At 40.3% G+C, this 288,358-nt stretch overlaps 9 protein-coding genes across 19 annotated transcripts in view; 2 read left to right on the top strand and 7 right to left on the bottom strand.

Moving 5' to 3' along the window:
* The window catches only part of zfhx3b (zinc finger homeobox 3b), a 272,318-nt gene extending 188,953 nt beyond the window's left edge, over positions 1-83,365 (bottom strand). For 2 of the 3 annotated variants that reach the window (XM_079340132.1, XM_079340135.1), the window contains exon 1: positions 5,567-5,833. The gene's annotated coding sequence lies outside the window, so the exon portion shown is untranslated. Of the gene's footprint in view, positions 1-5,566; positions 5,834-30,047; positions 30,157-82,978 lie in introns of those variants that run through there. The other variant, XM_079340133.1, reaches the window with a different exon arrangement.
* A 63,806-nt stretch (positions 83,366-147,171) lies between these two features.
* Positions 147,172-160,537, bottom strand: crispld2 (cysteine-rich secretory protein LCCL domain containing 2). The gene is made up of 15 exons (XM_079340431.1): positions 160,300-160,537; positions 158,233-158,583; positions 156,041-156,159; positions 154,732-154,864; positions 152,649-152,764; positions 152,125-152,225; positions 151,838-152,032; positions 151,692-151,752; positions 151,520-151,586; positions 151,291-151,421; positions 151,136-151,179; positions 150,947-151,019; positions 150,391-150,466; positions 149,296-149,426; positions 147,172-147,494 (listed from the first exon to the last, which is right to left on the bottom strand). Exons 2-15 carry the CDS (start codon positions 158,491-158,493, stop codon positions 147,443-147,445), a joined length of 1,560 nt encoding a protein of 519 aa, XP_079196557.1. The 5' UTR covers positions 158,494-158,583; positions 160,300-160,537; the 3' UTR covers positions 147,172-147,442.
* A 3,971-nt stretch (positions 160,538-164,508) lies between these two features.
* usp10 (ubiquitin specific peptidase 10) lies at positions 164,509-186,689 on the bottom strand. Of its 4 annotated transcripts, none has more exons than XM_079338833.1 (15): positions 186,345-186,689; positions 178,183-178,251; positions 177,723-177,768; positions 177,270-177,329; positions 174,290-175,522; positions 171,791-171,882; positions 171,160-171,269; positions 171,014-171,072; positions 170,832-170,935; positions 170,392-170,491; positions 169,982-170,162; positions 168,798-168,963; positions 168,263-168,407; positions 167,998-168,063; positions 164,509-167,451 (listed from the first exon to the last, which is right to left on the bottom strand). In XM_079338833.1, exons 1-15 carry the CDS (start codon positions 186,363-186,365, stop codon positions 167,264-167,266), a joined length of 2,640 nt encoding a protein of 879 aa, XP_079194959.1. In that variant the 5' UTR covers positions 186,366-186,689; the 3' UTR covers positions 164,509-167,263. The 4 variants fall into 4 exon arrangements, with proteins under 4 accessions (XP_079194959.1, XP_079194958.1, XP_079194960.1 ...); XM_079338832.1 differs by having other exon boundaries at positions 174,290-175,525; positions 186,345-186,687; XM_079338834.1 differs by lacking the exon at positions 177,270-177,329 and having other exon boundaries at positions 174,290-175,525.
* Positions 186,690-187,073: 384 nt separating this feature from the next.
* Positions 187,074-189,438, top strand: marveld3 (MARVEL domain containing 3). 2 transcript variants are annotated; one of them, XM_079338840.1, is made up of 4 exons: positions 187,074-187,528; positions 188,030-188,287; positions 188,436-188,527; positions 188,610-189,438. In XM_079338840.1, the coding sequence occupies exons 2-4, from the start codon at positions 188,040-188,042 to the stop codon at positions 189,218-189,220; spliced, it is 951 nt and encodes a 316-aa protein (XP_079194966.1). In that variant the 5' UTR covers positions 187,074-187,528; positions 188,030-188,039; the 3' UTR covers positions 189,221-189,438. The 2 variants fall into 2 exon arrangements, with proteins under 2 accessions (XP_079194966.1, XP_079194965.1); XM_079338839.1 differs by having other exon boundaries at positions 187,076-187,516.
* Positions 189,439-190,111: 673 nt separating this feature from the next.
* On the bottom strand, positions 190,112-220,489 carry phlpp2 (PH domain and leucine rich repeat protein phosphatase 2). Of its 2 annotated transcripts, none has more exons than XM_079340139.1 (19): positions 220,008-220,489; positions 217,197-217,480; positions 215,105-215,238; positions 206,872-207,062; positions 205,863-205,988; positions 204,231-204,385; positions 202,293-202,439; positions 201,514-201,744; positions 200,468-200,670; positions 200,249-200,309; positions 199,526-199,621; positions 198,854-199,009; positions 197,659-197,859; positions 197,395-197,557; positions 197,175-197,305; positions 196,795-196,908; positions 196,088-196,282; positions 195,772-196,003; positions 190,112-195,631 (listed from the first exon to the last, which is right to left on the bottom strand). In XM_079340139.1, the coding sequence occupies exons 1-19, from the start codon at positions 220,218-220,220 to the stop codon at positions 194,339-194,341; spliced, it is 4,326 nt and encodes a 1,441-aa protein (XP_079196265.1). In that variant the 5' UTR covers positions 220,221-220,489; the 3' UTR covers positions 190,112-194,338. The 2 variants fall into 2 exon arrangements, with proteins under 2 accessions (XP_079196265.1, XP_079196266.1); XM_079340140.1 differs by having other exon boundaries at positions 217,197-217,477.
* Positions 220,490-225,346: 4,857 nt separating this feature from the next.
* ap1g1 (adaptor related protein complex 1 subunit gamma 1) lies at positions 225,347-243,640 on the bottom strand. The gene is made up of 23 exons (XM_079338807.1): positions 243,533-243,640; positions 238,031-238,234; positions 237,309-237,433; positions 236,948-237,089; positions 236,690-236,786; positions 235,840-235,916; positions 234,194-234,289; positions 233,866-233,946; positions 233,673-233,771; positions 233,539-233,594; positions 233,341-233,454; positions 233,112-233,252; positions 232,805-232,859; positions 232,544-232,666; positions 232,336-232,425; positions 232,112-232,236; positions 231,890-231,994; positions 231,640-231,781; positions 231,123-231,249; positions 230,894-230,998; positions 230,553-230,713; positions 229,948-230,046; positions 225,347-229,810 (listed from the first exon to the last, which is right to left on the bottom strand). The coding sequence occupies exons 2-23, from the start codon at positions 238,229-238,231 to the stop codon at positions 229,709-229,711; spliced, it is 2,463 nt and encodes an 820-aa protein (XP_079194933.1). The 5' UTR covers positions 238,232-238,234; positions 243,533-243,640; the 3' UTR covers positions 225,347-229,708.
* Positions 243,641-243,705: 65 nt separating this feature from the next.
* On the top strand, positions 243,706-260,152 carry znf821 (zinc finger protein 821). Of its 4 annotated transcripts, none has more exons than XM_079338810.1 (6): positions 243,706-243,810; positions 251,655-251,786; positions 251,936-252,054; positions 253,590-253,682; positions 254,658-254,824; positions 256,380-260,152. In XM_079338810.1, the coding sequence occupies exons 1-6, from the start codon at positions 243,807-243,809 to the stop codon at positions 257,335-257,337; spliced, it is 1,473 nt and encodes a 490-aa protein (XP_079194936.1). In that variant the 5' UTR covers positions 243,706-243,806; the 3' UTR covers positions 257,338-260,152. The 4 variants fall into 4 exon arrangements, with proteins under 4 accessions (XP_079194936.1, XP_079194935.1, XP_079194934.1 ...); XM_079338809.1 differs by lacking the exon at positions 243,706-243,810 and adding an exon at positions 245,178-245,718 and having other exon boundaries at positions 251,939-252,054; XM_079338808.1 differs by lacking the exon at positions 243,706-243,810 and adding an exon at positions 245,188-245,718.
* A 5,936-nt stretch (positions 260,153-266,088) lies between these two features.
* On the bottom strand, positions 266,089-270,168 carry atxn1l (ataxin 1-like). The gene is made up of 3 exons (XM_079340154.1): positions 270,039-270,168; positions 267,968-269,152; positions 266,089-267,695 (listed from the first exon to the last, which is right to left on the bottom strand). Exons 2-3 carry the CDS (start codon positions 269,027-269,029, stop codon positions 266,226-266,228), a joined length of 2,532 nt encoding a protein of 843 aa, XP_079196280.1. The 5' UTR covers positions 269,030-269,152; positions 270,039-270,168; the 3' UTR covers positions 266,089-266,225.
* Positions 270,169-271,010: 842 nt separating this feature from the next.
* mtmr10 (myotubularin related protein 10) lies at positions 271,011-287,954 on the bottom strand. The gene is made up of 17 exons (XM_079339419.1): positions 287,739-287,954; positions 287,237-287,506; positions 285,565-285,625; positions 284,413-284,549; positions 281,990-282,062; positions 280,988-281,130; positions 279,194-279,287; positions 278,928-279,075; positions 277,426-277,513; positions 277,087-277,175; positions 276,740-276,870; positions 276,532-276,601; positions 275,618-275,688; positions 275,303-275,475; positions 275,027-275,197; positions 274,444-274,626; positions 271,011-273,973 (listed from the first exon to the last, which is right to left on the bottom strand). Exons 2-17 carry the CDS (start codon positions 287,291-287,293, stop codon positions 273,362-273,364), a joined length of 2,301 nt encoding a protein of 766 aa, XP_079195545.1. The 5' UTR covers positions 287,294-287,506; positions 287,739-287,954; the 3' UTR covers positions 271,011-273,361.
* Between the last annotated feature and the right edge of the window lie 404 nt (positions 287,955-288,358).

Below are 288,358 nucleotides of genomic sequence, written 5' to 3'. Positions count from 1 at the left end.
ATTTCACGCTAATGGCGGCCGGGCCAATTGAAATGACTGCAGCGCTGCATGATTTGAAGGTCAGGAGACAGCGGATTATATTCCAGTGGTCGCGTAGGGGGGATTGGAGGAGTAAAATGGTGCCTCCCCACCACACTAAACCGCCCCTCCTCCTCTTCCTCTCTTGAATTATTGCAGAACAGCCAAGATGAAATCAACATCGCACCAAACCCCACCTTTATTTACGCTGACACACACAGCACCACCATGAAACACGTAGCATCGCTCAGGTCTCTACAGCTCCTTTAATAATCAAATATTCTGCTTTGGAAGATTCAAAGGCTCAGTTTGTGAAACAGAATGACAAAACAAACCCCCTTGCCCCCTCTACAGCACGCTATTGCAACTATTTTAAATGATATTCATGCTCTTTGGAAGTGCTGAAAAACAATGCATCATGTTCAATAGTTTCAAAAGTAAACACAGTATAATCAAATAATCATACTGTTGATATTGCTAGTGAAGGCCAAAGAATAAACACGCCTTTCAGTAAACTGGCAACGCTCTTATTTTTATCCTTGGAAAGGCATCATAAAAAAACAAGCTATTAGATTTCCTCCTGTAGAAATGAGTGACGCTGAAAAAGTGTAATATATGGTCGGGCAAACCGATGTGGTTGCCAAAGTTAGTCACACATGAAAAAAGCTTGAAGTGATTATGCACATGAGTGCCGTGATAAGTTCTTAGAAGATGTGGAATGACCATACGTGTTGAGGACACACATTGTGCAAAGCAGGCCAACATTATTACAACATGCTTTAATGCAATGCATATTCAGAACTAAGGCAGAAAAAGAAGCTCCAGCCATGCATGCAAACAAAAATAAAAACAACAACCAATGAGGCTACAGAGATGTCAAGCAGAATTCTGCTTCTCGAGGCTGTGTGTCTTATAACAACTCTCATTAACCACTGCACATTTCTCTGGACTTCTGAACTTTCAGGATCGGAATATTGTAATTATGAATCAGGTTTACAGATGCACCTGTTATGAGTCAAATAGAACAATGTGTGTCCATAACAGTCGTGACAGATGCAGCTATCTCCAGTGTCAGAAAACACTGTCTGTAAATACTTGCACACAGCATCCAATCAGAGCTGCTCTTCCACACTCACAGCGCTGAATTCGTCCTCTTATAGGAGGAAAGTAGATGTCACTCGTTGTGAACTGCCAATGGAGGAGTTTGTATGGTTGAAGGAATGAAAAGCTCTTACTGCCCATGCTGCCATTCACACGCTGACAAAAGCTTCCTAAATCAAATCTCAAATATCTTTAATTCTTCAAATATTTTTTGCACCATGTATTATGCTCAACACTGAACAGAATGGAAAAAGTACTTTTTAGAAAATACTTTAGGATAGAGAGAGAACCTTGTGGAAACATAATGTGTCTAAAATATTCTTCAATCAAAAAAAATAAAAAAAATCAAGATAGAAAGACGATTTGATTCTACGCGTGTGGCATTCTTCTGCGAATTTGGATTAGTCTGTAGAAAAATATATTACAAAGATTTGAATTTCAAGTTCATTCAAGACTGCACCATCAAGCAGGGTTTTGTTAACTTTGAGATTTCCATTCTCAATATTTAGTAACGGTAAATTAATCAATATCTAGTAAACTAGCAAACACTTGAGAACTTCAAAGAAAAAAATTAACAGATAAAGTTTGATTAGAAATTGCTGCAGTTTTTGCTTTGAAATGAGGCTTCTAAACTTGAAATAAAACTTAAAGTTGTTGGCTTCATAAACAAAATAAAAGGGAGGTTAAATTAAGATAGAACAGAAAAACAATGCACTGCAGAAAGTACCTGTGCATTAAATTTGATCTATTTTCAAGAGGAGGAATGGAATCTTAAAGAAACCCATTAGGATAGCAGTACTGACACAAACCAGCACAGGTTTTGCCCCAGTCATTCGTTTTTCATGAACTGTGTTCTGGCTTACAGGATGTGGAAACACGGACAGTGATGGTGCTAAACTTGTTCCCCACAGCTAGCCAGTGTGCTTGTTAAACTCTAAAGGAGATAACACACAAGCGGGGTAGCCCCGTCAATCCAGTGCATGTTTGAATGGCTGACCATGTTAAGCTCTTAAAGCAGGCTTTAATCCAGGATTTTAGGAGAAGAGCTAAGTTTGGCGTGTTATCATGGCAAGGCCCAGACCTTAGCTGGAGTTCAATCACTATGCAGGAGCACTGACAGCCTCAGTCACAGACATGACGAGCACTGCACCTAAACTGAAAGAACAGACAAGCTCATGACACATACAGTGAAATCCTTAGATTACAAAGAATTCAAAACACTGTTTTACCTGCCATTTGATTTATGCTGATCACAACCGCTTTTTTGGTTTAATTAAAAATTATTCCAACTGTTTTTGTGTCACAAGAAGCAGGAAATCCCTTTTTACCCAGCTACAAGAGTGAAATCCCTCATCTTAAATGTTTGTGACACTTTCTAGCAAAACCTGGGCAGGCCTGTGTGACCTCTCTGACCAGCCTCAGTGCTAGCATCATCCCTACACAGGCCCGACCAGAGCAGAGAGCACAACAGAGCCTCCTTCTGCTCTGCCAAACTCCAGATCAGCATAGGGCATCCAAAGATGAGCTTTTTAGATAGTTGTGCAGACAGACTAAACACATTAAGGGGAGAGATCTCCTGGCCATGCATCTATAAAGGTAGGAATATACTTCTTCTTTTTTTATCACTGGCATAAACAGACATAATGCAATACAGCTGAAGCAAGCACAAAGTCACGTGAAACAAAAATACATGCAAACACACACAGACACACACACACACACACACACACACACAGACACACACACAAACACAAACAGAGAAATCCTAGGGGGCAGTCATAGGGCTCAGGCCCTGGCTTAGGGCTAGAGCAGGGCTTAGAACAGGGTGTGCTTGCTGGCAGATGGGGGATATTAGGGGCAGTGTGTTGACTGATATATCTTCCTGCCCAGTGTAGGACCTGACTTATCATCTGACATATGAAAAAATACCAGAGAGGCTGCGCAAAGAAGAAAGGAAATTAAACGAGAGAACAGGATGAAGAGAGGGAACATACCAGCGTGGAAGCAGGATTCTGTTCTGCTCCTCATCGTCACTCACACAAACACACAACATGGATGCACGCACACAGTCAATTCAATGTGCATGTCAGGTTTAATTCATGTTCCTACTTGTATTCTGCTTGTGTCATGAGCCCAACAGGAGCTAAAACACTGTAGGGATAATCCTGACTACACTGTTAAAAATAGTTTTGTCCGCTTGTAAGAATATCTTCTACTTCCTGTTTGAGATTTATGGAGCTACTATTTGGAACGTCACTGTGTCAAATGTACTGTTTTTATTGCATTGCAGAGAATATAAAGACACGTTTGGATATAACAATTTTTACAAGTTAGATTTAAAGTCGTTATAAATGTTGGTCTCAGTGCAGTCAAAAAAGTAATGAATAGCCTATTATTTTATGTTGTGTCTTTGGCTTAAAAATCACACAAAGTGGAGTTTTGATTCATAGGCTGAAGAACAATTTGATGCATACACTGAGTAAGCTCAAAGTTGAATGGTTTATATAAGCAGAAGAGCAATTGGATGTTACTAATCTAGAAAGGAGTTCTGTACACAAAATGTTTATGCAAAAGTTGTAAAGATTTTCTTGTAACGATAAAACCTAAGACCACAAAATCCCTGCAATAAAAACCTCTTTCTTCTGAAACAGTTTTATAGAGACGTGGAACTAACTCGATGGTCCCTTTTGTGGATTTGATTGTGTCTTATTGAAAGATGTTTCCACCTTTTTTTTTCTATTTCTGTCAAATGTATGTGTAGCAAGATTTAATGTCTCTTTAGGCATTGTCCCCTGATCCAATTGAATTTTTTTTCTTTGTATTGCTTTTTACAAACAAAGAAACAGCCAAACACTCAAGCTGCATTTGGCTCTGAAAGTTAAAAAATTTACATTGTAAAAGTCTGAACCCGCCACAATAAAACATACTTCATATTTTAAACACCTGCTCTCCATAACCATGTCAGCAGCTCTGGGAGGACATGTGCACAACACATGTCCTCTCCACACAAAACCATTTTTACAAAAATTAACACTTAGGAGTTTCTGTGCATAAAAATCAAGTTCATGTCTGTGTTAGTGTGTGTTAGTAAGAGAGTTAGTTAAAGAGGGGGGAAAGAGAGGGAAAGGGACTGTGTGTGTGTGTGTGTGTGTGTGCGTGTGTGTGTGTGTGTGTGTGTGAGAGAGAGAGAGAGAGAGAGAGAGAGAGAGTCCAAATGGATTTCAGCACTGGAATAAATCACTGTCGCCACAGAAACAAGCTGACAGCTGTGATGGATGGCTGAAATTTTTGTGTTGATGTCTTTAGTATTGCTGACAATTTGGTAGTCCCGGCTTTTCCACTTTTCCTGTGCTTGCGTGTGGCTAAACACATCTACATGCTGGCACATCCCCAGAGCTAGACACAGTATTTCACACCTGCTCAAACCTTGTTTTTGATTTAAAAAAAAAAAAAAAAAAAGCATTGCCAGAATTTTACAACATAACTATATATAAATTATAAATGTGGAACCAGAACAAAGTTAGGAAAACAATTAACACTTTTGTTTTACTTCTCAGTAAAACACTTTAAAGATTTGATTTGACTTTGCACACAGAAAGTTTCAAAAGATGAAATGATTTTCTAGAGTATAACCATGTTGTGAATGAAACCATGGACAACTAGTTTGTGTGTGTGCTGTGGTCACATGTTCTTTTTTTGCACTTGTATACACTGACCATCCAGTTTGGTAAAATGTGGCCACATGACACAGTGAGAATAAGGTTTGTTTGCAGCATAAACTGTGTGTCTGTCAAAGTGTGCACTCTTTGTGTTGTTCACTCAAATTTGGCTTAAAAAAAAACATAGAAGTAATTTCTGCCTTTTTTCCCAGTATAATCCCTATGTGCTCTTATCTTGCCCACTCCAGTATGACGGGGCATAACCTTGGCCCCATCCCTAAATATACAGTCATCCACTTTTTGACACACAGCATTAAAGCACATACACCGATACTACACACACACACTCACATGCGCACACACACACATTTGACTGTTGCAGCATGACTCTCAAAAATAACTCAAATCGAACTCGAACATGATGCACTGCATATAGAAATCTATACATCCAAAGCATAAAGTTATATAAACATCAGAAAACTATACACCTGTACACACACATTCTCTCTCGCTCTCCCCCAATCTCTCCCTCACTCACTCACACACAAAGTAAAGAGTTGGGCCGCTCTAAGCCAGCCCCCCCACATCCAGTGTTTCCATCTGCTCTCACCTGGCAGGATCAAAAGCAGCACACTTCCCACAAACTTACAAAGAATCAATACTTTCTCCAGCAAAACAAAGCAGCCACAGCCTCAGCCTAAGTCCCAGCTCCACACTAACTGTACTCAAAGTCCTGTAGACTGAAAGACACAATCCACAGAGCAGGAATTAGAAAATATTTTACTAACCTTACTGTCTGTTTTTTCCTCCCCTTTCCCTCCTGACGTCCAATCCCCCTCTTTTTCTTCTTCTGCTGCTTCTTGTCCTCTACACCTCTAGTCTGAGTAAGTCATGCAGGAGCTGCTTCCTGCTTCTGCTCAGCCCTACGCCACTGTATTAGTCTGATTTCACACTCTGCAGCCTAGCCTCTTGTCCTGAAGGGGACGGTGAATGTGCTGCTTATTTAGAAGCTGGCGCGCACTACCTGGGCTTGTAGGCAGCTGTTTAAAGCACGAGGCAACATCCAGGGTGCATAATACCCCCTCTTCCTTCCTTACGCACACACACACACAGACACACACACACACACACACACACACACACACACACACACACACCTTCCCTCTCACTCTCTCTCTTCCTCTCGCTCAAACACTCATGCACACACACTCACTAGCTGGCTGACTGGCTGGCTCGCAAGATAGGCAATGGTACAAACACACGCACGAGAAAAGTGAGACACACACACACACACACACATACATGCGGTCTGTCAGAGGTCTCTCTACCTTGGCTGGGATAGCAGGCAGTGTGAGAACACACACACAGGCACAGTGAGCTGGGCTGGCTGCTCCGTTCCCTCTCCTTCTCTCTAAGTGTTTAGAAGACAATTTCAACAAGGGATTGCTCCCAATCTACTAGGGTGATCCACATGGATGAGTTATAATATGCTTGCCACTCTCCCTCTCTCTTGGCCCCCCTCTTCTTCTTCTTCTTCTTCTTTCTCTGTTCCTTCTCTCTCTAATTCTCTCCCTCTCTCTCTCTCCCTCTCTCTCTCTCCCTCTCTCCCTCCTTCACTCTTTCGCTCTCATGCTCGTTGTTTTAGCCTATTATCGAGCCGTCACTGCTCTCAGTTCAGGAGGAAAGCCTTTCTCCCCTTCTTGGGTTCTGTATTTCTCTCTGGATGTGCATGTGATGGGGCCACAGACTGACTCCACCTGAATGTGTATTAGTGAAATGCATTATTTATTGCAAAGCTGCATTCACTCTTTTTTTTTTTTTTCTCTGATATGTCAGTGGACACGAGGGGGAAGGGAGGGAGCAGGGTGGTGTGGCTACAACAGCAGCGGATGGGTGTATTTGTGATGTGTGTGCGTGTGTGTGTGTGTGTGTGTGTGTGTGTGTGTGTGTGAGTGTGTGTGTGCGCGTGTGTTTTGGGGAGGCAGGGGGTGGGAGATAGGAGGGAGGGAGGGATAAGGGGTCAGGATTTTGGATGGAGGGGATCTAAAGGGAGGTGAAAAGAATACATAAGATATCATTTTAATATATTTATTTATTCAGTGACTGGGATTGCCTTATCATCCAGGGTGCTGCTTAATGACATCACTGCCGGCTTCTCCAGGCTGTCCCAAATCGTGCAAACACACAAACTATGTTTGTGTATGTGTGTGTGTGTAAGAGTAAGAAAAAAGGTAGCGAGTGTGAGGTGTTGATAAAAAGTGTGACAAAGAGAACACAATATTTTAGAATCAAATATATGGCTTAATTGTGTAAACAATATGCTCTGCCTAAAAAATAAATAAATACAAAAATCAATGTATTTAGAATAATTACATTAAAAAAGGTATAAACATTTACATTAACTAATTTGTATTCATTGTTCACAATATATATCACACTGTTTCCCTCTATGGAGAATATACAGCACTTTAGTTTGAAAATCCAGATTCAAATATAAGATGAACTATTTAAAAAGTGTTACATTTGCTTTTCTCTTAAACTTTTGAAATACCAGATTGTTTAGCATGTTATGTACTGTGTTACTCTTAATCTATAAAATATAACTGGTTCTTAAAAGCTCCTTAATTACACTTAGCAAATCATTAAAAGGAACTTTTTTATTATATTATCTGAACAAATTAAGTCACTTCAAAAAGTTGACATTTACAAATAAAGCAGATGTATTGGAACTTAAAACTATCTGAACCCCCTCTATTTAAAGCAGCCATTTGTAGATCTTCAAGTGGATCAAAATAAATCCCGGAAATAACTCCTGATCTTTGTGGAAGCTGTCCCAGTTTTAAAGAATGGTATGAACATATGCATATGGTGTATATCTCGCAGATAAAAATTACATAGATGACAAGTTGTTGTTTTTTTCTGTGTGCAGGATGACAGCAAGTGTCAATTAAAACATATTTAAAAAATATTTGTTTACTAACTAACTTTTAAAAAAAAAAGATAAAACATATATTACATTGTTGTAAAAAATGGCAGCCAGGAAAATACTAAATCCCCAAGCAATGTGTGTGATCCCAATTCTTTGAGACCATATAGAAAGATAGAGCAGGATTGGCCAAAGGTTGGTCAGCGTTGGCCTGAACTCAGACGCACACAGGGGAGGGGGGAAGTGACTGTGTAAACTGGAGTTGCAACGCTTGGTCAACAGGCTGCCGCAATGTGGACCCATGGGGGCAGGCTGCCGAGCCGGAGTCATGACTGCAGAGTGGACCCCCAAGACTATGTCAGCACTATCGGCCTCTCCCTCAGCAGTAGAAACAGACCAACACAACAGAAACACAAGCATCCAGCAAAATCTATCAGGATGAAGGTTGGTGGCCTCTGCTGAATACAAAACATTTATTTTTCATGGTTAAGCTTAACTTTGACAGATTGAATGCCGCACATTAACGCTTAAAAAAACGAGAATCTGATTAAACACAGTTAGTCACTCAAGAAAAAAGTGAATTGTTTACAAAATCCACAACTGACATTTGCAAGATCACACTTTATTTCAAAGTCATCTAATTCATTCTCATGCAGTTAACAGCCTGGTCTTCAGCCACAGGATGCCCATCTGCTACTGCTACCAAAGGAAATGATGTGGCCCAGGGCCCAGCCAGGCCATTCTATCACCGCTATTAGGGCTTAAGCAGAACTGCAAAATGACTCCATTGGCATTAAGAGTCCATCTCAATCATTTTAATTCCACCATAATCATGAGACTTTCGAATATTATTTTTAAAAGCCTTGGTGAGGAAAAAAAAGATTTTCATTTCCTTTGCTTAACCACCTTAAATTGTGAGAGAGACAGTGAATAGAGGAGAAAGTGATACCTTATGAGACAGGGAAAGAAAGTGATAAAGAGTCACCTCTACCCCCCCCCCCCCAACCCACCCACTATACTTTCACCACCAGCCACCCTCACTCTGCCACACACCTACTGCATGTCCCTGCAGCATCTTTGTGCCAGTCACAAAAGAGAGAGACTTGAAACATCACCAAGAAAGACAATTAATATTAATGTTTTAACAATGTGGCTGTTGAAGGAGCCTTCATCACACGTCTGTCATGACCTCCACAACCTCACACCCCCGGCCGACCAATAAGTATACTATCCCTGCTGCTTTCTCAGAGCCTCGCTCAGTGTGCTTCATTTCCCACACTTGGAACCAAAGAAACGCCACCAAACAACCCAAGACTTAATGTTTCCTCCTTCATCCTGTTTTTAAACTTTCAATTTTCCTGAATAGCATTATTATGTATTATTAATATCTCTGAATTATTACTCATTTTCCTCTCAAAATGGAGTGCTTTAATTCACATTTGAAGTACTCATCAAGGCGGTGCAGCGAAACGAATGTGGAAGGATACATTATATTTGCAAAAATGCAAAGGGTGAATTAAAAATATATAGCAATACTAAAATATTAACAATTAATTTCAAAAGATAATTTGCAGAAAAGAGGAGAAAAAGCCTTTTCATGACTTCTGTGACTCTCTTTTCTTTTTGAAGTCAACCATTTGTGATTGTACGTCTCTGAATAATATGCAATTATCATGTACTTATCACTTTTGCATCAAGTACACTGAATATTATATTTCCATTATAGTATGTTCACGTTCATGGCACAAAAGGGGGACACGGGTGCAGCGTGGCAGAAGTGATGCAGTGTAAAATTCATGTCCAATACAGAATCAGTTAGAGCCTCTGTAAAAATGAAGGAGAAAAAAACGTACAAAATAAAAAAAATCAGGTCCAAACATTGTAGTTTGAAGCATCTCTCTCTCTCTCTTTTTTTTTTTTTTTTTTAACAATAGTGAACTCTAATTCACCCTTGAAAGCGTGACCTTGAGCTGTGTGACAGGAGATAGCCGCGGCATGAAGACAGGACGCCACTTATCATCAAGGGACGAGGTGGCTGTTTAATTTCACACTACCAGTGGCTAAAACCCCTGTTAGTGTGGAGCTTCACAATGGCCGCTACGCTGGGGGAGCAGCTGTCCTGGTGACGGGGTGTAAAAAGGGAGGAGGAGGTACGGTTGGTGGAAGGACAGCAGAAAGAGGAGGAATGGTGGTGTTGTAACAAGAGTGTGTCTGACCCCACGCGCACACACAGAATATCAGCCCCTCTTGTTTTACTGCACAAAACAAAAAAAACAAAAACGACCGAAATCAAGACAACATGGTCACTTTCACATGTTTATGGTTTAAGACCAAAAGAAGCAGGATGATAATGATCACTGGATGGACAGGAGGTAGATGTGGGAGTTAAGGTGCAGCTGTGATGGCGGCAGATGAGAGGAGAATTTTTGTAGCGCCGTCCACGCTGCGGAGGCCAATATAACCAAGAGCCCAATTGCTTTCTGAAGAGCTTTCTATTGTGTGCCGTGATGAACTTGAGCTCTGGCCTCCAACCTGGGGGTCTCTCTGTCTAATCCTGAGTGCCCCCGGCTCCTCTTTATAGCCCCTCCCTTAAAGCATGCACAAACACACACACACACACACACACACACACACACACAAACAGACATTATACACAGCCTTCATCTGACGCCTGACATGACTGCAGGCTTGAACAGTGACCAGCGCCTCCCCACACAGCTGAATATAAAACACAGTAATGAGCCGAGCGAGAAAATGGCTTCCCTCTCAAACATGGCTGCTTACTGATGGCCAGACGCGAGCCTGCAAGAAAAAGGTCACCTCACTCATTTTTTTTTGTACCTCAATTCCCCTGTTTTTTACTGCTACTGCTGTTTTTTTTTTTTTTTATTCAATTCCTCACCCCCCTTTTTTCATATCCTTCCTCTCTTGCTTACACATTCCCTCTCTGGTCATTTTCCTTATTTCGTATTCCAATCTAGGCTTATTATTTGGGAGACAAAGGAAGGGGATCTTGGGAAGAGACAGGTGGCTGCCTCTGAGTGATGAGAAAATTACCAAAGTGAAATCCAGCTCCTATAAAACTATCCTACATGGAAAAAAGGAAATAAAAATAACCATGTCCCTCACTATTTTTTGGGTACAGCTCAGCAGTTAAAGGAGCACCACCCCCTCCCCAAATCACACACACACAAACACACACTCTTTTCCCTCCCCAGTATGATTTTAAAATTCCCCACTGAGCACCGCGGTCCAGCAGGATATATTCATTTTTCCTCCCGTACACCCCCAGTGTCATTTTTCTCAATTTCCTCCATCGGTCGGTTGTGCACAGAATGTTCCGAATGCATTTTAAGTGCTTGATTTCTATTTTCATAATATCAGAACATCAAGTTAAAGAATATAAATGTTTATTCAGCAGAGTGGGGAATGCGTGTGTATGGGTGCAGCGGCTCTTGGGGGACAGAGCCCGTGCTAAATCAGTAAATCACTCCATCTGGAAGATGAACGGCATGTTTTGGAGTTCATTGCTTTTCGTCTCGGGCGAGTGGCCGGTGCAGCGGCGGGCCCAGCAGGTCGGAGCGATGGTGTCTGCTGATGTGGATGGTTACAGAGGGATAATGAAGGGGTGACCAGGGGTTTGGGCCGTGTTCTGTTCACCTTGTCCATCCTGCTGTGAAAGGAGCGTCTGCAGAAAATGGCTATTAGTCCATTCTCGTTTCGAGCCATCATAAGGGCCGCTGTCTGCTCAGACTGAAGTGCTGCTCCAAAAGTGCTAAGGTGTGAAAATGGTCAAGGTTTTGAGTCCTTTGCAACTTTCATCCTTTTTCATTCTTGAGTTTGAGTCAGCAACTTATTGGACCGTTCCACTGCTCACTATAGAAAAAAAAAACACAGCCCCTGGTGTTGTTAATCTTTTTAAACCTATAGTGCTCTTTATGACTGACGGTTTTCTCACCAATACCTGAGTTCATCCAGTCGCACAAGAATGAATTATCAAAACAAGTTATCCAAAAGACAGATGACACAGTTAGCTTATAGCACAACTGTATCAGCCTCACTGCAAGTATTTATTATGTATTTGATTTTTATGGCATCATGATGCTTAGGCCTTATGTGTTGTTATTTTGTTTTGTTTCAGAGTTAAGCTTGGCATGGCAATAATATTAGAAAGGCCATAACTTAACCATTTAAAGGGTCAAAGTTAGGACTTTTTTATTGTAAGAATAAAATGTAACTACCCTTTTGCGTGACTGTTAATTTAATCAGATTGAAGATAAGACTTTCCAACACCTCACTGATACGCAATTTCTGTTACATTTTAAATTGCTAACAAAATGTTTTTTCCACACAGGACAGACAGATTAGAGATTTTCAGCGACCAAATGAATTTGCGCCAAACTCCCTGCTGATGAATTAAATGTTTTTTCCCAAATCTATTAAACAATAACTTAATAGAAATTTCTTTAGGTTGAAAAAAAAAACCCTGCATTGGTCCAAAGATTTTTTGTTATACTGGTGTATACAAATAGCAAACAACATCTCACAGTCCATAATGACTTCAAATCAGATTCTCCCGTCCATGTCACCAAAAGGCGCCTGCTTCCACACATGATGCTTCCAAACCAAAAACTACACGAATGGATGTTGATAGTACCACCCTCCTCACCTGCACCTCAAACTGCAAAGTGAGGCAAAACAAATTTAAATAAGTTGATAGAGTTTATCAAAATGACAGGCAATTAGAGCAGCCCTGACCATGGGTTTGCATGCTAAATGAGAGTCATTTAAGATGAGGGAGCCATACATGTTATATAAAAGAGAGAGGGAGAGTTCTGCAGCTCCATTTTGATCCTGGACAGCCCTGAATTAAATATCCCCCAAAGTCCATTAAGGCTAAACAGCCGCAGGAAAGACTTTGTCTCACCGCAGAAAAATGACAGTAAACTCAGGCAATCATGCCGCCAATCAATTATGTATGAATTATATTTTTCTTAGACTGTGTAAAATGTCTTATGTTAATTCTCCTAAGTATACATAACCCATTATTTTCAAGGGACCTGCCCATATGCACGCAGTCTAAATCAGTGTTTTCTCTCTCTAAAAGATTTATCAGCCTCATGCTGCCAGCTGAAATGAAAACACTGAGTCTGACTTGTGATACCTCCACATCATCTGCAACTGCGGAGGCCACAGGCAAAGCTAGGAGTGCTAATAACAAACACAGCTGTAAGTCTACCGATAAACAACATCCCTAAAATGTCTTTTTATATCCCTGATGTGTTCCTCATTTACAACGATGTCTAAAAGGCACAACTAAAACAAACTAAGAAAAGACGATTCTCAGTAAAAAACCAGTTGCACACTGGGGTGAGGACCATTGTCATCGTGTCAGTCTCGGTGTTGACGTTGTTCAGACATACATCCTGTAAGCAACACGAGGACACAGAAACAAAGAGAGGGAGGAGACACCGAGTGGCTGGAGTGAGAGGTTGGGGGGGGATTTGCATTGGCCTGACCCGTCTCGTTCACGGGCCTGTTGAGCCGGAGACTGGTGGAGTCCCTGAGGCCCCCTTTGTGGCCCCATATCTCTGATAATGACCTCTGACTCGCCCCTGATAGTAGGAGACAGCTATTGGCAGGCTGGCTGACCAGTGTGAGTGAGGTGTCAATAATTGGTCTGGTGTTAATAACGGATAACATAATGGCATCTATAAACCGAACACACACTTCAAGTGCAGAGCGCGTAAACCTCCCAGAGATTCAATTAAGAGTATAAAAACTGCAAAACAAATAAATAAATGTAACCAGTGAGCAAATACACACTTTCATTCAGTGTTAATATCTGATTAAATCTGCATTAAACTAGATTAGCCACAAGCTATTGACATAGAGAGATATTTACACACTCACACATGCACAAACAAAGTGTCTTCCTCTCTTCTTTCGACTTCACTGACAGTTCCTGATGATCTCCAGCAATAGCCCCGCCTTATATTACATGCAACACAATCCACCCTTGCACACTAATTTGTTTTCTTTTGCCCTTTTTCTGTGTCAATGTGTAACCGAGCCCCTGAACACATACAAATTTAATATCGCTAATAGAATCATTATCAAATTTAGATCAATATAAATTTAGCCCCAGTGCCCATAAAAGGCCGCAATATTGAAATACAACACTGTGTGTCCTCTTCCATTCTTCCGCCTACATCTGACGCTCGCTGCCATCAGACATGAATTACCCGACAGGCACATTACAGCTAATAAGAGTCGCACAAAACAGCCTTTATTAATGCATGAGAGAGTCTTTGATCCAGGAGAAAGTTTCACAGGGAAAGCAGTAATCACTGCAGCTCCGACAACAACAATGAGATGCTCCTTTTTACCTTCAGAGAGTCACGATGTGTGGCTGAGGTCAGATCAACCGGAGACTGTACGGCATGTCTTCACAAAGTGATACAATGTGTGAGGACAATCACATTGTTATTAGTTTTATTTGATTGAAATTCTAAAAAAAAATGCAACAGATCTTGCAGCAATTCGTCACACACGGATATTACTTATTATGGGTATAGTTAGGATGTCAAGTCAGTGTTCTTACATTTCTTTTGCTGCACTAAATTCTAAATAAAGGCTGTCATGACTTCCTGGGAATGAAATTGCAAACTAAAATGCCATATAATGCTCCAAAGAATCAATGTAAATTTGCACTTTTGTAAAATGTAGCAATTTGTGCATAGCTTGAAGTTAAATCAATGCATTATATACAAAGTGCCCAAATTATTCTTTTCTGACATGGAGTCAAAAAGACCTTATCTATAACTACACAAAAAGATCAGCTTGACACTTTCTGTATATTCACAAGTTTCAATACCAACTCTGGCTAAATCTTCCTGTCAGCCATACATGCAAAGTCTCTTATACATTTTTTCAGTGTTCAGTGTGAAGGACCCCAAAAAAGTTTACTTTCCTGATTCAACAGGAATCAATATTCTGAAAGTCTCTCCATCCTCTCAGTAACAGTATTAGACCCCATCACAAATGATCCATTGGAGGAAAACGTTGGTTTAACTTCGATTCCAATCATCTGGATTTTGACAGAGCCTGTCACATTATAAAGTCTGAACATAGTTACAAGAATTGCAAATGATACCAATGATTGAATGTTATTGAAGTGGTCAGCAAGCAGCTCATTCCCCACAGAAAGCCCCGGGGCCTGGAGGTGGTCAGTGGGGAGCAGCTTCACAACATCTCACTGAAACACGGTGAGAGGAGGTAAAGCAGAGGAGAAGACCCCCCCCCCCACACCCAGTTTGAGAGATAGAGGTGCCACTGTAAATTTATGACCTCACTATTTAAGACCAATGTAATATATTCTCTGTTCAGCCGGGGACCTGCTGTTTATATTCCATCCTGGCATGTTCCCTCAAACCTGCACACAGTGAGAAGAGCACACACAAACAATGTCTCACGTCAAAACAACCTGCTCTAACACTCAAACTTGAAGCGTCTCTTCCACACATCGATAGTCAATGGTGTGTGTTTTAATGTAAAACTTGTAGTTCACTTTGAGACCAACTAAAGTTAGTCTTAGTGCCATAAAAATGCACAAAGTCAAAAAGGTCATTTTAGAGGAAAAACAAAGACATTTGGGATGTAAATAAAAGGAGAAGAAGAAGAAAAATTAAAAGGCACTTCCAACAGCATAATCATCGTCTCACAGTCAGAATAAATTAAGAGAAAATTAGTTTTTCAATCAAATTGAGTTTTTTGAATCATGAAGGACATTCTTGCCAGGTTGACCCACATAGGTATCAGGACTCGTTATAGATAACAGTCCTCCAGAAGTAAGAAGTGTTTTTCCTACATAATATTAAAGTTTAACGTTTAAATATTTTGAAATTAAAGCCTTTTGTTGTAATTCATTTTTATCAGTTTTGCAAAGCTCAGCAAACAACTAAATACTTTCCTAAACACTTTCCTCATTTGGACCACAGTGCCAAGCATATAAAAAAGCTCGTTCATAGAACACAATTTTTTCTCCATCTGAACTCCGAGGCTGCACTGAACATGTGAGATTTGGGTTTTTTAGGACTCGACTGCAGGAGCATGCTAATTAACCTAAGAGGTCAAGGGTCAAGTCTGGACAGGGACGCCATCCCAAACGGGCCAAGACAAATGCAGAGTAACATCTGCTCTCTGTGCGTCACACAAAGCTGTCCCCTCTGAGCCGTCTGACAACCCCTGAGAGCCTGGGAACGGCTCAAAGTCAGGGGCAGCTTCTACAAAAACCAAACGCTGACTGGACACAGCAACAGTCTCAGCCTGTGCAAGGGGGAAAGTACGTTATTTTTCCAGCCCACTCCCAAACTATATATAAGTGCCACAATGATATAATGTACATAAAACTAGTCACTTAAAAATCGAACTGGACTAGATGTTTTAAGTTGTTTAGAAGAAAAAAGGATCAAAGTAAAAAGAACAATGTTTTTTTCAAGGACTGTGACGATAGGCCTGAAGAGCTTCAGGCTTCCTGCCTCTGAGAGTTTAACCAAGGCTGAGGCCAAGCTGCTCAGGGTCAAGGCGTGGTAACCTTTTCAACATGACTACCATTCTTTGAATATGCATTGTACTGCATTACACACAAGCTGCCCCGATGACACAGAGATCACCCCAGTACACTTTACTCTCTTTCCTTGGCAGCCGAACAATACGCTTGAAAGGACCGTCAAATGATGTCAATAGTTGGATCAATACCGTGGGATGTCTCCGTTTCCCCTGCAGCAAATGAAGAGCATTAAACGGATCCTCCTGGGCAGAGCTCTTACACACTTCCAGGAGCAACAGTACGGACTGAGGGACAGCAAATGAATGTCTTCTCTCGCAGACATCGCCCCATGCGCACCACATTTCCCCCCGTCTGTCTAATGTGCTGCTGATCTACACCTGCTGGGCCCGGGGCTGCATAGGTGTATGCTGTACGCTGACAGCATCCATCACTCAGCAGGCCTTATTATTGCCATTTAAAATACATTTAAAACGACTCGCTGGAGCCACTGTACAACCCTGCATGGATGCAATGATACTGATGCGTTAGTGTGAGGAATGTTTCACAGGAACCACTCGGTTGGCGACAACTTGGAACATTTATGCTCTATTAAGTTTTGTTTCTGTAAGTAAGCTCAAGTATTTGAATCAATCCATCTCTATTTAAAGTTATTCAATCAGTTGTTGTTTGTTTTCTCTTGCAGATAAGCTGAATATTAAGGTGGCAGATGAGAGTAAGATTGCTGTAAAGAGTTCCATTTGGAGGAAAAGGGTTGCAGTCAGAGTCAATGTAAACTAAAAACACGTACGAATACAAGTAATATGTGTTGCAATAGGAAAAAAAAAATAGATATAGATTATAGAATCACGCTGCAAATACAAAATCAATGCAAAAGGAAGAAACAAACGTGAAAGGCTGTTTTGCCTTTGCAGAGATTTGTCCTTATCAGCCACCATAGTATTTCTTCGAATGATGCCAACCCCATCTCAACAGCATCTTGATGTCAGCCGGCCCCGGCCAGCCCATTGTCGAGTAATCTGTGTGACAGGACTGAGTTTCACAGGACTGATACATGCTCCTGAGCTCTCAGGTGAGCTTAGTAATAGACACAGTCACTCTAATTCCCCTTCAATTCTCACCTAAAATTGAAAGCTGCCAAATGCAGCCTTAATTACATACTAGCCAATCAGAGCTTAAGTGTAACCTTCTGTGCCCCCCCCCCCCCCCCCCCCCCCCCCCAAACCCCAATCCCACCCTCACTAACACCCTCCCCTTGACTCTATCCTTCTCCAGGAAGAATGAATGAAGTGTGTTTCTTTTTTTAAGGTCTACACATACAGTATTTCTCCACCCGAGTAAACAGGTCTGGAGGATATGGGACAGATATATTATGTACATCGGAAACAAGTGTGAGATATAAGGAGCAAGCTGCTTGGTCAGCACAGAGGGTGCTGATAATGCAAACAGATCAAGGGACAAGCAGGATTATGGATCTACCCTTGTGTGTAACTGGGCAAGGTGTATTGACCCAAATTTAATTATTGTAGCCTCCGCCCATTCCCCTTTGTGTCCCCTTTACTGTGACAAGCACCTAATTCTGTACCATGAAGCTCTTAATATCCGTACATGCCATTCTATTTAGCTTACACGTATAATATCTGAAAGTTAACGCGCACATTCATATTGTAAAATGATAAAATAAATAAATGATGGTCCCAAAATCAAATATGTCATGTGGAGAAATACTTTTTGTTGAAGATTTGTAACTCCCTTTTTTTTTTTTTAAATCAATTTTGGTCTACTATTTTAAAGTCATCTCCTCTGGGGCAATCGGATACACCAGGGAAGTCTGAAGGCAACCACAGTAGACGCGCAGCGATTTTCCATCCTCTCTAATCACATGATCAGGGTGTCGGCACAGCATCCTCAGCGCAGGGAGGGGCCAAGCAGCACACAGCTTACCACCATTTTGTGTCGGGTACCTGGCTTCTTTTGTGTGAGTACCTGGCTCATTTTTTACCTGCATAAGAGCTAATATTTCACAACAAGTCGAGATGTTTTGATAGGGTGCGCTTTTTTTTTAAATTAGCTAAATGCATGATGGGCACCTTGCTGACGCTGCGTTTAAGCGGATGTTGCAGACGAAACATCACAGGGCATCGTTGCACCCCCGGCTGCAACCCACTCTGGATTTCATGTTGTGTATTTTTCCACCTCTCCTTCCTCGCTCCTGGCTGTGCTCCCGACAGACCCCTCTCCACCCTGCCATCCGATGTGTGAGGCACATATGGTGCAGCGAAATTGCTGTCTGTGAGAGCATGCCTCTGCCTGTCCAGACTTCATCAGAGGGATTAAAGAATAGGATGGGGGGAGGAAAAAAAATCAAAATAAAATGATGATAGCGGGCTGTGGCTTTCCTCTCTCCCCCTCGTCCCATCCCTCCTGCTCTGTTTTTAAGTAGAAGGGAACATCAGATGACAGAGGAGGCTCTCTTGCCGGGGTGCAATCGTTTGCAGGGAAGAGGTTGCCCGGTCAGTGAGCCGTACTGGGTTTATTTGGCTCTGACATGGGCTCACTACATAGAAAAACCACATTACAGACAGTCCTGTTCCTCCCTCCAAACAGCTGCTGAAATTCTCTTCCAAGCTCTGCTCAATTAAAAGACACCCAACTCAGAGGTGCAGCAGTGGCTGTCTTTTATGATTACTTAACCATTCATCTGTCATGTCTCCTCTTCTTTCAAATAATGTAAATAAACAAATGTTAGATGTGTTGCAGAAGGCAAAGATTATGTGTGTTTAGAGGTGGGGTGTTGTATTTTCAGAGTTAGGTATTTTGGGGGCAAGGAGAAAAGAGACGGGGGGGAGATTGCAGGATATTATTGAGTAATGGATGCCACATCAAGCCCCTATAGAAAAGAAATCCCAACTGCTTTCATCCAGGCATGATATGGACTGATCAAGGGAACGGGTCATTACTTGGTTTCCTGTTATTACAGAGGAAAAGAACATAGTTATTGGTATGTTTCATATTCTGTAAGACAGCTATTACAGAGCATTTCCTCTCTGGTGTTCCTTTTTAGCCAACTCTCTCTTCTCTTTTATGACTGAACATTGCAATCAGGATGAGAACATAAGATAAACATGTTGAAATTGAATCAACAAATGAAATGACCAGCAATACTGAATCTAAAAATGACAGGTTTTTTTTCTGATAAAATATCGTAAAAACCAAGGCATGAATCGACATTTCAAGAAATGAAGGTAACTGAGGGAAGAATTCAGATTGTGAAAAGAATATAAATTCAAAGACACCCTCAAAAGCAACAGCAAGTCCAATATGAAACACATAAGGTCTTATTTTAAAGTGTGCATGCAGATGTGGTTTTACAGTGATCCTTCTAAAGGATCCTACTAAGGGCTGTATTGTGAAGTTTATTATCGGATTTGCCAGGCACCACATCTGCCCCTGTATTTGAGACAACAAAAAGGCAATCTTGACATCTTGCCCAACCAGCAGATAATATTTGCTGTTCAGAGACTGGCTTTCTTTTGTTCCACGTTGTTATAAACCCAAGACACTTGAAATTTAAACCCAGTTCAAGAAATATTATTTGCCACAGGGCAAGGTAAATCTCTTGGCGGGGCCTTTCAAAGGGTTGCCCTGGGTTTGTTTACAATTGATCTTATTTAAAAGTGGATTTTTTGTTTTACTTTTCAAAGACATTCTTTCTGGCATGATCTTTTAGGTCAAAGGAAAGATGAATGTTATTTCTTCAATTGGAGCAACAACAAAAAAAAAAAAAAAAAAAAAGGAAAAATAATCAGAAGGCAATAAAACAGAAAGGCACTGTTGCACTACTGGTTCTTCCCTGGTCTGGAACTTGCACATGCAAATAGAAAACACATGCAAGATAACATCTCCAACGGCTGCACAGAAAGTTGAAGAGATACACCCATGGTCAAAGAGCAAGTAAATACATTCAAACTGCCTGATTTTTCTTTCTGTCTTGTGATTTACTGAAACATGGGAAGCATCGTGAAATATAGAAGAGAAAAATATTAAATCCTGCCACTTTTACGTGTGTGTGTGTGTGTGTGTGTGTGTGTGTGTGTGTGTGTGTGTGTGTGTGTGTGTGTGTGTGTTTTATGTCTGGATGTCTGTCTGCGTGTCAGTGTGTGCCTCATCTCTGTGTGACTATGTGGAAAGAAAATATTCTGTTAACTGCATAAAACAGCTGTTTCTCTCCTTGTTTGACTCTACACTTTTTATTCACCATGAGGAGAAAACCTCAGGGAGCAAGTGACCGGACAGCTGACCAATCACCATAAAGCATGGGGTGGGGGCAGAAAGAGAAAAATGGAGGAAGAGAGGAGTGGTTGAAACACCCCCTTTGCCTGCCCTATTGAACCAAACTCCTTCATCTTTGACAGTTATTCTATTTTAACTAAATCAGTGCTATGAGCTCAGCCAATGAATCAATATTGATCTCCATTTTGAACATGAACTTGAACATGTTTCAGCTTACTCAAACTTAACATGGGGGGGGGGTGTCTATGGTGTGCAGGGAGGGCCATGAAAGAGGGGAAGCGGGGACACTGACTGAAGTTAGCCAGGAACTATCCTCCTGGGCTGGGAGGGTTTGTCTCCTGCACAGACAGGCCAGGCAGGAGGAAGAGGAGGAGAAGGAGGAGGTGCAGGAGGTCACAGGCTGCGAAGTGAGTTTAAAGCTTGCCGTTCTTTGGGACCGAGAAGGACAAGCAGAGTGCAAAGCAGCGGGGACGGCCCAGTAAAGACCCCTTCATCTGGACTACACCTGGGGGAGTCCTTGGGCCACCCAGATAATAGACCGCACAATAGATACACAACTCACACACACACACACACACACACACACACACACACACACATACGGTCATGAGAGTTATGTTAGGCTTTTTTACATTATGGAATAAAAAAAACTACGTGTATATGCAGTTCCATAGGAGAGCATTAAACAAGGTAACAACTCAACTAACTCTACACGAGGAAAACATGTGTTTCCATTTTACATAGTTAATATTGACACAACACTATTATTCAAAATAAGTTACACTTTTTTTTACTGGTTCCCACTGGTTTTGACATTTCACATCTATAGTGATTTAGACTCAAAGTACATTCTATGATTATTCCTACATTTGGCCAAGATGTTTTCTGTTTTCCAAAATACTTTCCTGTCCTGTACTTTTGTGTTTGTTCTGCATAATACAAATACAGATTTATTTCTTCCAGGATTTCCTTTTTAAAATGCTCATTTGAATTGATCTACTTGTATACAGAGTGCAGCTACATTTGCATCATGAAAATTTACAGCACAATAAAAAAATCATTTTCAGTGAAAGTTAGTCTCAAGCAATCATGTATTTCAATCCAACAAAAACAGTCCTGTTTTGCTATAACATTTTAACAGTTGGAAAAGGTGCAAGGGACTGTGGAAGCACTGCAGCATAACACTGAGCCTTTAAAAGGCCCAGGCCACTGCTAACATTTTAAATTACATCTCTGTCTATTGTGTCGTGCTCGGGCTTATGGGAGGGTCCCTGGGGCTCCTTCATTTTCCCAGAAACTCCCTCCAAGGATCTTCAGTTTAACATGCCCGGTTTGACTATATGATCAATAGTTGTAAATGACTTCATCACACCAAAGAGGCAACTTTCTGGACAGAATTGGTCCCACTGTTGCAAACTGACAGGCTTGTGCTGTGGAGAAGTCCCGTCAGTATAATAGTGTACCATATCTGGTTTTTCCCTAGATTTTTACAATGTACAATAATAATTAAAGTTGCTGTAAAATGTATTTATATTTGCAAAAAAAAAAAAAAAGTATCCATAGCAAAATTATACTCTCGCTGTTTTTCGGAAAACTTCCTAAAACAGGATTCTTGCGTCAAGTTGCAAAAGGGGAGTGATGTGCTAAGCTACAGTAGCTGTGGTGAGAGGTGAAAAATCCCCATTGATATGGCACGGCCTCTCTCCACCTCTTTTGTTCTTAGAGGATGTGGGGTGATGTCAGTTCACTCCCAAGACTCCCTAAAATGCCCCCAAAGCCTGGCCGGCTCTAGAGTGGGAGTGTGTAATCGGTCCTGGCAGAGTGCTGGTTAATGGGGGGCACAGGGCCATGGGTTGGAGATGTATTCATGTGCGTGGCGTGGCGCCTGGACCCAGGGTGACACTTCTTCATTCCTGCTGCCTCAGGCCAGGATTAGGACTGCGGCCAGCCTCACAAAGCCAGCCGTAATGCAAAATCATTTTCATATTAACCTCGTCTCTCCTCTCTGGGCCTGACAGTGGACAGGCCTCCGCTCTTTGGTGCTCAAATTATCCTCAATTACTGGGGAAAGGCCAGGCGAGGGGACGTCACCTAACCTTCACCATCTGTTAGGTTCAAAGCGTTAGCAGTCGGCCTGCCCGCCTGTCTCCTGCCTCCTCTGACCTTTCCGCCTTGGCCAGCTCATGCTCCATACGCAGCACACTCCCCAAACCCCCCCAACGGTAGACCCACCCTCTCTGGACACAGCTGGGAAGTGCATGTGCACACATCACATTATGGGGGGAAAAGGTTATGTCACGCTTCTTCAACAAAGATGAATATTCAAGAGTGGGCACAGACTAAGGCCAAAGCTGTGTCAAGACATGGGTTAAGTCAGTCTCCAACAGATAAGTCGATGTATATTTGAATTGAATGCTGCTTTAATTATGTTTTGATATGAAATCAAAATAATAATATTCAATATGAAATTGTCTTTGTTCATTTTTGTTTAGTTTGATGCTGTAACACCGAAGAACTCATGTGACTGAATATAATTTAAGAACACATTTTATAAGAATATTCAGGCTTCAAATATTTCTGAAGAAGAAAGTCCAATAAGTTAAGCTTGTTTACTAGATATTTTTTAGAAAAATGCTTGTGCTTATATAACACAACATTTTGATTTTGTTTTAGGACCTTGTTAAAATATAACTTCCTATATGAGTGCTTTTTCTGACTTTTCTCTTACATACACAGCAAAAGTTGCTTTTAATTAAACATCCAACTATATTTGAGAAAGTGCTTGTGAAATATTGAAGAGCTCTTATGTCTCCAATAGTGAATGCTCCTCTTAATAATGCAAACTGTGTTTTCTGTTTGTTTGGAGGCCATGTGTTTTAGCAGTTCCACTGTGTCCATTTGGATTTTCCAGTCTGTCTGGCCACTCAGGAGGCCCCCTTTTCTCAGGTCATCTGGCAGGACCCGATGGCTCTAAAATAACTTTTAATAAGTCTGCTAAATAATGGATGGAGTGTTGGCTAAAATCAAGCTGAGAGGAGCAGTGCAGAGGACAGCAGACAACAACCAGGTCCCAGGCACTTCCTTCACCATCATCATCAGCAGCAGCAGCAGCCATGTTCAGTCTCCTGTCTCACCTCCTCTCCAGACACAGACGGTCAGGGTCAGAGGTGGTGGACTTGACCTTGTGGCCCCCAGGAGAATGTTCACTTGGTTTGGGGAATAATTTGAAATTTATTCAGCAGGAGGCCCCTTCTCAGGCAGCATTATGCCTCATTATCCTCAGGTCCTCTGTGTTCACGGGGTGGAGCCCTGAGCAGACGCATCAACACTCCATTTTACTTACACCTTCACAATCCCACAATCAATACCTCCAACTGACAACATAAGTCATTTAAATACATCTTAACTGCCCTCAACACAAAATCATTACAGCTCTACATGTACTCACATATTTAGCAATAACAGGCCATATGCATTTTTTTTTCTTTGTGCAATTTAGGTTTCCTTTGTTTTGCATAAAACAAATAAATATGAGCAGTTCAAGCTGATTCAACACATTACTATCTAAAGCTTTGACAGAAATAATTACATTAAAAAAAATCAAGGACCAAAACAAAAAAAATTCTTCTGATTATTTTTAAGAGTCACATAGAACACTTTTTAAAAATCCAAGTGATTAGAATGCTACGATTAATTGCTGATTCAGATTTTTTTAAAGACATACTTTCTAAGTATTTAAATTTGGTGTGAAATAGAAGCATTTTATTTAATTTGAAAAATCTGCTCACATAAGCTTTTTAAAAAATATCCAAGGCCTAAATGATCAATGCCTTGCAAATTCTTCATACTTCCAGACTTTAAAAAAAGAGTGATATCTTTGAGGCGCAAGCTAAAAAGAGTGATCATTTCCATTATGTGTGCTTCACTCTAAGTGGGTCCCTGTGGAGGACAATTTTGGAGAGATCTTTCTTGATAAGAAACAAGTCCCGCATGCATTAATATTACATTAGAGGCAGCATCACAGAGCCATCTGCTCAGTCAGGTACAGAGCTTTTCAATGACATCTCCTTATCATGTTAATATTACGCTCATCAAAGACGACGACATGGTGAAGATGGAGGGAGGGGGGGCGCGCGACAAAACGTGCAAAATTACGGATTATTCTTATGAGAAGTCTAAAAGCAGGAACAGACCAGAACGTGGTTATTTAGGTCACGTATTCGCAAGAAAGAGACAAATGCCGCAGGAAAGGCGTCGTTTGCGTGTGGGAGTGTGTGTGTGTCTCAGTCGCAAATATGACATGCATGGCCAGTCACACACAAACACACACACTCTCTGTCTCACACACATACACACAAACGCAGAAGGAGCGAGTCCTCATTGCCTGCAGCAGGAGGGGTCCAATCTGCAGCAAGAGGGGGACAGGTGCAGGGCTGTGCTCTCTATAGCTACTGTAGTTTAAATGCATTTAAAGTCCATTCTTGACACACACTCCCCCCTCTTTATTACAATTACATTATTTATGTGTGGGCTTTTTTTGGCACGTGCGCGTGCGGATGCTGTGTGTACGCGTTCTAAGGGTTGTTGTTTTTTTTGTTTTTTTTTAATATGCAAAGAAAAAGGCAAGACGAACACGTAAGATATTATTTTGATAATATCACTTTCCCGTGGTTGGGGTTGGGCTCTGGCACTGTGCCATCCTCGTGCAGAATTAACCAAATCTCGCTCCTCCAAACACGTGTCAGGTTAACAAAAGGCGGAGCAGGCCGGGAGGGAAAGAGAGAGAGAGGGAGGCGGACGCGTGCTTGTTTCCGTGCCAAACTTTGTCACTCTCATTTGAATGTGAATGGTATTTACCAGTGAGAGCAACAAGGACCCGTGTGTATACACAACCCCCTCCTCTAAAGGATTTTTAATTACCCACCCCCTCCCCTCGATAATCGGGGCTAATTAGGCTTTATCGCAGGGTAATAGCTTGTATTAATTGCCTCTCGGGCCAAATGTTGAGGAATGCGGTGAGTGATCCAATTGAATCTGACAAGTTTATTCCGTCTGTTTAATATTCATTATATTCTAATAGGACACTTGTTAGAATGGATACAACAATCAGGCCCATATAATTGCGAGCAACAAGCATACATTTAGAAGGCATATCTCGTTTAAATCTAAAACATTTTTATCACTATTTGAAACAAAATATTGACTTAATTCCTTAATTATTTTGTGTTAATAAATTACGTTTATATAAATTAGTGTTGGCTTTAAAATGCACATAGAACAGCCTTTTATTTCACCTGAAACTCAAACTTGTTTTTTTATTTCTTCTTTTTTTTTTTTTTTTTAGGCAAAATAAGGATTTTGAAGATATTGTCCTTGCTCTGTGCAACATAAAGCACAGGCCTTTAGTTTATGCTCTTACACCTTCCTGTCAAACTCAAACTAAAACATAGTAATTAAATCGTTTTATTATACTAAAATATGAAGCTTTACATCTGGGCTCATTTGACAATCACGCCGGATTTTTGTTGACGCTGAACTGGCAAACAAATCATATTTAGACCTGCCACGATCTGACGTTTCATATACCTCAGTTTGTTTTCGAGTTTTATTTCAAAACATCATTTATTTTTCTTACCTTCGTCTCAACTGCCTCTCGTGCCTCAGAAGAAAGAAATAATAATGTTTATTTAGGTCTCATTATTAAAAGTTACCTTCAGTCATTCAAACACCAAAGGGATTTCAAACATGACATCATAGTTAGCGCGCGAACTGACATATCGTATAGATGCTGCAGAGGATGGGGCCTGTATCTTACACAGCCCAAATTGATGTGCAACTAAAATAGAAACCTCAAACATCAATGCAGGATGTAAATGGATCTACTCGTGAGAAGGTTTGATCATTAATCAATTAACATTTGTGAAACAAAATAGTCAATGTTCGGGGGAAAAAGACGAACCAGCAACTCAACATTTAGAAAAGAGCACATGAAATAATTCATAATTCCCTGCATGCTCCTATTTATATTGGTTACAGTAAGCTTTTAGCCCCCCTCTTTGCCATCCTATCCACGAAGGGCAACCCGGGGCCTGTTAGACAGGTCTGGACAGCAGAGAGAGCGTGGATGAGGATGAGGGTGAATGCAATGGTGAGTTAGTTTAAGCCTCCATTTGATTCTTTTACATTCTACATCTTATTCAGACTGAATATTGTTAGGCCCCGACAGCTGAAGCCATCTTTAGGCTGTCTATAGCCGAACACACAGTCTTTTAGTAGATATATTATATTATTAAAATATTATGTAAAAAACAACAACAAAAAAACAGATTTGTAACCAATCAAGCTGGAGGTTTCTTTTTGTTGCCTATCTACTGTAAGTCCGCAGCCAATCAAATGCAGGCACGATCTTAGTAAAGGCAAAAAAAAATGTATTTCAAAACAAAGTGACATAATAGTAATAACGATGAGAATACAATAATAAGAACACATTGAAAAAACATTCAGGAGCAATTGAGAACCAGTAGATATTTGTCCTCACTACTTTCCCTCTCTCTCTCTGCGCTGGGTGTCACAGCAGTTACATGGAGGCATATGGCTCTCAGCTGCCCCCCACATCTAAACCCCCCTGAAGTTCAAGGTCTCTGACCAGAACAGATCCGGGAGGACCGAGACACAGCGCGTGCTGTCTGCACGCTTCCCTTTCGACACTAAACAGGCCAATTTTAAATAAAGGGGTTAAACACACGTATGATTTTTTTCATCGTTTTTAACGGTTATCTTTGTCAAAATATTTAATTTGACCGTTTGTAATACATGTAATTAATTCAATCAAATATTCATCATGTTGTTCTTTATTCTTTTAAACCCGAACTTTAAAATAACAGGAAACAACACCTGTCGTTAACTGAAATTAAAATGCATCTTATGGAATTTATGAAAACGCTGAAGAATCTGTCTCTCAATGTTTACAAACGGTATCCTTGTCCCTCTTTTCATAAAACAGCGTACTTGAGCTTTAGTTTTTGTTTGTTTGTTTGTTTGTGTTTTTTTCTCCTCTGGACGATTAAACTGAAAAGTAAAGAACAAAAATCTTTGACCTTTAAATTTTCATGGCTAAAATGTAACTTGTAAAACAGAAGGGTGTGTGATAAGGACCCTAATGATCCTCTATTTTGTTTCTTCAAAGCTTCTTCATAAACTATTTTTGTGATTAATTTTCATAGTTTAAAATGCACAAGCTTAGCCATGAAGACACTGGTGGCAAATTGGAACTATAGCTCAAGTTGATAAATATAAACTCCAAATGTGTTTAATAGAATATGAAATTGCAATCTATTTAATTTGTTTAAAAAAAAAATATACATGTCCTGTTGTATGTTAATATATATTTAAATCAGTGGTATTTAATTATGCAATTCCAATGGAAAGCCTGGTTTGTTGGCCTATTGACGAACATTTGACATACTATGAATGCTGTTTTAAAACAAATGTCCGATAATGTTTCAAATGCATCAAAAGGCTTTCTTTAAGATGCAGTGATTGGCACATGCAGATGCTTGTCCAAAGTCAGAGACAAACACAGTTTCTCTCTGATTTCTGTGATGTGTTCATAATTTAAATACATGTATCAAAAATATTTTTGGATGGATGGATTAAACATAACTAATGTCAAAGTAATTTTTCAGCGATTTATAGAAAGATTCAACATTAAAAATGTGTTCATTAAAGTTTAAGACAGTTCTCATCAGTTGGCAATTTGATCACAATACTCATAATATTTCAGAAACACAGAAACTTATTTTTGGTCTTAAAAATTTGAGAGAGACCATTTTGATTATCAAGAGAGAGAAAAACAGTACAGAAATAAGAAGTCAGTGAGGCTGAAGGTGCAGACATTTAAGATGATGGAAAGGATAAAAAAAAATTATGAGTTAAAAAGAAAAGAAAACTGGATTTAAAGCTTCACTCTGGATGAGTCTTCTATGACATCACTAAAAGAGACATCCTACATCTACAAAGTGCAGAGATCCTGTTTCCTCAGAAAGTCTCTTGATGAGGGGCAGGTCACGGCCACTAGCCTCTGTCTGACACATAATTGGTGATATTGATTATAGGTTATCATTTGCTGCAGGCCATTTGGAAGATAATGCCGCAGGGGTTCATTTGTAAGCCATTAACCCCCTGGTGGATATGTACTTGTAAATTAAGTTTCAAACAACTTCTAAATGACCTACCTATCCCCTTTTAATGTATGGAAAAGGAAATACATTACATTACATTGAAGTGCAATACAACCTCAAACATGATGCCAAGTGGCTACTGGAAGATTTCTGAAAGGCCTGAATGTGATCCAAATGCACTCCTTCTTGAAACAATAAAGTATTCTTTTGCTGACCCTTCAGAAAAGTAGTCCCTTCATCAAGGAATGAACGTGACATTTAAAAGAAACACCTTTTCCTCCTTTCTCGGAACTGTTGCTGCTGGGCTACACGACTCTGAAAAGTTGTTGCAGGCTGTCAGTCTAAATGGGCAAGAAAAACAATGTCACTTTGAAGTCAAGCTTCCATATCAATTGGATATTCTGTACTCCTTGTTTTAGGTAAATATGTATGAATATGTAACGTTACATCATCTCCATGATTTTCTATTCTCAGCTAATTTTGTTGAAAATGTAATTTTTAGAAAAGGAAAAAACATGTCTGAAATGTAATTTAGAGTTTTTGTTGGAAACGAGTAAGTAAGTAAATTTGAGTTTTCCAACCGCAAGAGTTCTTACGAAAATACAATTGAATATATCCCTATTTAGAGATGATTTTTATGTTGATGGTTGTTTTTTTTTGTGGGGGAGGGGGGAGAGAAGAAATTCTTAAACAGCAGCATTTCAATAACCACCTCAGGCTAAAAACTAACAATGTTGAAAAGCAGTCCAACAGTTAAACTGCTTCAGGATCATCACACAGTTTGCCACATATTTTGTTTTTTATCTCAGCAAGGAATAACACTTCAAATACACAAAATCACAGCAAAGAGAAACGCTGTAACCTTTGAGAAAGTCGATCAGAGGCGATCAGAGGTGCAGAGGCACCTAGTACAGCCCAGAGCAGTAAAGACAACCCACTTCAACTTGAAAAACATGACACTTGCCACCTCAGAGCAGAAAACGGGTCTCTCTTACTGTACACCTGTAAACCTACAAACCCACACATTGGAGATCAAAAAGGGAAACCAAGCTGCAAACACTATTAAAAGTTTCTCAGCAATGGGCGTCCATGCTGTGTACAGTGTGTGTATAAGTGTGTGAATGTGAGCTCGAAAGAGAGAGAGAGAGAGAGAGAGAGAGAGAGAGAGAGAGAGAGAGAGAGAGTGTGTTAGAGAGAGGGAGGGGGAGAGAGAGAGTGGGAAAAAAGTGAAAGTGTGAGTGAGAGCTGGTCAGCGGATCAGTCAGTCAGCCAAGTGAAATAGAGCAGGGTAGCGTGGGTACCTGTTTGCAGCAGTCCAGGGGCAGGATCAGCCCTCCAGGTTGGCATGCATTAATTATCCTCCAGAAAAAGAGTTCGATAGGCTCGCTTCCTGACCCGGCACTCCTCCTACTGTCCCACAGTCAGAGGAAAGGATGGATGGAGAGGAGCAAGAGAGAGAAAGAGGAAGACGAACAGAGAGAGAGAGAGAGAGAGAGAGAGAGAGAGAGTCAGATCCACTGCTGCCCTGACACCATGACTGGTCCACGTGAGATTGATCACACACACTCGCACTCACTCTCTCTCACACACACACACACTGAGGCCTCTGCAGTGACAGGGGGTGGGGGGGATGACTGCCAAGGAGTAGCATGCTTTGTCTAGCCTGGGGACGCACATACAAACACACGCACATGCATCGCTGCAACACACATGCAAGCTCTTAAATGTTTAAAAGATGCGAGGACACGTGCCCAAACTGACACACAAACAAACACATAGCCTATATGACTCCCTCATTGACTAATGATATCTTAGCCACATTAACTTTCACTGAAATAAAAATACATTTATAATTATCCCTGCAACTTGACTCAACATGATTCATACTACTTTATTTCACTCTGTTCTGCACATTATAAAAAAGGATTTTCAGAAGGCCTCATCAGTATTCACCGGCTGCCCCCTCCACATCTGTTCAGTAGTATAATGCCTATTAGGTGGTGGGGCAGCTGAAAACGGACAGAGAAATAAAAAGGGTCAAAAGTCTGGCATTGAGAGGCGAGAGGACCGTGATTACTCACAATAGACAATAAAAGACATGCATATGAGCAGCGGCAGCGCCTGGCCTCTGCACCTTCAGGGAGGACAGGGTTCACACTAATCTCATTAAAGCCTTATACACACAATCACATACAAATACAAGATATACACTAGCAGCAAAATATCACCCAGCTAGTTTACACTCCCTTTATTTACGTGACGTTTATTTGTTTATTTTCAATTTTAGTAATAATTGACCAAATCCGTCCATTTCATTCATACTGCAAGTCAGTCAACATGAAGTAGTGATGTGAAGTTAAAGTCAATTTGCATTGCATTAACCAAGTCTAAACTCGAGTCGTTGAGTCCTCCACTGCTTAGAAAAATCACATTTCCCAAATCAAGCGTCCCCTTCAGCCATCTTCTCCTGTCACCAAACCAAGAGGGGCCGTCTCCGTCAGCTTGCCTCTATATGCAGATTGATCCAGATGGACATGGCGTCCAGACCTTCAGTCCCCCATAGACCCTTCTGGCTGAACTTGACTCACAAGACCACAGATGGGAGGGAGGGCCCCTCACCTTTGGTGAACCCTGGACCCCGACACCCTCACCCATTCTATAGCAGACTGCAGGCTGAGCCACCTATCCAGGCTCCAGTAATACCCATCCTTCCAGATTGAATTCAGCCCTGCTTTCCCAGCAGCTATCATCACAGATATAGCTGATCAATACTAGGACATTATCACAGAACGCTTCCTCAAACACAGTGTCAACAAGCTAGAGCTGGTCGGGGAGCGTGTGTGTGATCACTGAGGTGGAAAGGAGCCGCGGCCGGGTGCTTACGCCGAGGAGCCTCAGAGAGGAGAACCCTTTGAGCAGAGCTTGAACCCTGGGGGGCTGCAGGTCTGACTGGCTCTGGTGCTGAGCATGCTGGGCTACAACTTAAAAGGAGATCAGAGGGCTGTACCTCAGAGCAGCAAAGCCCTCTTCCTCTTCCCCCTCATCTCTCTCTCTCTGTGTCTCTCTCTCTCTCTCTCTCTCTCTCTCTGTCTCTCTCTCTCTCTCTCTCTCTCTCTCTCTCTCTCTCTCCAACAACACTCTCAGCCAGCACATTTTCTCCAGACTTTTACAAACCAATATTCAACTCACTCCGACTGCTGAACATAAAAATGACACCATTCGTGCAAGAAATACTTTAAGTAGAAACATGTTTCCTGTACAGACGTGCTGAGAGATAATGCAATGTTTTGCACAGACATTTTTTATAAAAGTTGTTTAAAAGCCGGTGTTGTCATGGGTCTCCCAACCTTCCACTGACCTTGTGACCCCAGGTGCTCCTATCAGAATGCAGCCTCAGACGTGTGGTCTTCCCTGAGCTCCCTTAGGGCGTCTCCTGCCATTCAAACCTGGTTTCAGATCCAGTCTCGCACTCTTCTCCCCTATGAGATACAGATTTCCCTCTGCCCCTGGTAAGTGTCTCCTATATGGGGGCCTTATCAGAGGCCCATCTTCACCACACAGCATTTACCTCGCTGGAGCCGAGCAGAGAGAAAATCTGTATCTTCATCAAACACCAGTCAGCAGGGAAAAAAAGGAGGATTGAAGGACTGCTTTATGAATTATTTAGATTAAAATCTTTTTCTTATTACCTATCCTTTCCTTCTGCCATTCCATTTTCTTCCCCTTTCTCTTTCTTTTTTGGTTAAATTTTAAAACATTTATATCCCTCTGTTCCTGAGTAAACGAGCTCGGGGCCGATTTTTCATTAAAAATAAAAGTTGAGGAGAGGAGAAAGGAGAAGAGGCATGTAGCGCGGTAGGTTTTAGTTTTTAGTTATCTTTAATCAGCCTGGCGTTTCTGTGCCCGGGAAGAAAAGAGTTAGATGAAACAACAGTGAATAGATTTTTTTTTTTTCTCTCACTAGTTTTCTTCAGTCTTGGATGTCTGAAAGGTAAAAGAAAAACCTTCTTACCTTTTATTATTACTGCCAGTGAGTCCTTCCTCATTCTGACTTTGTTCAGAGGTGTAAGTAATTTTCCAACTTATTAAAATAATGATGCATTAACAATGTACTTCCCATTATCTTAGGGCAGGTAGTTTTAAATGGTTTCACAGCTGTGAGCCTGAGCATTTCTTTAATGATAGTCTGGCTGAATCAAAGAGAGTGGCCTTAACCAGAGCCTTGATCTCTTTTTACGTTTCTTCTTTCTTGCCCATTGGTATAAAACTACATTTATTCATTAGGAAAAAATACATGAGCAGAAGCATATGGACTTGTTTGAAATGCACAAAAACAGTGGTTATAAACTGCCTGATTTGATAAAGCTGTCAGATAGAAAAGATTGCCAAGGTCCAAACAAAGCTGTTGAAACGGTTCACAATAGTAGTTAAATGAAGTGTAACACTACAACTTCAGTTAATTCAATCTTTGATATAGAGAAGAGGAATATATTTCATTGTAATAACATTTAATTCAAAAGAATAAAGAAATCAGTGGGCTTAGGGGTCATTATAAAAATAATGGGCATATTTGAACCAAATCCTGAACACTGTCTTGATTAAGGTTTAAAAGGGGGAGGTGGGTAGATTTCTAAGATTGAGCCGACTTTACACATCAAAGCAAACAATGGAAATAAAAAATAAAAGAGTCAGAAAATTATTCAGGGAAACGACCTGAGTCTGACTTGTGAATATGTCCTCATCTCTGAAGGGCCATCATAACTGGAGCATAAGAGCAAAGGTCATGACGGCCCAGAGGAGCCATCAGGATCCAGGAAACCATCCAAGCGCTCCACAGAGGGCTCTCAGCATCGGCTGGAAGACGGAGTTAGCTGCCGCCTAAAGAACAGGAGGATCTAGCATGCAGTCTGTGGTCTCAGGCCTGCTCTTTATGATGCAGATGTGATACAGGGAGCTCGCTATTGTGGTCTTACATCCTGAGCAGTGTGTGTGTGTGTGTGTGTGTGTGTGTGTGTGTGTGTGTGTGTGTGTGTGTTTAAATGTGCTCTTAATAAAATATTTCTGGGGCTGTGCAGAATCCTGGTCCCTACGCTCATTAGAGGTCTCCGACCAGCTTGATAAGTGCGGCTCTGCTCCATGATGATTTATTAAGGCTTGGGTCGAGGTGGGAGGGATTCGGTGGGTCAAAACTGCCTCAGGACACTCCAACCACAGAGACATTTAAGGGTAAAGGCTTGGAACAGAGGGTGCTTCTGAACAGATTTACACCATCCAAGATGCATTTCAAAATGAATTATGTAACAAGAAATGAATTACATAGGGGTTTCACAGTTTTTTGCCGCCTTTTACCCCCTCATCTAATTTTTTCTTCTTCTCCTTCATCCTCCTCCCTCTTTCCGTCCTGCTGATGCCCGTCTACGTCGCTGTAAGGTAAATTCACGGCCATTTGCTCTTTGTGGCAGAGCACTAATGGACAGTCAGGGATAGTGTTTAAAAATGAATGTAAAAAAAGAGGGTCAGATATGCACAAGCAAACAAGTCAGACTTTTCCACAGGTGCAGGGTGAGCTGTGATGGGATAGGAGATGCAGGCCTGATGAGTTGCAAAGAGGGGAATGCTGGTCTGTAAGTTAAGAGGCTCTGTTAAGCTGCTGTTTAGCCACATTTAGTCAACACTGAGAGCTGCAGGCCCACTTATCCAGAAGCAATATATTTCAGTAAAAAATGATTATTATTTTTTTGTAGCAAATAAATTACGTTAAATTACTAACAGGCACTAATAGAGAATATATTTTGTATAATACTACAGACTGAATGTAATAAAAAAAATATTTTAATGAACTAATTATCTGGTAAAAAGGAAACAACTGCTAACCATGTCAGTGATGCTAGTATGGTGAAACACAACCTTAAAAATGAAGGCGAACAAATTGTATCACCTCTCTGTACGACCCAATACCTGTAAAATGGTTGTCCCTATTTGTAAGAGTATCACAAACTGTCAGAGCTGTGTAAAGGATTAGATAAGGCGGAAAGCAACAAGGATGTATAAACTAGGCCCACAGGTTGAGAGCAGGTGAGGCCTGCTCTGGTCAACAGACAGCAGAGCTGAGAGCTGGAGAGAAGAGTGAGTCATGGAGGCATCTCTACAGTGAAAAGCTTGGTATCCTCTACCAGAGGAAACAGGCTTAGTGGATGGAGGATAGATCTTTTTTTTTCCCTTGCCACAGTTAATTTTGAAATCTCCAACATCCTATGGCTGTCTGTTTTTCCTCTTCTTCCTTTCTGTTTTTTCCGCCTTCATTCTTTTCTTTTAAAATGAAACTGGAGCTGGGGCGGTGATAGTGATAGATGGCTCAGCGCTCTAACACTTTATCCAATCCGGCGCAGATTTCATCCAATAAAGAATCACTTGTGCACTCTCAAACTAAATGGAAGTCAGGCAGCGGAGAGAAAGGGGCTGCCGTGTGTTTCTGAGCTGCGAAAATCAAATTTTCTTAAAGCTGCCGCAGCAGTGGCTGGCGGAGAAGGCAGCAACAGCCATGACTGGCCAGGGCCAAGTCTGCACACACAATTTAATCCATCACAGAGCACCTGACACCATATCAATCAACCTTTCATCAGCATGCCCCCTGAACCTCCCAAAAAAGAAAAAAAAAAACAATATTTCTATTCAATCACCTCTGACTGAACCAGGCCTTCAACCCACTGACCAATGGGAAGGACCAGAAAACTCCAGCTGCTTCAGAAATCTTTTCACATGAAGTAGAACACATGCACTCTTGCTTATCCATGTGTGTGTGTGTGTGTTAATACACAAGAGGGTGGAGAAAATATTCTGAAATATAAGCCGTTCTTTTTGCTTCGCCATGAGGTAAAATACAAAAACTAAATATTTATACATCAAAAGACATAGAAGTCTAAACTAAAATAGCAAAACTGTAATGATTGTGTAAATGTTACAGACGACATGTTACTTTTCCAGCATCACAACAACAAACTCTCCCTCCTTCCTTTACTTTTCCTGTATGACAGTAAACCACCAGCTCCCCACCTTAGGCCCCCTCCCGTCACTGTCCTTTGTTACGGGAATAAAGTCCCTCTTACCCCCTCTGTATCCCACAGGCTGTGGCTCCAGTGGCCTATGATTTATAATTCATAAGGGGCCGCTTTTATATGGGACCTTAGTCTACCTGATACCCTGCCACCGGGCCTGTCCTGGGACAGTGGGAGCGGGGCTCTTCATTACGCCTGGCACCGGACTTCTAACATGACACCCGCCTTCTTTGAAGCCCTGGTGCTGTATGTAAATTGGACATAACAATCTATTTTTCCCAGTCAAAGTCCTGAGTCATATTCCCGAAATGGATGTTTTTTTTAAATCTCAAGGTGGCCGTTTTGTTTCTGTCAACTTTCTCTTAGTTGCTTGCTTGTCTTCAGTTTTAATCTCATTCTTCAAACGTTCACGGTACTTTTTCTTAACTGAACAATGATCTTTCCTTCTTCCACTTAAGCCTTGCTTTTTTTTCTTGGACGTGTATGTGACGGTTTCTCTTTCTTCCTCCCGGACTTGTAAAGCTCAGGTCTCAGGGTATATCCACATTACTTCCTTTCCGGTTTGTTCTACGCTCTGACCTCCCCCTGCATACCGTTGAGGTCTCCAACCCAGGCTGCGCTCTGTACTCGCTGCTCTTGGCCTAGGGCTCTGCTTGGCCTCCATGCTCCAATGCCTCCCTAAACCCTGCTGAGGCTCCAAAAGGCCAAACACTGTACTTGTTGTGGATGCCCCACCACCCACCAGTGTCTCTGGCGCTGCAGTGGAGGAGAAAAAAAAAAAAAAAAGGAGGAGGTTGGAGGTGGGGAGCGGGAGGAGGGGGGGCGACTTGTCTGATTGCCAGCAGCAGCTCAAATGACAAAGAGAGAAGCAGCTAGGCCTGGATCAGACGCGTGTATTATTGTTGTTGTTGCTAAGTGCTCCTGACTAATTATTCCTCCCTCATTTGCAAACGAGGCTGCTTCTCATTTGCATATCAATGGGGGCCGAGAAGAGCGCACCATGTCAAGGAGCGCGGGTTAAGCGTGTGGCTAAGCTCGGGAAGCACAGAGGCCATCATCCCTACAACAAACAGAACCCCCACCCCACCACCCAACTCCATGCCTCCAGAACCCACATCACTACCATGACACCCCCTACTGTGTTAGTCCAATAAACAGAGGAAAAAGAATGGAAGATAGGCTGTTGTCTGGGCGAGGAGGGGGGAGGAGGAGGGGGGGGCTGACATAGCGAAGAGCTCTCTGTCAAATCAGCGGGGTTGCCCCTGGATTAGTTCAGTTGTAACACAACCCTGCACTCCACGGAGATCATTTAGGCAATTATCAAGAACAAGGCCGGCTGCAGTGTTGAACAGCTCACTTCAAAGGGGCCTACACCAGATGAACAGTTACAGCACACTGGTCAATTTCCATACAAGCCCCAACCCCATCCCTCCCACTCTCCCTCCACCGCTCTCCTCCTTCACTCACTCCTTCTCTGCGTTTGCCTCCAGGCAGTTTGACTCTGCTAATGAACATAACACCCCCTCCCCACCCCAAACACGCACTCTTATGGTCTCTACTGTATGATGAGAAGTTCATGATGCGCTTTCCCTACCGTCCCTCTGACACACAAAGAGAAGCAAGTGGAGGACAGCCAGATGCTGCCTCACATCTGCCTCCGTCGACTGCTGTATTCAAGTATTCCACTGTAATTTGTTTTCCTGATCAGCGATGCTGGGAGGGGGTGAATGCATCGCTTTTAAAGTCAAAGTTGAGTTTCTTTTCAGATGTTGATGCTCCAGATTGACAAGAAAAATAACAAATTGTTGGTTCAGATGCACAGTTAGAACAAAGATAATGACTTAAAGTTTTCTTCTTCTTTTTTTCCCGCCAGTGAAATGTTCTCAGTTCTCACTGCTGGCTCCCTGGTGAGTGAGTGTGCGATTGTAAGATCAACCTCAGCAAGTTGTTGAAATAAACCGCTTGACATGAATGAAACAATAAATCTACTGAACCAAGAGATTCAAGTAAACATCCAGTAGTAGTGTCTAGCACACATTTCAAGGATTAATAAAGAACTGCTTGTATCAAGTTTATGTATCATTTAAATCAGACAGGCTTGGACTGATTTACATTTTCTGAGATCACCGTCAAAGGAAGTCTCGTTTTCTTGTACAATTACAAATTGCTATTCAAGTTTAAAAAATATTCAGTATGACTGTGTGAGATTTGATCAAATTGTAAAGAAATCCAGTTCACAATCCATCAATTCTTCACTTTCTCTAATTATAATTAAGGGTTAGATGTCTCAGTGTGCATGGTAACAACAAGAACGTGAGAATAAACACGTCACTAGTTTGTTTTTGTTTTTTTGAGAGTAAACAAGGCAGGCCTAGATGTGAAAGTCTCAATTGTATTTTTTAACAAATCTGCTGAACTTGTCTCTCCAGAAAAAAAAAACGTTGACCTGCACCCTATCATTTTTCTCCCTCAGTGTCTGTCACACACAAACCCAACAAGCTCTGCAGCACTGCACTTTCTAATCAGACTGGGTCATGTTTTATTGTAAAGATCCAAGACAAACATACAAGCAACCAGATCCTCCACTCAGGGTAGAGTTTCTAATCATGCACTATAAATTATTCAGCCTAGAAAAATCTGCCCTCCCCAAATGTTTATTGATGCAGGACCGACAGTGTGTCAGACTGGTGACATGGATATGGATGCTGCCATCAAAGTTTCGGAAGGAGCCACAGGGCGCGGCGACAGGGGTTGGCCCAGGTCAGAGAGTCAAGGATAGATACCCTGTATGTCAGACGAGAGCGAAAAACCTTAGCCATGGAGATAATCGATTGACTCTGAGGATGTGGAGACATAAGAGCCGGGGACAGAGCGAGACACAAAAATTAGTGCGAGCAGAAGATAAACAAAATCATGAAAGTCAATGAAAGAAAAAGTTTCATTGAAAGTCTTTTTTTTTTTTTTATCCATCACTAGTTTGATTATTTCTTGGGGGTGTTTTGCCCTTTAGGTTTGCAAATGATTTGATGCTGATATTATTATTTGAAATATTTACCTCCTCTCTCTCTGATATATGAAAAAAAAACGCTCCTGAGGTTTCATTCATTTACCACCCCTGGACAGCTATTTTTCAAACATTTTTCAAAATGAGTTTCGTGTATCTTAACAGGTTATTGGCTTCATTTCTAAATAACCGATATATTTTGGATGGAGCTGCCGCAGAACAATGGGCAGATCACTTAGCAAGAGAGGGAGAGAGAGAAAAGGCCAGTCTTGTGCATGATATTGTTGTTATGTTTCAAGCCATTTTGCAGGTATCATCCCTGTGTGTCTGTGGGTAGATGACTAGATTATTGAGATGGAGAATCTGTCCTCATCGGGAGCTTATTGGAACAGATCCAGAGAAATGAGAGCAGTCGTTTTTCTTCCTTTAGAGTGTTTCACTTTCATTCCTCCTTGGAAAAAGCACTAGAAGGTGAATGCTACGATATAAATGTGTTTTTTTGTTTGTTTTTCTTTAAATGTACTTGCTAACATGTACATCAGATCCAGCAACCAAAGTAAGGCTGAAATAGGAGTTTCTTTGTACACCCAACAACAAGCCTAATCCAACCAAATCTAAGTAAAAATCTATTTTTACCTTATTGGACACATGTGCTTCTGAAAAAGTAAAATCAAAGTTACATTATCCCTTCCATCATTGCAAGATAAGTCTTGTAGCAAGGACTCGGTTTGAACAAGACCAAAAACTTGACGAAACACAACCGATTATGTTTCTTGAGTGCAGATCCACAGTATAGCATGTTTAAAAGATTGATACAGCTTTAGAAACCCACCAGAGGATGAAGAAATAAAAAACACATCATATTATTGTATGTTTTTTTTTCGAGACGCTCACATTCGGCTTTTCTGTTCATGTATAATGTCCTCCCTGGGTTTCCATTTAAATGAAGGAGAAAAAGTTGAAGATCCTGAAGTATAGATACCAAGAATAAGAAAAGTAGGTAGAGAAAAAGTTCTTTGAAGCAAAGTCTCATTATTAACATATTTGCAGAAATGTAAGCTTAAAGGATTAAAAGTCTATACTTTTTAAACAATGTTAGTAAGTAAGTAAGTAAGTAAGTAAGTAAGTAAAATAATCCTATCACAAGCTTTACAACGCTAACATTTTGCGGTATTGTTGTGGCTGATTGATGTTGAGTTAAATTTTACACCTTCCTGCTTTGAATCATCGAGAGAGAGACATTTTTATGCTGTTGATCCCTCGAATGAAATTTTCAAAAATTGGGGAAAACAATTTATTGAAGACGAGATGGACACTGAACGGGAAAGTAACTGTACATGTACAGTACATACATCGACACTTGATACTCCGGAGGGTGGTGATGATTTTTGTAATTCATATGGCACACCTCAAATGAAATGCTAATTGACTGGTGAATAAATTGAGCTCATACAACCAGTCACTGGACATGCTAATATCGACCCGTAATATCAGCTGGCCAATTAATCTGTCAGGTTCTAACTCTATGTATGTTTTCGCAATTATTCATGTGCTTTGCTTGTTAAACGTCTGTCAGCAGAGTAATAAAGTTGCCAATTAACTTTAATGAAAGTAAAGACTTGCCACTAAATTTAGAAGAGTAAAAATATATTGTAGCATCAAAACTAGGCTTCCAAAATTTGCTTCAGAATTAAGGACTCATTTTATGCAAAGCTTGTGAACTTGAACACATTCAGCTTTTGTCACTGTTTCAGTCACTTCTCCTCTGAACTCTTCTACGCAGTCCTGCGACATCATTGCTCATCATATCAGTCGGAGGCACAGCATCAGCAGATGGAGAGAGTTGCTTCATGACATTCCAGTGTGCTGCCTTGTCCTTTAAAGAGATCAGAGCTGGCACCTCTCTGCACAGAGCAGACCCAGGTCAATCATGCAGTCTGTGCACCAGAGACTGCCTCCATCCCCACAGGAGCACTCTGACCCTCTCATCTAAATATTGCATGAATTACATGTGCAGGGTTTCCTGTAATGAGTTAACCAACCCTGATAAAGACAGATGTTCCTCCTCTGCACAGGGACCTGCTAAATATAGCTCCTCCAGATGGCCAGACTCTCTGAGAATCCTGCTGTTGAAGGAGCTTCCTCATATCTCTGACATAAACAGTCATTCAGGTTAACAGTCTGTGGAGACTCAAGCAACACTGCACGTATGAAAAGCATATCTGCCAGGCTTTACGGCAGGTCAAGAGACAACAATTATCAGTCACTAGAAGTCTTGTGGGAGAGTTTTATATATGACTCGTAGGTATCAACAAAGTCCATATGGTTAAAAAGCCATTAGACTTGTTGCCTGGCAGCAAGCTCCACATAATGAAGTTTAATCTCTCTGATCTATATCAGTAATTGTGGTGTGTTACTTCTAATTATGGCAGCAGCATTGATAATCCTGTTAATACCAATCAGATAGGCAGTGCAGGCTGAGCCGGGGAAGGGCGAGCAAGCGAGAGAGAAAATGATTATTTTAAAAGGCAATGGGAGTTCTATCAGAAGAGTACTAAACCATTTACATTAATGATCATAATTACTATGCTTTTAAGGCTATTTATGCTATAATATAATGGGCTAAATCATGCAGAGTTGAGTTCATTTGTTACAAACTAAACCTTTGATTAGTGGCATTAGTATGCGTAAGCCGCATTCAGCATTACTATTTGTAAGACATTCAGATTAAATGGATGATCGTTCAGTTTTAGGAAGGACATTCAGTTTCAGATGTTTGTGTAATTTTCCTCTTAAGCAGTTACTATATGCTTGTTTGTGGCTGAAGTGAAATGTCTTTCGAACAACTGGATGGATGGCCATGAAATTTGGTACATTTAGGTAACACTCAAGACGATATGCGATGCTGGTGGAGCATTCAGGTCAAAGAACTCAGAACTACAAGTATGGCTTCAGACTTTGAAAAAAATATAAAAATAAAAATAGGGAGAGGCTAGTAGTTAGTGCGAGTGCCACAGAGGCTCAAGCTCTCGAGAGCAGGCAGTCCAGGTTCAAAACAACCATTGGCTTCTTTACCGCATGTTGTTCCCCACTCTCTCTCTGCTACTTTTAGACTCTAACCACTGTCCTGTCTGAAAAAAATAAAATAAAGGTATAAAAGCCAAAAGATACATCTTAAAAAGGTATTGTATTTTACAGAGTATAAATGTTATCTTTTCTGACGCCAACATGTGGACAACGTTTTGTTGGTCATGTATGTTTGGTCATAAAGATGTTTGAAATGTGTGGAATAGGAAATGTCCTTCCCTTCTGAGCCCCCCCCCCCCCCCCCCCCGAAATAAAAAAAAGTCCCCCTATCCTTCTACTGGCGTTTACACACTTCCAATCAAGTCACTCCACCCCTCGCCCCCCTACTTATCCCCCCTGTCCAGTAAGGAGATGCTGCAAAAATGGATAATTTTAAACATGAGGCTGGATGGGATTTGATGGAAAGGTGGTGATAAAAAAAAGCCAACATAGAAAATAGATGACAGGCGTAGAAAATAGATGCAGATCAGCAGTGGAGGCAAATCCCTCCTGTGTCCATCTAAATGAGTCCAAAGGGGACCAAACAAAATGGCCTCCACCTGTCCATTTACAATTCAAGTAGCCCTGTCACACACAGCATCTTATTAGAACACTTGAATTTTTCGAAATGCCCTGCATATTGTCAATAAAGCTTCTTTAACATGCTTGAAAGAGGCAGTGCAAAACAAGCCTGACATGAGATAAACAACTCGATGAATGGAGGAAGTGTCTGAGGGAGAAAAGTTAACTTTCTCTTATTTTCCCTTTGTTTGCCTGAGGAAGGATGTTAGTTGAAGAGAGAGGAAAACTCAAGCAATGCTTGAGCTCCTTCATCCTGCTTATTACAGTGCCGCCCCAGCTCTCTGTCCTCCAGCCTTTCTGTGCCTCACTATTTTAACTACACCTGTCATTTGCGGTCCAGTCATTTTACCTCTCTGCTCGGCTTTCTTTCGCCGCTTACAGGGACTGTTAACTGGGCCTGTCTGTCATGCTGGCTGGGACTGAGGCTGATTTCGAGCTGGGGCTGGGGCAGATTTAGGCTCGGGTGAATGGCGAGAGTCGGGAAGGCAAGGGTGGGGGGGATTTTTAGGAAGGGAGGGTTGTAATGAGCTTGCAGCAATGCAGGGCAATAGGAACCCTGCATGGTTCTTCTTCCCTCTGCTGTGAGGCATCCATCTTAGCAGCTGTAGAGATGGAGGAAGAGGAAAACGATGCAGTGATATAAAACAGACGAGGTGGATTTCATATTTCTCTCGACCTCATCGTGCTTTAAATCTTTTCTCTGTATTTCCCTTAACCACTTTTTCCGGTTTTCATCAAATTCAGGCTTCTTTCGAGTTTCAGCTTTGCATTGACCGATCAAGCTGACATACTTATAGTACATACAGTATATGCCAGTGTTTAATCTAAATATAATGGCACTTTGGGTGAAGAAGCATATCCTCCAATAAATAAGGTACTCTGTAAAAAAAAAATCAAATAGTTGTATACCTGTATTTCTTCGCTTTACAACTTTTCATATAAAAGCACTGCATGATATTAAAACATTTAACATTAAGATGATGTATTCAATAAATAACAGCCTCTCATAGACACAAGCAAGCAGACAGCTTTGTCATATGCAAAGATGTTCTCAACGTGTTCTTTAAATGTTTATGTTGTAGAGGCAGTTTCTTTGTGGGTCCTCTGTTCTATGAGAGGTTTTTAATCACACGCACTTTAAGGTTCCCCACTGAGAAGATTTAATGAATCAACAGAGAATTAGCATGCAGCACAAGAAACACCAGCCCTCGGCTAAATGCAACCGAGTAAATATAGAACACCACAGCTATTAGTGAAAACACACAAAAATCGGTTATATTTGTTGTTTTTTTCCTCTACTGGGAGACATCAAAAATAAATGATCATTAAAGACTAGCCACAGAATATACACTATGTTACACTGACTAAATGTTAACACTTATCTATATCAGCATTATTCCTTAAACCTAAGAAAGCGACAATGTTGGCAAGCAAACAAAACACATTTAACCTTGGTAAAAAGCATATTCAGAAAAGGCATAAAAAGTATAAAGTAAACTCTATAAAAGGCCTTATTGACTGAAATGCAGTGCCACCCACTACACTAAGCTGCACTCAACAACAGAACACAGCGAGAGAAGCTGAGAAGTAGAGAAAACTACTCGTTATCTTTGAACCTTCCCCCATCTCTAGAAAATATATCAACAGAGAGCAAAGTGGCTGTGTGACTGTTTCTTCACTGCCAGCTACCTCGCAGCTGCTGTTGCTTTATTATTTCATTAAGTGTAAATCCTGTCAGTGCCACACCACCCCCAGCCCGGTCCAGTCCTGCCACTCCACCCTCAGCAGGTTAAATTATAATTTAATTACCAAGCCTTAGCTGCATAAGCTGCCTGGGATCACTGGCCCCCCAGCATAATTTGAAAAGATGGTGTCTCTCCTCATCTCCATGCTCCTGATCCACCAGACCTGAGCCCCCTGGAGGCCCTCTTCAATATCCCACCTAATTATCTTGCTCAAATCAGGCACCTATGATACAGAAATATCAGTAATTAAGTTGAAAAGGAGAAAAAAAAAACCTTCATTGTTTGAAAATTCTTTATAGGCTTCTTTTTCTCTTGAAGAGATCTGTAAGAGCTGTGCCCTGAGGAGATGTTTCTTTAAGCTCTCACTGTTTCCTGCATCTGCAGCGCAGCACTGTTACTTTATAAAGGCCCTCTCACCACACTGTAACGCCCCCTGACACAGGAGAGTCTTCCTGGAGAGCTGTCCCAGCATGACCTTGCAACAATCAGGTTTAAAGTTATTTAGGCACACATTTCGGTTTGGAATTGTGTTGCTCACTAGCTTGTGTTTTACTTTTATTATAAAAAATGAAAAAACTTTGCAAATACTCATGAACTCAGAATCAAGTACATTTACCACTATCTAACACATTTATAGATTCTATTGATTTACAAGATGTGTTGATGTTATAATGAGAGTGGCTCTTTTGTAGTTGATAAAACCAACAACAGTCAAAATATATCAAACTTCGTGTACTGCGACAAACCATAAACAATGCTCCATTTTTTAGAGCATACGGCAGACAAAATGGTCCCTTGCTGCACTGTTGTGTCAGCAGGCTAATGTTAGCACACTTTAGTTAGCTCGTAGCATCACCTTGCATGTAAATAGACACGGAAACACACACCAAACACTTTGGTGACATCCAAGTGGGCAGTGTGTATGTTATTCTTTTTTTCGCTTCGTCAGACTGAAACAGTGGGAGGAGTCAGCCATCCCGTCCATGTAAACACGATGTACACGCGGCTCCGACAACAACAACAGCCGGCAGGACTCACGCTAACATATATACTTATATAAGTATTTTACCAACGATCTGGTTAGGGTTAGTTACCTTAATAATTTGCTTGCATTCATCCAAAAAGACTCTTGTTTGGCCAGGCTGGGAAAGCATGTTCACGCTCAGACTACAAATTGAGTGTCATAAAATACAATTGTACATGTAGTTTATTAGTGATTAGCTTTAATCACATTATTTGGTAAAATGGTCACAGCTCATGAGCTGTGTAACTACCACTAAACCGCTGCCGTTTACACTTTAAAAGAAGCATAAAACAGCAGTTTCCTCGCCCCAGTCACAGAGACAGACATGTTATCTACATGTTCAGTAAAGTGACACAGAAGAAGAAGAAAAAAAAACCTCTGTGAATCTGCTGCAGTGATGTTGTGTCAAACTCTGAGATGCAAGACAAACAAACCTGTAAATCAGCTTTGACAGTCATTGAGAGGGACAATGACAACTATGTTTCATTGTGTCGCAAACACAGAAGAAATATCTTTTCATATGAACTTCCTTTGTCTGCATTTATTTGAATGTAAATACGACTCAGCCGGTACCGCTTTATTATTCCTTGTCAGATGATCTCTCACCAAGGATGAATCATTTATGAGGGGATTTATTTTCAAAGAGAGATAAAATCATAAACTACTATGGCACAGGTTGTAAAAACACTATATAATTATTTCTGTCCAAGAATAGTGGTGTCATTTTCTCTGTGCTAATTTGACACCACAAAACTGGGAATTTCATCCAGAAAGCGGCATTATATGAGACTGCAGGGAAATGCAATTTGAGGAAATCAGGGATCTAATACAGTTTATAATAGCACTGGAAAGCTAAAAGTACTAATTTGCTATTCATACTGCTTTCATAACATAACTACAGTTTAGTTCAACTCAACCGTGTCAGCATGTAGAGCTCTGTTAAAAACCCTCTCCACATGAAAGGCCCCCTTTTAACACATATTTCTTTTTCTTTTTTTCGTTGTGAGACAAAGATAAGTAAATACTGAGGAGATAATGAATAGACTGGAAAATGAGTGTTGCCGCTCTGCACTGTTCAATCTCTGGCACAATTGCAGCGTTTTGAGAAAAATTGCTTGTAACCCCCTCCTTTAACAGCCCCCCCCATGTCCATCACGCACAGATGTGTGTACACACACACACACACACACACACACACACACACACACATATACACTCACTCATCTCACCCCCTCTCATCCTATAATCCTCTGGCAAAGCCCTCTCTGTCCACGCGGACCCCCACCCAGCGGGACCCTGCCAAGGCAAATTAGAGAGGGAGTGTGTGTGGGGGGGGGAGACTTTTGTTTCGAAGCACTCTGTGAAGACGGAAAAAAAAAAAATCCAAATCATTTCTTGAGCTGGAGCAATTTGACATGCTGTGATAACTGCTCTGTCAGAAACTTCTTTGACATCTCTGAAAGAGGAGATTTTTCTGCTACAAAAACAGGGTTCCATTTAAAAACAGGCTTGAAAAGAGCCACAAACTCATTAGGCTGTTTAATTACTTTTTCTCCTGTCTCCATCCATCTATGTCTCATCTCTGTCAAAACAGAGGCGCAAACAAACTGGCCCCCATCACAGTTTACTTTTGCACTCGACAAATCCTTCTCCGTGAACAATATCTCATCTGCCTTTTACCTTGTTCCTTCCCTCTCGTACCTGCCGTTGTTTTGTGCCTCCAAGAACAATCTAATCTCTTTTCCTCGTTCTGCTCATTCTATCACTCGCTCCTTTGTATTTTTCCTCCCAACCAATAAGTTGGGTTGTTGCCTCGCTGTTATCCTCAGTCTTTTTTCTATAGATGGGCCACTTGTGCTCTCAGGGAAGTGATGTTGTTTGACCACAGTTTACTTGCTACCGTTCCCTCTGCTTGCCAACAGTGACTTCTGGAGCTGCTGTTGGAAGTACAATCACAGAGAAACAGCACATAAGCAATCAGATTCACTGACAGACAGAAAATGTCCTGTTTATCTCTTATGTGTCCTCGCAGATGAAGAAAATGGATTCCAGTTGCAAATTGGAACTATAGTTTGTGTGTGGTTATTTTTTGCACAGACTTGTGTGTAGGTGCATAGATGTGGAAGATATTTACTGGCAGAAGGATTTTGTAAACACAATTGGAGATTCTCAATGTTCTGTGAAGACATAGTAGGGTAGAATGGGATATCTGGATAGGCATGTCAATTTTACAAAAAAAAAAATCACAACATTTCGCTCATGTATGTTATTGGAGAGGGTAAAATATTAAGAACACCTTTCAATTGAATGCACTCTACACAAACACCACCGACTGCAACTTCAATTCTAAATGTAAAGCAAAATGATCACCTTTCTGGACATGTCAACAAAAGCTGAAAATAAAGTAGTAGAACTGTTGCATTGGACTTGGGGATAATTTTATGGCTGATCTGTGTATATCTGAATCTGACACTGGTACCTAATACAGTGGCCATGCAGGGGAGTGTATACTACAAACAAGATCCTGAAGAAAAAGAAAAACCTGAGTGAAAAAACTATACAAATGCAATGTCATCCACATTTGGCTTTGATGAGAATGTCCCATTTCATTGGGCACTGATTGGTCGGACCAGGACAAAATGATCGGAATTGTTTGCTTTGGTCTTCCGAGTCACAAGATCGCAACCCTTTTAAAGATACCTGGGAGAGTCTGGGCTGATATCTGAGAGCTCCCTCCAGCACCATCATTTCAATACCAAATGTAGAGGACCAATAGAATTAAAGAGACCTTTAGAATCATTGTCAACGAGCATTGATACGATGACTTTGTCACCCATAATCTTAAAAAAGACATTTCAAATCATAGTTCTACTCTCGGTAAAGAAATGTTGAACACACTCAACTCTCCTTGCCCTGATTTTTGGAAGAGGCCCAATGAAGATGATAGTTTGAGTACTATGTAAAGATGATTTTTTTCTTTTGGTTTATGAAATGTGTATATCCAATGGGCCTGCCACTGCTTTTATGGAAGAACACACTTCCTGTGCAGTGTCATCTTTCGAAGATTGGAGAACAAACTAAGTATTTGACTTGCACAGATCTAATTATAAAGGCCATCCCTTACCTTGTGCTTTTCCACCGTGCAGACTCTATTTGCATAGAGTACATAGTTACATCTTGCTCTGCTCAAACAGAAACGCTCATGATTATTGTTACCTGAAGAAGGATTGCTCCCTCAGTCAAAAAGTAAAACCTCAAAGATATTCAGCGTCGAGTTTTCTCAATAACCTCTTCAGCATCCGTTGTGTCTTTGAAAAAGACTCAATAACAAAATCAAATTGTGTCACTCTACACACTTTTCCCACCCTTTGAAATCAATGTACTTTACATTCTTCATCCCTGTCTGCCAATATCAATGATGGAAGAACATCAATAATGACAGCTACATTTGTATCTGTATCATTTCAGCGGGGGAATCTATTCCTCCTCTGCCCTCTACTCCCTCTTCAGCCGCCAGCAGCTCCACAGCTCATGTTCAGCCAGGCGCGCACAGGATATTAGCTTCTCTACCAGCAAATTTGCTTTTCACATCTATTTCTTTCTTCTTCTAACCAGTTCTTGGATGGCTTGTTATTGAGCTTAGTGTCCACAAATGCCATTGATCCAAGCCACAACTGGGATCCATACTTGGGCACTTTAACACTCTCTCAGCGTGTTAGTAATACTAATCCTGCTCCTCCGGCAGGCCCATTGATTTTAAAGATTTCCCCCAAAGTTGTGATAATGATATATCATTGTTAAATTTGGTAGAACAAACTGCTTTGCCGATCCATCAATGTGTGCAAAGGCTCTGATTCACAGATGGCCTAGAAGTCCAGCACCATTCATTTTACACTCTCAATATCACTGCCTATCTGTTCTCTCTACACTAAGGTTTCAGTTTCTGACATAAAGCAAACATAGAAGCAAAGTATATGCCCCCCCCCCCCCCCCCAAAAAAAAACCAAAAAAAACATAAGAAACAGATCTTATCCCACCTGTGAAGGTTGCAGGAAGTGATGGGTGGCACCAGGTCTAAAGTACCTCAAAAACAAACAAATAACCTGGACAGGACCAGACCTGCGGAGAGGTACTGCAAAGAAACGAATGGGAAGAAAAATGTTTACAGTGAAAGCCTACTCATATTATAGTTGATGAAACATTGTGGGGAGCAGAGCAGGCAGAGGTGAACGATAGGACTGTGGAGGCTGTGGGGCTGGAGGGGGGGAGAGAGAGGGGGGTGAGGTGGTAGAGGGATGAGCAGGGGGAATTGTGAGGCCTGGAGAGAGAACTAATGGGCAACACGGTAACAGTTCAAACCCGAGGCGCAGCGAGGCAGCAGTGGCCTGACACAGCTGAAGGCCTCAGAGGAGTGCCAGGCCTATTAGAGCAAGATAAGGGCTTGTTTGGAGAAAGCATCCTCTCAATGGTGCACTGGGCAACAACACAGGCATGGGCATCAATTAAAGACAGAAAATATGACGTGGAAGTGGGAGCGCATTAAATAAAAACAACAAACTGCCAGGACTCCTGCCCTCCCCTCTGAAGGACTGGGAAATGGGCAGGGAGCATCAGGGCTGAAATATGGTCGATTTATTCTCCACAGAATTGTGGAGGTGGGGAGAGTTTATGATGAGGTGCAATGTAAAGGGGAGAAAAGAAATGAGTCTGGATGCCTTCTGGACACAGAGCAGCACACGCAGATGAAAGATGAGAGACGGGGAGACTCACCTAAAAACCTCAACCACAATCTTTACAAGAAAAAAAATCTTGAGGGTAGATAACAGCTATGATAACTAATTTAGCTTTAATTCATCTTCAATTCCTTTCCTTTTAGCCTACGGGCAGTGGCAGAGTGAAATGGCCCAGATTTTCGAGATCGATGTTGGATGGGGAGACAGCCATCAGATTTGGTTCCAGGTTTGAGAAGCCAAACAAGAATTAAAGAAACGACAGACTAATTGGAAGCAAATCCCACAAATTGTGCCCTCACTGTCACAAAATTGTTACCCGCTGACTAAGGAGGTCAGGTCCTGCCTTCACCCACTGGTTGTTTTACATCTTCTGCCCAGTAGTTTCCTCACAAGGTGCCTGTCGACTGCCCTCTGGAAGAAGGTGTGGGTGGCAGACGGCCTTCATGAAACACCAGTAAACAACAATGAGCTGAACTGACACATGCTGTTGATGACGGGGGGAAACAGTGAGATTCTCCTGTTTTTGTTTAGAATCTATGCGCAACAGCATGGAGGCTTTTCTTTTGGTTTGGCCTGGGTTAATGTGATTTCTGTTCCGCCTGTCGGTTCCAGAGACCCAGCTTTGTGAGCAGTGGTCAGGTGAAGCTTGGACTCAGCCCCCTATAGCCATTAGTGTGGAAAGAAGACAAGCAAATAAGCAGAGAAAAGCTTGATGCGTACAGGTCACTGCACAACCAGCAGTCAAAAAGCATCTTACCCTGGAGATTGTTACAGCGATAACATGCAATGGGAATCTGGGGACCTTAATTGCTGGTCACTCTTACTTACAGGAGATATTACGCAGATTCTGGGTGAGTTGTTTTGTCGGCTGAAGGCAGCGGTGGCAACACAGTTTTGAGATTGCCCTGAGAAGACGGTGTGGATGTGAACTCTCTGTGGCAAATTCCCCCCGCCCCCAAACTGTAGAAAAGTCAAAGACAGAGTGTGCAATCTTTCAATTTGAATAATGTCCATTAACAATGACTTATTTCTTGTTTAACAACCCCACCCTAGGCTTCCGCAGCACTTCCGTCGCATGCCATCTTTGCTCTTTTAAAAAGCACTGATAGTGGGAGCTGGCAGTAAATCTTTGAGGATTTGACTTGCAAAAAGCAGCTCATATATTGTTCATGAGAAAAAAGCAGTGGGTCCCCTCCCTTCACCTGCCTCAGAGCATGTTAGTTTTATTTACTCATTTTTAGTCCTGCTCTAGTTAGCGAGAGGCACACTTGTCTGACTACATCTATACAAATAAAGACAGACGGTGTCCTTATCTGTCATTTCACATAAGGACAGTCAAAACTCTTCTATTCACGGTAAAGATACTTCGCTTGACATCTACAATTGAGTCAAAGGAGCGGTATTTTGTACTTCACCCCTTAAGAAGACATAACACAGGGGTAGGATTTAATAAAAATGCAGAAAATGCCATCATAACATTGAAATATTACAGAGGTAAAAAGATTTAAGAAAGAATCTGTCACCGTGCGTCACGCTGATCTACTCTGCAGAAACCATCTTTTGTTAGAACATATGGCAGGAAGCGGAGAGAGTGAGAAAATTACCCTCTGTAATTGGTATCCTGATCAAGGACAGACATGGCAGCCGAACAATACAACCTTTAATTTATCAGAACTCATTATGAGCTACTGCTGTAGTGCCAAAAGACATTAGAATAAATAGTGACAGAGAGCAGGGGAATCAAACACTCTGCTGATGTGTGTGTGTGTGTGTGTGTGTGTGTGTGTGTGTGTGTATTGGAACGGTACTTCTAATCAGGCAAAATTTAAGTCTTGGTATCAGAACAGGTTTGGGAAAATATAAAGGGTTTCAAATTCTCCACTTTAGGTGGCCGATGTCTCTAACATGATAGGACTGCTATTGTAAAGGACACAAGAAGAAGTAAGCTGTTACAGGGGCCAGTAGGGCGCTAGTCTGTACTTTAGCATATGTCGACCCTACTAGCCTTCCTAGCTCCTGTGTCCATAGCAGATAATGGACACCTTACAGCCGAGTCGTCAATTTAAGTGTTCGGAGTTGAAGCCATTGAGTTGCAGGAGAAAACCTCTTTGGCTTTTTTTATGTATCTGGGTGGGGACGCTTCTCAAGAGTCAGCAGCATGTAATGCACTAACCCGGGGAGCAAATGTCACTACACAACGAATGTTTGTTTGTGTGCCAAGCAGATAGGCATCAGGTGTGTGAAGCGTGGGGGGGATTTAGACAAGGTAAGTCACTATCTTACTGTCAACTTCTCAAGCTACAATAGCAGAACACAAAATCTGTTTTTTATTAATAAATAAGAGGCTTCTCAAAGCTCTTGTAACCATGGTGTGATATCATTTGAAATTGTCTAATCATTTTTCTATTTTCTCTTTGAAACCTTGGTTTAGTCTTACATTGATGTATCAAAAAGAGGGAGGTTGGATTATATTGACTTAAACTTCAGGAAAAAAAATGTGAAGCACTTTATACCTGAATAAAACATTACCTCAAATAAAAACATTTCCAGACGGATAATAAAAAGAAATTTTGTAGTTAAAATAGGTCCACTGAGATATTCTCACTGGTGTATTTAACACTTTAAGTGTTTCATATTCGATGATTAAACCCGCACAATAACTACACAAACTCAAATGCATTTAAAGTTACTTCCTTTTACAAATTCTGCAGCTTGGGACCCTCCGCCATTTCCATAAACCTCTGTGTAAACACACATTGGGTCGACCAGTGGTGCTATTTTCAAAACACCCATCACAGAGATTTTGTTTGCAAAGAAACATTTTGCAAATAAAAAATAGAGAATTGGGGGATAATGTTTTTGTGTAAAAAAAGGTCTTACCCTCCCTGGACCAAGCTAACTCTGTACAAGCTAGCACCTTTGTTTAACGTGACTGACCCTGTCTCACTTTACCCCTACAGACAGTGAAGAAAGACCCTCCACAGTCAGCCAAATACTCTTTTCTCCTAATCTCCTGAAACACCGTTGCAACACAAAAATGTTCTCCTGAGCTTCTGTGAAATATCTGTGAAATTAGCAAGAAGCGCTTGAGTCTCTGAGCAGAAGCTCTTCTCACCTGGAAAATGAGCCTGTGCGTTAACCCTCTTCCTTGAAACAGGTAAAAATGGACACGGCACGGACATGGCAGCTGAAGTGGTAATATACTTTCTTGTAAGGGATCAAATTGTCCTCAACACCCCTCCCCTCTTTATTACCCAGACTTCTGCACTGGAGGGAGTGAGTGGCTTCATTGTGTGGCTGATAGTGCATCTCTCATTAGCTCTCAGTGTGTGGAGCAGAGTGGGGCCAAGGCAGGTTTTTATGGCTAATCTGATATATGGTGCAGAAGACGCTGCAGTCTGGACCTAGACAGAGATACAGACAGAGGTCACTGGGGTCCATGTCTTAGAAATGAAACACATGCACCCGCACACACACACACACACACACACAAACACAGACAGAGGTCCTCGTGCAGCATGTGCAGTGATTGCACAAATATTCAACATTATTCAACACATTATAAGCTTTGTAATATTCATAAAAATGTCAAATATCTTTAAATATCTATTACAGCACGACATTGATTGCCAAAGACCATCCATTTGATCTAATTTAACAATTTAGCTTCAGAAATTACATTTACTGGTTCATAACACACGGGCAGAGGCTATTTAGAGGTGCAGAGGTCACCAATCACCCATTGTAACCTCTCCAATTATGCCACCAAATCCACCCTGCACACACCCACACACCCTAGCATATTACAAGGACAGGGTGCACTGGAAACTGACACTCAGTGCAGAAGCTCATTATCACCTTCCTTATGTTGTGAATGTCTTCCTGTCCTGGGCACTGTGCAGGACCCGGGCTGTGGGCTCCTCCTGCAGCCAGGCGCAGGAATAGGGGGTTCTTCCTCTGGTGTATTTAGCTGCTGGGCCCAGGCCCACAGTACCAGCACTCTTTGGCACGAATACACATTTTCTTCAGCGTGGGGACATGAGACGCAAAGGGTTGCAACTCAGGTACAATTGCACTGAAATTACTCTAAATCTGCTCCTAAAGTAGCCCAAGGCGTGGGAGATGTCAGCCCTATAATCCCATGTAGTAAAATATTTGTGGAGTGGAGTTTAGTTTTACACACATTTTTTAATTCTTTTTTTTTTTTTTGGCCTGCACGTACAAATACACACAGTTCACACTCACCCATATTTCCAGGTTGTGTATATGTATGTGGTTATGCATGTAGATACAGTAGATATACACACGGACATATTTACCAGAGAGGACAGATGAAGCTGTAGGGCTGATTCTGCAGGGTTTTTTTCCTCTCGGCATCAAGTCCAGTCGACTCAGAAGACACTCCCTCATTAGCCAACTTCAGCTTTAGACAGCTGTGGGGCTCACACGGCGCTCATGACTGCATGTATGAAGGTGTGCATGTGTGTTTGGTGTGCAAGAGTGTTTGAGTTCGAGATAGGGATGTAAATATTAATCGTGAGGCAGTTAAAAATCGATTCAAAGGTGTCAAGATTCACATCGGTACGCTGAAAAATGAATCGCAGTAATATGGTGAGCGTCAGCAGCTGTAGAGCGGAGGCGGTTGGTTGTAACAAGCCGAACTAACAAGCCGGTTTGTAGCCTCGCTCGCCCAAACGAGTGCAAGAGCCAAAGTGATTACGAGGTGCACTAGTGTTTCCATGAAAAAAATCAAGGAATCTTTGTCAGTCTCATTTTGTAAAATCAATTGTGAGATCATCGTACTGTGGATCCAGTATCGTGAATCGTATCGGGAGTTGAGTGAATGGTGACACTCCTAGTTAGAGAACAAAGACCACAGCATAGGGTTTGTGTAAAGAGTGGAGGAAAAGAAATAAGAAAGAAGCCTAGACGGTTGCTTTAAATGAAGTAGATAAAACTCACAGTACTAGAGCGTTTCAGTGCTCCAGAAGAGCTTAAAGGTCTGCCAACTTGACCTGCATCTCTGACCCATCAGCCGTGTGTTGCTAACCCCTGACTGCTAGAGGTGCCGAGCTGTGTGTCCTATATGTTTTCCAGCACAGACCAGGCTGTGTTTCCTGGGCCAGTCAAGGAGTCAAGGCCATGGCCAGAGCTCCGAGAGAGGTGCTACGCGTTTTAGCCTGCTCTGCCCCACCCCACCAAAGAGCAAGAGAGATGAGGGGATGTGTGAGAGATAAATCACTAAGTGCCTCACCTTGGGTCACCGATCACACCAAAGGCCACCGGCAATCTCTATTTGAAGCACTGCATTTGCTGCTTCAGGGCTTTGCACTCTGGCCTTGCTATAAATCAGCATATACCATCTAACCCCATGGCGGCCTTTTTTCTCTACATTCCTCCTCTTTACTTTAGGTCCTATATCACGTGTTAAAATTCTTATAGTAAAACACTGTCTAACAACAGAAAGCACTGCAGAGAAAGACCACGCAATTTTCTCAATTTTGTACGAAAGCAAGGAAGTTCTAAACTAGTTTCTATGAAACACTGATTTATTTTGGAGTGTGAAACAACTCAAACAGGAAGAATTGCAGCAACCATAAAAAAAAAATGTAAACCAAAAAACAATAACAAACTGGGCTGTATCCCTGTTGTACCATTTGTGCAATTATCAGCAAAATGTATGAACGTTGTTTTTCTTTTCTTTTTTTTTTGAAGTGATACTGCTGTTTCATATTATGAAAGGGCAACTCAAAGATAGTTGGCAACATAATTGCAGTCTCGCTAGATTGCGTCTGACACACTTCTGCACAAGTTCATACAACAAGAGATTGGCATTGGTAAGAAAATCCTCTGTGTGAAGTGTGCACACATGTTCCACTTATATACAAAAATAGAGCCCACAATGTCAAAATTGGCTGTTGGTGTATACACCACGAGAAGAATCTTGTGCAGCCAAACACGGTTTGCAAACCCATCTGCCTTGGTTGAAAAAGAAATGTAAATAACGGTTACCTCTTTCTTTCTTCCTCTTTGTTTCATATTTGACAAGCAGGCATAGGTTTAGTAGGAGGCATGATGCCAGCAGCACTCCTGTCGATATCTTTCTGCCTCTCTGTCTGCTGTATAATTTTCTTTTCTCAATATGACAGAGTCACTTCTCCTATGAAAGAGAGAGTGTGAATGTGTGTGTGTGTGTGTGTGTGTGTGTGTGTGTGTGTGTGTGTGTGTGTGTGTGTGTGTGTGTGTGTGTGAAAGACAGAGAGAGAGAGAGAGAGAGAGAGAGCCTGGTTTAAAGTGAAATATTTTAGTCAGGAAGTTTATCTGGGATGGCTCTATCTATCTACACTTTATAAGAAAAAAATATTGGAAAAAATGCCATTCTGCAGAGACCATTATCACCATCTTTGAAGTCTTAAAACCTTACATGATCCCTGTGTGATTCAAAATGCAGCAGCACAACAGGTCTTCAACCTACCTGAAGGAGCACATGTCACTCTGCTTTTCATCCCTTTACACTGGCTAGCAGTTACTCAACCCATCAAATTTAAAACTCTGCTCGTTTACAAAACAGCAACAAAAACGGCTCCTCCTTATCATCCAGGTCTGCACTCGCTCCTACCCAGAGAGGAGAGAATTAATTATTCAATTATGAGGCCTAAAGCCATAAAATAAGACCTTTATTTAAACCAGTTTCCTGATAATGCACATTAACTGCAACGTTTGAATGCAGGCCTCACAACATCTACTCTACTTCTGTATTCATCAGGCATGGACTGTTACAGTTCAACATTTTACACAGACTACAACTATCAGACGTTCCATTCAAACTTGTCAATATATTGCACAAATGTTCTGTAGCTTCCCGAGCAACGAGCATTGTTACCTACAAGACTAAGATGATCCAAACTTTGTCAAAGATTTTAAAGAAACAACTGAAACCTTGAAAAATGATATTGTCACTGAATGGGAAGGTAAAGGTATTGTACTCAATATGGCAACCTTTAATAGATTTTAAAACCACAGCAGCAGCTCATACCTGGCTAATAAATACACATAAATACAGCAAAAATAAAGTATTTCTGGTATATAGATGTCTCTCTGAGAAGTGTGAGTCCCTCCAGCCGTACAGATGTCGTAGTCTTGTTTGCATCATGTGTACATGGACGGGATGGTCTCATGTATGAAGCTGTTTAAGTCAAGGATAGAGAAAGAAGAATAACACAGCATACTCAGCGATTCTTTTGGATGTCAAGTAAGTATCTTTAGAGCACGGTCATTCTGAGTCAATTTACTTGCAATGAGAAGCTACTGTATGAGTTGACCAAATTATGCTAACATTAGCGAGTTTGTTGTGGTTTACTGCTCGAACTCAAGGGCGACATCTACTGGAACAGAAAGTCGCACATTCTTCCATTAAACATGATGTGAAACATACAATATCCTACTTTTCTTTATTTCTATTACCTTTTACTTTTATTATATATGTGTAGAGAAAGTATAAAGACATATATGTTTACTGTAAAAAGAAGAAAGGGAAAAAAAAGTGAATGTTGGGATCAGCTCATTTATGCCGGTTTTTTAAACCTCACACGAAATCTAAATCGAGCTCTCCCTTAGCCTAAGTCTGGATTTGATTAGACTCCACTATACATCTCTTTGACCTCTCTGAAGACTTATGTTTGACTTACGTCAGACAGCTCTGAATTGCTGCCTTCGAGGCTGTCTTCATTTTGAAAAGGTGTGCCATAAAAGTGGTGAAATCTTACTCATGAAGCCAGCTGTTGGGAAACTCTGTTCCCAGCCTGACCATGAGACAGTCTGTCAGCCTCGCATTTCCTCCACTGTGACTGCTCTCCTTCTTCTCCTTTGCTCCTTCCCTCCTCAGGTGCCATAATAGCATCAGACCAGGCTTTGATGGAGGTGAGATGGGAGTAATAAAGAGTGATCCACAGGGAGCAATGCATGGGTGTCGCATGTGTGCCATTTCTGTATCACTATGGAACAGCAGGCCTCGGTGCTGCAGGAGAATGCTTTTACACTGAAATAATGCTGCAGGTGATACAATTACATGACATCTAGCACCCTGACAGGCTGACACCCCACAGACTGAGGCCACGTCTGTGCATGTGCTCGTGTGTGTGTGTGTGGGTGTGTGTGTGTGTGTGTGTGTGGGTGGGTGTGGGTGGGTGTGAGAGAGAATGTTACAAGCTAGCAATTGAAGACAAAAAAGAAGAGGATGAAGAAAAAAACATGCTATAGTAAGAAAGGAGTGAAGAAAGGATGAGACTTTAGATTCATCTCCCACAAATATGAACAAGACTGGGAAATCAGTCCTCTCACTCTCAAGAGGATCTGCAGCAGCCATTCAGGATGAATCCTAATAGTAATCAGAACACTTAAGGAGAAGTACAAAGAATTTTAAGCAAGAAGAAATATTCTATGGCACAGTTGACTTTAAATATGCTCGTGATTTAGGGGGAAAAAAGGGTTGAGAACATGTCAAAGAGAAGGAGAGAGAGAGAGAGTAAGTAAGAGTAATTTTACTTCTTCTATTAACCTTACGTGATTACAATAGCCTGATGGGCTGCCTTATTTCATGGAATATTAAATTCAAATGTAGCTCAAAGGACAGCGCTGAAGAGGGGGAAGGGACATATCGCCTCAGTGAAGCCTCAGCAAAGCATATATACTGGCTGGCAGCCTTTTACTGCCCGAGTAAACTAACAGTCTCTGGTTAGACGCAGAATAGGTTTGAGAGTGTATAGCTTCTGCACCACTATTATATCAAACATCCACTTCTGAGAAATAGACCTGGAGAAAGCGACTACCTAAAAAACTCAGTCACAACCCACCTTGTCTGCAGTTTTCTAAAACGGAAAGTTCTTTGATTCTTTTAAACATCAAACTGATCATCTTTAAATATAGCAAACCTCTGATTTTAACGCAGCTGCAGTAAATATCAATGAATACATTAATATAAATGTAATGAAATAAAAGAACTCTCGGTCTAATAACAACCTTGATGAGAGACTGTTTTCATTAGTCTTTATCACGATCACTTTATTACATTTCACTGCACATCTGTATGAGCAAGTGACAAATAAAAATCCTGAATCTTGTAAACTCAAAAAATAATAAACAGATTTTCTGCGATTTTCAGATTCATCCTGAGCAGGTTGTTGACGTCATGTGTAGGTTTTTTTGACAGGGGATTGATTTTTCAAGCGTAAGGTCAATGTTTATGGAAGGGTGGTTCCAAGCTGCAGAGAAAACGTTTGTTCCACTTTAGGAAATACAAGGGAGCATGTGATCAACACGGCTCGTGGCGTTTTTACCTTGTTACCATCGTATTTAGTGGAACACAGCTCAACTTTTTTTATACATGTAAGAAGCTCAGGCAGGACTTCGGGTTTCATGACACCATAGTGCAAAACGACATTTTATTCCAGACTTCTGAAAACACATGTTGTAGGTAAAAGCTAATTTCAACAATAACATTTTGAAAGACGGAAAGACATGAACTTCATCAACTTTAACTCTTTCACGACAAAATTATTTGAAGTTTAGGCAAACATCTTTACTAAGAATGAAAGCATCTAAAGCCCTTGGTGTCTTCCAGTGTTATTTCAGTGATAATGTTGGCACCCTGCACATCAACACGTTTCTGTAAACCACATTAAAGATGAATATTAATGAGAACACAGCACAGCTTTTAAAAACTCACTGGAAGTTTTAAATCAAAGCTGCTGTTTTCTTTTTCATTAGCTGAGGATTCACAAACCTTCATTTAAATGATGGGATCATTTATAGATATTACATATGTCAGGATGTCGCTGACACAAAGCGACTCAGCATGAAAGTGCTTTAATAACATGTTTTAAGTATAATAAGCATGAGGGAAATCGTGTATTAGAAGTATATGAAATGTGCATTTAAGTACGGATGTCTTTCCAAACACTTTAATGCCTGAGAGGAGAATGCTGCCTCCACTTGGCCGTATCTAATGCATAGCAGGCCTTTCCTGGGGCACACATTTGCACAAGAATAAACTGTACGGTATATTCTGTTTTGCAATCTGGATGCATTTACAAAAGGAGGCAAAAGGAAAAAAGCCTGATTTGATGAACTTGTTAGTTTTCAGACCTAACATGTTTGGATGATGCTTCTGCTCGAGTGTGAGACATAATTGCTTCGCCTTTTTTTTGGTCCTGTGTTAACTTTTTATTTCTCCTTCTAGGTTCAAGATGTGTTGAATAACATCATTTATAAACAGATCTTCATCATAACCACAGCAAGATAACATCCACCAAAAAACTAATCTAAGTATGAGAAGTACCAAGCTTTGCACTCATTGCACTGTATGGGTTTGCATACATTCATTTATTTTCCTGCATTTGACTGTTTGGACATTTTACTTTAAAAAAAAGGACATGCTTGTTCATGCCACTTCTCTTTTGTTGGATATTTAATGTTGGACATGCTGGACAATACAAAACAGTTGGCAACCTTACAAACTGTTGATTTTAAAAGACAAACACAATAAGAGGCTTCATTTGGCCAATCAGAGCATATCATCATGTGCATTTCTACAGCTCTAATAACAGATTCCATTTCATACATGTTCAGTTCTTTTTTTTTTTTTTTTTTTTGCAGACTATATTTATCATTTAGTGAACAAAGGAACCTGAATGCAGCAAAACGTCACTGCACAGGTGGTAAGTGAGGACTCATGCTGTCAACAGCAGCACCGTGTCTGCGTGGGCTCACTAAATACAGGAAGTGGAAGAATAAGAACCCAGAGGGAGCAAAAGCAGACACAGCCACTCTGTGTTACACTCAACAGCTTACTTTCAAGAATTCATTCCATCTTCCACAAAAGCCGGACTTGTGATGCCTCATTTTACCAATGTATCTCAGACATTTTGTCCTCAGTTTTCCAACACTTCATAAACACGAATAAACAAACAAACAAACAAAAAAAAAAAAAGAATACAGCTGCGTTGTAATGTTGAGAGGAAATGAAGTTTGAAGGCAAACTCCTCATTAGTCTTTAAATGAAATCAGATGAGAGTGAGTGTTCAAGCATTGTTATCCAGACCAGGCTTTTATGAGCAAACACTGTGCCTTCATATGGGATGCATAATAAGCACCTCTACCCTCTGGGAGAGTGCAGCCATCAATGCAGCCGAGCTGTGTTGTGATAAACCTCTTCTATCAGTGCAGATCTGCATTGGCTATCAGCTCTCTGGTGTAATAAGCGAATAGGACACCACCTAACCTGAATCCGAAGAACACCCTCAAGAGCAATAAAAAAAAATAAAAAATGCATCGGTGTTCTATCTTTGTAATTGCATACTATCCATATTATGGCAATCTTTTCATGAAAATGTCACAGCAATCACATTTAATACAGTGGTAAAGACATAAGGGGGGATTACAGCTCACCAAAGAGACATGAAGATATACTACACACATCAGAAGACACGCACATCTCACACTCCCAAGTGCACCACTAAGCAGATAGGGCTGCAGGGAGGAGCAGTGAGTTGGGTGAACACCCTTTAACTGAAAGATCTTAATTCAGTTCTCAGTGTCAGGCAGCGTATGAGCTGCTGCTGTGTGTTTGATCAGCATACTGGATCCGCACAAACTGCAGCGGCGCTTCACTGTGGCTGATTCTGACGTCTGACTGGTGTCTGCGTGCAGTTTCCTGTTACTGTGCAACAGCGGCAGAGTTGGCGCTCAGAAATCTGCGCACAATCCTTCAAACAACGCGTCCTTGATTTACAAACAGAGGTAGGCAAACGCTAGCTTACTTCAGCTCCGAGAGATGGGTTACAACTTCAAACAGTCTGACCAGCCAAGCCACACGATGCCACATACACAGCTGAGTATAACACGCACATACAGTATGAATGGTAGGAAATGAGATAAGAAGGGCAAAAGATTGATTTTTTTAACTCCAACACCTTGAAAAAAAAATCCATTTGATCAAACATGGAGAATCCTCAGGGCAAAGTAGGGCAGGCGAGTCTTTGCACTGTTACCGTGTCGGTGAATACGATTCTAATGACACAGTTGGATTTTTAAATACAGATATAACTCACACGTAGTTTTACACGAATACTTGTCCTGAATGTTTCTCTTCCAGCAAGAATTTTTTTAATCAATAAGTAAGGAAACTGTGAAAGTATCGTGTGTCATCCAAACTGCTACAGGAAGGACAACTGTGAAAAGTTCAACATGTCCTCATGACCAATCATGACCCCAGCCTCAGCAGCACCATGGTGACCAGCTCCAGCGCCCCGCAGAGAGGGAGACAGATGTCATTAGTGAGGGAACAAGTGGAAGGGGGTTAGATGATGAAGAACTGATTAAGCTGAACTCCTAGCCATGACCGATAGACATAAAGCTGCTCACCAAAACCAAAGTTAGGTTATTACAACCATACGCTTTGGACTGAACGTAAGCACAGACAGAGCCGTGTCCAATGTGGTGTGTGTTTCAGAGCCTTTGGGCACACAAGTGGAGCAGACGGACGGTGCCACACATGTGTATGTACTTAATATTTTATCTTCTGTGTTGAGTGTCCAAACACAACAGTATTTTAAGCCATGAGCAAAATCAGGAACCGAAACATACATGATTTGTCCATTAGTTTCTCCTCTGTATACAAGGGGGGGGGGGGACAAGTCAAACCTTTATCTACTCTCCGGTTTAGTAATCAAGACGTGGTTTTTTTTTGTGTGATGTAAGGAGGAAAGAAGCGAGGCAGAGGGCGGAGAAGATCACCACATGCAGGGTGTTTACAGATCTCCCCAGGCTCGCCACATGTGATCACACTCTGATGTTTAACAGACCAATTAAGGTTTTTATGGAACGTGCAGAAGCCTGGCACAGCGCTCTGTTGTTCTCCTCGTGTCAGCGGGTTTGGCACTTTCATCCCCTTCTAAACTCAAGTTTACCATCAAAACAACATCCCTTAAAGTGTCCAAAAGTCAAGGTAAAGCAACTGAACAGAACAAGAATCGTCTGCAGACAGTGCATGGTTTGCAGATTTCAGAGGCACTATAAAATTGAGTATACATGGACTCCAGCACCTTGAATCTGCGAGACACTCACTCTAAGGCTTAAGCAGTGTTGGCAGCAGTGTGTAGTGCTGCGAGGGAGGTAGAATCCACTCATAGCAGCCACCAGGAGAGAGGATTGCCTCCCACCTTAAGAACACAGACCTCCAGTCTGCTTCTCACCACAGCCAGGTCTAATCCCCTCTGTAGAGCGCTGAAACCTGGGGGGCTGCTACCACACAGAACCACAGGAGGACCAGGGTGGTCTCGCTCTGTCACAGCCATCCCAGCAAGCAGACTGAGTCAGGGGTTCAAGCAAGAGTACATGAAAGCTGCATCTGCCAGCTTCACATCGTATCATAGGCACTCTTGCAGGCCTTTCTACATTTGATATTTAGATATGATTTCATTTGATACATGGTTAAAGAACTTTAAAGTTTATTTTTTTTGTACTATTCTTTCAACATGTGCGTTCTTACACATTATTTTACTCATTTGGGTCTTTTCTCAAATTATTCTCCAAAATTTCTATTCTCATCAACATAATGAGAATATATTGAACAAATACATCTGATGAGTTGAACAAAAAAAATCCAGACACTAAAGTGTGGTTAGATTTGATTATGGTTATTTTGAAGTAAAAATATCCCTTTACGGTTCATATGATCAGTTTGCCATTCTTTCAGTGCACATCGAGTTTCAGACATATTTCTAAGTGTTCATTTTTGTACACTTTGGTTTTTTCTGCATCAGAGTTTATCACTTTGGACTCGCTTTAATGCGGCGCTTTCGGTTTACAATCTAGACTTTGCTGCTTTAAAAGTGACCCAACACTGGATGATTTGTGCTTTTTCTTCGCATTGACAAGGCCACTGTTTAATGTGACGCATTAATTAAGGTTATCTTTAAAACATCATGTCATTTAAAAGAATGAACTATAAATAATTTTTCACACTGGGTGTGTTGTCATACCCTTTAAACACACTAGGAAAAGGCCAAACAAATATATAACTCCACTGTGATGCTTCTAGCCAGTCTGATCTTTTTGTTTAAATGCCACTACACAGTAGATGTGGTGGGGAGAGATTTATGGTTTAAGATTCTGTGCTGTGGAATATTCTCTCTGACATTTATAAACGACAGCATTTATATGAGCTCAGCCCAATCTTGACTTGTGGAAAAGTTTAAATAAATATATAAATGGTTGTGTGTGTATTTTTTCCCCACAATGATAAAGCAGGAGGGGGCATTGTGTTTGCACTGGGGGGCAAGAGGCAGGTGAAGACAGTGTGTGCTGTTTGGCAGAGCTGCTCTCTTACTCTGTGTCTGTGCTCGCCACATGAGCCGTGTGGTTGTGTTCCATCTCTGCTCCTCTGTGCTACAGTCTGCTATCAGCTCAGATGATGTAGAGATACACACAAGTGTGCTGTTTTTTGTTTTTTTGTTTTTTAACTCCAGACTGGATCTGTGTTTTCAGGAGACCTGAGATGTTCATGTAACATATCACAGGGCCTAAAAACATTTCTGCTTTGATTTTCCTCTCTCAGACTCCAACTTATCAGACCTCTTCTGAACCAAAAAGTTAAAAAAAAAACTGCCCAGAACAATTCACCTGCTGGAAAAGAAAGACGGATTGCCATTTATATTGCGAGCGTCTATAATCTATTGAGACCAATGTTTAAGTTGCTCATATGAAAAATGTTTTTGAAGTTGTGTTCAAAAACAGCAAATCACTTCAACCTCAATGTCACAGCTGTTTCTTCTTTGATCATTCTCTCTCTTTTTTTCAGTGTCTCTCTACCTTAGGTGATCCTCAGCTTACTCCTGTCTTTAACTATTCAACTTTCACACTCAGTGATCTGAATGTTACCTTGATTTCACCTTGCTGGAGCTTATTTAGCTGACTCTGCAGCCAACTCCCGTAGTTCTACATCCTTGAACATATGCGACATTCATTGTGAGAGTGTAAGCTTCATACTCTGTTGGACTTTAACACTGACTTATCCAAGCAGATGTTACACTTCTCTAATCTAGGCCTGTATAATGTGGGATAACGATAGGAAGTGGGATAAACGAGTGCACATAAGCTATAACTCATCTATCTGCTGTTCTTGGGTTTTACAAAGTACCTGTTTGTTACATGTTTTTCCTAAATCAATCCAAAAAAAACAACAAATTTTTTTCACCAATTAATGGACACCAGTTAATCTGAAGGTAGCTCAAGCTTCTCCTGCCTGCAATAAGATTGTGTGGGGAAAAACTGGGAGATCGACTCAGGTTTCAAACCAACTGATCCAAATCGGCATACACGGTGACAAAGCATTGCTACATTAAATAATGTCTTATTTATTGTGATAAATTCAGATTTTTAAATTGTTCTTATGACAAATTCTCACATCATAATAACAATGGAACTGCAATTAGTTTCAACACCCAATCCAAATAATCCAATTGGTCACATTTATGTAAACATCTTTACGGTTTCCTGATGCCACAGTTCCCCTAACAGGACAAATGTGATTTTATTACAAAGATGTATATACTTTTATTTTCTAATGAAATAGTTACGTTTCCTAACGACTTTTTTTTTATTTTTTTTATTTTTTTATACATCTTTTGCTGAGATTGATTCAAGGGACAGCAATATGCTGTGATGATCCAAATTATGACAAGCATCATCCTACTCTGAGACAACAGGGAGAGCTGTGTGTGTGCGAGCTGTAAGTGAGGAAGAGAGACAAGCCACGGTGAATACCTTACCTTGCCGAGACCACCAAGACACAAGCATCAATTAGACCAAATAGTCACACGTTTCAAGGTAAGGACACCAGTTTACCTAAATGTTCCCCATTTCTTTGGCAAGGACATCCAATTAACGAAACATTCACCCTTTTACAGAAGTCAATAAAGACCAGGCATAAAAGTGTGGCAGAGCCCCCCTGCTCCACTGGATATGACAATACTCTGGTCTGCCATGGTGCAAAACACAACAACCTCTGCTCTCAAATTAGACCTGCCACTGCGACTGCTAACAATGGGATGCTGGGGTGCAATTACCATAAAAGCTAGTACCCCCTCCCTTCACTAGCACCACCTCTCTATGCACACCCCACACCATCCCTGACCTCCATCTACCTCGCCTCCTTTTTCTTCCACATATCTCCTCTATAGTTCTTTTGTGTCCTGCACTTTTGAAGCTCCGTAGGGAGCAGGGATCCTCACATTTAAATATATTTGATGGAAGGCGATGTGAATGAAGATGGGTTCACGTGGTATGTGTGTATGTTGTGTGTAATCAGCAGCATGCAATTTCCGTAGTCCTGCAGAGGCCGGTGTCAGACATTGTTGAGGCTAGCTGATTGGAGACTCCAGGGTCCCTTCAAGTCAAATTTCTGTTGGGCTGAGACCTCTATGATATAGCACCCTCCCCTTGCGCGCTCTCTTTCTCTCTTTCTCTCTCTCATTATCTTTTTTTTTTCATTTTCATCTGATTCTGTCATCCCTTGATCTACTGGACGCTACCGTTGCACTCAGCCATATGCTGGAAAAAGGGGACGATAATAGGAAACAAAGTGAGCACGTTGGTGGGAGCATAAAGGTGTTGACGCGAGGGAGAAAGAAAACAGCACTCAGAAGTAACCTTTAAGCAACATGGTCATTAACACCTCCATTATAAACCATTCGCTAGGAGCAGCTCTATTAGTCATTCAGAGCCCACGCTTTTCCTCAAGACAGCCATATACGTTGTTTTTTTTGTGCAAGACAGCGGGATAGAAGAAAGACCTCTTTGTTTTCTTTTAAACAACAATCTGTCATCATCATCGCTACCACCAGCTGTTAGTCAGTCTCCGGCATTAAACTGATCTGCCTGAATAGAGTTACAGAGCAGGCAGTTAGCTGCACTGATACGGCAGGTCAAACAGGTACATCAAAAGACCAACAGATTCCCCACACAGACACTAAAACGTTTCTTTTGTGGGCAAGTAATAGATAAGGAATAAGAATGGATGTAACAAACAGAACCCAGCACCACGAGCAAAAGTCGGGTCCTCTATGACGCCCAAATCTGCAAGAGCAACCCATGCTGTATATATGATGGATATGATATTATCTTGAGCAGTTAGTGTTAATGGTTTGTGATTTCAGATTCAAACATTTCCATAATGAATTTCCCTCGGGATCAATAAAGTATCTATCTATCTATCTATCTATCTATCTATCTATCTATCTATCTATCTATCTATCTATCTATCTATCTATCTATCTATCTATCTATCTATCTATCTATCTATCTATCTATCTATCTATCTATCTATCTATCTATATATCTAACCTCCTTATATCATAACATCATTCTAAATGTCCACTGTTTACCCTGAGTTACAGTTTCAAACATAAAGAACGCTGTGATCAGTGATAAGACAGTCCTTCTGTGTAGAAACTATGTTAAATCATTAAACTTTTGTATTTCTATGCATGGCCACTTGAAATGTACCTGTAAACTGTTCTTCAAATGAACCATTTCTTTTTTCATAATTCAAAGGAAAATCAAAAGGACAAGGAGTCATTAACACTTTTACCAGGTGTGATGGAAAAAAAGTGATTGTTAGAGGGCTTAAAATAGGTCCTCTTTTCCGACCCATAATTACAGTCTGAAACATACAGTATTATCTTACAGGTATGGCTTTAGAGGATCCTTCCACACAGTACTAACAAGCCCGACTGAAAGTCCAAAGAAGCAGAAATAAACCTTAATTATTCAGGTGCATATATTACCACTTATCAACCCCTGCTGCTCCAATATTAATTATACTGTACAGCAGGCTCAGCCCATTACAAAGTTAACTTTCTCTCACTTTAATCTGAAGACATGTATAGCATATTTTTAATTCTTCCAATTACAGCCTAAATAGCAGACAGTGTGTGCTAAAAAGAAACCAGGTAGTTATTGGGATAACTTCCCAGATTGTATGTTGTACATGGATAAGACATGGTTATGTATTAAACCTTGATTTCTTTCCATTAGGAAAAAGATACATCCAAACTCTTAGGCGACTACTTGTTCCTGACAAAGGCCCCTGATGAGGGCAGAATATATCGGGTTGTTCTGAAACACAAACCTGTGCCATCCTCCCATACTGCATGAATCAGGTATTGGGTGTCGGAGTCAGTGTTACAATATCAAACAACAACAGTGTGGTACTAACAGAGAGGGTGTGTGTTAGTCGAGCACAGTTTTATATCAGCAATCCGTGTTTCCTACCAATATATTGTATTTACTGTATACAATACTGTTAATACTGTCTGTTTAAGTATTTAATAGACCAGTTGGAACTAACATTGCAATTTTGCTATCTTAAATGTGTATACATATATTGAAATTAAAGTTCAGTTTGATATATCTGAACACAAGGTTAAGATTATTGCAACTACCTTCTCAAAAAATATTTTTGTAGTGCAGTCCCTCCTTTTCTCTGTTTGTGTTTTTTCGTACGGGGCGTAATCAATCCAATACAAATAAACTGGTGGATTTTATGTATCAAAGCACTTCAAAAGAGCATGTGATTTTTAAAAAGTGTAAGAAAAATCCTGCTGTGCAAATTCAAACACAAACAAGGACTAAAAGAATCTGCACGTACGAGCTCAGACTACACCTAAACATCAGGTACAAATGTGAGAAAAGTCAATTTCAGCCGAGTTCGTGCATGGTGATGCTCTCTCTGATATTGTAGTGGTCATGGTCTGTGTGTGTGTGCGTGTGTGCGTGTCTGTGTGTGTGTGTGTGTGTGCGTGTCTGTGTGCCGTGAACGTGAATGGATCCAACAAGGGGAGTTAGTGCAGGGGTGAAGTTGGGTTGGGGGGGCTGCTGGATGGGCCGAGGGTTTCTTTGAAGTCTGGATTCCAATTAAACCCCTGACTGAGTTCTAAGCGCACAAGAAAAATGACTGAGGTACATGACATGGCCAGGTCCCCTCATCCAGCCAAGCCTTTCCATTTTGGCCCCTTTGTCTCCCTGCAGCTCCTAATATTTATGATCAGCCCTCCTGACATAACCCCCACATCAGGACTACCCCCACCACCCAATAGAGAAAAAAAAAATGGACAGAACTTAAAAACAGGGCTGCAGAGTCTGGGCCAGAGTTAGACCCTGAGGTTTCACTGCTCAAAGCTACATGGAGAGTATTTAAGAGACACCCAAACAAAAGTGGGAGGAAGATTTGGTAAAAGATGAAGAGAAAGCGGTAGAGGGAAGAAAAAAAACGAAGACAAAGAAGAAGCCTTGGACAAAGACAAAGAAGCAGTTAAAATAAGTGTTAGGTTGACATAAACGTATCACATGTGCTGCACCATCTGCACGGACTCTTTCTTCCTTTTTGCAGACTGCATATGCATATATCGTTATATAATTTGGAAACGTGCATGAAGAATATAAACAAACATTGAAGACTTTTAAACTAAACATTTGAAGAACAGTTAGCACAAGCCTGGATAACAGGAGTGTAAGAAGGCTTATTTATTCTTCTTCTTTTATAAGGAAATATGGCCTTTACAAGACTTACACTTTGGCTTAAATATCATTTAACTCGACAAAGAAATGCAGACAGCAGTCATTTGGATCTCTGCAGCTCGTTCTCACAGTCAAAAGAGCCATATGGAACAGGACTGTAGCCCAGTGCTGAATTAGATAGCACCACCATACACCTTTACAAACCCCAGTATCTGGCTGCTGCTGCACACAGTTTTGTTCTCTCTTGAAAAAGTGATGGTAAAAACAGTGGAGGTGCACCTTTGCTGGGGGACATGTTTTTGTTGAAAGTGAACGGAGAGAAATGGTTGATTTCAGTGGTATCAGTCCTGCAAGGCAACCGCAGGCGATTCATACAGTACCTGACACCCTACCTTAAACACACTGCAGCTTTTTCTTGTTTTATTTCTGCACCCTTTTCGCACCTGGATTCCATTCACTCGAGCACTCTCAACAAACACACAGCAGATAACGATACATACTCCATAATTCATTCAGCATTGAATTTCATTTCCTTTCCTCTTTTATTTTTTCCCCCCCAAACATACAGTATACACACACTGCTCACTCCCTCGCTCCGTACCACACAGACGTACAAAGTGCAAAAGTGCAAGCATGTATTGTTTACCTTCGAAGTGCGGAAGTCAAATATAAAACAACTCAAATACACACACTAAACACACAAACACGCTCTGGAATAAAATATTGAGAAGTGTCACAGACACCTGGTCAAACGCTGCTATGATTCCCAAAGGAACCACCCTGAATAACTACTTCCTGCGTGGGACGAAAAGAAATGGAGGCAGCAGGATGTGAACATCTGATGTCTGCTCCTCGCAGAGGTGGAGCTGGAGATGGGACGGAGCAGGAAGTGGTTAAACCCAGAAGCCAGCAACCTTTTATCACACTGGAGGGAGACAGGGCGCTGAGAGGAGCAGAATGGTAAATATTTCAACATGATAGGTGACATAAACAAAAAGGTTTACTCTCATTCCCACTTTTTAAGTTGCAAAATTTCAGGGCTGGTAATTCATAACAGCAGTCGTGGCTGACACGCTAATACGGCACTGAAGAATAGACCTGTGGAAACTCAACACAGAGGAATACATCTCCCACATATCTCGCTCTGTTTGCTCTAAAACTCAGTAGTCCTGATCACGAAAGCATTTTGGTTATTTTATGAACATCCAGGAAATCACTTATCCAATCGAGAGTGTCTGAAAAAATGCGGCACTTAACAAGCGTTTGGTGAAAGTGAAGGGGAGAGTTATGAATCCGTGAAGGCTTCTACTAAGTCATCTTTGTGTTTGTTCACTTCATTATATCTCTTCCTCCTTTGATTGTTAGGTTATTCCCTTGAAATTCTTAAACTTCTCTAACATTTTTTTTTTTAGTTTTTTTTTTACTAATGAATCCCTTCTCTGTCTCCAAACTCAGGGCCCCTACCGTGTCAGAGACACAGCACTCGGCCTTTGCTCAGTGTCAGAGAGCAGTCTGTCAGAGCGCCTGTGAAAGCCAGATAACCCTTTGATGGAGAGTAGCTGTGGTTATTGTTGTCTCTACCCTCCACCTTTCCCTCCAACACATATGAAGATTTATTGAAGGAGAGGGCTGAACAGCGGGAGCTCGCACTAACATGGCAGGCCACGGTGGCAACAGGAAAGGAGGCAGGAAGAACAGAGGCAGGAGGTAGATGCACCAGGGGGTGATCGGGACTCCTCTGACCCGCCTGTGGAGGGCACAACGCTCGGGTAGAGCCGGCAGTGATTATGTGGCTGTCGAGGAGGACAAATAATCACGGGACAGCTCTTTCTCCGCGTCTTTCTCTCTCACTCTCTCTCTCTCTCTCTTACAAAAGGACAAGCAAATTTGACAAAAGAAAGCCGAAAAAAAGAGGCAACTCGAAAATCATAAAGAAAAAAAAAACACTTTACAACAATACTGTCGAGTAAGAAAAGGCGCTTCACTGAAGTCAGAACGAAAGTAAATGCTAAACCCTAGAAAGCTTTGAGTGATAAAAAAAAAATAAAAAATGTATGTACAATGAAAAAACCCATCCAGCAGTAAAGGCCATATTACAGTGGAGAACATGGAGAAGAGGTGTGTTCTTGAAAGAAGGACTCTTTTTTCGTTTCAAGGCCTCCAGATGTGAAATTTAAAAAAGTACTCCTCGTGAATATCGCTACTTTTCAGTGTGAAGATATAACGACAGTGATGTGTTTACACGTGAACATGTGCACAATTTGAGCGTAGTGAATATGATCTGGTATAGGTCTTCCTATAGTATGCCATAAGTGCATGTTGATTATTGCTTTAAATTACACATAGTGCATTACAACAGGAAAAAAACCTCAGTGAGGAAAAAGAAGTGAAAGGACAGACAGAGGGATGAGATACAGACACAAGGAACAGGAAGAGAAAACGCTTCTCAGCAACTCATAGTGCCCTCTTCTGCTCGAAACATGTAAGATGCAGGTAGTTTTTTCTTTTGATCATTAAAAAATACAAGTGTAAAGCAGCTGATACAGTTCTTTGTAAAAGATGACAGTTATACCCTTTGTTCCATGCATTATTAGAAGTGGGGGTATCAGTCTGTCTATCGCATTCACAAACCTCCATCATCTTCCCCATCACGCCCCTAAATGAAGGTTTCCAGACGCAGAAACAGGTGCTCTATGTGCTATGGACTTATCAGCGTTAACGTTCCAAACGAAAGCACAGAGACAACGCATGACATGCAGGTCAACACGTTGGAATAAAACCATTGCACACGACAACAAAACAAGCGCTTGGACAGCCGGTATATTTCCAGTAAGGAAAATCGTTGTGCCTCACTTCAAAATCAGCAACAATGAAAAGTAAGGAGCATGTCTGTGCAGCGTAAAGCCTGAGCTGTGACACGAACCCCACTGAATCAAAACCTGCCCGACCACGTTACATGCTTATAAGATCCATGTCTGTCTACCTATCCACCCATCTACAGCTCCCTGGTTCAATATATATACAGTATATACAGTATATACAGTATGTATAGATTGGTACTTGGTTGCTTCTTGTTTGATGTTTTACAGTTTGATTGGAGGAGGATGTTTTATACTTAAGTGTTTAATAATATTCTCTACATCATGAAGAGGATTTCTCTTGTGTTTCTTAGTTATCATGAATGATAATAAATCAATTTGTATGTGTCGTGTGTGTGTGTGTGTGTGTGTGTGTACAAGAAACAACATATATCAGCTCTTGCAGAGAATGTATATACTGTGAGTAAGTGGGGTCTTCTTCCCTGAAATGTTAAATGTGCATACAGGAGAAGCTGATGGCGGGCAGACATCTGTGAGGCTGTGAAATGATGACCCATTTTTAAACCCATATTTGATTACCTGGTTTTATTAAAATTGGATCCAAAGAGACCCGTTCCCCATTTGAATTTAATGAAGGCTGTGTGGCTGACAGGAGGCTTTTGATTTATACACTGTTATTAAAACCGACAAGAGAGCCAGCCAGGTAAGCAGGCAGAGAGAGGCAGAGAGAGAGAGGCAGAGAGAGGGAGAGAGAGAGAGAGGCAGAGAGAGAGAGCGAGAGAGAGAGAGAGAGAGAGCAGGACCCAGAATTCTGGCCCTGCACCCGGCACAGATCCCCCCCCCCCCCCCTCCACCGTGAGGAGTGCAGGCGCAGAGAACAGCCAAGGACACATGCTGTGTGGCACCCCTCTCTCACATCCCTCTTCCTCCTCTGATACCTCCTCCATTATTCATTTTAAAATACAGACTGATACAAAAGATGAATAATAAATGCAGTCAACACAAAACAAAAGCTGGCAGACCAGACCAAGACTGTCAAGGTGGTCACTTGATAGAAATGAAAATGTATTACATTGTATTCGTCTTAATAATGAGGTTTATTTAAGTCATGAACAAATTAAAATAGCAGCACTTATTCTGAATATAATGGATTCTGCTTTTGAAATCTCACACCTTTTATCCAAATGATGTTACATCTACTGAAGGATGTTAAAATGCCTACGCTGTTTATTAACAACAATACATTAACAAAAAAAATAAAACTCTAAAAACTCTATATTCTCAACACAAAAATATGTCTCCTCCTGTATGTGGAAGAGAAATGAAACCCTCAGTGTCTTTGGAGTATTTCCTCTTTGAAACTTCAAAGCCAAAGTAGCTGTCTAAAGCACATCAACACACTTACTGTAGGAGATCCTCTCACTCACAGTCCTGGGCTAGGTTTCTACAATTCACAAGCATTCACCCCAGCTGAGGAACTGTCCAGAGCCGTATACGTCATAGACAGAGGCAAAATTAAATTCAATAAGGCTTTCAAGCTCTCTATGATTTTTCTTGAAGGGTTCAAAGATGAACATGTGGAAGCACAAAGAAAAGCTTTCAATCTCCAACTTCAGTGTTTGAAGGCGACTTTAAGGTTTTTCCTGGAGTTCAACAACCAGTGAAAAGTTTAAACTACGCACATGCAGTGAATATAAAAGGACTCTACATGGACAGTCAAACATTACTATACCCCCCCCCGCCCCCCCCCCCAAAAAAAAGATACACTTAAACATGAAACTGTCACACAAAACTGTAGAGAAACAACTCTAGAAAAGCTCTGATTTCACAAAGCGTGCCTCTTTAAAGCTGATGAGAAAAGTGCCTTTGTCTTTAGATGTGTTTCTCATAAAAGATGTCAGTCATTTTTAGCATCTCCGACAGCCTGATTCAAAACGTCCTTGATGTTTGCTTAGTGATTAATATTAGGACGATTTGTCATGCAGTGTTTCACAATTAATATGGGCTCAACCCACTGAACGTCTGCCTGAATATGTCTTCTGAAAGAAAACGGGCGAGGATTGCATTTTGTTTTTAATGTTTTGCTCGAGCAGAGCACCGCTGTCATGCCTGCTTTTTTTTCCAGGATGTCAGACAAAAAGAGAGGAGAGATGGAGAGGGAGGGATCCTGGAGGATGGGAGGAGGAGGAGGATGAGAGGTGGGGGGGGGGGGGGGGGGGGGGAGAAGAGATGGAGGGGCTGCTGACATGCACTTGTCTCCAATCTCTTCGAATCCATTGCACAATTCATCTGCTTTGTCTCTACTGCCACGGCTGAGGACAATCAGACCAGACGCCCATTAGATTCCTCATACCCCCCCCCCCCCCCCCCCCATACACTACCCCCCCAATTTACCCCCTCTCTCTCCCCCAACACCTTTTTTTTCATGTGACATGCTGACTGAAGGAGAGGAGAGGCAATTCACAAGCCTCCCCAAATGGGGGAAATGTCAGGAAGGGAGCCCACATCAAAACCATGTTGTCATGGAGATACAGTATGGTCCAGAAATGACACACTACCACATAGGCACTCAGGATATACGATTCACACGCACACGCACACACACACACACACACACGCACGCACGTGCGCATGCACGCACAGGCTATTATGCACACACTGATAAATACATTTGTCTTGGGGATTTTTTGGCCAAACAAAACAATATCTAGAATTCAACGGGGCAGGAAAGAAGGCTTTTGTTTGTCTCCAGGTTTATCTGTTTTAATTGTTTGTCTACATTTAATTTCCTTCCTCAAATGAATTTGTTTCCCTGAACAAGAAAGAGAATCACTAACAAAAATGTTGAAATGTTTGCTTTGGCCAACAACCATATTGCATTCTTTTTTTTTCGAGATGGAGTTTTATGAGAATATATTTAGATCAATAAAAAAACAACACCATGTTTACAATTTACAAGAAAAACATTTATATATTCAAAAGGTAAGTGATTATGTAAATCCTTTTTTTTAACAAGAAGTGGTAATACAATATGTCTTATTGTTATTATTGTATTCATGGAAAACTGGTATTTCTGTTAAAAGTCAATCCTTGTCATTAAGCACCATTGTATCAGGATATTCAATACCGGTTAAATCGACTCATGCTTTGCACAAATGTGGAAACTTCCGCTTCAAGGAAATTCTACAGCGAGGTCACGTGACCACCGTGCCCATCCACAGTAGCCATTCCTGAGCTGATAGTGTTATCAGACAAACGGCGTCCCTGGAACACTTGGCATTTCGATGATCTCCTCTTACGAAAAAAAAAAAAAAAAAAAAAAAGGCAGAAAGAAGAGTGAAGGGAGGGAAAAGATAACAAAAAAAAGTGCTCTTTCACCTCCCTTGTTTAGGAGGCTGCCAGCACTGAAAGCAGAACTAAACCGGCTCTGCCATAGTGCATGAGGATCTTGCATCCCAACAGTCATATTTTCCAACACTACGCGGCCTTGCAGGGGTCACATTATTGAAGTTAGTCTGCTCTGCACTACATTAAAAAAAGAAGAGATTGAGGGATACTAATGGTAAACGTGGCATAGTTACTGCTGTAAAACCCCTTCTATGCCCTCCCTTTTTTCTTTGTTTGGCCAGAGGAGCAGAAGGCTTAGGGATAAAGGTACTGCTCAAATCATGAGACAGGGATAAAGGCAGAGAGAGATAGCGAGCTCTGACCCAACGACAGAGCAGTGGATAATTAAAACACCCAGGGCCCCCAAACTGCCCTCATCCATCTCTCCCTTCTTTTTCTCTCCTTCTTTTCCCTCCTCGCACAGAACAAGCCTCTCCCTCCTCCTCCCCAGAAACACACACACACACACACACACACACATTCTAACATTCTCAGATAACAAAAAAAAAGGCGACATAAATGAAGATTGAGACAATGTTGGATTTCTAGCGCTGAAATCCACCATTGACGCGTCCTCTGGGTGAAATCTAGAGAAGGAGAAGCACACGCATCGCTCCCACTGGCTCTGTGCGATCTGTTTATTTTTCATTTGTACAATTCTGAGGATCATGAATGAGTCCTGTTTTTATCTGATTACTTCCAGACAGTCTGCCTCCACTGCCTCATAAAAACACAAAAGAGAGGACCCATGTAGTGCTTTTAATTTAACAAACGTCTCAGTGCTTTTACTGATATTTCATATAACATCCATTCCTGTATTAGTATTGGTACAGTTCTGGCTTATAATAAATATAGACTGAGTATGTTCATATTTACAGGCTGTTGTATATGGCTCTGCTTTCTACTAGAATAAATTCCTTCTGTCTGGACAAACATCAATTAAAGATGAACTGAGATGAACATTTTGCAGAACATATAAGAAAGGCATGCATGTCAGAGAGAAGATCAGAGAGCGTCTCCTCACCACCGTGAAGAAAAGAAAAGAAAGACAGCCATGTCTGTATATTATCTACGTATGGAACATCCAAGCAAGGGACAGTGTGTGTGTGTGTGTGTGTGTGTGTGTGTGTGTGTGTGTGTGTGTATGTGTGTGTGTGTGTGTAGGTGTGTGTGTGTGTGTGTGTGTGTGTGTGTGTGTGTGTGTGTGTGTGTGTGTGTGCGTGTGTGTGTGTGTTTATGTCAGGTGATCACAATGTTCCAGCCATGAATTGCAGCTGCTGGCCATGCTCTCAGGCAGGCCACACTGCCCTCTCTTGGTGGCTCCAAAAATTGCTTCTGGAGGACGACACAACAATCAGATGATCCAGTTCATTATTTTATTTTGTGTGTCTGTATGTGTGTGTCTGTATGTGTGTGTGTGTGTGTGTGTGTGCAATTAAACACGCAAAAAACATCTGGATCACAGTAAAAGTCGCATGCTATATTCTTAATGATTTATTCCTCCAAATGTTTCTGTTTTTTTTTCCTTACGTTTGATGAAGTGTGACCGACTGGACGGCCCACTTAAAACAGAGCCATGCCCCATATGTCATCGTGGTCGTTGACCTCACACAGCATCCTATGAGCAGCTTGTGTGTGAGTGAGGAAGTGCGAAAGCAGCGCTATGACTGGGGAATAGCAGCTCAAAAGGACCACCACACGCTGGCCAGACTGAAATCATTACCGACGAGCCCTTTGATTTCCACATGCAAAAACCTCAGGTTGAAGACCAATATGTTCTTCCCCCAGGAGTACGGTTTCTGCTGCTGTGTTCATGTGGTATGGCTGTCTGACAGCGCAGCACCGATTCAGGGAGAAAAGAGGGCAAAGTGCCAGCACTGATGAATTTTGAATGTGTTAGAGATGATTTATTAGAGCACTTAAAAGATCTGTGGGATGTCCTTCACACCCGGCTCGCCCTCTAATAGACCCCAGAGTGAAATGACACTGTCTTCACTTGCCATGCCACTGTTAAAAAAAAAGTCAGGGATTTCGACATGACATGTTATACAATCTATTAAATATACTCGAAGAATAGTGGCTACTGCATTTGCTTGGAGTGAGAGTACAGTCAGTGTGGTCGGTATCTGCTTTCTGCATGATTAAGATTTTGTTGGGCTGCAGCTAAAGAGGCCAGTAGAGGGGTCAGGGGCGTGAGAAAAAAATCACCTGCTGCTCACTGACCCACTTGGTCAGCTGCAGGGTCTATGTGGCTCCCTCACCGTCTGAATGTGTGTGTGTTTGTGTGTACAAGTAGGCTTTATTGGTTACTGTTTTCCAGACTCTGACAGGGAAAGTGTCGGTCAAAATTGAACAACATAAATACTTAGACATTTTTTCCCATCTGAACATGGAACCCTGCTGTCGACTTGTACTTTTAAAACATACTTTTTTTTCTATGACTTATGTTTCAGACTTACGCAACGCAATCTTATGTAAGTGTATCTTCTTGTTCAGCCCCACTATGGTCTGGTCTGGTCATGTAATGTTCTACTGACATGTTTCCAACAAACGAGATGTTAACCCATTATATATGGAATCGTTAGGCTAAGTCTGGTTCTAACATATTTTACATTACAGGGCGACACAGTGCAGCAAATGTCCTTTTCAAATTGTACTAACAGCAGCTTTCAAAATCTGCGACTGTAATTCTTGATTTATTCCAGTACAATATTTCATTTCCTATATGAAGTAAAAAAGCAGAGATACCAGAGCGACTGGTATGATAGTTTGCGTTCAATAGAAGAAAGAAATCCTCTGCCCAAACAAATTTCAAAATGTGTGCAGAGATCGAACAAGTGTAGGAAATAAACACACACACACACACACACACACACACACACACACAAACACATCTATATGTACGTTTTCTGTGCCATTTCTAGAGACACTAGTGAACTATTTGTACCTCAAAGTGGTGTGTGATGAAAACTCATTGGCATGTAGCACCCATCATCACGCGCAGAGTGCAGCTAGCAGTGCTGCTCCCTGCACACCTGAGCCTAACGGAGAGGGTTAAAGTCAGCGACAACGGATCTAGCAGCTTTAGTCCCCAGAACAGCCAGCTTACACAGATAAGTGGGCCAGGCTGGATAAGCCTCACTGAAGTATTCTATTACTGTGCCAATTACTCCTGGGTAAATAATATGGGGATGTAGAGGAAGCTACCGACAGGATGTGGAATGTGTGCAGGCAGTCTGAAAAATCGTAGTTTTCCTACATTTCTAAATTTAAAAAAAAACCAACAAAAACAACTTGCCCAGTTGTTAAAGCGAACCACGGTGAAACAGAGAGGGATTTTTTTTTCTTTTTTTCTCAGCAATAAAAACCGTAGCTTTATCGTATATTGATGATGTTTGCCCCATGACATTCAGAAGGTGACCCCGGTCGTCAAGTGTTTCTCCACCTCGTACAGAGCAGCCGAGTCCACAGTAGCCAGGCCTCGGCGAGGCCCTCGCTGGCTGCTCTCCAGTGGGGCCTGAGCAGCCTCTCACAGCAGACACCTACAAACTGGGCTCTCTAATAGGGACAAATTGGCAATGTCTGTGCGGGCCGGTGCTGTGTGCTAGGAGCTGTGAATTGATAGTGATGCCTAATGATCCCCCTGGGTAGATCAATACCAATAATCCTCTTTCCCGCCTATCCTCCTCATTGACTATAGAGAACCTGGAGGAGCTGCTGGAAAACTGCAGCCCAGAGTGACAAGGCCACAAGTTCAAGGCAAGGATACCAACTCTCACACAAGCACACACACTTTCAATTTCCAAACACGCAGAAGAGAACTCAAACAGAGGATAACAGAGATATTTTTTCACCTTTTTCCTGACAGAAACACAATATTCAAACCGAGCTGAGGATTACTGTTGCACAGCAAGCACACACCCTCAGACAGTCAAATAAATGCTACGCCACACTACCGATTCTCACACACTATAACAATCCCCACAAACTGCATGAATCAAATCAAAGCCAATTTATTCTAATGTACCAGGTGATCAATATTTACTTCCCTTTATGCATTTATTATCTTGTATTGTGTTTCATCTGCCAGTGGGGTCTACTTTTTATCAATTAATCGTAAAGCGCTGAAGCAAAAAGCTCTGAAAACTTCAATTGAGAATGAAGCAAAGCTGCTCAGCTACAAAATTAAACAACATATTCAATATTAACAACCACACGCTTGATCATCACTCACAGTTTATAGCACTGTGGCATAGCTGGGCACAAATAAAAATGATAATTAAATTCCTCATGCAAATAAGTTTTCTTACAATTAAATATCATTTTTTTATTTTTGATGAACCAAACACCACATTCGTCCTTAGTTTGTTCTCAAAATGTACTTTTTTTTTCTTTTCAAAAAGGAGAAGCAAGCAGTGAAGTTCAGGTTATGTTCAGCAGTGCAGGGGTGAGGTGAAGCATGCAGTCCCGATGGACCTCAGTGCGTGTGTATGTGCGCCTGCGTGTGTGTGTGTGTGTGTGTGTGTGTGTGTGTGTGTGTGTGTTTAAGCTCTGCAGTCATAAAGCCTCACATCAGCCACTTGCACCCCGTGGTCGGCAGCTGATTACTCCCACCAAACACATCCATACACTTTATCCCAGCTGTCACAGTGCATACTCATTACCCCCTGCACCAGCCAGCTGACTCCACGCGGCCACACCCGCCTGGACACAGCTCCGGGGCCATGCCGAAGACGGCTAGAAATCACAAACTAAGCAGCCGGATTTTGAATTTTCCTCTGTTTTTTACAAATTCAGAAGAAAATGTTGCTGCTTCTGTGATGCAAAATGTAAAACTAATAACAAAACTAAATATAGTTGGGGGTTTTTGCCTTAAATATATGATATATCTTAAGATCTATATCAGGCTTGTGTAATCTTAAATAATAGTTCATTGAAAATGTCTGTATATAAATCTATAAAAAGATCAAAAAAAGATCCCACTGATGCATCCTGTTGTCTTTATTAACTATTGATTTTTGTGTCAATCATGTCAATTCTTACCCCTCCAGAATGAACCAAATCAGGACCAAATAGAGGAGACAAGCTTGAGGCGAGCAAATGTGAATCTGTGTAGTAACATCTCAAATCAATAAGAGAAGGAAGGTAGTGTGAAGAACGCAAACTTTAGGACATCTATCTCCTCAGTAAGACCCTTGTCTTCTATGAAGCAGCTATCCCAAATGTTACACATGACCTAGGTCTGTGTGTGTGTCAGTGTAGGGGGGGTTCTCTCATTGCTGTGGTGGGAGATGACAAGAGTGTCACACTCCAGCTCCTGTCACACAGTAGGTGTTTCTCCATGGAGACCCAGGTGTCGTGTCTCAGATCTTTTCGGCTTCATAAAAACACTGCTTTAGCCAGTGCATCAATCGATGATATACTCGGCACGCTTTTACTGCCGCTACACACAGCCACTTTAGTGCTCTGTGTCAAAGGCCACGACAATTTAGATCAAAGCTGAGGGAAACATATCATCTACGGTATATGGTTTTTATTTCAAGCAAAATATTTCCCTGAAAAAAAAAAAAAAAAGAGTTTCTAACAGACAAAGTATTGTCATACCATGATGAAAGAAAAGTAGAGATAAAGAGAAAATCAGCAAGAAAGGATCTGAAGATTCAGTATTCACCTCACCTGTGTGAGCATATAACCCAAAACATGTGAACACCTATTGTGTTTTGTTTTTCTTACACTATTTTTAAAACTTTACAAAACACACAGCTTCTGCTACAGCGTCCAGCTCACAGTGTTCTCTTATCAATACGAAATGATGGCTTTGACAATTCTGTAAAAGCTACAAGAATCATGTCACTTACACCTTTTTTTTTTGAAAAGTTGAGAAAACTTGAGACTGAGAACTGAGTCGATTTTCTCACAAACAAAATCAAATGAAACTTGGCGCTCAGTTTGCATTCATTGATTAGATTTCTACGGTTAAGTACGTTTCCAGCTTTCAGAGTCTGCAACTATCAGTCACAACAAGTTTACATGCAACTAAAATATGTGAATAACATTAAGCTCATGACGAACACATTGGTAGTTTTGTAATCAAATCAAGTCGGAAAGGTTATTTCAATCAGTGTTCCTGTGATGTTTAAAAAAAAAAAAAAAAAAACTTGACAGAAGTCATGCATGTCTCCTCCTTGCTTGTTCCTCTCTTACATTCCCCCTGTCCCTGCCACCCACCGAAGCAAAGTGCAGTGCTTAAACAGGAGCATTTAATTCATTACATCATTATGTCATCTCATACTAATCTGCACAGTGGCCTTCACTGCTTTGACATGCAAATGGATTAGAAAAACGTCTGGGGAGGTGCAGGGGGAGGAGGGAGGGGGCAAAACAGTAATCATCACGTCTTGTCAATGGGGTGAAAATATGCCCTGAAGCCGCGCTTGCATTTTTTTTCTCTCTCCTTTCTCTTTAACTGCATTTATCTATCTGTTTTTTTTTTTTCCTTCTCCCCTCCTCGGCTCTCCTCTTCTCCTTCTCCATCTTTGTCAGTGAATGCCCCAAACAAAGCAGCGGCAAGATCACACCAAACCCTGGCAATCTGTTGAGGATCAGGCTCCCTACGGAGAACATATAAACAATAAAGCGTGTGGCGCACACTCATGTCGAGCCCCCTCCCATTTACACATGCCCCCTCATCTGCATATTCACAAAAAGGCCCCTCTGGCTTTTCCCTCATCAGCAAAACCCCTCCCAGAGTCTCATCAGCACACGCCGGGTTGACTGCAGGAAAGGCAGGCAGGCTGGCAACGTGTGCCGGCTGGGACCACACACACACACACACACACACACACACACACACACACACGCCAACATGTTACACAAATACACACGAATACATAAAATCTTTTCTTTTCTTTTTTTTGTTTCTTGCACATATACAAATGCACAATGGCAGAGTAAACAGAGAAATCAGAAAGAGAGTTAGTGAGATCTGGTGATGTGAGCGCTGGCCATGCTCATCTAATTTCCACCCCCCCCCCCCCCCCCCCACCAACCCAACCCCCCCCCCCCCCTCCCCTCCTCCTCTCATCTTTCTCTCTCTCTCTCTCTCCTCTCATCATCAGGTACCTGGTGACGAGCGGCCCGTGATAATCCGCAGCCTCTAACCAATCAATCAGCAGCGCCGTAATCAGCAGCGTAGAGAGGGAGAGAAAGAGAGAGGAGAAAAAAAAAAAGCCCATAACTTACCCTGGGTCGCCTCCAGTCTGCTCAGCCAGAGTAGAGGTCTGGTCAGGGCTTGTTTGGCTGCAGCTGTGTGGACTAGTTCACCACAAATACTCACATTCTATCCTCAAACCTTTTCTTTTTTTCTTTTTTGTCTGAATTTATATTTTTCACTGCATCATAAACATGTTAGCAACATATAAAGCTCTCCCCCTCCCTTTTTCCTATTTCACTCTGACTCTCACTATACCTCTCTCTATTCCTTCCTCTCTCCCTTCTTGTCACTCTCTCTCCCTATTTCCCTCTCTCCTCCCTCAGTGTCTGCCTGTTGCAACAGTGTGGACATTTACACACACACACACAGCATAAAGTGAGGATATATATTGAGAAGCATGCATCTCTGTGCAGAAGATAGCAAAAGGCTCGCTGGTGTGATATCCAGTGGATCTGCTGGACCCTGTGTGTCTGTGTGTGGACTGGTTTGGGGGGGGTGGGGGGGTGGGGTGGGAGGGAGTTGAGAAAAGCAAGGGAGGGTCAAAGCTAAACGTTCTACAAAGAACAAGGGGACTGGATTGACTTTTTTTTTTCTTTGAATCAAACACATATTCCCTCCCTCTTCCTTCTTCCCTCTATTTATTGCCCCCCTCCCTCCTCCACTACATTTTACCCCCCATCCCATCCCCAAACCTCCCTCCTTCTCCCCCATTTCTGCTCATAGGCATTCCCCCTCTCCAGACATCAGCATCCTTTGAGGGGGTTAGCAGTCTGTAGGAAGAGGAAGAGGTAACGCCGCCTAGCAGCCTTGTACATTTTGCCTTGAGGGTGAGATAGCGGAAAAGCCATGTGCTATCATCACTTTTTGAGGTGTGCAGGAAAAAGTAAAGACAAGAAAAACATACTGGTTTTACACAGCTCCCCAAAAGATCTGATGCTGAATTTAGCATAGGATTACACGAAACCTCTCTTGTGAAACCTCTGAACAGAACCCCCATTTCTACCGACTCTATGATTCCTCTCCTCCCCCTCACCAAAGAAAGAGATGTAGAAAACTCCACACAACCTGCAGCTAGGGCATGGAGCCTAAGTTTAGTTCTACAAAAGAGCTCGAGCAAACATGCATGCAGAGAATGAAATGTAGCAACTGTTCAAGAAGTCGCTCTGTGAAAAATATTCCTGAAAGAGTACACGCACTCTGTATTTCTGTATCCGCGTACTTGCAAACAGCTCTGTCTGGCTGATCTGTTGAATGAGGGTGTCAGGAGGCGGCGCATGAGAGTCCAGACAGCACAAACAGCGCAGAAAAGAACGAAACCCTGCTCTACTGTACAAGCTAAGTTGCAGTTAAGTTAAGTGTAGCCTTGAATCCAGATGGAAAACGCAGCCCAAATGATACATATGAAATGCTCCGAAAGGACTCATGGGGATCCATCTCTGCCTCACATTAAGGTGGAGGTGGACGAGTGACAGGAGGGGAAAGATGGTACCCCCAGAGTCCCATCTGTGTACACTGGTGTTTTATTAATCTTGTGCATTTCTGTAGCTGCACCTCACAAAACCATCGGCGATGAGTCTCCTCTGCCTCTTTGACCTGCAGACCACACCCCCAAACCCTCGCCCTCTCCATCACAGTAAATGAACACACACACAACGGCACATGCGCACAGACGCCCTTGCACACACAGAGCTCACCAATTTACACGGCAGCCTCTTTTTTTTGGGAGGGGGGCGACTGGAGCAGATATACTCGGCATGCTCTTCCCCCCCCGCCTGCCTGTGAGTGGAGGAAGGTGGGATACACCTGCAGAGCGCACGCACTCTTCAGCGGCTGCACAGGGATGAATGGAAAACACACACCATACAATTAAAAAAAAAACAAAGAAAGAAAAAAAAAAAGAACGCTTGGCCCAAAACAACACAGGAGCATGGATGAACAGACTACACAGGGTGACTGGGTTTTCAAACTCCGGAGATGAAACAAAAAGAGAAGTAGAGGAGCTAAAGTGCACGAGTGTACCACGCTAGATGAGAAGCCTCCATGTTCTCAATGAGGAGAGACAGAGAATTTACGCAACATGGCAGCGCTGTGTTGTAATGCATCAAGCCTACTGAGAGCAACACTGTCACTACCACTCTTCATCATCAGCAGGAGCAAAACACCAGCCATGCATTGTCTTTGGGGCAAAAGAAATGTGTGTGTGTTTGAGAGTGTACAGAAGTACATTTTTGCGCGTGTTTGGGTGCGCGTGCATGTGCTACTTTTGAGTGTATGAATGCATGTATATGTGTCCGCCTCCATGGCATCCATATTAAAAGAGTTTTGGAGGTGACTGTGCTTCCTTGGATGTCAGGAATATAAGAGAAAGCATCCATCTTCGCTGGATACAATTTCACAGGTAGTGACAGGAAAACTGACTCCATCCTCACAGAGAAGCAGGGTGGAGGAGAAGGGAGAGGCGCAGAAAAACGCAGACAGACGTGGCTGCCAGTCGTCATCTCATTCTCAGCACACTGCTAGGTTTTTCCGTCCGCGTCCAATATTACACTTAACACTATCATGTTCTCATCGGTGAAATTCCACTAAAGATTAACCACGCTGATTGATTCAGTTTGATTCAACGCATGCTGACCTTATTCAAGCTGCAGTTTCTGTGAAACGGGCCTAATGTCTGTCTCGAAGCCATCAGCCAGCCAGATATCAGGTCACTTTTCAAACTGTCTGATGCTTAACAAGTAATTACAATTTAATAGATGCAAAGCTCAGCCAAGAACGAATGTGGAAACTTTTCGACTTCAAACTATTTTTATTAAACGAAAAAAAATCTTTCCTCATATCAAATTTTAAAATGAATGAAATGTTAACGAGTTTTTTTTGTTTTTGTTTTTTTTCTTAATTGTGAAAAAACTTAATCCTAAAAGATAAAAAAACAAAAAACAAATAGCAAGGCATAATCTTTTTCACAGTTATAAAGAACGAGGAACACATGATTGTAACGTATTAATCACATTTCACATTTAAACTGTGAGATTATGTTGCTAATTAATTACCGAGCATCAGACACGTGTATGCCTTCATTTACTGTGAATCTTCATTAATGGTGCCAAAGTGGAAATGCAGGTGGGAACTTTCACAATTATACCAGGTACACTGGGTGTAATTAATCTCATTAACAAATCACTGGGAATCTTCTCTGTCTTACAGGGAAAAAAAAAAAGTCGCAGTATTTAACATCAAGCTAATTGTCTTAATCATGTAGGAGATAATGAAGTAATTAGGGCAATTAAATCACAATTAACACCTACAGATTGAGGGATAATTTCATTAACAGAGACAGTTGTGGGTTTAGGGGAAGTAGTGTGAAATCAGCTATATACATTAGGTGTAAAAGAGGGGGAAAATCACAACAAAAAGCCATAAGAAATCAAATTAGTTGCGGACAATGGGGCATGACTAATGGTAAATGACAGCTGTCTGAGAGGCCATCACTCTTTTTTGATGATGGAGGGAGATACCCTCCTTTTGTCACAGCCAATCATTACAGCCTTGAACATAAGCAGAGAAAACAATGTCAAGTTCAGGTTGAAAGAATCCAGGAGGCAGAAAGAATTGCACTAAAAGAAACACGGCTCACATGTGAAAACAAGAACAGCTGAACTGACAAGCAGCAGAGCCCAGACGCAGAGAGGAGCACCATGATAGTAACTGGCTCCTGCCATCTGAGAGTTGAACCAGGAGGAAACATTACAGAACACACTAGGCTCTCTTGTTTTCTGCGTTCTCCGCAAAAAAAAAAAAAAACAACCCAACAACAACACGATTTCCCCCTACCAAATTTGTGCATGTTTAAAAAAAAAAAAAAACATTTTCAAAAAAACAAACCTAAGTCCATGTTTTTGTCAAGTGTACATACTGTTCCAGTTTTGTTCTGTTCAGTCAACTCATGGTTAAAGATGCACATGTAATTCAGAGTAAAGAAGACATTTAACTACCATGAATACGCTCTCTGTTGTTGCTTTTGTCTGTTAGTACAGGTTTCCAGTGTGATCCCAAGTGTGTGTTCATGTTCTTTGCAGTTGTGTGACTCTATTTCTGACCATTGCATTTGCTTTAGCGGGAATCTCCAGGACTTGCCACACGCTCCATGCACATGGCTTGATGAAAAACATGAGTGACAAGATTCATGGCTATTAGAGCAGCTGATGGAAATGGTAAGGCGAGAGGAAGATTCTAAAAAAAAAATAAAAAATAGCCCCCTTCATTTCTTTTCAAAAAAGGAGACAGAAGATGAAGAATACAGATATGTCAGGAGAAAGAGAGAAAATAGGAAAGAAATAAACACAACGCCCCCTCTTTGTGTCCCCCAAACCTTCAATATATCCCACACCCATGTCAGGAGCAAAACAATCAAAAAAAAGACATCGCCTCTTTTATTTGGTCCAACCAGGGCAAATATGGCATAAAATAAAGGCATTATATTTTATTATTTTATTTTTTTAAAAATACATACATTTATGTACCTTAGTGTAGTTTCTTAAATAAAATGTGCATAACAGGGAGAATTTAAACAAATAAAAAAGGGAAACACAAAACTACTGAATATGAAAGTTAAATTAATGAATACACAATTTTAATATAAAAAATGTTTCAATAATTTGAGAGTATGACAGTAAGTATAAATAACTAAATCAGTGATTTATTTACAATGTATAAATTGTCTAATAAGGGGACCATACTAATTCATATCCAACCTGTGCAGGTTAACATTGGGGAGGTTTTCACAGACAGACGTGGCTGCAGCTTCTTTGGTACCGTGCAGCAAAGTGAAGCATGATTCCATCAGGCTTGACTTTGCTGTGCGGACACGCCGGGGATTCAGTCTGCTCGCGCTGTGACTTTGGCTGTTGGGCCAGTGCTAAAACATAACAGGCTCTTTCACTTTTTGCACTCTCAGCGGGGTCAACTGATTCCTACCAGATGCATCTGTATGTAAAATCCACCAGTAGACTCAACCAGAGGAAGGCCCTCCATCAGGTTTAAATAGACAGTAAAGCTCGTCAAAATAAAACAACAATTCATGTCCTGATTCAACATCATTTACAATTGTTGCATAAACAGCTGATTAATTGTTTTCAGCGATGAAATATGCAGGGGCACACATTTTGCAGCTGAGACCAATTTTTTGTTCCTTTTGTTTCAGAAATTTTCGAAAATTATGGATTTAAATACTAAATTAAGTTTGATAACTTTTTTAATTATTTTGACAATTTTCTCAATTTTAGAACTAAGATAGTTGTTTTTAAATGTACAGAACATAGAGTCCACCAAATACCATCATTTTCAATGCACACTTAATTGAAATGCAAATGATAAAAAAAAACAAGCATTTTACTATACACACAATTGCAACAATAAACAACTTATGAGAGATACGATGGTGTTTTATGACGAGGTGGAACAGGATAAAATGGCACACCTCAGGACACCTGTGCAGCAGCCGGCAGAATCGGTGCTTGAGCGTGGGGCAAGGGGGCGAGGGGCTCTGGGGACTGAGGGAGGAAATGGCTGCTGTGTTTGTATGAGAGGAGGTTAGGAGAGGGGCAGGCAGGATTCTACTGTGGCCCAGATTTTTCTCCAATACCTTTTGTGTGTTCACTCCATGTTTGAGTGGCTTTATGGAGAAATGTCTTTTATTGTGTCCACTCAGGAAAACCAAACGCAAAAACACCTCCAGCATTCAGTCTGGAGACAATGCTCACAAAAGCAGCGAGAAAATGAGTTCCCAACCAGAAGCAACGAACGAGTCGCAAGTCCTTTGCAGCTCTTCTAAATGATGTCTTACTGTAAATGACAACCTCACCACATGTTGCTCCTTTAGAAAAAAAAAAACTTTTATGCATGATGCACCTCACTCGGGAAAAAAGAGGAAAAAAAAGGATGGTGCAGAAGTGGAAAGTAAGAGCCCAGAGGTAAATCTGACTGCACAGAGATGAAAACAGAATAAAGGTCTGTTTGTCTTGGACAATGGAAGCACAAGCTCCATGTTCTGATCTGCGGGCTGATTGATGCACAGCCAAGGCCAGAGGTAGTATAGTGACATAGCAGAACACTACACTACAGGCAGAATCCCTTGATTCCTCTCTGATCAGCTGTTTGGAGAGATGTCAAAGGTGAAGTCAGCTGCAACTTACTAAAATACACAGGCTGAAAAGTACTTTCTGAAGGTCAATAACACAAGGTGCCAGAGAGGGCCACACTGATACATGTGTCTTTTTACCAATCATTGATCATTAACCAATAACATTACTCAGGAGCTTTTACTGTTTCTGAATTCTGAATGATCGTAACATCATTTAGAACCAATAAAAGGAAACGATGAGAAGTCTTCTCCTCATGTGCTAATTGCAATGTGCGATTTTAACGACATCTACAAGATCAAAAATTAATTAATGTCAATTTCAGAATGTATTTAAAAAAAACATGATATAAAGAAAGTTAGGCTGAAAATCACAAAGCATTTAACCAATATCTAATATCCAAGCAAATGTATTACTGTACATAACCACTGATATATCTACTTTCATTTTTCTATGTACTAAACTTCAAGGACATTTTTTTAATTAAAGGGAAAGTACAAAGAGACATTTATGTCAAAGCAATAAGAGTGTTTCCACTGACTTTCAGCATAGTCTGTGTATACACACAGGTTCCATTATTCTTAAATAACCATGCAGGGCTCTCTCAGATGGGTCTCTACAAAAAGAACATCCAGCATAACATTAAAGGCTGAGTACTGCAGGTGAAGCCATATTCACTGTGTAATTCTTTTAACTCACAGAGGGCTTCAAAACACCAAGAGTGAGAAAAAAAAACGGAGGGAGAGAAAACACTTCGCATGTCGTCTTTTTTGTATGCATTACATTTTGTAAATTGTGAAATCGTTGTGAAATCTAGGTTCAGGGTTCTGAGGCTGCACACGTACAGACGAAATAGGGGTATAAAACTGAAGCATTACCATTCATGTTATTATACACAACGCTTCCTTTCCCCTTCCCTTGGCTGAGCAATTTCAATGGCTCTTCTTCCACGCCAGGAGCATTTGTGAGCATAAATGATAACACAGGCTTTTTACAATCAATGTGCACTTCCTTGTTTTCTGGCTTAAGGAAAACCATAAAGCCCTGCATCTGTATGTGTTAAATGAAGTGTGCAGCAACCACATGAGTGTGTGTGCAAGTGCACGTGCACATATGTGTGCTAGAACGCTTACATGTGCATGCTCACTCACACATGTGTGCTGAGGAAGTGTCAGGCAAAAGATGCAAGACAGAGGGAAGGCACATGATCCATGATGGGTTTTTTTATTTTATTTTTTTGGTAGAGTGCCCTAATGCCATTTCATCCAAGAACTCAAGAAAAATAGCACAAGTGAGATGGAAGGTGTAAAGGGTTACAGCCACACGAGCCAAGGAGAAACAGTGGTAAGTTGTCAGGGGAAAAAAGCAGAGGAGTGTTGTCTCTTAAATGAACGCCCACCAGTCATTGAGTATCAGAAACAGTGCTGTTGTGACTTTGACATCCTCCTGTCCTGTGTCCTTTTCAAAAAGAAGGACATGAGAAAGAGTTGTAAGGTTAGATAAACACTTCACCTTGTCCACAACACAAACAGACAGTTGAATTCTGTTCGTTTGCAATTCACTGACTCTCTGCTGTTCCTGTTCAACAATCAGCTCAAAACAATTCATGGCTAGTTGGTCAGTCGTTGCGTTTGCAATTTTGCGTCGATGTTGTCTTGCACATCGTTTTAATGTTTGAAGGATTTCAGGGTGCAGATGTCGCCTGCACACAGGGTTATCTTTGGGCTTATCATGTCATAGCAATACAAATTCATTTCATATTCATCTGAATGGTTGTTCTCTGCAGGGGGTTCATGGCGCTACCTATCCCACTCCCCCTTTTTCTCTTTGATTTGGCTCATTTGAGCACTGTGGTCCCCGGCAGCTTGTTAGAACTGCCACCTCGGTGACTCTGCCCCTGGAAAGGGAGGAAGTCGGGGGGGGGGGGGGGGGGGGGGGGGATGATGGGGGACATGGCAGAGATGGAAGGGGTGCTCAGGGGGGAGTAGTGTGTGTATGTGTGTGTGTGGGGGGGGTGTTGGGGGGGGGCTCTGGATGATAGGTTGGGGAGGCCTACCCCAGAGCGCTTCCACAAGTCATGGTTGAGCAAGCAAGGCTCAGTGAGTGGAAATGGGTAAAAGCTGAAGGAGGCACACCATCTACTGGCTTTGTGAGAGTACTGCAGCCCAATGACAAGATCAATAGATCAACAGATCAATAGCATCAATACTGTTAAAACTGCATTTAGTGTGTAACTGTCGACATCCTCTGGAATATCACAATACAGATCCTATTGGAGGGTTCAAATTCACCTCTGAAAAAAAAACTGTTATTTCTTCTCTTACAATGTTTGCAAAAAAAAAAAAGAGGCACGTAAATAACTGATAATGAAACCATTCACAAATAAAGGCAAGGTGAACTTCTAAAGGGAGCTGTTCCTTTTTTTATTATCACTGACAAGGTGCAAAAAAATGATCCCTGTAGGTCAAAGGGACAAGAGACATAACTGCCAAAATTACCCATAATGGCTCACACGTGTAGCCTGTGCCTCGATTTTGCGTCGGTAAATTTCAAATGCTTAAATTCAAACGTTTTTTAGACACAAGCGGGAGTGAGTTCTGCTTTACCTTTGGAGCTGCTTAACATAGACTACAAAAAAAAAAAAGAAATCATTGTTCTTCAAGCTTTTTATTTTCCAAGGTCGTGTTCATTTATCACAGCGGGGTGTGCAGTAGAGACCGGACAAAGGCTTGAATATATAATGGCTGCTATAGGATAAACAGTATGGGGCTGTGGGGATGAGGGGCACAACATTTTCAGCATCAAGACTTGGCCTGATTAGATGTCCAGACATGCCATAACCTTGGGGATCTGCCAGTGAAAAGGGGGGAGCAGGAGAAGGGGGGTGGATGTGGGTGGATTAAATGCAGACAGACAGAAAAGGTGCAGACAGAAACACACAGGCATAAGAAAAGAAAGAAAATGCATGGGGAGGTGGGGGCCCAATTCAGAAAACATTTTCATTTTCTTCCATCTGTACATATATAAAATACGGTGAGGTGCCATTACTGAACCCCGCATCCTCCCCCTCCATTCTCCCTCTCTTCACCCCATGAAAAAAAATAAATCTAATTTTCCCATCCCTGCCACAGAAACCCTCCCTCCACACATACACACACACACACACACACACACACACACACACACACACACACACACACACACACATGTACACATGCACACCCCCAGGAAGCTCCACCCACCACCCCTCCCAGCCCACATTCAGGCTCCCCCGGCCCCTTCCATCCTGACTCTCATAGTAATGCACCATTTCTTTCTCTAAGCAAAGCTCCATTTTGTAATAAGTTCTGATCAGTGTTTTTACCAATTTACATTCAATCCTGAGAAAATGGTGGAAGGGCCTGGGTGGAGGACTAAATGCTGGGAAAGAGTGACAGAGAGTACGGGTGCATACGAGTGAATGATCAAATATCAAGGAGGGACTTGTGTGAATTGAAGGCACTGTGATGCTCGAAGTTTGCGTGGATGTTTGTGCTTTTAGGTTCAAAGAAACAAGCCTGTCTAGCCATGCATGCACATTTATTAAGAAATAGAAGCTTTTTAAGCATTCAAGAAGGCCGGTAACCATTGGAATACACGGACATGCTCAGCTAGGTGACATGCAAGCTGGAATCTACCATAAAAAAATAGAGAAAATATAGATTTTAAGCCAACTTCAGCCCCTTTGTGCAAGGCTTTAGCAAAGGTATTTTGACTAGTTGTGTGTGACAGGGTGAAAATTTGAGACAGGTATACTCCACTATCATCTCATACTGCGTCTGTACCAGGTATGAGCTGCTGATACACACAGTCTAAGGTAATGATGATCATCCTTGGCCATGGTAAAGTGTAAAACTATGACTAAAATACAATTCAGAGGTACGATCAAAAAGCATCGCATTTGTCTCTGTGTTGCGTGATCATTCCAAACAAACTTTTTACTGATTGGCAGAATGTTGACAACACCAACCACAATATGCAAAGAAAAGGTTCATGTTTAATATTTAGTATTTTGGTTATGATTAAAAGGACCACCAGAGAACAGGAAGTATGGATGACAGAACTTCCTGGTCAGTATCCAGTCATGACCACAGTGCTGGTGCTCAGGTTGTTAGTAGGGGGGGGGGGGGGTGTTAATGGGTGGTTCAAATCACGTTAAAAGATTGAAGAGATAGCCAAGTTAATTACTACATCGTTGAAGAAGGGGTTTTTCTGGATTCTGAATAAGTTTTTCATTAATGGTGTCACAGAGATCAGCAGTTATCTGTACCTCTGGAGGGATTGCAGCGGCGAAAAACAATCAGTGATTCTTTCACACAATTTCACCATCTAATTTCCGACCATGCATTTTGGAACAAAATTCATTTCCTTGCCTATCTAATAAATCAGAAACAAGTGATTGCTGTTGGTGTCAATCCAGGCAGACACAATAAGATCTCTGTGCTGGCTTCTGGCATAAAGAGTTACGTGTCCCTCCTGAAGCTGAGACACGTCATGAAGACGAGCTGCAGGTCTGCGTGGGATCTCCCTCTCCAGCCATTTCCTCACCATCAACACTGACTCCGGCTCTCATTCACACAAAGGATTCACTCTTTCCTTTATTAGAAGAAAAAAAAAAGTCAAAGCAATGGCAGGAAATTCTTTTTATTTTCCTACACCATCTCGACACATCTTCGTTAGCCTACGTCTTCTAATATCATCCTTATTAATCCCATCGGTTTAACAAAAAGGACCCACTGTGAATGCTGAGGACTGTACTGAATTAGGGTTATAATATTCAGTGGTCTGTATAATGTGCTTTATGCTACATTATACATGCAGCATCTTGTAAGATTCAATGCATGTTTTCCGAATGGCTTGCTTCTGAAACAACTGGGGGGTTTGGAAGATGGGCTATATGCGAAAACGCCTCAGGCTATCTTTACAAGGTTATAGAGCATTAAGAGTAGGAACACACACCCGGGCAGATGATAGAGTTAAGACACACACACACACACACACACACACTCACGAAGTACCACTGACACCACAGTCTGGACCTCATCTTTTAAGGGTGGTCCCCGAGAGGAAATGTGGAGACGTTGGGGGAGGGGGGGAGCCGGTAAGAAGGGTTAAACGATGGTGTTGTAAAACATTTATCTGCTTCAGATAGAGCGGCAGATAGGCTGAACCTCATCCTCCTGCCATTACAGAATTACCCTAACTGCAGCCATAGTGTGGCTGAGTACAGACTTTGTGCCCGAGCCCTCTCCGCCATCCTATTGATTTTTACACCCTGAGACAGTGCGCTCCCAAAGGGCAGTAAATTATAGGGCGTTTTACAGGGAATTACACCTGCCCCAGAAACTTTACAGGGCATTACAGGGCTTCCAGAGTGTCACAGACCCCTCTGGCAACTCTCCCACACACTACTGTGAGAAAAGTGGACAGTGGAAGTTTCATTCAGTCCTTTCTTTAACCACACGCATTAAGGCATGCAGTACCAAACTAGAAGTTTCCCTCAGCACAGAACTAATGTTTAGACTTATGAAGTGCACACACGTATAACTGCAACATAGCAGCTGAGCTTCTTTTAAATCACCAGGCTTCCTACTTGAATCATAGCGGTCCAAATGAAAGCACAAAAAGGTTCATGTACCGATGTGGACCAAAATATGAAAGTTGGTCTGGTAGCTGGAGAGGTGCCAGACCACTTCTCGAGCACTGCCTTGAGCAGTGCACCCTTGAGCAAGGCATCAAACTCCCACCGGTTCATGGGGGCGCTTCGAGTCGGGGTACTCTGACATCTCTCCATTAATGCATGTCCAAGCATGTGTGTGATTCAGGCCTGTGTATGTGAGAAACATGTCCCTACAATAAGAGAGAGATTTCCCCCTCAGGTATTAATTAAATATATAAAATAAAGAAAAAGAAAAGAAAAATGGGCACCTTCCTAATCACAGTTAAATAACGCAGATTTCCTTATTTTACTTTTAACAACCGAGGTCAAGACGTGGGAGACATTATCGCTCCCCCACAGCTTCCTTTCCACAAAGTTCGACTCGGTTAGATTGTGTTGTTACAGCCAGGTGAAGAGGCTTAAAACTCCAGGTAACAAAAGTATGAGATGACATCAGAAGTCTGCTTGTTGTTTGAAGGATTAGCTGGGAGAAAACCGCGCAGGGGTCATTTAAAAAGAAAAGAGTATCTTAAAGACGACGGTGAATGTCAATGGTTGGACTTTCAAGCGCTTTAATTGGAACTTTGTTCAACTGGGTACATGGATTGATCCAGATCATTGGCTCTTTACACCCTTGAGTCTTTTAGGAGTCAAGCTCAACACTGACTTTGAATCTACACTGTGTATGTCAATAAAGTTCATTGGCTGTGACTCATCATCGGACACATGTGGCCACAGCAGTTTCAAGCTTCAACATTACAGTAAATGAATGATCCGTTTTCTCCCTGGTGGTCTTTTAAGCTTTTGTCAATCACATGTAAGCCTCAGTATCAACTGCAGTCTGTTTCACCAACAGCTAAAAACTCCCCTCAAGAGCTTTAAACAAAGACATTTAAGTAACAATGCTGAGGAGGACTGCTGCTCCTCTCTGCTGTCAAAACCTTTAACCTACATTGTAACAGGAACAATGTGCAAAGCACTTTGGTCAGGAAAGATGGTGCGAGTAAAGATCAGAATGTCATCGCTTTACAGTCGTGTGTATTTGTGTAGGAGAGTTCATAGCTCAAAAGCATTATTTATGATGGTGAGCGTCGAATCAAAGTTATTTAAAGCCTTGAGCATAGAGGTTAATCTGGGGGAAGTCAATACTCGGCAAAGGTTTCAACAAAAACAACAAATTCTTCTATAACTGCCTGAAACAAGATGAAAATGGCAGCTTGACAAAAACGCTGTCTCTTATACATGTGCTGTACTATATTGTCAAACTTCTTGCTCAAGACAACGGTGCGATAGATGGACAAGGTTTGATGCCGAAGGGGGGGGTATCTCTACGTTGGAGGAGCAAGAAATAAAGGAAGGAATTGTAGACTAATAAAACTTCCTTAACTCTGCAACACCTGGATATATATGGTCTCTTTTCTTTTCTTCTCCAGCTCCACTCACTCCTAGTAAAAACTCGCTCTCAACACCAGCACTCGCTGACCTCGGGATAGCCCTGCAAACATGAAAGAGCCTTTATCTGTTCCAGGTGCGGGTTGACTCACGCTGCGAGTGTGTGCGTCGGAGAGAAAGTGAGAGAGAGAGAGAGAGAGAGAGACACAGATGTTTATGTACACGAACAGATTCAAGATCCACAAGCAATTTAGCAAACTGAAACAAGACGAGCACGCTGTACATCAAGTTCCTCACATGTGAAAGTGATCGGATGGTTGTGTTCACAGGCTTTGCTCGGTATCATGTATCCAGCTACAGACTGTGTATGACTGTGCCTGTCTTTATTCACTTAAAGCTGTTTGGAGCTCACGTGGAGCATTTAAGGATGTGGTGTTGATCACTTTTGATCAGAAATGGTTTCCTTTATGCCTCCTATTTGATTTTGAAGTATTCATCGATGACAAAGCTCGAGTAATTTCGCTAAAAATCTACATTTTTAGATACTTCGTCAGACTTCAGTTATTTTGCATATGCAGGTCAACAGAAAACGTGTGGTGTTGCACACATCCGGAGCTGACATTGTTCAATAAATTTAAAAAACCCAGACAGAGTTGTCCATGTGGATTACCTGACACACTAAACCTGAAACATGCAGAGCAGAGGAGAGCACACGCAGACGTTATAGACAAACACATTCGTGCCACACAGAATGCTGCACTGAAGAGACCCCCCCACCCCACCCCACACACACACACACACACACACACACACACACACACTCTGTCTGGTTTCAGGTTAAACTTGACCCCTCACACTTGACCTTTGGGGCTTGGCTCAGTGCTGGTGGAGCAGAGAGAGACAAGGGCACAGCTGTGAGGGAGGGTCCGCAGCAGGACTGACTCCCCACTGACAAAGGGAGAAATTCAATTGAACCATATTAGTGTCCGAGTGGTTGAATATCACTCATTCTAGCTAACTGGAAACATCTTTCCGTCTGCGCTCAAGGCAGCTGCCATTAACCTCCAAAACAGTGGGAGGGCCACGCAGAAGAACTCTCAGCCTCAACTTCTCTGCGGCACTCTATTTTTAACCTCTGATACATATTGCTGTGGTCATTATTTTCAATGTTTCTGTCCCACACTGTCAAACGCCTTGCAGGTTTGATGTATGAACGGTGGTCCATCACTTACATTGTTCCCCAGGACAACCAATGAGTGTGTGGTTCCCTGTAGTGGGACAGACAAAGACAGATAGATGGGCCTGGCTCAGGCCATACGTACCAGGGGGAGACTTCTCAGGACAGCTTACAAATAGGACTGAGAGGGAAGGGATGAAGCAGAATAAAAGCTGATACTCCACAGAGCTGCTCAACCCATAACTGTCAACCTCTGCAGATTGAACAGCCAACCTAAATGAAGATAAACTATCGATCTGCAGAGTAATATCTCGTGTTTGGTAAGTCTGCGACGAAGGAGAAGAGACACCAGAGAAAATATTCTCACACTATTTGAATATTGATCTCCATAGTGAAGCGTAGTCTCTGCAAAGATGAAACAGGAAAGCATTTAGGCACAGGATCCAACTTCTCTCAGGGAGCTGCTTTGTAACAAATTAAAAACAAGAGAAAAAAATCATACTGAAATTGGGTCCCATCTTGCTGCAACCACCCTCCACTCCAACCCCCCACCATCCCCAATGTCTCTTTTCTCCACAATCAGTGTCAGAAGAAGCGTCGAGGAACGGTTTGTGAGAAACACTTATCTAGCACAGCGGCAGAGCCCTGTTCCTACACCCTTTATCTCACCAGGAGATGGAATTCAATATACAAAAACCCCATCATGCAGCAGCATCACGCCTGTGCTGGGGATAAGGGCAGGGCTGCCAGGTAATTGGTTGGTGGTGGACGAACACAAGGTTTGAGACTACCCGTGGAGGAGTGGAGATTACAGGAAGGGGTGGAGGGACTGGGTAACTGGGAGTCAGTATTGGGGGGGTTAGTAGTGGTTCTTGACAATCTTTCTCCACATCCCCCCCCCCCTTTTCCTCCATCCACCCATCCCTACCCTGCCTACTCATGTAATCTACAGCTTGTGGGCTGGTGTGTTTGTGTTGGGGTTTTTTTGTTTAGTTTTTTTTTTTTTTTTTTTGGGGGGGGGGGGGGGGGGGGGGGGGTCCCAGAACAAATACAAAAAGAACGTTGGGTGTATTTGTAAAGTCCCCATGTCACAATGCTAGCCCACAACCTCCCTTTCAAATAGGAACAAAAGGCAATACTTTCTATTGTACAAGTTTGTATTTTGCATCTCTGGTGCCCATTAATTAAAAATATGCCTCACATTCTTGACATTTAAATTACATTTAAAGCAGATAATGTCATAACGAAGAGTGAATATCATTAAGCCAAAACCAAATTCTCTCCTTTGAGATAATGTAAAAGGGGGATTGGAGGGAGATGATGGTGCACATGCAGTACGAACACTGGAAGAGGGGGAGCACACAGGAAATCCACCAGCACACCATTTCCCGTTTTTCCGACTCCGGGAGATAACGGGGACAGAAGAGCGAGAGATAAAGGAACATGTGAGAGAAAGAGAAAGAAAAAAGTCATTTCTCTGATTTATTTATGATGCAATGAAGGTATGCTGAACGCATCAGAACATGCAGCAGTGGTCATACTGTCAGGGAAGATGAAGTGTCTTCATAGTCGACTGAGCGGAGGAGCGAGGGAAAGAAAAAGGGAGAGAGAGAAAATTAGCGAGAGAGAGAGAGAGAGAGAGAGAGAGAGAGAGAGAGAGAGGAGGGTGGCTGTACTGCAGAAGGGTGTTAACCATCTCATCTCTACCGCACCACCGCACTCGCCACAAAATGGCTACTTTGTTCCTTCTGGTGGCCGGCAACCAATGGGGGGGCTTCTGAACCGCCGCTCTCCTTTCCCACCTCTGTAGCTTCATTCACCAACAACTCTCTGAATTTTTGGACAGGTTTCGTGCAACTCTCTGCTGAGTGTTTTATTTTACCTGCAGTCTTTATGTGGATTACAATCTGGTCAATCATTCCATATTTCTGGCTCAGTTATATTTAGAGACGTTCAACTAGACTTTAATGGCTCTGTGTTACTGTAATGTTACTGTGTTAAGTAATCCATGTGGAAATGTTGTCCATACAGTATTGAGAACAATAGAGTTTATTGAACAAAGACAGTAAAGCAAGAGATCCACAGCATGCTTCTCTGCTGCTGAACGTGTGAACTTAAAGAGCAGTTCAGAAGCAAGCAGGAATCAAGATACAAAGATGTTTGCGTTTAAATTGAACTCTTTAGACATGCATGCAAAATCATTAAGCAGATGTGAGGGAGAAGTCAGTGCAGGTATTGTGCGTACCATTGTCTGCAAGACAGGACAGGAGCTCATGTCCAGGGCAACATCCCCCTCTGCAGGCAAAGAGTACAAAATCATTCTCCACAAAATCTTCCTTGACAAACTAAGATGGAGCCTTAGAGGCCATTTCCTTCCTCACTTTTCTTCTATTTCTCATTATTCTGTTTCCATTTGAAGACCACTTAAGATGGTCCATAATAAGCATAGAAAGATGTTATTTGGACCAAAAGAGATTCACAGGGATTGTCACAGGGTGACAAACAAACATGTAGCAAACCAAAGTGCAGATCAACAGAAAAGGACATAGGCCTATACTTCAATTTTGCTAAGTAAGAAGAAAAAAAAAATGGTTGATTTTTTTCCCCCCTCAAAAACCATAGAAGAGCAAATTTCAGATACAATTAATTAAGCATTACTTTGTACAATAATATTCTGGCTTGTATTTTTGTAGTTTGCGCTCCTGAGAAGGGCACAAATGCAATCCATTCTTTTGAGAAAAAATTCACCATGTTTACACTAATGTTCCAAATGTGTGCTGCTTAGATTAAGATAAGACACAGAGCAGCCATTCATCCATCTTGCGCAAAAACAGAGAAGTTATGGAGAGCAGAGAGAAGTGCATTCGCACATCACTATCGGAGCCAACAATCCCCAATCCTTTTATAACAGCTCAGGTCGGCAGAGACCCTCTGCTGCTTTTCAATTATTATCAATATTATTTATTTATTGTTTGGACAGTGTATTTGTTATCACATATTGTGTTTAAATAACTGATCACCCCTGAAATAAAGTGAGTATTTGGACATTTAACACATTGATCATTATTAACAGAGTACTCTATGGGTTGTTTGAAAAGTTAGTATAAATTCAGTCCTCGCATGACATGATGATTTTATATGCTGACGATGTAAGTCGATCAATATTTCTACATTATCATTCTGCTCAGATAATTAAAAAGACGTAAGCCAGAAATAAAAAAAACTATCTCTTGTGCTTATGAGGAACTATATTTTGCCACAATTTATCCATTTATTGACCCGGCACTTTTCGCTCTGTGTTATGGAAGGTTTTGCCGCTGAGCCTTTGAATCAACTGATGCTTTAGCACTAGCCTTCAACTCCAAAGTTATTTCTTTGGGATCTCCTTTAAGTTCTTTAAAGAAGAGCTAGCATTTGGAATACATATTATACATAAAAACTCAGTCAAATAAACTAACAAAAGTTGGGGGATCAGCAGCATCAAAGCATTCCTGGGTTGGCTCCAACCACATGATGAGCCTCGAGTCTTTGTGAGCAGAAGCTCGGAGATGTTCAGCACATTTCAGAGCCTGGCTTTAGATTTTTTTTGGCAGATTATCTTTTGGTCTTTGAAGCCCTGAACCCACCTGCTCCAATCCCGACAGCGCTCCTCCGTTTTCCAGGCTGCAGTTCCATTGGTCAACATAAACAGCACCTATGAGCCTCACCCTCGGGGGGATTCCTATTTATTACTGACCAAAGTCAGAGCCGAAGCTCCTCGCAGATCTTCAAAGGAGCCGGGCAAATATGCCCCCTATGAAATATGAATCATTTGGGAGAGTAGCTTGAAATCTAAAATAATTCTATGAGTATGGATAAGTCAACATGTATCCTTGATCTACCTCCAAGGATTAAAATTTCAAAAGGCGCTCCGCTCAGCCAATACAAATTTAAGCCAGATAAATAACATTACTAAATAAAACTTTGCTTTCATCTTTTCAAATAAATATCAAACTTATTCATTAAATTAATTGAATAAAGTCTCATAATTATTAAAAGTAGACAAACATCAAGGCCATCATCTGCAGGGCTAAATATTTACCAATCTTGCTTTAGTATGGATGTGGAATACTAAGAAAAGAACAATAAAAAAAGCTAATGTTATTAAAAGGACTACGCTGAGAAGGCTTTTATTATCTGAAAATAGGAAAGAGACAGATGCGCAACTTTCTGTAAGCATCTCAGGGACAGACGTGAAAGTATTTTACACTAAAACCAAACCTCGTCTTCACAACAGCTGAGCTGTAGAAAAAATGTCTGCAAAGCCACGTGGAATCACAACTTAGGACAGCAGGAGTTAGCAGGCAGGCCTGAATGAAAGGGGGTCATCTTGTATGCTACCTTCAAGGTAGAATGAATAATAAATGGGCCAGCAATGGACACAGAGAGGTGCTATCAATATTTTAATACTTTCACCTCTAATTTCAGACTCACTCTTCCAGATTGCCACCAATGTCGCTATACATATCCTTAACCTTTTCCACTAAGCAGATTGCTCTCACACAAATCGAAAAATAGAAATGTTTACAGATTTGTACTGCTGTGTCCCACTTCACTCTCTCTCTTTGTGGTTGAGGGACAATGACTGAAGGGATTTTCTGGTAAAAGCATTTTGTTATCCATTAGCACGAGTTAGCAAAAAATGGTTATTCATGTGAGAAATACTGGTGGTCACGATATTACAAATGATTTGAAATGTAAAAAAGAGGTAGAGAAAAGAAAAGAAAAGAAAAGAAAAGAGGTTTGAATTGGAAAAGACAACATAAAAATGTTTCAGCGTGCGATTGGAAGCGAACAAATAGGATGAACTAACTGAACTCAAACTTAGAAGCGTTTTAACTTTTGTGTTTATGTTCACTCGTTGGAGCTCTGAAGGCAAATGAGATACGCACTCTTCCAGGCTTTGTGCTTAAATCCTTTTGTCATCCCCTCTCTCATAAAGTGTCAGTGTCCTGATTACCCTGCAGTGCGGCACAGAGGCAAGTGGGTGAGCAGCTATGGGAGTGAGCGGGAGGTGGGGTGGGGTGGGGTGGGGTGTGTGTGTGTGCGCGAATGAGATGCTCACTGACCCCTCCACCATCACAAACCAGCAGTCTGATCTAATATCCCGACTGGCTGAATGAGTGGATGGTTTGGTACATAGCGGGACAACTCACCCCTGCTCCTGCTGCAGCCCTTATTTCAACTTCAGCCATTGATTAAAGAGCCCAATCACTGGAGGACAAGCGCAGAAGTGTTGTTCCATTACTGTTGACGATTTGGAAAAACATTAAAAGCAGTTCAAAATCCAACTTCAAAATGTAAAAAAAAAAAAAAAAAAATGAATCTGAAGAAGCACAACAATAAACAAACTGTCCACTCTCAGAGCAAATTCCCCTTCATTTGTAAAATACTTCAGCTATCAACATTGGATGGTGACATTTTAAAGGTTAACAAATCAATATTCCAGACGCTTGTCATTTAATAACACAGAAGATCTTGGAGGATAATGATAACCGGGTATTTACCCAGACACAGTCCAGTGGGCTTCTACACTATGCAGGGTCCTGAAAGCAGAGAAGGGGACACTAATTGAGAGTATAATTGTTTGTGTGTGGCGCAGTCTCCTCAAATATCACTGAGCTCCTCTCGGCAGCAAGGCCTGCCAGTCAGATCTGTGTCCATGCACTTCTAGCTAAACCTATCTCAAGTTAAGAGCTCAGATCTGATCGACCAACATGAACTTAATTTTTGTAATTCAGGACACTCGGAGGAAGTTAGTTTCATGCTCTTCCCCTCTACTCAACTCAACATGCCAAGTCTAAGTTGTGTATTTACTGACTAATGGATTTATTCATCCAAGTCCCACAAACTCACTACACTACATCAGACAGGCCTGCAAATCCTCACTGCCACTCAGAAGTCAGCACAACAGACAGCAGCACCAGGGACCGGATGCATCCTGTGTCTGTTCACATTAAATGAGAGGCTGACGATGTTAATTAGGCAGAGTAAATTTACATCGGCAAATTATGTAAGCAGTTCGAAGAGTAACAAAGCGTGATACCAGTTAAGTCACAGCTTGGCAAACGCTGCCCTGCCACTTCATGCTGATGTGGCCATGGTCGATCAAGCAGAGAAGCCTCAAATGCCAATTAGACATGAGTGGGTAATTGTGCCGTGTGGGTGGGGGTGGTTGGGGCTGGTGGCACAAGGGACTTTGTTACAATGTCCTCAGGCACTCTGCGTTTTCAGCCTTCTCAGACATAGCAAGTGACACATCTGAGTTCACTGATAGCGCTTCTCTCCCACTGACTCACCCACGCACACACACGCGCGCACACACACACACAAACTACACACTGTCTGGAGAAGAGATCCAGACAGACAGGAAATAAACCTGCATTTTTTTTTTTAAGGAGCAAAGGATTTTTTGTATTAATTTCTGAAAATGAAGACCCTTCAGTGGCAATATCACAGAATAAAAACAAATGTGTAATCCACTTGTTCAACAGCTGATGTGCGAAAAAAAACAAAACCTAAAAAAGTGGTGCTCCAAACAAAAACATCTCTGGGAAAGCTGGGAATAGCGTCTTTACAAAACAAAACAAAACAAAAGCAGAGGTCAGACTCACATTCACTTTAAAGGATTAGGAGTTTCAGGCCTGCCTTTGATGGCGTCAAGCAAACTGAATGTAGGCCCTCGGATGCAACAACCGAATTTGACAATGACAATGGAATCATCTGTAAAACGTGCTGCGTGTGGTGTATCGTGGAATTTGCCAGATAACAAAAAGTGTTTTGTTATCTGGTTTTTCCATACCAAACAAAGTGTTTTTCATATCACCTGAGATGAAAGAACAGATAGTTCTACTGCAGCTCCCCTCAGCATGTCTGTGTGTGACCTGTTTTCACCTTGGGAGGGCGGGTCTCCCCCACATGGTCCGACATGGCAAAGAGGACATCTGAGATGCCAAAGTCATCAAAGAAATGCTAAACTAAGAGCTAAGTTTAGAGCAGAACAAGATCCTAATGACTTCATTAAATCAGGAGAGCAACTTTTCAAGTTCTGTCAGCATACGATCGCCTGGACCTGCAAGAACATGTTCCATGACTACCTGTAAAACTCATTCCAAAAACAGAGAGAGGCAGCATGCAAGCAAGAGGTTCATCACTTCAGGAACTCTCTCTTGTGCAAACACATCAGCAGAAGCAAGACGCTGTGGACTCAGTTAATGTGTCCGTGACTGGTGAAATATTGAAAAAAAAGACAAAAGATGCAAAATGTGGTCATATCGTAAAATACTGAATCCAGAAAATTTCAAATAGAAAAAAAAAATTTAAGAGAAAAAATGATGTGAAAAAGTTCCCAGAACTTCCCTGAAATGTAAGCAACACCCTCTGAACAGGATCCATGCACTTATAGTTTCCCACGGTACCAGAACTCGGGTCAGGATCACTACATGTGTTGGGCCGTGTTTTCTTTTTTATCATCTCTGTTTATTTCTACACTTCAAATGATTGCAAACTCAGAAAAATACAGACAGCCAACAACCAAACTGACCAAGTATGGGATCATCAAAACACTGCTTCACAATATTGATATTTTAATTCAAAAACAACCACAATTATGGCAATCTGAAAAGACTTCCATGCAATTACTCTCACTGTGTCACCACTCCATTAGGTTAATGATTCTGACATCAATGACGCTCCATTTAACTGAAGTCAAAAGCCCAGTTGACAGCGGGATAATGTCCGACAATGTGAAAAGAAGATAGAGGAGGACGCATTATAAGAGGCGAAGCTTGCACAGACTTTCTGTGAATAAATAAATCCATCCTTCACTCTAATTTACTTCTAATTGTTTTGCAGTAAATCGGTTCTCATGATATGATCTTTATCTCAGGCCGTGCATTGTGTACTCTGTCATGAACCTGTGATTTCTATTCCTGACAACAACTGCAAATCTTTTTTTTTTAACTATATACAATATTTGAGTACTAAAATCAATTTGAATCCAATTAAAATAGTAAAATAGCCATTTCCAGAGAAATAATTATTTTACAGTTATAATGAAATGTAGAGCTCTCTCTCCCTCTATCTCTCTCTCTCCCCACACACCTTGCCTCACTCTTGATTCTAATTGGCTCAGACCAGTCCTACGTTCATGTAATCCCTGCATGCTAATACTCCCATGGTAACATTCTCTCACCTAATGGCCACACAGTGAGAGGCCTTTTCAACCGCATTACCTCTCATTGAGTCACGGAGCCCCATCGTTTCCAAATAAGACAAATTTAATTGAGCAAGTCTTTAAAAATCTCTGTGCCGCTGTGAGAGACCTGTTTCTTGGCTTTCTTTATTTATTTATTCTCTCTGTTTTCCCGCCTCGCAGAGTGGAGCTCTGCATGAGACTCGAGGAAATTAGGTTTATTCCACTCGGTAAGAAAAAAAAAAAAGGAAGGATGCAGAGGAGAAACTCAAAGGTTTCATTAGATCAATGGTTTCAACAATCAATCAAAGGCAGGGTTCCTCAGCTGTCAGCCTCGGCGTTAAAACAGCGGGCACAGAGTCCACTCTTGAGTGAACTATGCAGGGGGTTCAAGCTGTGGAAAAAGGCGGAAAATATATGTCCTTCCACACTTACAATGTGGGCCTTTTTTTGCCACACTTACCTATATTCAGAAACGTACTGATTTAATGAAGGAAAAAGGCAGGTAAATGTCAAGGTTGTTTATAGGTACAAAGGATATTTTTTTAAAAGTATGCCAGACAGAGCTGGTAGATGTGTGACAGCCAGAAACGTTCTTTTCTAACTGTTTAAAGCAGGACAAATGAAAAGGATGTTTGTGCCCTGACTTTCACCCACGATACACCGAATCCTGCTGTGACTTCTGAAGATACTGACCTCAGTGGATACTTAAGAGATTAACCAAATAAATATTATATCCAGTGTAAAAGCTAGGGATTGTATAGATCTGAACATTTAAACACTGGCTTTAACTAGTTTAAAAAAAGGGGGGGAAAGGGATGATAAGGAGAGAAACGCTGGCATATACTCAGGTAATCCTACCAACAGAGTGCTTCCCCGCGAAGGCTTTAACTATTCCCAGCTTCTAGATAAAGCAGATATTATATTGCAGAGCTGAGTATGGGTTGGTGTGTGTCTGTACTTTTCAGTACAGGTAGTGTGGGTGTGCTTGTGAGTGTGCGTGTGTGTGTGTGTGGGGCATAACCTCTGTCTCCCGTATGAAGCGCTGTGATGATGGTGGAGAGGTCTATAATTTGCCCAGGAGGATTTTGCGCCTTACCATATTTTGAAAGCGGCTGAATTAGCTTTCTGTCCATTTAATCCTGCATCCGGAAATATAATTTCTTTTCTATTCCCTCTTCTCCGCCTTTTAGAGAAATTTCTATCAATCTCATTTTATGCATGATTACAGTTTTAATGAATGATGGTCAGTGTTATTGAGGGGGTTAATCTCCGTTTTCTCTTCTTAAATGCGAGCAACACAGGCTAAACATGGCTGAGCATAGACATCAAGAAAAGCAATTTGCTTTCTCTTTAGAGCATTCTTTCCATTTTTTGTATCACCATTATATGAATCACAACGTTGCAGCAGTTAATTGCTTATAACATTCTCAGGTTTATCAAAACTTCACATCGAATTGTCTTGATTAGTTTCATTTAATGTTAAATCAATCCATGGTTGAAATATAATTCTTCTTTTTGGTTACTTGCTAGATATGGACGATGGTTAATAAACCACCAGAGTTTGAACTTGAGATCTGAAATGCCCTAGATTGTGCTTGATCTTGCCTGATGCACTAAAGTCTCCCCCTTTTTTTTTTTTTCATACAAAACAAAGGAAAAGAAAAACTCAAAAAGATTCCGGCGTGTGCATCGTCATGTTTTATATTTTTTATGTTTTATCACGCCTCGGTCTCTTGGGCCCCTATTGTTACTGTAACTTCCCATGTCTTCCTGTTACGTTCTCCTTTTGATACATCAGCGTGGGCCTTTTTAATAGCGAGCAAGTTAATCAGCACAGACAATTACAGAACTCGTCAGGTAAGCTGAAGTGGCTTCAACTGCAGCATTTGAAGTGGGAGGAGAACTTTTGCAATGTAACATATGAGATATGTATTCAATGTGAATTTAAGAAGTAAAAAGGATTGGCTAAGTGTTGGGAAAAGAGTTTCAAGTACTCCGAAGTAAAAATCCTTCAAATCAACATTCAAATGCTCGTGCAAGATGAATACTAATGAACTTAGAGAGGCTGGAAGAAATTGGGAATGGGGCAATTAAAGAATGCCTGAAGCAAATTTACAGAGGACAAAGCATCCAGTCTTTCTAATTAAATCCTGTGGCAGACACCTGGCCTTTCACCTCCTCCTCCATTTCCCTGAACTCCCAAGTGGCCGTCACAGAGAGGGGTGTCTCACAAGCTTGATACTCTTCTACTCCTCTTCTTCACTCAGGCACCAAAAAAAAAAAGAAGCTCATCTTGTTCATTAGCAAAGGCTCCATTCAGTCATAGAGGACCGGGGGTCATGGAGATATGGCTGTTACTATTTACCAAACATCTCAGGCTCCCACAGGATTATCCCAGCACAATGTCTCTGGCTCAAAAGTCAGCTGGTGACAATTCAAACTAGGCTGGGAGACCTGTTTTTAACTTTTAGGAGAACTTTACTCATGTTACTCTGGATTCTCTCTGTAGAGCTGATCTGAGATCCAAAGGGGGGTAAACCAAGTTTTGACTGGAAACTTGTGTCAGCACTTATCCTAAGTGTGGATGTCAAGGAGGTTCAAGGCAAGCAAAGGCCCACACATCTGAAATCTGAGACTGACACACAGAACACACTTTTTTTTGGAAGAAGAGTGGAGAGGGCTGAAGCACAGTGCTTTCGGATTAAAGGGAACACAGAGCCAGGATAAGTAAGGCTTCGCAACCTCGCTCCCGCAGGGATCTCTTAGGAGTACAAGACAGTGAGGAGGAACGACTGTCAAAGGGATGCTCCCTGGTAATGGCACGGAAGTTAATAAAATGAAGGAAGGTAATGGAAATTGGTTTTAAACCACTGGCCACATTCCTCCTGAGATAGAGATGGCTCGGGCTAATGAAGCCTGACAGTCTATTCCAACAGGAGCTCCACATTTACAGCACATTCACCTCCAACACGGTCTCCTCCCACCACCAGGACGAGCCAGGTGCTGGGATAAAGTTACAACTTCGCACCGATTAACTACTCCCTGTTATCTACTTATTTAACACTCAGTCCAACCTGGAGTCGTGCAGTGGACAAAGTGGTCCCTCTAACATCAACACCCTGACAATTCCCTCACTCTGCTGAATTAACCAAGTTTAGCGCGACTTAAATGACAACCATTACTTGGCATTAAATACAGTACAGAGGAAGACCTCTTGCCATGTCTGGCTTCTCCACTCTCTCCTTTAAAGAATATTGATTAACAAAAAAACGGGGGTTGACTTTCATCAAACACTGAAAAGGGGTTGTCTTTTTTTCTCATATTGAATGTTGAACAGGGGATCGTTTAGATCAAAATAATCAGGCATCAACCAGCCTGAACTATGAGTTCACTTGCAATACAGTCTCTCAATGTCGTTGTTGTAAAGCTGTTACAAAAAGTCTTAAAAACTTCTAATCCAGGCAGCTCCTGTCAGACTGAAAAAAAAAAAAAAAAAGTTGTAATCTTCGATTAGAATTTCTGTGGCGTTCTCATTAGTGATTAGTTCAGACCTTAGGTGATCTATTTACCGTAGAGAAAACTATTTTTAGACCATTAACACTTAAGGCTCACCTAATTTTCTAATGAACATTCGTAGGGTTAATTGCGTTGGTAATATTGTGTGATAGAATAAGGGCAACCATGTCAGTGTGTGTGGGGGGGGAGACGACTCACATCATAAAGTTACACAAAGCTCTTATAGGTTGTGGTAATGGAATGGGATCACGGATTACACGCCTGAATGTTTCGGTATGACTTTTTCAAATCCTTCTTACGAAAACATGAAATACATTTGATTTATTTCAAACAAGCGTTGTTACTCAAAAAATTAATAATAAAAGGTTGTAACCTCTTGGAGTGCACAAGTTGAGGTCAAAGTCGTACGAGTTGTTGAAGTGTTACTGATGCAGCTTCTTTGAAAACTGATCAGATTGGGGGTTATTTTGTTTTCTTTGATGAGAGTAACATTTCAAGAACTCAACGGTTCCTGTTTTGTTTATGGACACTACATGTATTCATTTTTGTTTTTCCATTACGATTAATGCTATGCTTTGTTATTTCTTTACAATAAAAGAGCAACAATAATTGGTCGTACTTCACGCAAACGATCAAATGAAACCCACAGTGACCTCGAATTAAGCTTTTCTCATCTCTGGGTCTAAACTTTGTTGGAAACATTCGAGTTAATTTTGGTATACTCAGCTCAACAAAAAAATTAACATGACATGTTCAAATGTTACTTAAATAACATGCTAGCCAGGCCGGTCATAGACCTTCAACTGAAAAAGCAAAGTAATATAAGACACAGGTGAGGGACAGCTGCGCCGTAGTTAACTTACAGCACATGGTAAAAACTGTGCAAAAAAGTTTGGAGGACGGTAAAAGAGAGAGACAGACCGTGAGAGTCATTGTGCATACCAACCCTTCCTCCTGCAGAAGACTTCCTCTAACCTTCGCTACTTCCTTCTTCTGTCCCCGCTTCATGTCAATGTCAATGTGGAACGAATGCGTTGTTTACTTCTCCCTAAAGGTAGTGTCTAACGGCGCTCTGCTCACACAACTCGTCTTGACTTAGGAGTTATCTCCATCCAAAAGTGATGGCAGATGACATTAATGGGGGACTGGGGCTATCAATAATTCAATCTGTTTCTTTTATAATCCACAACCAAAAAGTTGATCTCATGAAACTTCACCGTAATATTTACAGACCCATAAAGTACTCGGCAAATGTGGTGAGAAAACCCTCTCTTTTAACTGACAAGAAGGTAATGAATGTTTGCTAATGATCTTCTTAGTGTTAAGACGTGTTGTAATATTGCATCCACTGGTAAAGGTCCTCCTGCACAACCTAGTGGAAACACACGGGAAATGTTTGAAGTGAAGACAATCCCCTGATTCTCACGGCATCAGAGACGGAGAGAAATGTAAATCAGGCCCTGACTCACCCGTACATTTATAAATAAAATATCAACTTACTGAGACCTTAAGACAATCTCCATCATGCCACAGTGGCAGGAGTAGCTGGTCAGGACGAGGGCAGCCAGAGGAAGGTTTGAGTCCAAGTGGTGTAAGATAGTCATACTTAATGAATTGGAAGAAGGAAGCGTCATTCTGGGTCCTTTTGCCCCAGGATGGCCCCGACTCGACCGGAGCCAGCCTTCAGAGAAAGGTGCTCTGTCTAATCTGGCCTCATTTTATGCCTCTTTAACCATGACCAATGTATTTAAATGGCTGTTTCTTTGACAGATGCTCAGTTCAAATTATTCCTAACTGGAAATTTGTAGGAGTGATATTAAATATCCTTCAGGCTAGGCTGCCTAAAGAGAACATAGGAAACATCAAAAGGCCAAACACTTCAAAAAACTAAAACTAATGATCCCAGCCCTCCTCCGGGGAGAAGGAGGGCTTCAAAAATTGTCCAACTTCCCCCTGGCCACATAAAAACATCACTCCTTTAAATGGAGATTTGACCATTTCCCCAACCCTGCTGCATTTACAAGTGATTTAACATGAGATACATAATGTATATCTCCCTATCTCTGAATCCACAGGGGAGCAGTTAAGTTGAATATGTGCCATCTTATCTGACACATCTATCCCTTACTTTGCTAAATAAAATCTACAATACAACCTGAGAAAAGGCATTAAAGAATGTTCTCCCTTTTCATCCATACCACTATAGTTGGCGATACTTTCTACAGCGCTTTCTGGAACATTTTAAAAACTCTTTTTTTTTTTGTTAGAGACTACAGTAAAGCACTCACCACTGAAGGAGCCGAAGCACCACCACCATGAGGCCGCTGCATGCAGAGCAATCCTGAGGAGGAGCGAGATCAAACGACAGAGTCAGAAATAATGAGAGCAGGGAAAACAGCTGGCAACATTCATCTTAAACCCTGATGGGAGCCGACGGCAGCGCTTAAGCAATAATAAACTAGCTAACCTGCAGGTGAAAGTGGGCTGAGAGAACAGACACACCTGGTCAGACGGGGCAAAGGTGTGACAGGTGAGAGGAGTGGAAGGGGTTGGAAGTTTACACACTTTCAGAGCGGGTACCTGCCAGAGTTCTCTTTTTGATTCATACGAGGTGAAGAGGAGAAGCCTCAAAAGTCCTTGATCTTATTTTGTTTCTGCGTCTGTTCTTCTGGATCCCTTTTACTTATAAAACACAAACTCTTCTCTAGTCAGAGTATTAGGATAGTCACAAAAACAGCCAGTGTTTGGGCACAAAATGGATCTCATTTAAAAAAAAACAAAAAAAACAGATATTAAACAAAAGTATGGGACCAAAAAAGTTTTAGGCATAAAACATTCTCACTTTTTTTTCCTTCTCTCAAAATCCAAATACCAAACTCTTCTGACTCAGGGATAGCATTGTTCTTTGATATTTTTTTGTAGAATATGTTTATATAGAGCTATGGCACGGTTGTTTAAAAAAAAAAAGAGAGAGACCTCTATGAGTTATGGACATTTTGGAATAAATACAGTTAAATTAATTGGCACCATGTGATTTGCTGAGTGTGGAAGGACAAAGGGGAGAGCCTCTTTCTGTAAGCTCTCCAGCTAAACAAAAAGACCAATACTTGAATGGACTGCTGTGAAGTCATGCTTGGCTTTAAAACACCCACTGCTTCAAGAGTCAGAAGGAATACACAGACAGATTAGTGCAAATAATTTATGACGCAATTAGACCTTAGACACTTGTGTCATGTTTTTGTTGCATGCAGAAAAAGAGTTGGGAGAGGCAGACAGTCACATTTTAGGAAATGACTTCCAATAAACAAAGCAGGGTTGTTTCAGTGGGAGCTGGTGAGGGAAAACTACACTCAGGTCGTGCGCACCAGTGTGTGAAAATGCAGTCGAAGGGTGCTATTTCAGCCATTTCATTTCTTGACAAGGACATTGCTGTACCACTTCCAAAGGCCAACGATACAAACACAACACAATATTTCAAGATATTCAGAAGAAGAAGAAGACTTTGATAATCTCATGAGGGAAATTCTATTTTACACTCTGGTATTGAGACACGCTTCACACACACAGGCTGAAATACACACACAGGCACAAACTGGCTCCTATGGACATGCGCTAATGGAGGGATGTCAGGGTGAGGTTGAATCGGTGCCTTGCCAAGGGTACCTTGGCAGTGTGGTGAGCCATTTTACAGTAAGTAAAACCTGTCGTTACTTGTAGGCTAACCAAAAGACTTTGGTGTCATCCAACCATTTCAAGTCTATCAATTCAACAGCCAATTGTTACCGTGTCGACCAATTTAAAGGAATCAGACTTTATATCTGTAGCAAACAAGGGAAGCAGACCATAGATATGCAACTTAACTAAAGTCAGTTTCCCCTCAAGGGAATTTTTTAAAAATCTCAGCTATGGCTGGCTGGATGTAAACCTGTAAGTATTAACCCAGTACAGCTGTCCTCTAGCCTCAGAGAGCTCCAGGGTCTACCATCAGAAGAATAAGCTCACAGTCCTGTTAGCCCCATGCCACATGTATTTCATTTTCAACATCCTCTGGCTTCATGCGTCTAAGCTTTCCTTAACCACTGCACATTCTTCACAAATTCAGTAGCTTCCTTCTTCAGCATTTGTAAATGTTGATTGTGAAAAGCCGGTGGATGGTTGTTTTTCTCAGCCAGCTCTAATTGCATGCAGATGTTCAATGAACTGTTTTTTATTGACTTTATTTTTAGTCCCACAGTATCTTCCATGTAAATTATTGATTTCCAAAACCTGTCTGATTGTTTTAAGCACATGCAAGATGCAACAAACGTCCTATGGGGCTTTTCTTTGACTCAATGATTGGCGTCTACACACAGCCAATAGCAAGTAAGACAAATGGCATTTTGTCAATTTCCATTTGGGTTTCTTTTTTTTTACACTAAGCTGTAAATACTTGGTTGACCTCTGATAAATCAGTATACTGGCTGATTCAAATAATGGGATGTCAGATTCAATGTGCTGAATATTCAAAACAAACACTTTCATTGATTGCCAAACAACGTCACCATCACTGTTCTTTGCGATAAAGAATAACAATTTTTTTTAAAAACCCTCCCCCTGCAGAAATCCCCGGTTTGAAAACTTTTATTGATCGACATATTTTTTTTTGTTATCCTCTCATGCCTCTAGTGTCTGAAGTCTGACTCCTAAGATGTAAGAGAGGTAAGAAAGAGAGGGAGAGAGAAACTCTTAAGGAGCAGTCAGCTGCTCTTTGCCTGAGGAGCCCGTCTACTCTCACCTGCTCTGTTTGGCGGCGATGTAACAGCGAATTTTACACCGTCTGGGACACAAATTGGCATTTTGAACCCTGGTTCTTCCTCCAGTATGATCTAATTAAAAGACACTGCCAGTGGGGTACAAATCAGAACATTATAAAGTTTGATAGACAGATGGACAGACATAAAAGTGTTTTGCAATTTCACAACATACTGGGCACGAGTGTAAAACTTCAGAGCCTTGGCTGGAAGAGGTTTGGGCTAACTAAATTAACCCAACTACACGCTCTGCGGTGAGTGTGAGCACAATATGAGGTAAGAGGTTCTGAAATATGATTTAACTGTAGTTTCAGCTTTGAAGTCCAGCCAAAGAACTGTGTGACTGACATTAGATACCACACTATGTTTGGATGAGTGAACTGTGTGCACAGTGGGCACCCAAAGGTGTTTTTATTTTCTTTAAAAGCATGCCTAAGTATAGGGTTTCCAGTCACATTCCACGGTGGACATTTTTGAGTGAAAGCACAATTGGGAAAACAAGAAATGCACAACATGACAACTTTATACTAAAGGTAAAAGCTGTAAAAAAAAAAATACAGGGTCAATTTTTAAATTCTGCTGCAGACACCACAATCATTTTTTCCACATGATTTACGTCCATTTCAGATGCAATCTTGACAAAATGTCGTTTTTAGAAGGTTTTTTTGGGGGGGGGTTTTCCTCACAGGGTCTTAAATCTAACTGTGGATGCATTGGCAGAATACTGGTACAGGCTCAATCTGACAGAAACAGGCTGTCACTCAAAACATCCCAGTGAATGTCCCTGCTCTCTACCTGACTATACCATGATGCAACATTAAGAAAAGTGAGTGAGTTTGCATTGGAAAAAAAAAAACTAAACATGGCCAAAAACACACACAGATAAAGTTAAAGCTCATGTTGGGGACAGTGTATCAGCCACAACACGAAATTTAATATATAGCATGAACTATGGAGAGTAAGTCAGAGTAAAACATTGTGAATCTATTCAATGCATGTGAACCCTAAGGGACATCTTAAAAGACAATAAATAATCGTAAGGCTCCAAAATATGAAGGACAGATGTGTGAGACTATAGAGGAAGCAGTAAAACAGGACAGGGAGGGCAAGGAATTTTCCTATAATGGAGAAAACACACCCCTGTATAGTAAGGGAGAACAGGATATACTAAATCTCCTTCTTCTGAAGCGGGAGACAAAAGCTGTCAACATGAAAAGGAAATCGTCATCTCATATTGTGTAATCGGAGAAAGATGGGATCCTGTTGTCCACACTATGACAAAACACCAGTGGTCCATCTTGCCGCTCAGGGGGGCGGGTGAAGACGCGGTTTTATTTAAAAGCTAACCAGCCAGGGGAATCACATGTGACCTGTAATTATGGATGCTGAGCTGTGTGACGGTCTTCTACAATTACTGATCTGTTAAACTAGAGTTGAGTATTGTTTTATCGCAGACACAAGTCAAGGATGCCACTCTGAAAAGTTCAAACAGATTTCTTCGCACAAAAACACAAAACTGATCGGCGCGGGCTGGAGAAGGAGAACCAACTTCTGATTGGCTTCTTTGTGCAGCGTATGAAGATTTACAGAGTAGATCTGTACATCTGAAAATGGTTACTTTTGAATTTGCGTATGTGACTGGCTGTACTGAGATCGGGTTTCTTTAGTGTCAGTATCAGTTATTTTTGCACCATTAAAGTCTGTTACTAATTAGGGCTTAACTTTTTGCCTGAAATAATATCGTGGAAGAGAGTCCTCCTGTTCCAAATGGTTCGACAGCCTTCACCCTGGTCACCTGTCGATCAAGTTAAATGCTCTAGACAGACAATCACTGCTAATCATAGCCAATCGTATGCAGGACTAAGAGGACTTGGAACAAAGGTGGACTAGCTTGGCTGGGAGATTGTTGTGTCAAGATGGGCTAAAGTTGCTGGAGTTAAGAGTTTATACAACAGCTGATTACAGTCAGATGAAGGATTTTACCTCTCTGGAGGTCAACACAGTGACATTGTGTCAATGGTACAAAGTCCTCTTTCAGAGATGTGCACTTGTATGCCATTCATTGGGCCAGCAAAGAACCTTGTTGGATGACGACATGGTGCATAGAAGTTCAATCAATCTACCGGGTCAATTCAAATGAATGGGAAGGCTACATTTTACAAGCCAAGCACATCAGACAGACCTCCACCTCACAGTTCATTTACTTTACATAAACACCAACACTGGCGTCTGCACTTCTTTGTTGGGAAGCCATGTTTCCTTTTCTAAGTGTGGAGCCAGAAAAATTAAGTTTTCTAGAATTCTACAAAGACTTTAGTTTTAGATCAAGTTTAAAAAAAAAAAAAAAAGGCATCAAAATACTGTTGGCATGAGTTAGTGTTTAGTATCTGTTATGAATCGGCTACATTCTCTGGACCTGTTGTATGGCAACCAAATCAGCCGAAACATAACCAAATATGATTCTCAAGCAAGGCAGCAATACGACATTTAATTTATGTGTACATTGTGTGTGACAATGAGTGTATAAAAAAAATGAATGTAACTGCGTCTCCGTTTATTATCCATCAATATCTTGTCGAGATCCCTTTGTATGTATCCCTTTCTTCTTTCATACTTTCACATTGTAAATTTCCTGAGACACTAATGAAAAAGTATGAAAGAAAAGCAGGAAAATGAAAATGGCTGTTGGGTTCCCTCTCTGTCCCATTCTCTTCACTCTGTGCTAGTGGAGGGTTTTTTTATATTAATTTTATTTAATTATCCAACAAAGCTCTATTCTTTTTTCTTTTTTACACCAGGCTATCTCTGCATGTGTCCTACTCCCACTGTGTGAGCTGTGTAATTTAATAAAGCTTCATTTAAGAGAGAAGTTGATTAAAAAATTAAGCTCCACTGATCACCACAGTTCCAGCCCTCCCCATTTTGTGAAAAGATCCAATATTTCATATTATGAACATGTCGGGCAGAAATTATCACCGCAGGACAAGTTAATGCTTTCCACACAATCATATGACAATGACAGCAAACCCCACCACTGAGAGTGTCCCATTTAGAAACGGAGAATTACAGGACTTAAAATAATTTCCCTCTTTCGCTCTGGGTCAGAATCTTTTCCCTTTTGTCCGCCTATCACACGACTGTTATTTTTTTATTCCTAATTTATGATTTATTTCCACTTCAGACAGCAGGTGACTGTCAAAACTCGCCTTACACAACAGTGGAGGAGATTTCTTATATGTCTAGCTCTTTAGAGTGAATGATGACACTGTACAGCAACACTGGATTGAGGAGTAAGAGAAATTTAAACCCATTGCCCTCTGCTTGGTTTCAGTGTATACAACTGTTCTAACAGCAGATTTACTTAAAGTTATACGACCTCTTTGAAATGCAATCTACCTAAACTATCCCATCTGTAGAGCAAAGTGTACACAGACATACAAAGTCACTTAAATGTGCAAGCTGTCCCTTCATATTGTATATAAAAAAAAAAAAAAGTTAAAGAAATGATAAATGTTAAATCTACACTGCAGCTTAAAGCTAAACATGGTCTCACTGCTGGAGAAACATAATCCACAAAATTAATGTCTGAAAATTATAGCCTGGATCTAGTGGCAGTTTTGAAACCATAAGTTATTGATTTGGAAATGAAAACCTGTACTCTTCAAGGTTAAATCCAGTCCAGCCTCATTACGGCGCTGTCCTTGAGAGGCCCTCATCAGGACTGCTGCAAGGAGCAGAGAGGACTGCTTTAATGAAGGTGAATTTAATGGGATTTAATGTAGCTGGGGGCAATGGAGCAGCAGAGATATGGTTTTAACAAAGAGCAGGGGACCAAGGGTACAGCCAAGAGAGCAGCCATTTTTCCTCTCTTTTTATTTATTTCACATTTGGTCGAGCAGAGTAAAAGCATGCCAGGTTTTCATCTGAGTCAGCCCTGAGAGTCAGTGGTTACACTTCTGTAGTCAGGACAATGCAGGCCTTTAGCTTTCCCTGTTTGCACTCACACAGATATCGTGTTACAGGCCATGATTTAAACAGATGGGGGAAAAAAATGACAACATTGTGCATTTCAAATAGTACATCAGTGTTGATCGAGAATATTTAAATATGACTCATTTTTGCATTTTTATCTTTTCTATATTTTTGTTTTAAAAACGACATCAACTACATCTGGATTGTTTTTATTGTTGAAAATGTGTGATGAAGTGTTTCATTCCTGCAGGAGGAACAACAAAAAAAAGACACACTGTTGACTGAGATGATGAGATTCTTGATTATGCGGGGAGTTTTAGATATTAACAATCACGCATAGAACATCTTCAGGGAGCCCAGCAGGGAGTTAGATTTCTTATCACTCCTGCACACAACTTCACTTTAGTCTATCTTCTCTCTCTCTCTCTCTCTCTCTCTCTCTCTCTCTCTCTCTCTCTCTCTCTCTCTCTCTCTCCTCTCACTCAGCTGGTGTTTTGATAGACTTAACTATTGCATCACATCAATCCTCTCCAGTTCAGCACTGTGTGGATGCTGTAGGCTGTTTAACAAGAGGCTTAAGGACATATAACCTGCTTACATTATTAATTGTGTGGAGCTCTTGCTCATTCTGAACCCCATTTGCCTCATGCAGTTTAGGCCCCTCAGCTGCGAGGTCATGTTCACATGGCTCTGCCTTCAGTGTTTCTAAGCCTGATGTGAACAATGTGTGCCTGTTGCAAATAACATTCAATGGCCCGCTCCTACGGCAATGCCCCATAAATATGCCAAAATCTTTAAAAGCATAAAAAAATCCTTTCATACCTGATTTTGGAGCCCTTGAACAATCATTTCTCTCCCTTTTTCCTTTTCTTTCTTCTCTCTGAAAATCTGCTGGAGGGCTGACAGGGAGCGCATTCACTGAGAGACAAAGAGGGAAACAACGATGTGATTACAGATGCCAGTCATAGATTTCATACACTCATTGTTGTGATAAGTAGCACTAGCAAATAATCACACTGGGCCAATGTAAAAGCTCATTACTGGTCATTGACCCCCCTCTTGAGCTGGATGCAGTATGATGCAGTATTTCCCTCCTTTTATTTTTTTTCAACACTCTTCACTGTATTTCTTTAACACTAATGATCTCTGTCCAGGAGGTTGGGTTCAAATAACATCTCGAAATATATCAGAAAAAGAAGACATGTTTTAATAACCCTACCGACTGATTAAGATGTGTTTTTTAAAGACATTAACCCTCTGCCATGTCCAACATGTGTGGACATGATACTTTTGAAAGAAAAGAAAACGAGGAAGGAAATGAGTAAAGGGCATTGGATTTCCAGTCTGGTCTTTTTTTTTTTCTTCTGTCCAAGGACATTTGAGAACATCTGAGGAAGCAGCTCAGAAGCTTGAATGACAGGAGTACGACCCTTGGATCAGGGGTCACTAACAATTCACAAAGCATACAGCCAAGCTACGGAACATTTAGCGTGATAACAGGGTCGTCATTAGTGTATTTTCAATCCATAAAAAAATGTTTTTGCATTGTGCTGCTTAGCACCCATGTGCATTTTGTAATCACAACGCTAAGGGGTCATTTTGAAAATAGTTTGACCCCCTCAATGAAAACTATATATTTATTGAAGACAATCAATCCCATTCTTATACAGTCATGAAGAATCCATACATCAAATGCACAGATCATTCCAAAGCTTTTTTTGGACCCTCATTGTTGATAATGATTGAAAAGGATTATATGTCCTCTGAGAAATTTCTCATATTGTTGGAAGAGCTCCCCTGCTGACCTACAAGCAAGAAACCCCTTCCAGATGAGAATGTCATCTTTATTATTAAGTGAACTTGGGGAACCTTGTCAGAGCCAGTCAATTTTTCAAAAATTACTAAAAAGCCTTGATAGCTATAAAACACTCCAAATTGTGAACACATCTGCATTTTCCATTTGATTTTTTTTGATTTTTTTTTTGGTGCTGTGTGAAATCCCTCAAACATGACTAATGGGAAACATTAAGTATAGGTTTAGGAACAAGTGGTTTTAATTAACATACTGCCGAGGACTTTGGGGGGAAAAAAAGGCAGCTTTTAATAGTTCTTCACAGAACTTTAATTTACAGTCACACGCAGACCTCAAGATAAATGATACAGATTCATCCACAGTTCAGCAATCATGTTTTCTCATCTGGTCCTTTAGAAACAGCATAAATACCAAGACAGTGTAGGAGACACTGCACTTGTGTTTCAAGTTTTGGAGCTGGAGCAAATCTCAGACACTTTTCAGGAAGTTTGCTGCAGTGAAACCAGAACATTAAGACTTCCACAGGACATTAACTGTGGGCACAGTCCCCTTTTAACACGCTTTGATGTAATGTACTTTTTTCATCACCATAAACGTGTGGTAAAGGTAAATAATGCTTGCTATTGTTTGTATAACTTATATATCCTACCATAATGGGCCCCCTAGTGTAAAACATTTAAACGGCAGGTGTTTCTCCCAAGACGATATTCATTTTAAGAGAGAGAGAGAGAGAGTGTGTGTGTGTGTGTGTGTGTGTGTGTGTGTGTGTGTGTGTGTGTTTGTGGGTGTGTGTGTGTTCCTTAGTCTTTGCTGTAAGGGTTCTGTCAGTTAGCCTTTAGCAATACTTTGTTCCTGTCAGTCTCTGATTTTAAACAATAATATGGTAGGTACTTCTGTGTTAGCATTGATCAAAAAAAAAAAAAAGGCTTAGTCCTTGGCAAACTTTAAGCCCCTGTTGTTTGAAAACACTTACTGCTGCTCTGAAGACAATTTGATATTTCTTCATGTTTCCTGCTAAACTAAAGCTTATCCGCCTGGTAGCGAAACATGCGTCACTGCTTCATCCAAATTCGCGGATTTTTGTTTCAATATGTACAAAAAAAGACCCCTACTGGAAGTGACGTTTATTTTAAAATGTAAAAAACAATCTAAGGTAAGGGAGAATATTAGTATTGTTAATATTCACCGTCTATGGGGAGAACATTGGAAATGATTATTGTCTTGTAATATGGTCTCATACAATGTTCTTATAACAATTCATTGTCTTAGTATGTTTTTTTTCTAAGCTTTAAACTGGAAAACTCAACCTACATTTTAATATCATCCACTGGAGAGTCCTAACCCTAACAACACAAGGGGGGGGGGATCTTACTCTTACTATCCACCTTTATATAGAAGCAGCTAGACTTGCCTTCAGCTAGCAGATAAAGAAAACTCTGAGCTGAAAATAGCTACCACTGTGTTTGGGAAACAAGAGTAGTTTGAAGTTACCACAATAAGCTTTCTGTTTTCCTATCTTCTGGTTCTTAAACTATAAGCCTTAATTATGTTCTTTAACTCTGCACATAACATCAATTGCTCAATGACTGTGGCAACCCGTGGCAAACAGGAAGAACTCAACACCCATCTAGTCTGCATTTGTCCATCTGGAAAGTGCATTCAACTGTATAGGTTGTGATTTCAGTTGCTCTCGCTATCTCTCGCTCTCTCCCTCTCTCTCTCCCTCTCTCTGTATGCCCCCCAGACTTGGAGGTGTCCATGACAGGCCCTCTCCTGGTGAGCGTGCTGCCATGATAAATGGCCACCTTTCCAATCTTTATCGCCCTACTAAATCATGCACTTACCATGCTTTCATGTCCATTTTCTTGCTTTTTTGTTTTTCTTTCTCCACATTTTTTGAATAAAACTCAGCTGTTGTTTCATTTTTCTATAGTTTACAGCAAGCAAGAATCCGTCATTGCATTGGTGTCTAGGTGAAGTTTTGGCCATTAATTCTATTATTCAGACTCACTGAGACGAAAATTTAGATTCTATAAAAGTAAGTGCAAGTAGGATAAGTATACAGTTGTTCAGAGCCCAGAGAGGAACAGGTAAGGAGGTGGTCAAAATGTGTTGTCCTGAGGTCAGATAAACTCAAAGGCAAAAGTGTAAACTTTTTATGCATACACGTTGCAGGCTTCAATTTTAGAGGAAGCCTGTTTTAGAGTCAGTCCCCCAATAAAGTTTGCTTAAAGATTTGGCTACATCAATGCTACCACACATTTTATAATATTAACACTAACTGTATATGTTCTGTTGTTTGTTTCCTTTAACATTTGCATTGTAAATGATGTAAAATAGGTTCGTGAATATATGCTGATATATTTTTAGAAGTACAGAACTGTGAATAATTTAACAAATACATGGACAAGATGACAAGTCGAGATTGAACAAGAGTAAAAGCATGAAATCAAGCATCTGGAGAGTTCAGAACCAAAACTCAGGGCTGGCATTAATAATCATCATCTACAACCGACACTTTTCTGATGACATCTTTTGAATATGCAGTGTGGTATTTTTCAGTAACACAAAATAAGTATGAAGTAGAATATAATATAAAAGGGTTTATATATTATGCAAACGATGCACTGCTATAGTGAAGGCCATAGTGAGCTCATGCTTGGAATAAAACTGTGGAAGGTTTGGCATATATGGTGTACTTTATCTCCCCCTAGTGGACAGATAAAATGTTGTCTGGCCTTTTGTCTACAATTATATCGATTGTTGCTGATTAATTTTCTCATTCACAGAGAATCACTTAATACTAAATTCACGATGTGTGAAACATTTTTTGTGATTGTTTAAAATCATATTTAGTTCAAAAAACTGTTAAGTGTTTAAAAGGAGTTTAAATTTAACTTAAGTGTTTAAATTGATAGAAAAAGTAGTTCCTGTCATAAATGTATTTGAATGTGAAGATGATGTTTTAAGATTCGCCAGACTATCTGTTCAAAGCAAATTTTAATGCATCCCTGAAATTGCGCAGAGAAGCATTTTAGTGCAGTCTGCTTACAACTTTGAGGTTTTGCTGATCTATCAATCATCGAGACAAAGCTTAAATGTGTGAGCACCTGGCAGGGGAGGTCTGACCTGCGGCCTAGCGTGACATTCAAGGAAGGAGTGCTACTCACCCAGGAAATCCCATTACACCAAAGTATGATGGATATCAGTACTGGGAAAGCTCATATGTGGTCTGACATATAATTTTTTATAATTTGGAAGGGGAAAAAAAGGAATGACCACACTCACCCTATCCCTGTTTTGTGTCCCAGTGCACACACAAACTCATATTTCAAGATAGCATATAATACACAAATGTTTGTTTGGGATTATAATTTCCATGAATGAAGGCCAATGAGAAAGTAGACCGATATTTACATTTAACAAAAACAAATCGATTTACTAGAGAGATTGTAAATATGCAGACTTGCAATTACAAATGTACCATAAATATATATTCTAATTCTATTCTGAGATTATCACCACATATTTGTTACACTATGGACTCTATGATCTTCAATGTATAAATAAATATAGAATATGCTGAAATGCATGGATAATACATTCATCATGGTGAATTAATATTGTATTCTGAATTACTTTTTTTTAATGGTTCATGGCATTTTTTTTTTAACAATATAGAAAAATAATTGCTTATCCATGGTAACTTTCTCAAAATACATGAATTGCCTTGAACACTTATTTTGATAGCAACATATTAGGATTCTTGCCAATCAATATCAACAATGACTAGATAGAAGCTTCTGTGGGCGGAGGTGAACAATGGTGTGAAGTCCCCCTTTGTCCAAAGTAAAATATACTTTATCAACACCACAGAGACCAAACAATGCCTATTTGGAAAAGTAAATGTCACCTGTACCCCCTGTAATGAGGCATTATCTGTGCGATATCACTTATCTCAGAACTAAAGCAAAGGTTAATCAGGCACTGTTTGTTTGTCCTACATCACTCCTCTCTGTCATATTGATTGCTCAAAGTGGGAGAATAACATGTACATTTGTAGCCACAAAAATTATTAGACTGCACAGCATGCAATCTTTTGACATCATTGACTTTTTTTATGACATTTATCTTCCTCGTAAAATAAGCTGGCCATGAATATATTTGAACATGTTGATAACATTACTTTCTCAGGGTTCTTGTCTCTGGTCCTCACTGTGAGTTTTGTTTTCAGACCCGTGTCTGAACTCTCACCTATACAGTTTATGCTGCACAACTAAAGAAATAAGCCAGCAGACAGTGAGACTAATTTCAGTACTTCAATACCAAGTAGCTGTGAGAGTGGACAGTGCTATATCTTATCCTAAAAAATATCAATACAGTAAAGAGTTGTACACATGGAGCATTAGGCTTTCATGCCTAAAAGATTCAAATCATAGGCCTACTCGTTGATCAAAAATTCTTGATATATTCTCGTCTCTCGTTCATCATAATCTTACCATCGGTCATTATAATAATAAGGACTGTTGGATTGAACCAAGCCTTTTCCTTGACACTTTATCAACAGGCTACTGTTGAATATCCAGATAACTGTGAGGCAAATATAGCCTAATCTCTTTATTCCATTTTTCTGATCTTTGACCACAGAGAGCGTTTTCCCTGTTATATTGTAATCCCTGGCTTTCTCATCTCCCCAAACTAAATGTGCAATTTACATACATTACAGCCTTCGGTCTGTACAATGCAAAGCATCAGTGCAGGAACTGACCACTGTGAATGTGAGTGTTTGTCAGAGGAAATCCTGCAGCAATCAAATACTGGCAGGATGCAATTTGGAGCAACATGGAGTGAATTTCAACAGAGAAGCTCAAAGTAAAATTAGCCAGAGGAGAGTAGTGATCTTTGGCTCGCTGCTGACCTCTAACTGCTTTAATTAAATGGGGAGTTTCCTCTTCCTCTTGAGTAATAACTAGCAGCGCTCCTCTGAGGCCCTTGGCTCTGGCAGTCAAACAGAGCTGTGATATCTCCACCTGTAACCCTGTTTTTATTATCGTCACCAGTACTGTAAAAAAAAGTGCACAGGTGATTCCTGAGGGGCAGTAAATTCCAAATCAGCTCTTTGCTGCAAAGTTTCGTGTGCATACAAGGTTACCTTTGTCCACAGAGGTGGAATAAGATTCATTATATGTCCTCAGTGAAGAGAGAGATCATGACTGATTGTTGCTGTCAAAGTGCCTGTCTGCTCTTAACAAAGCTCATGTTCTCTCAGCTACATGATTAATCTAAAACACTCATGGGCTTATTAGATAAGACTCAGGGATCTACTTATTCCTTAGCAACTGAATAAAAAAGGTTTATGTCTTAAAGGTCAGACAATATGTGAACTTCTCTACCATGCAAAGCTATCCAGGATTTTTGACTGCTATGAGTAATATTGGATTAAACATCTTGTTGCTTGTGTATGTGTCTACCTACTTAATTTCGGACTATAAACCGCTACTTTTTGTCGCGGTTTTTAACACTGCGGCTTTTAAAACGATGCAGCTTATTTATGGATTTTTCTTGCGGGACAATGACTTCGTCACATCGGATCTTAATATCAGTCATTTTGCGCTTTATGCACGCACCCTCATCATGGAAAACACACGGAGAAAGGCATATGATGCAGCTTTCAAGTTAAAGGCGATCGAACTGGCTGTCAAAGAAGGAAATAGAGCTGCTGCACGTAAAGCTGAGGAAGTGAGTAATGAAGTCATTCTGAGGCAGTGAATGGATGGACTTTTTCCTGTGAAATATATTACGGTTATCTTTTTCATCAGCCGCGTTACAGACAATGTTTGATAAAGGATTTACAGTAGGCTTCATATTTGCGGATGTTACCAGTAGTACGTATTTCATTAAAAGTTAAAAAAATGTCTTTGTGTCACGTCTTTCTGTGTAAATAGCTCTTGTTATAACGTGGACACCTGCGGCTTATAATCAAGTGCGGCTTATATATGTACAAATACATTTTTTTACCTATTTTTAGCCGGTGCGGCTTATATCCAGGTGCGCTCAATAGTCCGGAATTTACGGTACTTTTGAATAACAGACTTGATGGCATCAGCAGGAGCTTCATCACTCTCACAGCCATGTTCCATATGTGCAGACAAATTCACAGGTAAACAATACGGTGCATCGAGCTGTGATGGCTGCAGGTGCTTTGTCTGAAGGGGTAACAATGATACTTACAGCTGGAGGTAAGTTCCTGCGTAGATCCAGGACAATCCACCAGATTCAACAGCATTATATTCATAGTATATGTCAGAAACCCATCAGTATTTCAACTATACCAACTCTTTGTAAAATATACAGTGGCATGTGTACAGACACCAGTGATGCTGAGAATAAAAAAAAAGAAGAAGCTCGTCAGTTGAAGTGAGAATTTATACTGAGGTGTTAAAGTTATCAACATTTGTACAGAAGTGAGACATATCATAAAATAAACATACTTTTTAATTGAACGGTAACCTGAAGGACACTGGGATACGTCGAGGCCTGAAAGCAATAACATACATACTATAATAGAGAACTCAGCGGTGAGTTATCGATGTGGAGTCTGTCATTCCTGTGTGAGCAGCAGATTAAGCTTTTTGTAGACATCTGATCCTGTCATAGTTTGCACCAAAGCTTTTCTCACATAGCACTTTGAACAGACAGGTCACAAAATCTGTAGGTGCAATAGAATAATAAAGAGTACTTTACCCTCTCTGACAATTTTAACTCCCAAAATTTCACAGATCAAACTGTGTTGACAACATTCTAGCAGTGTGACTGATACTTGGAAAAGTTTTTGGGATCAGCTGAGACCGCTGCAGGTGTTATTAATTGCCTCTAGTGACGTCAACGATGACAGCAACGTTCAGTGATTAAGAGGAGAAGCATGAAAATAAAAATAACAAACTGAAGCTCACAAGACTCTGTAAGCCTGCTCAAATTCCTGTTACTGTTTAAGACAAGCTGTTCAAGCCACTGTTTGACAAGCACCTATCTTTGATCAAATTAGTCAGCTGCCCAATTCCCCTGTGTGTTGGTTCCAGCTTTAGAGAAAGGAGAGAAAAGACGGTTTATAATATTAAAGACTAAGACTATTAAAGACAGCTGCATCATCATTTTTATCATTCATACTTATTTATATGTTTATAAATGTGTTCAGTAAATTCACAGTGGTGCAAAGCTTAATCAGTCTTTACTAAGAGATTACCTGTATTTTTGTTGTTTTAGTGTTTGTATACATGGCTTTTTATGCAGGTTTTAACAAGCAATGTATTGTGAACAAAGACAAAAGGAACCATTGCAGAGTACAGCAATGTGTCACGGCTTGAATGTGAAAGAAAATTCAGAGGAAATAGTTCAACCCATTTAGAAAAAAAAAAGCTTTAGTTTAACATTTCTAAAAAATGCATTTAACTACGCAAATCAGCATTAATTATTCATATGTCCTGTGTCTTTACGTTTAATCTTTACATTTGGCAAGAAACACATCTGTGGTAAAAACTGTTCATATGAGCACATTTTGTGTAGCTGGTTGATGTTGATGTTCCACAGAAGACCCATTTGGGACATTGTCATGCAGGACCACGTCAGTGAAGCACAGAGGAAGAATCACGTTCCTTCTCCTCCTCTAGTTTGATTAATACGCTCCTGATTGGCTCCTGAGAGGACAGCTCTGTTGACTGATCATTCTGACTTGCGCTCCTGTTGTCTGACTTTGTGGAGTCATATTGGAATCAGTCTGAGACCTCACAGATTGCTCTCTTCCTAATGACTATCACAGAGGGGTCATCAACATGGGCTGACACCAGCCACACCATCAAGCATCCAGGCCGCCACGCCCATTTTTTATTGTCAGTAGTGAATGTAAGAAGCTCTTGTTGATATCGGAATATTAAATCAAGATTTTTTTTTAATAAAGATATATCATCAATGTTAGATTAGAACACTTCATTCAACAACTTTGATTGATGTAATACACATGTTGATGCATGAGCCAGAACAGGTTTTCTCCACCCACATGTGTTTGTTTACTTTCTGTCTTTACACTTTTTTCTGTTTCTCTTTAACCTTAAATAAATAAGTGATGAGAAAAACATGAGATGAATAGATTTTTGATGCAAATTCCCCAAAAAAATTATCAATGTCTTTACTCACCTTAGGCCAAATGTAGACTTAACAAATATGTGTACATGGATTTTTTTTAATCTCTTTTGGTAATTTACATTGCATTGGACATCAACCCAAACATTAATTTAGATGAAAGGCTGTAACAGTTCATCTTAAATCAACCTGGACAATAGACACAAAATAGTCAAGATCAAGATCTAAAAATCAGGGATTCTTATTCATTTCTGCTTATTACAAAGTAGGCAACATTTAGCATAGCCAGTGTATCCATGAATAGCAAATTCAATGTCACATAGGATAGAGGGACCTTGTGTAGGAAAAGAGAAGGTCTTTTCTTACAGGAGGTGCTCGCAGGCGTGTAAAAAATTAGCGAGCAGAGATAAAGCGTGGAGAAGCCAAGCAACTTCTCTGAAAGTTTCTTTCCTCTCTTTAATATCGAGCTGTGTAGAATGAGAGAGGCTGCATCAACAGTCATGGAGCCAAGGGGCAGAAAGTTGGCATGCTAGCCATCAGTGTGCTGCTGCAGGCAGAGGTAAGCGTGCAACAGGTAACACAGCTTGGAGTTACATATCAGATACAGAGTTCTAGGTCTGAAAATGACAGAAATATGCCAGATAATATATTCATTTACTAATGCTGGAAGTCATGTTGATGCAGGTCATAAACAAGGAGGATATAGGATGTACATTTTAGAAAGAAAGACATCACATTTGGCAGGTGTTATATTGCAGCATTTTTTCTTTAGAAATGACAAATTCCAAAAAAGACCCACATCATTGTATCCCATTGTATTTCAAACCTTGGACTGGAATTGTGCTACAATGTTAAATTACCCTTAAATAACAACCAGATAAACACTTTTGCATTTAAAAATAACCAAAACAATCAAATGAGACCATTAGAAAATGTCCAAGAATGATTTATGATATTGGTGTTGGTGGTTAAAATTTGGTCTCCATCCAGCACAATTCTCTTCAACATGCCTTGTCTTGCGATAACCTTCACTGCTCTCTCACCTTGCAGCATTATCACCTTATTCATTCTCCATTTATCTCCCTATACCCTCACACACACACTCCCACACCTTCTCTGAGCTTCATTCTCACTTGCAGTATCACCTGATCCTGCTGTGAACTCACAATATGCTTTACTGCTCTCAGACCCCAGGTTTGTTCTCACCTAAGAACCTAGAAGATGGCCTGTGTGGAAAACGTGTTCGAGTCCATGAAGCAGCAACTCCTCCTGCTGGTGGAGAGGGCAAACCTCATCCCAGAGTTCTGAAGTATCCCCATAGATGATAATATAAACATAATATAACATAAATGAGACTGAAAACTCAATTGCCCTCAAGTATACCTATCAATACAGATCAATACCCATTTTTAAGTCGTAGCTGGATATGGGTGTTTTTGTGTAGATAATCCTGTTACGTAACCACTCTGCAGATCCTTGGTGTTAGATGGGCTTCATACAGTGGCCTGTAGGGCTCAAATGCTCAGCAAATGATGAATCAAATACATCGAAAAAAACACACCGGATATTAAGAAACAGTTCACATTCAAAAGCAAATGCAAACTCCCAAAACAAATACAGAAACATGCTGCAAAACAAACATACGCGCTGCAAAACGACAAAACACAAACAAAACAAAAAAAACTAGCATAAGCATCAAACGCGCTGCAGGAATGGAAAACAAAACTTCGTTTTCGTCAAAAACACACAGAAAACAACAGAAAATACAGAAACACGCTACATATAGCAGGCGGATAGGCTCTTTATCTTTGTAATTGTTTGTGTCTGTCATTGTGTTTGTAGCCTGTTCTATGCACAGATAAGTAAACGCTTATGTGTAAATGTCGGCCATTATCTGATAGCAATGCACATTCTTTGAACAACGTATGAAACCAAGATATCACCATGAAGCTATATACAGTAACTGAGCACAGCCAGTCCTTGTCTCCTGCAGCAAGACATCATCCTGACCCTCTTGACTTCTCTCACTATAGTAGATCACAGGAATCTGGTCTGCTGTTATGAGTCCTCTGTAGATCTCTTCTCTTCCTCTGACCATACTGCTCATACCGCAGATATATTTGCTCTCTAACACCGCTGTTCCTCTTCTGCATTATATGTGAACTATGATGCAGGATGTGAACTCACTTGTTGACAATATTTGTACCTGACAAGCAGCTTTCTTAACAGTAAGTATGCTGCATGTTTTAGTCCTGTTTTGACTAACATTAAAGTGTTTATGCTGTACAGACTTTTAGTAGAGTCTGCTTCTGATTGTTGACAATGGTTGCCCTGAAGATCAACCGTCTAAATATTTCACCTGCTGCAAAAATATTTCACCTGCTGTGAAATATATATATATATATATATATATATATATATATATATATATATATATATATATATATATACTGTATATATATACTGTGTATATATATATATATATATATTTTTTTTTTAGATACTTTATTGATCCCGAGGGAAATTCACAAACCGTAAATGGTACAGTATTCCCTACTTGTTTATAATATAACTGAAGTCACGTCAGTACAAACGTGACTCTCTTCTGCTAGTTTCCGAGACGCCCTTGCAGCTCTGTATACTCTTTGATAAATTGTTGAAACTCGCCTGCACTATGGCACTCCAACTTCCAACTAAGTAAGTGGCCCCCAAGCCTCCTCTTATAAAACTCTCGAAAGTTTTATTCATGTGATGCAAAAAGCGTCATATTGCATCACATGAAGAAAACTTCCAGGCAAAGAAAAATATATTTTTCTCGTCTCAGGGCAAAATGAGAGTTGGATTCACGACCATTCAACACTACTACCGTGTTAATGATACACAGCTTCATGTAGATGGGTGAAGTATCCCTTTAATGTTCATCCCCAGATCAGTCTGTTTATTCCAAGAGAGGCTGACTTTGGATTGTAATGTAAAGACTGGAAAGGGGGTTTATTTTTTTCTCTTTGTCTTTTACACCTGTAGCTTAGTCTGAATATTTTGGCTTTGATGTTTATCCTTTAATTTTGTTAATAGACAAGAGATGTGTTAAAATGATTGGCTGTCAAGCAGAGGTTGAGTTTAGCAGCATATTTAGCTAAGGAAGTAGTACTTGAAGTATGCTGTCGGACCAGAGAAGTGAACTGATCCAACTCTGCCCACAAGCTAGCATATAGCACTCATAACCTATAGGCGGGGGAGATCAGGCCAAATCGATCCTCCTTTTCTGTAAGTAATTGATGAAGAAAGTGAAATCTTTGAAAAACTACCCTTCTATCTGACCTGAAGAATGCAACATTTCCTTGAGGTGTAACATACACATACCACATATTAACTATGGTGATCATTAAGTCGTAATGTATATGTGATAGCCTGTCAAAATAACAGGTTCACTTAAGTTGCTAACATAAAAGTTATGTATACATAAAAAGTATTTTTATGTATACATTAAAACCACTGAAAAATGTGAGTTTGTTTACATTGCACTCAATACTATCAGAGGATGAACAAGTAATTTTATTATGATTAAACTGAGGAGATTGCACCAAAAATTACCAGCAGAGGGCGCACATAGTCTGTTCTGAAATAGTATGACAGCTGTGAGCCATGCCTCTCCTTTTTCAAAACAAAACATTTTCCTTAAGTTGACAAAAAAAACCTCTTATGCAGTTGAAGAAAATGTTGTTCGAAGGAACAAATTCAAAGTGTGGGTTACTTAACTACACACAATATATCAATAAATCATATCAATCATTTAAATTCAAAGAACAAAAAAAGCATCATTTATAAAAATGTTCACAAATTTAAATGACATTTGTCAAAACTTAAATGACCGGAAAGTTGTCAAGCATAAAATCATGCCAATGTAATGAGAGATGAGGGTTTAATCAACACAGAGGCTCAGATAGGCTGCAAAGACATAATTACTGTTTATTAATAACAATAGCTTAATCAGAGTAAACAGCTTTCCCTCCTCTAATTTCTGAAACTCAACAAAATTAGAAAACATAATCAATCCTTTTTTTTTTCCTGAAGCTGACAGCAACAACATCCACAATACTGAGTATAAACTAAATGCCATATTGGTAGTCTTTAAGATTGAGCATTCATGTTTTCTTTAAATTCACTCATATGTCACATAAACTAGGTTAGCTAAATAGTGACGTGTGCTGTTTCCATTTGAGGCTGTATCAGGCTTGTGACATGTTGCCTTGAACCCAATCATCATCTCAAGGAGTTATGTAACATTATCTAATCCTATAAAGTGTGTGTTGAGTGGTAATGAGCGGAAAAAGACCATCTTCTCAGAGTTCACATCAAAGTAATATTTACTGTATGTGCTTGGCTCGCACTCTTGTCTGCTCATTAGCTCACATAGACTCCTAGACTAGACTCCTTTCAGCTAAAGAAAGACTCTTTCTGCAATGGGACACTGTAGAGGACAGAAGGGGTCAAGATGAGTTCACTTATTCATCCTTTATGAGAAGACGTTATTCAAACTTTTAAGAGAACATTTTTCTCTAAAAGATTTATCAAAAAGAAAATACAAAGTCATCCATGTTTCCTCCTTTTCTTACGTAGTTTGGATTTTTTTCTTTTTTGCCTCTGTGATTTTTGAATTGCCTTTGCATGCACTTGAGTTTACTTCTACGATTCAAAAATTTAGATTAGGAGGACTTTAGGTCATACAATTTGAAGAATTATATTTATCTGCATTTAGAAATGCCTGTGCGAACGTGTGTAACATGTTTGACAGCTAACTTGTCAGGGGCATCAAGCAAATAACTCTTGGCCTGTTATTATTATTTCTATTAGTGGTCAATAGCAGGCTTTCACAGGGCCCACTTACGTAAACTACAAAAGTCCTATCCAATTACCGATCAGTTTGATACCAAAACAGCTCTACCAGAACAAGTGAAACATACACCACAGGCTTAGAATAGTTTGAAACCTACCCAACAATATAGTGTTGCTAAGATATTTTTTTGAGAAAAGTTTCAGTGTTGACCTTTTATGGCAGGAATGGGGTAAACGTTTCATTTTCATCCTATAATCCAGCCATCTGTCTCACAAAACTGGAATAAGACAATTGAGATCATTATATGTATAGGGCAACCACTAATCTAAAACCAACATATTCAGAATCACAAGAACAGACCTGTCAACAATGGTCATTTTTCATAAAGATAATTATGCATCCCTTACTATCCATCTAACTATCTATCTATCTGTCTGTCTGTCTGTCTGTCTGTCTGTCTGTCTGTCTGTCTGTCTGTCTGTCTGTCTGTCTGTCTGTCTGTCTGTCTGTCTGTCTGTCTGTCTGTCTGTCTGTCTGTCTGTCTGTCTGTCTGTCTGTCTGTCTGTCTGTCTATCTATCTATCTATCTATCTACTGTCAGCTCTGCAGACGTTTTGCTACTAAAAGCTGAACTGTCTCAGAGCTCAGTGCCATCCTGGGTGGACTGAGTGAAGAAATGGAGGTTATTTGATTGAACATCCCTGCCATTTTGCGCAACAATACACAAACTCTTCATTTCTGTTCCTTTTCCTGCATCACAGACAAGCTGTCTGTTAGGAGGGTTTGGAGCAGGAGACTGCCAAACTTCTTAGAGATCCTTGGATATCTGCTCAAATATAAATATTACGTAATCTCCTGGATGGCAACAGACCTTTTTGATTTTTTTCCCATGAAGGGTATAAAGAGTTTGAGTTATGCCACAGTATTATTTGATTATGCTCGTTTGGAAAGTAAGTGAGGTACACGTGGGGAAACTCTGACATCATCACATCATGTGTTGTAAAACATCAAATTTGCATCAATCTAAGTTTTGACATCTTTGATTAAAACCAAAAGAACTTCTGAACCATCACCATGTGTACCAGATAACTTGAAAATGCATCTCTTCCCAAACAGACTGAAAAATACTTTTTAAGTTACTGTGGTGAATCATAGTACAATAGTGCAGCTTTAGAAGACAACAATATTTCAATCAGCACCATCATCTTTCCCCATTTTGACAATTTAGAAGAAACCTTCCATTTCACCATGTTCCATGATACAGCTTTGGTTTTGAAAGTTTAGATCAGCTCAATTAGATGTTTCCCATTGAGTTCCCTTTCATAACTTGTAATTCGTATAAAAATATGATCCCTTGCATCATCTAATAAGGAAGTTAGCACTGCGACTTTTTGTTCATAAATATTCACATTATAATGAACACACAAAGACACAAAGTAGGTACCGTATATTTATACCCTGTCAGGCAAAGTAAAGTCCACCTGCCAGATGTGTTCCCTGACCTCTCAGGTAGCAGAGACAGACAACAGTCTTCTTTGTGTTATGGATTTACAACTGTAAACCGCTCCTGCTAAATATAGCCGTGCAGAAAGCTGCTTTCACCAGGTCTGACTTTCAATCAGGGACTCTGTGAGGAAAGGTAGCACGTCTCAACCAGAATGTGTCACACTGGCCCAATAAGTTACGTTTTTGCGTAAAGAAAGAGGCTTTGAAAATAATAATAATAACAAAATAAGTTGCTTGCCTCTTAACAAGAAGCTGCGGTCACTTTAAACCCTACATCAACTGTAAGTAAAGTACAAAAAAGAGGTTTATACAATCCTGGAATCCTACTGTATTGTTAGCAGATTTGTAGACTTTAAATAGAAATGAACAAAGGGAATGTCTGCTTTGAGCACTTAAGAGTACTGTGCTGTCCAATAAATGATGTACCACTCAAGTGATAGAACAAACAGTGAGCTGCCAGAACATATTCAGGTTTCAAACATTTCTCTGCTCTTAAATCAGTAAACTATAAAGTGATCTTTAAGCTGCACAATCCCTGAGGGCCAAATGCAACTTTTAAGCTGATCTCAGAAACCTCTTATCTCTGTCATTCATTATCTAAGCAAACTTTTAAGCACCCTTTTATGGAACATTTAAGTCCCTCCTTTAGGTGTATAAAGTTTCAAAAGGCTAATAAATGTAGAGTGTTTCCTGTCCACATTATAGTAAAGAGAAAAGCATGTCGGTATTTTAGTGGAACCACCATACTTCTCATTTGAAGAGAAACTTTTTAAACTGTTTTAATCAACAGGATAAGATAATTTCAGGTACTGATGTGATCTTGACAACCTTGACCTTTGACCTTTTGTATTTTCACCTCAGGAGAAAATCCTAATCCTAATCTACAGTATGTAGAAATGAAAGAATGAAAGAATAGCACACTGAAGAAATACATCTATCATCACCATCATACATCATCAAATTATACTCATTGCCATCTTCAACAGACACAGTCTCGGTTTTTGAAAGCCAGTCATGAAGTCCAATTGTCAATATACATGGCTTCCAGAGATTTTCAATGATAAAGTTTATATAAATGTTGTGATTCATGCGTCACTACATTTGCATATAGATTGTTTACAAGTAGGGAGTTTATCATATAAATTAAAAAACAATTTTAAAAAAAACAAAGCTTGAAAATGATTTGACAAACAATGAAAACAAACAAAGATTGTGAAGAAAAAAGAACAAGGAGCTGTACGGTTTTTTGAAATTGATATCCTTGACAAAAGCCTAAACTAGTAATTGCTTCACACTGTTCAGCATAAACTCGCCTCCACTAATGCGTTGAACTGTTTGATTTGTTTGGCATGGGGAATTCTGAGTAAGACAATTTAGACGGAGCAGGGTGACACGGGAACACAACGACAGCTGTGTTTGCTATAGGACACAGAAGAAAGGTGTGCTGTGTTCTGCAGAGCCTCCGAGGACTCCGCCATGCAGAAATTCAACAGAACCTAGTGCTCTTCTCCCATTTAAAGCAGAAATACACAAAATATGTGCACAGCAAAAGAACTGGAGTTGTGTGATGCACTTTCACTAATATAAGTTGCACACTTGAGACAGCAAAGAGTCTAAAGAGAGCACCTGTTGACACAAAGGATACTTCAGCACAACCTCGTGCAGTTTTTGTAGCACACACCACATAAAGAAGGTTCGACACATCAACAAGGATTTAAGAATTCCTTGAAAATTCTGAAATGACGTAAGAGCAGGTCAGGAAACTCATGCAAAATAGAAAACATTTTAAATGAAATGTTTTTTTGCTCAACAAATTGAGCGCTAAATGAAGAAACAGGTTTTCTCCACAAAATTTTCCAAAGTTTGTGTTGAATCCCAAAATCAACACTCATGCAAATTTATGGCAAAGGCTTTCTTGAATGACACATGTGGCAGGATGAGTATTTAGATGTTGTGGTCTGGGCTCATCAGGGACACAGCTGGAGAGCAGACATGGAGTTAAAAAAAAGAAGCTGGTGATAGTCTGCTGCAGGCATCTTTGTTTTATGCTCAATTCTCGAAATGTTTGTAAGGATAATTTATAGCAATATTTTAATCCATAAACACAAGCAAGAACTTGAAGAAATTAAAGCCAGTAAAGTCTAATTTTGGATTTGGCCATGTAAATGTTTCTGTAAACTTTCTCTGCCTCAGCAGCTAACCTGACCCACAGGACTTTAGGATCTGGCTCACATCTGCTAACGTTGTCCTTAGACAAACATTCAACATGTACAACCTGTTGTGACTGCTCACCTGCTTTCAACACCTCGCAATGCCAGCATTAGAGGCTTATCAAGGATTCTTGGAAACATAACAAGGAAAATAGAAGGAAATCAAAGTTTTATCAGGTACAGAGCAGTTTACCTTGGTCTTGAAACTTGGAGCAACATCTGGCAAATATCTGGGAACATGTGTCTGAATTTAAGCTAAGAGGGGTTGTCTGATCACATAAACACTGTGGAAAAAGAACATATATGTCATTCAAGGTCCATCCTTTCAAGATCATAAGGCTGATATGTCAGTAAACGATGAAATTGAGTAAGATTTGACAAGTTAAAAAAATAGAAATAAGTTTCAGATGAGCTAAATGTTTACTTTATGTAGTTTAATTTACGTCTATCTTTTTCAAAGTCTTTCACACAGAACTTGAAATTTTGTCCCCAGTTTGACGCTATGCTTTCCATGAAGCTCAATCCTAATTGCCACTCAGACATGTTTCCGTATTTGAGTTACTATATGGGACCATCCAGGAGGAAAGGTTGTCAAAAAGATTCAACCGAGGACTCATCTCCAAACACATTCTATTGTCATGTTTTTTATGTGGCAAGACCCTTTATGTTTTATGGCTTCTGTATTTGGATCACATTTATATGTTTTTGTTTTGTTTACAGCTATTCAACTGCATTTCTAATTGTACTTTTACAGCACATAAACATGCAGAATTATTCAATTTATTTGCCAACAAAACAAAGTCACATTTAAATGTGCGCTGTCCTCAGTCCTGTGTTTAATGATAACTTCAGAGACTCATTTATTTCAAAGGGGGAACGATAATGAATAATGGTACTGTGATGGAACACGTTCAGGACATCAAAATCCACAAAAGTACTGGAGCTGTCAGCTCTTAATAAAATTTACGTTCTTTTTCCTCAGAAAGACTTTGGAGAAATGGAAATACAAATGCAGGCGGTGAAAGACACTGAATGCCATCAGGAAAAAGATGTGTTCATCATATAAGTGTTATTATTCCAACAACATTTAGAGTCAAAACATATCACAAAAGACATTGAAAGTACTGTTTTTCATTTCTTTGCACTTTTTTTTTTTTACAACTGAGTGTTGTCTAACCAAGGTTATAGATATGAACAAAAATGAAAGTACAAAGTTTTTTTGACTTTTACCAAATCAATCAGTGACAAAATAAGACATGAGACACCACCTGCCCAGGCACAAGAGATGGAAAGTAGCTAGCTAAATCTGCAAAAAAAGAATAAATTGACTATGAGACTAATGTTTTTGTACAATGTCCCTGATTCAAATAAACTAATAAACGAAACTAAACTAAACACTTGACGACCTCCAACTGCTGTGACATTCATGTTTCCCAGCCGGTTTGTTATTCAGGCACAACTAATGAGTTCCAGGAAGACATCTCAGCTGAAGCAGCATCCACTGGTCCCCTTTGGGTTGTTATAAGTCAGGATGGCTCCTCGCTTCTGTCAGCAGTCTGATCTCCTGTTACTGTAAACAGACAACACCACAACCAGTGAGTAAGTCGGTTTACTCAGACGTCAAAGTCAAACCGCCACTCCCATAACATAATTTATGGTTCTCTGAGAGACAGAACCAAGATATTTTCTTTCTTTATTCTTGCCCCTGAGTCTGCTGGTCTGAACCAGATTTCAAATATAACTGTACTCGTAAATACAGCCATCCACCCACTATCAGTGACTGAAAGGAAAACAATCTATATTCCTGGTTATGTTTAACACCATTGTAACATTTTAAAGGAATAAAAAAAGGAACACTGACTGTTCAATTATTCAACCATGGGCACAGTCAATACATTCTAGCGTTGGTGTTTAAGCAGATGAAATTGTTTTATAAATGTTGTCAAACCTCTGGGCAAAAGGTCACTGCCATATCCAGAAAACCTTTCTCGCTCTCATCCTTGCCTTTTTTTTTTTTCTGGGAACCAAACCTTTCCCAGCGTCCCTTCAAACCCTGCGTAAAAGACAACTTGCAAGGGACTTTCAAGTCTGGTATAATAACCTCAAGACCACAAGCTGGGACTTGGATAAAGCAGTCCAGGCTGTCATTTGTTTTGGCAGTGCCAACGTAAGTGCATACAACCCTCTGACATCAGCAACATGGGAAAAGTGTCCTTAGGGCATTCATTGAGGAGCTGATTGTATTTAGCTCTATGAGAACCTGACATAGGGTTGGTTATAGTGTTTATTTAGAGCTGCAGAGGATTTGTGTAAAGTGATAAAACTCTGTCACACTGACTGATATATATCTGACACACACACACACACACACACACACACACACACACACACACACACACATATATATATATACATATATACATATATATGTCAGGTATATCAGTCAGTTTGACAGATTATTCAGTAAAACTATTCAGAAAACAGATCCACACAGTCCAGTATTCTGACCTGCTCCAAAATTACAGCAGAGTGATGCAAAGAGGTTTTTGTCTATCTGGAGTGGAAACATGTCATGGATTGATGACAAGATCTCAATTGATAAATTCCATTTCCATTTTCCCATTAATAAAATAGGTTGCCAAAATTAATTGTTTAAAGCTACGCAATTTGTGACGGATGTATCACATCTGTTCAATCTGCTCTTTTGACTGCTCTATAATGAATGGCCGATGCATTAAATTATGGTTAACGTTTAAAGGTGGGGAATTATTTTTTTTGAAGGAATTTGGAAAGGTCTTGTGGTTCTGGAGTTATTTTTGCATACCTGATGGAGACAGAGTTCGAGTACTTCATTTACAATGCTTTTCGTCTTCCATTATTGAAAAGGACCCAAGATTTGGAGTGCTAGAGATTCAATTTATGACTTCTTCTAATCTCCAACACATGTTGTACTCTCAGTTTGTGACACTAAGAGTGGGAGGCAGTGGTGTTTCACAACAACAACGAAAACAACAACTTGCATTCATTGTCAACATGCTGTAAGAACAGCTCAAAGCAATCAAGTTTTAAATTTGTTGATAATTGTATATGTTCGAATTCAATCTGTCTTTTTTTTAACTCACACAGAACTGCTGCACCCTTCAGTAGAGTATCAGGAAATGTATTTAGTTTTTGTCTCTCACTTGTCAAAATATGCACAAAAATACATCAACAATTGTCACATCACTGCTTAAACTAAACTCTGTTTGCGTCTTACAATTTAACCCCAGCTCCCACTTCGAGAAACAGAACAGATTCAGTGACCAAGTGCCGTGGTGAAGATGTACGCATCATAACTGGCCTGAGATCAGATTGATTCAATTGACTTTGGGTAATAAAAATAATGGTGGCCACTTTATAAAGGGCTGCTCTCTGCATGTTGACATTGATGCAAATAGTAAGCATTAAGTGACTGATTCTTTCATCACTCATATGTCATAACAAAAGTTATTCAGGGGTTGTGCAGAAGCTGGAGAAACAACATTACACAGCAGGTTATGTCACAACAAAACAAGTGTCCAAGAAAATTGAACATGCATATTTAGATACAAAACATCAGACAACATCCAAAGACACCATCGCAAAAATTCTGAACCTTTCTTTTTTCTAACATCGACTTCATTCTGAAAGTTGTTTCGTCACAATTAAAGCTTGCTCTTCACCTATGCAGTTAAAGCCAATATCAGGAGCATTCTTTTTTTATTAACTTAGTGAGAGCATAGAGTTAAAATGGCCAGATGCCTACTTTTGAACACTAAACACTAAGAGCATGCTTGGATTCACATTTTTAAGTTTTGATTGGAGTGAAGATTTTACTCAAAGTTACTCTGCTGTGTCAGTTTCAAGGATGTTAATGTTGAAGTCAAATTAATGTTAGGCATTTGCTCTTGGTAAATGTTTAGGAATTGTTTTCGTCATTGCTTTCAGAACATCAGATTGTTTAGACAAATGTGTGTCTCTAGAAGGCCTGTGGTTAGATTCATCTGCACTCCCAAAGCATTCCTAACAACCACATAAAAAACTATAGAGGTTCGCGGAGTTGTACAAACCCTTCTTCTTGTTCTGTGGTTCACTGTGTACAAGAACAATCCTACAAAGGATAGGGCTATTTAAACAGACAATAACACTGGCACTTAAGTCTTGTTTGCTTCATGTTAACTTTCCACTTGTGTTACTGCTCCACTCAAAGCAAAGTGGGGACAAACTCCCCTGGTACTCATTGATTGGTGCATACACCAAACAGGGCAATAACCACCAGAGAAGATACAAAAAAAAAAAAAAAAGCAGCCAACCAGGATTTGCATGTATTATTTGTCATTTCTAGTGTGTAATGCTGGAAACAAAAGTAGGCTATGGGTTTTTGTTTTTTTTTCATACTTCTTTCCCCCCTACAATATAATGAGTTTCTCTATATTTAGACTGCTCTACTGACAGCAGGTTTATGGAACATTTTATTCTTGGTCCTATCATTAGCCAAAAACAGGACTTATGGAAACCCTTTGTATGTTTGAGTAATCTAGATGAGTGAATAATGTATTTTACCAAATGTCACCATTTGGAATTCATTGTGAACAGTAATTTTGGTAAACATAAGTTTCTAATGCCTTTTCTATCCCAGGAAACGTTGAGGAATTTCTTAAGTATGGCGTATTGGGGATTTTGATTGGTTAAGCGGAATTTTTTAGTCTGCTGCTTTGTGCACCATTTTAGGACATGCTGTTGGATCTCAAGAGCTAAATGGATAACCATGAGTTTTCATAGCCCCCTGAGAATACATCTTTTAACATTGGCTTATTAGCAAACCCCTTACAATTACTATGGGGCCACCATGAGGTTGACATATTTGGTTTGTATCCAGGTGGTATCACTGAATGCTATTCGATGAAAAGCCCTAAACTTTGTTGCAGAGTTTTGCTCAAGTATCCATTGTGCTTATACCTTACAAGAGGAGATATCTGGTGTTTTGTTTATGCCCCATGTGCAGAGGCTGTGGTCCTAAGCTGGCAGCCTGGCTTCAAGTTCAGAATGTGGATCCTTTCCTTCAAGCCATTCGTCTACTTTTTAGATCTATCTTCTCTGAATAAAGGCATAACACCTCCAGAAATGGGGTTGTGTTGTTTGTTTAACATGTGAAGCAATAAAGGAATATTTTTTGGGTTGTCCAAACGAATAAACAAAACTTTGCCTGATTATTTTGTCACGTTTGTTAATGTGAGCACGTTGATATGCGGATGTTGACAGCATGCAGTCACATCCAGTGCTAAAAAATTAAGGCAATGCAGAACTGCAAAAAAAAAGTTCAATCGAAAGCCAGTTAATCCCCATTAAACCCTAGTTTTGATCTTAACAGTTGTTTTGTTTATTGGAAAACCGAACAGTGTTTGACTCATCTATGTTGATTGATGAAGTGTAAGAGTCATTTATACATTTCGCTTGAAATTGGGCATGACTGAGTGGACTGACAGGTGGGCACATTGTATTGTAGCCATTTGCAAGGAACCAGCCTCAGTGCCATCTTTTTGCCTGGTTTGAGACTGATCAAAAGTTACATTAGGTAAGGTTAGCACTTCCCATACAGGGACCTTCATCCATGGGCTTTTAAAGTCACGTCACAGATTTTACGTCTGTCAAAACTGAACCAAAAACCCAAACGCATGATTCAGGAGACAATAGGCAGTTTCGAAGTCTGTTCAATCACAAGCAAGGTCGGAAGACAAAAATAAAAAAAAAACTCCATGCAGAGGTATCCAAAAAATGAGAGGCTAAAATGCCTATACAAAACAGGTCAGGTCAGAAAGGTACAAGAGGAACTGGCACAGAGGGAGGGAAACACAACGACTACATACTGAAGGGAGATGGAGACAACAGAACACAGGTGAGACACGTCAGGTAATCAACTGTGCAGGAGACACTGGGGGGAGGAGCAGGAAGGATCAGTCATGAAAACAGACAGTAAAACACAAACAAAGGACATGAAACATAAGGAAAACAGAATAAAGCAACTTAACCCGGAGCTGTGACAACATCCATGTTTTATACAGTCAGTATGTAGTTAATAGTTATGTTACTTCAATGTACTGAAGAATCAGTGCAATATGTTTTGGCATCCCAGTACAATTTCTGGATTTAATTTATGTTCAATGTATTTACAATATCACATTAAGATTATACAAAAAATAAATTATGTCAAAATAATAATTTCTTAATTTACAAAGCCCCCAATTACAAATTCCTTATCCATCTATACATATTCATCCATGAACAAGGACAAGCCACATAGATTGTGGTTTGCTACACAATGTACTGATTGTTGTCAAAAGTGGTATGTGCACACACCTTGTGTTTGATCAATGGGCTGTGAATCTTGAACACACCCTTCCCAGAATGGAAATGCTTCATGGAAGCGAAACACAAACTGTCCTTTTGACTATAGATCTAGCAGGCCACAAGGCTTTGATGAGCTGCTCCAGTCCACTTGGTTGACTACACACCATCACCACAGATTCCTCATCATGTCACTGACAAAGAACCTTTGTTCTCTCACTTGGGTTTGCATCCTTCTGGGCCAGGAATCAAACAAAGTCCTGGTGGAATGCAGCCAGGGATTCACTGCTGAGGCCCTCATACCAAGAAAAACAAAGAAAGTAAAACAGCAAGGAGGATGCAATACTAAGGAAAACACCATCACATTACGATGGTTTGGCAACATCAGTGAAGAATGCTAAATATTTAATTTATTTTTTGTTTTCTTTGCTGAATAAATTTAAAATATAAACTACCTGGCAGAACTGTCATGTTTTCTCGTGCTCCTTTATTCATTTATTTTTTGTTTCCTGTTACTTTGACTCCTCCTTCCTTCTGGTGTCTGAAGCTTTACTTCAGGGCATTGTGTTTTTCCCTGCCAGTCTTAGTTTGAGTTCCATCCTAATCGAACCCACCTGTGCCTGATTATCCCCACCTTCCCAGTGTATTAAGACTTTTCTGCTTGTCAGTTCGTTCTCATACCATCACTCTGTGTTCCCTGTGGGTTCCAGTCTGTAACTCAATTTGGTCATCACAGTAAATTCCTAATGCTCCCGTAAATAATAGATTGCTCTTGTATCTGTCCTTTGTTTTTATCTACCAATCATACTGAATTTTTGAACTTTTTGAACCAGCCAGATATAATTCTGTCATAAGAATATCAGCCACAGTTCTTCCTTATCTCTTTTTGGGAATAGTGTGCCTCTAATTTAAGTCTCCAAGAATCTTAAATTATTCCGTACAAGGTGGACAGTCCCAACTGCATTCTCTCACAGTGTTATGTTTTGTTCAGGCAGATTATAGTATTATTATTCTTTTTGATTATTTTCATTTAAGATTCAAGATTTTACGTTTGTATTTATATTTTTTGTTGGGTCAATAAATGAAATAAATGTAAATAAATAAATACAAACGTTCAAAAAATTGTACCGTAACTTAAATTGATGTTCTGCTATAAAAAGATAAAATTGCACAGGGGAGCAAATTTAAACACAGTCTTCAGACGCTATATGCAATTCTGGTATCTTCTAATACAACCAAATTCATTTTCACTCTTCAAATTTAAATTGAAAGTAAGTACTTGTGAACGTATGAGTATTATTCATTAACGTCAGTCCTCTCATTTCTGTATCCCTGCTGATCCTCGACAGTAAAAGATGTTCTGCTTTGTTCTATGCATATATTCAGTACAACATCTCACCCTGTTATTTGAGATTGCTCAAAAACAAAACTCCGCCAATACCAAACACTGTGCAAAGCGCATTTAAGGACAGGATCACACAAAGTTGGACCGAGCTTTTTCTTTGAGCAGATTTACAGGGTGAGTGCAAATCTTTATCTCCAGTGACAATGGGAGTAAAGCAGTCATTGCAAAAGCCAGTTCCAGCTGTTTATCTGTAAGGTGGTCAGAGGTCGATCCAAGCAGGGTTTAACTGAAACTGAACGTCTGCCTTTTTAAAACCCTGGAGGTATGAAGAGTTATTATGAGCTGATATTGTGTTCTCTCCGTCGTGTCTGCCTCTCTTCTTCCAATACTTCTCCTCCTTTATATTATTATAAGCAGATAATATACTTTATACAAAGTGTTTGGAGAATCTCACAGATCTTGTTAGGAACACATTAAGAGATGAAGAGAGTGTAAAAGGGGAAAATTATAAGGTCATGAATTTTTCGCTCAGTCTATGGGGTTTCTTTCTGCCTTCTGAAATCATTTAACCATAAAGTAAGTCATATTAACAGATTATGTTTGTGGTCATTGAGTACACTTTACTCTGCATGCAGTTGCCCGCAGACCAAGGTTATAAACATGAGATATGTTTTCCAAAGATAACGGTTAAATCCTGGGTGGTCTGGGTCTAAATTTAATAGATAATGCAGGACATGCACATTTCAGTGGAATGATCTGGTTGAAGTTATTTTCATAAAAAAATGGGAGATCAAACTTCCACAGTTTTCTTGCCATGTCTTTTTTCACTTACTGCATATTGACATTGATTCAAATCATTAGCATCACGAGAACTCACAACTCCAATTATGCATTACTCCATGTAAACAATTAGTAGGTAATTGTTTTCATGTCTGTTGCTTTAAATGTGGTTGAATGGTTAGATTCCATAACATTAGATTGGAGTATTTTACTTATAAATTGTGCATGAAGTTATGTTGGTGAAAATGTAACATTGTGTGTCTTGGGTAGCTGACCTGTCTTTTGAAGTCGTACTCAATATGACAATGCAACAACCTCTCCACCTACTAAGAAATGTCGCTCTAGCGTAAGTTTAGTCACACGGACGTTATATTTGCCATTCACATTTCTGCAGTCATTTTCTGTGGCTGTCAATAGGTAATCAGCCGTTCCATCAGCGGTACTTGTCGAACAAATTTCATGCTATGATCAGCCTATCATCGTTCTGCTGAATCAGAATCATCGTCCATTAGTTCTTCATCCCTCAAGTCACAACAGGTCATCAGCTTCACCACCACCAGTGTCTGGACTTCATGAGGGGGGATTTATTCTGATGCTCAAAATTGACTTTATCTAAAAACATCAACCACCCCAGGGAGTCTAAGCGCCAAAGCTATCCATTGTCATACATAATTTTCTTTAGGCTATCTACTTGTCTCACCTGATTGAAATAGCAATAAATGAAGCATAAAAAAGACAAGCACTTGTACCAACCCTGATGAAAAATATGTGGTTCTGTTTTTGTTGTCTATAGGTACAGCTGTCATCCAAAGATGGAGCAAAATACATGTATTAATTAATTAATGATATTTAATGACAGTCATTTTAAACAAGCTGAACACCAACACTTTCCTATAAGACATAACATTTACAAGACATGAATAAGCAAAGCATGTTTTTGCATTTGTAAACCAAACTTTATTTTTAAACTGTGCAAAACAGTATGGAACCTATCCACACCTGTATAAAAAAGCAAGACAATCAAAACACATTTTTATATATCAATCATATTGTACGGCATAAAAGATTATTCTGAAACAACCTAATATTTACATTTCCCATAATTTTACAAAACCTGTAACATTTCCCATAGAAATATCCCTATAGCAATGAACTAGATGCTTGGCATAGCGATAGAACTGAGGTAGAGTAAAAAGATAAAGTTGAATTATGTAACAGGAGGAGATTTCATTGTCCAGGTAACAGAGAGATAAATTAACAGGACTTAATTGTATTTTAAGGTGTTATTTAAGGCGTCGTTAGGACACAACAGGCCTGAGGCACAAACTGGAAACCTAAAACCTAAACAAGACAAGTGTTAAATGACAGAAAATATCAAAACTAAAATTCTAACAAATGTGGTGTTCTTTAAGAAAGGTTTTCAAATAAGAGCTGTAAAATGGCAAAAGTCCCTCAAACCATTTTAGTGAGAAACATTGCATGTGCGGGACCTGCATCTACTACATGGTGTAAAATAAAATAAACTGCAGTTTGATGGTTTGAATTGTTAAAACATCCACTGACCGTACATACACAGAAACTCTGAAACATGACACATTCATCTGTCTTAGGTGGGCAGCAAGGGGGGGATTTAGAGTTTACATTTATTGTACCGAGGCGATAGCAATGAGAAGATGAGGAGAGCACTAAGCCATAATTTGTATAAAATCACAAATGACTGCTTGATATGTAAAGCATATCTACTTTCTGTTTTTGTTGTTGAATGTAGGAATGAGGACCCATCAACACCAACTATCACAACTTGTCCTTCTCAAAATCTCCTTCACATGTATGCCATGAAAGGGGGAGAAGCTACAGCAGGGCCGGCTGCTTACATACTCAAAATCATCATATTATTTCCTCCCCTTTTTTTATCTGGGTGATAAATCATCATTTACAAAGAGCACATGTTAAAACTAATAATAAATACAATTTAGAAGATTATTTGTGACAGTCTAAATCTTTAACAGGAAAATGCATATATAATCCAGGAGAGCAAAAAGGGGCAATAACAAATCAACATAGTCATAAAAATGTAAATATATCAGACTCAATTAAAAACAATGTAAAGATCAAATATTCTAGACGATGATAAAATAAACTGTGATCAGTTTACATTCCTGTGTATGAAAAGAAATTATATTTGAAATAAGAACATCAATGTAAACATAATTTCTGTAGAATTAGTATTTTTGCAGCACCAGCTGTGTAATGCATCATAATATATAAAAAACATTCTGTATCCACAGATTATTATTATTATTATTACTATTAAGTAATTATGCATGAGAAATATCCACATTTTGAGTTGAAAAACAGAAACCAATTGAAGTCCATCGGAGTACAAGACGACTTTTACTGGTTGGCTCCTCGTTAGGAACAAAAAGGGAGGAAGGGGTGTCTATCAGTCTGCTGGGACTCTCTGTTTCCATTTAAGGCACAGACACAAGAACAGATAAACAGCAAGGGTGTCCAACCTGTGGGCACTTTTTGCCCTTCAGAGCAGCTGAGGTGGCGCTGTTGGTCTTTGGACCTCTGCAGAGAGTCTTACACCCTCACAGTGAAAACTCGGAAAGATCCTCCCTCGATGTTGCTTTTACTGCAAACAGAAAATATGGAAAAACTTGTTACATTTGGTTACAAATTCTACAGAGGCGACCACTGTCCATTAAACATGTTATGCAGAGTGGTATTCTGGAAACTGAACTTCAAGTGTAAACTCAAAGGTGTGTTGCTTTAGGTCAAACAAATACCAAAGCCCTCCCAGCAGCCAAATCAATTAAAATAGCACAAGCATAGTGTTTTACCAAACAGTATATGGGCTGTGTGGCAGTATCATTGTTTCCGTACTTCTTAGTCAGACTGTTTCCAGCCCCAACATGTTTCCAACTTGATGATTTTGCATGTAGTTAATTAGTGGAGGGACCTTGAAGCTCTGCCATGATCAATAATCTTGAATTGCCTGAGCTATTTGTATCCGATTGCAATTAATTGTCTGTAAAGCAGAGCCCTGAAGCTGACATTATTTCCAAGTAATCAGATAGTCTGGAATTACTTCCCAAGAGTCCACACTGCTCGCCCTGCATGAAGTTGGCACCTTGTTCGGACTCTCTGCTCTCTTTATTGACCTCCTATCCCTCTGCCCTGAGTGAGGTCTTCACAGCACTGCATTGGATTTCATAGAAGTCAGACTTGGGATATTCTGGCCATTCAGCACTTTGCACGCTCAATTGAAATGCCGGGGTAAAGTAAGCAAAGATCCCATGTGTGGCCCATCCACACATTGAACCACACCATTACTCTTCTAACACCACATGCCAGCAGAACCCGCCACAAGGGCTTCCTAACCTAGCCTGAGTCCACTGGAGCGAGCCACAGGCGTGAGAGTGATGTGAGAAACATGGAGTGCCTAAACCCACTACATGTGGTGTTACAGGACACATAAATAAAGGTATAGTATAGTCCATGGCAGCATATCTTTCAGACATGTTTTAGGTTCTTCTGACAAAAACATTGAAAGTGTTATTGTTTCTTAACAGTAGAATCTCAAGGTTATCTCTCCAACACAAAACATTTGGTATTAGCCTATAGGGGATGAATACCAGTCATCATTTACTATCTGTTTTGAAGTGACTCAGTTAACTACTTTTTTTTAACACCCTTGAGATCCATGACTGAACATGCATGATTGTTGTTAATCGATATACTAATTAGACAAATTAGGTTTGTCGACCTGTTGGATGGAACACATTTAATCTGTTACCATTGAGCATGGTCACACAGATTGTAACATTATTTTATTCAGCCTGAATAAATCCAAACACTTAAATGACTTGACCTTCCTCTTGTGTAGACACTTTGTTATGTTAACACCAACACTGTATGCCAGTGTATTTAACATTTTTTGTAATCATTCAGGGATCCAAATCCTTACATGGTACTTAACACCTTTGAGACTTCAGAGGAACACATTTACAGTTTCTTATCGTGCAATGTGTATTAGGATTACAGTGTTTACAAAATACATAGCCCTTTGATGGAATATTACATACAGTACTTGTGTAGCTATGAAAAAAACAATACCTCCTTAGACTTTTCTTTAACAGCATTCATTTCAACTATAGAGCTGTAATAGTTTCCCAGCTGCCAAATATTTGCTTGTTAATGGACGCTGTCACACAACAGGTCTCAAAAGCCTTTCTGAAAAACTCTACTGCTAGACTGCTTGGAGCCGAATCTAAAAATATATATTTCTGGAACTCAGACAATCTCCAGGGTCACTATGGAAACCTACAACTATTTGACTTGTCATGATCCATCTATCTTTGTGCAGCATTCCTCAACTTGGAAATATAAGCAAAGTATAAATAGTTACGAAAAAAATAAAAAGTTATTAGTACCTCTCAGATTGGATGCCATTTTTCAGGATTCCAACATAGTTCTTTCTTTTGTCCAGTGGAAGGACATCCACAAAACCACCATCTGGTTTGATTACCCCTGCATGGATGGCTGCTTTACAAATACTGGAGCTCTGTGGACAAAATGTGGAGAGAAAAAAATAGAAATGCTTCAACAAGATAATAAACAGTCCTTTTAACAGAAAAATGTTAAAATCCTCTCCTTTAAATACAGTACACTGTTAACAAACACACATGGGAAGACACACACACACACACACACACACACACACACACACACACACACACACACACACATACATACACACACACACACAGACATGTGTGCCAACGTTTTTCCTCACACTCTTACCAATACAACAGACCACAAGCCCTTATCAGCAGCCTGGAGCAGAATCATTCATTTCTTGTGTAAACACAGTCCACACTGTGCATACACCCTCCAACATTTTTAACCACATGAACTATGTCTTATGTCTAATCAGAAGCCTCTACACTTTTGACTTAAATTGAAAAACCCCCCTTGGAAACATTTGCTATGAGCCACCCCACCCTTTTCAGTGACTTCTGTATGACACTATAGGTCAAGATCTCCTGGGAACCGTGATCTGTGCCCAGCTGTTAATGGCCTCTCTTACATGGTCCATTATGTTTAGTGGACCATGTAACTTGATTGGACGATGTAAATGACTTCTGAGGAAATTACTTCTTTGTAAGTCTCCTGTCTTTAAGACTTAGTCACTTAGTACCAGACAACAGTAAGCAAGAAATATGAGTGGTAGGACCCAACACAAGTGATACATCTTTAACAGTCTCTGGATTACCTCACCATTACTCCCAATCTCCATGAGACATATTCCGACTGTGCTGAAATAACTTTCCATAACTACCATGAATCAAATGTCATGGGAATTCAAACATAACCAGGCTGCAGATCCATCAAATCTGCTCTCCCTTTTCTGAACTAGTAGAAGACGAGTATAAAAAAAAAACCAAGTGAGGGGCGTATTTCCTAGTGTTATCCATAATCAATTTTTCCATTTAGAACATGCATACACTAAATAGTCCAATACTAACGTCTGCGTAGATGTTGTGTCCAATCACAGGTGACCAATAAGAAGGCTGAGTCTTGCAGTTGTCTGGACAGAAGATTCTAAAAAAACAAGTAAAAACAGATAAAGTTCATAAAGGTGGAACAAGTTTTCCACTTCAAGGCAGACTCCATGTTTATTTTTCTTTTCACAAGCATGACACTGAATCAAACTATGTATCAGAGCAGCCAGTAAGGGTTTATCCCAGAGATTTCAGAAAATAATTTATTAATACAATTTAATGAACAATGGTTGTCAATGTGAAAATTCTTTGAAGTACTGTACTTTTAGTACACAAGTCTATACACTCAAAAGCCCTTCTAGAGACAGGTGTTGGAAATTAGCATGCACTATAAACAATATGATACGTGCATTGGATTGTTTTTTGTCTATGAATATTGCATCTGTTGCACCCTATGGAACAAAAAATCAAATATAAAATACATATATTGTCTATGAATATATTTAGATAATCTACATATTTTTTACAATAATACAGAGCTAATCCTCCAATTTGCTGATTATTTTATTCTTGAACAAACCTTGGGCAGTGTGTGTTGGGATTTTTGTAAGGGCAGATTTCAGCTACTGTTGTGTAGCAGTCAACGTTCATTTCTGTCAAAGAGAGTGAAGAGAAACAGACTTAATATACCCAATATGTGTTGACGAACAAAGGAAATCTACTTGAAATAATTTGTCTAAGCACTTCTTAAAATCAGCACTTCACTTACCTTCCACTTTGGCCACCACAAAGGCATTGCCGGGTTTGTATTTGCTGTAAAAGATGTAAGAGGGTTTGGAAATAGGATAAAATAGTTTCCAGACAAGTCCAGTACTGCAGAAAATGTGAATCATATTTTGTGTAAATTACACCAATAAATTGTACCTAAGGGACTCGATACCATTCTTTGTGGCTTTAACAAAAAATGGAAACTTGTCCATCCTTGTTATGTCGACCAGTCCTCCGTTGTTGTCAATGACGCCAAAGTGAATTGCAGTTCTGCAAATACTTGATTGCTGAAACAATAAAAAATGAACGTCTATAAATATGCATTTACAGTATAAGCTCCTGCATGATTCAGGTTTTCTGGAATTTTATTTTTGCTCAGACTCACCACATCATAAAAAAGAGTTCCCCAAATTTTCCCTTTCTTATTCAGACAATTAGCCGGGCACTTGTATCTACAGAGTGGATGAAGAAAGGAGTTGAAAACAAGAGTAAGTGTCTGAGTGGAAGTGTAAGGAAATTCAGAATGAAAAGAAATCACAAATAAAATTGAATGTAACCTGTTGCATGCTGCTCCTCTGCACTTATCTCGCAGTCTTGTCTCACACTTAATGTTCTGAGCTGCAAGGACGAGAAATGCATTTGTGAAAAATAAACTAAAAAACCTTCACTGTTGAGGTTATTTGTTAATAATTCCTATAGTTACAGAGAAAGGTGCTGCCAGGAGTCTTCGAAGATGGGGCCCTGGGTGTGCTGGGTTTAGGAGTGGAAGGTTTAGATGCTGGTTTCTTGGGAGGAGATGGTGGAAGTTTCGGGGCAGGTCTGGCAGTGGTACGAGGAGGCAGTGGAACCTGAGGCTTCTCCACCTCGTTCATGTCTTCTGTTTCTGAGCGCCCTGAGTCTACAGATTAACAGAAATGGCATGAGCTTCAAGTAAGCAAAATGTGAACAGTTTTTTTTTTTTTTTTTTTTTTTTCATGTGGGTTTTCTCACCTTTGTAGCACACGTTATTCCTACACTCTCCTCCATAGCTTGGGGGACACTGGGAACAAGGACGTCCGTTCTTGTATGGAGCCTCCCCGATCCAGTTGCCTCTGCAAAACAAACAGTGGAAAGTTTTACTTGGTTGGAAATGAATCATAGGTCAGGAGTCACTTGGCTCACGCACTTATTTCAGCATCCTATATCTGTGGTCAACACTCCTGAGGTCATTAGTCCAGCAGACTTTAAAATAACCTCCTTGTCTCTTAAGCAGTTAAATCCCATAATGTCATATTTTTTTCTTTCCCTTTGTTTCCTCATTTTTTCTATTCCAACATCTGGAGGAATTTAAATGGACCCAATTTGTCAAACAAACATTCTTGACAAGTGCTATATAGTATATCTGTATTACAGCTTACAGGTTATTGGGAACCCGCTGTAGCATTTTTCAACGATGAAGGAAGAGGAATGTAAACTACAGTCAGGAGAGCAGAAGTGTTGATGAACAGGTGATCATGGAGGAATGTTGATCTTACTTTGGGGAATAATTGCACACAAGGTAAATGGCGTTCTCCCATACTTCTCCCCACACATCCATCCTTGGACACGTGTGCACGGCACAGCCCACTCGGTTTGTGGTTGCCCAGACCAGCTGTAAAAAAGGGAAGGAAATAAGAGAAGGGCTAAAGTTAGCAGAAAGAATACCTAGCAGGATGAACTACTTTGCCTGTAGCTGACTTTTCATGTCTCACTTTTCTCACTTAATCATTACAGAAAATGTAATTGACAGCCACAATTATTAGGGTCTTCAAAGAGTACCACGTCTGTTATTTTATCCCAGTCAGATGCACTTCAAGTCATAACCTACTTTCCACCATGACACAGTCATCATCCAGTCAGAAAAAAGTGGAAAAAGTTGCAGTTTTTAATATCTCAACTCTAAGAAACAGAAGTCAGCATATGGCCAAAGCTGTCCACGGTGAAATAAAACACCTGATTAAAAGGAACACCTCTGCATTGGTGTGCCATGAATAATGTGCCATTTGACAGAAAATACAACACAGAATGTTCCATAACTCCTCCTCTCTTTCCTCAAAAACTCTGAAACATGTGCGCTCTCTCTCTCCCCCTCCCCTGGAATATTCATCTTTTCCCCGGTACAGTTTACAGGGCACTGGAAGCAGTGACTCAGCACAAACAAGCCGATGAATGCTAAGACCTCATTCTTATAAGCACTAGAGGATCCAGCATCTCTCTGCACAGGTAGTTTGTGTATGACACGTTCAATGCTTTCCAGAAAATAATTATTTTTAAAAAAAAAACAGAGACAAGGTGATGATGTTGAGATTTGGCACTGACTCCTCTCTGCAGCATCTTAAGAAGAATTCAGGTCAAGCAGCGAGAGGTGTCTGCTGTGTCTGGAAATGACTACCACATGGCAGTGATCAGGTTGCAGGGTGAGGGCAGAGGGAGGAGTCTGGATGTTTCTGTAAACTCATCGCAGCTGCCACAAAGTAAAGTCTACTGCAAGAGGAAGCCAGCTCACCCACTACTGTCTCCCTTTGATCAATTTCTTCAGTCTTATCAACTCTTTCACACATATTTCTGGGTTTTTATGATTGTGCGTTGCGTTTGCACGTCCCTGTGATCTGTCAAGTTACTTATCCGTGCCTGCATATTAACCTCTCAGACCCTCCACAACTCTAACCATAAATACAATGAAATATCATACAGGCTGCACAACACAGGTCCTGCTGTGCAACATTTTTACAGTGGTATTGTATAATCACAGCACATGGTTCTAATGGAAGTTAAAAACACAATAACGTTCTAGCACTGAAAAAAATGATTTCAATTAGCATCAATAACTGATCACGTTAAAATGTAGGTTCAGGGACTGCAACTCACTGCCTAGTGCTTTATTAATGGAGAACATATTTAACATTATACAGGTATTAAGTTGACATAAAACAGATTTATTGCCTATTTTCCTCCAACAATTGTTCTCCCTTGTTAGAACTTTGAACCTACATTATCCACTATATAATCACAACTCACAGACTTCTGTTTGAGCATAATTGTCCACTAGCGTTTCATTGGGCTTGTCCTTGTGGAACAAAAGATGCAGAGTGCGTCAGTCATAATGCTCTCATCTAGCACAGATTTAGCTCTTTAGCAAATACTTTAAACAGATATCTGTCTGTCTGACAAGTTGGCCAAGGTACCCAGAGTGCGGAATAGCCTCACAGAGCTGGTGTGTTCCAGATTCCCAACAATGTAACTCACTCGCTGAGAATCCCGTATTTCTGGTGTGTTATGCTAGTAGCGTTTATTTTTTAGCTTTAAAATACTAGAGCTCATTAGCAGGCTAAACTGGTCTGGCTGGCATAAAGTTTTTCAAATCAACACTGTCACACTGTAGACTTTAGCCCCAGCCAGCACTGACCAATGTGACATCATCTTTTTCACACATGTTGTTGTCACTCCTTAATTGCAAGCAGACACTGGTGTGTAAGTGTGAAGTTCCCTTTTAACCTACTTTTTGTATGTCTTCAAAATGTCCCCTGAACTCTCTCACCTTTACTTTCTCCACATCCTTTCTTTTCTTGTTTCTCTCACCTGGGTGTAATGGGTGCACATGGGCCCCGAGCAACGTTCTGGACACCAGGGGTTGCACTCATGGGGGTAGGGGTATGTGTAGTCTTTCACCTCATCGTACCAGGCCTGGACATGGAAGGAAGGAGACCTGTATCTGTGGGGCACACACACACACACACACACACACACACACACACACAGACAGACAGACAAATAGTAGGCTCAGTCAGAGGCCATCCAAGTTCTACGGGCAAAAGGGAAATATCTGAAGGAGCTGCCAGGTGGTGCTTTGGCTTGAGAAACACTGGATGTATCTCCCCCCTCCTTCCTTCAGGCCTCGAATGACGAGTCTGAGTTTGACCTAGCACACAAAACAGCAGTCTATTCCTCTCTATAACAGTGGAAATCAAATCAGACTGAAAAACAGGAATCAAAGCAAACATAAATAGGCTCCACTGCCTAATAAACCAGGGGTATCTCGTATCATAAACATCTCTTTTTACGGTATTGAAAAGTGCTGAGCTTACAAGTGGACAGGAGAGGGGGAGTGGAAAAAAGGACTCCACATCAGAGTTTTCTGGCACAGGAAGAAAGAAACACATATGGAGAGGAGAACAGGGCTGTGAAAATGAAAGAAGATTCCTGGAGAGGCAACTGCTGCGATAGACGAACACTGTCATACACAAAGACTTACTGTGTCCACTGTCCATTCTGACACAATAAACCCATTCACAACAACATCAGCCTTTATATATACTCACACTGAATAGCAATATGCTTGTGCACTAAGTTCTTTAGCCTATTAAATGAGGAAATCAGGTCAGTTTTTAGTCTTTTTAAGTTATTCTGGCTTCAGTTATATACTGACTTTAAACATTTCTTCTCTAACTGTATGCTGTTATCTATGTTGACAAAGTTTAAAAGACCAAAGATTGACATTGCTATATCTTAAGCCATACAGTTACCATCAATAAAAAGACTATTGGTTGATTTAAATGTATCACTTCCTGTAGGGGGTGTCCAATAATCTGTCTCAAAATGTACAAACAGACTGTTTATCTTGTTAATAATCATTTATAATGCTTTTAAACTAGATGCATTAATAATATCAAATATAGAGCATAACCACATGTCAAAGGGACTGTGATCGTATAACTGTATTGCAACTAATGAGTCAAGCATTAACCAATGATTAATTGACCAATAACAAAGCTATTAGCTAATACATTTAAATTGTATACATAAACAAATGTGAAAGTATTCAACAAATTTGTTGGCACAGATTTTCTTCAGCCTTACACATAACAGCCTGTGTGTTGTATTGCCTTACCTTCCCCAGTGCACAGCCAGGTTTTGTCCAATAGATGCAAGCAAGTCCTGAGGTCCATGATCCCATTGACACTGCTCTGCCCAATGAGTGGCAGTCCGCTCCAACTCATCATCCCAGACCTGCACGCAGAACGTCAAACAAGCACCTCAAAAGGGATTCAGTTATTTAAGTCACATTTGTGGGGATGTGACAAAATGCACAAGCTGCATCTGCTACAGTATAAACACTTTGATGCAAAAGATCGTCTGACAAACAAACAATCTGTTCAGTGCTTCTGCCCCTGCACTTCCTTCTTTCCCAGTGAGCTGACACCGAGCTGCATTCGAGTACAACATTAACCTGAGGTGGTGACATCTGAGAGGACCAGCTGGCGCCTGGCCCTCGTCCACTACAAATCTTTAACAATCACATCTGAATTATCTATATATCCTGAGTGGGTTTCTTTAGAGAAGCCAAGAAGAGGTTGGAAAGAAGAGAAGACACCTGACTCCAAAAGTGAAGACTGGGGGGTTATGAAGGGGAGGAGGGAGTACTGCATGCTCTACAGCATGGCCGATCTCCTCAGTAAATTTCCAGCATTTTGGTGGTCGCTTAAGCATGCAAACACACACAGACAGACAGACACTGCTGGAACCCCAAAGACCCACAGACTAACAAACTAACACACACACACACACACTCGCACAGAAACATTCACACTCTGCCTGTTGGCTGAAATGTGAGAGAGCACTGGGCTGAGTAAACCTTCAGACAGTTTCCTACCTGAATATAACCGCACAAACAGGCCACCACTGCTTCTCTCAACTTCATGAACCTCAGGGTTTCCAATAACCACCTGTGTGTGTCTCAACAATAATTCCTCCCCTATCATACTAATTCATCCTCAAGTTTTCCGTTTTCTTGCAAAACTCCTCTTTTGACCTCGCTCTGCTTTATACCCCTGTCTTCTCTCACACAAAGCTGTTTGCAAATAGTACAGACTCAGCATGATTAACCTGCTTGTAAAACAGCAGCACAGCAGGCTGGCAATTGTTCACAAGCCTTACTGGATGTTCCCAGCAGAGAGAAAAGGTTGTTTTTATTACAGGAACACCAGTTTTACATGCCTTATTTCAAAGCTCACTGTAGCTGATGCATGCAAGTAAAAGGGGAATTCCTGTATTTTCAACCCAGATCCCATTTCATAGGTTTAGGTGTCTAAACGACTAACTGGTTCAAATGTTAAAAGAAACGCGCCAGTAGATTTTCAGCGAGAACCCAAACCATAATTGTAATTGTTACATTATTATCTTTCGGGGAAATTACAGTTGAACAGGTTCAATGAGCTATTAGCGTTTAACTGGTTCAGGTTGTTATGTTGCTTCTGGCAGTGTCACAGAAAGTTTCCGTACTGTATTTGACCAAAAAGAAAACTTTAACTCAAGGGTAAGGCTTGCTCTTAAATCTTACTTTGAGGCTACTCGTTGCAAAAAGACAATGATAAGAACTACAATTCTACTACACTGGAGCAGATGCTTTTATCCAAATTGATATACTATCAATATACAGTGCATCTGATAGTAAGTACAACACAAGCAAGGAAATAGACAGAAGGACACAACATCAGTGCTAACAAATAGCTTTAAATCAGTTGCAGGTGTTTACAGGCATACAGAGGCAATGCCCAGTGTGTATTAAAATTACATTCTATTTTTTATCATTATCAACAATATGGGATGTCAAAAGCATAAAAAGTGGGTGGGAATATTTAATGTGGGATCTGGGGGTCCTCTCCTCAAAAACATTTAGATGTCATTTTCTGCATTGCAATGCATTCAACATGTTTTATCTGGCTATAGCATAAAACACATTTTACAAGTCTTTTCAGGTGAAAGTGATTTCCTTCTGTCAGAACACTAATTTAAATCTATTCAAAGTACAGAACTGTATTTATTTATGGTTAATTTAGAGGATCTCTTTGTATCCTTGAATGCATTTCTGAATGGGAATGACAACATGTGAAATAATCAGCTGTGTCACTGCTGCTGGCTGAAGCAATACACCTTTTTCTTTAAACATTTATCTTTCTATAATTTTCCAGGTTGAAAAATAAAGGAACTCCCTTTAAGATTTGTATATGGAAATGATAAATGTTACACTCTGAAATGTCAGTGTTGCTTAGGAATCATAAAGGGAATGGTCACATGTCTCACCATATACTCCATGTTTGAGGCAGTAGGGTAGACACCTCCCCTTAACTTATTGTGCAGCTGGAGAATCTCCTTGCGGTCCGACCAGCGGATGGCGCGTCTGGTCCTATTGACAGGTATGCTGCTGTTACTGTTGTGGTCCAATTCCTCGTCATAGCGGTTCAGCAGCTGCCTGAGCTCCTTAGAATCAGGCAGGAAGAGGGAGGCTGAGTCCCTGACACACAGCAGCAGGAGGGAGATGGACAGGGCCGGTAGCCAGAACATGGCAGCACGGGTCAGTCTGACACTTCAGCTGTCTGAGGTTTGACTTTCAGACAACTACAGAGAGCTGATCTTCAAAGTCTCAGACACAACCTGTAGGGAGGACATATTTCATGAGTCTTTCCCTGTGAAGTGAGTCAACACAAGTAGAGCACAGATTACAAAAAAAACTGTTGAATACAGACCTTAGTCATTTTTATAAGCTATTATTGTATTTTGAAAAACCTTTAATTACTTTCCCGTAAAAATCAACACGCCATCTTCTGTGTCCCAATGATTAAATCTATCTTCACAGTCATTTTATAGCCTAACACATTGCTGTTTCAAGAGAAAATTTAAATCTCATCATTAGTCATATTACAGTCTTTTGATTTGCTTCCCTGTAGTTTCTAAACTGTATGCTAAAAAACACACACTCTCTCTCTCTCTCTCTCTCCTCGTCTCCTCAGATTCTCTGATTATTTTCTAACCAAACTGAGCAGCAGGGTGGTACACCAGGGAGGGAGACATGACAGACTTTCACCCTGCTGAACTGTCTTTGAACAAAAGCCTGCATTCCTGACATAACCAGCGGCAAAGTTCTTTAACCGACCCGGCAACTGACCTCTGTCTGGACAGAAAAAAAGAGGGATGATATTGAGCATTAGAGTTGAACCTACAATCTCAAAGTCACAAACTTTCAGTAAGACAGAGGGGGAATTAAATCAAGCTCTATGACTGACTTGGTTGCTCTTATCCTTGAATCCCATTCCCTCTCAGTGAAAAGTCTGCTGAGGTCTGGCACTGTCTCAACACACTATGCCAGCCCCGGGCACCACACCCTCCTCCTTCTTCTTCCTCTCCTCTCCCTGTGCCCCCTTTTCACACTAAACCTCTATCCGCTTCTCTGTCTGTGCCCTTCTCATGGCTCTCATGAATGTTATAACCCAGTGACAGACAGATCAGAAGAATCAGATACACACAAGCTCACATCCACATCTTGACATTGAGAGCTGAGGCCGCTCTGCATTTGGAGACTGATGTAAAGAGATGACCTCAGATCCTTCTTCAGCACAACACTGATGGTAAACGCAACTCATGTCACAACACAAAAGAGTCTGATAAATATGTATCTACATAGTTGCTTGCATGGCTTTTCATACAAGGGAGACCTTTAAAGGTGCACTATATATTAAATGTGAACGTTTTGTGGCATATGTTCATAACCATATACACAAAAGGAAAATTCAGTCCCTGCCTGTTTGAAGATAAAATGCTAAATGAGAAGTCGAAACATTAAAACAGTAACTCTCTTGGTAGCTTTTTAGCTCCAGACAGTAGACCGATTTTTCCTTTGAATGAATGTTTGTGTATTCAGTTCAGAAAATATTGCAAAGAATTGTTCCACATCTCCAGCTTTCAAATTTCGACACTGAAAGTCTAAAATGCACCTTTAAAGATTCTTTTTTTTTAATGTTTACCTAGGATCTCTAAAATGACAGATTTTATGATAAAGTCTGGCTTTTATTTTACTGATAAAAAATATTGCTTTAAATTTTGTTTAAATCCTTTCCGTTCTACATAAAACACAGACTGTGTAAATTATTTAGTAGCTCCAACTTTCATTAACATTTTTGGGAGAGCCTGCAGACTCTAAATGGATAGCTGTGACTTGTTAATGCCCTCTCTTATATTGAAATATAAGACTTTTTAGTGTCACAAGTACATCATGCTAGTAAAGTAAATCAATTCAGAACAACATAAAATTAACACCTAAGCTATAGGATGACACTGTTAAAATACATGCGTGTAATGTCTCATCTTGCTCACCCCTCTAAGTTAGTGTCCTTTGGCTTGGATATGTGGGAGCAGATCCTCTTCGCGCAGTATAGACGGGTTATTCCCTATGAGAGCACTGAGAGCTGCTGCGTGTTGGCAGAGTTCCTGCGGCACATAGGCGCTGTGTACCTCCTGGGCAGCTCACCACGCCTTATATAGAGAAGGAGACCCCTCAGGTCCAGGAGCACATGAAAAAAATCACCAACTCTCCCGCCACCTCCCCCTCTCCTCCAGCCGCCAGCCTCCCTCAAGTGGGCTGTGTTCTTGGCACAGAGCGCGCGCAAAGTGCGCACGCTAACGAGCAGGCTGATGTCAGGAGGAAAACTTACAAATACTGTAAATCAGCGGTCTTTCAGACGAGTCAGCAGCACATCATCACCCCTAATTATGATATGGTGACATTTATTATTCATCATAATCCATCGTATAAGACCACACGTCAAACGTCACAAGAGATGTAAGTACAAGTCATGATTTCTCAACCCCATATCCCAGCAATCATTAGACACCACCTTCCAGTAAGGTACATTTCAAAATAATGCAACTAATGCTTTACATATTAAAGCCATAAAAGTGGGTTGTGGGTTTCCAGATTGTAAAATAATCCACTGAAACATTGTGTATTATATCTCTTTGGTAATTACAAATGTTTGTAATACATGTTATTATAGGTCATACCTGGGTTTTAGATGAGGTCCACTTTTTCGAAAAAAGCAATTCAAAGTCAAGAGAGTTTCCACAGTCATGTAACCCAGGTTGACATATGACTAATCGATATACAATCCCAGAAGGACTTTGGGTGTCATTGCATTTCTAAACTCTGGATCACTTAGGTCTCCCTGTAGCTTTTATAAAAAAATATATTATGACAGAAGCTCTTATAGAGTCATGAATTATAACACAGCCAACTTTACTCTCACCTCTACACTATTCCTAAACTAACAGGGGTCACAGGACAAACAAGGTGTAACAAGTTTTCATTGCCTCACCATATTACAAAGGATTCAGATTATGCTGTATTTGCAACTAAAATTACTTTTTTTTTTATTTGAACAAATTGCAATCGTGTCCTCAAAGTTACACTACACTTTAATATTATTTGAAGTCAAATTAATCTGTTTTAGGGGAATCAATAAATGTTTACCTTCCACTGCTTTGAATAAAACGATGTAATACTGTATTTAAACTTGAAAACATTGGGCAAGTGTTCTTTATTGACCCTGTAGACAGCTCCCTAGGTTTTGACCTTAATATTTCACATTTTATTACATCATGTGCTTGATTTCCGTCTGAAACATCTCAGATGTTTACAAGAGCACGTCCACTCTGATGGAATGCTGGCAAACTGAATCGTCAGACAGATTTTCTTCCCACACAGACTCTGCCAGTTTGGGTTTTGCACTCAGGAAAAAAAAAATCATGTTTACCAGGAAGTCTAGCCCATCGTGCAGCTGCTGTCCTACTTTAATGTCCTGCAGCGATGCTTGCAAAGATAGCCATCGTCACCACTGACATGTTCACAGGAAAATAAAATATCTTAAACAAAAAGAAACTCAGAAGATTAGAAAAACATGTTACCAGTCCTCATACTCTGATAAATCATTATTTTTTGGACCTAGGATCATTCTTTATTCATATACACTTTTAAGACAAGATAATCTTTATTCATCTCGCAATCTGAGAAATTTACAGTGTTACAGCAGCGAAACAGTATGGCAGAACAAAATCAATTTAATTAGATAAAAATATAAAACTGTAAAAAAAAAAATATGCATCAAAAATAGTTAAGAGCTCGTAACTTCAAGATGCACGTCTGTAGACTACCTATGGGGTACAGCAGATAAACCCATCTAAGATGTACAAAACATGGAGAAGGTGAGCAGCAGGTTACATGCGATCAAACCTGCACAGATCAGATGTATCGATAAACTGCGTCATCCTGGTTTCTGTCAGAGCACCTAGGATGCCTTAGCAACGTTTCTGAAACCAGAATGAAATGATCATGCGTTTAGAATCAATATTATATTTCCATTTTGGAGACGCTTCAATGAAATGAAAAAAAAACTCAAAATGCACCGCTCCATTCTCAGACGTCCCTTGTGACAAACCTTGGTAATCTTGTAATTAAGGGCTGACTCTACTCAGATGTCAGAGAGATGTTTTCTTCTCTGAAGTGTTAGTCACTACTCTGTGGCATGTACACAGATTTAATTTACACCAGTCCAAATGGAAACTCAGTTGAAAACAATAGGATTACACAACTCAAACTTACTTCTGTTTACTTTTTGACATTATATAATCTGAAACAGGTGGCAACCTACTTTTCTGTTTTTATTCTTGAGGAACCAACTGAATACTAGATACTTAAAGAATACTCTTTTGCAGTGGGCTTACGGAGGTCTTTGAAACTCTTGCAGCCATCATTTATACTTACCTTAGAATCGGTGAAGTGCTGGTGAACCTCGTATTAAGACATAAAAGGAGATGCAAATGAGGAAAAAGTTGTGGAAACTGAACGAAGAAATCCTAAATTACCCAAGGCAGATTATAAAATGAAACTAGAAGATGGTTCGTAAAGGATCAGGAAAATCACAGACATCACAACCTCAAGGATAAAGGGTAGATGGAAAACCAGATGGAAATAATAAGCCCTTAAAACACAAACATTATGAATTGGAGGACATGACACAGATGAAGTACATGCCAAGCACCAACTAACTCCAGAGACAATATTCATGAAATTAATACTATAGATAAGAGCAGTGTAAAAGCCTTGAAGGGTAAATTTAAAAAAAGACAGAAAATGTCTGAGTGAAGGCTCATCTGTGTTGATAAAGGCTTTCTACTACAGGAAACATTCGAGTCTTAACCATCCAGTGAGCACTAACATTTGTGCCTTTCGGTTCAGTGTTTCTTGTTTCGCTAAGCTTGCAACCCAGACAAAAACAGGAGTATTTTCTTGTAACTCTTCAGTCCGGTCACGAGTTATGAGCAGTTTCACCAAGATCAGATGTCTCTCTACGATCTGCTTCTTCTTTTTGGTTACATGCCTGAACAGCTTCAATGCGTTTACCACTTCAAAAGAAATACACGCAATGATCAAAATAAAGTAACCAACTGTAAAAAGGTTCTTAAAATATTGTTTGGGAGTCCTGACCCTTCAGAGGAAGCTAACCAATTCATTATTGAAAGAAGAGCTCTAGGAAGTTGTTAAAGGTAGTTCATGTAGCTACTCAAAGTGACAAACTCCAACAGAAGTGTAGCTTTTTAATATCTGCGTGGATTTTAATGGCCGACTTTCTTTAAATCAAATAATTATGTTGTAGAGCTGATAACACATGACTTTTTCATAATCCTGATATTTGCAGATTTATGCGTTTTGACATTTCTACTCCAAGAGAACTCACTTTTGGCACGTTCATCTCCCCCACTGAAATACTATTTTCATCCTTGGTACTTAAATGATCTGAAATGCACAATAACATTCTCACATTACAGAAAAGTTGCATGTGGGCCTTGTACCCTTGCGTTGGCCTCAGTGCATGGTGCAATAGCATGACCACTAAAATGACAGGCTTTTGTTTAAAAAAAGCATGTACTACACATTTTCAGAAAAACACCCAAAGCCTAAGAAAATCCCTTCTGTAGCAAGCTTATACATGTATAAACACCATCATTCCTAGAGCATGGCTGAAGGAGACATTTAAGACGTTAGGTGGTCTGTAAGTGGGTGTCCAAATATATAATTTGCCCTTCAGGCTGCAGGCCTGTAGAGAAAATGTTCTTGTAGTGCCTTCTGACATTAACAAAGAAAATACTTGATCGTAACTTTGTGCGAAACCACATTTCAGTGGCGAGCAGAGCTATAGTAAAGAAGGAATAAATAGTGTAAAATACCAAAGGGCAGAAAAACCTTACATGGCAAAATTTTCAATGATGGGTCTGCTTTCCATTAAAGCAAACAGAGGAAGTCCTACAGTGAGCACTGAGGCAGCCAGCTGAACCAGACGAGAGGGGTTAGAACATTGCACAAATACGACACATTTACATGTAGGAACAAGAGAGCAATTAGCAGTGTGTGGTACACCAAGACTGTGTATAGTTTCTGTTTTATTGTGCACATTGTTCTGTAGGCCAGTCAAGAGGCTGCAGATGTTTCAGTATATACTGTATTATAAGAAAGCCAAGTAGTCTTCTGACTACATTTCATTAGCAAACTGCTTTTTGCACAATCCTTTATTTGAACAATTAACAAAATAGAATGCTGTAGGCTTAAAATTAAAAGACAGTATAGATTTTGTTTGTAGTTCAATAACCCAACATTTCCCAGCAGACAATAGTGTTAGGAGCACATACTGAAAAGAGACAGATTATTGAAGCATTTCACCAGCATATTTCCTGACCAGCTGCAAAAGGGTGTGACAAAACTGTACAACAGAAAGGTGTCAGTTTAAAGTCCTGTTGAACATTCAAAGGGGAAAGAAAGAGAGGATTCAAATCTTCTATTTGTGCAGAAATGACTTCAAACCTGCAGCACAACAGAAATATCATCAGGTTATGGACGATGGAGATAAAGTGACTGAAAGGCATGCCTCTGTTTACTGTGTGGAATGAGTGCTGGACATGGATACAAGACCTCAGATGGAGAAGGCAAAATAAAGAACACATATTGATAGAAAGGCAGCCGGCCTGTTTAACACTATCCTTTGGTTTATCTGGACAAAAAAACGATTCTCAACTTAAGCCCTATAAAAATAAAAATCAATTGAGGCTGTGAACCACGGAATGATGTTCAGCACATTTACAACCAATTCCAAAAGTGAACTTTGGGCTAAATAGACCCCAATTTTTGTTTGTTAAATTATCTCATTTGCACTAAGAGAAAATTAGACATTTGACAGACATATTCTCCGCTGTTCTAAATGATAAAGTACAAGCAAATAGTAGGTTTGAGACTCAAAGGAGGACTTTTCAGTTCAATTGAAGTATGAAAGCTAAAGTCATGTAAAAATACTCGAGCTCATTCAATTTAGTAAAGTACTAATACTGAGAATCAGACACTGGTGGCTGGAATGAAATCAGTTTTAAGCCACAAAAAAAGAAAATGAAACAGAAAATGAAAATAAATATCAAGCAAAGAAACTAGTTCAATTTTATTAATTGTTGTGCTTTAGCCTGTGTAATTTCTTTTTAAACACCAATTCAAATGCAAGCAGGGAACGAGAACATGGGGACATCTGATACATGACCAATGACAAAAAAAAAAAAAAAAAAAAACTAACATTGTTTAATAACGTCAACAAAAATCATCACAATCAATGAATGATCCAAAAATCAATATCTTCAAAAAAGCAAACACTACCTCCTCTTGTGCATATGTCTGAGGTCTTTTTTATGCAGAGGAGCACAGGTGTAGTCCCACTTCCCCTCATTGCTCAGTTTCCCTCCGCATGGCGGAAAGGCAGAGCCTCAAAAGAGTAAAAACATAGGTGTCGGGTACATTCTCCTAACTCTTCACAGACATTAGACTTGCTGTTGGCGCCTGATAAGGGTTAGACTTTGTACACTGAGTGGAAAAACATCACACGTTGAACCTAAGGCAGCCCCCACTTTAAGTTGAGTCTGGGGGTAAGAGGGGTGGCGTGGCTCAAAACTACACTGATAAGCCACCTTAACACAGGTGCAACCTTTAAACAAAGACAAATGACATGAATGGATAGAGAAGGAAATGTACAAAGTAAACAAGGGAAGGTTTTGCAATGGAATCGGTCTTGATTGGTAGCCATCTCTCCAGTGCAAGAGTTGAGTCGAAAAACTAACGCAGTCCTTCAGGACCCAAACAAGTTTTCTGTCAGCTAGGTTTTATATTTTTAGTTGGGTTTTTTTTTTTTTTTAACATTTTAATCTAAATATCTGCAAAATATGCATTTGCCTGTCATATTGTAATCATCAGATTATATTTGTGCACAGAAGCTTATTTGATATTAAATTCTAAAGCGCATCAACATCTTTTTAGATCGTCTTTCTAATTCTAAACCCAGATACCAGAACAAGAATCTCTCAAACAAGGAGGCAGTCCAGTTCCTATTGAAGTACCACTGACCTTTTTCTCCCCCAATTTGACGGCTCGAGTTGTACCTAGATTTAAAAGCGTCTTAAAAGTGAGGAAATGGAAGAGGAGTCGTTGGTGGCAGAGAACACAACGATGTGGCCTTGGGAGGGAACACTCGTGATAATGCTGGTGCTGGGCCTTCTTTGATGCACACGGGCAAATTCAAACAGGCGTTTTAACTGCTGCAAATTCATTAGGCCAACCGTTCTCTTTTGCTAAAAGGCAAACACTGATATTTCTGGGTCATTTCCTTGAAGAGGTAATTTAAACAAAATTACACCAGCAGTCCGCTCGCAGCCTGTAGCAGATAGTTCTTCCTGTTTGTGAGTCCACTGTTTGCTATCTGAGCCGAGCCGTTGGCTCAACCAGAGTTGAGTCTTAGGTCCGAACCTGTAACCTCAACCCCCTACCTCTGTCTGTTCAACTTTCCTTCCTTGTTGCTTTAAAAGTTTAACAAAATGGACAAAAAGAAACAAAAAAACACAGCAGTGGTGCAGAGAGAAGAGAACGCAGTCACGGGGAAATCTTTGTGAGTGCGGCTTGTTTCTCTCGTTCCAAAAAGAAAAATAAGATACAAGGGAAAAGGTGTTGGAAAAGCTGGTTCTCAGGAAAGCAGGGACAAAAGGGAAGAAGAGGAAAATCTTGCAAGAGAACAAGTTGGGCAGTGTTCCTGTTCATTAGTTTGTTGTGTTTGTGTCGTGTAGATGTCATCTACTGTTAACAAGTGCATTAAGAGCATGTATGTTCTGTGTGCGTCTGAGTGTATATCCGTTTGTTTTTTGCATGTATGTTGGGATGTGTGTGTGTGTGTGTGTGTGTGTGTGTGTGTGCGCGTGTGAGTGTCTACAGCAGATCGACGCGGCGGTAGTACAGCAGGTAGGCGGTGCGCTCTGCAGTCTGCTTCACCACATGGTACTGGTTGATGACTTTCACTATCTGGTCGTCAATGCGCAGCCAGCCGTTAAGACCAATGTGGAAGACATCAGTGGTGTAATGACCGCCTGTCGCGCTGTTCCCGTGGTGATAGACAACTGGATTGGTTGGGAAAAAGGAGGGGCAAGATGTTAGAGAAATATGGAAGGGTAATGACTTTTAAATACAACATCCCATGACTTTAATAATGGGCAAAATAGAGTACGCAGTTTTTTTTAGGTCATGTGCAAGCAATACTTTTGATTTGTCATGTTTGTAAAAGTACATTCATATCCATCATGTGAATTTCCCTCGGGATCAATAAAGTATCTATCTATCTATCTATCTATCTAAAGAGTACAACTGAATTAACTAATCACCATTAGCAATTATTTTTTCATTCCATTTTCAGGTTCCACCTACGTTTATAAATACATACCATCGACAATAAAATTACAAATCAGCTTTTACTCAAAACAAAGACCTAATGCACACCCTGGCTTAAAGATAAGAACTACTACCAACAAGAAGTATGAAGGTTCAGCAGAGAAAACCAAGCTCACATTTGGGAAAATAACAGAACCCACAACTACAATGCGTTCATGCCCTCGCAGCAAAGGTAAGCAACGCTGATAAAGTAAATAAACAACAAAAGTCAAACGCACCTGCAAAGAGCCTGTAAGTTCTTTGGCCTTTCACAACTTTGCCCCGCACTCCAGAGGACAAAAGATCTGAAAAGGTTAAAAGAATCCACCGATTAGTCAAAGAAGTTTGAGAGTGTTGCTTAAGTTATAATTAAACAGGACGTGTTGTGTTCTGTTGTTGGACCATTTTCTGCATTGTAAATCCTAACAGCCTTAAGTGATTCTTTGATGAGGCAGAGTACTCAAACACAATGTTTTTTTGTAGTCTTCCATTGTGTGCCCATACCTTTGCTTATTTCTAAGTCAACGGGGTATTCAATGTTCTTTGTGAGTTTCTGACATCCTCCGGTCTTCTCAAAAACAAATCTCTTGAGATGAAGCACCAGCACAGGCGGCAGCTCTTCCAGAGTAACCCTCCGACTGATCTCAATCTGACAATGAAGACAAAACGAAGAGAAACCAGCAGTCAGAACATGAGCTGATGGTCATACAAAATCATCCGAGAAAAAACATGTTTTAAAGAAAATCAGACTGAAAAAAGAACTGTTGACTTCTTCTAAAGGAAACCGGAAAGGGAAAAGAACAATATAGAACAAGAAGCACCCTTTCAAAGCAGTGTATGTTTTTATTAACCAGAGCATTATGGGAGTTTTAAAGGTAGAAAAGACCAGAGATCACATAGACTAAACTAAGCGGAGATGAAAAACAGAGCAGATGATCCCTCAAAAATTAAATCAACAGGACTCTTTTGAATGCATCATTGTCATTTGATGGCATGTGAAGCTAGTCATCACTAAAACAGACACTTGTCCTTTTCACACCTCTTGCTTGGTTTTTGAAGTGTAGCCTTGGACCGACTCTCGTGCCACTAAGGTCTCGAGAGCCTCCTGGACAGTGCGGATCTTCTCCGACTGGATGTCCAGCTGCAGGGTGAAGAAAGGCTGCAGAGTGGCCGACTCTTTAGAGTTTTGTTGATACACCACCGATCTGACAGGAAAAAAAACGAGTGTGATATTAGACAATATAAGACAATGATATTTATTTAAAGGGTTGTTCCTTTTTCTTATCTGGCCTCTTGTGACATCAGCATGAGAGACTTTAGATTAAGAGAAAGAACTTCATGTACCACGCCTAGGAAGGGAAACTGCTACTCAAAAACGCAACTCCCATGGTAACGTGGAAATACATTTACACAAACGGATTTACTGAAAGTAAAACATAATAAATAAATGCTTCTCTGCGGTTGGCGGGCCTCAAAACATTAAAGACAAATATTCTGCACAAGGATTCAATAGAAATGTTAAACTTATATCTACAACTTTCAGTGTCCCATGTTCCTTTTACTTCAGTTTTTCATATTTATCTGTTTCTTATATTGCCGTTCTGTTTATACGTTAAGAGTTTGTTAAAGTTTCAACAGCATACACTGGCATCAAACGATCAGACTTTTAGCCATCATTTGAAGCATTTGTTCAACCTCTGAGCTGGAAAACATCTCAAATAATCAGTTAAGAATAAAAATGTTGTGAAACAGACATTTACAAACAGATTACACAGCCCAATAAAGTCCAGGTTATTCCAGAGCTCCGTGGATGCACACTTTGTAAACAAACTCCAAGGTCACAAACCATTTCTGGGAAAATAATCCTGAGACTGTGCAGACAGTGTTGAACAAGCCAGAGCACAACCTTGTGTAACATTATAACAGTTACACAGGTTCTTTGTCTTTCTCACTTTGTCTGAAAGTGAACAGCCTTAGTTTGTGGGTGCTTGCTTTGACTCTTGAAGCGGAGACTTCTGACCTCACTTGGCCCACAGTGGTCGTTAGTCTAAGGTAGTGTGGTGAGTGGTGGGACAAAAGATAAGTTGTTTGTGATGCCAACTTAAAAACTACAAACTTTGTTTTTCACCAGCTGCGAAGTATCCCTCCTTCAGACGTGGAACTCATTTTCACCGCACATAAAAAGGCTCTTCTGAAATACCATCAAGTAATCTGTCAACATACCTGATGTGCCCACCAAATATATTAGTGATGGGTGTGCGGACAAAGTCAGCTTGGCGAGTGATGGAAGTTTTGTTTCTGGGGCCAACTTGCTCCCACTCGTCCTCACTGCCCTCTTCTTCCTTTTCAGCGTCATCTTCCTCCACACCTGGCTGAGACTCTGGCCCGTTGGGCGTGGCAGCTTCTGTTAAGAGAAATGGGAACTTTAGAGGTCAAACCTATAAAAGATATATATCATCCATCTTAGTCTCATGTCAGTCTTGTAGTTACAGAAAATACAACAGAACTTTAACTCAAGACAAGCAGGTGATGATCAGATGTACGAAACATTAACTCAATTAAAGGATAGCTGTAATGACCTCATCTGCCTTGTAATGTTGTTTTTCAACTAGAAAGGGATAAAAGATGCTTACTCTCTTCCTGAGGTGAGATTAGTTTCTTCAACGCCAGCATCTCCTCGTGCAGTCCGTTAAGAGTGAAGCCGAGATACTCCTCTGCATCCTCTTGTCGACCCTTTGAGTCAAGCATCAGGAAGTCAGCGCCAATTAAAAATGTGAAAGTGCGCACACAGTCATTTAATGAAATAGGGGAAAAGTGTTTGAATGGTTAAACAGGATGAGTGTTAGCCTCGTTTAAGAGATAAACATCACAATCAGCAAGTTTAAGTTATTTCATTCATTAAAACAGAACTGACTCAGCATGTGTAATGCCTTACTTGCCTTTAATAAAAGGAGACATGAGACTGATTTAAAAAATGTGAATCATTAAAGAAAAAAGAAAACATTCCCTTCAAACATTGTGTTCCAGAGGAAGTTTATTCATCAGAAATGCCAAATCAGTCAGCATTGCTTACCTTCTCCGAGAGGCTTGATTTGATAAGAGTGAGGAGTCTGTAAATGTAGGTCGGCTCAAAAGGTACTCCAGGCCGAATGTCTTTCATGACTTTATCACCAACAGCTGTGGACAAAGTAACACATTACACACAGTATATCACAATAGATACCAAACGTCTCTGACTGATGTGTGACACCTCACCTTGCTGTTTGGCTTTAGATGGCACAGGCATGTTGTTGAACTCATTCACCAGCCTTACACTGTCAGACACAATGACACAACGGTGATGCTTCTGAACTTAACACATGGCAAACAGTTTGATATCAGCTGGCAAAAATTGTACTTACAAGTTGTCTATCATGGGTGTGGATGTACACGGCCTCTGCGTTTCATTATGCAGAGGAATGGACTTCATCAGGTGATACATGGGAGGACACGCAATCAGGGCCTGTAGAGTCTGAGGGTAAAGAGTTAGGGAGGAAAACAGCTCGCAGGGGGAAAAAAACAAAAAAAAAACGTTTGTACAAAAATGTAATTTGATTCAGATGGGAGAATAAGCTCGGATTTAATGAAACGCCTGGCTTCAGTTTGTAGCTTGTAAAATGTGAAATGTCTTCAAATTGAAATAGTTAGAATAAGAAGTAATTTCAAAGAAATCAAAGACCCAACCACTGGCTAAAATCAAATGAAAAAACATTTTTCTATTAGATAAGTATAAAAATCAATTCCAATTTCTTGTCATTTTACGACTTAAGGATGAATAAAATTAATCCATACATTGATTTTAACAAAATGCGTTTCGTTTGCCCATAACACATGATTAAATGTAAAAGAAGCTGAGGTTTTGCACTATTTGTCTCTCCCGGTATTAAGCTCTTTGAGTACAAATAAAGTTACCGATATCAAAAAAAAAAAAGATTAAAAAGTATAGAAAACGAAGTGTCAGGTGCAGCAGAAAAAGCAGAGTAAAAAGGATACAGCATTGATATAGCACCAGTTTCCCTTGTTGATCAGTCCTCTCGGCTGCAAAGACACTGGTTTATGCATCAACTTCACATTCTCAATAAGTTCTGGGGATTTAAAAACAACAACACAATTTTCTTAAACAACTGGACCTTACAACACTGTACATTTACATAGATGACAACATCTGCATGGCTGTGTTGGGAAATAACATTCTTATAATAAAAACTACTGTTTCTTGTGTTCGTTCCTCTATTTGCTGCCTCTTGTGAAAACAACACGAGGGACTGTCTGATAGAAGAAAACACTTGATATACCACGCCTAGGAAGAGAGACTGGCACTTAGAAACACAGCTCTCATGGTAACGTGGACGCACTTTTTTTTTAAAAAGAATTACAAACTAAACCGTTGTGTGTCTGTAGTTACAAAGCAACAAACATTTGCTCAACACAATTCATCATAATAGTTCTTACATTTCTGTACAGTATAACAGTTGTCTTAGAGTAACCCTTTTTTAGACAAAGTATAAAAAGTGCCTGCATGTGTACGGACCCACAAAGACTTAAATCCCTGCTCTTGTACGAGGAAGGTGTGGCATACTACCACAGACTGTTGTGACGTCTAATGGGCGGCCTCCACATGAAGAACCAGTGACTAGCTTTAAGAGGGATCTTTACTGCATTTTCCACACAAAGACGATACTTAGACAGGCCGCCCATGTATGTATACTGACTGTTTCTATTTTTATTCATCCCAATCCAATTCATATTGGAGACAGATTGATGAAGAGAGACAGAAGGGGGATTGAGCGGGGAGAGGAGAGACTGCTGGCATGTCCCATAAATGCACAGATCGAGGTTAAAACTGAACTTTCTTAGACATTTTCCTGCAGCTGCTTCTTTGCTGACGTTATCCTCGGATAATCCTTGGCATACACTTCAGGCTTCTTCAACTATTACCCTCCACACCCACAGATCACACGTTGTGAAACATTTCAAAAAACATTATTTAAGTTTCAATATCAAACATAATAGTGATAAATATAGCCAGCAGGAACAAACAAAACATATGCTCTGCCTGAAGTCGGGCAGGACAAGCCCCTGTGGGTAAGAGAGGAGAGATGCAGATGTGTGGGGTGAGGGCTGTAGAAAGTTTTACCATGGCTGGTATAGACTGATGGCAAGGTGAGGATTCATCTTAACAGGAAATCAGTCTTAAGATTTACTTAGACATTGAAGTTAGAATGAACCCAGTGTAAGGGGAGGAGACAAGGAGTGCTGAAAATGTGCACTTTGACTAAATAGTAGTTTTCAAAGTCAAAGTTAGGACTGCTGGGTCGATACCTTTCTGAGAGACTATTACATTTCAAACATGCAGCAGAATAATGTCAGCTAAACATAGAAATCTCAAACACACAAACTGCTGGAAACTATTTGAAGAATACGTCAGAACACACGGCCTGGGAACACACTAATATCTTTTAGCATTATGAAAACAAATTCAAGTCAAAAGGAACCTCAAATCGCACTACTAGAATGTGATGAAATCAACTTCATTCATCTTCGTGCCCGTTTCAAGATGTTTCTAGAAAGCTGAAATAAGGTGATTTCTATTCTGTGACTCAGAAACAAATCTAACAGTTTCTGTAAAAGTAAATATCCTGTCGTTGTTTCTAAAGGGACAGTGTTGTAAGTATCCACTCCCTTTTGTTGGGGTTAAAAACCTGACTCAGTTATAATTCTTTCTTAGATGCATGACAAAAATGTAACTGTAGCCTAACACTTAAACAGCCATTTGTTACCATGACAACATAACTTATTGATTCCCTTTTCAAAAAAGAAAACCTTAAATCTTCCATCTTGACTTTACTTTGATATAGAGAACATCCTTTGACTTAAAAGCCTCGAGTGTTCCTAGCCGAAGTATCATGTTGCTGAGTTATGGGTTTAACAAATAGAATTACAATATTACAGCTATTTTGGGTGTTCTACCACCATCTAGTGTCCATGTGATGAACTGCTTGAACAGGAAAGCAAACATGCCCATGATGCTTCTCTGTGGTAAAGTGTTGTGTCACTATAACAGTCCTCCACATTAGGCACACTTGAACAACCTGAAGGGATCCAATTTAAACTGATCAGATGCAAATTCAGCTTTCAAAAAGTATTATAAGTTTTGGGAGGAATTCTTGACACTATACTTTTTCCTAATACAGTGCTTTGAATTGCCGTTTAATGAAATGCATAATACATATCTTAAATTGAGCCTAATATCGAACATGCCTTTCTGACACTGTCAATAAACAGGAAAATAAGAAGCTTGCTAAAATAAAATTTCAGGCTGAGCTGTTTGAAAGATAACATTGTACAGGTAAACCTAATGAATTGAATTCAGTGGGAAACTAGCATGCACATTTCTTTCGCAATAAAACCTTAAGTTGAAATCAAAACATGAAAAGGTATGATGGAGCCTTTCTTTTTTTGTAATTGAGAGTGATCATTTTCATTTAATACCTGCCAGTTTAGGGGCCATAGGATCCTCTGATACGTGCACAGGGCCATCTTTGACCTCCCCTACTTTCTCAGGCTGCTCTGGCGTAATTGGGGCAGGGGACACTACTTCCACAACATTTTTCACTTCCACAAAGGCCTGAGGGCCCCCAGGTAGAGGCTTGGAGTTGTGAAAGAGGCTAGCCCATGATTTGGGGAGGTTGGCAGTGGGTGCAGCTGGAATTGCGGGCGTAAGGGCCTGCTCGGTCACTGCTGACTGGGCAGCTGAGTCTGGGGAGACCTGCTGAGCCTGCTCCCCACTCTCACAGTCTTCTTTGTGTCCGTCTGCACTGACAGGAGTGTCGGGCTCAGCAAGCCCGTTAGCCACCGCACTCTCTGCTAGCTCCCTTCCTTTCAGTTCAGTAGTCGTAATAGATGTGGCGACAGAGGGGGCATCCACAGCAGCTGAAGGAGGAAGAGGTGATTTGGAGCGGGGGCTTTGTGGAGTATCTGAAAGTTCAGAGCTCTGTGGAGCCAAATGATCTGGCTGCTGATCTGCAGTCCTTGGTCCCTCAGTCATCCCCCTGCTTTGAGAGGAGGATGAAGAGGAGGAAGTTGCATTGCTGCCATCTGATAAAGAAGCAGCGCCGCCTGTTAAGTCCAAAGAAGAGTCATCAGGGCTATCACAAGTCCTCTGATCGGTAGTGGCTGTAGGGGCTACCTTGGTTGATGCCACAGCAGCTGTCGATCTAGCCATGGAAACAGGTCCACTGGTGGAAAGTTCTGCCCCTGATAAAGCCTTACCATCCACATCTTCAGGACTGATGTGTGGGCCACTGAGTGCATGTCCGTTCACCAGTGCTGTCACATGTGAACCATCTGCTGCACTGCTGCTGTTGTTGCTACCAGTTAAGGGGTCCAGGTAGTTGTAGTACCCCGGTGGTCGCTTTTTCTTTTTCTTCCTCTCTCGTTGTCCTAGACTGCCAGAGAGTCCGTCCATGTCCTGGCAGGCCTGGTGATTGTCGAGGCCTGAGGCCTCAGAGTCAGCGCCGTCCAGTGAGTTGAAGTGGATCCCGTCAGGGTCATCAGCTGCTGGAGGGGCCGTCTGTTGGGCCTTCTGGGTTGACTGGCAGCCCAAGATGAACTCTGGGGCCTGGGGGTTGAGGGTGCTTGAAACCTTGTACACAGGATCGTTCATCCCGACAGACTTGGAATCCATCACCTCATCGACTCCAAACTCAATGTGCTGATAGTCTTCTGCTGCAGAAAACATGTCAAACAATTAGAAACACAAATGTATGCATCCAATACAGATTTTTTTTTTTTTTACTATAAATCTTGGAGTTAAAATTTTCTTTTTTTCTTTCATCCCAAACAAGTAGATCACTGACCAAAAGGAGTCGTGGGAGCTCTTTGACAGGATCAGACAAAGCAATAAAATGGAAACAAATCCTGCTAGACCTATTTTTGGCTCCAACAACAAAAACTGTTGTGTCTATGCTGAACTACAGCATGTTCCTTCTGGGCTCTTGTGGGTCTCAGGAATGCCATGAACAGTACGGAAGTAGGAGGATTCAACATTAAACATTTCTCATTAGACAGAGAGAGACACGAGTAGTAGACAACTATTAATTTGCAAGAGTCAACGCTGTGACAGAAGTTACGGGGGCATGGGTCATTTTGGAGTTATCTTGTGTTTTTTACGACGTCAATAATTTAAATTCCATTTCTGATTGAAAACCAACAACATGATGGATACGACTGAAAAAGTACAACTATAGGGAAGAGAAAACTCCTATTTGAAATATTCATGTATCATTTATATCTGTTACTGGGTGAACAATATGTAGTTCAGGCCAACTGTTTGGTTTAATGATGTTTTTTTTTTAATTTTTTAATGTTCATTTAGACTGTTTTTTATAGAAACTACAATACAAGTACAAAAAAGGAAACTAAAGAAAAGTAAAAACAATCAGGAAACATTAAGAAAACAAGGCAACCTAGATTGCACTTCATGGTTGCAAAAAAACTCAAAAAATGCTAAAAGATTATTGCACATTTATTAATTTTTTAAGTGTGTTATTTGAGTTTAGCTTTAAACCTATGTGTATTCTTGAAAGTCATTAGTTGAGAATAATAATAGGTTGAATTGATATAGAGCATTTCAATGGACCCAAGGAGGCAGTTGCGTTTTATAATTAAAAATGAAGTAAATGTAATGAAATTAGAGCACATTATGTATCTCACACACGTTTTAGAGATTTGTTTTTTAAAATCAACTCAACATTTCTGATGTTACTGATATGCACTCTTTAAAATCTATATGCAAGCACTTCTTAGTTTTACTTATATAACTACATTTATAGCAAAAATCGAAACAAACAAATGTCAACAAAAAAGGTCAAATTACAGTCATTTAGTTTTGTGTTGCTTAAATAGTCAAAATGCAGTGAGGGGTGAGGTGAAAAGGTGAATAAACAGGAAACATTAGTTAATGCATATCAGAAAACCAAAAGTATTTTATCATTAGACAGCTGACCTGTCAATCAAACTGTTAACTCTTCAGAGAAAATGAAAACAGCAGTTTCCTCTACTGGATTAGAAGAGCTTCTGTTAGTGTTACTGAATTAAACATTTTGGCTGTAACATTCTTTCAGCATTAAAACCTTTGTAATGTAAGGATAGAATATGTACACACATGTTAGAAATCACATAAAACCATTACTATGCCCTTAGTAAATTAGCTATGATCGTTAAATCACTTGAAAATCCAATTAAATTCATGTTAAAGTCAGCAGTGGTGAAAATGCATTATATGCAAGAGAAGATAAGATACTTGTCAGTATCTTGAGCATGCAAAGCTCTACAGATTTATCCAACAGGCAAGAGAATAGTACAGGCGCATGGTTTAGAAAGCCACCAGTTTTTGAAACCTGGATTTTGAGTTTTACAGCAAACGTACAACAGCTAGTCAAGCCACAGGGTGTCAGACTCCTCAACTCACCGCAAACCTGCAGTCCAATAGACTCCATAATATAAGGTACAGCAGGAGTGCAGTAACTTCCTAAATAACCAATACAAATCAAGGTAAGGAAAATAACATGTGCACATTTGTACCATTTCAAAGACAGGTGGCTGCTTTCACATTTGTAATTTGGTTGCCTGATATGTAAAGAATCAATAATGTCTGATGTTTTCTAATCTTCAAATGATGAAAAGATGAATATCTACTTTGAGATGCAATTCAGAGCTAACAGTATATACTCTAAGTAAAAATGTAAAATTCAACATAAAAAGCATCTCCTTGCCAGGCAATTCAGCTCAGCATGGGCTTCAATTTTAATTGTTAGCTGCTTTAAGACTGCATGAATATCAACTTAAACATTTAAATACTCTAAGAGAGTGAAGTATACAAACAAAAACAATCCATTATCCAGCAAACATTGACTGTACATACCAGAAGACTGACTGACACATGGGACTTTGTCATTGAATGGAGGAAGCTGTGAGGGCGGGGAAAATAAAACTCAATTAGAGAAAAAAACTGTGCATCATTGTAATCTGTCAGTACTGATAGAATATGGAAAATTGTAGTTTCTTGCATTTTCCAAAAACATTAAGACACAAAATGTTTAACATCAAAAAGGGATTTTAAAAAACTGCAGGTTGTTTATGTAATGAAATTGAAACAGAATCCACCAGCAATGGTAAAAATACTTAAAGCAGAAAATGTTAAACCCTTTTTGAAAGCCAAAAAGGAAAATGATCATTCAGATGTGGATGATCTATAATACAGCAACATGTTTTGTGCAACCTACAGATTCAGTCTCAAAGCAGTGAATCTATGTTGTGTTACTTCCAAAATATACATGTTAGAATGACTGATGTAAAAAACAGACCATAATCAGGATCCTTACCTCAACATAACATCGTGGAGTCACAAAAAACTGATTGATCTCATCAGGGCTGAACTCCCCGAATATATACTGTAGGGGAAAAAAATCAACACAAAACATTAGGTGAAAAGATGAGCAATAATGAGGCTGCAATTTTCTTAAAATATGTACTTTCTTGAGATATACTGTCTGTAATGAGCATCAGATAGTCAAAATAACGAAAACACCCCCCCTCCCCCCCAGCTGGAACAGTTCCAAAACATGATCATTGATGTCTATGTTCAAGAGACTGGAGTCATTCATCAGCCAGACCACACTGCAATGTTAGCCTGTACAGAGGTAAAGCTCCTCACAAATGCTGAGTCATGCCATGTTACACATAAACCATGATCACAAACAACTCAGATTGTATTTGGTTACTTTAAGAGAAGAAGCTTTATGAGTTGTTAACAGAGGTAATATAAAGTAGTTGTACTGTATGCATCCATTTAAATTTTGACATTTTGGAAAAAATATAGTCGTAACTGCATCTATTACATCTGCCTTTGATTTGTAAGAAAATGAGTCCAGAAATAGTCTCTGCCAACTGGTCTTCCTTAGATCAACAGGAAATCTGAGATCATAACATCCATCAACTCATTGAACAATCAGTTCCTGTTACGACTCAAAACCAACAATAAATGAATTGAACTGAAAACACAATTTTATCCGACATGTGAACTAGCATTCATTTGGAGGGCTGTCCCCCTTCCATGTAGCCTCCCATCACTCCAAAAGAAAGGCACAAAATACTGTATGTATGGAATTGACAATTTATGTGGACTCATTATGTTTCTGCAGAACATGAGTGCCTTAATGCGTTTCACTGTCCTTAGCAATGTCTCTGCTGTGCTCATGTGATCCTACTGGGTGCATCTACGTTTCCAGTTTTGTGCCTAAATGCACTAAAGAAAATGCTTTTATTTTTGCTGAACATTGAAATAAACAAATCAATTTGTAACTGTAAGGTACTAACAATTGGTAAACACTGTGCACAGAAGTCCAATTTGTAGAACTAAACGCACATCTGACATGGCATGATACCACCTGTAAAAGCCCAATCTGTTTTATCCACATGGCATTCGCCCCTCATACCACATTGCTACCCACATTTTAACAAATAGAGTCGTCAGCCTGTGGAAAAATAGCCAGCGAGGGGGGTTCCTGTATTATGCCCTCTTGGAGAAAAATTGTGTCCATAAAAGCCCAAATTGAGTGGCTTCTGGTACATTTCAAAGCCTCTCTTCTATCTTATAGACTGATATAGCAGGGTTGGCACAGAGACAAATCTCTCTCATGTTCATTATGATTTTAGAAGGTGAGTGCTCCCCTCAAAGGGGGGGAGCGGGTACAAACTTTTCATTTAAATCAAAACATGTAAAAAAAGTAGTCTGCTGTCATTAAGTGAGTAGTTGGCTGTAAGGCCGACAGCCGGTGCTTGTGAAAGGACCTGTGACTGACATTAGTCTTTAGGGGAAGCACCGCATTGTGCCACCTGAGCATGCAAAAACACAAAGCAATTGACAAAAAGTGAAATGAACTCACTAGCTATGCCGTTAATCCTATCAGTGCAAGGCGAAAAGGAGAGGCTCACAGAAAAGAAAGTGCAACTCAGGCATATGTAACTCTTCCCAAATGAGGCCCCACGCGAGAGCCCACACTGCTGAAATTGCACTACAAGCGACAAACAGCCAGCCGTAATCCAGCGGCCTTGGGATAGCTAATACAACCACAACAGAAAGAATGTCCCTTTGCTTCTTTCTGCAGGCCTGCCACACGTACCACACTAAGCTTCCCTTGCTGTTGGTTTGGTCTGAGGATTACCAATGATTTCAACACAGTTAAGTGACGACATCACAAACTAGTTTGTGTGCAAGCACATACACAGAACTGCAGGAAGGGTCCAGAATATGACATTGTCTCGAGTAGTGCTAGTATGGGATGTGTACCATTTGAACTTCACAAATGCTGATAGACTTTCCGTTTGGTGCGTTTATATAAGCCGTATGTATAAGTATATTATGTTGGCCGGTAAAAAATACGATTGGCTGGTGAATTTTTTTTATTTACCCGCCACCTTGGCCAGTGAGTCAAAAGTTTATTTCGGATCCGGTAGAAGCATTAGCAAAAAAGAAAACAATTTTTGATAACAAAATAGTCACTGACGAGACGGGACTTAAATATAAGTGGTGAGCTGATAATATTTTCTCCACTGTGCGTCTAATCTGTTAAAATACAAACGCTAACCTGAGCTAAAGTTAGCCAAGTCTCAAATGGTATCATTAAAGGGATATTTCCCCCATTTGCAAAAAGTGTTACATTAGAAACCTGGTGGTATTTCAGAGTGCATCCCCACCTCATTTCCCCCCTGAGATAGCTCTGCATTTCTTTTCTGAAAAGGAGCCTCCAATGACACAAAAATCCTCATTTTGTGTCATTGGAGGCTGCTTTGGTCAGAGGGAGTCTAGTCCATGTTTTTGTCTCACTGAAGCTGAAGACCTATGACAGATCTGTGCGTGGGACCTCACTGCCAGAAGCAACGTCTGCCATCTTTCTAAGAAGCCATGCTAACTGGCTCTATGGAGAAAGCTGAACCCACAATGACAGAAAAGGTTTATTTCAACTTCAAACTGATAGATGAAGTTGATGAAAGTGATTTTAAAGGTCTGATGATCGTGGCTGTCACTACGAAGCGCAGTGGTTAGTGTGTGCGCCCCATGTATGAAGGCCAAGTGGGCATCCTGGGTTCAAATCCGACTATCCATTATCCTCCTTTGCCTATAGACTGGTGTAGTTTTGAGTCCTAAAACCTGGAAGTGAGTTAGCATTTTAGCGCCGTGGTTCTAACCTCTAAAAGTCAATGGGGATTTTGAATGGGTTTATTTAGACGCCTGAAATAAGGTCTGTGGTTAACACAAGCTGAAGAGATGTTGATGTTTTGTTAGATGAGATAAACTATATGCGCTAAGACCCCACTTGTGAATTTTGAAGTTTTTACACGAACTTCAAACAACGGTTGCTAACAAGTAGCTAACTGAAACTACAGTGGTTGTCGCAGACATTACACGTCATCACGCCGGGAACTCTCTCTCTAATCCTCCTTACAGCCTCTAGTCATGTTTTTCAGTGCTCTTGTAAATATTAGGTTAATAAAATCCGCTGATTAGATCGATGAAGCATAACAGTCGTGACGTCATTATAAAGCGACCGCGGTGTAGTTTGCTAGCGCATAACGTTAGCTTTTTACTTCTCTCGGCTGCATTAACTCTTCAAACTTCATATAAATGATGTTCATCTGTAAAGATTATCCCGCTGAACAAAACAGCAACGCGTCAGAAACTTGTGTTTGACACAGAGCTTATTTTCTGCAAGGCACACATGCACACTAACGGCCCAGTGCATGCAGGTCGGACCAGCGAAAAACAAACAAAGTCTTTTAACTTACCCTTCGAAGATTTACTTTACTCTCCTGATCCTAATCCACAAAATGAGTCCTTATAATTTGAATCCAGTAAGAGACTTACCTCTAAAACACATAACATCCATAAAGATAGACGGAACTGTTACAAAAAAAACTCAGCTCACTATTCCACTAACCTTTTTTTGCAGCCTATTACAGCCAATAAGAGCCTTTGTTAACAAAAGGTGCCCTCCCCCTACTCTGACAGCCAATTGCATACAAGTGTTCCTGATAACTGACATCTCTTGTAGCCAATGAAATTCTCTAAACATGAAAATGCTGTTTCTATCAGTACTCCAGGTAATTTTTCATGCACACATGAAGGAAACTGAAAGTATGAGTGGTTTTCAGAAATGCATTAGAAGTATAAATAAGGGGATACCGTATTAAAACCAAGACAGACTATGAGTCATGAATTATTTAAGAGTAAACAGGCATATCTATGTAACGTAAAAACAACAACAACCCATAGAGGTAAAATAGAATTATTCCTTGTGCTTGACTGTGAGACTGGTGATGGACTGAGGCTTTGATGAACAAATCTTTGAGAAGTCTAACTTATAGGGTCAGCTCTAAATTCTTGTGATATCATGATGTTAATGATCCAATGACACGTAGCACTATACCATTCAATACAATGTTCCTGCAACACCGGCTGAGCATAAATCAAAGCGGTCTCATCGCTTACGTACGACTTGGCTACCTCGACTTCTCCACTCAAATTTACACTGACTGCACTGAGCCTTACAGTCGGAGCTGTGCACAGTCTCGTCATGCATGCCGTGTGAACGTTCACAAATCTGTGAGCGAAGCAAAGTAACACTTACTATCTAACTTCACTTGTCAAATTATCAACAAGAGATACGTGTACGACAAACCACAAGAAAATAATTCATACTTTGATGGAAAGCAAAATAAGGAAACTCATGGAGTTGTATACAGAACAAACATTTTCTCTGCAAAGCTAAACACCAACTGGACTTCCTTTATTGCATACGACAATATTTGTGCAGTCTTTATTAATATAGAAGTCCTGCTTGTTGTTGGCTGGTTGCTCATGTGTTGGTAGATGGAGAAAGTTAAGTAGACAGCTTAGAAGAGCCGAGGAAATGCTTTTTAGTGCCCGCCATGCTGTTATCCAATGAACATCTACCACAATGTTTTTAAATGCCTCTCAGATCCACCCTGCTCAGCTACCGTGAATTTTAGAGTCTCTTTAGAGTTCTCATCAAATTAAAACCCCACAAGGTTTACTTAATTAATTGTAAATTGTCTTTGACTGAATGATTAGGACATGAGAGCAAATGTAAAGTGGACACACACCCTGAGAGCCATCGGCCCTTGAGCGGCGGGGGACAAATCTGTGTTTCTGGCTGATACATGTCATAGATGAGCTGAGAGCTATTCCGTTTAAATTTAAGCGGGGCTTGTCCACTTAAAGAAACCTTCCCATTGAGTCACTGCCTGAGTAAACTTCCATTGGGTCTGATGTCCAATCATAGCTGACATTCTGCCTCTTATCTCAAAGCATTTCAACTGACCATCCTGCAAATATGAAACGTAAGTTTTCTGTTCACACCTCAGATACTAGTTTGACTTTCTAAACTTTAGTGTAAACGTTAGACCCAGGTGCAACACTTCTGACTGTTTGCATGCTATGATTCCTGTTCATGAGAGCTGTTGAATCAACTTTAAATCAATTTCAGGCTTGAACTGCTGTTTAATTTCTTTGTGTCGCGCTGAAATATCTTTGTAATATCTAATAGTGAAAATGAGAAACAACATTATTTATCAAGAGACAACCATTACAACAATTAATCCAAAAGGACAACGCTGTTTCAGTCTGATAGTTGGCTGAATATCTTTGGGTCTACGACTACTCTGCAGTCAAAACAAGACGTGAAGACCTTGGACTTGACACCTTTTTACAGGCAAAAACAATTACTAAAGGAAAGAATTACTAAATCAGATCTGAAATTAAATTGATTGTTACTGCCACACGTTTTGAAAACACATTGGCGATATGAAATAGTCAGAAGCATTATACCATTTAGCATCTTAGTACATGTACAGATGGAATTATCATATATCAACAATCAGACAGGCACACTAATTTGTGCGACATGTTAATGGTAACTTACTATAAAAAATGTTTTTTAAAAAAAGAGCAGAGCCAAAGCTGCTGTATATTAACATCCTAGGTTTACAAAAGTCTTGTTGATAAAACGCATTAAAAAAAGAAGAGGACATGACCTGTCAGTGAGTCAAAATGAAAACTTACTTAATCAAACCAATTTATTATCCCTGATGGTATCATTGAAATGCAAGTTCCACTTCTGGTGTATTTTCATTCAGTATGCATTGGTCATGACGAAGCTGAAAAACTTTTGGCAACTTGGATGATAGTCTGCATTGTTTGTGCAGACAGTGTGAAGTTTTCCCAAGGGGAGTGGTGAGGATTACTATCCCACTCACAGATTTATGCGTTGGTTGAGTGCTGGGCTAAACCAAACAGAGACGTTATAACTATAGGTTTAAGAGTGTTGCAAGAAAAGCTTGAAATTGCAAAAGCCATACCATTCTCGTGATAACTTCTTCCTCAATACAACGAGCACAGACGACACAGTTTATTCTGAAACTTCCCCAGTAGAAGATTGTAAACCTGAATATAGATTGGGTGGTTTAAGGCTGAAATGTTTTGAAGAGATTACGAGGCAGTTCAAAGGGATAATTTTCGAGCCTGCAGCTACCTTTATAAGTGACAGGAAAATAATTAACTATTGCTTCACTCATTGCCATAAATCACTGTAGAGGGTTACAGCAACCAATCTAACTGACATTATCAATCATTTTGAAAAAAAACAAGAGACACATATGTAGTATCTTGAAGATTGACTTGATGTATTTAAATAATCTAAGCATACTGTTTCTAGACAGTTCTTTTGCAGGAAAATTTATTTAAAAAAAGAGTACAGGACAAGTATGGCAGGAGACTCATTTTGCTTAGTGTTCCTTTGATTTATACAACAGATTATGAAGAGTATTTTAAGTCCATTAACGTGTTGCTACTTTGCTGAAGAGTGATGTCTATTTGGCTGTTGGTGTGTCTCATTCTGACTCTGATCATAAACCTGCCCCTCATGTTTATCTCATTTAGTTAATTTCAATTGCAGTTTGAATGTGAATGTATATCTCGTTTAATTTGTAGTCTCCAAGTGAATCAACTTCCACTCTTTGATATTTCTTTACATTGGACACATGGGGCTTACTGTTTGGCAACATAGAAAAAAAATTGCTACTAGATGAGCCAATCTGACCAAGTGAAACAGTTGACTAAGGTCCAAATCTGATTGCAGAGAAAAACTAGGCAACTGTTAACTAAAAACACTGTCAAAACATAATTGCAACTATACACATACATGCTTCTGTACCACACTTAAACATTTTTAAGTAAAAAAAAAAAAACAGAGTACATCTTAGACTATAACAATAGTAAATGTGTATTTCCCTGAATAGAGGTATGCTCAATCGTTTAACAGGACAAATACTCTTTGAAATACTCACACAAATGGCCTAATAGAAAGCCAATAACACAAACAAGTACTGAGACAAGGGGGAAAGTGTGAAGCATGCAGGTGTAAGTTTTGAGTGAGCTTTCCCATTCACGTCCGGTTTATTCAGAAAGTTTGAAACAGGACGCAGATTCTACTAACTTTAGACCTTTACTTTATCCTATAATTTTTAATTTTAAATCAACTTCTAGAAACTTCCAAACTGGCATACCTCTCTACATGCACACCTCGAGTCAAAATGGGCCTTCCCACATGACAGCTAACTTCCTAACATATTAAACCACAGTTGATCATTTACATACACCAGACCTGGGGCTAGACGCAAACTAAAGCCCAGCAGTGTGTCGGCTCTTATTTTTCTCTCTCATTCTTTTTTTAATTTCCTTTATATGTGAATATTATCTAGAAAAAAAGGCCCACATTGTCGCGTTTGTGTTTAGCAAGCCAGCTAGCGACAGCACAGCATAATATGAGCACACTTACCTGTGTAAAGCGGTTGGCTAAAAGCTAAGTGAGTAATATCAGACCGCTTTGCAAACAAGACATGAGAACTGGTGTTTGTGCTTACTTCATGGTGCTGTACTCATGTGCAGTAACTCCCAGTTATGAACTATGCGCTGTGTGAAGGCCTGTAGCAGCACAGACCAGGTGGGCCATGCACACACGCAGCAGTTTTTCAATGTCTCTTTTCTTTAGGTAATTACATTTTGACACAAGGGGGATAACACACCGAAGTGACACAGACAAAAGATAAGACTTTCTTGTGTGTCATGTAGCTACTCTTGGCTGTCATTTCCCAGTAAACATCAGCAAATAGTACAGCTGTGTGATTTGAATGGAGGGACCTCGGGCCTGTTAGCTACCATGCTGGTTGCGTTTCAATGGAGGCTTCAGAGGAGAGGGGGGGGCATTAGCAAGCACTTTTCACTACTTACGTTTTCAATGACACATCGAGCATGATGTCTCAAATATCAACACATAACGCGACATAACAGCTTCTGCATATCAACACTGTTCAGTGTTCAAAGAGGCTGTGAAATGAGCATACAAGCTGCGTTTATAGACAGAAGGAGTTGTTATGCAGGCTAACATTAGCCAGCTAGCTTAGCTACCTGGTTGCTGTAAGAAGCCATGCTCCCAGTCTGATTTTCTCTCCGCCGCTGACAAGTTCAAAACTCTCCCGGGAAGGTGTTGAAGGTTTCTGATGACAGTCACACACGGTGTCCTACTTCGACGTCATTGTCATTTCACCAACGTTGTCCTGGCAGTCGTTAGTTTTTGATCCATGTAATGCATCAGCACTTCATGCTGCTCGCCTTGCCCTCACCGCCATTTCTGCATCTTCCTCTCCCTGCTAGCAGAACAAGCCAGCGCGCGCGGTCGATTGGTTGTAGTGTGGACGCGTGAGCTCGAGGAACAGCGAGAAACACTTCCGGTTGTCGTTGACTCCAAGGCTTCACAATAAATGTCTTCATCTCTAACGAACGCTATCCCTGACACCGATTGACCGCGGGGAAAAAAAAAAAAAAAGCTAAATTAATTAAAAAATAAAGTTGACAGAAAAAGAAAGGATCATTAATAGCACGTGTATTCTAAAACACATTCAAGGATAAGGAACATAATGTTTGATATTATTGCTGATAATTGACGGACAATACGAATAATTTAACACTTTACTTGAAATTAATATCGTATCGTCGTATAATCTTGTGAAAACACATTAACACACAACAGAGAAAGTATCAGTTCCATAAAGCATCAAGCATGACCTCGTTGACATGGCAGTCAAAAAAATGCGATGACATTTATTCTGAAATAAATCTTAAACTCGGCGGAAAACACCATCTTTGGCCACGAGCTTCACGGTCGACGCGTGACCGCGTGCGCTGTGTGCGTTCACGTCCGGGTTGGGGCATGAATCGCAGATTTTAAAATATGTCCAAGTTGAGCACGTTTTAAACTAACTTTTTGTACTAATGTTTATTTTTCTTTTAAACTCTTGTTAAGGCTCTCTGTCCTGTAATGTTTCAATCTAAATATGTTGTTTCTCCTAAAGTAGTCTGTCTGACTGTTCTCATAAAAACTACAATAAAGTAGTTTACATGACAAATATACTAATATACAGAATGCATAAACAAAGATGTTTAGATGATTATAGATTATATCAGCAGTATAAATGTAATCCCATTTCCCCATAAAATGAGCTCGAGACTAGTTAGTGGGCGTGGCACAGAACAGGTGAGGCGACAGGAGAAGGAAATCTCAACAACAGGAAGCTGGGAAGGTAGGCCGCTTTGTAGGTATTTACAAACATACGGACTAATTTAACACATAGTCCAAAGATAGGAGATGAAATTCCTGTATCTTGGTAGTCTAATATGCTCAAATTACTTATTGTTTCTCATTTTAGTCAAAACATGAAACCGTTAAAAAAAACTGATCGGAAAATAGGAGGCTTTGCTGTGTGTCGTGGGCCTCTTGCAAAAACATGCTGTGGGCTAGAATAATCAAGTATGTAATCACATGCAATTCTGATTGAATCTACCCCCCTTATATTGTCTTCATATGTTTTTATTGATAAGGCACCAAGTGCATAATCACTTGTTGTTCTACTAGCCCTTTAAATGAAGAAACATCACTTTTAGGTTGTTTTTCCCTCACATAGACATGATCCACTATAAATAGTCTTCCACGCTGCTTTACTGTCCTTAGTGGCAGCTGCAGAAACCCAAGCCAACTATCTACTTTGTTTAAGAGTGTCTTTAATAGGATTCATGTCAGTAATCTCCTTTTGTAGGTAAAGGAAAATGCCAGAGAGGGGAAGACACCACCAGAGGAGTGATGAGTATGAAAGCAGGGACTATCCTTACAAAGGTGACCGCCACACTTCATATAACAGCAGAGGTCCCGACCGAAACCCAAGGGCAGCGGACAAGAGAGGCCCTGTTGGTGACAGGAGGGCCGCACAAAACAACGGACAGAGGGACGAGACAAGCACCTCTCACAAGGAGCCACCTGCTTACAGAAACCCTGACCATGAAGGATCCTCAGGATTGTAAGCAACAGTGAACTTTACCTGGCCACAATGTAATATCTTAAACATACACCATATATTTATGGACTGTTTTGTCATTCTTGTAATTAAAATTCATGTTGTGTACAGAAATCAAACCTTACCAATAATTTTGTTTTATTTGGTCCAGAGGGACTTATGTTTATCACTCTGATGTGGAGTATCACGAGCGGCACCAAAGATCAGCTCTTCACAATTTCAGATACATTTTAACCTCTAGAGGCAAGTATATTTTTCCTTGGAATTGTAACACAAAATTTGCCTGGTTCACATTCATATTGTGAGTTTATCCTATGTGTCTCAGGTCTCTGCCAGGTTATGGAGCTGTTTTTGAATCTTCTTATTGTCATCTGTGCCGGAGTGCCGTACAGCAACAATGGAGGCTACAGAGACCTGGCCAGCCTGGGTGGAATCTACTATTATCATTTTGGTGGAGCCAGTGCCTTCACTGGAGCTGACGCAGACCGTGTGAAGGAGCTGGACAGGCTCTTTCATGAGCTCAAACGGCCTCCGTACATCTTCACCATGGCATGCGGAGGGGTTTTAATGATTTACGCCTGTGCCATGCTTGCCTTGGGGGTTTTCAGAGTGCCTTACCGATGGCCCCCCGTGCTGCTCGGGGAGGCTCTGCTTAACTTCCTGATTGGACTTGGCTATATCCCAGCACTGGCCTTCTACTTTATTAAGCTACAGGAAACCTATGACAGTCCAATCTGCACGGAGAGAGAACAGATGTACAAGAGCAAAGGTCACAAGGGCTTTGAGTGTCAGTTCCATGGTGCAGATATTGCAGGAGGTCTGTTTGCGGTGCTGGGGGTGTTTGTTTTTATCTTTGGTGCAGTGTTGGCTGTCAAAGCCTTCAGGTCAGTACAGGAGCTAAAGAAGCAAAGGACAAATGAGGACAATAATCTTTAAGGATTATTTTACCAGTTAATATCCCTCAGAAGTATAAACCCTGTTGAAGTCATTTGTTTTAAGTGCTAACTTTTTTTCACCCTTTTTTATGCTCTAAAAGTTTTTTCACAAGATTTTAGCACATTTTTTAAATGAATACCACCTACATAACGGTGTATTTTATTGTTTACATTGTTACATCTGTTTAAATAGGGCCTTAATAAACAACTCATGCTATATGTTACGTTTTGATTAATACTTGTTCATTACATTTGGGCAAAAAGTACTTGTAACGTTAACCCTCTTGTTCATCTATTCAGGAGAATATTTGCAACAAAGGATACATTACTTTAAGAACATGTTTATCTGATATGCTACCCATGTACAGTTACCAGGGGTTTCACAGGCATTCATATTTTATCGGTAGAAACAATTTGCATCCCAGGCTGTTTATTCCTGAGATTTTAAGCTATTAGTGAAGGTCAGTCTGTAATTGATCAGTGTTAGGGTAAAGAGTTGTCCATTGACCAGACACTTTTATTTAAGCAGGATTTAAATACATTTACAAATCATAAATGACTAAAATATACAATTAATTTCTAGGGATATGTCTTCTCCATCATACTTAAGTTTTGTATTATTCTGAGCCCTGCCAGTAGATGGCAGATCTGACTCAGAATCACAATTACAGTGGCGGTTTCAGAGCTTAAGATTTAATTAGATAGGGTAAAATCATGCCAAATAAGTACACCTGTGCACATTCTCATTTTATAGTATGAATCTGGATTAAAGCATAATTTACAAAATAAACTGGACATCTTTTATTTTGACAAAATTTGTCATTTGTATTTTTTTTTATTGGCATGAGATATTACAAAAAAGGTGAGCAAAATGGACACTGGACCAAATAAATTCACAGTAAAAAGTTTTATTGCTACTTGGCTTTAAGTTAATTTTAAAACAGCTCAACTGCTCAAAAGAAATGATAGCAGCATTTTAAATCAAACAACAGCCATCTTCTACGCTCAGAGATTACAGGAGTTAAATTCTTTCTGATACACGGCAAAAGTGTCTCATAGATAGTTTTTCCCCCTAAATAATGTCTTTATTAAACATCAAACACAATTTTAGCAGTAAACCGCTCCCTCGAATCACCGCCCCCCCCCAATCTGAGATATGCTCAATTTCATACAAATAAATCACTTTTGTTTGGACACAATGCTCCTGTTCATATTATGGTATGCTTTCAACATTGATACAAGATCAAGCAAGATCTTAGATTAAAGTACCATAATAAGTGATCTTTTACTGTAGAATCCTATCCACTTATAATTCTGTTAGTGTAGAAGGGGAATATACCTTTGCATGAAACAATTAAGTACAAAAATAAACATCAGCTTCTTGGCATTAAGAAAAAATATTCAAGCATTTCTAAAAAATAATGTAGAGAAAGGAACTGTGAGATTAAACAATGGCTACTTTGGTCACATGTTAAACAATAAGAACATCTCGGGTCAGTTTCATTCATCACGCAAAAATACAGTCCATCCATTATTCACACAGGCATGCATACACTTACTGTACATGTGCACTCAGTTTACACAGAAACACAAACAGTTTGCAATGCAGTTGTACAGGGAGATTTTAAAGATGTGTGCAGAGACAAAATGATCCCTTAAAGTTGCACAAAGGGTACAACAAGCATTATAGAAAGACATATGAGAATTAAAGGGAATATCTGAAGCCAATCCACCATACCAGCTCCTCCCTCATCTTGCATGTACACACACAGATGGCATATGTACATGAACAGTGATAAGTACACTGATGGGTCGTTGTTTCAACATACTTTAAATGTATACAAGACGAGAACACTGGTGAAATATGGTGTTAGCCAGGCGATGCATAGAATAGTGTACAGTCATAGACAAAAAAAGGACCAAGGCAGTCTGAACAGCACTAAATGAAACAGTGCAATGTAGTCCCAACATGATTTGACCCAGTGAGCCAAATAAATAAAAAATCAGATGAGCTGAGGGAAGGAAACACTGATTCAAAAGCAATGCAACTTGCACATACAATCCCAATGATTCACATCATACACACATCAGTCACTAGTCATTTTCAGACATGTAGAATAGGGTTTTGTAGCTTAAATTGATATGAAGCTTTTGATAGACATATATAGAATTATTTACAGTTGACACTTTGCATATTTGTATGAGTGAATTCTTGACAATATTTGTGAACAACACAATTTTGTAAAACCTAAAGGAGAGTTCCATTTCCCCTCTCAACAGTTCCAACTTTTCGAAGTGCCAGCTGACATTACTCACAATCATAGTCTGTCTTACAGCTTTTCTCATGCTTCCTGCAGCAGGTGCGCCTGCATCGCCAATCCACATTAAGTCACCATCAGACAAGAGGCCTGACACCATGTGCAGGCTCTGATACTGGAGGTTTGGCCACAGCCTGATCCACAGAGAGTCCAGGTGTTTAGCATTCTAGACACTGCACAGTCTGATCAACAAAGTGACTGGAAACAAATTCAAAACAATAGACTCATAAAATACAATTTCTCATTTTTAATCCAGAAAAAGAGAACTCCAAGTTTTAGTTGAAAATAGTGACTAATTCTGAACAAGCAGAATACCAATGCTTCCATGTGGCTCAAAGCAAAGATTATCTTATACTATTGTTTTAATTACACAAAATTATTATGGTTGGTGATCAATATCAGTTCACTATATAAATAATGGATAACAAAGAGTTAAAGACTTACTCTAGTGTATATATTTATGTGTATTATGCGGTATTAATGATAAATGTATTTGTATCGGCCAAGGTCTTTTATAAAATTTAGATGTAACTGACAGCAAAAATAAAATCCTTGTCATCTCTGTTGGCAAAGTGTTCTAAGACAAGAGGTGATATGTTGGGTTGAGGACACTCCGGAAAACTACGTTGATAAATCTCTTTTATATTAAATCCAATTTATAGAACTCTGAATATTACTATCTCTCTCTGTAAAAAGTGCTTTTAACAGTGTTTTTTTTAAGAGACAAAAACTTGCAGTTCAAGTTCAGACTCATACATTAAGGCTTAGTCACTGAAGTTGTCCCTCATTCCTGTGGAGCAAAAAAATCATAGATGGGCTGTTTAAAAAAAAATACACCACCCAATTCCTCAGTAAAAAAAAACCCAAAACAACAAATGGGATAGAAAATGGATTGTCCTTTTAAACAAAACACATTTGGTTACTTTAAGGCTAAAAGGGAAAACTAAAAGGTCCAGCCATGTGGCAGAATACCAGATACCAAATACCAGAAATGCAAAAGAAATATGCATCTAATGTAGTAACCACTGACATTAGCAATTACCAACTTTGGCTTTAACAAAACCACAGGAGAACCAGTTTCCAGGGCGGTACCGTATCATATGCACCAACCCTTCAAATAATAACAGAGTGTTTGAAAAAATGCCATGAGAAACATCCAAACACAAAACAGATCGTAAACTGATAATACCAACAGCTTATGGACTGTTTGACTTAATGGGAAGAAATGCAACCCGCAGAACCAGTGTCATTAATTCAGCACCTTTAACTGGTGCTTCACTTCACTCAATAATCCGAAGATCAATAAAACTATGTCAAATTATGGCGAGACATAAATTGGTTCTATTGTCACACATTTTATGTGCACTTGAAAAAATGTAGGTTGTGCCACGAAACTTTGCTATACAGTTTGTATACATAACAGATCTAACCTGGTAGAAAATATAGTGTTGGTTTTGTTTATAATGGACCAAAAAAAAAATGACAACTTGAAATCTATTTGAATGTGCAGGTAGTTCATTTGAAAGCAAAGCTGAAAAAGTTGAAAATGCTAAGATGAACAACAAAAATGTTAACAGGTAGCAGACTTCAAAAGAAAGATGCACTTACATGTCTTAATACCAGTGAGTTCTTTCATTAGATACAGTACCAATCATGTAAATAGTGAAAGCACAACGCATTATTAACTTTTGTGCCTTTCCTGTTTTTTGTTTTTGTTTTTTTTATTAACTGATATTAATTGATGAATGATATACGAACCAATCTACTGTCCAGTGACTATAAAACAAATTACATTTGAGAAATAACAGCATAATCTGTGCAGTGCATGATTAAACAGTATTCTCAAACACTATATATTCAAATCAAAGTTTAAGGATTTTTGAATTCTTCAAAATCTCTGCTCTGTTTAGTTAAAAGACTTTGGTAGTTGAAAGACTAATTATTTTTGTATTTACTGAAAATTAATTTCTCTAAATAGCAACACTTCTCAATCCTGATGTCAGCCTCAGCTGACTGCTAATTGTAAATGTGTAGCGTGTTTTCTAGAATTTAGTTATTTTATTTAGAAGATTCTCTTTATATTATTGGAAATGTAAAACAAAATCCATCCACACCAATTCTGGAAAATGAATGCCACAATTGTGTCTTCTGTTACTTTGTGCCTATATAAACAATGAGACCTCTTCCTCTTAATTTCCTTTTCAAACCACAGTAACAGGGAGAAGCAGTAACGTTGTGTTGGTACTGGTCTGTCTAAGACATCACCCCTCCTTCACATCTTACAGCAAGCTAACATCTCCTAACACAGTCTGGTTGTGGGAGAGCTCTTGGCTGAGTTGTCTCCAGTAGGCACTTTTTCAGGTTTCAGTCACAGGGCTTCATTCGAGAATTTAAGAAACCACAGAGCTAAGAAGATCTGACCTCACTGAACACAACCATTCCACTGGCTCAAGATGACCTTCTGTCCAAGTGAAGGGAAATGTTCCATACATGTCTAAACACACCATGTGTCCCATTTTAATTCAGGCTTGTTTTGATCCATTAATGCCTCAAATTCTTTTCAACACATCCTGTTATGAACCAGGATCTTTATTCCTCATTTTTGCCTACTCAGACTCCCTATGTTACCCACATTAGTTGTGCAACATGACATGGTGACTTTCAAGGTTTCAAGGTTTGTCTTGATTCCACAAATGGCAACATGAGCTGGATTATCCAACATGTATGAGAAAATTAATTTTCTCCAGAATGGCACGATCAGAGTTGCAGCCATACACAACTGTGCTGTGCCCCTACCCCCTCTAGAGAGCAGTATCATAGACTTCCTGTTGTAGGATGGGGACTGGGCCTGGAACTGGGACAATGTTGTGGGCAAATGCAGGGGGATGTGGGTGATCCCACACAGGGTCCTTAAATGCCAGGGGTAAAGAAGGTAAAGGGGGTGCTGAGACTAGAGTGGTCTGGCTTCTGAGCTGCTCTCTGACCTCTTGCTCCAGACTGGGAGGCAAAATAAGCTGATCCTCGGGGTCCTGCTGTGCTGGAGCAGTGAAGTACCCAGACTTCTTCTTAGGAGCCTCAAGAGCCACCTCAATGAGATTATGGCTGTCCTCAGGTGCAACAACAGAGCCATTGGACAGTTTCTTCCCAAACAGGCTGGATGTAGAAGGAGACTTCTTGAGGTCAGCAATCTCTCTTCCACACACAGCCAGCAGGCAGCCATTTGTTGCTGAGACCACCACGCTGTTCTGTCTGCACATTTTGCCATTGGGATAGTCAGAGCCTCGCTTTTCAAGGTCAAAGTCTTTGGGGCTGTCGGAAGCTGCTGACCGCAGTTGGAAAGCACAGCAGTGAATGTCTACCTCCACTTCTAACTTGCTGCCATTGGAAATAACACCCTCAAGAGGAGCTTCGTCATCACTGTCCAGGCCGTTGTCGGACTGGTTACTGGAGAAAGTAGCAGAAGAGGGCTGCCGCTGGAATAGGCATGGATGGGTTCCTGCCCCAGGAGCGCCTAGCACCATGATCCCACATAGTGTGGTAGCGGGGTGCAAGCTACAGCGTCTCTCCGGCCGAGCTACATGCCCAGAGGGTGGGTGTTCATCTGAGGCAGTGGATCCCGCCTCGCTGCCAACCTCTGAGGCTGATGTCTCATTGCTGAACTCTGAAACGGCACCACTGCTCAAGGAAAGGGTAGCGGGGTCACTTGGACCTGGGGTCACAGTAACAGGCACAGAGGCAGGGGTAGGTGGGGGAACCCGTGGATCTGTTGAGGAGGCAGGTGGCTCACAGGTGCAGCTGTCTTCACCGATATGCAGGGACACCACCACAGCCTCAATGTTGTCCTTGCAGCCATAACTTTGGGCAAGAGAACACAGTTTCTTAGCAGCAGCACGAGGATCCCGCACATCCTGCACAGTGCACACAGCCTCCTGGAAAGAAACACGTTCAAACAGCGCTCGATTCCCCAGGATCAAGAACTCATCCTGGGAACAGAGAGGCTCAGTGTGCACCCAAGGCTTTGGGAGCACACAGGGAGACAGATAAGAGCAGCCCAGCAGACGAGAGCAGCATGTCACTCCACTCACTTTGTTATCCTACAACAACAAAAAGAAAGCCATTCGGTCAACTTACAAAGAAATACACCTGTGCATATGAATCTGTACATTTATACTGGATCAAAAGTTCATTGTCCAAATTATAGATTACAAACACGTATTAGGAAGTAGGGAATTACCTCTGTAATAATGGCTTTACTGAGTTTAACTCTTTCCATCTCTTCTGTGCAGCTCTCCAAACTGTAAACCTTAGAGAGAGGAACAGGCCGACCATCTCTGCACAACACTGCCTGGCATGTTCCCACATTTGCCACAGTGAGGCTGAAGCAGCCCCCTGTATCTGAAGGCTCATGGTGAATGTAACACAGCAACGCAGAAGAGCCAAGTTTCTGGCCAGCCATTCCAAGTTTCCTGTAAAAACACATACACAAAACGCTGCCAAAAAGTCTTCTGGGAAGCAATTTTAAAAAGTAACCCATTAATAAGGATTTGTACCTGTGTGAAGTGAGAAAGGTGTTGCACATATAGACACTGTCAATGCTGGAGTGTTGCAGTTCCTCACACAGCACATCTCCCATGGTGCACTGTAGCAACCGAGGCACTTCCTCATTGCGGTCTCCATCAAAGATCCCGTAACATGCTTCCACTCCGTCACCAAAACGATCGACAGCCAACACAGACACACACAACCTGTACGCAAAACATTAACACATGACTCAGCAGCTCTTGTGCAAACCTCATACATACTTCAGCAACTTCAGGTCATGGGAAACGATGGGGGTGACAGCTGTGCTGCTGTGTTGCCCCCCCTGTGGTGGCTGTGACCCCAGAGGAGCAGACAGGCTTGCAGGGCTCTTATTGGTCGACATAATGTTGTTTGATTCATTAAATCCAATCGAATAGTTTGTGTCCACTACCAGTGTACCTCTTTAAAAAGATCCACTGCCTGCTCGGACACCAGCTCTGTGCTTTACAATGTCATCAAAACAGACAGATATATTACAAACCGACTGCAGCAAAACGAGGTTTAAAGAGTGATTGTATACCTGACAGTAAAGGACACAGGGAAAAGATGCATGAAACATACAGACTGGAAAGTGTGCCTGAGGGAGGGCACGTTTATTTCTTTATGTCCAGCTTGGATAGATTATGTTTTCAGAACACAACAGTAACAGACACACAGACACAAGAGAAGAACTCACTTGTTTCTTTGGCCGCTCATTTCAGAGTAACCATGGTTCCATGGAGTGGAGGCACTCAGAGAGTCTCCTGGTGTTGTTGTGGATTTCTGGTCTAATTTCAAAGTGGTGATGTGACTATCAGAGGAGTAGAAAATAGTAGAACATTTTTATTTACATGAAATACATACATACAAGCATACATACACACATATGATGAATCATTTTCTGCCACGTCTCGTCATACAGCTATATCAAATTCTTATATTTATAATCTATTAAAATGATTTACTGCGCCAGTATGCTTTCAGACAAGAATCTGAAGTCAGGATGTTGTTGCATATATTACTAAATTATAAGACATTTGCCAATGACTACACAGATCTGGATGTTCTGTGACTCACCTAAAGACATTTAGGGTTTTGTGTTCCAGCATCAGGCTGCTGTTGCCTGTCAGGTCCAGCTCCTGTAGCGTGGCGGGCAGTGATTCAGGCAGCTGGATCTCAGTCAGCTCGTTACAGCTCAGATCTACAAGCTATAAATGCACAACGCACAGGCAAGCTGACACAGGTAGAACATGAGCACACATACAGGTTTGGTAAATAAAACAAGGATATGTCTGACCTTGATCTCAGGCAGGTTGAGGATCTCTGGGAAGACAGTGATGTGGTTGGAGTGTGCTATGAGGGTGTGCAGTCTCTTACAGCTGGCCACAGTGGAGGGGATGGTCTTTAGCTTATTGCCACTTAGATTGAGCTCCTCCAGCAGTTCCAGTTTACTGAGCTTACTGAAGACACACAGGTGGAATAATAACTGGTACAGCTTCAACAGGACAAAGAAAAAAGATAACATTTGTAAAGCAAGGGAATATTAGAGGGGTACACAAACCTGGCAGGAAAGGAGAGCAACTTGTTGTAGGCCATGTGCAGGATCCGTAGGTTCTGGTGTCCAACCAACAGAGCACTGCAGTTCTCATTCAGGTTGTTCCCTGTCAGGTAGAGCTCCTGGAGGGTGCTGAGGCTTTCTTCTGAATGGCTGCTGGGAGGAATCATTTCCAGGACGTTGGCCGACACGTTCAAATATTTTAGGCTGTGAGAGAAGACAAATAAATAGAAGACATGCAGTGATCTGCCCACCAAGTCACAGCCAGAATTAAAAACAATGCTTAAAAACAAACAACCCTCTGTCAATACATTTGAATTTAGAAAGCTGTACAACTACTTAGAATTCATTTTAAAGGAGTGAGTTAATATGTAAGTTTATTTTATTACAATGTTTATTCTAACAAAAGTAACAGAATAAGACTAAGAAAAGGTTTTATTATAACATTATTTCTTATTCTTATTCAGTATGTCTTATGCAACTGGTATTATTAAGTCATTGTCTATGCAAATCACATGGTGAACAGTACTTACTGTCAATTTGACCCATGAGTGAGTGAATCATTGTCAAGCTGTTGTTTAAAACAGTCAGAAATTACACTACTTCTCTGCAGCTCACAAATATCACAAGACTGTTGACATCTCACAGGCCTTTTTTTATTTATACCTTTTTATTTTGTATTTACTAAAATGTATTAAACATAAATAAACGTGTTAAAAAATGTAAGTTCTAAAGCCAAAAATCTGTACCCATACATTTTTTTCATCAGCCTAGAGTCTATTTTCTCTGTAGAGCTGTGCAGCTCTTGGACCACATATCATTGTACACAAAGTAGTCCCTGCCATTTCGTCTCAGCATTAGAGACAGTAAAGTACATTAGAGCATTTGAACTGCTAATGGGTGTTAAGTGATTTACCACACAGGAAATAGGAGAGCAAATGAAGCTCCAGTTACAGTCCGTAGTGCTTCATTGTTCTTGACCACAATCTGTATAGTACATACAGTCTATACTTTGTCCCCAAAACCGTGAGCTGACACACTTTGGTCAACTGTAAATGAACAGGAAACAGACTGCAGGGAAACAGTTCAGAGTAAAAGAACCAGCTGCTCAAAGAGGCAAGCAGTCGCTTAAATGGTCTGAAGGAAGAAGTGGAAAGGAAACAGAATTATCAGTAGAGAAAGAGGGATGGCAAAGACTCACTTTAAGGCCTTGTAAAACAGACTCTCAGGGAGCTCGACTAGTTTGTTGTGCTGGAGGTCCAGAACTTCCAAGGGGATGTGATCAAGTAGGTCGGGCACTCTCTTCAAATGATTGTTCCCTGCCAGCAGCTTTCTTAAACTCAAGCTGTTGAGCAGTCTGTCAGGGGCCAGAAGAGAGTTAGAGACGAGAAAACAAAGTCTTCACATGCAGACTTGTCTACTGAAACAGACCAGCACAGCAGCATTTCTTTTAGTCCTGAAACCATCATAGAAATCATGAGCATTTAGAGTAGATGGAGGAATATTAACTCATTTCCAAAAGCTCTTCTGATGTCGCACTTAAATGCAAACAAGTACCTGTGTAAGGTTAAGAGGGATGGAATTGAAAGATGGAATGATAAGTGCTGTTGTAAAGCCATTTTTTCCCAGTTGTAGCTTTTGTCTCAGTGACACAGTCTTCACAAAGCGACTGATGTGTAATATTCTTTCCTTGTACAAATCAATTAAAACAGTATGCCAATGTGTAATGTAACACCTACACTTCTTATTCAGAACAGTATACCAATTTGTCAAATGCCTCAAAAACATTAAATGTGAAATTACAGGAGATGTTTAAGCAAAAAAGTTTCAGGGCAAATGACAATAAAAAAAGTAGAAAAAAATGGTCAGTAACCTGGAAGGAAGCTCAGATAGGAGGTTTTGTGTGACGTCCAGCATCTCAATTTTTCGACAGTCACACACCCAATCCGGAAGATACTCCAAAAGGTTCCTGTCTCAAAACACACACAGTCACACACATAGAATGACACACATAAACACTGAAACTGAGCAGAGTTGACATTAAACTGCAGGGTGACCTAAGAATGCAAATGATGTAGATTGTTGTGACTCTGCACACTGAGCAATAAAGGGTGTAATAGAGGTATTTTTCAAACACTTAACAGCCTATATAACCTCTAACACAGTGTAATAATTACTGCTTATAAGTTGGCCTACATCCATCACATGTTGTACATAGATATGTGTCAGTCAAAGGTTTGTATGTTCATTCTCAAATCTTCTAATGATGCACGCTGAAAGGCAAATAGGAATTCATGTAGCCAAAAGTAAATCTTTAATTCTACCAAAAAGACAAAAAGGATATACTGCAGGCCTCAAGAAGAAAACAAAATCATATATTTTTGCAGATTTTCTGAGCAATTGAATTTCACATAATGTAATCTGTTAGCCAGTTTTGTATCTAATTTTGTTTACACCTACATATAGCAGCACAGTGCACAACCGGACAACTGAACATTAAGACGAAGATGCTGGTGCTATTTTTAGACTTGAGAGCCTCTGTTATAAAATCTGTGACCACACAGACAATGGACACTCCTTCCCAGCCAGAACTCACTGTGATAGGTCCATGTGTGTCAGCTGATTGGGGACTGGATAGATGTTGACTGTTGTGAGGCCTGTGGGTAGATAAAAGCAGCAATTAGCAGCTTCACATCTGGCCTGTTCATATGTGTACAAGATGAACGTTTCACAAGGGAGAAGGGTCTGAACATACATTCAGACCAACAGCCAGCGAGGCAGTAACAGCAGCTAGTTGATGCTCTATTTGACTCACGGTTGCTGCTGGCATTAAGCATGCGCAGAGTGAAGCCGCTGAGTGTGAGTGTCCCCAGCTGGTTTCGTTGACAGTGCAGAGTCTCCAGGTTGCAGATAGAGCTCAGGTCTAGTGAGTCCAAGCAGTTGTCCCGCAGGTCCAGCTGTGTAACCTGGATCACTGCCTCGAGATTCTCAGCTTTCACACAGCGCAGCCCATTCAATCTATGGTTTACAGGGAGGACAAGAGATGCAGATCACTGGTTATTCCGGGGATCTTATAGAACTGAGAAATATGCTTGAGATGAAGCTTACAAAAAAGTGCAGGGGACTCAGAGTTCATGACTGCGCACTAACACGGCACTGAAGTCGAGACTCCTTTAATCCAATCTATCCTTCTCCTAAACTACAACTTCTCTTTTATGAGAGCTGCAAGCCCACTAATCCACCACAGATGCCCTGATAAATATAGTCTACCACTGCCAAACCGCATCTTAACTCCATTAGCCTACTTGCTAGGATCAGCTTTAACACTAGTTACTGGTTTGATCTTTAGACTAGTTTGAAAGGATGTGAGATGAGCCTTCTGTTCCTTAAGCAAGACACCCAGATCCAACTGTTCCTGTGTAGCTGGAGTGTAGTGCTGTAGTTCTAGACAGTTTCCAGGTGTGAACAAAGATGTGAAGCAGGGCAATGCAGAGAAAAAAAAACAGTTGTGCTAAGCAAACCTGGCATCTATAAATAAATGTTTTATAAAAAGGTAACAACAAGAGGAGTGGGGAAGGAAGAGGAAATGGCTGTTGTTCTCAAACTCGTGTTTGTGTCCGGATATTTATTTTTTTGTTAATGCCAGAGGAAAAACATTTGAAAGAAAAACTTTATAAATAGATGGCATTTCAGCATTATTCGCTTGTGCCCTCTTACTCACTGGATGACTGACAGTGTTTGTAGGCGTCTCTTTACATTACATATTGTATTTTTCACATTGATCGGCAGAGGAAGATGAGCAGGAAGGGACTGAGGAATGGTAGAGGCTGAGAGCTGTTTAGCCCACGGCTGGCCTCTTACCGGAGGTCGATGTTTTTCAGGTGGCTCATTTTGGCCAGAGTACACAAATCTAGACACTCCACTCTGTTCCCAGACATGGCCAGCTTGTCCACTGCACTCAATCTCTCCAGCACAGCAGAGATGTGAGAGAAGTTGTTGAAAGAAAGCCCAAGGCCATTGAGCTGGTTCAGGCCACCCAGCTCTTCAGGCAGGGAGCTGAGGTGGTTTCCATCCAAAGACAGCGTCTGCAGGCTACATAATGGAGAGGAGGAAACAGTAATTATTTGCTTTCTTTAAACTGATGAGTGCTAACATATCAGCTTGAGACTTTACGTAGAGCTTTTTTTTTTTTACCAGACAACATCTTTCAATAGGCTCAAAGGATGAACACTACTGGATTTAGTTTCCTGACCTGATTTAAACCATTTTACTGACTTCAAACTTTTATCAACATTTATCATGTGTACAATGGCCTACAATTTCAAACCACAACATCATTGAGTAAACAATAAGCAAAACATGTAGCAAATTGAAAAATGAAAAAAAAAAAAAAAAAAAAGAAGTTAACAAAACAAGTTTAATAAGATAGACAACCTCATATAACAAACAATTAATCCATGTCCTTCTGAGGTATATAGACAGAATTGGGATGGACATGATCAAGATACATATTTGTCAAGATACAAACCATATTTACATAACAGATTTTTTTGTTTTAACATTGTAGTCATAACATATGTGATTGTGAACTGTGCATAATGAAAGCCGAGGTAGAGTATGTGTGTGTCAGTGTGTCACACCTCTGAAGGTTGCCTATCTGCACAGGGATGGTGTCGAGACTATTGCAGGCGAGGTTGAGTTCAGTCAGGGTGAGGATCTCACACACACATTCAGGAAACACACCCAGACGGTTGTGAGACAAGTTCAGGCTCTTCAGCTGAGAAAACCTTTAGAGAGAGAGAGAGAGAGAGAGAGAGAGAGAGAGAGACAGGCAGAGAGAGAGAGAGAGAGAGAGAGAGAGAGAGAGAGAGAGAAAGAGAGAAAGAGAGAGAGATAGAGATAGAGACAGACAGACAGAGAGAGAGAGAGAACAGCATGGATGTCATTCCTGTCTTTCAGCCCAAGCAGACCCAAATATTTTCTCCAGCCACAACTCACCGAAGTAACAGCATCTATAGCCGTTGTATGGCTAAGGTTTAGTCGTTATGGTTTAGACATTAGAGTCAAGTTACAAAATATCAAAGCTTTTTCCCCGAGAGCTTTCCAGAAAGTTTTATTTTCATTTCTATGACGAGTGAGTTTTAACAACAACAGATGCTTGAACAGCACACATAATTCATATGTGAAAAATTACAGACGTTATGAAAGCAGAAAAAACACGTCCTATAGTGATTTCATTATTTTCTTTACATTGAAGTTAATTTGGCTTTAATTGTTGCTTCTTGAAGGAATCAAACCCTCTCTTTTGAATGGAAGCAGGACTTGAGATAGTCCTCCAAGGGACAAAATGTATGTCTTCCAACTGCCTGTTCAAGTAAGACACCTGCGTGAAAGACTTCACATTATATACATAATGTCAGCATATCTGTGCAGTACTGTAGGTCTATGATCTTGTCTCTTGGAAAATAAATAAACACAAGGACATGTCTTTTTCTCAGACCAAAAAAGTAAAAAAAAACAAAAACAACCCCTCTGTATTCAATTATTGATTTGTATCAGATCAAATCAAACTGCACATGGTAACTATATTTTCAAAACTTGCCCATAAATCGATTATAGTCCTACCTCTGCTGGTAACACACACTATTAGGTTGAGAAAATACATAAACAGTCAATAAGACGTACAGCCACCAGCATGTTGAATTAGCAACTGAGACTGAACACAGATTGTTGAAATCCACGGTGAACACTAAAGAAATGAGGTGCTTTAGATTCTTTCCCCCCAAGTGAACTGTGGGAGTAGTGTGCTGTTTGTTATGTGGGCTTGCACCATGTTATTAGGTTGGCTATGAAGGCATCTGGAAACAGTCAGTCAGTGACTAGGCAGCCAAAAAAGGGCAGCCTTCATAATGAAAAGGTATTTAGAATCTCCCTATCAGTGCCTAAGTGGATGATGTTTCTGAATGTCAAACAGTACATTTAACATGCAAAACACTCACAGTAACAATTCACTGTATTTTTTTAGTGAGCAGTAGCATGGTAATATAACCTATCAGGTTTTAACATAGGGCATACACAGATACCTATTTCAGAGAAACTATGGACTTTGTTTAAATCAGTGACAGAGAGAGTTGGATAAAAACTCCTGTCCAGCTTCAGGGATGATACACAACTAGGAACCTCTCTATTTAGACATACAGTACCTTGAAAATATATGTGATAAGCAAGAAGCAAATACTTACATTAAGTGCAAAGAGTTGACGACTGACTGCCGAGTGGCTGGAAAGTTTGTGACCATAATTGTGGAGAGTCTATTTGACCAACCTGCTGAGGTTTTAATGCAGCGCTCTACTAGATTAAATGCTTAAATAAGTAACTATCATATGAAACGGTGTTGATAACAGATAGTGAACAAGATTGATAACAACCGAAAGTAGTGTGTGATGAAAGCTACATGGACTACTTTCATTTGCTGACAAGCAGAAAGTAGTGACCACATGACCTCAGCTAAACAAAAACCTGAAACATTCATCTTTTAGTGAATGTTTGTGAAGGGAGTCTTCAGGATGTGTTATTACCTGGGGAGGTTGAGAAGGCCTCCGGGCCCTTCAAGGCTCATGAAGTTGTGCCGCAGGTTGAGGTGAGTGATGTCCTGACAGTAAAATAGATACTCAGGGACTGCTTCCAGGCTGTAGCAGGACAAGTCCACCAGGCAGATTGTTTGAGACACCACCTATATTTAAACACAAACAGATACACACGAACAAATGAGCACACAAGCAAACACAACACAAACGCACAGAATGGACTCACACAAGACTCAAATGGAATAGGGGTAATCTGTTAGTATGTGATGGGGACGTTCCTGAATCAGGGCGAGGCCTAAACCTAGAGACAATTTGGAAAAGAAACATTACTGTAACAAATGATGAGTATATATATTTGAAATTAAGTCACAACAAGAGGCCCCCAAATGGGATTGTGAAGCACTTTAACTTTCATCACCAACGTAGAAATGTATTTCTGGGAGTTTCATTTATAATAGATATTTACCACTACATTCCTCTGAGCACTCTGTACCCGACAAAAAAATGGGAAGGTCTTTTTAATTTGATCACTCTGAAGAAGAAGAAAAGAGAGTTCACATCAATGTTACATTAAGGGACAAGTTCTTTAACATCAATGTATAAGTTATAAAAACAGGGAGACTTTGTTGAACATCTACCATATAAACTAATCTGTTAGTGACACTGAATGAGATGCCTACAGTAATAGGGTAAATCTAAGTACAAACATTGTGCAAGAGGTTTGATAGATAAATTAAAAATGAATGTATACAGAGGATCCGACACATGCCCAGGCTAAAGGAATGGCTTGAATCTTATCAATACATAAATCTCCAAACTTAAGTTATTTTGGAACTCTACAAACGTAATGTATGTCAATAAAAACAAACAAACATGTAATGCCTTTTCAACATACACAAACAGCAGGCTTTAAAAGATTTTACCTCAAACGAGCTATGACAATGAACAGTGGGAGCAACCACGTTGGCCTCAAATTATGCAAGCCACCAACTGCCCTGCCAAGATATTACTTCAGACAAACATTGTCCCAGTTTCCAGTTCAGTTGGGATAACCTGACAGTGAGGGATGGTGTAATGAATTTAGTAATGTAGTAATTCTGTACCATAAACCAGTTCAGTCACACCTTAGTAACATGTGTATAAATATATGTACCAGATTATTATTTTGGCCTTTTGCCTTTACTGGAGGGGTGAAAGGAAATGCAGGTAAGAGAAAGTATGGGGATGAAATGTGATAAAGAGCTATGAGGAAATGGCAAGATTTTCAAACAGTGTGATTTAACAAAAGCACAAAATTGTTTTTGGGTCACGGTGCATTTTGAAAAACATTAAAAAACGTACACAACATACAGCTCCACAGCCGAGTGCCTTTGTGAAAAGACACGAAATAGAACTAAGAGAAAAAAACATGGCACATGAACAGAGGTGTGCTGTTCAATCAAAGCGAGACATTGCTGTGTGTCTGCCTCTGTGGAGACAATCAAACCAACTCAGAGAGGCGGTTTCTGATTGGACAACTCACAAGAGGAAGGCAACCTTGATTCCAACATCTAATCTTTGCTTTAAGTACAAGGCCCGAGGGACTAACTGAAAACAAACAAACTATCACACATTCATGCTTACTTTTGATGCCTGCCGATGCCAGCGCTGGTAGTCCACCAGAGTGTCAAAGTTGACAAAGTATGTCTGTGCCTGGTATCCAGCTGAGCTGAACATCAGACAGTGTTGCCTCCGCTTGACCTCCTCCACCTAATGACAAAAACAACACACACATTTAATGGGGAGGGGCACAGAGAGGAAACATTAACGCAGGGTTATTAGTTTTCATTTTGGAAAGAAAAATCTGTAGTGTTTATTTTATTATATTGCTAATGATGACATTTTTATTTAGCCATGCTTATCTTATTCTGAATCTTTCTGGTATATAAGATGCAGTCTATTTTTGGGGCTCTCTCACAGAAAAAGGCTTTATACTGTCTTCCTGTGTGATGAATTCTAATGCATTCAGAAAAGTCCACAACACGCAGTTTCTGTGCAGCTGTGCAGCTCTTTTAGTACCATCTGTTTTATGCTTTGTGTATTTTGAACTGTACAGGTGAAGATGTTTCAGTAGCAGCACCAAGAACTGTTAAATAAACTGTAAACAAACACTGCATGTTCGATTCCATATTCTGCCCTTCATGTTGTGAGTCTGTAAAACCTATAGAGTAGTTTGGATGGTTTTCCACTGAAACAAAGACCTAATTTATCTTTTACTGGGATTAGTATATTCTCCAATTTCAGCATATGCTTGAAATGGTTTGTTACAGCTGCTGTCTCTTTAAAGCCTCCCCCCACATGCTCGTTTTTCTGATTGGCCAGTTCACTTCAAGTCTTACAGCAAGTCTGCCAGGAGAGGGCTGTTCTCCAATGCTTGTAGAACAGCCAATGTAAACGGCTGCACCGGCCTACATAGAGACAAAAAATGAAATCCCGATTCTTTTGTGTGTTTTTTTTTTTCCTCCACCCCTAGCAGATAGCACTGCAATCAGTCCCATCCAGCTGACCCAGCCCAGCTGTGTTTTTGCAGAGCATAAAGGGAAAAGTCAACCCCCTTGTAAGGTTGTCTGTCGTACAAATATGGTACTCATACCTTTCCCCCCACCAGAGGTAGGATGTGCATCTTTCCAGTCAGGCTGTCTTTGACAGAGGCCACGATTAGACAGGTGCCACAGAGGATGACTTGTCGCTCTGCCCACTTATGTAGCTGAGACTTGCCCTTCCTGACGCTGAATACGCCTTTTAGAAGGGTCCGTTCCTGCTGGTCTGCATTCACTGGACGCTCTGGAAGAAAAGCCCACACACACTCTTAGAGTTGATCTACAGATAATTCACTAATTACTGGCAGATGTTATAAACTTACAAGTTGGATGGAGGCATTGAGAAAATGAAGTCATACACATACACACACAGGACAGAATGATATCACCTCAGATTAGTCACCTTAGTTTATTAATACCAGGAAATCATCTGACAACAGTGCTTTGGAGGACACTGCCCTATTATCTCATATGATGTACATTTGGATTGCTCTCACTGCACAATAACAGGTTGGATTTTAAAGAACTGGAAAAAAAAATCTCTATCAATTCAACTGGAGAGTTCTTCAGTTTTCTATATAAGATTACAGAAAATTGTCTTCCTTTACAAACCTCTTTATAGATCAGAGATCAAATCTAGAATAGAGGATATAGAACAAAAATATAGCATTTAACATGTTATGTTCAGGGTTCAATTATAGCAACAAAAGTCAGGTTGGTATGCAGATAGGTGACAGGTCAATTGTAGTTTCGTACTGAGTTGTTAGTTTCTCAGTAGTTTATTTCAAAGATGAAGTATCTACACACCTCTATCTGCTTTCTCTCTATGGCCGTCCTGGCCTTGCCAAAGCATCAGTCATATTGGTGAATGAGTCAGGGATTTGTCACTTTAAACTTCAGTCTGTTCAATCAAATTATGCCAACTTGCACAGCAGGCAGCCTTAGCGAGCCAGAACTGAAGGACAAATTAGGCTGCAGCGTCTCTGCCAGGCTGCATGTTCAGTACACTCGGGTTAATGGTGGGTCAAGTAAGTACATAGGAGAAATACTGCCTCGTCTTTTTGTCCTGTGGTGTTACATTTTCCTCAAACCAACATATGCCTCCTCCCACTCAGAGACTCTCACTGAAAATCTGCTTTGTCTCCCTCATACTCTCTGCCTTGCTCTTTCTCTCCATCTTAACTTTTACTTCACAAGGGCATCTAAATGAAATGAAAGGTTGCACACGCTTTTCTTTGCCAAGGAAACTGATAATGAAAAGGCCAAGTGCTTCTGAAAAAAAAAATTGGCTTGGCATGCAGATCAATAGCAGTGACTGGTATTTGTGGGTCTCCTCATGTGAACAGACAATTAGGCCTTGTTCACATTGCATCTCCAAATCTGATTTTTAGCACATCTACAGCGACGGCAAGCCGGAAGCTAACTTTGGTCAGTGGAAGAAAACAGCAAGAATCAAAACAAACACGGAGTAAAACAAGCCAATGGACAGACTGCTCAACAAGATTGTTTGTGTCAGATATAGACACAATTCTTCCATTTTGCTGTTGTAGCCTTTTTCATGATCTATGGTAACCTGTTACCATAGATCAATGTGGATGAGACCATATCAAAAAGGACAGGCAGATCAGATCTGGTCACTTGCAATTTGTAATGTGGACAGTCAGTCAGTACGATTCTGATCTGATTTGGGGAAAAACTGGATTTGGGCAGCAGTCTAAACAAAGCCTTAGAGACACAAACTCTTAGAGGGTCAAGGATAGGTCGTGTGGAACTATCTAAGAGGGTGAGAACACCTGAACAGGGCTGGAAATCAAACTTTTTTTTAATTAGGCAGTTATGTTATTCATCATTCATACATCAGAAGAGACTACGGTCATTTTTTAGACTTTATTAAACATTTTCAGTTACATTTTAAATATCTCTGTCCAGATACCACTTTAAATTATATGCAGGCATGTATACACGCGTTTCACTGGCACCAGCAATTACTGTCACAGATAACTAGTCTTGTGCAGACTGCTATGAAAATCGCTTGGGCGCTACGTTCAGTGCTGTTGCCTCAGAGAAGAGAAGGTTCCCTCTGGGTACTCAGGCTTCCTCCAACAAAGACATGCTTGTTAGATTATGATCACTCTAAATTGTCTGTAGGTTTGAGTATTAGCGTGAATGTTTTTCTGTCCCTGTAACCCTGTGATAGATTGGTTGCCAGTCCAGTGTGTACACTGAATGACAATCACAAGCAACCGTTGTAATAATTAACTGTGTAACAATGCTCATAGACACTTGCACTAACTTTTGACTTAGTCCTTTGTTGAGCTTAGCTTATTGTTAGCTTTTTAAATTTCATTTTCTTTTTGTCTATAACTAATAGACCCCTTGGTTTTTACTTTTGCAGGGTGATTATGTGTGTGTGTAGTACTTGGACCATAGGGCCACCTCAAGGTAGGGTTTGAAAGTATTCTAACGTTCACAAAATGCACATTCACCATGATATACACAGATACACATCATGTTGCTTTTAGCACTTTCATATCAATAAAACCATTCATCTGGAAACCATTGACCTATTTATGCTATATCCAAGCCATAAACATCCAACTCCCAAAACAAACACATGATATCCCTCAAGGTCTGTTGGGGCCATTAGTTGCTATGGAAATCGGTTGTTCACAAAATTAAAGTCCAATCTGAAAGAGTAAACCTTTACACTTTCTCCAGCAAATGTCTCCATCAACTTCTCTGCAGAAAGCAGGCCAATCAATCCTATCCCACATGAAGAATAGTATTAACAAGGTGCGTCTCCAATTAAGGTTTTACACAGTCGATTGTGATTGGTCAGATTTTGCCTATCATCGTCAGATGTCATTTTTTTCAACTCTCGTTGATTCACAATGTCATTTGCAATACAAAAGAGAAAACAACAATTAAACTAATTCTCTTCTACATTTGAAATAATTTATTCTATAATATGACTTTATACTTCTATTTGTCTGCATTATGATGACCTTACTGTAAAACAATAATACACGTGCCCATTTATGATACAGAAATGTCATAACTTAAAAGGAAAAAAAACTGTAGAATGGTACAACCATTTTATTTATTTAATGTAATGCATAAAGAAACAACTACATGATCAAATGACAAAAAATAAAATGAGGCCAGGGATACTAAAACATTTTAAGGCCTAACAATGGCTTAACAAAATAGCAAGTCCACCTAAACCTGTTAGATGTCTGCATACACTGGTGCATATTTCAGACCCTTATTGTTAACCATTCCCTTTGTTTCCATAAGGGTTTTAAAAAAGATCACACAGTAGATGTCGTAAAACATTTTCTGTTGATGTTTGTGTGTGGGTAAGGGGAGTCAGGAGGACAGGGTCCATGTGCTTTTTCCATCTAACTTATCATCTATCTGTGAAACAGTTTCCTTGGAAACTGCCACACCAGATGGAAGCACAGGTGGTTTCACCTGCTAAGCATTTCTGCCTGTCACACCTCCACTAGTGCCATTGTGCAGGCTTCAGGGTCATCAGCGGGGAGCCACCCTTCACTGTTACTTCGCTCTTTTATTCCAGGAACATCTTGAGGTGGTGGAGATGTTGAAAGGACGGCTCTTTACCAGCCTCTTCCCTGCCGCCTGCCCTGGGTTCCTTTCCCCCACACCGGCACTTCCTTCTGAACCAGAGCCAGAACTGCTCTGCCTCCTCCACAAGACCCGTGAGGGCTCTCTTCCTTTTGGGGCATATGATTCCAACATATTTCAAGAACAGCTGGGTCACTTTTCTAGTGAAGAGCCTTCATCCAGTTTCCACAGAAGAGGTGAATGCTCTCCACCTCGCTTGTGAGCACGTGGCTGACAGTTTTGCATACTTCCTCTTTCTCTCGATGGCAGCCTCCTGTCCCTCTTGCCATTGAACAGTCAGCTCAGCCATGATGACTGTTCTAGAAGGTGCAGACCAGATCACCATATACAGCCTGAGTGATATTTCAGTTTTTCTTTTATCATAAATTTTCAAAAAATTCTACATTTCTCTTTTTATTTTCTGTCAAGATGGGGTGCTGAGTGTAGATTAATGAGAAATAAAATGAACTTTTTTTGCTTTTAGCGATTGGCTGCAATGAAACAAAGAGTGAAACATTTAAAGGGGTCTGAAAACTTTCCGTACCCACTGTATATAAGTATAGATATAAGCCTTTTGTCAAAAATTGCAGTAAACATAATGATGATTTAAATCTCTCAAATGTAGAATGTTTTTAAAATAATGGTTTTAGGGGCGCTGGTGAAACAGTGGTTAGTGTGCGCATCCCCATATATGGAGGCTATAGTCCTCGACGTGGGCGGCCCGGGCTTGACTCCAGCCTGTGATTCCTTTCTCACATCACTTCTCTCCCTGATTACATCTGTGTCCACTGTCCTTTCAAGCCCACAAATAAATCTTAAAAATGTATAATAACTATGGTGTTATTGCGGCAAAATACATCTTTATTTGTCTTTTATGGATTACCACGTAAACAAGTATGTTTCAAGGCATACCTTGACTTTCACAGTTGTATTTTTCTGACATTAAATGGATGACACTTTAAATAAATAATATCTCTAATCATTATGCCATTAACCTCTCCGTTTCTGTATCAGCTTGTAGCGTCTTGGTCAATTCTTAGTCTTGCCGTTTGTAGTTTCTTGAATCTGTTTTTAATCACATACTGCATGATTTAAATGCAACTGTCTAGCACTCAGTTGAACACAATACTCCCTGTATCCCCAGAGCTTTTCTTTTTGTCTTGCTCAAGATTGCATAGATTGCTTTAGCATGCAGTAGGGGGTCAGTGAAGGCGGAAACACAGACTGATTTGACTCAGAACAGCAAGCTCTTTTTGGCAACAGATCCAAATTCAACCCACCTCCCAGATGCCTTCTCTTGGTGGTCCTTTACCTTTCTTTAAACTTTGTGCGAGAACTACAATGATGATCGTCTATGGCTACGTGACACTGAGCAGAATACAGATAATACACAACCGAATATTGCTTTAAAACAGATCATAAAAAGGAGCATTTAAATAGTAGATGTTTTTCAGCAGCAGTGAACTGCTGACTTAAAAAAAACTGACCATGGGTCTGGGATGTGAAAGTCTACAGATTTCAAATTTAGAAAGAGGCGGAAAGAGGAAACATTTCTGAATAACCAGAGCTGCATCACAGTTATAGCATATTACAGGGAAGATATGACAGGAAACCACGGAGAGCCTGCTCTCTGCAGAGCTCTGTTGCTCAGGGCAATTTTGCGGGAACATTGATCTGAATACAAATTCCAGTTCTCCTTAAATTTCAGTCTGACTTCCACTCCACTCCTGTCACTGTAAACAATTGTTTCTCCCTTAATGCCATAAAATGAAGGAACAACCTGATGCTTTATCCATCCCTGGGATGACCCCACTTTTTGTTTCCCCTGGATTATTATTGAAGCAATTGGCCTCAGCCTTTAAAATAAAGTTTTATCATGCATGTTGTCACAGGTTGAGACAGCCATGGTTATGCATTGATTCCTGCTTGATTTCCTTTAGTAAAACAGCCTAAGCGAAAGCAATAACTTATTAGGTGAGTTCACACTGCACACAGATGACTTAATTCCCTCTGCCCTGACACTGACACTTGGTCTAAGCCGAGAACAGACAAAGATCTCCCAGGCAGAGGTGGGAGCAGGTCTCAGTGGACCAAGGGCAGAGATGACTGTGGACCTTGAGTGTGCTGCAGCTGCGTGGGCCAAGAGAGAACCAATGGCCCCTTAGGTCTCTGCACTTGTTTTTTTATTAGAGCCATTTTATTAAGTCAGCATTTAGAAATGTTTACTCCCTTGTCCATGTTTATTTTCTTCTCCTTTGTGCACCACGGCAGGAGGGTGTGTGTGGGGGAAGAGGAGGATTGAAAAGGTTAGACAGATGACTTTCTAGAGCAAATAAGGGGATGGTGGAATTTAATACATTTCCTGCTCATCCCACTTTGCACAGCACATCCATGGCTGAAGAAGAAACAATGACATACAAGACTGTGCACAGATGTAATAAGCAAACATGCAAATCTAAAAGAACTACAAATCAACTCCTTCTTTCCATGTAGACCGTTGACATAAATTGTTTTACTTATACATACTTGCATTTCCTTCTATCAATAGTCATCAGACAGTATTTCTCTGGCAGAAAGGAATTTTCCATTAAAGTGGAAATGTGGTCAATGTTTTTACTGTAACCAACAGATTTGTTTCTCTCTGTAAAGGCAGGTTTCTGTTGTCTCTTTTTTTGTTTAGGTTTTTTTTACATCATTTTCAGACCCACTTAGCATTAGGAACAAAAACATGACCGGCCTAGCATTGTCACTGTAACAGTTATATCAATATAGGCACATGAATCCTAATCTAACTGCAATACTTTATGTAGACTTAAATCAACCAGCAAAGCCTAAGGTTTAACTTGTGAATTCTTTCAAATAGGTAAGAAGTCAACATCGACTTTCAAAGCCTCTCAAATGCAGAGCTGACACAGTCAGTGCACCACCTGAGGTGGTTCTGCATGAGATGCAGTCTTTACTGATGGACCACAGCTTCCCTCACCTGCTTAGTCAGATCATTACCTCTGACAGCATCTGTTAGACAAGCAAGCACCTGGGAGACTGATCTCCGAACACGGCCGCTGTTGTGTGTTTCAACAACACATCACAGCCCACCTCAAACAACGCTGTGGGTGGGAAAGAAAACCAAGGTTTCTTTCTGCTTTAAAAAAAAATTAGTTTGTGCAGCTGTGTGACTGGAGAGCTCCTACACATGAGCAGAAAAAGATATTCTACAACAGATATTTCACAACTAACACCCACAAGTACTACTCCATAACAATAAGTTCTAACTACAGTCCCAGCTCTATGGACCAATCGAGTTGTTTTCACAGCTATGGCAGTGTGTCAAGTAGCCAAGTACCAGTCATGCCTTGTCCCTCTTTTCCCATGAGTGGACAAAAGAAGGCAGGAAGTCTCCGAGGGGCCTGGCTAGACTCGGACCAATGTGGCCTGACTACTGATAGTACCCAATACTCGACCAGTTCTCATTCTGGAAAAGGGAAAACAAGAGTTAAGCTTCTACTGGATACAAAGGGACATGGAATAAGATTGAGGGCATTGTGATTGAAACGTGTTACAGCTAAACAAACAGATCAAACACTCCTATCAGTTGTGATACCAACCAAAAGTTGTAATATTGTAAAAGCAAAAGTCGAAAAACACAACACTGCTGTCTTTATACCAAATGTTGTTCTGGAAAGTGTAACGTATTGGTTTCTCTTTTAAAAAGATCTGTGCGTAATTTTGACATTTCATATTTTTCAAAAGGGACTAAATCTGTTGCTAAAACATAACTTTGGTTAGGATTTCTAAAGTAGGCTCCTAAGTGTCATGTCAACAGCAAAACTGCGATAGACAGACGGTGACATTTTTGCTCATTTCAGATTTTCCTTTTAGTGTGCAACATCACATTTAATTTCAGGGACATACGGATGTGTGCTTTGTGGAAGGAAATAATTCTGAGCCTTTTAGACGCTGTGGTTTGCTCAGTCTTCTTCTGTTTCTTGAGCTGCAGTAGAGATCAGTTCTAAGCCCAAACATGAGCCATGTCACTGACTCAGCAGGAACATCAGTTGCCCTATTAAATGGAAACTCACTTGATTCTAACCATTCACCCAAGATGGCAAACTCCTGAAATGATGCTACTTTTATCTTCAGACTGAAGTTCAGACTCAACTGAGGGCAGTCAGTAATGTCTGTTGGTTTATATGGGCTGAGCATAGACTTGTTAGTTTCTCTAAAATTGTGCATTTATTCTGCCACTATGTCCTTCTAGTCCTGAAGTCAGGAGAGCATTTCAACAGCAGCAGTTGAAAGTCACCCCACAAGGGAGTGACACCACCGGATTTTCAGTCACTTATCATAGGGCCATGATAGGTGTGTGTTCAGCCATAGGTGTGTGGCTATTAAATACTGAAGACACCTTCAGAAAGGCATCATTCTTAGGAAGTATCAAACAATTGCTTTTGCCTTATCCTGATAAAAATCTTTGCTTATAGCACACACACACACACACACACACACACACACACAAAAGATGAAAAGGGGATATGGTGAAACGTTTCAGGCTATCAAGGCGGTTTTCAGAGGAAGACAGCGGGCTCCTACCGAGCTCCCACTTAGCAGCAGCAGGCATTAAGGACTGGGTATGATGGGCCCTTGTGAGTCAGTACTCACCACTGTAGAATCGGATCAAACAGCTGAGATCTGAGTTCGCTGCTTCTTGCTGCACTCGCACAGGGTCCGAGTAGCCCAAAGCTGCAAGGTAGTCATACACAATTTGTAGAGGACGTTCAGCCGCGTCCAGCCTCCTGTAGGACAGAAGATAAGGGAGGGGTGATATAACAACTAGCTTCCCATCCATGAATGCACTATGTTCAATGGGCTATCTGAAGAATCACTGCCAAGGACTGAACTAGGGTTTCATGTGATACATGTAATACTCTATTTCAGTTCCTTGAACTTCTGGATAAAGATCTGGATTTGAACCACAAAAGTTCTAAACATAAAGGGGATCAATACATTATGTACAATTATTTCTTACCTATTGCTTTGATTTTATTTATTGTATTAGATGTTTTTTTTAAATAATGTGTTCTTTAATCACATTAACCGTTCTCTTTGGCACACACGTAATAAGTGACACAATTTTGTTCCACTGTGTATGTTATATAAACAAATGTAATGACAAAATGAACTTGTTGAAAGCAGAGTTGGTCGATTTGTACCATAAATGATATCTCAATATTTTTTAGCTGAACAGTGATACATGATATTTATCTCAAGATTCTTTTTCTGGAAAGTAATTTAAAAACAATATCAGTTCACAATCAAATCCACATGGGCCAAATATGACACAATACTATGACTATCAGCCAGCTGCACAATGTCAACATGTGCATGAAAAAACCCTCCCCTTTTTGGAAATAGAAAACAATACTAAATAAAATTGTCCTTAATTAAAATAAAATACATTTAAAATTCCTTTCCTGCAAATAAAAATACATATACAGTATGTGTATTGTGTATTGAGGCAGTTTTGGAGTTTTGCTCAGAGAGGGAGAGCAGCAGAGCATGGTGAAGAGGGAGTGAATGTGAAGAAATAAAGCAGAAAAAGGCTAACTGGCAGCTCTATGGAAGTAGTGTTTAATGTTATCCCAATGCAATAAAAACTATATTCATTTTAACTTTATTGTCTTATATCTTGCTTGAAAATATATCAATATATCTTAAAAAGTATATATATTTCCCAGGCCTAGATCAAAGTGCAAAATAATAATAAAAAAAAAAATCTAATTGGTTCCAACCCTTCAATGGTCCAATGCGCTTTTACAAACTCGCTATATATTGCATTTTCAGTGGTGATCCAAAAAGGAAACAGTCCCTGGTCCTTTTTTGGGGGGCTGTGCCTGACCATCTACATGTGTCATATGGTCTTAAAGCATTCACCTGCAGTACACATGTTATTGTCGTGGTCTGACTCAAGTACAAGCTTAAAATGATGTTTCTTTTCAGGGTAGCTGGACCCACACCCACTTAAGGTTTCAGATGGAGATGCTTGATGATTTGAGAGGCTTTAATAAAAAGTTGCTAACACCTCAGAGAAGAGCCAGTTGTGATGTCTTGGAGCCTCTCTTTGGAGGAAACTGGGAGGAAAACCCCAGGCATACCCAGAACATGTGGGAGGGATTACATATGCCATCTCCTGGGGACAATTAGGAATCCCAAAGCAGCACATTTTGCTGGGAAAAGACAGAAGACTCCTCTGCTCACCCTGTTGGCATTGCAAGGTTGAGAGCTTGACTTAAAGATGGACTGAGAGGAACAGATGTCCTGGTTTCATCAAGTTTCACTTGCACTGAAATCAATGTATCTTCAAAAATAATCTGACCTGATCTGATCATTTGTGAAATCGTTCATATCTCTTACTTCTCTTCTTGTGTTTCTTCGAAGTGAACATAAACGTTCAGTTGGGATCTGTTGGATTCTTTTGAGTGCACAGCAGTACTGTATTGAATAGATCCAATGAAGACACTGGTGCAGCACTGCAGCTGTTGTATGGTGGATGCATGTGTTTGGCCCAGTCAGAGTTAGTGATGCAGGTTCAACATAGACTGCTGTGCTGTACATAAAGAAAGGGAGAGATCTGAAATACTCTTGACAAGTCCCTTACCCACGAACAATTCAAGTCATGAGCTGGGCTGAACTGCACATTTTCCAAAAGGTAGGTCAAACACAACTTTTCTGTCATGACTTTGCATTTATTTACCTGACGAGATCTCCATGAAGCTGAACATAGAGTCCCTGTCCGTCCCTCTGAGCACACAGCTCCTCCACTGTGGTACTGGTAGAGCAGAGCACCAACTGCAGGTCCGTCTGAGGGGTTGATGAGGCCTGTGGGCCAGAGGCTGGTGGTTGGGGGTCCACTGTCCCCCCATACAGACACACACAGCCCCGTTGGGTGTCCCCCTTGAGCCAATCCCTCTCTCGAGATCCAAATCTTGTCTTCCTTGTCACACAGCCACGACTCCCATTCCGCTTTATGTTGCGCTGCTGACATAATATAGTCATTATAGCACGCATGTTGAACATTTATTAGGTGCCTAAAGAGCTTCCAGATGGTTCAACATGTCACTATATGGAATGGGGGGCTTTTTGATGGTAGATAGCAATTTGATGGAATCAATATTCTACTATCTCTCAAAAGAACCCAAGTAACCATGGGGCTGATGTGCAGGTGAATGTGACCATTCTAGAAATTGGCAACCCTCCCCCCCCGTGTTGTTGTATTTGGGTAGACATGGGTGAAAGAAATAAAGAAATTAAAGTTGCTGTTAATATCTATCATAACAATAAAAACTTTCATTTGTGGAATAAACCTTAATCTTTCCGAGAGCTTTTTGTTTGCTCTTGCCATTATCACTTGAAGTGATTCCCGGATGTGCAGTTGCCTTTTATTCTTCCTGAAATTATGCAACACTAGACCATGATTGTGATAATGGCTGATGTGCTTATAACATAACAGTAAAATCAGCTGCCCATAAGAGACTATCACAGGCACCAAAAGAGGATTACAACAAAGCATTCATTCCGACTTCTTAAGAAGTTTACAATATTGATTAAAAATGTTGTAACTTCAGCTTCACTTGAGCCTTTTTGTTATAGTATCTCGGTCACAATTGTCGGGGCCCAAAGCCAAATTTTGTTCTATTGTAAGTGATTCTGTTTTAACTGACTGTCAACAACCTAATTTAGCTGTCAAAACTACTTCATCATTTATTTAGTTCCAATAGCAATGCACAGATGTTTTTGGATGATATCAGATCTGTCAAAAGACATCTGCAAATAATGTGGCATAAACATGTCAGACACTGATGTTCATCTATTATGTCAAATCAATTTTATGCTGGCATCTAGTGCATCTGACTATTTATTCAGAGAGGGGTTTTTTTTATTGGGGAGAGCAAGTCAACTGTTGGACATTCATGTGTTTTTCCTTGGTCTAACATTAAAGAGAAGAATGCGATAGTGGGAGTCATACACTCAAAAAAAACCCACCAATAACAACAACATCAGTGTCACAATCAGCTAAATTGTTATTTTAAACATCAGCATTGGAGTTGGCTCTGATTTTCACAATCGGTACATCTCTAGTTTAATTACTTTTAAAGAAATAGCTCTCAATTACTTTTCCTTTGATTAAACTAATCAATTCACTTGGGTAACCTCTTCCTATCAGTAGTCATATTAATGAGATATAATGTAAAGAAAAAGCATATGTAAATGTGTGGGCTAAATTGGTTCGCAACATTCATTAGTTAGCTAACTGAAATTGTATTTCCATACATTATGTGGAAATCAACATGTTTATATCAAACAAATAATAAGTTCTGATAATTCCAACTTCTCTTTCAAAATTTAACAGCCTTATTATGCTGATGGTTGAAGAGATGAGAATGCAGCAGTTAAGGTGTCAGTTTAAATTTCACACCTGTTGAAATACGTTTCAATAACAGTAAATACCTTCTCGTCTTCTATCAAGATGTCTAAGGAAGACATCAAATCACTCATGATTGCTGATGTTGAATAACTTAATGGCCAAACTAGTTGACGACAGATGTTTCTGCAGCTCCCAGGTGTGCATGCGTTTACATTAAATAGTAACTGGGCTGTTCAGTGTATGTTTGGTTAACCTGGCCTGAGTCAGAAAGAAATAGATAAATATGCTGCATTTTTTTTCCCTTCTGAGAAAATACAAAGAGATTTGTCAAGCAATGGTGGGGTTACTTTGTAGGCTTTATGATGTTGTGGTGTGTATTGTGTTACTATAACACAAACTGTTTCCTTCAGCAAATCGAAAATCTTGGCCATATCTTAGTTTTTAAAAAAAAGGCAGACATGAAGGGTTTGGATATGTTTCCTGATTTAAATTAACACATCAGGGCACAATTCTTTAACTTAGGTGCCGCTTTAACAGCTAAAAGAGAAATGTAAAGTTTGCTATAAATTAAAATAATAATAATTTTACTTATTTTAAATGGGTACCTCTTTGATTTTATGATTTGCTGAACAGCCTTTCATTGTGCAGCCTACAATAATTTTGAGATCCATACACATCAGTTGAATAGAGGCCAAATTGCGTGGATCGCCCAAGCACAAATAGTCACACCGGGCTCCTTCCTCTGGGAGTTATGTGTTATTATGTATCTCGTCTAAAATGTCATACTAACTGTTCAGCAATAGGCCTTCCTGTAAAAGCTATAACTGCACCCAGAGAGTGCGTGTGTCAGTGTGGATTGTGGCTGTTAATTGGCTCTGGTACATTCCTCATTTAATGGCAGTCATCCACAGATCAATCATCAACCAGGGGTATAAATCACTGGGTGTCAAAGGCATTACATAATATTACTAGGATTCGTTTCATTCTCGTGCACTTTGCCCTGTTTGAATCCCCAATTGCAATGTGAGGAAAATCTCTGACATGTAATACAGATGTAAACTAGAAATATGTGTCGACCACGGTGTCATGTTTGAATCATCAATTGCAGCACAAGAGGATAAATCCTCTCGTGTGACTTGCCTTTAGCACTCTTATCCCTGTTACAGAGTGAGCTGCTGGACCACTGCGGCTGCCGCGAGCTGCAGTCCGATTCAGCCCCGCTTGGTGGACCACCGTGTCCGGCTGCCTGTCTATGCAAGCCCCGTTAACTCCGACACCACCTCTTTCTTGGATGTCCGTTTTGGTGTTAGTCGCCTCGACCGCTGCGTTATTATCCAGGTCCTCCATCGCCATGTATGATCCCCATTAAGAGCGACACAAAATTAAAAGCGCCGTCCCGGTGTGCGACACACAAATTCCCATGGAGAGGAGAAAATTCATTCTGTGTCGGTGCAGCGACGCCATATCCAGACTGAATCTGACCGCTGTCAGATAGGCCTGCCCGAGAGCTGATCAATAAACATTACATGGGCGGGTTCAGGGTGGTTACTGTTCATCAGCCGCTGCCCCTTTTTGAGGGGAAGCATAACATGTACGGTGGCTGGTAGGGGTCAAACACTGGGTAATTGATGTAAAACGACAAACGTTTAGAAAAAACGCATTAAAAAAGCATTAATCAGAAACGCTGCACATTCAAAAGCAAGCACAAACTCCTGAAACAAATGCAAAGACACAAACGCGCTGCAAAGAGGCAAAAACAGATGCAAATGCATCAAACGCGTTGCTAGAACAGAAAGTGTGACTATGTTGACCTGCCCAGGGACTGCAGATGGAAATGAGCAAAGTGCTGTAATCTGGTACGATGCATCTTCCCTCTGTGAGGTTAATGTTATTGTTTGTACATGGTCCCTTACAACTAAACTAATAAACTAAACTAAACCAACTAAAGTGAAACTTAATCTTAACTCTTAATCTTTGTAGATGTTGATGTTGTGTTTAGCCTGTTCTGTGTACGAATATGTGTAAATGTAGGCCATTATGCACATTCATTGAACAACGTGCAAATCCATCCACTTCGACACGTAGGCCCTACATCAGCTTCTATGATGTTTTAACTGACCCTTACCAAACATTAAAACATCTGAGATGATAGAGACGGACCAGCTTTGTCACTGTCAATATCGGAACATATGGGCGAATATCAATAGTTTTTGCAATAATACTGAAAATGTAGTTATTAAACACACAGATGTAATAAAGAAAGCTATTTTTTATTCTAATATTACATTTTATGTCCTAGAAGTGCACTATGTAGTATGAGGAAGAGGATTTTGTTCTTCATAAATTGATTTTATAACTGAGCATACAAAACAAACAAATTTTCTTCAGAAATATGGATCAAAACATTTAGGTAAGAAAATGTGTCGAAGGTACATTGTCACTGCAAGCTAAGCTTCATTAGACCTTTTAAAAAAGACCTGGTACCAGATTTTCAGGTGTTTGACTTCAGGAAAAAGGAAGGACTCTGTTTTCGTTCTTAGCTCCTGTGTGAACTGCGAGAGTCTAGGTGTGTGGAGAGGAGAGATGACTGTGGTATGGCTTGTCACTGTTACTCTCTGCAGCATTATTCCAGTGTCGCTCTGTCAAACTATATTCATAATGACAGATATGTTTGAGGGAAATTGTAGTTGTTTGAATTTTAAAAAAATGAATAAAAAAATGTGTATGTGTACACAGACATTTTTTTTGCACAACTTCTCCTGACCCCGCATCTCGCCTCCTGGGGGGGATCATTGTGAAATTGAATCATTGTGAGATTGCAACAGTTGACAAAACTCTGAATAAACACTCGATTGAAAGATTGTTTTTAACGGTTAAAAAAAAACGTGTTTAAAATATAAACACAAATACGCTTTACTTGTGGGTTTTAACTATGCAAAAATTGATTTTAAAAAATTGATTGTAAAAAATACATTAAGCAAAAAGTGCCAAACAAACAGACTGAGCTCTAAACAATACCAGCCTGGGCCTTTCAGCTCTGTGATAAACTGTTGAAACAGCTCTGATACACTCCAGCTCCAAACTTCATCTACCCCAGCCTCCTCTTATGTAGGACCTGGAACCAACCATATGGGTGTGGAAATCAGTTCACTCTCAGGTGAGTATTATTGGTTCTACAAACAACACAAACTATCTGCAATTAAGCTAAAGCATGTCAAAATACATTTCAGTTAAGTAAATACTGATACTAAAATACTAAAACTGCTTTTGAAATAACATTTTTAATCTCAACAATCTATACATCCCTCCACTTCTGTCAAGCATGGCACCTTCCACTTGACACTCCCCCCATTAATTATATGAACCCAAGGCTGGGTTCAGCTCTGGTTGACAGAGAATAGTGCACTTAAGTCTGTGGTGCAGCAGGTGACTGGCAAGATATATTTGATGTGTAGTCAATGTGTAATGTGTATCAAAGTACAGCCTTAGTCCCCAAAAGCTCAACATGTTATCTAGTCTAATATAGGTGTTCTGTCCGTTTAAACGTTGCAATTACCATGTGCATTTGTAATGTGGTTAGACTTTTGTCATTCTGTTAGCATGTAGCTGCAGCATTTCTTAGAAGTATGAGCATGTACTTAAGTGACTATGTGTGGCGTTAGCATTAGCCTGGGTGTTTTGTGTCATACATTTCTTCTGAGCTTGTAGCATAGTATGTTGCTTAGCTTGAGCATTAGCCTTGTTACTATGTTTTATGTAATGCAACTGAGGTAGCATAGCATGTAGCATAACATTAGGATGTAGCATAGCATTAGCGACAACTACGTATTATTTTTTATATATTTGCACTACGCCAGAATTTACCATTTATTAATAATTTGTATTTCTTTTAAGGATGAGACGGGCTTCAGAACCAAAATTAGTAATTCAACGTCTGATAAACTTAGAAATTCACTCTGTCGCATCATCATAATGCATTGCTAACTACAGTTCTAAACTGTTTTAGATCAAAACAGTATTTTAGTGTTGAAAATTGGCCGTAGATTAACAGCAATTCCTTTCAATGCAACTTTCAAATAAAGCTTGTTTTCTTAGTGTAAATACTCGTGATATCTTTCTGATATCGTGGTGCAATACCATCACACTATAGCCTACATTAAAATAACACGCATAATTTACCTCAACAGTGTCTCTGTCTCTCTGGATTACTTTGCTTGCTATTTTAGTTTTGTAATGTAGCATTATAGACTGTAAATATTACGTGCAGCATACACTCACAAGTTGTCATTAACATTAAAGTATAAAAAATACCTCTCCTTTGTCAACCAAATGAAATTGTTGAGTTAAATTACTCACACTTTCTTTGTCTTGTGACCAGACGATAGCTGCTGAATTCAAAAGCAGAAAAAAGGCGCAAAATAACATGAAGTGCTCTTTAATTAAAAACTGGCTAATTCTATTGAATTGGATACATTACAAATTCTCTTAATTTAGAATTACATAAACATAAAGATTATATTTAATGCAACCAAAATAATCAGATACTATCTTAAACATTTTTGTTTGAAAGTTACTTAAATAATTGCCACAAAATCAAGGACGCATTTATATTGATTTTATCAGATATATGAAGTTAAATGTACATGACTACAGAATCATTTATTAGTGTACCGGGTCATATTGTTGTTGGTTATGTTTAACGTGATGTTTGCATGCTGCGCAAATACAGTATAGGATTATTAAGATATGCGTACTGGCTGATAATAATTGTGCCCCCCCCCCATGCATTTCATATGCCCCCCGTAAGAATAAGGTCTGGCGATGGGTCTAAGCATACTTACTGTTCAGACACAGCTTGTCAGGTACAAATGTCAACTGGTGAGTTCACATCCTGCATCATAGTTCACATACAATGCAGAAGAGGAACAGTGGTGTTAGAGAACAAATGCATCTGAAATATGAGCAGTACGATCAGAGGAAGAGAAGAGGTCAGAGGACTGATAGCAGTTTGTGCTTACTGTAGGTACGACATTAAGCACACTAACTGTCACAGTCAGTGTGCTTAATGTAGCACAGATAGGAGTGGTCAGTTCCTTGATACCTTCAGAGAACTGACACTCCTATCTGTGGTGATTGTGTTTGCAGAAAGTCACAATGGACCATGGTGGGATGGCTGCTGTCGTCTGATCTACCAGCAGACCAGATTCCTGTGATCTACTGTCAGGAGGGTCAGGAGGATGTCCTGCTGCAGGAGACAGGGACTGGATGTGCTCAGTTGTATTGCTTCATGGTGATATCTTCACACGGCCAAGCCAGTTCCAACTGAGACCTGCTGGATCATTGTCGACTTGTTAAGTTACAGAATGTAAGGCTGGGGGAAGTGCAGCCCATGAATTCATGTTCTGTGGGTGATTTGTGTCACAATAATGACAGTTTATTAGTTCGCCTATCAACTAAGGAAGGATGGGTGAAATAAGCAGTTCAGAGCCAGTACAGATGTTTAACATGTTGTTGCTCCTCACACTGAATCAAATAGTACGCAGGAAGCGCAGGGAAACTTGTAGTATATTGCTGCGGTCCGTTTAACTCGAAGTCGGAGCTGGGAATAACGTCATACCCAAGTTGCAATTATTTAAAACCATGACCATTATTTGCACACTCCAATATTTTTTGGCAGTGGCTAACGTGATTCTTAACATGCACTATTCTCAGCATGATAAAAGATATCCCTGGTTAAGGACAATTTAATTCCATACAACTTTATTCTAAACAATAATAATAATTTATAAAGCAGAGATTTACTTGCTACATGGTTGATTGTAATTGATATTAACAGTAACTATGTTCTCTTTAAATATCTTGGTATGCAATGAACCCACAAATGAATCAGCTTAAATGGAAATCAGTCATTCATTTCTTGTCGACCATTACCTGTGCTTTACCTACTTAATGTTCCCCACTTGCCTATCAGACTCTCGATCTACCTAAATCTCAGCTCCTCCCAGGACTTCACAAGTTCTCTGTAACCACACACAATTAGGTGAAAAAGGTTCAGTCTTTATGCTCAACATTTAACCACCAGAAATGTTAAACATGCAGCTGCAAGGCTGCCAGTTTTAAATTAAGACAATTTAAATATACTCTGATGTACTCATGATCAATTCATAGCAAAAATACAAATTAACTGTCCACATTGGTAATTTTTCTTCAGTGTTTTGAAACATGGTAATTTGAAGTTTAAAAAGATTAAGATCCTTTGGAAAACTTTTTTAAATATAAGTGACGAATGTTTCGTCGAATGGCATTGATCTTAAAAAGGGTAATAAATGCAAAATAAACTAATAGTTTTACTGCCTTAGAATGTTTTAACACCCCAAACCAAGACAACAAACTACCGTGGGATCAACTCGATTTTTATTTGACTCTTTTATTTGCTTGATCATATTCTCCAACCCAAAGACAAGAATACACAACATAAATTGAAAATATCCCGTTTAATAGTTTACAGCTTCTCATCTTTAATCAATATTTTATACTTTCAGTCTGACATTCACACTCACCTTGAAGCCATGGAACTGGGATCCAGTTCAACATGTCAAACTTGACTGGAAAAAGTGAACCCTATGCCTTTTCCCTCCCCCAACAAACCAGTAACCATATTGTTTTACAGTCCGGACGGGCCTCAAGGGTTACAAAGAGTTTCAGTTTTCAAAATACAATAGATGTTTTTTTTCGTGATCCAACAGGGAAGGTGGATATGGGGGCATGTCAGATGCTCTTCAAGCCCTTTACACTATTCGCTTGACAAATTAAAAATAAATCAAATATCAACCATCCAATTATCCAAATCATGGGTGTGCACTTTCAGAAACAATGACAGTATTTTGAGGACTAACTGAGCGACTTCTTCTTGTACATGGTAGTACTGACCCCTTAAGGTAGCATGACAGATTTCACAATTTAAATTTATCTTGCAATTCAAAAAAAGAGTCAGGTCAAGAGTAGAAATGACATTATTTACACTGGTTTTCACATGCAGCTCAGAAGCTGAAAGTTGAAATTGCAGCCAAAAACCATGTCCTATCTAGGCAAAAGATATGTCACACACCATCATTCTTTCTATCTCTCATACACACACACACACACACACACACATCACTCCACACGCTGGACATTTGTTTCCTTTGCTTTTCTTCCTTTTAAATAAACAGTGTCCAGAGCACTTATTTTGGGTTCATTTCCATTTTTATATTTAAAACTGTATGACTTACAGCATCACTAAAAGAACTGAGCAGATGTGAATGACAGATTACTGGTTGAATAAGACATACAACACCACCATAAACATTCAGGAATAGATGTATGAAACTTCCTTTCTAAACCCATCGGCCCTCAGTTTTGCACAGACCTTCTTGTGGTTATTAAGTTGTAGCACAAGCCAGGTTTGTTTCTAGGGTGGGTATAGCAGCTCTGTATAAACACAAGACCTAAAAAGGAAACTAAACAAACAATAAATGCCCCCCTCCCCCCCCCCCCCCTTCATATTGTGCCAGGATCAACTTCCTTGTTATGATTCACTAAAATTAACTAAATGTGTTTTAGCCCCACCCTTCATATCAGAGACGACAAACAGAATCTGATCGTGCCAAACAGAAACAGAAATTAACATCGAGGCACAAAAGCAAAGACAGCCAAAAGAAAGCCCCGTCAGACCGAGTAAAGGAAACTGCTATACCAACACACATCTGGAACCACATAACATTGTTTAGCTCTCATCGAGATTAAACTACTGATTTAAACCCAATAGATCAAATAGTAACAAAAAAATAATAATCACACGACAGTAGTAGGGGCCTTGCTTGATTGAGACTTGATATTTTATAAAGTGCTACATGTCCAACAAAAACTTAACCAGGTTACCTTTACAGCACACCAAGACCATAGGGGCAACACTTCACAATGTGTATGTTCAAGAGAGTTTATTAGATCTAAATTGACAAGAGTGTAAACACTCCAGCACGCATAAGGCCAAAAGGAAGAGTTACATCTTGGCAAGAAAACCTGCTCCTCTCTGAAGGAGAGCATGGAAACATGAGGTGTTTGGGGGCATGGAAGCAGATGAAGCAAGGTGCCACTTCTGCTGCTGTGCAGCACTGTGCTTAGGTCTCTCAGTAGTACAGTACATCATCCAGACAACATCTGTTACGACAGACTCAATCCTTATTTCAAAATCCTAAGAAACCCCAATTAGTAGCCTGCTGACTCACCGAACCACCTTTATAAAAGAAGTGAAGACAACACATCCAATCATGATTAAAGAATGAAGAAAAGTTAATCAAATGCAGTTCAATTGCATCCTTTTAAGATTTTTGTACATATGCATACAATTATACTTCCTAGCTAATCTTAAGTCTTCATGTGGGTTTTATTTAATTTGATCAGCTTTCGTTTGTTTTACATCTATATACAATGTACAGGCAGCAGATCATGTATCTTTCACAATGAATGAGTGATGATAAAAGGAAGTCTTTGCAGACTTATGTTGACTAGATCTACTTAGACAATATACATGTGGATAATTGGATTTTTTAGAAAATGGTATCTAAAAAAATGATGAAAGATAGTACAAGAGACAAATATGTAAAAGCCCTCAATATGTACAGAAAAAAAGCCAATATAACAGAAAAAAGTTCAACTGAAATAATTTTCTCCATATACACATCATAGCTCAAAAATATTTCAAAAGCTAATAGTTTCTCTGATTTGGTCACAGAAGTTAGAAGATAGTGAAGCATAGTGAAAAGAAAAGAACTATACAGCCTGATTCAACATCGGAGAATGTCAACACAGCATCACAGGGCTGCTAAGCAGGTTAAATAATGAGATGTACAAACTACCATTAGTTTCTTTCATGCAGATGCTCCCCTTGATTGCTATTTATGCCCACACAAAGCTGTCATTCTACAGCAACTGAGAGTTAACAGAGAGAACATTGTGAGGTATTCAGGTTATTATCCCCGACTGCATGGCCAGAATTCTGATTTGGAGAAGACGAGCCAGCAGAGCAAACCAAACGTCACCAGAAAACAAGTCATCCGAGTACCTCAGCACATGATCCAAAATCACATTGTAATGTTTTTGATGGGGGGGGGGGGGATCTTTATATTTGACGCAAGTGAAAAAATTACATTTCCTAAAAACACTATGAAAGGAATACATCTATTAGCTGCCATTATCTTTACGAATTGCTTGGATTTAGGACTTCTAATTCATGAAATTTGAACGATCATGTTTTTTCATATAATGAGACAAAATGCAATGCTGTTGACATCCAGACTGGACAGTATTAGTAGGCGACTGATCATAAACTCGTCATGAAGACTTGAACTTATCGAATGCAGTGATATACCAATTCAAATCCATCAGGACCGTTTCCCTCAGGCTGAAAACACACGAGCAGACTTACACACAAGCTCATACAGAACTCCATAGTTCAGGGGCTTTTATCTAGCTAAGTCAGAAAGGCACATCACTTTGATATCAGGCATAAATAATTAAGTCAAATTACTGCAGAAATAAAACGTACACTCACAAAAATAGTGCAGATAAGATGAGAGTCCCCATCAGAGAAGATGACAGCCATGAAAAAGAAGACTTTAAGAGGGTGGGGGGAAGCATTCAGTGCATGTAACTACATTCATAACAAGCTTCATTTACATATATGTGCATGGTGACTAAGTTCAACCAGGTTAAACAAATATGAAATGTATTTAATAGCAAGCTAGACTGTGAGGACACAGATGCAGACAAAGTTTAAAAGCAGATCTAAGACACAAATGCAATCAGCTTTTCTCCAGATAGATTTCAACGGTGGATTGTATCCATCCTGAACGAATGAACCTTCTCCCACTATGAAAAGCAGTTAGGCGTTGAATTTATTTCACAGATCTTAAATTAAAACAACATGAGATGATTTTAGGAGAGCTGTGCAGGAAGAACTAAAGCTTTCCTTTTAAACAATCCAGACTGGGCGTTGTGTATCGGTCTATGAATTCATCACTGTGACTACATCCAATACGACAGAAAAAGAAGAAGAGGATGAAGTGGCCTACTGCCTGAACAGGGACATCCCCTTTGAACTTGAGCCAACATGTAACTGTGATCCTAAAAATGTTCAACATGCTTTTAAGCAAATTAATGTAATTCAACATGAATACAACTCTCTGACAAGTTACACATCATGTAAAAAAAAAGAAAAAAAAGAAGTTTATCCAATATGTTTTTGATAGATTTTTCTATGCTGCCATCATAGGACTGTAGGTTCATACTAAAAACCTGAATGCAAAGCCAAAATATTAATGAAGCTATTTGTCTCAACTGCATCTAAGCTCAAATATGAATGAACATAAAACTAAAGTTACTGCAGTGCTCATAGTGGTCACACTTTTCTCTACAGTGACTTAAGAGTTAAAGTGCACCACAGTGAATGGTGTGCATATGTGCTTCCGCGGGGTGACCATGGTGCTGGGCGAAAAGTGTGTGTGTGTGTGTGTGTGTGAAGAATTGTACAACTATGCAAAGAGTTAATGGAAACCAATTAGTAAAAGAAAATAGGAGTTCATTGATTGATATGTTTCCCAATTATTCTGGCGATTCCAATAGTCAAAGGGGTCATCTGTATTTTTCTCCTGTGTTAGATGCTCTGCTGTGTTCATTGCAACTTGAGGACAGCGGACTGCAGTGATGTCACAGGGGGATCCGTTGGAAGAAAAGGAGGGAGGTGAAAGGAAAATGGTTTTCATAGTTCCCTTGGTGGGGCTTTAAAGAGCGGAGGCAGGTCATCACTGCCAGGACTGGGGTGGGAAGTTATTAACCTCAGCCAGGTCTTGCACAGGCGAGCCTTTGAGGGTGTACGTCAGCTTGATCCTCATCCGTAGCTGTTGCTGAAAATGTTACGAGGATGATTGCGTTTATAACAGAGGAAGTTTTTTTTTTTTTTTTTTTTTAAATCATGCCTTTGATTATGCTCCAATGCAACATAATAAGAGGAGATGTCACATGTTTTGACTGCAAATCGTACCTTCTGTGGGTTGAGGACTCTGATGATCTGTGTGACGGTTCCCTGGTTAAGTGCTGGGACAACATTACTGGTAGGGGAGAGAAGCTGCAGCTGGAATGTCTGACAAAGAGAAACGGAAAACTTGTCATGATACCCATGGAGAAATACTGTCGAGTCATTAGAGCAGGATAGAAAAGGGATGTTCATACCGCTAGCACACTTACCACAACTGACGGATCTCCAATTGTAAACAGCTCAATAGAGCCTTTTAAGTTTATTGTTCAAAAACTGTGATTGTAAATAGCTTATCTAGGTAATTCAACATAATCATCACAGTCTTTGCCTGATCCTTCATGACTGCAGGATCTCCAAAACACCAAAGGCCTATTTTTCTGTCTTACTTAGTATAGAAACATTGGCACCAGAGGGAGTTGTATTGCTGTGATGAAAGCAGGATCATTACACTGCCTGCAGAATATTCAGTACCTTACCTCATTAATTCAATACTAAATACTTCTGTGCAATGAAGTAAGTTAAATGTATTATTATTATTATATGCCCCCCCCCCCCCCCCCCCACTTCCAAAAAGAAAAATTTGAAAATTTAGCCAGTCAGTGCTCGCTTACCTTTGGTACTGCAGCCTGAAAAACAAATTCTGTCATATCGGCCTCTGTCGAGTTGGAAGCATGGATGGTAATGACCGCGATGTTTGGATTAGGATTAGCTCTCTCAAAAGTGAAGTCTATTTTCAGACCATTCTTGTTGTATGCTGTCATAGGAGGAATAGCTGTACAGAGATTTTAGAGAAGCACAACATGAAGAGATTAAGAGAAGTGCTAAAGAATATTTCATGAGATGTGATATGTTAATTAATCGGAAAAAAACACAAAGTGCTTTCATGCAGAGGGTAATTCCACACTACGGTATATTTGGGATTGGAGAGTCAAGGGGAGCAATGGATTCTCACCTGCAGCTGCAATGTCATTAAAGAGGGGCTGTGAGGAGAGTCCATCGAGGAGGAAAGAGGGTTGAGAAGTGGGCACAGAGGGAGCAGGAGCAGGGGGTGGGCCACCTGGAAAAGGAGACAGCAACACACCAGGGTTTGGGTTCACTCTTCTAGAATGACTAAGGGTGGACATCACATTTACACTTGTGGCTTTAAAGGGGTAACAGAGAGCTTTAACAAAGCGCCTTACCACTTAACGAGAGGTCACCCAGCAGATCAAGCAGCTCCCCTCCAGCTGAGGCAGGCTTACTGGGCATTGTAGTCTGGATCACTGGCACCACATCATTACCACCCAGCAGGTCTAATAAATCATTAGCCTTAGAGACAAGGACGACATATTCAAATATACATAACCCAAAGCTCACAAGAACGTCATAAGAACCCAACTAAATGAAAAGAGATAGGATGATGTAAGGAACTGAAAAAGAGAAACATTGAGATAAAAGATATAAAAACAAATACAGGAAAAAAACATGTAAATGAGTAAATGGGATGAAAGCAACAAAGAGGTATAAAGAATTTAAAGAAGTCAAAGCAGTAAAAAAAAAAACTAAATAAGAAATTATAAGGATATCTGGGTATCTCATTGAGATACCCATCTGCATTCTGAACTTGTTGGAGGAGGGAGTCATTTATGGCTAATTAGAAATAAACTGTACATGTACACGTTATTTACCGACTGCAACCCTAATTAACAAGGCTCTCACCTGATTGGCTGGCTGGCTGACAGGTGGTGGATGTTTCGGTTCCACAATAGAGGGCTCTGTCTCCCCATTTGTCTGGACTATTTCTGTAGGGCCATTTGAAGAACTCTTCTCCATGATGGGCATTCGTTCTAAGAGAGCTGGCCTGTAATCATGAAACATAAGTGTAAGGGAAGGACAAAAGATTGACCATAAAATGTTTGTTTTTTCCCCCTGAACTTCTAATTTGAAACTAAGTGTACGGTAAGTTTACCTCATGTGGTCGTATTTCTTGAAAAGCGCATTATATTCCACAGCTCTCTGCTGGAGCTCCACATCGATGCTACTGCCGTATATCGACACCACCTTCTTGATTCGGCTAGAAACAAACACAATCATAGGTTAGAAAAGGAGAAATTGACATTAGATATGGCTAAGGAACATTATCTACATGCCATGTACATCTGTAGGGTAAAAGTAAAAGGCCTTTACTCACTTGACACTACTGAAGCGAGTGGACAGCTTCATGATGGCAGTAAGGGAATAACCCCTGGTCACAGGTGTGGACAAGTTAGACACTAGGAGACCTTCCAGCACATCCAGAACTTCATCCTCAGTCACCTTCATCCATAAAGAAAGCCGAAAACACAATTTATAAAGACAAGCTACATCTTTAGTTTGTGTGTCTTTAGAGCTTTCCAATGAACTTTCAAAGAGTACCTGAATGGGCTCCTCTTCTTCACACTGTCCAGACACCAGCAGGTCTCCATACTCTCCTATGCACCAGGACGCCACCTGCACTAGAGGTTGCTACAGAACGAAGACAAACACATCTTTACTCTGGTTCACTCTCAAGCTTTGTTTGAAATACACAAAGTGAATTACAGAATTCCACCTAATTTTGACCCTAAGTGGGGGGGGGTCTTACTTGAGAGATGTCATCCAGCAGTGCTTTGTAAAGTCTCTGTACTGTGTAGGCGTGCATCTCCACACTGTTGGTGATGAGCTGGATAAGGTTGGGAACAGAATCGTCTCGCACATAGCTCCCGGCCTTCAAATAAAAATCAGAATCACAAATACACTTTGATATACAGTATATTACTATTTTCTATTTTTCTTTTATTGGGAAACAAATCCAATAATTTATCAAGACAACACATGAAGGAAAGTGTTTTTGGCGTGTACATACTGTTGTCAGCACTCTCATAATGGTGTCAATGTGCCATCTTTTGGAAGGGGCGTACCTGTAAGACAAAGACGGCATTTTTTAGTGCCAGCTAAGGGTTGAAAAAGCACCATACATATGTAGCTATCTCAGGTATATAAAAGAATGGGACAAATGCTGTCAGAAAAAAATATGTTATCAGCAGTGTCTGTCAGACGATGGATCACTCTTTTTCTCATCAAGCAGCATTGTCATGGTTACAGTGGTGCACCAAACAGAAATGTGCGTCTAGTAATCTTAAAACAGCCGTCTTTTTAATGCAAGGTCGTACTTTTCTGCAGCTAAAAACACTCCTGATGCACAGTCTGCCTTGAACTCAGGGTCACATGAGTCCAGGAAGTAGAGGAGCTCTTTCATCATGCCTCTTATGTTGTTGCCATTCACCAGGGCAAAGCTCAGTTCCATTGCACGTCTGCACAACAATGAGAGGGAGACAAAGGTCAGACACAGCGAGGTAACAGCGAGAAACGGAGAGATGTCATTTATGTAATGTAAAGTACCTCTTGATAGACACATCAAGGTCTTTTAAACAATCCACAATAGTGCTCCGATGCCTCTGCACTGCATTGTGATCTGTCTGTACCGTCTTTAGTAGAGATGTCAACGCCACATATCTGGAATTGTGATAAGAAATGATCAGGAACAGAAGATAACGTTTCTCATGACTGAACACATAAAAGGCCAAGTGAATTATTTACCTGATATTTTTGTCATTGTTAAGAAGGAAGCGCCCCAGTATGTTAATGGCCAAGACCTGCAGGATAAAAGGCTTTTAGGCAAGAACTATTAAAAATACCCATGTAAACATTTGCTACTTATCTTTACAACTCACCCTCAGCCCACTTTCAGACTTGATGTCCATTATAGTCAGTACAGTCTCGTACAGAATGGCATTGCCTACATTTTTACTCGTCTCTGTGTTTGTTGCAACCTGAAAGCACAGATACAACACATTTGTACATTTCCAATAACTTTACTTGAAGGAGGTTTAGCTCATATGCACTGATTATAGTTAAGTTGCTTACCTGTGCAAGGATGTCATTCATTGCTTCACTGGAGTCATCATCACTCTTGCCTAAAATTCTCAGTAGTCTCAATATCCGCACCTACAGAAAGACGATACTCAATCAGTGCCGTTCTGTCAGTTCACTTGGTAAGTTAGATCCGCCTCAGCGATGCTAAAGCTAAACTTTGATTTTAAGCAGATGCTCATGTCTTTCCATTGTGTTTTCTAAAATAACCTGTTCACACAATTTCTGACCATGGTTGCTCATGATGTAGCACACATGTAAAGCTCCATCTAGATCTGCACTTACTGCAAAGAGCATTGGCATGAAGAGAGGCGGTTGTTACCTGCAGGAATGGATCGCTTATGCCTGACACATCATGCTCAGGAGAGTATCCAGACATGATGAGGTTCTTCAGGATTCTTACCAACTGTGGAACCAGCTACAAGAAAACCAAAAAAACACAACAGAAACGGAGAGGTGTCACGTTATTTTGTGTAGACTCTCAGGTTTTAACTTTTAACAATTTGCCGGATCCATTTTTTTTTTAAATCAACAATTATACACGATACATCATATACCTTTAGAGATTGATTATTTTCATTCAAAGTGGCAACCCATTAAACTAATTAAGAGTCACTTTTGTTGAAATTCTTTTAAGATTTCAGTTATATGGTTAGAACTTAAGAGCCTGAATAGTCAGATTTCTTCGGCTGTGAAATTAAAAACCTTGATTGCACAAAAGTATTAGGTTAGAAAAACCTAATTACACACATCTGTCACTGCAGAGCAACATAAACAGATGTGTATGAATAACCCAGGATAATTAATTAATCTAAGTGAGAACAAGGCAATAAAAGATTATCCAAACATTTACTTAAAACATTTTGAAAGAAAACTTAATAAGAGTAGGTCAGAATGTAAACTATGTTCTTAAAGGTTTAGTTCTGATTTACTATGCACAGCTGAAAACACTCCAGAGCAGATCATTTTACAGAAACTCCTAACTGATACACCCCCTACCTTCTGCTGTAGAAATAATGACAAGCAACCAAAAATGTCACCATCAAATTATTGGGTCAAGAAATGCAACCCGTTAACATCCTAATACTAAATAACTGTGGCTCATTACATTTAAAAAAATACCTCCACAAACAGATCTAACAGTGACATAACTACCCTCCAACAGCGGCACAGAGGTGGGAATAATCAGTAACTGGGGACCAGATTTTATCATGAGTTAACACACCTTCCCAACTGCTTTTAAATGTCAGTGACCAAACAGTGAGGTGCATATAAGGCAATTCATGACACTCAAAACAATAGTGTGAAATGTATCTGACAAATGGAGCAACATTTCTTTTATAAATATTCAAAACACTAATTTAGCAATGATCACCGTACAAGTTAAATCAATTGAAATTATAAATTAAAACACAATATGACATAACAGAAATTGGGTTACGTCTGAGGTGACTGTGAGGAGTGATTACTATGTACAGCATGCACCAGCTATGAGATCAGAATGTACTCTTACCTTCTCATTCTAACACAATGCAGGAATTGTAACAAAGACAAATGACAGAAAAAATATGAGGTAGATGTTAGGGAGGGGAAACTGGAAATCATTCACTTTCAGAAAAGCTAAAAATAATGTTTAGATCATGAGCATGAGTCGTGGTGCTTCTGGCACAGTGATTTTTTTTTAACACCTAAAGGAGGAGAGGTACAGTAGCAGTTGAAATACAAGAGGAAAAGACAGCGATAGGAGGTTAAAATAAAAAGAGACAATCTGGACGTAGAACAAACCTGTATTCTAATCCAATCCTTGTCTGACATCTTAGGTTTAATGATAAATGAACTTAACACTGTTTTAAGTTTAACTATAGCAAAAAGAAAAGTGTATGCAAAGTGAAAATGACATGTGCTTAAGAAGAATGTCGTAATTATTCTCATCAACTCCTAATGTTGGGTAAAAGAATCTCTTTGTACCTTTCTGAAGTGTGCCAGCATGTCAGGACTTCTTTCACACATCTCTGTGAGGAGAACAACTGATGTATGGAGAACACCTGAGGAGAGACGCAGGGAGGGTTGGAATGGAAATTAACAAATGGGTTTGGTTTTTGCCACTCAGTACTCTTGTTTCATCCAGCAACGCCCCAATGTCACTGCATTCAGATTAATGGAACATGTACAAATATACAGGCTGTAGTGCTCTTGTAGGTTTTTTTTTTTTTACCAGTCAGGTTGACCTATCACACAGCAGCCATGGTGTCATGTAAAGAATATGATGTACTTGCATGAATAAAAACCACAGAGGACAGAATGTTACAATGTTTGAAAGCACATCAAGTGAGAGCTTTCAGTAGAAACAGAGGTGGGGATGTCTGAAGCAGCATATACGCTAGCTTCTACTTTGATCCTCTTCGTTTCTTAGTATAAATACACCAAGACAAATTCATTATGTGTGTAAGTGCACTTGGCTATAAACATGATGATTCGTGTTAAATTTAACATACCTCATATTTTTACATTTTAGAGCCATGTCATCTTTTATTTGTTTCTGAATTGCAAACAACTGTGCCTTTTGCCAGTTGGCTTATTTGCGGCCTTGACCCACAATGTGTCTCCCCTATATGGGGAAAACACAAGCCCTAGAGTTTATGACAACCAATTTATTCTCCTGTCCTCTGAAAAGGATGACACCAGAAGGACAGGAGCTGCACTGCTGCTGCTCTGAGCAGAGCACTGTGAGGGGCAGGAAAAACACAAAACTGAATTTGTGGAGGACAAGCACACTTCCCTGTGAGCCAGTGACTCCTGAAAAATGGTTTACACTTACCATGGTTCTTCTCGCTCAGCAGGTTTTTTGTGGCTGGAAGGAACATTTCCATAAGTTCTGGAACCTTCCTGATGACGTGAACTGCACACAACGCCGCCTGTCAACAAATAACACTATCAATGAAGAACAGTCTGACCTTTAACCCTGTAAGTGTTTTGTGTATATGCTCAAGACAAATGCCTACAGTTGTATGATTAAATTGTCACCAAAGACTTTAAATCATTCATCATACAAATACGACAACGATGAGGGGCTTACTTTTTTCCTCAAGTAAGAGTTGGATGTTTTGAGCAGCTTCTCTACCTCCCCAGCCAGGTCACGACACATTTCTGAGGAACCCATGCAGCCCAGAGTGCACAAGGCCAGACCCTGCACGTACTGAGTGCTGTGATTCAAGTCACTGGGATGGGAAGAAAAAGGTTGATTGAGCTGATAAGTATGCATACAAGGAAAATGTGGATGACAGTTCAAATAAGACAAGTCAGAATTTGGTGTTCAAAACAACCTTCAATGCTAATAATAATAATAATAATGCACATCATTGGTAGAGCACTTTAAGCACATCTCAAAGTGCTACAGAGTAGCAAAAGAAAAGAACAAAAGAAAACCCTCCACTTACTTCTTAATGCAATTTGTCATTAGTAGGTGGACGTCCTGCCTCTCGTCCAACAGCAGCATAGCCCCCAAATAACCTATTCGCTTGTCAGTGAACTTCTGGGACGCAATCAGCTTCAGGCACTCCAACTAGAAAACAATTCATCATTCCACTTAGCTGTCCATATAGATATTAATTTTTTTAATCATCAGATGATCAATTGCCATTTAGTAGAAACAAATAATCCGCGTCACACGCTGTCAGTGAGACACTCTGAAGAAGGCGAGAGACATTCGCCGAAACTGTCAGGTAAAGAGCTACATCTAATCTGATACTTTATGTCTGAAAAAAGAAACAAAAACGCCTAAAATAATCCTCCCAACATCCTACTGTGTACCCTCCCCAGTATGCAGCCGACTCTAAATATGTCTGCCAAAATGTCAAGAGAACTCTACATTTGACCAACGTGAAACCTTGTTGCAACACAAACCATGTCGCTTATCTGTGCTTGTGCATGAGCAACTGTACTATGCCTACACATACCTCATCCAACTGTGCCAGGGAAGTGTACTCAAACAACCTGAACTTTGAGGGTCCAATGTGCGGGTACTGGTTTCGTAGTGCGAGTACAACCTAAACCTGTTTGGTTGCAGCTCTTCACAGATCAGTGACTGTAAGGCTAGCTCAATTCTGACTAACACCTCACACAACTCATGTTAACTTTAAATGTAGCTATCGTCACATACCTGCCCAAAGTGTGCCGGGTAACCCAACATGTGCATATAAAGTAGCTTTGCCACATTTCTGCAACGGTATGTATTGTCTTCCTCTCTAAAAGATGAGCGGATAGCAGCACACTCTTTCTGGATCATCTCACGCTCCTCTGCCTGGGTCCGTGCTGTCCGGATAGTCCGGATCAGCTCCCGCAGTCTGATCGGAGCTGGCATTCTCTGGAAGACACAAAGAAAAGAAAAAAGGTTGGCAAACATTGCCGTGGCACTGAGTTGAACCACAAAAAAAGACTGAATTTGTAATGAGGAGACTTTAAATCTAAAGTCTCCTCATTCTTCTAATAACATTTCTGCACCTAAATCATGTTAGCCTAAGCGAGTGACTCCAGCTGCACATTATGGTATGTTTTATGGTTCAGTAAGGTAAGTGCAGTGCATGTAATGACATGCTTCAGTTTTCATCTTATGCCAGTATTCCCAATTGCCTAGTTCTTCTACCGAATGCAAAAATATACAGACCTATCCTGTAACTTCAGACTGCACTTAGGACACCCAAACAGTTAGCAAATAATCTAGTGGATGTTTGGACAACAGCTAAACTTTCAAATAGCATCATTGAGAGGGGAGAGGCCAACGACAGATGAAATCTTAACAAGAAAGGTTCTGATAGCTGGGGCTGACATCCTTCAGACAGCGGGTCCATTGGTTGATGAGTTGGTGTAATTTTAGTCAAATTTAGCTTTAAGCCACAAATAGTTTTTCTCATCTTTATCAGTGCATGCTAAGAAGTGAGAATTAATACTCATACTTAAATGTTCCAACAACCAAATAATTAACATTGGTTTTAAAAAAGCTCTGACAGTCACTTGATGTTAGTACAACCTGCTCTGTGGTCAGTTTCGCCTTGTTACTTAAAACAGCATTGTGCAATCAAGTTGCCATAAAATGCTCCATTACTGCCATTAACTGTGAGAATAGAGACCCAGCTGATTCAACATTTTAAATCATTAGAAAGTGTCCATTATTTCTCTGTGAGCAGAATTTACACACTGATAGAGTTCCAGGTTTCAGATTTCTATCTCTGTTACGTTAATGCTGACATGCAGATTCTCAGGCACACAGTTCCACACAATTTAAAATTGAAGAACTGAACTTCAATCATTTTCCAACTGGAGGGTTATTAATTGCGAGCCTCCTCTCCTAAGAAAGAGCTACATTTGGTCTCCCATCTCATGAGGCCTTTTATCCGGAGCCCTGCAGAACATCATTAAGCAGCTAGGGGGACAGAAACAACAGTAATTGCTTGTCAGGTAAATCCACAACGAAACAGAAACATAAAAACCATTTGGACCCAGTAGAGACCCCTGAATATCTTGTGATAAACTAGTGGAATGCAAAACTCTCATTTTGTTATGAACAATTGTGTTCCTCTTATGTAAAGTTTGTTTACAGAGAACATAGACTAACATTCAACAACGCTTAGTTTCTTCTCAAAGTAAGATGGAAGATTTCTCTGATCATCAAATATGTCAAACAATCAAAGCGATATTACATTCCTAAACAAGTGCCACCAAGCTGTACTTCTATATCTATATAAGTTGCTTTCTACTAGCCTGCTAATATTTTCACTGGTTATCAAATAAAATGTGTATGTTAGTGCACATGTTCAAACATTAGTCTATGTTAGTGAGATCTACATAAAACCCATTTTGCAAGCATTAATACTGTTGATGCTAGCGTTCCTCTCACAGAGACTTGTGGAAATGTTAGTAGGCCATGAGCTGGCAGTTTGCCAGAGACAGCTTTACATGGACACTCACTTGCAGATCCTATTTCCACATGACACAGACTCATTTCTAGATTAAGTTTACTGTGAAGAATGCGCTTTAGATTAACTTCACTCTTCATTTTTGTTTGAGACACTTGGTTGCCCAGGACTTTTATACAGGGAACTTTGCAATTCTCTGAGATGCAAAAGAAGGATCTCCTCTCTTTTCGCTATCATGACCCATTGTTAAAAAGATCAATTGGAATTTGTTATACCCTTGATTACTGAGTGAATAAAGATCCTGGCATAGAGGGAATGAGGACATCCTTTGTTGCATAAGGTGGTGGTTTGTAGAGAATCCTAGAATTCAAAGTGGCCAGACAGGAACAGAGAGCGTGGTCAGGCAAGGCCATGCTTTAATAAAGCGAGTCATCTGCTATCTGTGTTAAGGCCATTTCAATGACCTGAGCTGAATGGACCGTGTTAGGGTCTGTAAATCGCTAATTGCTTCTTGCTGTGTTAATAATGAAAACGTATACAATGTAAAAAAGGTAAATCCCACCTCTGCTGAGAGCTGAAGCAATAAAAATTTCAAGACCTTTTTCTTGCAGTACATCTTTAAAAACATACAACCATGCCATTACTTTGACTTTAGGATGGATAGGCCAAGCGTTTTTATTTTAAAATAAAAACACAGTAGTTAGTTAATTCAAAAGCGTCCAGGTGAGTAGAACTCAACCATAAACTAAAACAAATACTGTTAGACTGTAAAGTCAACAGATCATGGTGGTGACTACAAAGAGGAGCAACAACAGCCCATACTGGTTTTTAGAGATTTGTGGCCCAAGTGTGACAATGAGAAAAAAAAATGCAGGTCCATACTTGTGTGCTAAAATGTTCTAGTTAGTTTTTTAGCTGTATTTCAAAAATGTTACGAGTAGAGCTCATTAAAAGTGCACAACACCGCGACAAAACCATGTTTTAAACATTTCTCTCTTGGTATCTCAGAATGACTCCTTCTAAGACCTCTGCATTTCTTTATGACATTACACTGTCTAACACCATGGGTCACTTAGTCAGACCAAGAAATATCATATATATATACACACACATATATATATATACATATACATATATATATATATATATATATATATAAAACGTATTTTTCCTGTTTGGAGAAAGTTTACATGTACTGTGAAATATTCAAGGCACACTTTTCTCTGAGAAAAAAATAAGAGCAAGCCTCAATAAGCTTCCAAAAACAGACAACCAGCAAAGGCAAGAATCATGCCACAGTGAGAGGGAAATAAATATAGACTATTAAGTGGTTTAACATTAGATTATTTACCACCAGAAGGCTTTTATGGGGGGAAATGGGAAACAAGTCATAACATCCAGTACTGCTTTCTCTGTGGGAAAGGGCTGCATAGTTGAATAAGATAATCAGACTGTTGCAATGAGAGGAATTTACAGAGACCCCACTGGTGACAAGCTTTTTCCCTTTTCAATTTACAAGGCTATCATAACCTGGTGCATTGTGCCTCCTTATTTTCAGTTTGATCTCTAATATGTACTCTCAACAGAAATACTGTCAGAGCCGACGACTGTATTCCTCCAGAATCATCCTGTCTATGTGATGAGTGGTGTCTCAAAGTACCATTTAACAGTTTGTACACCTTATACTCTGCTCCTGACACGTAGTCATAGCTGTGACCCTTCTCCAGTACTAAATAATACAAGCTTTTTATAAACTAAAGTTGTACGATCATCAGTACTATCGTGTATACATTTGTTTATTCCTTATGGTTTACAACTGGTAATGTGCAATTGTTAGTTAACGTGTACATCATCGGCGGCAGGAGAATTTCAACCTTCTCTCTCCAAGAAACACTTTCATGTGTAACAATTAGTCCGCTAAAGAATCTAATAAATGTCACAGAACTTACTTGAAACACAGGCACAGAGCTGAGGGCCATAACAAAGTTAAAATCTAACTATATGGATATCATGTGAATCTTCGACCAAACCTGAAGAGAATCTGTAGTTGCCCAACAAGTCTCAAACCAATCAACACTGCAGAAACCAGGTCTCCTCATGGCCACCCAGGCAGTGGCTTCAGTTTAACTATACAAACATGTGTCTGGCTGTGGCTGTTTCAAAGTAGCCAGCAGGTGAAGAAACTGACAACAATGCTGAAAAACAACAGCTCATGCTCACGTAGAATTTCTCCACCTTCTTCTCTTTATTGGGCTGCTGTTACTATGAGCGAGTAAACAATACATGGTATATCTTTGAATGTAATATCTATTACTGTAATACTATTACTGAAATAATTTATAAAATTTGGAATATCAAACAATTTTTTTTTTTAAATTGTCACAACATGTGACTGAGATGGGGGACAAACAACAATGCCTCGAAATTAAATGAAATAGATTGTGTGGGATTAATGAGTGTTGACCCTTAAATTAAAACAAATCAACTTCATCAATTTGCTCAAATACGAGTTGGGCCTCAGAGTTAGTCACTAACTTCACTGTAAACAGTTTTAAAGGTGAACTGGTTTGAGTTAAGGTCATGGCTGTCTTGGTTCAAGTCTTGTTTTTAACACCAAAGAAGAACTCTTTGAATCCTGGATATCTTTTCACTACAAATGATCATGTTGACAGGATGTAAAAGCCTGTGCAGTGGATTGTTTTTTTTTACATCTCTAACCTGGTGAAGAACATAATGTTATGGACAGGTGTGCAGGAGTCACCTGTACTGCACGTCACGCTCACTTCCTGCTCACAGCTGACTTCCTGAACGTAAAACTAGCGCATTGTTTCATAAGAACAAGTCTTTTTGAGGCGACGAGAGACCAAAATAAAAATTAACATGCGTGTATCTTACCCGTCAATTCATTATTACGACGTGTACTCTTCGACAGCGGGATACAAACTTGTGAAACTAAAGCAAAAACAGTCCACGTCCTGAACACACTTAAGCTAGTTGTTAGCTTCCTGGATAGTAAAACGCCGTCCCTTGACGTATTTCTGAAATGTTTATGAATATCCTACAAATTAAAGCAAGTCTGAAAACAAAATGCAGCTTTGATTAAAAAATTATAACTCTTTATTTCATGTAGCCACTCAGAACTAGCTAACATAAAGTTATAAAAGGCGGACACAGGTACACTAAATATTAAAAGGTTGACAAGCAGCGTCACCTTGACTGAAGATTTACACCAACAACATTCATGTCGAATAAAAAAACACGACAGGACATTAATGAGTAAGGCTGGGCATGACACCTGAGTCTGACCGCCGACTGAACAGGACATGATGCAGTTAAAGGCCTCCTACAGGCATTTGGATTATAAACTAGCGAGTCCTCTCTCTCTGTAGCTTTAGCTGGCTAATGCTACCTGACAGCTCGTACCTACACTGTCCGAGCTGACGTGTAAATACAGGTTAAATTAACGTAGACTGGCTGGAAATATACTAAACACACATTGCCATTACGTGTTGTCGATGTGAGACCCCCACACACAGCTTAAATATGGCATAGAGCGTTAGCTACATCCCTAGCCCAGCAGGTTGTTAGCATGCTAGCTAACTTAGCTGCTGACAGGCACAACCCCGGTACACTGACTTCACATGCAGCGACACTGACAACGTACACACACTCAAGCAATTCATTAATAGCAACAAGTAATGCAATCTTCATATAGTTCTAAAGACATATTAATATCAGGATATACTCACAAGCCGTAATGATACCAGAAAAGAACTGGAATCGTCTCTATTAGCAATGGAGGGAGGAACACACTAGACATGCAAAATGGTGGCTCCTCCAGCCTCAGCGCATCTACCGCAGGCGGAGGAATACACTGACATCGTAGAGGTTGGGTGAAAAAGAAGCGCGGATGAAGTTTGTCATCTACGTCCGGTAACGTTAGCTTGTCACGTTAGTAGAGGACTCCTCATCACAGTTCATCGAGACTCCCTCCTGATATGACAGTGTTCACTGCAGGACAACATGGGTAACTGCTTTATTGTGTTTTCAAAATAGACAGCTGGTTGAACTGTTAATGGAACTGATTTTATTTGTTTACTAGTTGCTAGCTCGTGAGCCTGTTCTCCTCCATCGTTGAACTATAAAAGGCTAACGTAGGGGTTTATTTTTTTAATCTAAAAACCAGCTATTCAGCAAAATCTACGTTGATTTTACAGGCTATGTGACTCATAGTAATTATGTCCAATGTGACTTTCAGTTTAAGTAATTATTTCGTGACAAGACGAGATTATTTTGTTGAGATGGCAATTTTCCTCTAAAGCCCGCGGAGGAATACATTTTTACCATCTCAATGTTGTGCTGCGGTCCGTTTACTCGTGGCAGTCAGTGATGACGACTACATCTAATGTTATGACACTTGCATTTAGCGCCACCTCGTGTTGGTATTATAGTAGTGATTTATTCATAACTGGATAAATCACCAATTTCATTATAGTGTCATGTTGTTATGTGTATTCATTACGCTTTGATTCAGTGTGGTTTCCATACATGTTGCTTCACCTCCAGACTTTTTGAGCAACGTTTGTACAAGTGGTCTCTGTCTGGTGTTAATGTTACCCTTAAACCTTAATGATTCAGCACCATGCCAGGGTCTAAACAAATACACACTTTTGAAGTCACTTTTTCATAGTTTTGACTTGCGCCAGGCAATTTTCAGGCTATGTAACACTAGTCCTCATTACCTGCTGACTAGTTTATCACAGGTTTAGTTTTCATCCCTAACTGGATATGTTTGTTTCAGCCTTAAATTGCCACGAAATAATTTCATGATTTGTCCACCAGAGGGCACTGAAATGTGTTTTGTAGTGTGAAACGTTTTGCCAACCCTTTAACTCAATCACAGATGCATACATGTGGCCACATGGATGATAATGTGTTGTTGTTGTTTTTTTTTTTGGATGTGTTGTAAAATCTAATATTGGCTGATGTATTGATGGTGGGACTCAACTTGTTCCTGTGATCGAGCTAATCAATATAAATTGATTTGTTTACACAATCATTAATAGGCTTTTTGTTTGTTGGAGGCTAAATGCATTCAGATGTCTATGTAGGCTATTGAGTTTGACAGTCTTTTTCTGAGATAGTGTGTTGTCATTGATCCATGTACTGTCATCTTTCGATTTAATAATTAACGTCTTCAAAACGTATTATACTCGAATTGTTATTATAGGCTATTTTCTAAGACATGAGGATTTAAATTGTTTCATAGAAAACTTACTATGCAACTTACTCTGAGATATGATTTTAAAACAGATGATTGAGGGAGTGAGATATATATATATCCTCTAAACTTTGTGTATGTCAAGAACTTGAGGAGTCTTGCACATTGTCGTCATTTCTCCTATCCGACCTGAACGCATCACAGTATCTACAGCATGAACTCCCCATTGTCCCTGCATATCCCACAATCCTGTTCGGCGTGGCTTCATCGCTTTTACGTTAGTGATCAGCTGAGCTCGTGCATCGCTGCAGTGGGTGCACGGGTGCCAGCGGCTCTGGATCATCGGAGCAGCTCGGGGCCGCTCGGTTTCTCTGTGATCTGGTTTGGGCATCATTTTAAACCCCGGATCGACTGGGATACGGGGATGTTTTTTTTAATGTCTGCAAGAATGTGACTCTTGCTTTTCCGATTTTTATTTCTTTTACTCCCCTACCCCCCCCTCCGTTAATGGCCCCGGCTCTGCTGATCGTGGGGACGTTTGGATCCCATTCATTTCTTCTTCTTAGTTCGCTCATCATCTATCCCCTCAGTGCGGAAAACACCTGGGCTGGTCTCAGGGTAACCGTGCAGGATTAGGAGGAGATTCCTGTTTTTTTCCGGGAGTGGGCAATAATATGTCAAGGCGAAAACAGACCAACCCCTTCAAAGTTAACTGTAGGTATTTCCAGGTATTGGCACATTTTATTCCACGAGATCTATATTCATGTCACGTCCATTATCTGTATACATTATTCAGTTTATTCTAGTTTGACTGCTGATTTTTTTTGCAATGCGAGTCTTTGCATCTCTAGCATTAATGTTCACTGTAGCTCCATACCATCACACACGAACTGTAGGTTTACATAGTGTATATGCTAATATATAATCAATATAATGTCAATATAATTTAGGATTGTGTTTGCATGGTAATCAGAAATATTGGTGACGTAGATGTAACTCATATTGTTCTGTAGATTTTGTGAAGATGAAGCACAAGACTTTCTTTCTTTAGGCTAGTCTGTTTATCATGAATGAGCTCAGAGACCTTTTAGACATAGCTGTACACAATGATTATTAAAAAAACAGAAGAGTAAAGTTGCTGGACATCTCTTCGCAAACTTAGCAAATTCAATGGCAATTCTTTGGTATATTCAATATATTTCCTTAAAAGTAGCGCTCACTGTTTTGGCAGACTCCATAACTTCAGTGTGTATTCTCACCACCTTGATCTCGGCCCTGTTTTGCAACAGTTCCTGTTTTTTAAAGTGGTTTTGTGTTTGGCTGTGAAATTAGACATTTTCATCATTTCTCTTAAAAAAAAAAAAAAATCCTCCCTCTCAGGTGTGTCAGAACCAGTAGCTAACCATGGTTAAGATTTCTAGGTTTTGTTTTAAGGTGTCGAGTATTTCTTTGAATTTGAAGCAGATCTGGAGTCTCATCACATGAGAGTGGAGAGGACAAGCCTTTCAACTTTACTCAATGTGTATCTGCATGCTTGGTGTCATTTCAGTTTGCTCCGATGTCTCAGAACCATTACAAGACGACAGGAAAGTGTTATGAGTTACTGAAGAGAAAATGTTATGGAACAAAAAAGGATAAAAACTGATATTGATAATCATCTTATTGTTGATGTTGTAGTTGTTTAGTTTTTGACGTTTTTTTAAATTTTATTATTTATTTACTTTTGTCATAACCGTCACATTTATGTGTTTGTTACAATTGTTTTAACAACATGGTAGATGAACACAAATGCATAACAAATCAATAATAGAGAAATAAACCAATTAGTCAGTGTAAATAAATATCATCTTAGATTAGAAGAGCTCGGATTAACTGGTGCCAGTTTGGATGTTCTGTTGATTTCTGATTCAGAGAGACATGTTGTAAACACACATATTGTGTTAAACATGACTAACAGCAGATGGAAAGAGACAAACTGTGAGTCCTAATTTGTTTGTCACATATATATATATATATATATATATATACACACACACATATATAGTTCTCACATCATTCAGGTCTGGTTTTAGTTGTCAATCATTAATATGTGGTGTTGCATCCATTTAAAGCTGGCCATTTCCTTCACCAAACTGCTGACTTTTTTTAATTGGTTCGAGGAAGTCACCCGTTTATCAAATCATTTCTGATGGACAGCGTGCGGACATATTAAACATGTCTCAGTCCTCAGAAAGGCGATTTCGCGGTGTAATCTGCTGAAGTTCTGTGCGCCGCCTGCAGCCCTCCTTTCTAAACATAGTTTGTCTAAAGTGTCGTTGAAATACATCTTACACTTGGCTGCGCTAATCCCTGCGAGCTAATGAGCTCATTTGCTGCTCCGTGACACTTTTACACGTGCTCAGGAGGGCCTGATACAAGGTTGTGTTGTTAGTGGTAAAAGTTTGCGTCACAAAATGCAAACCTTTGGACGGACAAGCTGCACCTTCAGTCGTGTCACTTAAGTGTGTGTTGAGGCTTCATAGCTGACCTTCCTCTGTGTTGTCTTGATTGTTCTACCTGTCTTTACTTGTGAGGTATGAATTGCATACACAGAGCTGTCCCCCCCTGAGAGCGTCAGCCCAGACAGACTGACAGACCAGACAGGCATGGAGTCAGTCTGACAGGCAGGCGGGCTGACACACGCACACACACACACACACACACGCACACACACAAAGGGAATTCCAGACAATAACACAACAGTGCTGTCTGCCTAGCTATTTGTGGTCCTCCTTTAGGTTTGACGTACAGAAACGAGTGAAGTAAAAGCATTATTAAAGTTCATCAGGACTGGAGGTGGTGCAGGTCTTCTCGAGAAAAATGGACGTGTCTTTCAGGTTTGAGGTCAACAGAACGTTTTTCTAACAATAAAGAACAAGCATTAGTTATGAAAGGAGCTTGACGATATATCCAGAGCCTATCATTTCTATGTACTGGACCACAGTTCAGTGACTTTTTTTTTTTTTATACACCATCTGTGTCAAGTACATGAACTTTAATGACCTTAAACTCGGGCTGTTTCTCTCTCAGGTGCGGCAGATGACACAGGTGTTGCTTGTCTTGTGGCTCGGATCAAAAGCTCAACATACATAAGCATGCAAAACGTCTTTTTCTTTACATGTTGGTCCCTGTCTTTCAACAGAGAAAGTCTTCCACGGTGAAAACAGGTTATTCATATCACTGTCTTCTCTGTAATGGCATGTCACCGGTTAATCAGAGCGAGTATCGATCAGACGTCTGGCCCACCATCCTTGGTTCATGTGTGTGGATGGAAGACAGGGCCCCCCCCCCCCCCCCCCCATCACTTCCTGCACATACAGACGTGTTGTGTGTCTGCATGTGTGTGTGTGTTTTTGGAAGGGTCTGAAAAGAGACGACGGGGGGCTTTGAATTCAACAGGACCCCCATTGCTCGGTGTTTGAGCAGAGTTTTGGCATTCTATCTTTTGTCTGTTTTGTTTTGCGCGCTCCCCCTCCAACCCCTAACCCCCCCCCCCCATTCTTCTTCCTCCTCCTCCTCTTGTCTCTCCCTTTTCTGTGTCTGTTGGCTGATGAGTTTTGTCTCTTTGTCTGGATTCAGTCAGACACTGCGTCACCTCCTGCCTACAGACACACAGACTCAGAGATAACATCACAGTGGCAGAGACTGAGGGAGGCTGGGGGGGGAGGAAGGGAGTGAGGAGAGACAGATGTACAGACATAGCACTAGCAGTGGGGGGATGGGTATCTCTCACACATCAATCATTGGCTATGTGCCGTGAAGCCAGCTTGTTGTAGTAGTTCATAGTTCAACACGCCGTCACACTCTTCTACTTCCAATGAATTCTTTGATTTCTATGGGAAAAGTTCCCAAACAGGGTTTAAACCCGAACTTCTCCCCACAAGCAAAACACACTACAGTGCCAAACCATACTCTAAAGATTACACTTCTGTTTAGCTCATACACGGGGACAGACGGTGAGAGCGTGGGCACGCGATACCTCAGGATTGCGTCAAAAAAACCAAACCAAAAAGTTGTAAGTGCTTCTGTCAGTCTCGGGTAACTAAAGTCAGGATCTCTATCCCAACTGTGATCTGGTTAAATGGAGAGAAAGCACACGGAGCTGTCTGGAGGAGGATGAGCTCGCTTGTGAATTTCAGAAAGGAGCGTTGGCTGTCAAATACAGGTCTGCACGTCCGAGTCGTGGTAACGAAGAGAACGTTTCAAAGACTTCCTTCGAACCCACAGGATTTTAATAAAACAACAGAGTGGCATCACAACGAGTGAAATGAGTCACATATGGGCTGTAATGGTATGAAGCTTCATCCTCCCCCTCAGAGCTGATGGTATAGATATGGAAGTAAACAGCGCTACATACAAGCAGGGAGGACAGAGGGTGAGCCAGGCTGTTCAGTGTGTGGGCGGTACTGAGAGAGAGAGGGAGAGCGAGCGAGCGAGTAGAAAGGCAGTTAGCTGTAGAGGAAAAGAGTGCAGGCTGCTTCCCCCATGGGACTGCAGCATGGCAGTCGAACAGAGCTAGCATGTTATCTTTGCTTAGTGTGTACGTGTGTGGGAAAAAAGTGTGGGGGGGGTTGGGATGCAAATGAAGTTGTGTGTGCGCTCGTGTGTGAGTGTGTTCCCCTCGCCGGCTTAGTTGTCATTATGTTTTTTGTGTTGGATGCTTCGTGGGAAAGCAGGGCGAATGCTGGATGTCGTCCCACCATCTTTAGCGGGTCTCGGAAAGTTTGAGAAAAAATGTCCAATTGTGTAAATGATGAACCCGGGAATGAGCTGTTTTTTTGATGTGTACATTTTGGCTCATGGTTTAAATTTCGCCCCCTAGTTTAACACCTTGAACCATCTGTGCTAAATCAAATACCGGTAGTAATAAAGTCCTGAGATTAAGCAGAGGCCTGATATCTAATCTGCTTTGGACAAAAATATTAGATGAAAAATTCCTGTATTTTTCTGGCATGTGATGAGAGTTAACACTGTCTCCGTGTTGCTATGGAGATAAAAGATACGTGATAGATGCTGTGTATGGGTATAAAGGCGGGCTTTGTGTTACATTAGACTTAGTTTATTTCAATATGTTGAGATGCATTTCGAAGTATTCTATCAAATGACGGCGTCATGGTGCGCCTGTCTGTGACAGGTTACAGGAGCTGCTGTCATACAGAAACCTTCTTTGAACTCGGGACAGAGAAAAGGCCTGATCGCTCTTTTATTATTCAGCTGCCTCCAGTAGTTCACGGTCATGTAAAAAAAAACGTCACCACAGCTTTTCTGAAACAAATAATGCTGTCTCTTCTCCCATCGAACCTTCATTAAATAAGGATGTCATCACGTGGATGCACATTTTGATGTTGTGCATTTTCTGGTAAATATGAACTTGTGTATTTTGGAAATGCAGCACATTCAGTATTTGATAATACACTGAGTTATGCATCTGGTTGAAGTGGTCTAAGATATGTGATGAGCATTAACACAGCAGCATGGTAAAATATCTGCCAGGGGTTCAAGTTATATTGTTTTAAAGGAATATATCAAATTATTATTATTTTTTAGCTTGCTGCATACAAATATGCACGTCAAGTGGACTCGTAACGTTTTCTTTTTCTTTTTGTTTTGCTGCAGCAGAACACTTCATTGTGCTCACTACAAACACTCTTCATAATAGTTAGGGATGGGATTAGTGGGTAACACACGATAGATATGAAGTGCATAGCCCAGGAAAACAATATGACTATACATCTATTCTGATCACTTGAAGAATGCAGACTGTGACGTAAAGTGCAGGATGAATGTGCTTGTTCACTCTCTGGTCATGCGTCACCTCTGATTTTTCTGTTTGCTGACTTGACATCTCAAGCCAAGCAGTTTGTCCTCATGTATTTTATTGCATATAGTAAAAAAGGTGATCAGCTACAAAAGTAACATCAGCTGCGACTGATTCCCAGGGATTGTCCCGGCTGCGGAACATATTCATACATTCACAGGTTATAGGTCCAGTGTATTACATATACATGAGTCACATGTTGTCATCGGTCTGGGGCTCGTTGCCTGTCCGTCAGGTGGTTAATCTCATTCATAGATGAATCCCTTTTAAGGCAATAGTAGGCTGTAATGTCAGTTTGTTCTTCATGCAAGTTTTTTTTTTAAATAAAACTCCCGTGCACGATGAAAGCTGAAACTGTAACTCCAGAACTTTTTTGTTCTCGGAGAACAAGAAGTAGAAGAGTCCATGTGTGAGATGCAGGCAAGGCCACGCAGAGAGACAGGTGCCAAATGATGCAACAAACATCTAAGTCTTCTAAGTTCAAAAGAGGACGATGGACAGACAGTATTTTTCCACGACACCTGCTGTCTTCTTCTTCCTTCTCTCTTTCTCGTGCTTTGAACTTCTTCTTTGACCACTGAACTTTGGTTCACATTATATTCATGTCTTAAGTGCTACAGTGAATAGTTTTGAAGTGGTCATGGGTTATTGTACAGTTCGTCAAATTGGCAGAGAAATCAGTTCAGAGCGATGGATTTCTTTTTTCATTAAATATGCAATTTGTTCATCTACCACACGAGTCAGAGCGACGATATCGTTCCTACTAACGGTACGGTTCTCTTGTTTTCACCAGGGCCATTCCACACTTCAGGCATCACAGGAATACAGCACACTATTAATATGGACGGCAGGGACGAATTCACCGAAGACAGTGAATGCTGCAGCAACAACTCCCAGGAAATCCAAGAGCAGGATAGCATCTCAGGTAGAGTATGGAGGGACGGGGCGGGGCGGGGAAGTAGTGGATGGACTGTAGGGCGTCCACGCTCGGACTGACGAGTGTTAGTGAGAGTAAGGCCTGCTCTCTGCTCTGTCGTCTTGTCTGTATTGATAGGGCTGTGTTTGCCTCCATAGAAGACAGCGATAGCGACCCTGACATCCACGGAGAAGACTCATCCTCCAACACCTCGGCGGACGACCACATGACCACCAAGAGATCACAGTGCCGTCTACTGGGAGACGGTGTCAAAGAGGTGAGGGGAGCAAAGAATCTCATGTATCTAACATACACGCAGTGTTTCGTTCTCTTTAGAGCCACTGTAACAGAAAGTTGGATTTGTCCGGTAAATTAAAATCTAACACACAAATTGTGAAAGAAGAAGATAAAACTGGTATTTTGACTTAGTAGCCAAATCTTTTGGGATCAATCACTGTTGGGAAATTCTGCGCCGTTTGACAACTTGTTACTTGTATTAAAACTTCTACCACCAAGAGAAACAGCAAAGAGCTACATAATGCCAGCGGTACTCGGCAATATGTTTTGAGCCTGGACCTTCTGTTTGAAAATATTCAGCTTGTGTGTGAGTCACATCTGTGACAGCACACAGCATCATGTCACTGAGTGAGTCACTGGGGCCTGTGAGAATTTTGCTCATTTACACAATTTCACACATCAGCATAGCGCACTTCAAATGTTAGTTGACTGATGAACCAGTCGGAATACTTCCTTCGTCTTCATAGCCTAATATGAGACCTTCATTTTTGTTAATGTGTAATAATGTGCCTTCGAACCACGGCTGCAGTCGGCAATATTCAGTGATGTCATGGCTCACTTAAAACTCAGATATACATCAAAGGATTAGGTAATTCCCCTTAATTATCAGTATTATTAGCAGATTGTCACTCTGTATATATTCAGATGTATCTTAAGCCCCCGTTTCCATCAAGTGGTTCAGTTCGGTTCGTCTTGGCATTTTGTGGCGTTTCCAAAAACTCAAGCCGCGAAAGATCCCCAAATTACCGACCCGTACCGTCCTACTTTTTGGTACCCTTCTGTTGGGGTGCCAAGTATATCGATCCGACCCTAAAAGGTGGAGCTAAACGCTGTAGTGACAATTAAATGTATTAGTTGTGTACACCGTGTCACGCTGCTCTCATGTCACACTGTTACATAGTTGACAGGTCTATCAGCACTGGACTGATCTATAATCAGAAACGGTGTCATGTATCTGCCTGCAGGGTTGGTGGGTTTTGGACATTGATGGATGGTTTTTATGAGTTGTTTTGAAAAGACAATAAATCCACTTGAATAATAATTATACTCCCGTTTATGGGATCTTTTATATTTCTTTTTTTTAATCTTTTTATTTTTCGTACGACAATTCACAGCCAATTCTACGGCAGCATATTTCATACACATTCACAAACACAAGAGGAAGATGGTGAAATACAAGCTCAAGAAAACTTAGCCTCGAGATGAAAATTACAAGGAGTGGTCATGGAATAGGAAAATGATTATGAGACAGTTTGTAATTAGTGGTCTTACCTCACTGTTTGAATGATACAGTCCAGCAAGTGGGTGGCCTGGGTTCGAGTCCAGGTCATTCCCCACTCACTTTTTAATTCACCCACTCTCCTGTCATATAAAGACTTCCGGAACGCTCCAAAAACAAAAGACTTTTTCTTTGAAAGAGTGCTAAATAGTGTGCAGCATCCCTGATCCATGACTGTTTAAGAAAATGAAGTAAAAAAGCAGAGATTGTTCTTAACGGTGATTTGTTTTCCCCAGGAGAGCGAGGAAGGGGCAGAACACAACTTTATTTGTCCTCTCTGCCCGCTGGATTTCAGCAGCCCGGAGAAGCTCATCTCACATGTCTACCAGGTGAGAAAGACATCGTCTCGTCTGTCCTAATCCAGCACCCTTCCATGAAAACAAAGCAGAAAGAGATCCTTTTATTGAAGTCTGTTTCTAATAAGCGAGTGGTGGGTCATCACCTTTAAAGCCCCCTAAGGAGCTTATTCAGAGTAAGTACTTTTTACTAGGCTGAGGGAGAAGGTGTTGACTAGTACCATCCAAGTTGGTGCTTACATCGTCGTGTGAGTATACAGGAGTCTCAACAGTCTGCACTGTGCTGTAGACAGTCATGGCTGGACGCATTATGTGGTCCATCTGTCTGTTTGTCCATCCATCTGTCCATTCCTGGAACACAGTGAAACAATCTTCTTTACATTTTGCTCTGTCCCAGGGATGAACTCTTTAGATTGTAGTGATCAAAGGTCCAGGCCACTGTGATAAATACTTAATTAAAAATAAAGGTGTGATCTGATAAAATGATGAGCAATGGCATTTTATACCCAGTCAGTTCCATTTTGAAGTGAAATTTGTGAAGGCAAGAGTTCTGGTTGTGTCCACTCGGACTCGAAGACGAACACACCGACTGAGGTCAAAGATTGATGTCACCGCTACCTCTCGATGATATGATCGTTCTCATGACCCTATAGCCCAGCAGCATGTGGGGATTTTTTTTTTCGTCAAGATTATTTTATCTGTTTATTATTAACAATCTCTATCTCTTATTTTGTCTCGCTCTCTCTCTCACATATCACTATTGTAAGAAGCCTCTACGCTCTGCAGAGAAATAGAGAGGGGAAGAGAATCTTTCTGTTATTATCCCTCTGGTAGATGATATATTGAGACACTGTGCCTAACAGCTTCATTGTGCTCTAAAGCAAGGCAAGGTTATGCTTTTTTGACCCGTTTGTTTCAGCTCTAATCTTGTTTTTAAACCCACCGCAGCAAGGAGACATTTATTATCTTAATGTTGCGCTGATTTTGAGTTTTTCTCGTCCTGAACAGCACACCACTATGATGAGCAACACCAAGAGCTATGTGTGCCCAGTGTGTGGGCGAGCCCTGAGTTCGCCTGGCTCTCTTGGACGGCATCTTCTCATCCACTCCGAGGACCGCCTCTCCAACTGCGCTGTCTGCGGCGCGCGCTTCACAGACACCAACAACTTTAACAGGTTCAGTTCACGTCTAGTGGCTTTCTTGTCTCGGGTCTTTTGCACACTTATACAAAGGGAGGGGCTCACTGATGTCTCCACGGTGTTATGGTCTGAAAGTACGTTTTCTACTTTTCAGTATTTTTTTATTTTTCATTATTATAGAAGACCATCAATTATCAAGCCGTTGTCTTAAAGTCATGTTATTTCAAGCCCCTATAGTTTGTGATGTAGGTCGAGGAAGTAATAAAGCATATGTAGTGAAATGTTTTCTATTTTGTTACAGATCAGATTCTGATTATTTTGGTCCTCTTCCAAACTAGAGCTATGGATTCATCGAGCTACAGCAGGCGGTAGAAATAGGCAACAAGCACCATGATTTTGTAGATGAGACTTGTATTTTCTCTTGAGAAAATGAAAGTCAGTCAGAAAGGAGTAGTTCTAAAAAGGTGATCAATTCCTTGAAAAGATATATTGTCTGAAAAGTCATTATGGATAACAGAAACACAATCAGTGGATCAGTGACAATGGGCAGGATGCAAAACATAAGGGGTGAATACAATAAGTAATGAAATGACAGTTTTAATGGCTCTAAACGTGCATGTTACTGAGTAATTACCTCTATGTTGAAATGTGAGCCACACTGGCAAAGTAAAGCTGCATGATACATGCAGAAAACAGAAGAGAGCCAAAATGTTTTTTTTTTTTTTGAAAAGGCAAAAGAGAAGAATAGAAGAGCTCTCAGTATAAGGCCCCCAAAGCCGGGGGGTTAGACAGGGACGCAACTTAAATCCAATCTTTTTCAACGTTCACATCAATGAATTGGAAAGGGAATTAGAAGAGTCTGCAGCAGCTGGCATCGCCCTGTTAGACACTGAAGTCAAGTGCCTGCTGTTGAGATGACCTTGAGCTCCTATCTCAGCATCTGTCTATCAGCGAATCGAACCAGAATATAAACATTATAATGTTCCAACAATGGAACAACCTCAAGAAAGGCTTTTCATGGCATCAGAAGGAACACCAAATTAGACATCCCAATTCAAATTTGGCATAAAATATTGGACTCGGTTAAAGAACCTATTTCTCTTTATGGTTGCGAGTTCTCTGCTCCTCTCGTAAACTAACGTCTTAAAACATGGGACAAATTATTAAATTGACACTCGTCATGCTGAATTTTTGCTGAATCTGTCTTCGATAAAATGGAAAACGCCATATAATGAATGCAGAGCATAATTAAACCAATGCCTGTTGACAACGATTAAAAGAGCATTTAATGTTATAACCATTGAAAAGAAAGGAAAGTGGCCCTTACGTGCTCCATAATAAAGCCCTCGTCTCGAGAAGGACTATAGAGAACTGCCTCCCTCAGACAGCTGGTTCTGGGACTCCAACCCAACCCAAGCAGATAACGGCAATATTCAATTTTCACAGAAGCGTTTAAAATTTAGCCTAAATCAGACACTTAGTTTGTGAAGGATGGAGAGATCTAAAGATAAAAAGGAGATACTAAACAAAGAGGCCCCTGGACTTATGAAAGGTTCTGTATGACTCTAACCATTACCTTGTGTTTCCTCAGGGAGAGGCTCAAAGACGTGCTTGACACAACCAGGATGGATGTCAGCAGTGGGAGGGACAGCTGTTCCCTGACTCATTCCCTCTCCAGCAGCCCCATCGCCAGCCCCGGCTCTGGCTCCTGCTCCTGCCACGGACCTGGTCCCAGCTCCTGCCAGGGCCCCCACCCTTGTCAAGCACCTGACCTCAACCCACACCTCTGTCAAGCCCCCCGTACCTGCCAGGGACCCAGCCACATCTCGAGCCAGTGTCAAGGCCCGCGATCATGTCATGGCCCGGGATCTGGACCATGCACAGGTTCTGACCAAGGATCTTCCTTTCCCTCACTACCTGACAGTCTCCTCTCTGAAGGGCCCTCACTTGCATCAATCCCTGATGCTTTAAACTCTTCCTCCAGCCTTCCTCCCATCCCTGACATCCTAAGCCCCATGCCAGTGTATCCTGCTGGCGTGCTGCTGGTGTGCAACAGCTGTGTGGCCTACCAGCAGCTGGTGGACGCCCAGTCGCCGATGAGAAAATGGGCGCTGCGCAGGAAGAACGAACCACTGGAGGCCCGCGTGCAGCGCCTGGAGCGCGAGCGCACGGCCAAGAAGAACAAGCGGGCGTGCGAGACGGACGAGGAGAGGGAGATGAGGAGGCTGCGGGACAGAGAGGCGAAGCGCATGCAGAGGATGCAGGAGTCCGAGGAGCAGCGGGCGCGCAGACTGCAGAGAGACAGGGAAGCCATGCGGATGAAGAGGGCCAACGAGACACCTGAAAAGAGGCAGGCCAGGCTCATCCGCGAGAGAGAGGCGAAGAGGATCAAGCGACGTCTGGAGAAGATCGACCCCGCTCTGAGGACACAGATAGAGCACGATCCCGCTGCGATGGCTGCCCTCACAGCAGACATGAGCCTCTTTCAGTTCCCCTGCCCCATGCCTGTCCCTTCCATGGATAACGGCCTCTTCATGAAGCTGCCCTAAGCGGACCAGGAACACTCTGGCTTCTTGCAGCATCTTTAACCTCTGCACTATGCCATCAGTCTGCCATGGTCACTGAGAACCATTCCTGGCTCCTTCCCTTCCAGCCTCCTCTGTGTCCATGAGTGTGACACTCAAACTGCTTTGTACAGCAAAAACTGCATCAATTCCTAATTTATTACAGTCTAGAAAAACCTTGGGAACAGGGTTAAGAATGTTTCATGTTGTATGGATGATGATGTAATCGCATGTTGTAAAGAGATTTATCAGTCCTTCAGTGGACGAGCAGATTTTAACACAGTTCATTCTAATAGGGGCAATTTTACTTCCTTCGAGGAAAAACAAACCTTTTTTGCACATTGACCTTCAGTGACAGAAGCGCGCGGAGGGGGGAGGGGGAGGGGGGAGGGGGGGGGGGGGACTCTGTAGCTACAGCCCACCCCACACCCCTCCTTTCTGGTCTACTCCTCCTGCCCAGTGACCCGAGTTTACTTTACTGGTAGCTACACCTCTCTCTTCAAGCTGCCACCGTGGGTCCCTGGGAAATTCATATTCACTCAAACTACCTCAGCCGGCGTCGTGGTGGCGCCATCTGTCTTGTGGCTTACAGCGTTCACACTCCAGGCTTCCAAAGCTCTCTATAAACTGTTCACTCCTACAGAGGACGCAGATCGTTTTTCAACAGTTTGCATTTATCGCTCAGGCACTTGAACAGGACACAAACATCCACGGGAGCATCTGGTATATAAACACGAGTTGATCTCTCGGGTTTTATTCCTAACCTCTGAATGTTTTGTCCTGTTGAATGCGCCTCATGTTGAGCAACATTCCCCCCCTCACCTCTCGAGTTGTACAACTTCAACGCATTCAACCTTTTTTACATTCTCTTTGCCAATATCCGAAATGTTTCTTTATCCGGCATTGTTACACTAACAATATTTTGCCAATGTCATTTCTGCTTTTTGTTTTGACTTTGTGTTACAGAGCATTTCTTTGGCTCATAAACACAGTCTGTGCTGCTGGTTATTGTACTGTACAATACATTAGTTACCTCTTTACTATGTTTTGGGCTCATCAACAGGAACATTGTACTCACATGCTCATTAAGTGGTTACAATGACAGTTCCTAGTATGTTACTTGTTGACAACAGAATTTGTCACATTACTTGAATTCTGCCCACAGACACACAGTGATTTCCTCATTAGAAGTAAAGCATCAGATTGTGTTTTTATTGTTATTTAGAGGCTCATTTACAGATGCAATTTTTGTAGCATTAAAAATGGTTATTAAAGCTGCCGTACCTTAAGTTAATGTAACCTGAACCATTTAAGCTGGGGTTAGATATAAATTATCCGTCAGCATAATAGGTGTAAGATATTTATTTATTCATATAATAAAGGAACTCATTTTACACCAGTTTTATTTCCCCATATGTTACTGAGCACAGGGGCTAGTTTCACTGACGCATACAGCCCATACTGGGACAATTTATTAATATATCTTCATTAACCTCATTCCAGCACATATTTATGCAATATGATGTGAATATATTTTTCTTGTGAAAGTGTTTGGAACTTCTTTTGTTGCCGTCAGTGGTATAAAAAAAAAGTGTGATGTTTAAATTAGAGTCCATGTTTGGATGCTTTGGGGGGGTTTTTTTATTTTTATTTTCTGCCTGTAAGGCTACCTTCAGATTTTCTTGACTTCACTCCTCCAGATGCAAATATTTACAGTGTCAAACAAGCAGTTTCTGAAATAGTCTGCACAGGATCTCAATGATGAGAACAGGTACTGGTTCTGTTTGAGTCACTCCTTGACAAGACGTTAATCTACCTGACTGTTTGTTAGAGCATATTTAACAAAGGGATTTTAAAGTCTTTTCTAGGAGTGCGTCAAACCTCTATGCAACAGATGTGTTATTTATTCCGAGGGAAATTAATTCACTTTTTGCTGAATCTATGCAGAATACAACTTTCATTTCCACAGACTTCAATGTAAAGAGTTTAAGCTTCTCAGGCAATTTAACTCAGTGAGGTGGGCCCAGAGCCTTGACAACACCCTGCTCCGTAAGACTCCTTTATAGATTCATCATGTGACGGTTTTAAACAGTTGTGACTTTTCTAGAAACATGAGATGTTTGGGGGGGTTTTTTTGTTACTAGTTCAGCACATTAAAGCAACAGGGTCTCACTGCCATCAGATTCATAACAAAGTGTAACAAGGGCAGATCAGTGTTCTCAACAAAGTCTTCAGGTGTAATTTTCCCTCTTCTCAGACTATGAATACTGGGTATTCTCACAATTTGCTCTTTGAAATTGCTGTGATCCCCTTCATCCGACGATGAGAACGAACGCGACAGAAAACGGTGACTTCTGCTGCGATCTGACATACTATGGCAAAGGAAGTACTCTAAACTCTGAAGTGATGTTGGTCTTTACAGCAGTACCTTTGCTCTGGATTAGGTAAGCACTGCATGTGGTGAAACTGCACTTGTCCTAGAATGGTTCAATATGAGCTTGTGTTCTTCTATTAGTTTATGCCTGCCTGTTTTATACAGTGTAATCAAAAGAAAAATGTTGGCCTTTCTATAGTAATTCTACCAGGATGTTCTCTCTATGTCCATGTTTACAAAATAAGCCTCTGATCAAGGCCAGGTGAATGAGCTAAACTGCTAACGAGAACATTTAGCTTGTTGTATCAGAGCACCCTCACCGGATGGCACTTTGAGGGATGCATCCTCTGTTACTGGATTAACAGATGTACAGACCATGATGAAACCTGGTAAAGAATGTGGAAATAAACAATGATTTTACAGAAATGGTTGTGTCCAGTATTGTTTCCCCTTCTCCTTTGTTTCAAACACAAAAATAAATGTGTTTTTGATGGATACAAACATGTCAAACCCATGGGTCTTACAAAAAGAGTTAAAAAAAGTTATTTTAGATTATTTGGAAGTCTTGTTGTAAGAGCTCTTCTGTGAGGGAAGTGTTTGTACTGGTTCATTTAAATGGGTATTGAATTTACGCCATATTTAAAGATATGAACACATTTCCTTTGAAACAGCTAAAAGTGTCATTTAACCAATGTTAAATTTCTACAGAATTTGTCTAAAATAACATATTCCAATTAACTGTTATAGAATTATTTTGGTCTTTATTTAACCACTTGAATTCAATTTGGTTTGACTAGCTCTGACATTGATTTTGACTGACTTGAACTGATCATTTCAAATGTTTTTTTTTTTTTTTTTTTTAGAAAAGATCCCTCGAAAAAAGTTACTGTACATTTTGGAGAGAAATCCAAACCAAGAACATTATTTTTAATCCATACTAGGAAACATGAATATATGTTACCTTTCTTGATTTCTTCTATAACTTCAATTCACTGTGATTGGCTAGGACTGCCAGAGGTTTATTCCACTGACCTCACAAGATATTTGCTTAATTTACTCGGCTGTAGTTTAAGTACTGATCTGTCTTCTCAGCTAATCTTAGTCATGAAATGTTCCAACAGGAATTATTTAGCAGCCTTATGAGTTCTGTTTTTACTTTAGGTGCAATAAGCTTAAGACACTTCTAATGTTAAAATTCACAATGACGTAAAGATATGCTAAAAGATCTCATGAACTCTTCCAGCAATAATTTTATCGTGATACATTTAAGATTCAGCATAAAAGAAATGCATAACTGCAGCTAAAGAAACACAGTACACAGGTTGGATAATAGTTTATATTTATATTTGTATATATATATTATATTGTGTTTACTTAACAAACATGATAAATGCAATGTCTCCAAGTTAGCTGTAACAATAAAAATACAATATCTTTGTGTCCTTAAAGTACATAGAAATTAAAACAGCAAAACAAAAAAAACAAAAACAAAGACCGCCCTAAGTAGTTCACAGAGAGGTACAAATATACAGTACAAATCTATTTTATTCAAAACGGTACAAATAAGAATGCAACAAAATAGAGATATTAATGCTTTGTTAAAGTCAGGTAGGTGTAGGGTATTCTAAGGGAGCACTTTCGGTCAACAACTCTAAGGCTTCTGATAAAAGATCAATACATATTGGTACGGCCGTACAATATTAAAACTCACTATACAAAGTTCATACAACCTGGATTATACTTGAGGATTGAATGTTACATTTACATCATTGCATATATTTTGCAGATTTAGGCATGTTTAAGAAAAGACGCTGTTCTCTGTTTAGAAGAGTTAACATGTCACATGAAAAGCAGTGTCACCTTGTGCCGAAAAATGTACATCAAATCTGAAAATACACAGACTTCTTTAAAACTTGAAACCGTTCTCATTCTCCTGAATTCATATGACATCAGCTGCACCGAAACCGTCCTCCGTTCACCTTTGCAGTTCAAAAATGGATTAAACTATAGGAAGTTGTTCACACAGATTAAAACAAAACAAAAAAATCCCACTGTCAACATCACAAAACAAAACAAACCAGTAAATTACTATCAATGGAAAGCTATCTGATTTATGCAGCTTTTCCATCTCCATTTATTCAAACCCAACTTCTCTTGTCCAGAGACTGTCGGTCAATGCACAAGACACCAAACCATTAATCCATTAATGCAAGATATCTATAAAAAAAGAAAACAAAACTACTGATCGTGAGCAACTAGAAAACAACAGATGTGTGCATGTCTGTCTATATGTGGACTTAATGGACTCCCCTCCATTGCAGACACTCTTGGCATTGTATTGTAAAAAAGTGCAGAGAAAAGCTTCCATTTACTTCACTTCCCCACATCAAAAAAAGAAAGAAAAAAAGCTAAGTATGAGCAGAAAACATTAGAACTGTGACGCAATACATGATGAAAAAAAAACAAAACCAAAAGACAAAGTGGATGTCACGGCTTGACATTTCTGATTTTCTTTTGTACAGCCTGAAAAGGGAACACCAAGTTTACCAGAAGCGTTATTCCATTATTTCACATACTGTACAAAGCAGAATTTAAGGCAATATTGACATGCGTTACCAAAGCCATCTATACAAACAAAAACTATCTACAGAAACACACAACCTGCATTAACTCCATGATTCTGTGTGCTCTAACGTTTTGAATATCTTCAATAAACCTACAGCTTTTATCAAATCAAATAAAAACACTGTGAAAGAGGGCTTTTAGTGCAATTACTTACAGCAACAGACTCAGTAATGTGAAGAGGATTCATGTGACATCTTTGTGGATTTTTTTTTGTTTCCTGTTAAACATGGCGGCACAAACTGCTCAGAACAGAGGGCAGAAAGAACAGGATGGTCTTTGCTGTGAGAATGAACAGGAGGTAAACTCACAGGTGGCACTGCATGCACCATTTAAAGCCCAAATGCATGTTGACCTAAAAGAAATGGCTGAAGTGCCAAAACAAATCAAGACAACGCACAACAATCTGATTGACACCGGTCTTGAGTGATATGGCTCCGACTGTGTGGCACCAAAAGAGAGGATAAAAGTTTACCGATCTGAGACTCCGCAGTGGGCTTCAGGTAGGAAGAGACCAAGTAAGAACTACGAGAAGCAAATCTACTACGCAAAATAAAATACTGCTGTGAATTCCTATTTAGAATAATCCTTTAACCAGACATCGGGGGGAGGGGGGGGGGGAGGGGGTGACTGCATCAGCCAACGTGGCCCTGGAGCCATACTTAAGACAAAGAAGTTACAATACTGAGTTTTCTGCATAGAAACACCGAGACAAATGAAATGTTTTCAGGGTTATGTCTATTGCTTAATGCATGGAACAAAAATGCAGTGTGGTGAAGTTTGTGATGTCAGGATGTGTTCTTGTGTAAACATAAATGTTTTTACTGATTTCTAATTCCAAAGCATTTTGAAGGATAGATTGACAGTTTTTCAAGTCCATCTTAACAGCAAACAAACTTGTTTCACAAGTTATAATCACTCAAGATCATTCACTGTAACCACGCCACGTTTGCAGTGGGATACCAGTTGGACAGCATAGTACAGTTTAAACGCGTGACATCGAGAGCAGAGCTAGCTGGAGTAAAATGAGTCGTGCGTGCACACGTGCCTGGCCCTAAAGCTCGTTCTTATTCTGAGTAAGACAATGTGGACTTGCTTATCTACAGTAGTAAATCTTAAGCTAATGTAACATCTTACAATTAATATGATACATCGTGAAACTATTTGTCCAACAACAAAACAATTTGTTTAAATTATTTTCAATAGCTTTGTAATTGATACAAATACCAATAAGGTAGTAATAATAACGGAGGAAAAATGTGTCAACAAAGTTACTCAAAAAATCAATTGCGTGCAAAAAAAAACAAAGAAAAAAAGAAAAAAAACAGCAACTCTGCGAGACACTCATTTGATTGGACTAACTGCGGCAGCTGAAGCCTTATATGAGCTTGGCTTTAGATTTCGTCCCACGATCTTTCATTGGATTTGCATCAGAACAGAAATCTTTGTGCCGATATGAGAAATGATTACATCGACGGGGATGTGAGGACTGTTTTAAAGAAAGACTTGAGCAAATGTAAATCTCTCCTTTAAAGCTGCTAGTAATGACAGCTCTGACAGATGAGGCTGTCAGAGTGTTTCCCTGTACATCAGGTGACAAGAGAACGGGCAAGGGTTCGACAGGAAGGACACACCTTAGTGCTGGGGTACAACATCAACACATCCGTCACGATGTAAGTTAACAACCATGCAAGTCATCTTGAGTACATCCAATGAAAGTTAATACATCAGTTGATTCATGAAATGATCAAATGTTTTCCCAGAGGTCAGTCCAAAGAGCATGACAGTAAAAAAAACTGGTACAGTTTGATGTACACGTTCTAATGGGAATGTTTGTGTGAGGAATGCTTTCTGATTGTAAACCTCGAAATGATTCTATGTATGGTCTAATTGCACTTGTTTTAAGTTTGACCCTTTTGGATTTTTTTGGATTCAGTTCTCCGGGATTAACGTGTCAAAAGGAGGAAACTGCAGCATTTAACTTGGCTAATTTGTAAACAGAGTTAAAAATGCAGATCATTTTCTTCCTCTCTCTCTCTAACCACAAAAATATTCACAACAATACTTCAAACATTTTCCCTTCATTAAAAAAAAAAAAAAAAAAGTATCTACTGTACTGTGATTCCTATTAACAAAGTCAGTGTGAAGTCAATGAGAGACATTTTCTATGTGCAACACATAACAATCAAAAGATTCACTGCATAAAGCAGATCCAAGCACAAAAAGCCGAGGACTTTAAAGAGACTTTAGAGAAAAGTAAAGATCAACTGATAATGATCGCAATGGAATCAAAGTCCAGCCGTCCTTGGAGTTGCACTTGAATAAATATCATCAGCGAGAAGCCGAATTTAAGAGAAGAATATTTCAGCGATCTCCTGTCAAATTTGTTTGATGTGGGTTTTGCGTGTTCAAAAATAATAAATCTCAAAGAAATCAATCAAAATAGTGCATCATCTTTGAAGGTCAGGCTTCAAGACGGTCGGACCTCACACCTCTGATGTGAAGACAGATATAAAACGGCCCACACAAAGAGTGGTTCCTGGGGGAGAGTATTACAGCAGTGCTGTAAAAAACAGCTATTGCTTTCATTTGGTAACTGAGCAAAGAGTTCAAATTCGCCACTGACCTGCCCGCACATACGGTTTCTCTCTAAGGCAAACAAAACACATCCCTTCTAAGTAAGCTACAGTGGCTTGTAGCCATTCATCTGACAGGGGAATACGTCTCGGGTTTATTCCCGCAGGTGGCTTTGGTGATGACCAGCCAGTGCCCTCCTCCTCCATAATCATGCTCTTTGAAATTGCATCAATAGTCACCAGTCTGGTCAGAAAAGCTTTGAGGTATAGAGAGGAGGAGGGAAGGGAAATTATTAAGTCATAAGATTACAATGAAGTGATGGAAATTCTCTCTGATGATACAGGAATGTGAAATGTTTTTTGTTTTGTTTTTTAAATCAAGAACAAACACTTTCCATTCTGCAGCATTTATGCGCACAAACACAAATGTAAGGGCCCTCGCCATAAAACAGAGGGCATGACGATCTTTTTTTTTTTTTTTCAAACTGATTGATAACCAGACACATTGATTGATTTTCCACCATCTTTGATTGTCAGACAAGCGAGACGAGCCACACTTGGCCTGAGAGAGGATACTGTTCTTTGCAGACTGAGAGGGGATCTCTGCTGACAGAAGAGGTTTCAGACTCTTGCTTGAGAGGCGTAATGTAACATACACTGACTGTTAGCATCCCAGCAGGAACTGAGGTCAGCAACTGTACTCAGGTTTTTTTTTTCTTTTTTTGGGGGGGTAAATGCTTTTTGAAGGAAACAAGATCTTAGGAAAGGCGGAGACAAGAGATCATAGGCTGTGGATCTTGTATTTACATCAAAATCTGCAGAGTTGGTTGCTTCGCTGTGCTACAAGCACTTTTTTTTTTTTTTTGGGGAGTTTGTGGTCTTCCAAAGTCAACTCTATCGAAAAGGAAGCCAGAGTTTTTTCTGAATGCAATGGGCACCTCTTAGCATGGAAATGAGGAAGTGGCCACAAAGGAGGGAGGGAGCGAGATAAATGCAGTGTGTAAGGACTATGGTAGGGATTTCAACAGCTACATACTTTCTACTCAGCTCTTCACGTCCCTGTCAGACCTCAGCTGGCCGGAAAAAAAACAGTCTTGTATACTTTGGCTAATGAAAACCAAACTAGACCACAACTTCTCTCCAGATTGACACTGATCCTGTGGGTTTGTTGTTGTTTTTTTGTGTGCAAATCTCATACATTCTGAGGCTACATTCGCACTCTTTTTTTCCCCTCTTTCTCTCCTTCTCAGACTCATTCTTAATCTTGGCAGTCTGTTCTTTAGTTGCTACCAAATGTGATGCTACTTCCCTGCATTAGAGCGCCCCTCTATGGACAGTTTGATCTCCTGGGGGATAAAAGAGGGCCTTGTGTGGCCAGAGGTGCTTATTTGAGGGCGTGGCCCTTCGTCTCCCTTCATACTGTATCTTTGGAGGGCAGGTGACGACCAGCGCCTCTGAGAAGCACCTAGTGAAGCCTGCATCGCTGCCATCCCTGCCCCTGCAAAAGCAGAGCCCTCTGTGTGCAAATGGAAACTGCTCTGGCTCCTTGGATGCTCTGCTGAGGTCCTACTTGGTCTGACGGGTGGCTCAGTGTGTCCTACGACCCCAAAATGTCTGCCGTCCTCCTTCTCGACTACATCTTTGTCTCCCTCTCTTTGTCTCTCTCGTTGGTTTCGGTCTAGCCTGAAGTGAGACGTAGGCCGTGTCTGCTGAGGGGCAGGTGGCCCCATGAGCTGGTGACCAGGTCCTGACGTAGCGTTGGTTTTGCTCAAAGTTCTGGGCAGGCTCTGTTGTTGTTGTTGTTGTTGTTGTTGTTGTGAATGATGATGCGGCGGTCCTTTCTGCTGCTGCTGTTGCTGAAGCTGCTGCTGCAGAGTAATGGACACGCACACATCTCCTACCTGTAGATGATGGCAGGCCAGGCCGTAGAGCTGTGCCGTGCGCTCAGGGCTGCAGGATGACCAGCCCTGACCGAAGACGAAGAAAGGGTGCTCTGGGGGCACGTCAATGGTGACTTTACTTTGCTGCTCCCCAACAGTAAAGTGAAGTGACACGAGGCCAGGTCTCTGCTGGCTGGCACGGATGTCCACCACCATGCTGGAGTCGATCTTGAGCCCTCCGCTCACCTCAGCGCTGCGCACAAAGTCCTGAGTCTGCAAGTCTTCCACACGCTTCAGTTCCCCCGTGGCCAGCTGGATGATGGCCCCCTTCATAAAATGTGACGGGTTGCAGGGAGCCTGGGCAGGAGCGTGGCTTGAAGCCAAGGCCTGAGTTACATCTGCTGCAGGCTGCACGAGAGGTGGCTGCTGTGGGGGCTGCTGCTGAGCTTGGGTCTGCTCCGCCCTTTCAGGGAGGCACACTCTGGCTAAAGAATCATAGGTTTTAAAGCTTGGGTTAGAGGAGGCCATGGTGGTGGAGGCATGGCTGACCGATGCATCATTAGACTGTCCGAGATAGTGTTGCTGTGTCAGTTGGGGCTGATGCGGCATATGATACTCCAGGGGAATAAGGACTGGTTGCCCATTGGCCAGCATGACAGCATGGCCCGGTTGTCCCGTTTGTGCGTCGACACCCGACACTCTGGGGTCACTGTAACTCACAGTCCCTGCCGCGTACGCAGTCCGGCTCGAAATCACGCCCGCGTTCTCACCGTGGACTTCTCTGGTTCTCTGGGCCCCCTGAGAGAGGTTTAAAGGCGCGAAGGAGACCTCTTTCCTCACTCCACAACCACTTTGGCTGGAGGATGCCAAATGACCAACGACCTGCTGCACCTGCAAGTGGATTAAAATATATATTTTTTTTTTTATTATTTGAAATTAGTATCGCAACAAAATTAAATTACTAGAAAAGGGACCAGCTTAACACAAAAAAACAAAAGAGTCGATTATTCTAAATGTTTAAGACTGATATCCCAGCATTCTTGTAGAGCCAAGAACTAATCGCACAGTATACAAGGTGTGAAACTAAGCATGAAATGAGTTAACTTTACATTATATGGTTGGGATAATGAGACTCGCATAGGGATGCAGTTGACGTGTCTTACCTCCAGGTCGCTGTCTGGAGTGCTGCGCTGGCCAGGTGAGACTCTCCCCTCCAGCCTTTTGTTGTGCAGGCCTCTTTCCTGGCTGTGCTCCTGTGCTGCAGCACTGAACGCTACCTGCAGCAGGCGGGAATTTCTAGCAGTGTAGGCTGGATCTAGAACAACAACCTCCCTGGCTCCCTGCTCTTTGCCGCCTCCGTTCATCTCCGTTTCAGTCCCCTGCTGGCCACCGTGGGGTTCTCTGGTTGCAGTGGCAGCCCTGGCCACCTGAGGGTGGTAGAAGACTGGCATCCCTCTAGAGCTGACCTCTGCTGCAGACAGGACCCCTACAGTGCTGAGGTGCTGCTGGGGCGCTTGCTCTGAAGGATGCATCAACGGGACACTGCTGGTTGATGCAACTTTGGCAAAAGTATGAGCAGCTACCTGAGCCTGGGGAGGTGGGGAAACAACACCTTCTTGGATGACAGATGGATAGGGAACTAGGTGAGACACAGCGTGGGGCTGAGGAATGGTGCCTGGTGGAGAGATTAATGACCCCGGGACAAAGCCAGGGGGTAGAGCATAAGGTACTGCTGCATAAGGGGAACTAACAAACTGGAGAGAGGAATGAGGGATCTGGGCATATCCGAGAGGAGGATAGGAAAGGCCTGGGTGCTGCAGGAGAGGCGAGTGTACGGTGTAGGCTGGAGAAATGTGGCTCAATACTGGGTGAAGACTTGTCGATGGAAGTGCCACTTTGTAGAGCATACTGTATTGGTCGACAGACACCGCTGTTAAGCCATCAGAATTATCTACTCCGTAATGAAGCCCTGGCTGAGCTCGCAGCCACTCAGCAGATAGAGTCCCTCCATGTGTGTCACTGTTGACTGTAGAGTTTTGGACAGGTACAACTTCATCTTCTCCAGCACCACCAGCACTACATCCACCTCCGCTACTGCCGCCGCCGCCCCCTCCTCCCGCAATCCCGCCTCCCCCCGCCCCTCCAACTCCACTGCTGTTACTAACTGGGAGGTCCCTCTTCTTAGGAGGCAGGCACTCCTGGTTGCGCTCTTGAGCTTGTTTCATTGCAATCCTCTAAACCGAGTGGGTAGCTTTACTGTACTGCACAGGAACTGAAACTTGCAAGCAAGTCAGCCCGCACAGAGACCAGCTGGAAAAACACCTGGTTCACCTCGTGTACAAATTCACCTGAAAAAAAAAGGGATTTACAATTAAAATCCCAGGTAGGATAAATCCAATCACATACAACTGTTACATCATATGACCCTCCATCATCTAGGTGGTCCATGTTAATCCTCACTATGACAGTATCATGCAATAACTATACCTGCTTAAATTATTAGACCTGACAAGAGGAAATGTAATAACAATAAATGCATTTTCGTGACACTCAACTCACACAAAGTCCTGTCAACAAACTCACACACATCAAGCATTAACATTAACCCTCCTTTTCTCTCTGTTAGGCAATAACTAAATCAATTCTGCTCTGAGAGCAAAGGTGGAGGTTCAAAGTGACGTGGTCAAGAAAAAGTCATTAAAAACATGTGCTATTGACGCTGGTTTGAACAGACACATTTAACTAAAAGTGAGCCCATGATCCTGACTCGAGTGGGTTCCTGTTTGTCTCAACACATATTAACGTCAAAGACAGTCTCTCTCCCTCTTAAATAAACCGTTGAACAGCAGTAGAGAGTTAACCTGAGCAGTGTAAATGTAGATAACACTGCAGCATATCTCCCCCTCTTCCACTTCAGCTCAAACACTGTTTCACGTTAGCTCGTCGCTGACTTGGTCAAAGTTAGCTCGTAACTTGGTGTCATTGTTTTCCCCCTAAACGAGCACATGAGACCGCATGACACTTTTTACACTGACACTGAATGAAGATGAAGACTTTTAATATATAACGCTGTTTGGGGTCATTTAGTTATCTCTATAATTTATCAGCCCAGCGGCTTCGGCTAGTTAGCTACACGGCTAACACAGCAACAACTAGCTCCATGACAAACCAACATGGCAATGTGTAGGACGCCCGTCAAACAGGTCCAGGCTTCCACTCGACGGGCAGACGTACCTCCACATGTCATCGCGAAGGGTTTTTTTCTTCCTGAAAGTTGATATGCAGAGGGACAATTGAAGAAATCAAGGCTAGGGAGTCGAGCCCATCTCGAAGGCCAGCAGAGGCGCTCACCAATGACGTCACCATTTTGATTCAATTTCCTGTTTTCTTTTCATACAGAAATGATCAAATATCAGTGATCAACTATCAATGATCAGATATCAGTGATCAAATATCAGCGATCACATATCGATGATCAACGATTTTGATCCTTAATTACGATACACTACTTTTTTTTACTGGAGATAACGTGCAGTTTCTTAAGATTAACATTTTCTGTTATATGGTGAAAAAAGGTAATTAACTGAAGCCTCATTCAATAAGATGCATCATGTTAGTAAAGCCTTAATACTGGGTCCGTTTTGTCCTCGAGAGGTAAAAGAAGCGTAAATATGATTTGATTTGTAAAGATATACCAGGGCCCTGGTATAACAGACTTGTATAGAAGCTATTGGGAATGTTGTTTAATATTGAGGCTGTTCAATTGACTCAATCCAAATAGAGACAATAAAAATAAAGAGAGCCCTTTCATACCTTTCCATTGATGATCCCAGTCATTAAGCCTTTAAGGTATATTTTTTGACCTTTGCTTCTTAAGCAGTTTTTTTTTCATTGCTACCTGTTATTAACCCAGGGTTATTGTTTGTACAGCCTACACTTTATAATTGTCTTTCTTTGGGATTTAATATTACCTCATGAAAAGTCATTCATTCATTGTACGCATGACTATTGTTATTCAGCAGGTGAGCTGATCTTGGGAAAAACTGTTTGGTTTTCTTCACTTGGCAGAAATGATTTTTTTTCAGTGTTATGGCATAGGGGAACATTTCAAAATAAAATGGCTAAGATTACAGGATGAAATCTGTAGATTGTTGTTCCAAGATATTGTTTCCCAGAATCCAGTGAAATAAAAACCAGGACACAACATTCATTTGAAAAATAATTGTAATGATTAGTTCATGGTACGCAAATGAGCCGTATTTTCTGTTAGAAAAAGAAGCTTCAGTGCAGGACCTCTGAATTAAACTGGTTTAAAAGAATAGATAAATCAACAGTTCTAGAAAAAATACATGTCATCAGGTTTAGAATATAGTTACAAAAATGCTCAATCTTCCCAGAAAAAGAGGCACAGGGGATGTACAGTAGAAAATGCATCCCTATTAGAGAACATTTGCATAACAGAATAAATACATCTGCTGATAAAGATCAAACTGTGTCACGTGGGAATCACAGTCATCATGCAGTTACAGCAGAATGCAACGTTGTTCATTAGTGGAAACACAAAGCATATAAATATCTCAAGAAAAAATAAAGACTAAATCAATGATAAAAGATATTTAGTACCATTACGCAAAAATATTAATTGAAAGATTTCAAGCATATACAGTATTTAAAATATTTGCCAAATTATATTCAACAACCAACTTAAAACAAACTATCCTATATATTGAGTAAAATGTGCAACTATTAGCATTTGAGAGAGCAGGTTCTGCACTCACACTATAAACATCTATACCAGAAAACACCTGAACTAGTTATTGCCAAAGAATTCATCTGCATATCATAATCCTCAGATCCCAGGATCGATGCTCCTGTTTTAATGAGCCGACTCTGTCCAGTGGTCTTGTAATACAAATGATGCAGGGCTTCTTAATGAATGCAAAACTGTTATCTTAAGACACTTTTAACAGCGCTAATTTGCATACCAGTTATAAAGAGTCACTGGACAACCGTTACATCTCCCCTGATGCGTCTCAATCCACTTCCTGGTTCAGTAGCAGGTGAGCTACTCAGGCAGGTACTTTTAAAAAGGTGTCCAAATGCCAGAATCTTTGCAGTACACTGAAAGTTTAGCTTACTCGAAAAATTTGGACAAAAAAAATAACCACTCTTTACTAACCAGACTGAAAGCAGTACACTTTTCACTGCTTAATATAAGTGTTGTCATAGCTGCATACAGTTAATTGTGTATACAGTTTGTTCTTTTTTTCCCCATTCTGATCTCATTCCTTGTGCACAAATATTAGGCCTGTCAGGACTGTTTATAGGTGATGACAGACACACACTTAAGATTATATTTTTAAAAATCCAAATGATAAACTTTGTCTATTTAGGAAACTTGCTACCCAAGTCATTTATTTCTTATGTTTCTGGGACACCTGGTATTTACCCATCTACCTCAGTGCCAGTAATGTAGTTCATTACATGCTAATCTAGAGACTGGGTGAAGTCAAAGCCCTCATCTGTCCCTTTGCTTTTATTTATACAAACATTCAGCTACCATTAAGCTGAACAGTTACTCCTCGGTGCCTTACCAGAAGGCCTCTAAAAAGTTGAAAGAACCCCCCTGGAAAGAGAGGAGGAAATATCTACCACAGTTTTAAGCCCTCACAGCTTCACTTCCCACATGAAGTATTGCCTGCTCGATTAGAATTAAGACCCTGAATCAAACTATTTGCTACTTTCAGTGAAACCCCTACACACGCCCATAAAAAATGTGTGCTTGGAGCAAATAGCATTAAGTTTTTGCAAAAAAAAAACAAAACAAAAAAACAGAACAAATGCCACATTACATTCAACCAGGCCAGTTCCTATTTGTTTACCATATAAAATATACTGTTCAGAAGAAGTTCCTCTTTCTGTTATTAAAAATAGACATTTAACCAAAAATGCATTTCAGGGGAGCTACAAATATAATGAGATATTTGAATTCAGTGTTCATTACAATGAATCATTGTTGCTGCAATAAAAATATTTTTTTCAATTCTATGCATTACTATTTGAAAGTTCTATTTTAGTTATAGTAGGGGAGTCCACCGAGAATGAGAATGCAAAGTGATAACACTGCTACACACAGTTATTGCTTTGAAACATGAAGTGTAGTTACTCAAAGTGAAATGACATACAGGTCGCTATCTGAGCTGAGTTTTTAGAAAGAAGAAGTAGAAAAGAAAACAAACATCTTAAAATAAAACTATTCAACTTCACAGTCAGGGGTGACCTTCCAGTAAAAACTCACAGGTAAATATGACAGATGGGTTTCAGTTTATCTGAATGTATTTACCGTAATAAACAACATTAATTGGGTTCTATAGAAAACACTTCAGTTTAGTAATTACCTCAAATTTTGATGCAGCATCAATGGTGCAAATTCTAGCATATAAATGATAAAAAAATAATAAATCCAAAATGGTTTTTTTTTTTAGTTCCTGGTATTAAGAAAGAGGTCATAGAACATAAGATGGTTAACTGTTAGACAAAGTCGGCTCTAAAGCCAATCAGATAGTATCATTAGCAAGAGTCTCTGTGGAGAGCCAGATTCTCGCCCCATTCAGAAATTTGCTGATGGGAGTGCCGAGGATGCCACGGCGGCACAGGTTTCCCATAGGGGAGAAAGGAAAGGAGGAGGTTAGGTAGTCTGGTGGTGTAGGGGGGTCATGTGGAGAGCTGGCCTTAAAATACATCCTTCTTTGGTCTGAGATGGACCCACTTGGGCTGGGGAGTGGTGTGCCTCCTGGACTCGGTCCCTTATACCTCCTGAGCTGGCTCTGCAGTATCTCGATTTCATCCACGAGTTGGGAGAGCTTGTGATAGGCAGTGATGGAGCCTCCTTTGGGAATGCAGGCTTCAGGGACCCAGCGTAGGAAAAAAAGCTTCCAGAGAGCCATGTGTGAGGGCATGACGAGAGGGATCAGGACGCCCTGCTGGTCAGGTGGTCGGGAGAACCAGTCCTTGAAGAAGCGCTCTGATGGGCTTTCCTCTTTCACTGGAGAAAACTCGGACCTCAGCTCGGACACCAGAGAGCCCCGTCGGGGAAACGTATCTTCGCCACCATTTAGTCCATTACGTACTGATGCAGACGGCCCTCGCAATGTGGAGCTGTAGGATTTCTGCTGGAGGAAGGACACAGTGTTAAACCAGATTTTTTTTAAAAACAGCGGAAAAAACATAGTTTGTCTAATTGTCCTCATTCTTTTTCTAAAGCAATTTTTGGCCTTCATGACTTTATTTGATAGGACAGCAGGAGAGAGACAGCAAATGTCGGGAGGAGAGAAGGGAGATGATGTTCAGGAAAAGGGTCGAGGTCGGATTTGAACCCACAGTCGCTGCCACAAGTACTACAGCCTCTGAACATGGGGAGTGTAAAATAACCGCTAGGCTATCTGGGGCCCACACTTGTTCTCATTCTTCATACGTTTTATTTAACTATAAATAAATAATGAACCTTCAGCGTTAATTGCAGTTTTTTTTGAGTTTTGAAACCAGGTCAAATCTCGCTATATTAAAAGGAGGTTTGATACATTTAAAAACTCAAACATAACAAAACCTTCTTCAACTTAAACTTGTAAAGCGCATGTACCTTTGTGCGTTTGAAGGTTTTCACTTCCCCGTTCTGCACACAGGCAGCTCCTTTCCCTACATACATGGGGTTGTTAAAGAGAGTTTGGTCTTTGGTAGAGAACTGCTGTGACCAGTCCCAAACAGGAGGGAAGAACAGAGCCTCGTCTTCTCCTTGAGGGATGGCTTTATTCTTAGTGAAGTCCTGCAGAGAAAACACAAGGTTACTCATCCTATTTGTTCTCTAATACTGTGTACATGGAGGTAGGCGGTGAATTGTACACTAGTAATAGAACATCACATGCAGGTAAACAGATAAAGTAAAAATACTATAATTAGCAGTGTCAAATTTAGTGGTCACTTTGCTGATCAGGAGCTGAAATTGTGTCTTGCGTAACGACCTTGCATTCCTTTCTTTCAATTATTGGACACACAGAGGGAAATTATAGTGATTTACACGAGACAAGTTGCTTTGTAACACGCTTTCCTAGAACCTTAACAAGTTCTTAACTTGGACCAATGACAGACACATGACATTATCTTAGGATTACAAAGAAATAATCAAATAAATTGAACAAATAAATTCATAAACATTTCACCCTTACCATCAAGTGCTTAGCACGCTGTTTGGGAGAATTAAAGAGGAAAGTACTGAAGAGAGGGATCCACATGCTGTCACTCAGTACTGTCAGATAAGCCTCTGTGAACTCAAACGCTGCTGGGTACTGGTTCATCATCTGCCACACACAGTCCAGGAACAGCATGAACAGTGGGGACTTTGAGAGAGGGGAAAAAAGAGGAAGACAGACAAAAAGAAGTGTGAGTGCCTTCTGTACTTCTGTTTAGTCTGTGAGTTGATTATTTACTGCTGGGGAAAATACCTCCTCTTTCTCATTCTTCTTTAAGTGGTTACATCTGTCCAAGAAGCGATGGCCAGCCATCACCCACTCCTTCTGCACCAAACTCTGAAAGCCAACGATGCTGCGATAATGAGGGTCCAACATGAGCTGCACCAGGGAGCACACCACACCGTTCAGATCTCTGTCTTCTTCCTCTGCTCAGGATTTTAAAAAGACAACTCAAATTCAAACAAGCAGTTTAGAAAATATATGTTTACAAGGTTTTATACAATGTAAAAAAAAGATTCCATGATGACAGAGTCCTTATGGCAGACTAAGATAAAAAGAGAGTTTCACCTTGAAGAATGACCGAAGCATTCTTTCCATCCAGGTAATACACAATCTCAGCCGAGTGTTTCAGGAAAGCTCTGCAGACAAATAGAATTTAAATGTTGTCTGAAAACATGTTTTTATTATTTTTCATAGTGTAGCATTCAGAACTTTTGTGTTAACCATAAAAACTGACAATCTGAAAATCTATTATTAAACTTTACTAGTTTTCAAAGCTACAGGAAGTGTGGAGCTTTCATTTAGGTGTACAAAGAGATCTCCTTTACAGAAAGTAGTAACTTTCATAGCTTTTGAGTGTTTTTATATATTTCGAAGTAGCATTTAAATCAACAGCCGAACACGTCATTCACTCTGTATCTTTATGATACAGAATTTAAACGTAACAACGGGTGTTCTGGCAGCATGTTTCTAATCGCTGAAGAGAGGAACTTCTAGGCTGATGTCCTTGTTTGCTTTTTTAGGTCATTAAGATGCATCAATATATGTCTTAATGTCTGTTTTATAACAAGCTAAAGACTCTTCACTTAATTCATAACTAAGCAGGTAAGCAGAACCGGCAGGTTGAGTTGCTGGATGTCAACTGATCAATGATATCTGATGATATCTAAAGGGTAACTTTAGCTTGTAGAACTACCATGCTTCCCATACATGTCACTATTGTCATGTGATGGGTGTCTGTATATAAAACCAGTTACCAGTGATAATTAGTAACTTGTATAAAATTAAAAATTCTTCTTGAATTAAAACTCTGGACAAAAACAATGTGCTGCGTTTATGAAGGAAGCCTATATATCAGCTGGGAATGAGTAAAAAACATAAATGTGAGGACAAACAAAACAGTTTAATTTGGCTTTTTTACAAACTACTTCAACATTGATAGTTTACAGAGAGCACATACACAGAGTCAGGTTGTTACATACCTGACGTGCTCCAGCCATCTTGAGTTTTCGATTGATGAAAGCCATCTCTCTTCAGACTCTTCAAAAGGATCTGCACACAATCAGAACTATTCAACACAAACACATCTAGAAAACCATAAACAACAGCAGTATGTCAAGAAATCCCTGACACCCTCAATTCTTACAGCAGCCTTTACATACTTCTGTTTCCAGTCGGTGTGATGCTTACCTATGACACAGATCTGTCGGATTCTCACAAACGCATTCTGAATGTCCTGGATGTTGGGCAGACACTTGTCTAGATCTGACCTGATGACTTCACTGCGCTGTGGGTGGCTTTTTGTGATGGCAGTGAAAAACCTTTCACAGGATAAATACAGATGACATGTCTTAAAACAGATGGACCAACATGTCAGCGCTGAGCAACATTATTTATATAGTCAGATTTGTTTGCAAATCATTTTCAGAAAGACAGTTTATCAAATGATAAATATCTCAAAACTTCATTTTTTAACTGATACCAAATAACATCTATCTATATATATAGTTCATATAAAGTCAAGACGTTTGCTGTACCTCTGTTCAATTGTCTTCTGCTTTATTGGATCACCTATGCTGGCCATGCGGACCAGAGAGCTTCCATTTTGGTGATTCCAACACCAATGCTACAAACACAGATGACAAACAAGTCGATTTATCAGTTTGCGTTTCTATAGTATGCCCGGATTGTTTATACTGGATGCTACATGGAAATGTCAGGAAATGTTTACAAATATCTGCATTGTTTCTCCATAAATTAGCAAATCAATAACAATAAAGACCAAAAAAACCTAACTGAACTAAAAGGGATGAATCCAAAAGAATTCCTACTGAAGTTCACTTATTCCACAGAAACGTTCCAGATCAAGTACTCACAGGAATGCGACCGTCCAGGAGGAATATGGAGTACTTCTTTAGATCCTGATCAGCAAGAGAAACTGGGACCACGATGTACTCTGGCAGACTAGAAACAAGAGAAGCATTTAAAAAAAAAATAATAATCAAATTCCGGACTATAAGCCGCTACTTTTTTCTCACACTTCGAGCACTGCGGCTTCTACTCCGGTGCGGCTTATTTATGGATTTTTTATGGGGGACAGTGAGCTTCTGCAAAAAAAAAACTTTTGACTTCGTCACGTCGGATCTTAATATCAGTCATTTTGCGCTTCATGCACGCACCCTCATCATGGAAATCACACGGAGAAATACATATGATGCAGCTTTCAAGTTAAAGGCGATCGACCTGGCTGTCAAAGAAGCTAACAGAGCTGCTGCACGTTAAGATGACACTGACAGCGACAACAGAGACTGAGGAAGTGAGTAATGAAGTCATTCTGAGGCAGTGAATGGATGGACTTTTTCTTGTGAAATATATTACGGTCATCTTTTTCATCAGCCGTGTTACAGACACCGTCGGCTAGGCTTCGTATTGTAACGGTTCATGTTGTAAAGTCAGTAGTTGATAATGTGTTCATAATTCCGATTATGTGGAGAGTCAGTGAATGCACCAGCGAGAACGTGTTGAGTGGCTGTATGAGAGAACGCTGGGGGAGAGAGTTGGATTGTTACGGCAAGTTATGGTTTTGTTCTCCGCTGTAAACGGCGTGGTCACGGCCGACAGTGATCGGGTTATTAAAAGTTATTATTTGAACGCTCTCGTCGTCCTTTAACGTCCGTACGGACGCTACAGTATTTGCGGATGTTACCGGTAGCCTACGTCTGTGTAAATAGCTCTTGTTATAGCGTGGACACCTGTGGCTTATAATCAAGTGCGGCTTATATATGTACAAATACATTTATTTACTTATTTTTAGCCGGTGCGGCTTATATCCAGGTGCGCTCAATAGTACGGAATTTACGGTAATTAAAAGAACACACTTAAAAAAAAGCAGGAATATTAAATGACATAAAATCATCAAAATGGTTCTTATTATCTCTAATTTCTCAACAAGATAGTGTCAACTTAGAAAATAAACACTTGGGCTCCTTTTAAAATGTGTTAATGATATATGAGACAGCTAACTTTGTGACTTATAAGCCAGTGTTTTGTGTACTGAAAGCATTACATTTTTGCTGTGACTGTAGCAAACACATACGCTAACAGGCCTCAGCTTTGAAGGCTGATTGAAAGAATATGAATCAGGACCCAGGATGATGTCAACACAGAACTCAGGTGAATAGTGCACAAGGTCTTAAAAACACTGTCGCAGGTCACGCTGAGAAGGTTTTTCCTTCCATCACTTATGATGTACGTACACTGTCAATATTCGGTCTTGCCAAAACATACAGAGTGCCCTGTAATTAAAGGAGCTACAGACACACTCTTCCTATGGCGGACATTCTAACTAATCTATAACAAACAACTTGATGTAAAAAACCTTGCTGAGATGGCATAGGCCTCGTTGATGGTGCAAACCCTCCACTCTGATGCTACTGTTCTCTTGATCTCACGATCCCAGTCTGAAGGACGGTCAAAGTTTGGAGTCTGAAATCCTCCTCGAAGGTTGGATCCATTGACTCGCTCCCCTAGAAATACAGGAACAAGGAATCTTTCTTGACCATGATGCAGAGAATTAAACACGTCATGAAGCGTGAAAATGTCTTTGAGCAGCAGTGAGAAACATTTGGCATCCTTTCTGCATACCTTTAGTTTCATGATATCTCCTTCCTTGATATTCAAAGCCAAAGAGCAAATGAAGGTCAGCTGGATGGGAGTAGTGGGCAATAGCAAGGCAAACCTAGAATAGAAAAGGTTAGAATACAGTTGATTGTTGGAATCAATTTAATATTATCACGGTACATTAAGTCTCCTATTTCTCATTCACCAAATGTGACTCTCTCTTTTTACAGAAACAGTTGCTGGTTAATTGGAGAAAATCTAAATTTATTTCAAGGCTGTCCAAAACAATTGTTTCTCATTTTGTGATTTCAGGACGGTGCAACATGTGTTAAACAAAAACATTTAGCCCGTCTTTGCAGTTTTGTGTAAAACACCTCTTAAAAAGGTCTACAAGGAGAACCAACCGCAAACAGAGGCAAGCAGCAGACCGGAGTTTGAACAAGGTTTTTGGACTGGCGGAAAGAAGTTCACATCTGATTGCTATGACATACTGAGGAACGTCTTTAAACCACGCAAACACCAGAACAAGTGCAACCTTGGAAACCAAATGCTTAACTGACAGCCTCTTGCTCTGGGTTTTCAGGACTGGATCTGCCTGTGGCTCCACAGTGGACTCACACAAAGCAGTCCATTCAGTAGAGTAAAGCTGTGAATAGCATGAGAGGACACAGAAAAAGTGTGTAGTGTGGAGACAAGGCGGCTCCCAACTCTGTAATTTCCAACGGCAAAATGAGCTATTATAGACTGACTTAATTCCATATGTCGCAAAGTAAAAAGAGCTGAGCCCCTTTTTAGGTTCACACAGTAATTACATACATGGTGTCCATAAATAAACTCACAAGGAGTGAGTAAGGGCAGACTTATTCCATACAATAACATGAACCCGCCATTTTGAGCTAATAAAAGTACCAATAGCAAAAATATGCTTTCCAATCTAGTACCATAATGCAGTGCTGAAAGACGTAGAGTATGTGCTGCAGGTGTGTGCTCTGGAGCTCCATAAACTACTCTAAAGTTGTTCCCAGATGACATGGTTAGAGATCAGACATTTAACTGGGCATACGGACATTCTCGTACGTTTGGTTGGCACGCTGTAAAGAGATACACAGCTGGCTTTTTCTTATGGGTCATGTAGCGAAGCTGCAGGGAGCAGAGAGCTCCTGTAGACCGCTGTGTACGTATTTTACGACAACACATTTACTTTGTGGACTGCAAACACCTCGCAGTTTTAAACAACAATTGTGCTTACAGTTTTGTCAAGCTTTCACTTTTTATTTTCACTTGTGTTCAACAAGCTTCTAAAAACACCCCTGGTAACCCAAAACATATCAAGACATGTTATCACTATGTACTTATAACGCCACTGATTTACAGATCCTTGAACTGAGCTCTTTTTATGAAGAAGAAGAAAAAAAAAACACAAACATCAGCCCATCCCATCTTTAAGTGCGGGAGATGAGTCAGAGTCAGCTGACAGTTGTTCTTTGCCATGAATACACATTGTTCCCAGAGTCTCCTATTCACAGCGTTCCACAGGCCACTGAAAGCTTTGTTCTGTCTATGTGGATGGAGAGTGATAACTGTTTCAGACCAATAAAATGTCCTTGTCGCTGAGGTTGACTTTGCTGGTGAAAGTAGTAAATCATTCCAGCTATGGTATTAATAGACGGGTAAAAGTCGACAACACAATGTGTTGCATTTTTATGTTATTGTTCAGTTTGTCATTTATTTTTATTTATGAAGCTGTATCAGTATGATACTTTAAGGCTCATGTGCTTTAACAAGTGTCGTCAATTACTACATTTTGCTTGTACTCACCTTTTTGGCGCTCTCTGGACCAGCCTCATCAAAGCAGAAGCGAATGATGCGCAGGTCTTTACAGTACAGGATGAGCTCTGTGGGGTTGAACTTCAGCTTTTGGTTTGAGCCCAATACTTTCTTCTTCCCCTTTGTGTCATTTACTGAGAAAAATAAAACACAAAATGTACACTAGAAAAACCAACAACCACATTGATGTCAGAGGCACACTTTAAAGCACCTCCACCCTTCAACACAGCAGATATAAATATCAACCACTCGATTAATCTAAAAATACATTTCGCCAGCTTTTTTCTCAGCTCTTATAAACAGTAGCGGTCTGTATTTTTCTATCAATACATCATGTTTGTATAACGACATGAAGCACGTTTTAATTCCTGCAGTAAACAGGCCGTTGAATCATCCTACAAGGATGATGCCGTCTTTAGAGGTCCAGTTCAAACAGGTCAAAAACAAGCTGGCTTAAACTAAGCCGCATGCTTTATCACTGTTCCTCTGGCCAGTCCCCTTTGCAGTGTCAGCCATTAACAGCAATGTGATATACAAACAAGTATAATCCTTTCCTCGCTGCACCGCCACTAATCACTGGTTTCAGCTGTGACATCACTTGTTATCAGGCTGCTGATCAGGACAGAATAAAGAGCTGTCAAATATGGAAGGGGTACTGGTTTATGTTTGTCCATGATGCAGATCAATTCATAAAATGTTTTTAAAAAAAAAAAATCATATTCAAGCTAGAATGCTATGACCAATTAAAGAGAGTAAAAGATGAAACAGCTTCTGAATACTAAAAAGTACAGGCTTCAATGTCTATTAGCCTTCTTTTATTTACCATATTAAGGACTTTAACTTTAGTTAGGGCTCTTCTAACAGTACTTTCATATTTAGAGGAAAATAACTACCGTGAGAATAAAAAAAAACCTGCAAAATACTTTCACAAAACAAATAAAATAAAAAAAATTGTCACATGTTTTTTTTTGCAGATGTTGGAAACAGATGTACCTGTTACTACTTGCTCCAGACAGGTGAGGGGGATGTCGTGTTCTCCCAGCAGAATGTGGGACAGCTTGGATTTCTGTAGTAAGAAGGAAACATAAAAATAAAAAATACATAACTGACATCCCATTGTTACTTTACTACATCCAGAATTCACTGAAACATTTCCTCATTTGCTGGTGGCTGGACTGGTTTACACCGCTGATACTGTGCTACGATCCGGTCATATTTTTTTATTGTGGCAACAATCTGCCACAGAACTGGAAATGACGTCTGCTCTCACTTCTTGTGCGATATCAGTGACAATGTAGAGCAGGAAAGTACACAAGTTTTCCTTCCTCCTTACCAGATGCACAGTACATACAAACGAGGCTGTGGAAATACAGTATTTGAGCTGTTCACTGGTGGCACTCCGAGATAAAACAAGAATAAAACTTATGAGCCCATTCTTTGATTCAAGCTCACATTACTTTAAATATATTTTCAAACTGAAGAAGATAAAAATAGTCAGCTGCCTTCAGCTCCTCTCATCCTGCTTTAGTCATTATTATTTTTACCATCAGACAATATTAGACTCAGGACCAACGTTTTGGACATGGCTCAGCGGATCCCATCACTGCTGAATAAACATCCTAAAGTCAGAAATGTTGTTGCCCATGTTTGCAACAGTGACAACAGTTTTTACATTTATTACGCCAAGAATTTCAAACCATTAATAAAAAAAACATACACGTCCCACCCAATCAAGAGCAACTAAACTACTCTGCTCCGGAGCAGTGTGCCTTCAAGAGCCTGAGCAAGATCCTCACTGCGTTGCCTTAAGCAATTAGCTAGCTAACTATGTATGTCCTGTAATCTATCTATCGGATTCATCAATTTGATCTCTTATCCCCTCCTTCCGCCCTTTGCTAAACCATGCTTGTGTATGCTCTTCCTGTCTAAACACCAGTGAAGATGACAGATGTCATGCGGTGGATTTTTGAGAAACAGTGGGCAACGTTTTGAGGAGCCGTGACAGAGTCTTACAAAAGCACTCCTGCATATGGTGCGCTCATTCCCCACCAAGCGCAAAATAGCTTCATCCTGCCTCCCTGTGCATGCCCATTGAATGCAAACAATCCAGCTCAAGAGCATTGCATCTTACATAAGCCAAGTGCCAAAGGCAGAGAACGCCAGTATATCGTTTCTTTACTGTCAGGCATTGTCTGAAGTCGAGAAAATTATTAAAGTGTTCAGCAGAAAAATGACAGATTGTGCAAATGGCTATTTGTTAATCATCTGCCGTGGGCATCCATCCGTGGAGAGTAACTGCTCATGTGCAGAATGCACAAACTAACAGTAGGCTGCCGTCAGTATGTTGTGAGCTTTAACACACTCCAAGCATGACTTGTTACTTTGGCCAGCAGCAGGAGGCAACAACGACAGAGGGTCAACGTTCACCAGCAAAGTCAACTTCTCAAGCATAAAAATGTTTCTTCTCATTAATCTATCTCATTCACAGTGAATGACCCTGCTTCTGAGAGTCACGGCCAATGTCACAAAAGTACTTCCTACTAGGATTGACAAATCCTAGAAGCAAACAAAAAAAAAAGGAGAAGACAGTTCTGAAAGTTCCTGTCTGGTCTCTTAAACACAAACAGACAAGTTCATCAACTGACAGCGCAATGTGCCCGCGAGGGGTGTAAAAGAGTACTCATTTATCAAATAATAAATTGGCTCCAAAAAAATTTATAAAATCAGTAATTGTTTTGTAGTCCATATTTTTTTTAATGTTGACGTTTAAAAAAAAAAAAAAAGACAACAGAATAAAACTTCCGGTGGTGCAAAAGATGACAAACAAAGCGCTTATGAAGGCTCTGTGCTGAAACACGTCCATTGATCATTCATAACCGACTTTGCCATGTCTCCCATTGCTAATATAGTTCTGCTGCCCGCATTGTTTTCAACGTGTATCACAACTGTGTTCGATCAAAGGAAAAAAAAAGAACCACAGAACGGGTACTCACTGGGACTGTACTTGATTAAAGAAAATGTTGCATTTCTGCACTGCTAGTGTCCACCATCAATATCAAGGTAAAATAATCTATGCAGATCATCAAAAAAGAGGGCAATGAAAATCAGTGCTGTGAAAAAAAGGATATATGGGTCTACACATCGCTGAAAAGTGATTTTTATAAGAGCAGCTCCCATTATGCTCATCTGTCAATGAAATAATTAAAAGTCAGCAGGTGAACCAGAGCTATCTCGTTGTAATCAATTCAGAGAAATATCTGTCAAAGAAACCAAAAGAATCTGCTGTAAGAAAATGAAACACTCGTATCGGATAACTGTTGTTATTATTATCATTGTTATATACGACTAGGAGTAGCTAACTATACTTTTTCTTTTCACCACAGTTGTATTGCTTTAGAGTCCGTCTTGATAGATACCTGCTTCGTTGGGGCATCTTGAGGGATGAAGGAGACCTTGAAGTTGGTGCATATCAACTTTCCCCAAAGGTCATCCTGGCTGCTCTCAGCACTGATGCATTTCTTCACAAAGTTCACTTCATTAACAACAATCTCTCCTAGTGACAAGCAAATGAGAGAGAGAGCGAGAGAAGAAAAACATTTGTATTTGAGTCGAAGCTATGGTCTAAATCTACAATTCAAGAAACAAAAACAAATATTGTGGATAACAGAGGCAACTAAAAGAAGATTTTTACTCTCAAACGTGTCTAATGATCTAGTTCAGTATGAAGCTGTGGGGTAGAAAAGCACGAGAACAGAAACCTTTCACAAGCTCTTCAATAATGCTGCAAGTATTAAGTCTGTCAGGAAGAAAAAAAAGTAGAGTAAAGATCTCTGGCTGCACCATTTAATGAATCTGCCTCTCTTACTTCAGCGCCATGATTATTAGCTCAGAATCACACTTAAATGATCGAGCTTCAAAAGGTGTTGCTTCCTGTAAAACGAGAACTTCCCGTTACTTTGACGTGTGTATAGTAAGGGACCCGAGAGAAACTATGCTGCAAACTGTTCTCGCACATATCGTCAGCAGAGAGGTTTCTAAATCCTCAAAAGAGGATGCACTCTTGTTGCAATAATGTAAAAAAAACACCATCTAAAATACCTTTCACATGAACTGCACTTTAATGCCAATGGTCCTAATATTGACTCAACCAATTAAAACAAAGATATTCTGTCTTCTTTTTTTTAATCTAAAATTCAACAACACTGTAGCTGTAGTTTGTAACTCCTGGAGAAAAAAAAGATGCATCCTGTAATGGGTTATATTACAGGTAATAAAAGATGTCCAGGACAATTCATCAGCACCCTATTAACATGAGAGATTATCAGCGTAGGCTTTGTCTGGAACAGGGTGACACATGTGTTGAGTTGAAATGCTTGTTAGATCAGTCTGATTAAACACCACCACTGATGTATTATGATGGGTAAATGTCGAATGAATGCTTAGTTTTCATTTTGGGTTTCATTTACAAAACCGATCTCATCTGCCTTCAACCAAATAGCCAAGTCTTGGTCAGTTCAACGTGTAGTTTTTGTTGCCATTTATATAAGGAGTGTTCAACTAAAACTTACCTTGCAGTAACTTGGGCTCCAATTTTTTAATAGGCTGTTCAATACTTTTCTTCACATCAGTCTGGTGAAAAGAAAAGAAAAGAATAAGGCACATAACAGTTAAACACTCATCTGTCGGGGGGGTTAATGAATGATGGAAAAACTTTGTCATTATTAGGTGGAGAGGCCAATGAAATTTCTCCCTTGTTTAGTAAACTGTGAATAAAATAGCACTTGTTTAGGTGCTGGAGAGACACACAGAGAATACTTGTATTGGGACACACCTGAGGTCCAGACAGCCTCAATAAACATCCACACAGTTTACAGGATCTATGTTTTGCTATAATATAAAAACAGTAAGGAATGATAATCCTGGTGCATGCCATTAAAACAACTGGAGGAAACCAGAGATACACAGCTGTCAGCTTGTGCTATTAATACTGTGTATATGCTGCTGATATCTGCAGATACAATGACAGCCTCGCAGCATTTGGTCATGTGTTTTTTCAGTGTTGGCTTAACTCCAGCACATAGATTTCAAGTGAATGAATGACTATGAGGTTAAAGTGCTGACTTTCATCTTAAAAGGGTTTAAGGGGGTCGAGGAATGGCAATCAAAGGCTTTTTTTACACCTATGATTAAGTATGAAGTAGCTGGAGTTTCCATGGGGTCGAACATATCCTTAAAGTAAAGCAAATACACAATACATTCCTAAGGAAAAGCAAAAAGGTCAGAGCGTGTCTTGTATCAGGTAATGGCTGCAGTTTTGCATCATTAAAAAAACAAAAACATACCCGCAGTGTCATGCCCATTTGTTAATGAAAGTGAATGAGGTAATGCCACTGAGCAGGATCACAGTAGGATTCTTGTCCACAGTTCAGACCTGTTTATCAAGCGCATCATTGATACTCCCTAATAAATGTGTAAATCATATAAACATGTGCCCTACTTTTAATTCTAGCATGACTACACAACACCTCACCAGATACTTTATATGGGTCACCCAAAATAATGCTGTTTTGTTTTGGTTTGTTTGCTTGTTTGTTTTTTTAGCAATAACCAATATCAGATCACATTAATGGAAGTATTCACTTTTAAGTTCAAATTGAAATTGGCAAAGAAATCAACTTGAAAAAACGATTTGTCCAGGGGGGCAATTCAAAGGCACAAGGGGAAGTAAATGAATGACAGTGAAGGTATACTGAAATGTAACCAAAGATGTTGGACATGATTAAGATGAAGTAGTATGATGACTTTCAGTTAAAATCCAATTGAAATTTTTTACCAACATATAAATAACTCAACACTGGCCTTGACCTTACAAAAGCCAGATTTTTTATAGACTGTTTAACCAGCTTCTAAACACTTTGGTTTTATGTATACATCTGTAAGCCAATATAAGGCAAATACTGCATCCAGAAAGTAAACATTTGAGTAATTATTCTGCTTTTCAAACTGGTACATGATTCATCATAGGTTTCAATTCTTCAGATCTAACAGGACCAAAAAGGATTTCACAAAAGGACAGCTTTTTAACAATAAACGTAATGATTTAGACTCTTTAGTTTCAATCTTCACTATGCAATGCGTCAAATAACAAACTTCCTGCAACACCCCAGACAACTCCAGCAACACTTGACACTGTGTATCCTCATCATCCATACTGAAAAGTAGACTAATTTAAAAACATACCTGTACAGGCGGAAGATAGCACTTGAAGGTCGGTTTCATGGGTTTGACAGAAAACATTGTTTATGTCCGTCCTGTTCTCTGGTCTTCATAAACGGGCGTCTGACAAGCAAGTGGAAAAAACAACCTAACAGGAGCCTCCAATAAAGTTCAGGTCAACCATTAGCTCGTTATATCCAACACGTCCCGTCCGTTAAATATTCACCGAGAGAGCCTGGGCCAGCGACGGGACTCCTCCATTTCGATAAGCAGTCAAGTTGCAGGTTACTTTAGCTGGTCGAAAAAGTTGACAGAAGTTAACGTAGAAACGTCTGCGTTAGCTTGGCTGGCTAGCTCAAATAAAGTACTACATGAAGTATATTGTTGTCGTGCTCACGATTATATGAAACAATCAGCACAATTTAAAGACGCTCGTTGTTTGACTACATTTTCTTTCCACCTGTTACTGTCTTAGTTTCCCTCACTGACTTCCTGAAAGTTAAACAAATTCAGCCAAACGTAATACCTGCTGCTGTGAAGGACTCAACGGCCATGTTTATAAAGAGCCGAGGTCCCGCCCTACTTCCGGGCTCCGCTGTCGAGCTTTATTTTTGTACAAACTTTACAAAAAGCTAAAACCGAACATTTAGAGTTTTCTGTCAACATTACACGCCGAAGGATATCTATCACTTTGTGTAATAGTTCATATCGATAACAATTGTAATCTGGTGTATAAACTCTGTAAGCACTTTTAACGTAGGCTACCTCTCATGGACTACAAGTCCCAAGAGGCATTGACTTTTGTGGGCGCGCCTCGTTTTGCACTTAATAAAACACAACTGTTTGTTGGATGCATATAGGCCACATCCATTATAAATAATACATCCAGTATAAATAACACTTTTATATTGCGTGTTTCGTTAAAATATCTATCTATCTATCTATCTATCTATCTATCTATCTATCTATCTATCTATCTATATACATGTGTATATATATACGGTCAGTGAATTTGCTTATGACAGAGTCAAATTGGTCTCTTGCACTATTCAGCTTCAATAACAACCTGGCGGTAGAAAAAACACATTTCCTATGGATCAAAGCAGGTTTATTGTCATGTGACTTGTCTGTCAGGTGAGACAGTGG

Source organism: Symphodus melops (genome assembly GCF_947650265.1).
Source record: "Symphodus melops genome assembly, chromosome: 3".
NCBI lineage: Eukaryota > Metazoa > Chordata > Actinopteri > Labriformes > Labridae > Symphodus > Symphodus melops.
This window is presented reverse-complemented; position numbering and strand designations above follow the sequence as displayed.

What these genes read in the sequence shown, in the direction of transcription:
- atxn1l (XM_079340154.1), bottom strand. Translation starts at nt 269,029, where the DNA reads ATGAAACAAGCTCAAGAGCGCAACCAGGAGTGCCTGCCTCCTAAGAAG. An exon ending in CTCCAGACAGCGACCTGGAG is followed by an intron (nt 267,696 to 267,967) that starts GTAAGACACGTC and finishes ATCCACTTGCAG; the next exon opens with GTGCAGCAGGTCGTTGGTCA.
- phlpp2 (XM_079340139.1), bottom strand. Translation starts at nt 220,220, where the DNA reads ATGGCGATGGAGGACCTGGATAATAACGCAGCGGTCGAGGCGACTAAC. An exon ending in TTTGATCCGATTCTACAGTG is followed by an intron (nt 207,063 to 215,104) that starts GTGAGTACTGAC and finishes CTTTTCTTCCAG; the next exon opens with AGCGTCCAGTGAATGCAGAC. An exon ending in GGCCTTCTCAACCTCCCCAG is followed by an intron (nt 202,440 to 204,230) that starts GTAATAACACAT and finishes CTCTCTCTAAAG; the next exon opens with GTTTTCTCAGCTGAAGAGCC.
- znf821 (XM_079338808.1), top strand. Translation starts at nt 245,679, where the DNA reads ATGTCAAGGCGAAAACAGACCAACCCCTTCAAAGTTAACT. An exon ending in CAACCCCTTCAAAGTTAACT is followed by an intron (nt 245,719 to 251,654) that starts GTAGGTATTTCC and finishes TGTTTTCACCAG; the next exon opens with GGCCATTCCACACTTCAGGC. An exon ending in GACACCAACAACTTTAACAG is followed by an intron (nt 254,825 to 256,379) that starts GTTCAGTTCACG and finishes GTGTTTCCTCAG; the next exon opens with GGAGAGGCTCAAAGACGTGC.
- ap1g1 (XM_079338807.1), bottom strand. Translation starts at nt 238,231, where the DNA reads ATGCCAGCTCCGATCAGACTGCGGGAGCTGATCCGGACTATCCGGACA. An exon ending in GCTGAGCGAGAAGAACCATG is followed by an intron (nt 235,917 to 236,689) that starts GTAAGTGTAAAC and finishes GTCTCTCCTCAG; the next exon opens with GTGTTCTCCATACATCAGTT. An exon ending in TTATGAGAGTGCTGACAACA is followed by an intron (nt 232,667 to 232,804) that starts GTATGTACACGC and finishes TTTTATTTGAAG; the next exon opens with GCCGGGAGCTATGTGCGAGA.
- marveld3 (XM_079338840.1), top strand. Translation starts at nt 188,040, where the DNA reads ATGCCAGAGAGGGGAAGACACCACCAGAGGAGTGATGAGTATGAAAGC. An exon ending in CATGAAGGATCCTCAGGATT is followed by an intron (nt 188,288 to 188,435) that starts GTAAGCAACAGT and finishes TATTTGGTCCAG; the next exon opens with AGGGACTTATGTTTATCACT. An exon ending in ATACATTTTAACCTCTAGAG is followed by an intron (nt 188,528 to 188,609) that starts GCAAGTATATTT and finishes TATGTGTCTCAG; the next exon opens with GTCTCTGCCAGGTTATGGAG.
- mtmr10 (XM_079339419.1), bottom strand. Translation starts at nt 287,293, where the DNA reads ATGTTTTCTGTCAAACCCATGAAACCGACCTTCAAGTGCTATCTTCCG. An exon ending in GCTATCTTCCGCCTGTACAG is followed by an intron (nt 285,626 to 287,236) that starts GTATGTTTTTAA and finishes TCTTTTCACCAG; the next exon opens with ACTGATGTGAAGAAAAGTAT. An exon ending in GGAGCCCAAGTTACTGCAAG is followed by an intron (nt 284,550 to 285,564) that starts GTAAGTTTTAGT and finishes GCTTGTCACTAG; the next exon opens with GAGAGATTGTTGTTAATGAA.
- usp10 (XM_079338832.1), bottom strand. Translation starts at nt 186,365, where the DNA reads ATGGCTTCTTACAGCAACCAG. An exon ending in TATGGCCCCTAAACTGGCAG is followed by an intron (nt 171,883 to 174,289) that starts GTATTAAATGAA and finishes TTAAATCCCCAG; the next exon opens with AACTTATTGAGAATGTGAAG. An exon ending in AACTTACAGGCTCTTTGCAG is followed by an intron (nt 167,452 to 167,997) that starts GTGCGTTTGACT and finishes CAACCAATCCAG; the next exon opens with TTGTCTATCACCACGGGAAC.
- crispld2 (XM_079340431.1), bottom strand. Translation starts at nt 158,493, where the DNA reads ATGTTCTGGCTACCGGCCCTGTCCATCTCCCTCCTGCTGCTGTGTGTC. An exon ending in GAATAACGTGTGCTACAAAG is followed by an intron (nt 152,033 to 152,124) that starts GTGAGAAAACCC and finishes GTTAATCTGTAG; the next exon opens with ACTCAGGGCGCTCAGAAACA. An exon ending in CCCAACACACACTGCCCAAG is followed by an intron (nt 150,467 to 150,946) that starts GTTTGTTCAAGA and finishes TTGTTTTTTTAG; the next exon opens with AATCTTCTGTCCAGACAACT.